The sequence below is a fragment of the Cimex lectularius genome, unplaced genomic scaffold, assembly GCF_000648675.2.
Source record: "Cimex lectularius strain Harlan isolate CLEC.00 unplaced genomic scaffold, Clec_2.1 scaffold131, whole genome shotgun sequence".
NCBI classification, from domain to species: Eukaryota; Metazoa; Arthropoda; class Insecta; order Hemiptera; family Cimicidae; genus Cimex; species Cimex lectularius.
This window is the reverse complement of record NW_019392685.1, coordinates 788,777-1,031,458: the sequence shown is the minus strand read 5'-3', so window position 1 is coordinate 1,031,458 and position 242,682 is coordinate 788,777. Positions and strand designations below refer to the sequence as shown.

The 242,682-nt window shown below is 34.9% G+C and overlaps 26 protein-coding genes, 1 non-coding gene and 1 pseudogene across 46 annotated transcripts; 15 read left to right on the top strand and 13 right to left on the bottom strand.

Moving 5' to 3' along the window:
* Window positions 1–633: 633 nt before the first annotated feature.
* On the top strand, window positions 634–7,836 carry LOC106663042 (puromycin-sensitive aminopeptidase). Its single transcript, XM_014387547.2, has 15 exons — window positions 634–1,025; window positions 4,118–4,353; window positions 4,412–4,562; window positions 4,669–4,957; window positions 5,017–5,165; window positions 5,238–5,402; window positions 5,474–5,578; window positions 5,683–5,920; window positions 5,988–6,085; window positions 6,146–6,319; window positions 6,386–6,605; window positions 6,669–6,868; window positions 6,946–7,053; window positions 7,125–7,247; window positions 7,318–7,836. Exons 1-15 carry the CDS (start codon window positions 702–704, stop codon window positions 7,528–7,530), a joined length of 2,793 nt encoding a protein of 930 aa, XP_014243033.1. The 5' UTR covers window positions 634–701; the 3' UTR covers window positions 7,531–7,836.
* A 1,639-nt stretch (window positions 7,837–9,475) lies between these two features.
* On the bottom strand, window positions 9,476–25,706 carry LOC106663040 (1-phosphatidylinositol 3-phosphate 5-kinase). 3 transcript variants are annotated; one of them, XM_024225757.1, is made up of 33 exons: window positions 25,375–25,706; window positions 25,216–25,295; window positions 24,004–24,117; window positions 23,812–23,931; window positions 23,647–23,716; window positions 23,186–23,438; window positions 23,030–23,116; window positions 20,726–20,809; window positions 19,124–19,275; window positions 18,931–19,044; window positions 18,597–18,747; window positions 18,364–18,528; window positions 18,107–18,305; window positions 17,531–17,798; window positions 17,317–17,468; window positions 16,826–17,134; window positions 16,596–16,757; window positions 15,565–15,866; window positions 15,374–15,499; window positions 15,214–15,319; window positions 14,977–15,149; window positions 14,633–14,916; window positions 14,118–14,299; window positions 13,937–14,060; window positions 13,699–13,817; window positions 13,475–13,638; window positions 13,311–13,415; window positions 10,748–10,877; window positions 10,506–10,686; window positions 10,330–10,446; window positions 10,070–10,270; window positions 9,845–10,006; window positions 9,476–9,785 (listed from the first exon to the last, which is right to left on the bottom strand). In XM_024225757.1, exons 1-33 carry the CDS (start codon window positions 25,475–25,477, stop codon window positions 9,574–9,576), a joined length of 5,271 nt encoding a protein of 1,756 aa, XP_024081525.1. In that variant the 5' UTR covers window positions 25,478–25,706; the 3' UTR covers window positions 9,476–9,573. The 3 variants fall into 3 exon arrangements, with proteins under 3 accessions (XP_024081525.1, XP_024081526.1, XP_024081527.1); XM_024225758.1 differs by lacking the exons at window positions 20,726–20,809; window positions 23,030–23,116; window positions 23,186–23,438; ... (3 more) ...; window positions 25,216–25,295; window positions 25,375–25,706 and adding an exon at window positions 19,918–20,023; XM_024225759.1 differs by lacking the exons at window positions 20,726–20,809; window positions 23,030–23,116; window positions 23,186–23,438; ... (3 more) ...; window positions 25,216–25,295; window positions 25,375–25,706 and adding an exon at window positions 19,937–20,040 and having other exon boundaries at window positions 9,477–9,785.
* A 275-nt stretch (window positions 25,707–25,981) lies between these two features.
* On the bottom strand, window positions 25,982–37,953 carry LOC106663043 (RNA-binding protein 40). 2 transcript variants are annotated; one of them, XR_001339986.2, is made up of 8 exons: window positions 37,720–37,953; window positions 36,532–36,663; window positions 36,282–36,465; window positions 35,688–36,210; window positions 35,472–35,625; window positions 35,227–35,394; window positions 26,499–26,678; window positions 25,987–26,393 (listed from the first exon to the last, which is right to left on the bottom strand). XR_001339986.2 is itself a non-coding variant. In XM_014387548.2 (7 exons), exons 1-6 carry the CDS (start codon window positions 37,869–37,871, stop codon window positions 35,232–35,234), a joined length of 1,308 nt encoding a protein of 435 aa, XP_014243034.1. In that variant the 5' UTR covers window positions 37,872–37,953; the 3' UTR covers window positions 25,982–26,678; window positions 35,227–35,231. The 2 variants fall into 2 exon arrangements, 1 of the variants encoding a protein (XP_014243034.1); XM_014387548.2 differs by having other exon boundaries at window positions 25,982–26,678.
* On the bottom strand, window positions 31,314–32,607 carry LOC106663046 (annotated as a pseudogene).
* Window positions 37,954–37,957: 4 nt separating the features above from the next.
* On the top strand, window positions 37,958–41,663 carry LOC106663044 (probable tRNA N6-adenosine threonylcarbamoyltransferase). Of its 2 annotated transcripts, none has more exons than XM_014387552.2 (8): window positions 37,958–38,021; window positions 38,256–38,401; window positions 40,344–40,565; window positions 40,635–40,854; window positions 40,921–40,979; window positions 41,056–41,175; window positions 41,244–41,481; window positions 41,536–41,663. In XM_014387552.2, exons 2-8 carry the CDS (start codon window positions 38,287–38,289, stop codon window positions 41,570–41,572), a joined length of 1,011 nt encoding a protein of 336 aa, XP_014243038.1. In that variant the 5' UTR covers window positions 37,958–38,021; window positions 38,256–38,286; the 3' UTR covers window positions 41,573–41,663. The 2 variants fall into 2 exon arrangements, with proteins under 2 accessions (XP_014243038.1, XP_014243037.1); XM_014387551.2 differs by lacking the exon at window positions 37,958–38,021 and adding an exon at window positions 38,034–38,194.
* Window positions 41,664–45,730: 4,067 nt separating this feature from the next.
* Window positions 45,731–48,599, bottom strand: LOC106663163 (putative RNA-binding protein 15). The gene has a single exon (XM_014387779.2). It carries the CDS (start codon window positions 48,431–48,433, stop codon window positions 46,232–46,234), a length of 2,202 nt encoding a protein of 733 aa, XP_014243265.1. The 5' UTR covers window positions 48,434–48,599; the 3' UTR covers window positions 45,731–46,231.
* A 3,280-nt stretch (window positions 48,600–51,879) lies between these two features.
* Window positions 51,880–55,087, bottom strand: LOC106663164 (nuclear envelope phosphatase-regulatory subunit 1). 4 transcript variants are annotated; one of them, XM_014387782.2, is made up of 5 exons: window positions 54,827–55,087; window positions 54,525–54,596; window positions 52,659–52,793; window positions 52,389–52,583; window positions 51,880–52,088 (listed from the first exon to the last, which is right to left on the bottom strand). In XM_014387782.2, exons 1-4 carry the CDS (start codon window positions 54,852–54,854, stop codon window positions 52,435–52,437), a joined length of 384 nt encoding a protein of 127 aa, XP_014243268.1. In that variant the 5' UTR covers window positions 54,855–55,087; the 3' UTR covers window positions 51,880–52,088; window positions 52,389–52,434. The 4 variants fall into 4 exon arrangements, with proteins under 4 accessions (XP_014243268.1, XP_014243270.1, XP_014243267.1 ...); XM_014387784.2 differs by having other exon boundaries at window positions 51,881–52,088; window positions 52,389–52,580; window positions 54,827–55,086; XM_014387781.2 differs by lacking the exon at window positions 51,880–52,088 and having other exon boundaries at window positions 52,154–52,583.
* A 2,780-nt stretch (window positions 55,088–57,867) lies between these two features.
* LOC106663260 (malignant T-cell-amplified sequence 1 homolog) lies at window positions 57,868–58,768 on the top strand. The gene has a single exon (XM_024225765.1). It carries the CDS (start codon window positions 58,130–58,132, stop codon window positions 58,676–58,678), a length of 549 nt encoding a protein of 182 aa, XP_024081533.1. The 5' UTR covers window positions 57,868–58,129; the 3' UTR covers window positions 58,679–58,768.
* A 2,127-nt stretch (window positions 58,769–60,895) lies between these two features.
* Window positions 60,896–68,302, top strand: LOC106663214 (protein ecdysoneless). Its single transcript, XM_014387882.2, has 12 exons — window positions 60,896–61,337; window positions 65,635–65,752; window positions 65,827–65,914; window positions 66,030–66,184; window positions 66,255–66,396; window positions 66,453–66,755; window positions 66,820–67,003; window positions 67,089–67,242; window positions 67,303–67,427; window positions 67,481–67,582; window positions 67,656–67,780; window positions 67,846–68,302. The coding sequence occupies exons 1-12, from the start codon at window positions 61,124–61,126 to the stop codon at window positions 68,005–68,007; spliced, it is 1,872 nt and encodes a 623-aa protein (XP_014243368.1). The 5' UTR covers window positions 60,896–61,123; the 3' UTR covers window positions 68,008–68,302.
* A 5,276-nt stretch (window positions 68,303–73,578) lies between these two features.
* On the top strand, window positions 73,579–78,379 carry LOC106663235 (ribonucleoside-diphosphate reductase subunit M2 B). Its single transcript, XM_014387919.2, has 7 exons — window positions 73,579–73,807; window positions 73,885–73,950; window positions 77,072–77,248; window positions 77,305–77,540; window positions 77,630–77,858; window positions 77,912–78,130; window positions 78,202–78,379. Exons 1-7 carry the CDS (start codon window positions 73,736–73,738, stop codon window positions 78,352–78,354), a joined length of 1,152 nt encoding a protein of 383 aa, XP_014243405.1. The 5' UTR covers window positions 73,579–73,735; the 3' UTR covers window positions 78,355–78,379.
* Window positions 78,380–80,006: 1,627 nt separating this feature from the next.
* On the bottom strand, window positions 80,007–84,076 carry LOC106663198 (putative inositol monophosphatase 3). Its single transcript, XM_014387854.2, has 7 exons — window positions 83,974–84,076; window positions 83,437–83,909; window positions 81,049–81,211; window positions 80,831–80,988; window positions 80,660–80,768; window positions 80,360–80,467; window positions 80,007–80,298 (listed from the first exon to the last, which is right to left on the bottom strand). Exons 2-7 carry the CDS (start codon window positions 83,755–83,757, stop codon window positions 80,159–80,161), a joined length of 999 nt encoding a protein of 332 aa, XP_014243340.1. The 5' UTR covers window positions 83,758–83,909; window positions 83,974–84,076; the 3' UTR covers window positions 80,007–80,158.
* Window positions 84,077–84,102: 26 nt separating this feature from the next.
* Window positions 84,103–88,279, top strand: LOC106663197. 2 transcript variants are annotated; one of them, XM_014387850.2, is made up of 4 exons: window positions 84,103–84,297; window positions 84,813–85,114; window positions 87,298–87,503; window positions 87,566–88,279. In XM_014387850.2, exons 2-4 carry the CDS (start codon window positions 84,836–84,838, stop codon window positions 88,200–88,202), a joined length of 1,122 nt encoding a protein of 373 aa, XP_014243336.1. In that variant the 5' UTR covers window positions 84,103–84,297; window positions 84,813–84,835; the 3' UTR covers window positions 88,203–88,279. The 2 variants fall into 2 exon arrangements, with proteins under 2 accessions (XP_014243336.1, XP_014243337.1); XM_014387851.2 differs by lacking the exon at window positions 84,103–84,297 and adding an exon at window positions 84,430–84,652.
* A 1,485-nt stretch (window positions 88,280–89,764) lies between these two features.
* Window positions 89,765–99,724, bottom strand: LOC106663178 (probable ribosome production factor 1). Of its 2 annotated transcripts, none has more exons than XM_014387819.2 (7): window positions 99,635–99,724; window positions 92,174–92,297; window positions 91,861–92,094; window positions 91,627–91,780; window positions 91,475–91,557; window positions 91,228–91,409; window positions 89,765–89,974 (listed from the first exon to the last, which is right to left on the bottom strand). In XM_014387819.2, exons 2-7 carry the CDS (start codon window positions 92,288–92,290, stop codon window positions 89,800–89,802), a joined length of 945 nt encoding a protein of 314 aa, XP_014243305.1. In that variant the 5' UTR covers window positions 92,291–92,297; window positions 99,635–99,724; the 3' UTR covers window positions 89,765–89,799. The 2 variants fall into 2 exon arrangements, with proteins under 2 accessions (XP_014243305.1, XP_014243303.1); XM_014387817.2 differs by lacking the exon at window positions 99,635–99,724 and adding an exon at window positions 96,022–96,214.
* On the top strand, window positions 96,362–98,423 carry LOC106663179 (matrix-remodeling-associated protein 7-like). The gene is made up of 3 exons (XM_014387820.2): window positions 96,362–96,764; window positions 96,826–96,974; window positions 98,185–98,423. Exons 1-3 carry the CDS (start codon window positions 96,600–96,602, stop codon window positions 98,297–98,299), a joined length of 429 nt encoding a protein of 142 aa, XP_014243306.1. The 5' UTR covers window positions 96,362–96,599; the 3' UTR covers window positions 98,300–98,423.
* Window positions 99,725–99,780: 56 nt separating the features above from the next.
* LOC106663180 (matrix-remodeling-associated protein 7-like) lies at window positions 99,781–101,937 on the top strand. Of its 3 annotated transcripts, none has more exons than XM_014387823.2 (3): window positions 99,781–100,222; window positions 100,293–100,420; window positions 101,454–101,937. In XM_014387823.2, the coding sequence occupies exons 1-3, from the start codon at window positions 100,061–100,063 to the stop codon at window positions 101,566–101,568; spliced, it is 405 nt and encodes a 134-aa protein (XP_014243309.1). In that variant the 5' UTR covers window positions 99,781–100,060; the 3' UTR covers window positions 101,569–101,937. The 3 variants fall into 3 exon arrangements, with proteins under 3 accessions (XP_014243309.1, XP_014243308.1, XP_014243307.1); XM_014387822.2 differs by having other exon boundaries at window positions 100,290–100,420; XM_014387821.2 differs by having other exon boundaries at window positions 100,287–100,420.
* A 1,281-nt stretch (window positions 101,938–103,218) lies between these two features.
* On the bottom strand, window positions 103,219–117,525 carry LOC106663207 (TOM1-like protein 2). 4 transcript variants are annotated; one of them, XM_014387871.2, is made up of 13 exons: window positions 117,343–117,525; window positions 110,438–110,607; window positions 110,277–110,367; window positions 109,525–109,925; window positions 109,335–109,459; window positions 108,760–108,911; window positions 108,575–108,704; window positions 108,402–108,486; window positions 108,111–108,125; window positions 104,813–104,863; window positions 104,615–104,753; window positions 104,367–104,410; window positions 103,219–103,558 (listed from the first exon to the last, which is right to left on the bottom strand). In XM_014387871.2, the coding sequence occupies exons 1-12, from the start codon at window positions 117,401–117,403 to the stop codon at window positions 104,403–104,405; spliced, it is 1,428 nt and encodes a 475-aa protein (XP_014243357.1). In that variant the 5' UTR covers window positions 117,404–117,525; the 3' UTR covers window positions 103,219–103,558; window positions 104,367–104,402. The 4 variants fall into 4 exon arrangements, with proteins under 4 accessions (XP_014243357.1, XP_014243356.1, XP_024081509.1 ...); XM_014387870.2 differs by lacking the exon at window positions 103,219–103,558 and having other exon boundaries at window positions 104,031–104,410; XM_024225741.1 differs by lacking the exons at window positions 103,219–103,558; window positions 117,343–117,525 and adding an exon at window positions 117,232–117,255 and having other exon boundaries at window positions 104,031–104,410.
* A 3,656-nt stretch (window positions 117,526–121,181) lies between these two features.
* Window positions 121,182–130,737, bottom strand: LOC106663129 (protein disulfide-isomerase). The gene is made up of 9 exons (XM_014387720.1): window positions 130,202–130,737; window positions 126,376–126,573; window positions 126,234–126,302; window positions 122,906–123,108; window positions 122,620–122,850; window positions 122,191–122,562; window positions 122,005–122,133; window positions 121,849–121,938; window positions 121,182–121,767 (listed from the first exon to the last, which is right to left on the bottom strand). Exons 1-9 carry the CDS (start codon window positions 130,344–130,346, stop codon window positions 121,720–121,722), a joined length of 1,485 nt encoding a protein of 494 aa, XP_014243206.1. The 5' UTR covers window positions 130,347–130,737; the 3' UTR covers window positions 121,182–121,719.
* Window positions 130,738–130,922: 185 nt separating this feature from the next.
* On the top strand, window positions 130,923–142,346 carry LOC106663128 (probable cytosolic oligopeptidase A). Its single transcript, XM_014387719.2, has 14 exons — window positions 130,923–131,287; window positions 131,349–131,509; window positions 134,501–134,712; window positions 134,773–134,940; window positions 134,999–135,087; window positions 135,152–135,346; window positions 135,408–135,523; window positions 135,996–136,122; window positions 136,178–136,381; window positions 136,438–136,615; window positions 141,413–141,525; window positions 141,582–141,740; window positions 141,794–142,006; window positions 142,071–142,346. Exons 1-14 carry the CDS (start codon window positions 131,202–131,204, stop codon window positions 142,186–142,188), a joined length of 2,139 nt encoding a protein of 712 aa, XP_014243205.1. The 5' UTR covers window positions 130,923–131,201; the 3' UTR covers window positions 142,189–142,346.
* Window positions 142,347–145,595: 3,249 nt separating this feature from the next.
* On the bottom strand, window positions 145,596–147,525 carry LOC106663248 (DNA methyltransferase 1-associated protein 1). Its single transcript, XM_014387938.2, has 6 exons — window positions 147,395–147,525; window positions 146,686–147,284; window positions 146,515–146,628; window positions 146,127–146,448; window positions 145,824–145,978; window positions 145,596–145,765 (listed from the first exon to the last, which is right to left on the bottom strand). Exons 2-6 carry the CDS (start codon window positions 147,274–147,276, stop codon window positions 145,646–145,648), a joined length of 1,302 nt encoding a protein of 433 aa, XP_014243424.1. The 5' UTR covers window positions 147,277–147,284; window positions 147,395–147,525; the 3' UTR covers window positions 145,596–145,645.
* Window positions 147,526–149,464: 1,939 nt separating this feature from the next.
* On the bottom strand, window positions 149,465–158,595 carry LOC106663193 (beta-1-syntrophin). The gene is made up of 7 exons (XM_014387846.2): window positions 157,805–158,595; window positions 154,066–154,254; window positions 153,790–154,004; window positions 153,570–153,724; window positions 153,328–153,509; window positions 151,672–151,844; window positions 149,465–151,615 (listed from the first exon to the last, which is right to left on the bottom strand). The coding sequence occupies exons 1-7, from the start codon at window positions 158,268–158,270 to the stop codon at window positions 151,523–151,525; spliced, it is 1,473 nt and encodes a 490-aa protein (XP_014243332.1). The 5' UTR covers window positions 158,271–158,595; the 3' UTR covers window positions 149,465–151,522.
* Window positions 158,596–160,405: 1,810 nt separating this feature from the next.
* On the top strand, window positions 160,406–162,666 carry LOC112126511. Of its 4 annotated transcripts, XM_024225750.1 has the most exons (6): window positions 160,406–160,949; window positions 161,017–161,816; window positions 161,874–161,973; window positions 162,042–162,146; window positions 162,207–162,362; window positions 162,427–162,666. In XM_024225750.1, exons 2-6 carry the CDS (start codon window positions 161,128–161,130, stop codon window positions 162,487–162,489), a joined length of 1,113 nt encoding a protein of 370 aa, XP_024081518.1. In that variant the 5' UTR covers window positions 160,406–160,949; window positions 161,017–161,127; the 3' UTR covers window positions 162,490–162,666. The 4 variants fall into 4 exon arrangements, with proteins under 4 accessions (XP_024081518.1, XP_024081517.1, XP_024081516.1 ...); XM_024225749.1 differs by having other exon boundaries at window positions 160,406–161,816; window positions 162,207–162,352; XM_024225748.1 differs by having other exon boundaries at window positions 160,406–161,816.
* A 3,155-nt stretch (window positions 162,667–165,821) lies between these two features.
* Window positions 165,822–165,894, top strand: Trnak-cuu. The gene has a single exon. It is a non-coding gene; the product is annotated as a tRNA-Lys (tRNA).
* A 521-nt stretch (window positions 165,895–166,415) lies between these two features.
* LOC112126513 lies at window positions 166,416–168,246 on the top strand. Its single transcript, XM_024225756.1, has 5 exons — window positions 166,416–167,324; window positions 167,381–167,480; window positions 167,551–167,655; window positions 167,716–167,871; window positions 167,934–168,246. Exons 1-5 carry the CDS (start codon window positions 166,435–166,437, stop codon window positions 167,994–167,996), a joined length of 1,314 nt encoding a protein of 437 aa, XP_024081524.1. The 5' UTR covers window positions 166,416–166,434; the 3' UTR covers window positions 167,997–168,246.
* A 5,217-nt stretch (window positions 168,247–173,463) lies between these two features.
* On the top strand, window positions 173,464–175,232 carry LOC106663259 (glucose-fructose oxidoreductase domain-containing protein 1). The gene is made up of 5 exons (XM_014387953.2): window positions 173,464–173,623; window positions 173,708–174,037; window positions 174,092–174,361; window positions 174,450–174,685; window positions 174,741–175,232. The coding sequence occupies exons 2-5, from the start codon at window positions 173,785–173,787 to the stop codon at window positions 175,143–175,145; spliced, it is 1,164 nt and encodes a 387-aa protein (XP_014243439.1). The 5' UTR covers window positions 173,464–173,623; window positions 173,708–173,784; the 3' UTR covers window positions 175,146–175,232.
* Window positions 175,233–177,253: 2,021 nt separating this feature from the next.
* LOC106663265 (transmembrane protein 170A) lies at window positions 177,254–181,966 on the bottom strand. Its single transcript, XM_014387968.2, has 3 exons — window positions 181,579–181,966; window positions 177,948–178,053; window positions 177,254–177,877 (listed from the first exon to the last, which is right to left on the bottom strand). The coding sequence occupies exons 1-3, from the start codon at window positions 181,682–181,684 to the stop codon at window positions 177,682–177,684; spliced, it is 408 nt and encodes a 135-aa protein (XP_014243454.1). The 5' UTR covers window positions 181,685–181,966; the 3' UTR covers window positions 177,254–177,681.
* Window positions 181,967–184,463: 2,497 nt separating this feature from the next.
* On the bottom strand, window positions 184,464–186,351 carry LOC106663263 (aprataxin). Of its 3 annotated transcripts, XM_014387962.2 has the most exons (5): window positions 186,267–186,340; window positions 186,084–186,159; window positions 184,939–185,204; window positions 184,745–184,878; window positions 184,465–184,682 (listed from the first exon to the last, which is right to left on the bottom strand). In XM_014387962.2, exons 3-5 carry the CDS (start codon window positions 185,178–185,180, stop codon window positions 184,528–184,530), a joined length of 531 nt encoding a protein of 176 aa, XP_014243448.1. In that variant the 5' UTR covers window positions 185,181–185,204; window positions 186,084–186,159; window positions 186,267–186,340; the 3' UTR covers window positions 184,465–184,527. The 3 variants fall into 3 exon arrangements, with proteins under 3 accessions (XP_014243450.1, XP_014243448.1, XP_014243449.1); XM_014387964.2 differs by lacking the exons at window positions 186,084–186,159; window positions 186,267–186,340 and adding an exon at window positions 185,885–185,965 and having other exon boundaries at window positions 184,464–184,682; XM_014387963.2 differs by lacking the exon at window positions 186,084–186,159 and having other exon boundaries at window positions 186,267–186,351.
* Window positions 186,352–202,276: 15,925 nt separating this feature from the next.
* Window positions 202,277–204,079, top strand: LOC106663264 (cuticle protein 70, isoforms A and B-like). The gene is made up of 2 exons (XM_014387967.1): window positions 202,277–202,313; window positions 203,603–204,079. Exons 1-2 carry the CDS (start codon window positions 202,302–202,304, stop codon window positions 203,975–203,977), a joined length of 387 nt encoding a protein of 128 aa, XP_014243453.1. The 5' UTR covers window positions 202,277–202,301; the 3' UTR covers window positions 203,978–204,079.
* A 25,693-nt stretch (window positions 204,080–229,772) lies between these two features.
* On the top strand, window positions 229,773–238,329 carry LOC106662953 (larval/pupal cuticle protein H1C-like). The gene is made up of 3 exons (XM_014387409.2): window positions 229,773–229,823; window positions 229,906–230,370; window positions 237,789–238,329. Exons 1-3 carry the CDS (start codon window positions 229,773–229,775, stop codon window positions 238,248–238,250), a joined length of 978 nt encoding a protein of 325 aa, XP_014242895.2. The 3' UTR covers window positions 238,251–238,329.
* The last annotated feature ends 4,353 nt before the right edge of the window (window positions 238,330–242,682 follow it).

Genomic DNA, 242,682 nt, shown 5'->3' with positions numbered 1-242,682 from the left:
CAAATACTGAAGCTTATAAACATGCAAACAGCCAAGAGATAAATAATCTCAATCAACAAGCAAGACCTAAACAAATAAAGAAATAGATAAAACACCACATAGATAAACATAAAACAATTATCCCCAAACAACACACATATATAAACAAAAACACAAGAAATGGGCAAAACAAAGCATGCATACAATAAACCAGTATCCTAAGAACAAAATGAACATAGTACAACAAAAACAACCAAGAAATAACACATAAATAATAATAAAAACTTCAACAATTTTCAGTCGCTATATGTTTGTCTGTAATTATTATTGTTGGAATATTAACAACTGTTCATAATTTGTGTGAAAACGTGTACAGATTTTTTTTTAAATAATCGAGCAGTTTTGCTTAGCTTTACTTTTATTACGATTAGAAAAAAATGCAAAAAAATATGTAGTTTCACGGAATTTTGTAATGTTTATTCATGTTCCTCAAAATGGTAGGCATATTTATGAGGTTTTAAATATATAACAGTTTTTTTGTTTTGTTTTTTAATTTTTTTTAATGTTTATTATGCAAATAACATAAATAATAATTATTTATGGGTTGTGAGTAAAAACGTTCTTGATAATGGCATGTCACGTGGCTTTCTGTTGGGTACTGTGCGCATGCGCCTCCCCTCCACGATCATTGGTGCCATGGTACACCACAGAATGACAGGATCATGACTTGGTTTTTACTCCGAGTGTTTCGTACGTGTCCTCCCAAACCGGTTCACCTCTGTTTTGCCAAGCGGTACCGTTACGATCGCCGTAATATACGTGTCAGTAGTACTCCACTCCTGGGACGCCAACGAGCCGAGACAGACGTTAAAAACGACGTAAAACCTTTTCAAATTCTCAAAAGGACACTTCGACTCGACGCGATGCCAGAGAAAAAAGAGTTCGAACGCCTCCCAAAAACGGTCACACCACTCCATTACGACTTGTTTCTCAAGCCGAATCTGAAGACTTTGGACTTCGTAGGAAAAGAAACCGTCCAAATCAAGGTGAAAAACTTCTTTCCTTAAAAAAAGTTTTTCTATGTAAATTATTTATTAACCTAAATTCGACTGAGTTTTTAAAAAAAAAGTACAAAATTAAAGACTGCTTCCCAACAACGTGGGTGGGTGCACCAACAAACATCACAGCACGTCAAAGCTAACGTGCACAACACACTTCTTTTTGGCGTACTTTTCCTTTATAAAATTTACCGATTTATAAAAGAATACTAATACATTTTACAAGTTATTAGTTAAAAAAAAAAGTTTCAGCAGAAATCACAATTTTGCCTTAAAAATTGAAAAACCGCCAATGCCGTCGAATAGAAAGTAGAAATTGCATCCGCCTGAAAACATTTCAATATTTTTCTCAAAGAAAATTATAATTATTTATAATATTAAAAGTCAAACAAATAGTTGAACTTAAAAAAAATGACATCAATACTTTTAAAAAAAATATTTATTCATTTTGCAAATGTTTGGACATATCAGTGTTTTAGCCAGTCAGGGCTAGTTTTCAGTCAAATTGTGTTTCCTCTACATTTTTATTATTATTTAATTTAATAGATTTGCCTTGCCATATGCTTGATCAAACTATAATGGGCCATGGTTTGTCATCAAAAATTTTGTTTTAATTTCTAACACAGCTTTATAGATTTATATTTGATAAATAAATCCTCTACCATCGTTATAATAAAATTACGTCAAATCATTCTTATAACAAAATTAGATACCTGTAGTGTTGTCGCTACAATGACAATATAAAATCTTTGGCCATGTTGTGGGTCTTATTATTTTTGTTTGTTTTGTAGTTACGAATGTTGCCAATAAAATAAATTTGCAAAACTTAACTGAAATGAAAATTGCGCTAGCGCTAATGTTAATCTAATTTAACAAAATAAAAAGGATGACTCAAAATACAGAAACACATTAAAAAGGAAACAATTAAAACCTTTTTTTAAGGCTAAGAATGTTTTACAATTAATTAAGGTTTTCAGTTGAGATAAAAAAAGTCAATGGTACGAGCAGGATTCGAACCCACGATCTTCGGCTTGATGCTGCTCTACCACTTGAGCTATCGTGACCTCGATCCACTCGGACACCAACTTCCCATCTCAACCACACCTTTTTTAATTGAAAAATGGCAAAAAGGAGGGAAAATTCAAAAAGGTGTGGTTGAGATGGGAAGTTGGTGTCCGAGTGGATCGAGGTCACGATAGCTCAAGTGCCATTGACTTTTTTATCTCAACAGAAAACCTTAATTAATTGTAAGATATTAATTGGTCAAGCGGACCACGAAACTAGTGAATTTAATAAGTTTAAAATGAAGTATACCTTCACTAAAGTTCTCCGTGGCCATTTCATTTGTCGCCGAGAATCAAATTGATTACACATTTGAAAAATGGCAAAAAGGAGGGAAAATTCAAAAAGTGTGGTTGAGATGGGAAGTTGGCATCCGAGTGGATCGAGGTCACGATAGCTCAAGTGGTAGAGCAGCGGCGTATCAAGTCAAAGATCATGGGTTCGAATCCCACTCGTGCCATTGAATTTTTTATCTCACCTGAAAACCTTAATTAATTGTAAGATATTAATCGGTCAAGCGGACAACGAAACTAGTAAATTTGCTAAGAATGTTGTTGGCTCTTCTTATTTTTCTTTTTCTCTTATTTTTAATTTTCGGGTTGCGTCCTGACTGTCCGATCTGCATTCTGCTCGTCTCCTCTGTCACTTCTCCCTTCCAATCTTCTCTTACACTACCTAATAGCTGGCGAGTATTTTCAAATGTATCTTATAAGTGGGTTTCGCTTTTCAGAGAACGTGAGGTTTTTTTTATTGTATATAGATCTGTTTTATGTGTTTTGTTAGAGTGTGTGTATTTATTAGTGTGAAAGGTGAGGAGCTGTTGGTGAAATGTGAACCATCACCCCTCCAGCAGTGTGCTTGTTTGGAGCCTTATAAAAGTACCCCTTCTGGATTCAATTCCCAGCCATGGTTTTGTACTTAATTATAGTTAGTTCCTTAAGAAAATTTGCTCAGTAGGCTCGGTTTCAATGGTTGAATTTCTTGTACGTTTACATTGTACATCCCATATCACTTCTGCTAGTGTAGTGCCACAGTTTTGTAGGTATGTTGGTGTCTCTGTATCCTCGCATAATCTGCAAGTGCCGTTTGTAAATACTAATCGTCCTCAAATACCCATTCAGTCCATAGTGTCCTGCTCAGAATCATGTCAGGATTCGAAGTTTTTTCTTGCTTCCTATGAGTACTTTTTTTTTTGTCCTTCCGAAACTGGCTAGAAGGTTCTTGGTTTGTGTCCAATGAGTGAATTCTATTGTTTCCTCATTTTAATTTTGTTTCTTGTCTAAGATACTCATTGATAGTGTGAAGAATAGAAGGGCTCAAGACCTATCAGCGGTACAGCAGCCTCTTTCCTTGCAAGGGCATCTGCTTTCTTGTTTAACTCTGTTTTGCATGCCTAATTTAATTTAGTTTTGCGATTCAACACCATTTTCAAGCTAATGCGCATTTTCGTTCATTATTAAATACATTCTTTCTTATTTACATACCATAGTATACAGTAATGATCACTTGAGGGTTGATCACGATTCTCACATTGCATCCATGCTAATAAATACATTCATTCTCATTATACACAGGGGAAAAAACATTATCTATTATTACTATATACAGTGCAGCTATTTCCTCAAAAATTCGAACAGGGGACCCAAATACTCATCGACATGCTCAAGCACAATTCTCATATCATGTGGCATTCCTACACGCTCTCTATATGGAGCCAAGAAATGACACTTCATTTAAATTGAACACATTGGGCAACCTTTCTCTACATGCCGAACACATACCCGGCCTTAGCCTAAATGTAAGAGGCCTTGTGTCCTCCTAATATTGCCTATTTTATGTATTAGGTATCATTTTATATTAGGCTAATTATAATTAGCCTTTTACTATATATGAAATTTTTTTTTTAAACAATTATTTATCGATAATTTTCTACTGGCTTTGCAGCCGTTTCATCAAATACATCATTTTAATTAAATCTATGTTATAAATGATAAGAAAACAAACCTTGTTTATTTCAGATTCACACTCCGACATCCTCGATTGTCCTCAATTCCCTTGAGCTAGCCATTAAATCAGCCGGGCTTGAGCTGAACGGTCGTGTTTTGACACCAAAGGTAAATTTAAGTCAAGAGGATGAGACCTTGACCTTGGAGTTCACAGAGCCCCTCCCGGCAGGGGAGGCGTCTCTCATGTTTGAATTCTCCGGAGAGCTGAACGACAAAATGAAGGGATTTTATCGTAGCAATATTTCAAGGTAATTTTGTATTTATGTCTGTTTAAATTTAGATAAATAAAGTTATTCTTGTTTTCAGTGTAGAAGGCGAACCACTGTGGGCTGCTGTGACCCAATTTGAACCGACAGATGCTAGGAGGTGTTTCCCTTGTTGGGACGAGCCAGCAATCAAATCGGTTTTTGATATCACCGTTTCCGCTCCCAAGGACAAAGTCGCCTTGTCCAATATGGTAAAACATTTATTATGACAGAATTACAATAAAAGTTTTGTCTATTTTAATATTTCAAACCCTTCTTTGTACTTTATTTTGTTCTTTACTCCCCCCCAACTTACAGCCAATGGCAAGTGAGCAGATGGAAGGAGATCAAAGAGTAGTCAAGTTCTTGCAGACTCCGGTCATGTCCACTTATCTTGTAGCAGTTGTCGTCGGAGATTTTGACCATGTTGAAGACACCTCTGAAGACGGGGTTCTAGTCAGGGTCTATACTCCTGTCGGGGTCAAAGAACAGGGGAGATTCGCTCTTCATGTCGCTACAAAAGTGCTACCCTTTTACAAAGATTATTTCCAAATAGCTTACCCACTTCCGAAGATTGATCTAGTCGCTATTGCAGATTTTTCTGCTGGTAAATTTTCACTTCTGAAATTCACCTATGAAAGTTGGTTTAATTTAATTTATGTCTAGGTGCCATGGAAAATTGGGGTTTGGTAACGTACAGGCAATCGTGCCTTCTCGTCGACCCTGAAAATACATCAGCATCGAGAAAACAGTGGATTGCGATTGTTGTCGGTCATGAACTTGCACATCAATGGTTCGGTAATCTTGTGACTATGGTGAATATTTACTTATAATCATGAATTATTATTTTTCAATCCGATTCCAACGATTATTTTATTTTTCTAAAGGAATGGTGGACCCATTTATGGCTGAATGAAGGTTATGCCACTTTTGTAGAAAATCTTTGTGTCGCTCACCTTTTCCCAGAGTATGATATCTGGACACAGTTTGTTTCTGATATGTTTATAAGAGCTTTAGAACTGGACTGCTTGAAAAACAGTCATCCTATTGAGGTAAATTATATAAAAATATTTTTTAAAGTATGAATTGTCATTAAGGGTACATTTCTTTATTTCCCAATTAGGTTCCAGTAGGACACCCTTCAGAGATTGATGAAATATTTGACGATATATCATATAACAAAGGTGCCTCTGTGATTAGAATGCTGCATAGGTACATCGGTGATGCTGTACGTATTCAAACATTAATGTTTTTAATTTCAAATATAATTATATAATTTATTTTTTTAATTTACACTTTGCACGTGTGAAATATAAAGGGGTTGGTTTTCAGGATTTCCGCAAAGGGATGCATCTGTACCTGACACGTCATCAGTACAGCAACACATTTACAGAGGATTTGTGGGCCGCTTTGGAAGAAGCGTCGAAAAAGCCCGTAAGAGCTGTAATGTCAACATGGACCAAACAAATGGGTTTCCCCGTGATACGAGTTGTCTCGAGCGAGCAAGAAGGAAATTGCAGGGTGCTGAAAGTCGCCCAGGAAAAATTCTGCGCCGACATAGCCACCAAAAGTAGGCTTTTATAAATTCTTATTTTTATCGCATTGTAACATTTTTCTTGTAATATTTCATTTTTTAGATGATAGCAGTTTATGGATGGTGCCATTAACATTTAGCGCGAAAGGACGAGAAAATGAAGTAATCCATTCTGTTATGCTTGAGGGGAAATCTGCCACGGTAATTTTATTATTTATTTTTTACATGTTGGTACAAATTATTTATTTTTTAAATATTTAGATAAGTATACCAGACATTGAGCCGAATGCATGGGTCAAATTAAATCCAGGCACAGTAGGCGTGTACCGTGTCTCGTATCCTCAGTGTGATCTTGACAGACTTATTCCAGCAATCAAGGATATGTCGTTGCCGCCGTTGGACAGACTCGGTTTAGTAGATGATTTATTCGCCCTTGTAAGCATTTATTTAAAGAATAACAGCGTGGAGCAAGTGTGATAGTATGATCTGTTTTACGCTTAGGTCCAAGCAGGGCGATGCACAACCGTCCAGGTCTTACAGGTAATTTCAGCGATGCAGAATGAAGATAATTTCACAGTCTGGAGCATAATCGCAAACTGCCTCGGGAAAGTGAGCGCTTTGTTGTCCAACACGGATCAAACCGACAATTTTAAAAAGTTCGGTGTGTATCTGTTCAAAACAATCGGGGATAAACTTGGATGGGAACCCAAACCACAAGAAAGTATGATTTTATTTTTTATTATTAAGAAGTAAAAAAACTAATAACATTTGTTTTTATAATTAGGCCATCTTGACACACTTCTTAGATCTTTAGTATTGTCAAGACTCGGCTGGTATGGTGATGAGGACACCATCAAAGAAGCAAAGAGGAGGTTCAAGGCTCATGTTACAGGTGAACATCTCATTCCTGCCGACCTGAGAGCTGCTGTTTACAAAACAGTTCTTTCCGTCGGAAATCAGGACACGTACAACAGCATGCTGAAGGTATTTTTTTTTTTTTTTTAAACATTAATAGTTTACGTTAAGCTTTATAAAAATTGATAACTGCATGAAATTTTCAGTTATACAGAGATGAGAGTCTACAAGAAGAAAAAGATAGAATTCTCAGATCATTGGGTGCCATTGGTGATAAGAAAATTTTAACAAAAGTATTAGAATTTACAATGTCGGTAAGTGTCAGACCATTTAAAAGAAGAGAGAAAAAATGTAAAGTTCATATTTTATATTTTATTGATTTTAGGATGAAGTTAGATCGCAGGATAAAGTATTTGTCGTTATATCTGTCGCTATGACCAAAGTGGGAAGAGAGCTTGCATGGGAATTTCTCAAGACAAACTGGGTCGAGTTGTTGAACAGATACGAGGTATAATTCCTCTTTGGTCGATTTTACACCTTCAAGGGACTGAGTTAACGGGACTTTGTTTCATTTCTAGGGTGGATTCCTTTTGCCTCGACTTGTGAAGCACACAATGGAAGACTTCGCTTCAGAAGAGATGGCGAAAGAGATCGAGGACTTTTTCGCGAATAAAGACACATCCGCGGCCGAAAGAAGTATACAGCAATCGGTTGAAACGATTCTCCTCAACGCCGCTTGGCTTAAACGAGACATAGAAGACATTCAAATGTTTTTGAAAAAGTGGAACTGAGCTTCTATCCGTTCGCGAATACCAAACCAAATTCAAAACCATGCGTGTCAGGCATTTTTTTTTTTTAAATCTATGAATTCTATCAATCAAAGTGTTTACCTAGTATTACGTTTTTTTCAATTTGTTTAAATATTTAGTTTTTAGCTGTGGACGAGTTTTGTTTGAGGTCTTTTACCGTGAGAAAATTTCTCAGATTACAATAGGGGTTTTTGTTCTTGCCCAATTTTTGTGGCAATGCAGAGAAAGAGTAATTTCTATGTAATAAATTGATTGTATGTTGTTTAAAAATATATAATATAATGAGGATCATTTTATTATAAAAATCCTAACCATCCCAGAGTAGAACGAAATTGTTTTGTTGAAAAAAAAATTTACTTAGCAAAATTACAGTACTTATAACCTTTTATATATCAAAGTAATATATAGGGTTTATATATTACTATAATAAAACAATAAATATACAATCAAAAATAGAACAATAAATAAAGAGTAGATTTAACGCCCCAATGTTTAGTGATTCTAGGCTAATGTTAGGTAGCGATCCAGAAAAAAAAAAACCAAGCACACCAAAGGCATCAACAAAGAACGCTGACACATTTCAAAAAAAATCACAGATACACTGAAGATGGCAAATGCTGAAACACTTCTGACAGACCGACTAGCAAGGATAGGCTGACTAAAATGATATGTAACAACCAAATTACAGGTTCCACATGGAACAACCTTACTATACAGAAATGAAGTATAATTGTATCAAAAACATGTGTGATACTCCTGCTGTCAACTTAACAAAAATTTTTCTTATTTGGATTTCATGTTTTGATTATATTGTTGAATTGAATTCATACAGCCTTGCTGGAAGGTGAACGTTCCAATCAATTAAAAGTTAGAGATAAGATAACATGTGACACTTTTCACCTTAGACATGGATAACGTATGATACACGTGATTATTTAAAAAAATGCTTTTGGTTGTTTTATTCAGGGTCTGCAGAAAATTTTTCTTTCTCCTCTGCTAATGGTAAGCTTTTGTATATTCTTACCAGGTGATCAGTTGTAACAGGTGGGATTCACTCTTCCTTTCAATCAATAATTTCTGGAGTTTCACAAGGCTCTGTACTTGGCCCTCATATTTGCATTATTCGTTAATGATTTTCCTCAAATACTCCTAGTACCAACGATTTGTAATTTTTTCAATATGAGTTCCGTTCAATGTTAGTTGTATGAATGGTGACAATCTCAAAATGGTCAATAGCTAACGGTTTCACTTTAAACCACGCAATTATTTTCTCTGTTTCATTCTTAAATATTCCATAAACTGTTCACAGTTTGTGGACTATTTTGACTTAAAAGCTTTCCTGGCAGCAAGTTATTTTACACATTTTGAAGTAGACCATAGGCTAGCCTTTCTCTCATTTTCCTCCATTGTGACTTTTTTTTAGTCAGTCATTTAATGCTCGAGTCACCAGCTCAACATCACTTTTAACTTGGTTATTCATTGTAAGAATTTTATTTGATCATACATCACATCTTGAGAATCGTTGGGATTCCTCTAAAAAATTATTACAAATTGAAGATTTTTCACTTATTTTGACATTTCTCACCTATTCCGATGAAGACTGTCAATTGAGTCTCATTTCTCATTGATCTCGACCCTTCAATCTTTCTTCCCAAGCGGTTGGGGTGAGTCTGAAATTCTCTTCCATCAGATGTGATGGGTTACCCAGGGTCCATCCTCTCTCTTTTTTTTTTAAATTCTTTATCTTTTTCTCTAACAGCTAAATTTGGCACATATCTGTAGAATATTTACTGTATGCTTCTTAAATAAATACAATAAATAACGGAGCAAATAGCCAAGCTATATGTTCATCTCACAATATTATGTACTTGCTGAAGAATACTTTGGTACTTCTATTACAAACACTGCTTAATAATAAAAAAATAAATTATATTTAGTGTACATAACTGTTTACAAATTTTCCATTTACAATAATAAATAAACAAAGAAATAAATCGCTTTTGAAAACATTTTTTTTTTTACTTTCTACCTCACTTGTCGTATTTCATTATCCAACAAATCTACACCCCGTCCCAGTCCCGTCCACCTGTCCGGTACGGGAAGAAAGTATCTGTGCATTGCTGCGATGAACCTTTCACGATATTCGTCAGCCGGTATTATGGTCGGCTCTTTGTTTTGGCCGATTCGCTTCACCATAGTCTCAATTTTCTTATCCCATGTATAACCGCGTATGTAATCTTAAAAAAACAAAATTTTAAAAAATTATATCATCCAAAATTTTTGTAAAAACGCTTACCAATTATTCCCAAAACCAGTTCATTCTTAGTTTCATCGAGGCCGACCAAAAGCGAATAATCCATGACGGACTGTGATGCTAAAAACTCAGTGTCGTTTTGAATTGCCTGCATAAGAACTGTCTTTGAATGCGAAAGAATGTATAACGGGTTATCGCAGGTCACTTAAAAAATAAAATACATTATTTTTGCTGCAAGGAAATATAAAATAATACAAAAAAACTTACTTTTTATCAAGTTTTCATCTAACAGGACTGTCTCAGAATGATCGCTGCTAGTCGATATTAATCTATTCCTCACAGATCCTTTTAAGTCAAATTTATGTTTTATTACACGGTTATAAAATAAATGCTCCATTACCAACATTTTCATAGTGTAATTTGTTTTTTCACTTTTTATTATCACTCTGTATACACCGAGGATTTTCCCTTTAAATAAAAGTTTTATTTTATTTATATTTCTAATATTTATACAAAAAGTAAATTACCTAATAGAGTAGGCATCCCGCTGGACACACAGTTTATATAGTTGAAGTACTGAGGTGCGAAATTGACAAAAAGTTGCATCTCCAATCTTGTCATTTCTTTAAGAATAAATCTATCATCTGAAATTTTATTTTGAAAAATTAGTTCGAGTTTCAGTTGATTCAGAAACACAATAAACCTTTGGTTTTGCTGAATTTTGACCCGGATTTGCCACCGGATGCAGCCCAAGTGACACATCTTGACAACGACCTGATAAAACCCTCTTCACCCTCGGAAAGTACCGCCGCTCGTAAACGGCTAAAGTTTTCCGCATAGTATATTTTTACTTTAAAACTTGATGTATTATCATTAAACTGAATCTGTAAATATAAACACATTTTTTTATAGAATACTACAATATAAAGTTTTAAAAAATTATACCTCAATGTTTTGTGATTCAGGTTTGGTCGGTTTATTCTTATCTTCCACTTTTGTCGCCTCTTCTTCGAGCGAACCGTCTAGATTTGGATTATACTGCACACCTTCAATTTTTGAAGTCCCTTTATCCATTCTTTAAATAATCAGGTAATTAATAAAACTTAAATTAATATTATTAATTAATATATTAGTTAAAAAGTGTTCTGCGGCTCTTATTGCTCCTTTACACTATATTCTGAACCAGTCGTTAAGTCCCCAATGCTTGGAAAAGCACTTTTGTCATTCCTCTACATAAAGCTGGGGATAGATCTAATGTTTTCAATTACAGACCAATATCTATTCAATCCATGTTCTCCAATATATTTGATTCTATTATTTGTAATAAACTTAAAAACGACATTAAATCGTTTATTATACCTCAGCAACATGGTTTCTGCTCTAATAGATCAACTGCTACTAACCTGCTCACATTTCAAAATTACATCTTAGATGCAATAAACTCTGGACACCAAGTAGACTCAGTGTATACTGATTTTTCTAAAGCTTTCAATAAAGTAAATCACACAATACTGTTATGGAAACTAATGGATTATGGTTTCACCGGAACTATCTTGAATTGGTTATCCAGCTTTCTCTCCGACAGAAAACAAATAGTCAAAATAAAATCATTTAAATCATGTCCCTTTGCGGCTTCCTCGGGAGTCCCGCAAGGGTCTCATCTTGGACCAGTTTTGTTTCTCTTATTTATTAATGATATCCATCTTGCTCTCCCTTCTGCTCAATTTTTATTATTTGCTGATGATCTGAAAATCTATTCCATAATCACTTCTTCCGATTGCTTACAATTACAAAATTCTATCAATAACATGCTAACCTGGTGCTACAATAAAAAACTTACTCTTAATGTTTCCAAATGCTACACAATTACATTCTCTCATAAGAAACAACCTTTTATTTATCTCTATACTCTCCATGATGCTCTTTTATTTAACGCGAGTTGAGGTCGTAAAGGATCTTGGTGTACTTTTTGATCAAAAGCTCAAGTTTAAAGAACATATTTCTTCAATAAAAAATATATCTATGAATATGCTAGGTTTCATCATCCGGAACACCTATGAATTTAAAAATCCTCTATGTTTTGTCCATCTTTATAAAGCTTTTGTACAACCCATACTAGAATATGCTACACCTATTTGGAACCCATTCTATCTAAATTATCAAAAAATTCTTCAATCTGTACAAAACAAATTTTTACAAAACTTTACTACAAACTCAATCTTCCTCCGAATTCTGCATACCCTGGAATCCGCTCTGAATTTAAACTTTTCGAACTGGCACTAAGAAGGGATTACTTTGATATTGTTTTTGTATTTAAATTATTAAACAAACTCATTGAGAGTCCTTATCTCCTCACTCAACTACACCTACATGTCCCTTTGTACTCTCTTAAAACCTATAAATTATTTTATATTGAATTCCAAAATTCTAACTACATGCTCTCTTCTCCTCTACAGAGAATGATGATCAAGAGTAACAACATCTGCAATAGCATTGAGTTCTTTAATAGTTCTGTGCAATCTGTGACAAACCTTATCCTACAACCTTAGTTGAATGCTTTTATATTTCATACTATACAAAATTATTACAATTTATTTCATTTACTGGTTCAACTAATTCTCGCACTCCAGTCTTATTATATATTTACAAAGAGCATTATTTTCATTAAATATGTACCTAATTATTGTAGTTTCAATTGTCTTTCAGCTTTATTTTGTTTCCTCTGCCTTATTTGGTTAGTAATTATCTTTCATTTTTGTTGTTCAGTTTTTACTCTTTAATTGTATTTTTATATTTATCATTTATATTTACCATTTATATTATTACCATGTATATATTTCCTTATTCTTTTTATATATATTATTTGTATTTTTACATATATTATTTATATTTTTTGTTATTGTAAAATGTCTTTTTTATAGTGGATTTCGATCCATAAATAAATAAATAAATAAATGTTTGGCACCTAAAGCGCCAAGGGAACCCCTGCATCACACTCAGGCACAAACGAGATTTTTGGTTTTTTAGTATCCAAAAGCATGGATCTTTTCTTATTTCCCTAACTACAAATATACCAATTTTTCAAAAAATGTCTGGGACCGCTATGGCATGAGGGGCTGGTTTTTCAAATGTTCTCTGGCCTGAGAGATCCCACCTGGCAAAAATTGATTAAATGACTTAGAACAAATAAACCTTATAGAAAACTTAATACAGTGGCTGTATGCACATTGCTAGTTGTTATTAATCGTAAAAAAAAAAAAGATTGTTGATAATTTAGCCATAAAGTAAACAAAATTTTAAAAAATCGCCCCAGAAGAAATCTCATTGGTTAATGCATTTATTTTATTTATTTTAATAACTGATGCGTTGATTGCCTGAGAAAAGTGGTACTGGGGTCAGAACACGATCCCAACTACAACCCATCCCTGGTACCACTGTGGCATGAGGGTGAGCGTTCACTTAGGACCGCTGGTGCTTTACATGTTAAACATAAAAATTTGAAACTTACGGCCCTGAAGAACTAGATCTTAAATATGACAGGACGCTTCTTTTCTCGCCCAGGGATCCCTCTTCTTTGGTGAACTCAGAACCGCTTTTTCTCTTGTTTGAAGGGCTGATTCGTACATTTGAATTAATTAATAATTAATTTTTTTTTATTTATTGCTTTACCACCTTGACATCGATTGTTCAGAGTTTCTTAATTTTTCTAGCGCCTGTTTATAACTGTGAGAATTGAGCGCGTAAGCGATTATAGAACTGTGTTCTTTCTCATAAACCACGAGCGGCACGTAGACTCCGACAGGCAGTAGATAATGTTCCAAGTTATTCGCAGGCATCTGTATGTAATTATAATTTAATCAAACCGATATACTGAGTAAAATAAAAAATAAAATTACCTGTAAATGAATGTTTTGGTTGGAGTTTGGAAGAAACTGAGAAAATATTTGTTTGACGCTTTTTTTATCCGTATGGACAGATTTGGTCTCGGTTAAAGCGACATGGTAACCTCCAGCATCTTTAAAACAACCACTATAAACTTACTAATCTTAATAATATTTTTAATCTTTTGACTATGACGAATGTAAGTATAAAAATTATTATAAGCACAATAAATAACTATGTAAAAAAATTTACCATCGTCGGTTTCAGGAGCTGATTCAGTTTCAGTCGCATCGACTGATCGTATGTCTTCATTTTCATTGATCTCTTCTCCTATCGTTAGATCAGATGTTTCCATTATATTTTCAACTTCCTTTTCCTGTAATGACAATTATGAACGTTGGTTTTCAATTATAAATCTGTTTTTAAAACATACGCCTTCGATGACGAGTTCAGATAAAGGGTTCGGGCTCGGCTTGGCCTCGATGGACTTTCTTTTATCTTCTTTTTTAGAGCTTGTTTCAGCTTCGGCCAATCTTACATTCCAGTCTTCAACAAATTCAGCTAATTGTCGTTTAATCGCTACCAGGGAATCTTCATCACTCCATACACTTTTAACTGGAATAAATTGACATGTTAAGCAATAAATGTAGTAAAAGTGTTTTAGTTTTTTCAAATGTGTATGTGTGTGTGTTGTAGTATAATAAAATACTTCTTTGGTAGCTTATACATATGCATATATTTATGTATATATATCTTGTGTTCTTTGGTGTTTATTGTTTTGTTTACTTTTTATTTTACTAGTTACATTCTTCCTTGATTGTTTGTTTATATCTTTCTGTTTATGCGATTGTCTTGTTATTATTTGATGTATTTACTTGTTTATAATAAAAAAATAATAATCATTTTCATTTCTTTACATATGTATTATAAATAAATTTTAATTCTTACGGGAGAGTGGGTTTTCTTCTTCCGTGGACCTTTTCGTCTGTGATTCTTCTACGCGAGATTTCAACAAACTTTGATCCCTTTGCAACTGAACCAACAATGAAGACGTTTGACTGTCGGATAGATTGAAGGAGTAAATTTTGTCAAGGCAAAGGCTAAGGATCTGCGTTCCCATCAACCACCAAGCTTTGATTTCCTCAAGTTTGACTAACTCATTGTAAGATTCGATGTCCATTTTGAGCTCTTTAGGCGGAAGCGATATCTCCCAAATTGTTATTTTAGAGTACCTGATTTTTTTTATAGTTATAGAATTTTTTTACAGTGTAAAAATAATTTATTTTACTCACATAAATGAAGCAAGAATCGACCCCTTCGTAAAATGGTGAACATGATCTTGATAAAGTGAATGTCGACATTCACTGTTATTCAAATGGTACATATCACCGTGAAATCTCATTTCAAGATATTTGGCGAAGCTAAGGCACCGACTTCCAGGAGACATAGATTTTAAACTGGTAGTCTAAAAGTATCAAACAATGTGCACACTGCTAGATCATTTGACATAAAAAATAATAAAAACAAACCTGGCCACATTTTGAACAAGAAGACCACATGAAAATTCCGCTTAAGGGTAGTTCCTGATCAAGAGTGTATAAATTTATATTTATGACTCCTCCATTGTGAACAAACCTAAATGATTTTATTTTATTTTATTTTTATAATGATTAGAAATATTTGACTTGCCTTCGAGTATGGAATTTGATAGGGTTATCACAGTGACTACAAACGTAATCATCCCTGAAGCAATATTTCTCCAAAAATAGACCAAGTGGTATATCCATCCTTCCATACATTTCCATATTTACAATTCTGAAAGAAAAAAGAAAAAATTAGACAAAATAAAAAAAAAATAAAAAATCATACGGAAAACTTACTCAGGATCGACACAAAATGTCGGCGAGCTACGGTTCTGCGTATACGAACAGAATAACATCAAAAGCCGTTGGTGGTTGTCAGGATCTAGAACATCCTTCGGTGTTCCATCCTTAATATTTTTACTTGCGTTTATATTATTGATGACGAGTTGGTCGTAATACGCTTCCATTTTAGTCGGTTTTGTCATTTTAATCGGGAAACGGCCTCCTGTCGCTCTGTAGCTAGCGAGCAACGCTTTGATTTCATTCGAATCAACGCTCTCGATCAATTTCGCTTTGACAAATTCGTGCACATCCTTTAACTACCTTATATTATAAGTATTTTGTACTTACGCATATGTATTAATGTATAAATAGTAATAGTATAAATAGTTAAATAAAAATAAATATTAGAATGAGCCAAAATAATGGCCAGTTCAATTGTTAAAACAAATATTTTTATCTAGAGGCTAGCTGCTAAATTCCTGGTGGTAACACTTCTTGTAATTTTATTGTAGTTTTATCCTTTAAGGCCCAAAACACACCAATTGGTCAATTTGATTGAACCAACCTCAAACCAGGCAAAACATGTTTAGTTATTTGTGAACAGTAGTGAATGAAGAGTGTCTTGGGGTTGGACTGCAGAAAATGATTCATAGGGTCTTCAGCGTAACATTCTGGGTAGAAAGAACCACCATCCTGCAACCAAGCAACAGCCGGTTGTTTTTTCAAAGACTGAAATGTTGTACTTGGACAACTATATACTTTTGTTTGAAAACACCGGGCAATGACTGATTATGCTTGGAGCAGACTGCAAACAAAACATTGACACTGGTCAAGTTTTCCCAACTTGAATATATACTAAAACAGTCATCCCGGTTTGTTTCAAACAGCCTGGAATAGTCACAAGCTTTTGTGCCTGATCCAGTGTATTTTGGGCCTAAGCAAGCAAACCATTGTTCAGAAAAGGATTTCTGAAGCAACAAGGTCAGGTCATTTTTTTATAATTATTCTAAGAACTAAACCATTCCTAAATAACTGTATCAACTTACTTTAACGTTTTCCATTATATTTCCAGTACAATCTGATGATAAATTAAGCCGTTGTTTAGGTAAATTGTCCGTAAGTTGAGCTGACCAGTAAAGCTCTTTGCTAAAGAATGATCTTAGAACACTCTGTTTTCCCTCTTCGGACTCAAGGTAAGGCAGAGAAAACTGAAATGTTCACATTTTTTTAATGAAGTAATTTTAAGAAGTAAATTGGAAAAAACCAGTGTGTTTACTTTTAAAAATGGTGAAATCGAAAGTATATTATCTTCCAGCGCTTTTCTAAAGCTGTTTCCAAAAGGCACCTCCGTCACTGACAGTTCGTCGTTAGTGTTCGCACAGTTGCCTTTCCAAGCTCTCAGAGGGTCTGAGAAATCGCTGACAGCTTCAGTCCTGTGCCTCTCTTCAGTCTGATGCGAATTGTGTTGTTTCGTTTTACTTTTAACGTCGAAACAGTCCTCACTCAACAGATTCTGTTCGAGGGAGTCGAGGAAAACGTTCTGTGTAGAAGGAACCACCGCCCCAGCATCCATATGGTACGAAACCTTAACATTTGGGTTTAATTTTTTTAAAAATAAAATGAACAAAATTTCAAAATATATAGTTATATATTATTCAGAAAATAAACAAAAAATTTTTATTGTGAGTGAATAATAATGAAGAAAAATCTACTAACAATGATTTCTTTCATAGTATTTTTTTAAAAGGTCTATTAAATTTACTTTACCTCAAGGCGGGCATTATAATATGCAAATATTAACGAAGCGATTGCTTTTTTTACTTTCGTTAATTCTTGTATAAGTCCACCTCTTAAAAGTACCGTACAGCCAAGTTCAGGATAAGGACATCCTTCGAATACCATAAGGGTTTTTTGCCTTTCTGTTGGATCAAGAGCAAATACGATTAGTTTGAAAAAGTATCATCAGACATGACGCACTCACTTGATTCAGTCATAAAAGTGCGAAGGCAGAATAGCTTGCAAGTTCCGAGCCGTGGGCTTCCCAAATGGGCGTCCACCGAGCCTAGGATGTCGGCGCCGGTGAATCTAGACAAACGTTCTAAAAGAGCCGGTTTCGCGTTTATCACCAACGAAATCCCTTTAGAATATAACATCTCCTGTGCAAGACGTGTCACACTTTTGCCGACAATGACCAGATTCGGTCCCAAGTCGACGATCTTTGAAACCGCTCTTTGCAAATAATCATGTTCCTACAATAAAATAAATTACTACAGTCAAATATATATATTTTTTAATTTTGTTTTAGTTAATTAATANTATATAATTTGATTTTTATTAAGATGGTGCCATTAATACAATTCTTTCCCTTGATTCCTTATCTATTTGAGGACATGAATCACTTTTTTTTGCACAAAATATTAAATAGCATCTTTAACACTCATCATTCTTAACTTTTATGCTTTTTTTTGCTTTAGTTTGCTTTTATTAGGTCATATTTATAACTACTACATACACAAAGATGTATTTAAACAAGAATGGATTAAAATATTAAAATAACCTGCATGATAGCTGGCTCGAGGCTTAAATATTTTCCTTCAACTCGCTGATACATAATCGCAGAGCCTAGAAGCAAAATTTGAGGATCGACCATTTTCTTCGGCATGGCCCTGTGCGTGAGGTTTTTCGAGCAGACCAAACCCTGGATAATCTCGCACTCTCTCCTCTCACCACCGCTGACTTTCTTTATGTGAACGTATCTACGATCGGGACAGAAGTTTGAGACTGAAATTCACCAATGACGCTTATACGACTTACTGTCGGATGTCCATGGCCTCCGACCAGGTTTTCGCCCTCTCTGGACGTATATTTTTAACGACTCGGCAGGCTAACGGGCGGATCACTTCTACCCAAGACTGCGGGACTGACTCGCTGTTTAAAATTTGCCGGAGATAATTACTACAATGATTCGCGAATGTGCATCTAAATTATTTAAAAAAATTTAGTTAATTTCTTAAAAACAAAACTATGTATTAGTTTATTTTAGTTACCTTAAATTTTCAAGTGCTTCACACTGATGTTTGCTCAGATGGCTAGAATCAACTGTATTCCAGTCTACTGAAGGTAATGCATCACCTCCTAAAAGAGAGACTTCTTCTACTGCCTTTATTGTATCGTCAGGCACTATTTTCGATGGAGAAACTGAAAATTTAAAAAATAAATTAAAAAGATGGTTAATAAATTTGTAGCTTTCAAATGCCATGTTGGTTTTCCTGTCAGATGCTTTCAGCATTTTGCAATCTTATGTGACTGTTCTGTCCTTTTTTTAATTATTATATTTTAGTTATAAGGTAAGAAATGCTCCACAAAATAAATAATTATCACCATCACTGAGATCAGTTTGCTTTTTATAATCGTTTGAAGCCATAGTGTTACAGCTGCTCACATCGTTAAAACTCAACTCAGAAGTCTTTTCGTGTAAATATTCAGAAGATGAATCTATAAATAAATAAAAAATAATTTTTAAAAAAACTTAATCTGGTAACTCGTATATTACAGATATAAATTAATACAAAACCTCCGCTTGAATCCTGGATTTCTTCTTGGACCGTTTCAGCAGGTACAATCTTGTACAGTAAATTATTGTCGCTGAATGTGTTCGTATCATAATTAACACATTCTAAATACTGACTTTTCAACATTGCCTGACCTAGAGCAACTGCTTGTACTCTGAAATAAAATCAACATAAAATTTATCTAATAAAATAAACAAGTAAGTACAGTCATAAATTTAAAGGGTTGTACTTTCACATTGTAGCAATGTAAGATTAAAAACATCTCAAACTAACCAATCTAGTTTTTTTTAATATAATATTAAATAAATAACCTAATAATTTAGGTTTTTTCATGCATCAATGCAAAAAATAAATTCTTTCTTTGTAACGATGTAGTGATCATGGTTGTGGTGAAGGTTGCTGGAGTGTTTCTTAAGTCAAAAACAGTTCTGCCAAGCTTTTGACTTTATTTGAAGTCATCCTCAGGGCTTGAATTACAAGAACATTAAAAACACAGAACAACATGATTTATTTTATGTATCTGCCTGTATGTTCTAAATAAATAAATAAATAGCATAATATTACTTTTCTGTGTGATTAATCCACCCTTTGTCACTCATAAAAGGATGACTAAAAATAAAGTCGAAAGCTTGGAAGAACTTTTTTTTAATTAAAAAAACACCCCCAACCTTGACCATAAACTCGATCCGACAATATGTACAAACTGTTGGCCGATCCTATCATGAATTAATAGCTCAACTGAAATTCTTATTTCTTTCTCTCCGAATACTAGAAATTAGATACAATAAATACTAACTTCAAATAAAAGCACTCACTGTGGCAGACAGTCAATCTGTTTGTAATTATTTGTGACAATAAATTCAAAAGTGCAATGAAAATGGAAAAACTTGTGATTTGTTCAGCTTATTCTAGCTTGTAACATCACAAAAATAAAAAGATTTCCCAGCACTAAACCTTTTATAGAGAGTAGATATACTATAAAGCTTGTTTTTTCTATGGCTATCAGTAGATAAAATAGAAGGCAACAATTTAATATCTGCTTAACTTATAACAAATAATTAGAAATATTACTATTACATAGATTCATTATTATGGTACCAGGTAACCAGAAATGTTTGAGCATGCTTATTGTATGAATTTAAGCTCAGTATGAGGTCGACCGGGGAGCTCGTAAATTTACTCTGTGTTCAGTGAGGCAACAAGAAATGACTGCACTGTCCGAAAAGTTTGCTTCTGGGAAATAGGGGTTTGAAGATGAACCACAGTTGGTAGACATTCTTGAATAATGGAGCAAACTTAATGAACTTGATTCAAATCCAACATGCCCTTTTCTTATCAATGGACAATAAAATAGGAATTCGATAACGCCAACAGCTGAAAAATGAGTTGAATTTATTTTTTAAGCCTCAGGACCCAAATTTCTATAAGAAGGGTGATCGTTTCCCCCAAATAAAATATTTCGAAACTAAATTTTAATTATTAAACCCTTTTTAAATTATATGAACTTTTCTGGATACCTAATAGAAACAAGAAATTGCTATGATGTTTACATTAATGTAATTATGCATAATGATAAGGTACTTATTAAAGTTCTTAGTAAATACCTGTTTGCTGCCTTGTTGTGTAAAATCAACCAGTCTACAAGCTGTGTGGCAGGAAAACATGAATAATAAGTCCTAAAGCGATACCTTTAAAAAATCATACGTGTCAAATTACTTAAAAAATTACAATTTAAAAAATCTAGAGGGCTCTGCCCCCTGCTTGCCAATTCCCGTGTGGCTTCACCTTTTTTTTTGTAATGCACACTCATCCCTTTGTAAAACAAACTAGCAGGCGCTAACTGCCGAGGGGGTGCCCGGGGGTTGGCAAGAGGAGCCCCTGCTAATTTTTATATCATTTTTTTTAATAAGTCAAAAAGAGAAAATCTAAATAAATAAGCTCAAAAACTTCTGCGGCTCTCAATTTTTGGCAGGACTAGAAAAAATAACTTGTACACTACTTAATTACTTTTTTAATTATCGAAAACAATATTTTCTATACATTTTTCTTTGGATTTGCTTTCTGTTTCAATGTCCAACTTTGTCATACACATCAGGCTACGTATCCAGGTGTTTTTTTTAAACCTATTTTATCAAAATTTTCTCCTTGTGACTTATTTATAGTCATAGCAAATGCTAGATGGACTGAGAATTGCAACCGTTTCACAACAAAAGACATTTCGGTATATCCTCATGTATCTTTAGATAAATAGGTGAGTCAAGTTTGATTTGTATGCCTCCATCTTTGGAGGCAATGATTGCTACAAACTCATTACGTGTTGGCTTATGAATTCGCAGAAGATGATCCATTGGTTTGATGTAGAAATTTAAAAATACTTTGTTATCGATGTACGAATTATTTATTTGCAAAAGATTTTTATATTGCTAAGCATATGAGCGGTTCATAATAGGTTGAATAACCTCTAAAACATCTTGCCAAGATGTTTTAGATGTTTCAATTAAAACAAAGGAGTGTTTTTACCGCTTATAAGACTAGTAGTAGCTTTGATATCAGCTGCACCAGATGCATGGAATATGGACCACTTCCTTTTATATCTGCATTTTCATTATTGAATGACACAAAAGCAAATAGATTATTACAAATCCGAATATTTTCTCTAAAATGTGTGTTAATCTCTTTTGGTCTGTATAAAAGGCTTTTTAAACCGCTTGGGAGAGGATTGAGAAGAGTTGGTGAGGAGAATCTAGTTGCCTGGGTACTCATACCAGTATCGCTACACATCTCTCATACCGATTGCTCTGTGTGAACGTTTTCCATAAAATCTTCTTATCTATAAATGCACGACAATACCCTAAATAGGCAGTTACTTCAATTTTAGTCGAGCTTAGCCCTGAGAAGGGCTGATTAAAACAGCTTAAATTTATCCATAAAAAGGGCTGATTGGAATTTGATTTGGACATCTTTTCAGACAAACGATAATAAAATATTGAATTTATTTATTTTTATTTTATTTTTTATTTTTTAATTTTTATTTATTTTTTTTTTTTAATGTTCATAATATCAACCCTCAGGGTGCCGGTGTTTTTTGAAAAAAAAAAAAGCCTATTTGTATGTTGCACTTAATATTTGTTCTCTCCAAAAAAGAGAGAGGAGAGAGAGAGGGGGGAGAGAGAGTAATAAATAAGTAATAGTATATGTAGTAATAGTAAATAATAAAAGTAAATAAAGAGAGAGAGAGTGATGGAAGAGATCTTATGGAAAAACCTCCATAACTTCCATTGTAATCCGTTTTTACTATTTTTTTTTGTAATTCAATTGATCGTAAATAGTTGTTTAATACTATATAAAAAAAAGATACAAAACTCACAGAAAATCTTTCACATTTTATCCTGAACAAAAAACAAACCAGCTAATTTCCGGATTGAAATAAGTACAGATAGCAATTGTTTACAAATTTCAAATTAGGCTTATTTTGTAGAAATAAATTCCTATTTCCAACAATGTATAATATGACATGGTTTTTTACAATTTAAACTAAGAAAATAGTGAGAGAAGTGAAAAATTATATGGAAACGTATTTACCCTCCTCCTGTCATTTTCCCTTTCTATACCATTGAAATCGTATAGGTCCTTCTCTATCTCACAATTCAGCTAAAACTGTTTAATATTATAGAGATATTGTTTGGAAAAAAAAAAGTTATGGTATAAATTATTTTGACAATTTTGTAAAATATTGTTTTGAGGTTTTGAGGTCTGTGAGGGATATCAGTCAAATCTTGTTGCATGATCAAGCTACAGGTTTATGCCTTGCAGACACACAAACCAAACAAAAAGGCTATTGCAAATTACCAAAAAGCATTAATCAAAAAAATCTTATCATATTTTAATTAATTTCCCAGTGATTTTACCTATGGGAAGCGCATACGATTCCACCAGTGGTCAGAGCTTCATCCAATAAGCATCGTAAACTGTTTCTTCTGCCTCCAGTATCAGGCCTTTATATAATTTAAAAAAGGAAAAAATTACAAATAAATAAAATTTCACAAGAAAATTACAGGTCATACCTTGCGTTTCCGAACCGTTCTTCCTGATAACCGACGCTGGGCTTTCTATGAGACTCTTCCCTGTCTGGTGTGACCGAAGAGCATCGCCCCTGATTAGAAGGAGTTTCAAATTGAAGGTCTCCAGAACCGCCAAATTTCGCCTGAAGATCTTCTATGAGCAACTTGAGCTCTTCGGGCACATTAGAGCCCATAGCAGCTGATTGGAATTCAGTGAGAACGGCTCGTCCACACCAAGTACAGACTCGAAGGACACCTAAGGAAAAAATAAAATTCATGCATGAACATGCACATCTACCTTATCTCAATGTTTATAAATATTCTAATGCTCTCACTAAACAAAATTTCATTCTTGTTCTAACTACATAATGGAGATTACACAAATAATTTGGTTTTTTAAGGCGGCTCAAACAGACTTAATGAACTATAAATTACATTGGTTATAAATAAATAAATTAACTGACCAGTACAGTTCATGATTTTCCCAGGGATTTCTTGATTACAGCATCTTGAGCAGAATATTTGACCACAAACCTGAAAATAATCAATAGTTTATATAATTGTTGAATTATATTTATCGTTTATTTTTTGTACCTTATAGATTAAGTAGTACAAATAAATCTATTTACCCTGCAATGATGCCTCCTGCGAAATGTCGTGAACTTCTCTGAACAATCATAGCATTCCTTACTTACTGAATCTGGCATCCAGTATTGTTTCAACTCTGTCTCATTATACGATTGTCCTCCCTGAATAAAATGTAAGTTTTATTGGTGTGAAAACAGATTACATTTGAAATGTATGTACGTGTAAAATCTTACTGAAGTCCTCAGGGCGAGTAGGCTGCTTATGCGCATCCTGACGTTAGGAAGGCTCCGTACTTCCTTCATCCCTATCAGGAATCTGGGGTCTAGTGCTTTATTCTCTTCGAACTCCTAAAAAAAACTTTAATGTTCACATTTGAGCCAAACGCATAAAATAATAAGGGCAAACCGCAAAAATAAAGTCTAGAATGTAAAGACCCTTAGTTAAGTTCACAAGCTGCATTGCTACTGACCTCAAAAATCCCAAATAAATTAAATACAGTAACACTTTACTTTCTAACATGTTTTGCATACAGAGCATTATTATTTTCACATATTGAAAAGAGAACGTAAGAACCTGAATAAACTTGGCATAATTATTGAGCTTTTTGGATTTAATTTTTAAAGTTAGGCTCGGTTCTAAGGAATTCGCAAATGATTTGACAGCATAAAAGCATAATTCATCTAATATTAACCTGGTCAACTACTTAAGACAGAAATGGTCAAATACTTAAGACGATTATTGAAAAGTTTGACAGGAGACTGCGGTGGCCAAATGGTTAGGATGTCCCTCACTGTGTGAAAAATGTATTGCAAAGTTTTTTTGGCCCTTCATCCACGATACCCATGAAAGGAATTACTTTACATTTGAAAAGATTACCTTCAATAATTAACCACATTATAAAAAATTAAACACAAAAATAATAGAAGAATTAACAAATGCTAGGCAAAATGAATCAAATCTGACTTGGGTGCCAAGGGATAAAGCTGCGAAAGAAAAAGTAGACAAAATATTAAAACAATAAGCACATAATCTAGGATCAGAACCTGTATTGAGCATTGGGAAATATTCTTTAAAACAATTTATAACAATCTTGGTAAGGAGGTATCAAAAGCAAAGGCTGACACATCAATATAAGAGTCAAGTGAACCTAAATGACACATCAAAAGCCACTTAAACTTGCTAATTTCTTTACTTTCAATCAGAAGAAACTTTAGATTTATTCACTAATTGACTATTGACATTGTTGTCAACTATAAAAGCATATGAAGCAGAAGGAAAAAGAATCCACCTTGCACATAAACACAAAACCTAAATCAAAACTCATTAGAGCTAATAATTAATGTTCTTTTTTACCTAAAACATATGATTTAGAAGACTTAAAAAGCACGGTAAGACTGAGGAATCAAATAGATTCTATTTGTAAGTTTATAAAGTTAATTTCTTACGCCTTCCTTCCAAGTGTTATCATTGTCAAGCTGTTGTTCACCACTGGCCTCTCCCTCGCTCGGTTTCGCTTTGTCGCTCTCTGCATCGAAAAAAAAGGAGAAAATATAACACCGACATTCTTTTTAAATTCAAATTTTGACTTAAATTCTCAAACTGACTTTTGAAAAACCTTGAGAACAAGTTAGAAAGGCCAAGCTTCTCGTCAGGGCTGAGCGGTGCAAATTCAGTAAGTCCAGACTCGCCTTGGTCATCTTTTGACATCTTGACAATTTACACAGAGACAATTCTGGCACTTTTTAAAATTCAATTCACCTATTACAATTTCAAATAAACGACTTGCCAAGTTATAACAGTATATTTACTGGTGAAAGGATTCAAATCATTATTAACTTTCATTTTGGATAAGATAAACTGCCAAGCCCACAAAACAATTAAAAACCAACTTTATATACAATTTAATATACTTATATGCACAACCTATAACCTAAAAATAACCTTAACAGTAGATAAGGTTTATCTATAAGTCAAACATAAGTTGATAATTTTTATAATCTTTATATACTTATACAATAATTTTTTTTCATAGATTAAAAACGGAAATAAACTAGCTTTAAATATACAAATATTTTAGATATCATACAAATAACAAAAAACTCCCAAAAAATATTGCCAAGAAAAAATTCCCAATTAAAATATTTACTCTATCCATAATTACTTTAAAATACCATGAAAAGTTCACTAATTGACAAATAGATGTAACAAGGAAAAGAAAAACAGCTTGAAAATATAATTTCATTTATTAAAAATAGCAGGTGGTTGTATTCAGTTTCAGCCTCAACAAGGTCATTTCAAAACATGCAATATTATTTTTGAAAGCCAACAAAAATTTTAAACCAAAAATTCATCTGGATGTGGAATCTTTAGAGGACAATTATAACCATTTTGGACATTAGTTATTCTCGATTAAATAAAACTAGCCTTTTTTCTTTTTTAAAGTTGGATCTCACTCACAGTTTGTTGTTTTCAACAATCTGAAGCTTAAAGCTCATACTCAGGTTCTTTCCTTTTTTCTGTACTTCCGTGGTCTATAAGTAGCATATTGTATATGCATAAACTTCCCGTTAGGTTTGTTAGAATGGCTATTCCATTAATATTGGCTTTTACCGGTGCCTGGTATCTAACAGACAAGAACAAGGATAAAATATAGAATTTTTTTTTTTTAAATTAGACTCATACTTCACGGATACAACGTAGTGTTAAAAAATGTCAAAATGTGTCTTACAGTTAAATCCAGCAAAAATGTGCAAACCGGGATGACCGAGTCGATCAAATTTTTGCAATGCAATTTTTATACATTTAATGTATAAAAGTTTTTCATTTCCATTTAATAAAATATTATTATACAGTATAGTATAATCATTGTGTCTATAGACGCTCTCAATGTTTTGTTTTCTTCTGTTCACTGAAAATGTTAAAAATAATTACTTTGAATATTTTTTTTTTTTAAGTTATGCCAGAAAAAAATTACTATTCGTATTAGTTTTAAATACAACACACACACACACACACACACGTTTAAAATATTTATAAAAATACATTATATTTAGTGGTCTGTTGACCAAATTATTACTTTGGTAGTAATTGGGTTCGAATCCCGCTCATGGCACTAAATTTTTCATTTCAACCAAAACCTTACATATTTATACAATTTTGTCAACAAAATAATTGTAAAGAATTCTATTTTAAAATATTTATGTTAAACCAAAATTTTAACACCTCTTCTTTAATCATTAATCTTATATTTCTGGCCTTTACAAAAATTAAATATCTTTAAAAACCTACTTTTTTTAAATTTAGCAAAATTATTTCTTTTAAGCTAATTCCAGGACTATTTATCACAGCAACTGTTCAGATAAATGCAAATAAATTTTCTTCAATATATTACTTAAGCAAACAATAATTTCACTAATCTAATGATCTAGGTCAAATGCACAAAAAGCAGTATGGTGAACAAGGCATGATCAGTAACGGTCAAATAGCTGCAAATTAAGAGCGAATCAAAGGCCTTAATAAATATTATGACATTTAACTCCTGCTGCTGATGATGATGATGAACCTGAAATTCGATCATTACCATTTATGTGATCAAGAGACAGTGAAGTAGGCGAAATGCCAAAACATGTCTGATCAACCAACCCAGAAAGGATAGGCAGGCCAAGATGAACGGTACCAATCACATTATTACATATGTTGTTCAATTAAAAAAGCATTTATTTTAAATTTATTTATATTTTTGTTGTTCTTTTTGGTTAGTTTTTTGTAGGCCAGTTTTGAAGGCGGGTAAAATAATTAACTTAATTTTACAGTGATGTTTTCATATCCTGTGCCTTACACAATGCAAGATATTTATTGTAATACTGTACATACAATTAAAATAGTTCCAGAACTATTAACAACAAATAAATAACTTGTGTGGTGATTAGTGACCGTTAGTCGATGAATATTCAGAAACCGTGTGATGCGGTCTGGTGTGATGTAGGTTTCAGAAAAACATTTTCTTGATCGCGCCAACGTTTCGATCTTTATTGAGATCATCTTCAGGGCCATAAAAAAAATATATTTTTTTCATTGTATAAATTGACTTTTTTCCACATCCTACATGTATTTGTTAAATTTAAACAATGTTTGTAAATCCCAGGACCTGAAGATGAGCTCAATAAAGATCGAAACGTTGGAGCGATAAAGAAAATGTTTTTCTAAAACCTGCATCACACCAGACCGCATCTCACAATTTCTGAATAATCAAATAAATAACCCAGTTATTTCTGGAACTATTTTAATTAAATATACTGCAAGAAACAAAATGCATAGAGGATGGCACAGGAAGCCAAAACATGGGAATAAAATAAATTATTTTATTTGCCTTCAAAAATGGCCTAAAAAATAATGAAGAAATAAATTTATTTTTAGACCAACAAAACATTAAGATATAAAATGCAGTGTTGTACTAATTATTCGTTTTTCGAGAAAAAATCAAATTTATATTACAGTGAAATTATCATATCTACATAAATAAGGAAGTTGGCCATTAATTAATGAATATTTCAAGTTATTACTAATTAACAAGAAAATCGATGAAATAAAAAATAAAAATTCTGTCGGTTCATTAAGTATCACTTGCTTTGATATTTCATTCGTAGATTTGAATTTAAATATTTCTAACCATGGAATGAAGTAAAATTGATTGAAAAAAATAGATATATAACGGTCTAACTGCTGAAGTTGATTAGCTATTAAATACTTCACTTAGTGAAGAATAGATTGGTACAGGTCGGTATTAAATTTTATTAGGTTTTAATGAAACATATTTGGGGAGAGAGAGAGGGAGAGAGAGAGAGAGAGAGAGAGAGAGAGAGAGAGAGAATAAGTGAGTGAGAGAGAGCAAAAGTAAATGAGTGAGAGTAACTAAATTAGTGAGAGCATGAATGAGAGTGAGTGAGTGAGAGAAAGTGAATTAGAGATGATGAGTAAATAGGAGAAAGTGAGTGAGCTAAGAGGTAGTGAGTGATTGAGGGATGGAGGGAGGGGAGAGAGAAAGAAAGAGAGTAATAAGAAAGATCAAGATCAGCTTAGACTATTTTTCAAGAATTTCTTTCGTTCAAGAAATCCCTCACCTCCCTTTTCAACTAAAAAATTAAATGTTAGATCAGTGATCAGTCTACATTTTTCTTGTGTTAAATATAGTATACCTACTGATCAAATAAATATAAGAGAGTGAAGCAATGAAGAAAATAATTTTTTCTAACTGATTTCTTAAACTAAAATTTGACATTATGCATGTATTCTAAGTACTCTAATTTGTTTAAAGTTTCGTTTGTAATAAGCAATAATAATAGTGTGTTGAATTTAAAAAAATATATATATGTATTTTTTTAACAATCTTTGTAATCCGAATATCTCCCTGCAATTATTAGTTTGGATTATTGAGAGAGTACTGTATTAGACATTTGTACCAATGCTAAATCTGACAAGAATACAAATTCACAGACACATTATAACTGCAAACAATTAGATCGATGCTAATATAACCGAAAACAATTACACACAGCTGGAAACACTTCAATCTATTTTTATACAATTTAATGTTTTGGCGGATGATTAAACCACTTACCCAAATGTTAATGTATCAGTCTTATACCAGTCTTATACGTTTCCATCATTTTACGTTAATATTTTAGTATATTCCTTTAGCCCCTTGAGTCTTTCTACGTAAGACTTTTTTTTGGTAACTTCAAATAATTCGTTATGTTTAAAAAATAATTAAAATAAAAACATAATCAATTTAAAAAATAAATTATAATAAAGGACTTTCGTGTGACTTGAGAAACTAGTAACCATATAAAAAATCCATTAATTTAATTATATAAATAAATAAATTAACAAAATAATTTTAATTATAATACAAAATTATAACTAAAATTATAATTTTAAAGAAATAACACCTGATAATAAAATGAAAAAATACAGTTGGAGAGAGAGAGAGAAAGAAAGAGAGAGAGAGAAAAAAATTGTATAAAAGAAACGAAAACTTTTAAAATAAGACTGACATATCATCAGAGAAATGATTCACTTGCGAATTTTGAGAAAAAACAAAATTTTTTCAGTTGAGATAAGTACATCAAAAGAATTTTTTTTTCTTTTTAAATAAACAAATAAAACTTCGATTTATGCATCTGCATATTTGACAATACCACTTTTCCCTTTTATATTAATAATTCTTTGGAAGATTATTAACACCGATCTACGTTGTATGTTGATTCGTGCTTTTGTTCTTTCTAACTTGAAAATAAGAAAAGAAATCATGATATAGCCAAAGAATATGATAAAAAAATAATATATAAAACCTGGAATGTACTGTTTTTTGTTCGGAACTGCTGGCAATTAAACAATAATTTATTATTTAATTATCTTTTATAATCTATTAGTAATTTTTTTGTTTAATTTGCTTTCAGTTCATCCAAGAAAAGAGCGTATTTTTGTATAAAATAGTTTTTAAACAATTGCACAATATACAATTTAAAAAATTGTTTAATTTCATCACAGTTCATTTTAAATTTAAACTTGTCGTTACATTGTGCACGTTTTTAGAAAAATTTCAGTAGAACCTTGTTTATTTCAACTTGAACACGATAAAGGAAGTAAAAAATCAATTATCAGATGTTACGAAATTTTAGAAAACTAATAGCCAACAAGCTTTGCATTAATTTAGGTTAGAAGCTTCAAAATAGCACATTCAGATCTGTCTAACTTCAAAAACGAACACAATTTAAAAGAAAAATTTTGTTAAAGCCACACAATGGAAATCTCTAGTGGAAAATTTTATCGAGTATTTTTTCTCTGTGATGATTAATAGCCATGACTAGTCCTCTGTAACCAGATTGGCGATGATTTATACAAAAAAATTTGTCTGTTCTTGTAATTCATTGAGATATTTTTTTCTCTATTTCAATAAATAATAAACGTCGCTGAGAAATGTGGCGTACATCTCAAAAAATGTGAATTATTAAAATTTTTTAAGACATTTTTACATCTGTCTAATCTAAAAATTAAAGACTGCCCAATTGTATTGACTATAGAAGAAAAATTATTTTCGCAAGCTTGCCATTTCATTGACAATATACTTTACATTATAAAAAAAAAGAAAAATTACAATATATTATTATATAATTAAATTACTAAAATTAAAATCACAGCTGACAACTAAAATTAAATGAAAATTGCGAGAAAAAAGAACAAACAAATACAAATGGTCATGCAGTTAATTAAAATACTGGTTAGCCATTTCCGATCCTATCACAGAGCGTTCTCTCTCGAAAGATGCGGAACAAAAAATAAAAATAAAAATAAAAATTATACATATTTAAAACAAAATAGGGGGGATAAAAAGGACAATTAATAAAATAAAAAAATTAAAATAAAACAAAATAAAAACAAAAATAGAAAAAAAAACTGTATTGAAAAAAAAGAAAAAAAATTATAAATGAAAAAGAAAAAGAAAACAAAAAAATTGGAAAGGAAATAAACTGTTTTTGCAAAATTAAAATGACTAGATACTGTTCACATTACATAAAAGGAAGATCTGAGGTTTTTTGTTTTTTTTTCAATTTGTTTAAAAATGCACTAAAACGGCCTGTTTTTGTTGGTTTTAAATGATACTTGAAGTTGACGGTCATTAAGAGAATATCCGTTGAGGGACTGTATAGCGACAACGGCTTCATCGCAATTGACCATATTGACGAATCCGAATCCTTTTTCTTTGATTATTTTGACGCTGTGGACAGCTCCAAACGGTCCGAACAACTGCCAGAGGACATTCTCCTCTGTGTCAGGGCCGAGGTTGTAGACAAAAATGCACCAACCGGTGCCGTTGGTGGAATTCCTCTGTGGTATCATGGGGGGGTCGCCCATCGGTGAAAACCTCTGAAAGTTTTTGTTCATGGTCATCATCGTCTTTCCTGAAGCGTGGTGTATCGGGCCAAAGTGCCTGGCAGAGGCGGACTGCTGCGCCCGATTGGTGTTGTTAGCGAATTTGACGGTTATTGGGGTGGAACAACCTTTCGGAACGGAACCGTTGAGTTCCTCTATGGCTTTCATCGCCTCGACCCTCTGGTCGTAGCGTATGAAACCGACGCCTTTCGCCTCCTTGTCGCCCCCGGGTGACAGCTCGCCGTTGTTGTTAGCAAGAAGCCTATGCGTAATTATCTTTCCATACGGTGAGAACATCTTGTACAGCTCCTCCTGGGTCATGTTGTTAGGCAGCCTGGATATGTACAGATTGGCACCCTTGATGGCATCGCAGCTCGGCCGGGCGTATGATACCTTCACCGTCTTATTCTGCAGCCTCAACCCGTTCAGCCTGTTGATGGCGCTTTCTGCATCCTCTGCTCTGAAATAGTTGACGAAGCCATAGCCCAGGCTAAAACCGCCCACCTTGTCCCTCATCAGCCTGCAGCTCTCCACGGCCCCGATAGACGCGAAAAAGTCCCTCATCTCGTCTTGGGTCATGTTCTGGGGCAGATAGTTAACGATCAAATTCGTCTTTTTTTCGTCCCCGGAGGAATCCGACTGTATCGAACCGTTCTGCTGCGGTGAAACTTCCATCGTGTTCATCTTGTTTTCCGCCTGAAGTAAACAAAACACTTCCACAAGGCGAAAATAAAAAATAAAAAAATAAAAACCACTCTCTAAACTAACCGATTGTCAATCCCTATTCTTTCAGTTGTAAATCTCTTGCAAAGTACAAAACAGAGGGCAACCCAATAGGTTACAATAAGCAAACAAATCGAGTTTTGGTCGAAACCAGAAGCAAGAAGGGTAAAGTGGGCGGAAACCTTTTTTACCATCTATGCGCGCGCACGACACCACGTCATCCAGCAATTTATTTATTTTTATTAAAAATCTAATAATTAAACTTAATACCATGACAAGGTCGAGTTTTTTCTCTACTAGGATTTTTTAATTTTTTTTTCCGGCCCAAAATCCATTTGAAAAATCGAAAAACGACGCTGGGACAAAACCCAAGCTCATTGGGGCCTCGGCGGAAAGTCAATAATCATCTTGGGGCTGGTGGCACGACTTTGCACTACGCGTCAATTGACCTGAAACCTATTGGTCGTGTACGATATCAATTACACGACCCTATTAATAACAGACAAAACAAATATATTCTGATTCTTTCTACGCATTATTTAAGTTAAAACAAAAAAACTTAAAAAAATCATAAGATTATATTTAATATCAGGATATAGAATCCTGATGTAATATCCCATTAATTTTTTTTATGTACCATCGAGAAATTTCTGTGATATTTTTGCATCTTCCTTTGGCCCTTGATACTTTCTAAGGGCTTTTTCAGTTATTTCAAATAACTCGTTATGTTTAAATAATAATTTCCGATTCTTTCTATACATTAATTAAGTTTAAAGAAAGCATTTAAAAAAAATCATCATTATATTATTCCCTGATGTTTCTCATTAATTTTTTTAAGCCTCACTGCTTTGACTTTGTCCAAGATATACCATTGAGAAATTTCTGATATTTTAGCATCTTCCTTGGCCCCTTGATGCTTCTAAGGACTTTTTTAGTTACTTCAAATAACTCATTATGTTTAAATGATAATTTCCTAGTATTTCTATACATTAATTAAGTTTAAAAAAACACCAAAAAATCATGATTATATTTTATATCCTGATGTTTCTCATTATTTTGTTAAGCCTCACTGCTTTGACTTTGTCCAGGATGTACCATTGAGATTATGTGATATTTTAGCATCTTCCTTTAGTACCTTGATACTTTCTAAGGACTTTTTTCAGTTACTTCAAATAACTCATTATGTTTAAAAAATAATAACCGATTCTGTCTATTCGTTAATTAAGTTTTAAAAAAGCACTAAAAAATCATGATTATATTTTATATCCTGATGTTTCTCATCAATTTTTTTAAAGCCTCACTGCTTTGATTTTGTCCAAGATGTACCATTGAGAAATTTCAATAATATTTTAGCATATTCCTTTGGCCCCTTGATACTTTCTGAAGACTTTTTTCGGTTACTTCAAATAACTCATTATGTTTAAAAAAATAATTATTAAAATAATTATAATAAAGGACTTTTGTATGACTTAACAAAATAGAAAATGTATAAAAAATTCATTAATTTAATTATATAAATTAATTAATTAAATGAATGAACAGATTTGGGGGCATTTTTTATTATTATTATTATTTTTTTTTAAATAAGGTTAACATATCATCAGAGAAATGATTTCTCTTAAGATTTTATTTTCATATTGAGATAAATACTTTTTTTTTTTTTTTTTTTTTTATTAAACAAAACTGATTTATGCATCTGCATATTTGTCAAGACCTCTTTTCCCTTTTACATTAATAATTCCTGGGAACATTTTTTATTGCTTATCTAAATTGTATGTCGGTTCATGATTTTTCTTTTCTTATTTGCAAATTGGAAAAAAAAATCATGGTATACTCAAAGAATACGATCAAAGATAGTATATAAAGCCTGGAATGTACTGTTTTACATTTGCAACTGCTGGGAATTAAAATTTGTACCTATCACTCGTAAAACCTATTATTTGTATACGATACCAATAACACCACCCTATTTTTAACAGCACACTCTTGGATTATTCGACAAAATTAAATATAATCCAATTCTTTTTATACATTAATTAATTAAATCAAAACATTAAAAAACTTTAAAAAATCATAAGGTTATATTTTATATCTATGATGTTTGCCATTTTTTAAGCCTCACTGCTTTGTCTTTACCCAAGTTGTCCCATTCAGAAATTTCAAGCCTGGTTATGTATTAATAATTTTTTTTAAACATTCTTTTGGTTCGTATTTTGGCACCTTGAGTACAAGGGGTAGAATATCAAAAAATGTTTCAATGACTACCCAATTTTAGAATTTACATAGAACTACAAAAAATGTTAAGGCTGCAGAAACAATGAGTTTAAGGCTATGGGTCTAAAATGGTCCAACCCATTTTAGAATACAGTTGTTTGGTCACCACAACAGAAAATATTAAATAATTCAATAGAAAATGTACAGCGACGATTTATTCGCACTCTGTAGTTTAAAAGTACTAGAACATACTTGAACACACCGTACAAACTGATTATGGAATCCGCAGAACTGCAACCACTAATACAAGATGGCAAAATACCAACCTATATTTACTTACAAAAAAGATTGATTGTCCACATTTAATCAATTTACTAATTTCCATGTTTCACAGTGTAATATTAGACACAAAAATATTATTTGCAAAATCAAATTACAGTACAAATTATTTAAAATTCTCTTGCCTCGCTTATGGTGGTTAAAAAAATACATGGATAATGTAATACCATAACCTCCCCCTCCCCCACAAAAAAATCAATGTAAAAACAATAAATAACATATATGTATATAAAAATAGGTATATTTACATAATTCATTTTGGTTTTTGTGATTTTGCATATTGCACTACGATAGGCTTTCCTTTAAGCATAAAACCGTTTGTTTCCTTTAAAGCTTTCTCTGCTAAGGCTGTGCTTTGTAGCATGATGAAAGCTTGCCCTTTCATTCTTCCTTCTTGCATTAGTTTAATGTCAAACCTAAAAAAATTAAATCAAGTTTAAAACTTAAAAATTCAATTGTTTATAAGTAAGGAAAATAAAATAAATAAACTTACAGGCTTTCTTGTATTTCTTGATCGTCTGTAACGTATCTTTTAAAAATAAAATTCAAATCTGACTCTTGAACAGTCTTTGCTAGGTTTTTCAAGTATAGCCGAGACGACGGTAATCCTGGTTGATAATTTTTAAAAACAGGCAGAAGATGGAAATCTAAAAAAAATGCATATAATTAATTAATGGAAAAATCTCACAGACAAATATACTTTGTTTACCTTTAGCTGGAACACGATTGATTGCTAGTTCTTCTTCGGTAATTACTCTATTTAAATCTGTTTCTTTGTGAATATCTGTAACTTCTGTTTCAACCGTTTCAGAGAGTTTATTTTCATCTTCTTTCATTTCAACATTGCCAATCTCATTTTCATTTCCTGAAGATATATTGGCAGGAATGTGCAGTTTGATGTTCTTCTTCGACATGCTTACAATGTCAAAAACTTGATCCGGTGTTATTTTCGGATCGAATTTAGATTTTTTCGGCATTACGGGAGTGATCAACTTCCTCGGCCGTTTGATTTTCGGTTTATTGTGAAGACTGGTTGGTTTCTGTATGTTGACAGTGTTGGCGGTTTGGTCATCCCCATCACTTTCAAGTTCAGATTCTTCTGAGCTTTCAGGCTGAATCTCATTTCCAATCAGATCCATTGTATCATCTTGAATAACATAGTTTTCGACAAAAGGGCACGGTAGGTTCATTTTATTCATTAAATGAAGAACTTGTGTGTAAAACTTTGGCACCTAGAAGGAAATAACATTCATAATTTTCACCATCTGGTTATTTCACTATCTTTTTGGAAAAAAAAAATCACCTTGGATAACGCTTTGCAAATATTCTTCATAACGTATAATTGTGGAGGGGGATAAGAATATCTCAGGTGAACAGGAGGTGGCAACGTCAAATCGACAGTGTTTATCCATGAATTCAACTTCGTCTGGAAACTTTCCAACAATTTTCTCTGCATAGTTTTCTCATCGTTTTTCTCAATACCATCGCTGGAAAGGAAAGCAAATAATCATTTTTTTTTTTTTTTTTTTTTTTTTAAGATTGCAAAGAAATACCTTTCCTTTATCGTTTGGCCATCGCCGACCACCTCTTTCCCTCTTGCAAATTCGACAGATATCAATTGCCCTAATAAATCTTTTTGATGAAGCATTTTGAGAACGGCTTCGGCATGTCCTTCTTTGTCGAACCTGAAATATTTGAATTAATGAATATTTAAATTTTAATTTAAAGGTTTATAGTTAAATATCAACACTAGATTGTCAGACAGCCAAGCAGCATGAAGGTACAAATTCAAATATCATCAGCTCAAAAACTCTTTGTCAAGAATGATACAATCTATCAAAACCCCTTAAGCAAAAATCAGATCTATAGACTGCTGCACTGAATATCAATATCATCAGCGTCTCAAATCAGGACCCTGGACCCCATAAAACAAAAGAAATGCAGAAAATGAGTCGCTAAACTGCTGATGAAACTTTAAGACATATTTTAAAGCTGAAGGCTTAGTGAAAAACTATACACAGGCTATATCTTACTTTCCAAACAATCCAAACAACCTTGCAAAATTTTAGAAAGAAATATTCAGAATGTATAACAGTTTCAAAAGAGATCTGAAAGCAGTGCCTATGAACACAGACCATGATTCTGCAAAGAAATAAAAAAGTTAGTTTGAGACTTACAGTACAACCATGGTGAAAACAGAACTATAAGTGTTAAATTGTAAAATTTCCTCCTGTGGTCTGCAGAGTGATGAGCGTGTTAAATTGAGTTACCTACTAACTTGGCCTGCCCATCTTCATTGATTTTATCTGTCAGATGCATTTCGCCATGTTAAGTGTTGTCTGGGATTTCTGTGGTGTCAACCAATTGGAACGATAAAAAAAATTTAATCCTTGAATCATGATGACACAACCCCCCCCCTCATCCAGGGCCTCGTAACCGAAACGACTCCACAGCAACCATCCAGACTCAAAGATGGCAAAAGCTGAACGCGCCTGGCAGACAAAATCAGCAAGGACCTGGAAGCAGCAAGGAACTATCAAATTATAGAGAAGCGTCGGTCTACCGTAGCTACAGATCTGAATAAATAAGTGAATTCTTCATTCTTCGAACACTCCAGTGACAATTTTGAACTTGGCCCAAGTTTCTCATACATATCTCACAAATAAAACGAAATAAACGTTTGTTAAGTAGTAAAAGTTGCTGGAGGCATTTGTAAAAATGTATTATTAAATAATACTCACTTCGCGAACACCAAGCTCGATTTCTTATTTTCTGAACTAAGACATTTGACCTCTGAAGCTCCTAAAAATTTGAGAAGGTCGATTTTGGCCTCTTTTGTCAGTTCTTGAGGCAAATGCCTTACAACAAGAACATTTCTGTCATAAATCACCATCGTATTTGGTTTGATTTTATAGTTTATTCGTTAAGTCCGACCCAACAGAAATCTGTTGTATGAACAAGGTAACCATTAAATTACCTATCTCGTAGGACTATAAAGCACGCTTGTCTTATCTGTAGACCAACAAAACAGACAACAACACAGGCAAGTCTTCAAGAAACAATCAATCTAATAACTTTAACTATTGAGGACAAAATGAAAAAATAAAAAATCATTGGTTCATTATATAATTATTGCTAAAATTGTGAAAACTGCAGTGTAAATGTTTGAATTTTGTATTTTATGCAAGTCCTTATCTGCTTCTTGACTTGTTTATGGTATTTTCAACTATTCAATATTCAATTCGATCACAACCTGATTTTTAATATTGGTTTCCAGGGTGTTTGTAAGGGGGAAAGCAGCGAACACAATGGTGATATCAATCGGATTCGAAGGAAGCGCCAACAAATTAGGAATCGGCGTTGTGAAAGACGGCTGTGTATTGTCAAACTGTAGGCGCACTTATATTACACCGCCTGGGCAAGGTATATCCAACTGACCGTGCAGTCATAGAGTAAAAAGCATAACTTAAGTAGATCAGATTAAAATAGAAGCCAGCGTCTTTATGACCTGCACGCTGCAAACAGTGTTGGCTATTACCGAATTTTGGAGGGTTGCATAATGAATAAATTAGATTGATCTGCAGAGGGACTCACCTAGACAGGCAGAGCAGATTGCACATCTCACTCTTGTACCAGACTGACTTGTGGCTACCCTTTTCGCTGACGAGTCAGCCTTCCCCTCTACCCCTGCAAGTCTTGCCCCTTTATTTATTTTTCCAACTATTAATTACAACAGTTACAGCCTATTCTCTACAACTATCAACTTTACAGTGCATCCCCTTTCTTGTCTAGAGCTCTTCTTATTAAACTTAAGGCTTTTTATCAGGTTGCAAAGCTTTTTCAAGGACTCCGGTGTTCATCTTTCAGGCCCTGGCTTTTCCTCTCCAAGAAGTACGAATCTAAGCCTACATAAGCCTTCTTAACTTCAGAGGACATGTTCCTTCTACCTGGCAATATCTGCACAGGCTTGGTTCTGCCCCTCCGAGTCTATACATATACCTCTGGAGTCTACAGTTCCAGTTAGCAGTCCGACTGATCTTCTAGTCCTCACGTGTCCAAGATTTAGTAGTTCTGTTGTTAGTTTCTGCAACGATACTTTGATCAACTTTTTTCGTGGGCTACATTTCCATCGAATGGAGGACTTATTTTTAATCCAGTCCGATTGTCTGATGGATCCACATTTTTGGCAGTTTAGTGTGCCACAAGAGGCTTCAGGGCAAATAGCCTCATCGAACTAAGACATTAGTAAGTTTATCAGCCTTTTAATATCCATGTAGGTCCTGGTACCAAGACAAGGGTAATTTTGTTGTTTTCCCCCAATGTCTGACAGGGCTGAAATGACTCTGGGGACTTTACCACCGATGTGGTCATTACCCTCAGTGCTGCCTAGTTACCTGAGTAGATAGCTGTTGTTGTTATGTCTTCACCCGATCATGATCACATAACTTTCGGAAGTCATAATCAATTTCCCTAATATTAAAGAAATCATTATTAATTACAATCACTAATTTTGTGGTCCGCTTGACCAATTAATTGTAATTATTAATTACTGATTATTCGGAGATCGTGAGATGCTGTTTGGTGTGACGTAGGTTTTAGAAAAACATTTCTTTATCATGCCAAAGTTTTATCTTTATTGAGATCATCTTCAGGACCTGGGATTTATAAACATTATTTAAATTTTATAAATACATGTAATGTAATGTGATTTAAAAAAAAAAAAGAATTTATACAATTCACTAATTTCGTGGTCCACTTGACCAATTAATATATTACAATTATCTCAACTAAAAACCTTAATTAATTGTAATTTATACATTAGAAATTTTAGATTTACAAAAAATTAATTTATACAATGCTAGAAAATTGTAGATTAAATTTTTTAAATCTAAAATTTTCTAGCACTATAATTTTTTTTAAATCTAAAATTTTCTAGCACTATAATTTTTTTTTAATCTAAAATTTTCTAGCATTGTATAAATTCATTTTTTTTTAATCTAAAATTTTCTAGCATTGTACAAATTCATTTTTTTTTTATCTAAAATTTTCTAGCATTGTATAAATTCATTTTTTTCACATCCTACATGTATTTGTAAAATTTATATAATGTTTATAAATCCCAGGCCCTGAAGATGATCTCAATAAAGATCGAAACATTGGCACTATAAAGAAAATGTTTTTCTAAAACCTACATCACACCAGACTGCATCTCATGATCTCTGAATAATCATTAACTAACGGTCACTAAACACCACACATTATCAATTACCTTAAACATTTATAAGCAATTGTCAACTGCTAGGAGTAGTCACTTCAGTGGATCATGATTTATGTGCAATAATTTATTTTTATTTTTATTTTTAAGGTTTTCTCCCAAAAGAGACGGCTCTTCATCATAGGCAGAACATTTTATACCTTTTAAAAGAGGCCCTAGACAAGGCAGGATTACGAGGTAGAGATGTAGACATAGTTTGTTACACTAAAGGCCCCGGCATGGGCGCACCATTGGTTTCCGTAGCCGTGGTCGCAAGGACCGTAGCATTAGTGTGGAATAAACCAATCATTGCTGTAAATCACTGCATTGGACGTATCCTTTTTTTCCTATGAAAATATTTTTCTCTATTTCAATTTCCGCCGATTCCTTAAATATGTGAAGATATTGAAATGGGAAGAGTGATAACAAAGAGCGACAATCCAATCGTACTGTATGTCAGCGGTGGCAACACACAGGTCATTGCATACGGAAGGAAAAAATATCGCATCTTCGGTGAGACAATTGATATCGCAGTTGGAAATTGTTTAGATAGATTCGCTAGAGTTGTAAATCTATCGAACGATCCCAGCCCAGGATATAACATCGAGCAATGTGCTAAAAAGTAATAAAAAATTTCTCCTTTATATCCAGAATCTGTAAATTTATATTTTGAATTCTTTTGTCACAGGGGGAAAAAATTCTTACAGCTACCCTATGTTGTAAAAGGAATGGATGTGTCTTTTTCAGGTTTGAAAATTTTAATTCTTATAAAAAAAATTATGTTTAAATTTAAAGACAGAAATAAAATCTGGTTTAATTTCAGGTATCTTATCTTACATTGAAGAAAAAGCTCCTAGTCTGCTCAAAAGCAAAGAATTCACAATCGAAGACTTATGCTTTTCGCTCCAAGAAACTGTTTTTGCCATGCTTGTCGAAACTACGGGTATTTTATTTTGATTTATTTTTATTGTAGACGTATCGTGATTATTACGAAACCCTGTTTCATTTTAGAAAGGGCTATGGCACATTGTAAATCCGAGGAAGTACTTTTGGTCGGGGGTGTCGCTTGCAATGTGAGGCTACAGGAAATGATGGGCGCCATGTGCGAACAGAGAGGTGCCAAAGTGTATGCAACGGATGAAAGATACTGTATTGACAACGGCGCTATGATTGCACACGCCGGTGCCCTCATTTATACGAGCCAGGGGAACAAGGGGACCCCATGGGATGAAACGTTTTGCACGCAAAGGTAAGATTTTGAAGGTTAAAAAGATTGTTGATTATATGGAAATGTTATGTTTAGGTACAGGACTGACGATGTAGACGTAACATGGAGGTAGCATGATCTTCATAATCACTTTATACAGAAATTTTAAATTTTTTTAAAAGGAAAATTTCTTTGAAGTATGTAACATGTATAAGTAATTTATATTTTTAATTTTTAAAGTTAAACTGTTTCTTTTTCTAATTATATTTAATTCAATGTTTTAATAAAGAAAATAAAGATTGAAAAACTCTTCTCAAGACTTTATCATATAATAAATTTAAGGCTCTTGAAGTAAAGTATGAAGCACAAAGCTCTTTAAAAATAATCACCATTGCCTTTTTATCTTTGGCTTCAAGTATCAAAGATTCTTCATCAGTTTACTCATAACCAATTGACCCAAATTTCAACTGAAGTTTCATGAAATCATGACCACTGTGCCAAAAACTGCCGCAGTTTGAGCAAATTGTGATCAACCCCCAAATATGTAGCATAGCACGACGAATCAATCAATCGTTAACATATCCCAAAATCTTTATAAATTTCACCTAATATTGATCATAACTTAAAGAATCAGTTCTCAAGTCTGTGGCAAAGCTTCAAGACATAATCACTTTCCCAAAACCCTATGACATAGCTTCAGATAATCATGATCATTGACTCACCCCCCAAACGTGTATCATAGTTTCAAGGAATTGTTAATAATCATTTCCCCCAAAAAATTGAATCCTCATCTCCATCATAGCCAGATGAGGATCATCATCATCAATCAATCACCACGTATCATGATTGATTTTTCTCAACTCTTCCAGCTTGAATAAATTAATATAATCTATTTTCTCAATTTTTAAATCATGATCGCTTTCCCAAAAACTTTAGTATAGGTTCAAGAAAAATTGATCATCTCAAAATCTGAAGCTGAACTTGAAGAATCATTTCTCATTTGTCAACATTTTATCCCAAAAACACCATCTATTTCAAGTCATAATCATAGCTTAAAGAATCTTGAGTTCTTGAGTGTATGTTAAAAATTGTCACAAAACATAGGGAAAATTTCCTCATATATACAACCTAGCTGAAAGGAAACATTTCACCAAATATTAATCATACCTTCAATACAATTAATCTTAAGATAAAGTTAAGAAGTTAAATAAAATAAGTTCTTAAGCCTATGACAAAGCTTGAAGAAATCATGATCATTTTCCCAAAAACTTTAGCATAGGTTCAAGAAAAATTGGTCATCTCAAAATCTGAAGCACAGCTTGAAGAATCATTTCTCTTGTGCCAACATTTCATCCCCAAAACACCATCTATTTCAAATCATAATCATAGCTTAAAAAATCGTGTTCTCAAGTGAATGATAAAAATTGTCACAAAACATAGATAAACTTCCTCATACCTAGCTGAAAGGAAACATTTCACCAAATATTAATCATGCCTTTAATACAATTAATCTTAAGTTAAAAGAATTAATTAAGGTTTTCAGTTGAGATATTTAAGTCAATGGCACGAGCGGGATTCGAACTCACAATCTTCGGCTTGATATGCTGCTGCTCTACCACTTGAGCTATCGATCCACTCGGACACCAACCTCCAAAAAAGTCAACCGAGATATTAATTGGTCAAGCGGACCATGAAACTAGTGAATTTAATAAGTTTAAAATGAAGTATACCTTCACTAAAGCTCTCCATTGCCATTTCATTTGTCGCCGAGAATCGAATGGATTACACGACATTTGAAAAATGGCAAAAAGGAGGGAAAATTCAAAAAGGTGTGGTTGAGATGGGAAGTTGGCGTCCAAGTGGATCGAGGTCACGAAGCTCAAGTGCCATTGACTTTCTTATCTCAACTGAAAAACCTTAATTAATTGTAAGATATTAATTGGTCAAGCGGACCACGAAACTAGTAAGTTTAAAAGAATGTTGATTAATTTTCATAAAAAATTCAATCTTGTATCCATCAGAGCTAAAATTATTATTTACTTCAATTAATTATTCTTTTTATGTAAGGTTTTGGTTGAGATGAAAAAAGTCATTGTTACACGTGGGATTCGAACTCATGACCTTCTGCTCAATACACCGCTTCTCTAACCGCTTGAGCTGTGGTGACGATCCACTCAGACTCCATCTGCTCATCTCAACCACACCTTTTTGAACTTTCCTAATTTTCTTTCTTTTTGCTATTTTTCAAATGTCATGTAATCAGGATTGGATTCTCAGCGACTTATGAAATGGCCAAGAGGAGCTGTTAGCGAAGTGATTGTATTATTTCAATTAATTATTCTTTTTATGTAAGATCTTGGTTGAGATTAAAAAGTCGGTCACGAGCAGGATTCGAACCCACGACCTTTGGCTAAATTCGCCGCTGCTCAACCAATTCAGTTATTGATTGATACTTCTAAGTCATGATAGCTCAAGTGGGAGAGCAGTGGCGTATTGAGCCGAAGGCCGTGGGTTCGAATCCCACTCATGACACTGACTTTTTTATCACCACCAAGACTTTATATAAAAAGAATAATTAATTAAAAGAAGTAACTTTGTCAATTGACCACTAAAAATATAAATGGAGATTAATATTTAATTATTATATTAAAACATTTATGTTTAGTGGTCATAATTGACCATATCAATTAGTCTTTTTATCTAAGGTCTTGGTCATCCCGCTTGAGGCCCTGACTTTTCAAGACCTTAGATAAAAAGAATAATTAATTGAAATAATTAATACAGTCAATTATGACCGCTAAACATATATGGATTATTATCATTTATTGCGCAATTCTTCTTAGATCTCTTCATGTGATTTTTTAAGCTTTTCCAGCATTGCATATTTTTGTATTTATATGCCTTTCGAGGAACTTCAAGCCTCCACAATACATTTTCAATGAATGAATCATCAGTAGATGCCAAATGTACTAAAGAGGAGGCTTAATGCGAATAAATAAAAGTATGTACTATTGGAAAAAAATTACATTACTAAATCCTACTAATACATCCAAGGATATCTTTATACAATACATGAACATAAGATAGTATTAGTAATTTTTGCTTTTATAATTGCTTATTGATACTGTTTTAATTTAATTAATACAACACAGAATACAGGATAGAATAGAAAATAAAAATCCTTTTTCCCTGGGTAAATAACCATAAATAAAATGGAAAACACCATTAGTACAAATTGTAAATTATTGTATCAAAATATTTATGAAGTTTGTTGTATTTAGTGTTTATAATATAAGAAAATACATATTTTCCTGAAGTAGGCATATAATTTTTTTTTTAGTATAAAAAGTTTTAAGTCACCTTGTATCAATAAATATCTAAAAACCTAAACTTTTATAAATCTTTCATGGCTGGATATTTTGGTTGGCAAATAACTGTTTAACTATAATTTATCATGGTATTAAATAGTTAACAGTGTAAATAATTCTATTATATCATTTTTTAATATCCACTAATATACCAATTAGTGAATTGAATCTTGTTTCAGCTGTCATTACAGAAAAATAATGCTGAAACAGAATTTATGTGCAACAAAGTAAAAATTGTTTGAACACCCTTAGGGGAAAAAAATTCAACTGGTTTTAAAGAAAAATAAATAAAAATAATTGTATTTATTTCATCAATACAGTTTAGTGAAACAAATGCAAACCCGCAGGAATCTAAAACGACTCTAGATGGGAATTTGAACCGCGCCGACACATACGAACTCCGAGGAAAAGTGGTACCCACAAAATCCAAGCGCACATCCACAAACTACTTTTTTAATATATGTATTTTTTTGAACTTTTTTAATACCACCTCTTCACATTGGTTTTTTTAATATATATATTTTTTCTTTTATCCCTTTTTTTTTCTTGTTAAAACCTGATTTTATTCACTTTTAACACAAAATTGCACTAACTTCACAAAATAATTTCCATTGCGTATAAAAAATTGAACTTTTTTTCTTCAATTTTTCTCAAGGTATTTTTTCTCTTTTTGATTTTTTTTTTCGAATTCATCATTTTTCATCACCCACAGCACAACATGACACATGCACAGAACTCCCACTATTTATAATAATCTTCCCACCCTCCCCTTATTCCGATTTTCTTTTTTTTACTGAAAGACCGATTTTTGTACACAGCGAATTTCTCTTTTTTAAATAAAGGAAGAATTGTTGAGAAATAAAAACTCACTAATACACTAACCACACATTTTAAAGGATAACTTTTGTAAAGAACACAACTGATTAAAGCATAGCCATCTATTTTCTCTAAAATTTCACAAATTTACCACACCGCACCTTTTTAACTCACTTAGCACATATTTGTGTTTAGCAAAATCATCTTTTTTCACGTTGAATTTATACTTGATAAAAAAAAATTGATTAAGAAAAAAAAATTGTATAAGTTGTAGATGGTAAAATAACTGCACTTTTACACTATCACTTAATTTAACACTTTTCTTGGTTTATACTACAATACAAAAATTACTTAAATATTATCTATAAACCAGAAACCACAATTTTTATAAATTTAATCATAAAAAAATTATATATGTATATATAATTAAATTTCCTTTGTCTGAAAAATTGAACTGTGGTCGGCTTAAGATAAAATTAAAAGAAAAAAAATTATAAAATAAAATAAAGAATATAAACATATAACTAATATATAATATTATATACACTAATTCACTTTTTTATATCAATCAATAAAATTATAAGATATGTCAATGTTTCGACACAAATTTAAGCAGTCCCTCCACGCACTACTACAATGACTAAATGATCATCTTTTAACGCTTCTTGAGAAAGGCCATGGGCAGTTCTTTTGAGAAGATCAGCTGAGAACTGGCAAGGCGGAAATGCATAAAGTACGCCGGTTACTTCTGTGTCTTTGTTCACGAGGGAAATCACTCCAGCTGCTTCTTTCTGTTTGAGGTAAGAAACCAGGTTGCGAAGAGGCCTGGTTTGAACTGTCGTGTCAGTACTGACGGAACTGACTGTGTTAGAGCCGGTAAGGCCGAGGAAAATCGCGTGCGAGGAAGAACCGGATATCCGTTTTGAAACGTCATCGAGCTTCGGCTGGTCAAGGCGAAGACGCTGGGTGATACGGAGCAGAGGTTTGTTCTCTTCGTCTTTCATGAGAATGTCTATTATCTCAGCGTCTCCGTCTGTCAAATGGCATTTCGCAGGGAAAAGCGAATTCTTTAGGATAAGTGCTCCGTTCCATGTCGTTGATGATTTTTTAGCGAGATCGGACAGATTGCGAATAGAAGAAAGGTCGTCAGAATCGACTGAACGAGCCCTGGGCGACCTTTCTGTGGAAGATCTCTTATACCTTTCGTATTCATCGGAACGTCTCCACTCTTCATCAGAGTAACCCCTGTACGCCCCTCTGCCACCGCGTCTATTTGTCCCTTCCCAACCGCCGCCTCTACCTCGATAGCCTCTGTAATACTCTCCCTCGGCCCATGATTCATAGTGAGGATCCATGTATGAATAGGCGTCTCGGGCTCGGAAGTCACCTCCTATCTCTTCACCGGGTAGGGGTTTGGGCTTCATTGGAGGCACAGGATTGACATCGGCAAAATCTACCCGTAATTTGTGTTCAGGCCCACCGAGAGGAAATCCCCTCATCTCTTTAACAGCAGCCGTTGCGGCATCAATTGAATCATACAGAATATAAGCTTGGGTATCACCTTTTATATAATCTATCTTTTTAATAGCGCCAAACCTGTCGAACTCCCTCTCGAGTTGAGACAACGAAGTCCAAGAGCCGAGACCCCCGACCCAAATTCTAGTGGTCGGAGTGGCTTTCCCATAACCGATTTTACACTGAAATTTACCGATATATTGACCGGACAATTCGACTTTCGATCTGTGGGCCATATCGAGATTTTGATAACGTACGAAGGCATAAGCATTGCCTGTCCCGGGGAGAGGCCGCTTGATGTCAATGTCCTCGACAATGCCGTAACGGCCGAAAATCCTTCGCAGTTCTTCGTCGGATATGTTCACCTCGAGGTTGCCCGCGAACAAGGTCCTCGTCGCAAGTGGATCATCCTCTGGTGGGACGTGGTGGAGATAATTTGGAAACTTATCCTTCTTGTTTTCAACTTTGTGATCGAGGTGAGGAGGAGGCGGTCGGAAAGAGTGCATTATGTGCCTCGGGGGCCCGTAGTGGTGCGGAGGCCCCGGAGGCATATGCGGTGGCAAATGGTGCATCGGAGGCCCTCTGATGAAGTCGTGGTGAATAGGTGGTACATCGTGCCTGTAATCTCTGTACGGCATCGGGGGCGGAGCATACATCCTGTCGTAACGATCTGGAGGGTTCCTGTGCTCCGGGGAGCGATAATAATGGTGGATATCTGGAGTGATGCTCCTCGACCTGGTCCTGCTTCGCGGATGGTACTCGGAGCTCCTGCTTTCGTAGACGGGCTCGACAAGAGCCGACTTGTCGAACAGAATTATCCTAGGTTTGCTCCTCTTCGCGTCGCGAGCATCTTCGGAATTTCTGAAGCACACGTAAGCAACACGATCGTCTAACTCGTGCGATATACGGATCGTCAAGTCCCCGAACTTTTTGTACTCCCTGTAAAGGGTCTCTTTTATAACATCATCACTCGCCTTCGGATGAAGGGCACTGACGCATAAAACCTTGTAATTCGGATAGGAACGGTCAACGTCCCTCGATCTGCTGTAATCGCTCCTGTCCCTGTCTCTTTCCCTTTCCCTGTCTCTGTCCCTGTGAGACGGAGGAGAGATGTACCTCCTCGGAGTCCGACTCCTCACTCTACTCCTCCGCCTCAAACGGTCCGGCGTCACCCTTTCGTCGGAACTGCCCTCGTATCGGCCGATGCTCGATCTAGAACGTTTACTCCTCAAGGGTGGAGAATCCCTGCTCGAACTTCTTCTTTTCATCTCTCTCGACTTCGAATTGCTCCTCATTAAATTAAATACACGCACTCTAGGCTGACATCGGTGAAATATTTCAAACGACCTAAAAACACAAAAAAAAACACTTATTCCCGCACTTACGGAACTGATCCCAAGTCCCCGACGAACGAGAACAAAAATGGCGTCTCAAGCACTACAACGTAATTTCGGAAATGTCAAGCAATGCCCAATGGATTTTTCACTTTCAGTTACATTTATGATTAAACTACATCCACTATTTCACAGTTGGTAAATAATCTGACGGCAGTTTTATTATCTTTATTGTAAACATTGGAAGCTACAAAATACAATTTATTATACTTTAGAGCTACAGTTTCGCGCCCTAGCGCATCGCCTATCAACCGGTACGACAAAGACGAAATTCAGCGACACAAATTCTTCCTTTCGAAAACTTGTTTCATGTAAACTTTTATTTTTTAACAATTTTCTATAAACTATCAGTTTTCACTTATAAAAACTGTCAACAGTTCAAAGATTTTCAAATTTCGAAAATTTTACTATAACGCAATTTTCATTGGTTTCAGATCTAAAGTTTTCATCATAGTAGTTAAACCAACTCACGGTACAACAATAATTCTTTCAGATGACCAGGCAGATCTAAAGTTTCTCCAAGACTACGAGATCAACCCAAAATTCGTCTTGAACTGCTTAAATACCCTAAAAAACTGGGATCTACAAATAGCCTAATACTAAAGCGGGTCTCTGGTTATGAGGCAGCAGTTATACTTTTTTTTAAAAACCTCAGACAAAACCCCATATCCATTTTTTTCCATTTACCAGCCACATTAAAACAGAACTGGAAGCTTAGGTGATTAAGACAGATTAAATACTGAAATCCTAAACTGGGCATTAGTAGAGCAAAAACAATCTAAGGGGACAAAGAGGCCTGCTCAATAGAAAGGAATTAAAATCTCTAACTTGTATATTTATTTACAGGATATGCTCCAATTAAATACCATCTTGGGGGGCTGAGTGGTTAAGGCGTCAGACTCTCGGCTAGTCGATCCCGCGGTCGTGGGTTCAAACTTCAATCCCTACCGTCGCCTCTGGACTTTTTCTGATGCCTAAGGAGACCGGTGGCCGCAATTGAAAGAAATTGACACGGCACTCATCAATAGAAGGAGTGGGATCAGATCTCAGCGACCCTGAATTTGGTCCCGACCCCCTTCAAAAATGAGTTTCTTCGATGGAAGAACACCGGCACACTGGAGGCTCAAATTCACACTTGTGTTGCGAGCCCCCAAAAAATGGAGCCAGGGATAAAGTACAATAAGCTGTACAGCTGCAGTGCTCAGGAGGGAACTCCTCCAGTTCCTGGTATCCATTGTAAAAAAATACCATCTTAATAAACACAGGGATATATACATCCAACAGCTTTCTGGTTTGTTGTACCTTCCTAGTTCCCTAGTTCAGTGCAATCAACTCAATCCTTCTTCTCAGAAGTATTAGGTCACTGACTGTTGCTGGTACAATTTCATTCCCTTGATTTTTTTTCTATGTTAGATTAAATCTCCATTGAGTCATTGCTTCGCATTCGAAGATGAGAGTTTGGCTAGTAGTCCTACCAATCCCCTGAGTCTACCCCTCTCCAATTGCAGCAGTGATTTTTTCAGTCTCGGTGAGGGTTGTTTCAACATAAGTTTACAGTGTCTAGCACCGCTAGAGTTTATCCACTTATCCTTTTGTTTTGTTTGGATCCATTCTGCGATGGACGATCCTATATTTGTTTTTGTCATTCTAAGTATAGGTTCAGGACCTATGTATGGTCTTGCAGATCCCGCTCTGGCCAGTGTGCCTGCTTTTTCATTACTCAAATTTCCTCTGTGCCCGGGCACCCGAGATTTCATCAGGTTGTTGTTTCTCCAGGCTTTGGAGATTTTGGATGCTTTCACTGACTAATTTTGATGTAATTTGTTTACATGCTAATGCTTTAATAGCTGCTTGGCTATCAGATCTTATGAGGATTTTTTCCCAGTGTAACCTCTTTCAAGATTTTCTAGGGCACAAGCGTTGATTGCTTGTATTTCTGCCTGAAAATTGAAACCGAAGTGTACTTCCCTAATGTGTTTGATTGCTTATATCTTGGGTTTGTACAAAAAATATCCGATCGGTTCCTTCGTTTGTTTTGGAGCCATCTGTATACATATCATTGTGTCTGATGCTCTCCTGAGCTCTTCCTCTCCTTTATTAAAATCCTTTGAGACTTTATAGGATGTGAAAATGTTTTCCTGGAATATCAGATGACTACTGTCAATTATGTCTATAAAATACAGAGATAACTGAACACATCCTATGCAACAGCCCTGCAATTGTACCATTTCTTGATATCATTTCCCTAAGAATTCTCTACTTCATAAAATAAATAAAATTCTTCCAAGAAACTCCCTTAGGAGAGAATGAATTGATGAAAGTTTAAGTGCTAAAGGGAACCGAATAAGCTATTTTCTGTACAAGCCCAAAATATGAGCAACCAAAGCCATTGTGGAAGCCCACCTCGGTCTTTCAAGTTGAAATACATGCTATCAATGCTGCTTTAGAAAATCTTACAAAAGGTTACAAAAGCTGGGACAGCCAAGTAGTCATTCATTAAGCATTAGCAAGTAAAAAGGTCACATCAAAAATAATCAGGGAATGCATCCAAAATCTGCAAAGTTGGGAAAAGATGGACCCAATATCTTTGATAGGACGCAAAAGGAATTTTTGGTAACGAAACAGAAGGCATACCAGCCAAAGGTGGATTTGCAAGACCATCTAGGCCCTGAACTTATTTTGGGATAACAAAAGATTCTTCAGAATGGAACCAAAAAAGACCAAAGGAAAAATGGATAAACGATGGATGGTGTTAGCCGCAGTTTAAAGAATCCTTACTAAAATTGCCAATTTCATTTTTACAGTTAAAGAGGGCTAAACTCAGGAGGACATAACATGAGTTTACTCAATGATGAATCCATTTGCAGATTATGCACTGAGGAAGAACAGCCACCCTTATCATCTTTGAATGCGAAGCAACCACTCAACAGAGATATAAGCTTAGATACAAAGAAAACCCACGAAAATAATTTGCAGCAATAACATTCAAGGACTTAATAATTCTTAAAAGAAGAATTAAATGCACTGAACTAACGAAATAGGAAAAGTTCAATAAACCAGAAGGGTGCAGTGCTTTTGGAGCATAAAACACCCAGTTTCTCCATTCATGATCATCATCATCATCACAAAAAGGAGAACTCTGTAAGACTCCATAAGGAGGGGGGAAATTGTTATACATGCACAATTCTCTTGATCAGATCATCTGAACGATGAACAATGCCTATAGAATGATCTTTTTTTTAATTCTAAGATCTAATAGTAAGATGTATATGGCAGTTCCAGGAGAGCACTAAATTTGTAATTATGTTTATTAACTGATAATCTTCAGATTTTTCATTTTCTTCTCAAAATTATCTAATCAGTATGTCCACTGTGGTCTTAATACATATTTTGATTTATTTTGAAATGAAGCACTGAGCTTAGAACGTCTAGTATTGTTAAATAAGCCAATAAATGTCTTTGTCGTTTTATTATTTGCTATCATCACAGGCTCAGGGAGTACCAATCTCATATACACCATTTTCTTGCAAGTTCTGTCACTCATGATGGAAGGGCTCTAGGAATCAGGAAAAACGGATAATTCAATACAACTGATATTTTATACAATACTATTTTATTGACTTCCAAAATTTCCAAATTAAAAATTTAGAGAATTAGTATACAAAAGTGCATTCACTGATTTTTTTTACATTTTATATATATATAATTTTTTTTTAATAAATAGAAAATACTTTATCAAATATATTGAAATTGTTTTACACTATGATTTGTTTTTTTCTAATTAAGCCGGTGTAAAGTAAGTTTGCTTAAATTTATTCTTTTGGTTGTTTGGAGGTCATAAACATTTTATAAATACCTGATAAATCAGTGGATGACGAGCATACAATAGAAGAATGGATTTGTCAAGACATCGTCGGTCTCGGTTTCAGTATAAGTTTACCTGTCTCATCACAGCTCATATTAAAGTCAGTTAATACTATCCTTGTCCTCGCTGTAATTATCGACGGGGCGATTACCCTCTTGTGAATCCCGAGGACAAATAAAACTACTGCTTTTAAAAGTCAAAATATTGTGTTAATCAAAGTAATTTATATCGATTATTTTCAAAGTGGCAATTGAAACTTACATAAAAATATACTCGACATCGAGAAAAAGGGGTGGTTTATTAGGCTTTGCGTGAAAGAGACGTCAGATGTATATGGGTCCGTGAGCCAATACCACGCTCCTATCGCCGTGCAAATTGATATCACAGCTAAAACAACTATAAACAAAACCAACTTTAATTAAAACAAAATTTGAAATATTTTATTAAAACAAATAAATAAAACTATGAATAAGACATGTTGAGGATTTAAAAAAACTTACAAAATGGCTTTACATTTAACTAAATTGGATGAAGAATTCGAAACTGCTAGTTTGTTAAATGAAACCATTTTTGCAGAGAAAGACCACACAATCTGTACTATACAAGGATGCCAGTTTTGGCTCCATATAGGAAATGTGTAAGGGTGTAAGACCACATGAGAACTTGTCATGAAAACAACTACTAGTTTCACACAATAAATATTTTATTTATTAAAATGTGACTTTTGCAGCAGAGAAAGACCACACAGTCTGCCCCAACAAGGATGCCAGGCTTCAGCTCCACATAAGAAGCTTATAAATGTGCCAGTCGACACGAGAACATTTTGTGAACACAACTGCTAGTTTCACACTATAAATATTTTATTTATTAAAATGTGACCTTTTTTTTTGCAGATAAAGACCACACAATCTGTCCTATACAAGGATGCCAAGGTTCGCCTACAAATTAAGAAGCATGTAAGCATGCCAATCGACATGAGAACATTTTGTGAAAACAACTACTAGTTTCACACAATAAATATTTTATTTATTAAAATGTGACTTTTGCAGCAGAGAAAGACCTCACAGTCTGCCCCAACAAGGATGCCAGGCTTCAGCTCCACATAAGAAGCTTATAAATGTGCCAGTCGACACGAGAACATTTTGTGAACACAACTGCTAGTTTCACACTATAAATATTTTATTTATTAAAATGTGACCTTTTTTTTGCAGATAAAGACCACACAATCTGTCCTATACAAGGATGCCAAGGTTCGCCTACAAATTAAGAAGCATGTAAGCATGCCAATCAACACGAGAACATTTTGTGAACACAACTGTTAGTTTCACACAATAAATATTTTATTTATTAAAATATGACCTTTTTTTTTTGCAGAGAAAGACCACACAATCTGTCCTATACAAGGATGCCAAGGTTCGCCTACAAATTAAGAAGCATGTAAGCATGCCAATCGACATGAGAACATTTTGTGAACACAACTATTAGTTTCACACAATAAATATTTTATTTATTAAAATATGACCTTTTTTTTTGCATAGAAAGACCACACAATCTGTCCTATACAAGGATGCCAAGGTTCGCCTCCAAATTAAGAAGCATGTAAGCATGCCAATCAACACGAGAACATTTTGTGAACACAACTGTTAGTTTCACACAATAAATATTTTATTTATTAAAATGTGACTTTTTTGCAGAGAAAGACCACACACTCTGCCCCGACAAGGATGCTAGGCTTCAGCTCCACATAAGAAGCATGTAAGCATGCCAATCAACATGAGAACATTTTGTGAACACAACTGCTAATTTCCAAGTCCTCCATTACCCTTTCTTTGCGAATAAGACAATCTCAATAAATGCGATTCTCACGGATTACCGTTAGAAATAACCAGTACGTGTGTTTTACAATTTGTACGAGGTTCTCCTGAACCTAAATCGCAAGCGCAGAGAATAGATTTATTTAGAGAATAGGTTTATATATACATTGAATAATGCCTCGTTGTGCCAAAAATCCAATAACGATCAAATATAAGCCACTCTAATCAAGAAACTGTACTGTCTAGAATTAAAATATTTAAAATAAACTATGTTAAATATAGACTTAAGGGTTTGTGGATAAAATCAACTTACTTCTCCATCTCAGCGTAGATGGTTGGAGACAAGCAATCACTTCTGTCAGCCTTCTCTCAAAAGCTTTGAGATCTGTCAAATCAAATTAACACCATTACTGACACAGTTTGTTATTTGTTTATCAAACAGATTAAACTTTTATAGTCCTTTATTTTTGTTTCAAGAGAATAAAACTGGTTTTAATATAACTGATGTATATTTAGAGGTATTTAGGAAATGGATTATGATATTAAGGTTCTGTTAGAATATTTATTAGAGTAGAATATAAATTAATGCCCAGTATCAAAATAATACTTTGTTACCTTCACATGTCGTTTGCTCTAGAGACATTTCGCCATTGATTAGACACAAACCGTGTATCAGGTACTTTTTAAAATGTGCTTCAGTCTGTGGAAACGACAGAAACAAAACAGTTTCAACGTTTGTGCTGAGAAAGGCGAGGTGCTTGAATTATTTTAGCCTTGTAAAAATGAAATTGTGTAAAAGCGGTGTTCTGAGCAGTTGGCATATTTCCTATTAAGTTCCCGGCAGTTTGCCGTCGGCCGTCATATCTTTTGATTAGACCCTTTGCCGCCTTTCTTTTAAATTTTATTCTCTTGATCAAAAGCTTCACTCAAATTCTCCGACTGTGGGATTCTGCCGTCAAATCTCCACGAAAAGCAAATAAATAGTTTCAACATTTCAATTTGATGAAATGACGTATTTGAAACATTTATAATCTTAAGTACTTTCGAGAAAACATTGAACAGAAAGAAAACGTATTTTATTACATTCAATTCATAATCGTGACACTGACTGTTTTATCTCAACCAAAAACCTTAATTAATTGAATTTTATTACTTTTTTCATCAAAGATTCGGGTCAGGGAAGAAAGAAAGTTTTAACTTTTTTAAAGCATATTTTCTGAATGAATGTTCCAAAACACAATTTACAAAAATGTTCCTGAATATCTTTTTACCACCACCTTCCAATTTTAATATTTGTTTTCTCATACATTCTGTATTTTAAATGGATCACCAAAGTTAGTCAAAGTTTTGGTCAGAAGTCAAACATTCAAATAAATATCCCTATCTTCCAAACATAATTCTGCCCCCTCTGGAATTCCCTCAAGGTTCATTACTTAGACCCATATTGTTTGGACTTTTTATAACTTGATATTTCATCTAGTTTATGACATAATCATTTTTCACACTTTGTCAACCATATGAAAATTTATGTTTATAGAATCAAATTCTTTGTCCAACCTTGAACATTGGGACACAACAATAAATTGCCTTCACCTTCAAAACAATAAAAATAAAAACTCAATAAAGTTTATCGAATTCTATTTTTGTAAATGATTATAAATTATTTGGACTTAACATTGGACAAATGGTCTCTATTAAATATGTGTGGGTTTAGGGACTGTTAATTAATTATTATTTGGAAATTGTGAGATGCGGTCTGGTGTGACGTAGGTTTAGAAAAAGGCCCGTTAAAGAAAATGTTTTTCTAAACCTATGCCACACCAGACCGCATCTAATTATCTCCAAATAATCTATTAAATATATGATCAATAAAGCTAGTCAAACCCTTGAATTTATTAGGTGTTACTAAACTGAGCCAATCCTTCTCTTTTCTTATTAACCCAAGAATTCAGGATCATGCTCATTAATAAATTGGGCCAAATGGTGCTTTGAGGCTGTATGAAAATTTGGACAAATTGGCAAGGAAAATAATTAATTTATTTCATTAAGGTAACCATTGCTAATCAACCATAACCATGCCTTCCTATCTAATGTTTGTTTTGGTGGTCCAGTTTACATTACATTTGTAAATAGTTTATAAAGTTGGCCCAATTTAAATATTTTAAATATCTTTTTAAATTTGAATAACAGTAAAAATAGGACAAACGAGCCGGTTTGCCATTGCTATTTTTAGACTGGATAGATCTCTTCGATTCTTTTTTTAAATTTTATTGGATTGCTTTTTATGAATCACACTATCATGAATGCCAATTTGTGTCCATTTTTGGAGTACCACTTGTATCAAACTTAATGACAAAGTTTCGAAAATTCGGCTACCACATGTCGAATTCAATTTGCTCAAGACCTGACAAAGTAGTGGCAGAAAATAAGGTCTAAACTTTTGATCAAGAGACATGAGCCTTGTCTTACACGCAGAAAATTGCTTATTTTATCATATTTTATTGTTTATAATAACACTGAGTAATTATGATTTTGTTTCTTTTTTTTATATCTTTTATGTTTGTTGTCTTCATTTAAAAAATATATAAGACGGTTGTGCTTCTTGTAGGACCACAAAAATATTTGAAACTGAGTTTATCTTAAATTAGAATAGCAATAAAAATAGGACTGAGTAGTACTGTGATTTACAGTATCTTAATTTTGTTAATATGTATTATTTTAGATCTCATTGTTTGTGTGGATTGTTACATTGTTTTAAATGGTATCGATTCGTTTCAAATGGATCACCCAAGTGAATTTAGCAAGATTGGGAAAACTCGTGTGATCGTAGGAGACTTTATCAATTTTTGGACTTCCACTGTCTTTCATGTTTGTTGTCTTAATTTAAAAAATATATTAGACAGATGTGCTTCTTGTAGAAACACAAAAGTATTTAGAACTGAGTTATAAATTTATTTTTTTATCCTAAATTCTAATAGCAATGAACAAAGTAGCACTGGGATTTAAAGTATTTAGAACTGATATACCTTTTTAAATTTGATTTACAATAGAAATAGCACAAAAGAACACTGTTTAAATTGTGATTTATTGTCTGTTATATTTGTTAATATGTATAATTTTAGTCTGCATTGATCTCTGGTTCTGTGAGTTTTTAAATATTATGGGAGCAGTTTATATGGATCACGCAATCATGAATAGGCAAGATTTACTTTACCAATTTTTTGGCTCCCACTGTCTTTCATGTTTGCTGTCTTAATTTAAAAAATATGTAAAACAGTTGTTCTTCTTGTAGAAACACGAAAGTATTTAGAACTGAGTTAGGTATTTATTTTAATTCAAGTAGCAATAAAAATATGACAAAGTATCACTGTGATTTATAGTATCTTAATTTTGTCAATATGTATTATTTTAGATTTCATTGTTTGTGTGGGTTTTTAAATGGTATTAGTTCGTTTCAAATGGATCATACAATCATGAATATAGCGAGATTGGGCGGACCATTGTGATCGTAGGGGCCCTCGCCGATTTTTGCCCATTTCTGAATAGCAGTATTTTTCAATATAAATTCCATTTTTCCCACTTCTAACAAAATTGAATTTGAACAAATGTTCCAAGGGAAATTTATATGTGCCATATGTTTGTTCGGTACATATACCCAATATACGTTTCCACATTATCGTATAATTCATAGATTCTAAATGTTGGAATAATCGTTCGTTTTTTCTTCTTTTTTTAAAAGGGTTTTGTTTTATTTTAACATCCAATGAGTTTTCTGAACCGAGAGTACCAAGAACAGATTAATATTGCAGAGAAGGGCAAGGTTCGTCCGGAATCTTTGCGGTTGAGAATCATGTTTTGAAACCGTTTTGTGCCCTAGGCAGGTTATTCGACCCGTTTGCCGGACACCCTCCATCAAGAATGTTCAAGAAGTTCGACGAGAAGGAGAGCATCTCATGCACCCAACAGTTGAAGTCGTCCGTACAGAAAGGTATAAGAAACAAGCTGTTAGAGCTGTACCCGCCTCTGGAGGAATACGTGGACCAGATACTTCCCAAGAAGGACACGTTCCGGCTCCTCAAGTGTCACGACCACATCGAGATAATAGTCAACACAGCCGGGGAGCTGTTGTTTTTCCGCCACAGGGAAGGCCAGTGGATCCCCACCCTCCGCCTCCTCCACAAATACCCGTTCATCCTCCCTTGGGAACAAGTGGACAAAGGTGCCATCAAGTTTGTCCTCTCCGGCGCCAATATCATGTGCCCTGGGTTGACTTCGCCCGGTGCTAAGATGACAAAAGTCGACAAAGGTGCGATTGTGGCCGTCATGGCTGAAGGGAAACAGCACGCCCTCGCCATCGGAATCACAGCGATGAGCTCTGATGAAATACTCAAAGTGAACAGAGGAATCGGAATAGAAAATTGTCACTATCTCAATGATGGACTTTGGCAAATGAAGATTTTTAAATGACCTTTGCTGAACTGCCATTACATTATTTTTAAATACAAGACTGTAATATAATATGTTCTTTGGATATGTGATTAAAGCTATATTATCTTATTTCGCTGTTTTCTTTTTGTACATAAAACATTTTGTATTGTGTTAGTTGTTTTATTCTAATGTAAATATCAAATAAAATTACAATTATATTACAGATTGTGCTTTTTCATCACATTTCATCTATTAAATTCATACGCAGTACTAATTTACTACTGATTTATATAACATCATGCACATGTTCAGAATTATACATAATTGAACCTACGACTTCTCTTGGCCTGCCGGCAATTACTGCTTTTGTAGTTTACAATAAATTACCAGCAGGCCTCGAGAATCACACCTTAGGTTTATGGGCAATCAACAGCCAGATCATTTCACCCCAACACATGGATTCCACTGGCAATTACAAGTTTTACAATTTACAAAAAATTACCGACAGGGCTGGAGAAACACCCACCTTGGGTTTTGGCAGTTAGATCTCAGTCTTGTTCGTCCAGGGACTGTCAACAGTTAGGTCATTTCAACGCATGAGTTTTTAAACTTAAGTTTTCTTAAATATTGATTGATTCACATGGGTGCAGAACTGAGCCTATCACTTCTCGCAGTCCACAGGGAATTCCAAGTTTTGTAATTTACAATAAATTTCCAACAGACCTTGAGATCACCCACCTCGGGTTTTGGCAGTTAGACCTCTGTCTTATCCCTCCAGAGGTTGTCATCAGCTAGGTCGTTTCAACCCCCATGCATGTTTTTAAACTTAAGTTTTCTTAAATAATGATTGATGACATGGTGTAGAATTGAGCCTATCGCTTCTAGCAGTTCACAGGAAATTTCAAATTTTGTAATTTATAATAAATTAACAGCAGACCTTGAGAATCACCCACCTCAGGTTTTGGCAGTTAGACCTCTGTCTTATCCCTCCAGAGGTTGTCATCATCAGCTAGGTCGTTTCAACTCCATGCATGTTTTTAAACTTAAGTTTTCTTAAATAATGATTGATGATATGGTGTAGAATTGAGCCTATCGCTTCTAGCAGTTCACAGGAAATTTCAAATTTTGTAATTTATAATAAATTAACAGCAGGCCTTGAGAATCACCCACCTTGGGTTTTGGCAGTTAAACCTGTCTTGTTTGCCCAAGGGCTGTCAACAGCTAGGACATTTCAACCTCCAACACGAGTTTTTAAACTTAAGTTTTCTTAAATATTGATTGATTCACACGGGTGCAGAGAGCCTATCACTTCTTGCACTCCACTGGAAATTTCATGTTTTGTAATTTATAACAAATTTCTGGCAGGCCTTGAGAATCACCCACCTTAGGTTTTGGCAGTTAGACCTCAGTCTTATTTGTCCAGAGGCTGTCAAAAGCTAGGTCATTTCATCTATTACTCGCAGTCTACAGGCAATTTCAAGTTTTATAATTGACCATAAATTTCCGGCAGGCCTTGAGAATCACCCACCTTGGATTTATGGGCAATCAACAGCTAGGTCATTTCAACCTCCAACGCATGAGTTTTTAAACTTAGGCTTTCTTAAATATTCATTTATGCACACGGGTGCAAAGCTGAGACTATCACTTCTTGCAGTCCACAGGGAATTCCGTTTTTTAATTTACAATAAATTTCCGGCAGGCCTTGAGAATCACCCACCTTGGGTTTTGGCAGTCTGTGTCCAGACAGTCCAGCCATTGAGGTTGGGCTCCAGAGACTAACAGCTAGGTCATAGCCCCAAACACAACAGTCTAAATACTCACTCACTCTTAAATACATTATTTCCTAATTATATACCTCAATTAGAGTGGTGTTCTTGATATTCCTCTATCAGTCTCAACACATAACTAATTTAGTTATGCAAAGTTTGGTTGAGTTGAAAAATTAGTGCCAAAAGCGGGACATGAACCCATGGATCAGTAGCACGATTATAACTAGTCTAATATGGTCGATGGAGTATTGAATTTCAATATTCAGCCATTGGTCTCACACTACACATTCACACTAATAAATACATTCACTCTCCATTTATAAAAAAACAAAACAAGATAAAGTAGTGCAATAAAACATAAAGCAGTCCTGTTTCCTTCGAAAAATCAATTTAAAAAAATGTTGTTTATTCATTACGGGGTCCGCTTTGTTTCGCTATTTGAAACATCAATGAATCGATAAGTTACAATATCAGTTCTTCAGCATCGATAATGAAGACTGTGTTTTCCCATGAGTAGCATACGGTTATAGCTATAGCGCATCGGATTTCGGATACTCGCCGACCGCTGTGATAAACTTATTTCGTCTACCCGTAATAAACTGTAATATATTTTTTTCTCATTCCAAATCCTCTTTACGACCCGTCGTGTTATTCGGCCGGTCCGTTTGAATGAGCCGTCAGTACTTGGTGTAAAACGAAGAAAACCCAACAGACTATGGCGTTCAAGAGAGACGTCCTGGAAAACGTCCGAGAGGACGATTTCGTCGAATATCTCCTATTTCCCGGTCCCTCGACGAATCTGACAGAGCTGAAAGTCAACGTTGACTCTTTCACTGCACAGAAGACGAAAAATTACATCTGGCAGAAGGACGAATTTCAAGTGATCGTTAGAAACACACTTCAATTGCCACCAATAGTCGATAACGAAGGTATTTGCTTTATTTTCAATTATACGGTGTAATTTTACATTAAAACCTCTAATTTATTTATCTTCCTATGAATTGATATTTACATAAAGGTCAGGGAATGCAGGCACTATGCATCAATTATGACAATGACATTTTGTTTTAACCATCTTCATGTCATTATTTCACATATTTGTTCCAGTATATGGAGATATCACATTAAGTTTTCTTTTTATCAATTTGACTGAAGTAAGGTCAATTGATCAAATTGACCCACAGTTACACCCGGTTCACACGGAGGAGATCGGTATGAGAGGTATCAAGGGGATGGAGGTAACATAGGGAAGACCCTGTCATTGAGATGGGGAGAGTGGAAGGCGACTGGAATGTGATAATGATTTGTAGTCGATTGCGATGTTTGGTCGCTAGTTACTCAATAGATAGAAGTGACATTTTTGATGACAGACTAATTTCATTATCCCTTATTCTTATTTTGAAATGCGCATTATTTCGAATAACAGCTCTTAAAAAGAAGGTCATGACGTGATAATGATTGAAGAACTTGTTAGAATCTTCTCTTAGTTCCTTATATAAAAAAAAAGGGCGTAACTGCCTCTCGTGTAGCATTCCTTATGTAATCCCTTAACATTCGTGTTTGGTTCAAGAAAACTGTCGTGAACGTTAAATCTGCGAATGTTGAGTCTACTTTTCTATGGGTTATGTACCATGACGCCAAAAATTGAGATACAATTCAGAACTTATAAAAAAGTTTATTCGAAATAAATATGACAGAAGACGTAACAATGTTTGAACCCCCTTGTCCTTTTATTTATAGATTTGAAATCAAATTATGTTATTGCGTTCACAAAACAATTTATTTTTCAACTTATATTTTTTGTCATAATTTTTTAAAATGTAAATATTATTTAAAAAAATATTTATCTCTTATTAATATAATTATAAAAATTACATCTAGCCTAATTAATATTTATTAATTATTATATATAACTGGTATTTCAACATTTTTATTTTATGATCAATTGGAAAAAATGATAATCTTAATTGAAGCTATATAGGGTATCAATTCAAAGAATGTAATTAATTTTTGACTATTACGATAAATTTATAGGAATGGCTTTACACTGTAAGGTCAGATAGGAAACAAGATTATCAAAATGAGTTTTTATTAAAAAAAGTTTTTGAAATCGAGAAAAAAGAAATAAATTCTCAACAGGGTCCCAGTTCCTTCTGACGAAACGCAGGGAATCGATTCTACACTTCGTTTGGAGCAAAAAATGCTCAGGAGAAAATTTTCAGAAAGTTCTCTATTTTGAAGATATTCGTCAATTTAGTTGTTTTTTCAACTTTTCACTACCTTACCACATAAAAACGCTTACAACTTCCAACATGTTGAGTCTACAACAAATCCAATTACACCATTTGAAAGAACGCTAAATTTGCTGTAAGATTCTTCTTTGCAATAATCTGAATAATAATATGTTAGCCAATATCAGTTGGAACATGTCAAAATTACAAAATTTAAAATTTTGGTTATGATTACATGTTCTACTGAGGTTACCAAAAAATACCTACAACTTGTCATTTTTTGTTGTTGTTGTGAGATTACGATGTGTCATTTTTATTTTACAAAGCGAGTTCTAATTGATTTATTTCTACCCTATTTTTCACCTCTACTAGAACGTTATTTAAAAACCTGGATATATCAACGTAAAGCATATTAGATGAATAAATTTTTGTAAAATTTGACAAGTTGTAGGTATTTTTTTGTAACCTCAGTAGAATATGCAATCATGACCAAAATTTTATTTGTAATTTTGACATGTTCCAACTGATATTGGCTAACATTTTATGTCATTCAGATTATTGCAAAGAAGTATCTTACAGCAAGCGTTTTTTCAAATGCCAAAATTTCCATATATTTTTGCTCCTGTTTGCATTAAAAAAGAAAATAAAATTATGAGGAGGTGCTGATTTTTTGTGCATGAGTTTGAGGTTTAAGGGTCATGTATTGTTTAATTGCATAAGTTTGAGAATTACTTCATTTGGAAATAAATGGGATGTAAAGATAACTGTTATTTTGTATATATTGTTAATTTTTGTTACTTTGGCAAAATGTTTCTTTTATTATTTCACAATGCAAATAACTATTAATTGTTCGCTGTTTTGCCGAATAATTAATTTCTTTAAGAATTTCCACATAAGGATTTGAACCAGCCGTTGACATCCCTTTTAAACTTAAAACTTCGATTTAATGATGGGTCGAAATCTGTCGCTTTTTTTTATAAGTTGGTCCCTCGAGGTTAAAATTTCCCTGAGCTGTTTTGAAAAAAGGTCTGCATAAAAAAGGTACAAAATTTTTATTCTTTCACCAGGAGTCAGGACGGTTTTTTCCTGTTTTGGAAGAGCTACAGCTTCTAACTCATTATAGATTCGTCATAACGGTATCATGTACTTATCTCTCATAACGATTGCACCCGTGTGAACTGGGCCGTACAGTTCAATTTTTTTTTCTACATAATACATATACACTCCAAACTACATGCCCACCTTGTAAACATCAACCTGTCTTTTTCTATACCCTAAAGTTTCCCTTCTCCTATTTAGGACCTTCTCGTTACTTCTATAAGGCTATCAAAGCCCTGTAGCAAGTATGAACTATGAAGAGATCCTCAAAAAAGATTTCTGAATGATTATTTGGTAATTGATCAGGAGGACTGGCAGAATGATTTGCTTTCTTCACTTACCTTATACAGGGTGTTCGGCTACTCGTGTAACAAACTTAGTCAGTGGATTCTACATTCAAAATGGAACCGAAAAGTCCTAATTAACTATGATCCAAATCTCAGCAGTTTTGGAGTCTCTTTTTATGATTTTTTAAGATTTCACGTCCTTGCTTCAAATAAATAACGGTAACTCCAAAACTAAAAGGTTTTGGAGAAATCTGTTGATACCATTGAAAACTTCGTTAAATTTCCAATACGATGTGATCAATACTAAACTTGGAAAATAGTTTTTTTTTTACAAAGTTGAAAAACACTATGGTGATTCTAAACTACTATTTCCAAACCTAGAGACCAGCAAATTTCAGAAAAAGTACTCCATTTAATATCTGTTTTTGTTGTGTAATTTTTAATTACTTTTTTCAAAGATGAAGAAATTGATGTAGGAAAGGAAAAAACCGTTGTTGACGAAGTGGTAAAGTGGTAAGATTAAAAAAAAAAAAGTAAATAAACGACAGAATTTTGAATGAATTTATTAAATGTTTTTTAATTTTGATCCGAAATGCTCTCCACCCTCCGCAATGCACAAATGAGCCCGTTTTCTCATATTAGCCACTGTAACTCAAAAGTTTAATTTAAGTTTAAGCTTTTCATCAGCGTACAGGATCCATTGTTTTTGGCACTTTCGTATGTAAACTTTACTCTTCATGAATCCCCAAATGAAATAATCCATAGGGGTCAGGTCAGGAGATATTGGTGGCCATGGAACTGTTCCACCTTAAAAAAAAAAGCTATTAAAAAAATAATTATGCCACTAAAAGGAGATTAAATGGAGTACATTTTGTGAATTTTTCTGGTCTTTAGGTTTGGAAATAGCAGTTTAGAATCAACATAGTAAGTTTTTCAACTTTGAAAAAAAAAAAAAATTGTTTCAAAGTTCTGGCTACTAAAACGCTTATTTCACCAACGTTTACAAGTTTAGTATTGATCACATTTTATTGAGATTTACGGATTTGTCCAAAACTTTTTAGTTGATTTGCAGCAAAGTCATGAAATCTTAAAAAAAGGAGAAAAAGGGAAATAACTCTGAAACGGTTGAGATTTGGACCATAGTTAATTAGGGCTTTTTGGTACCACGTTGAATATAGAATCTACTGGCAAAGTTTGTAACATGAGTAGCCAAACACCCTGTGTAATTACAAAGGTTTATAAAATTCCAAGCTGATTTTTGTCTTTTTCAGACTTAGATATTATGTAAATAAAGTAAAAAGTTATAAAGTAATTCCTGTCTTTGGGCTTAACGTCCAACTACGCATTGGCTGTTGTGAAAGAGGGGTCAGATCATTTTATAATACTTCTTTCATACTCTAATCAATTAAAAAATTCTGTGCCAGGATTTGAACCCAAAACCACTAGTTGGTAAATACAAGCCCTAACCTCTCGGCCACTGTGGTCCCTAGTATCTTATGTAGTTGTCCTAAATAAGAAAGTGGTAAGTTGCCCAAATATGTAATCTTATGGAGGATGTTAAGATAAACTTAAGCCGATTCCGTTATCATTCTTTTTTTTTTTTTTCCCAGAGAAACTGCCTCCTCATTTATACGGCGTGACACATTATGGTGAGAACATTGAGGACGAATGGTTCATTGTGTATCTTCTTCTCCAGCTGACAAAGTCAGTACCTGATTTAATAGCGAGGTAATTAATTTTTGTCCTGCTGAAATTATAAGTTTAAAATCATGAATTTAAATGTTTTTGTTTTATCTAACTAGGGTGACTGATGTTGACGGGGAATTTTTGTTGATCGAAGCTGCAGATTTCCTGCCAAAGTGGGCCAATCCTGAAGTCTGTGATAAAAGGGTAACGTTTTATTTTCATTTTATGTCTTGGATAAAATATGTACGATTGTCTAGGTTTTTTTAAAAAAAGGAGTTTCTGCTAAATTTGGTGAAATTTTATTTTATTTGTATTTCAGGTCTATATTGTGAACGGTGAAGTACATGTCATACCTGTGACGAAAGAATGTGAAACAATCACCGTGACAGATGCACTTAAATGGATCAGGATGTACCCGGAGTTGACACGCACTACTGATGCAATTCAAAAAGCCATTGAAAATCGAGTCAGTGGGTAGGAATTATTTAAATTAAAAAATTTTTTGTTAAAAAAAAAAAATAGACAAATAAAATTCTGTCTTCAGTTATCCAGACAAGATTCAAGAACTTCTCCACCAAACAAACGCTTATGTCCCAGCAGGAGTTGCGGCTCTGCTTAAAGAAAAGCCAAGCCTTATTGCTCCCGCGATTACATCTTTCTGCTATAGAGACCCAATAGACCTTAGAGTATGTTAAACACAAATCATTTATTTAAAAAAAAAATTAATTTGTTTCTATTGTAGGCTTGTAGAGCGATGAGATATTTTCCTCCTGAGACGAGGGTCATGACGCAAGTTAAAATGACAAGATGTCTTTACGCTATGCTTGTACATCATAAATACATACCGGATAGAAGAACAGGTTGGGATTTACCACCTGCCAACTCGAAAAATTACCTGGCACATTCCCTCGGAGTTAAACTCGCCTGTGGTTTTGAAATCCTAGTGACGCAATGCAAAGGTAGAAAGGGGAGTGAAGATGATCTCGAAAACGACAAAGGCTGGCATCGTTATAAACAATCGCTCAATAATAGAGGATATTTCAAAGTATGTTTTAATATTTTCCATGTATGATCTTAAAAGTTTATTTACTCATGTTTATTTATTATAGGATTTGCTTGTGGGATGTGTCGAGTACAGACAGCTTGAGCAAGAGGCGAAACTGTTCTATAGATCTCACTCTACACAACATTCCCAACCGAGTTCTGGGCAAACCATTCTGAATTTGTTGGATTCAATCGAACTCGACATTGAATCTATGAAAAAAGCTGAGGAAAACTTGCCTCCACCTGATGGCAAGTTGCTTTAAAAAACTTAATTTTACAAAAATGTTTTTGATTTCATACCATTATTAGACTATATTTTTAATATTACTTTCAGATGACTCTTGGATGGAGATTTCGGCTAATGATTTGGATAAAATTTTAACTGAAAGATATGGTAGCACTGGGAAATCGTCAGTTAACGACATTTCCTCCCACCTTAATTCGTTTTTAGAACATGTTTCTTCATTTGAAGGCGCAGAACACCCTAAGTAAATAATAATTTTTAAAACTTGTCGGTATTTGTAAGTGTTCATTGTGGTTTTTCTCAGGGCGAATAGGGATTCGGTTCCGCTCAGGCCTAAGCGGAAGGATCAGGTGAAATCGACCGATGATGAAAACAACAGGATTTCATTCGATCAAGAAGCTTTCTCATGCGCTGTACAAAACATACTAGGTAAAACAATAAAACACTCGATTAAAAGACAATAAATTGAATTTACTTTATAGATTTCTCCGTGCCAGAAGATAGTTGGGATTTGGATTCTGAAGAGTCGGGTATGAGCTCTTATGAAGACGAAGTAGATATGGATCTAAGCCGAAAGAAAACAGGTGAGAGCATGCTAATCTTTTGTGACGCTTTTATTTTAAAAGTATTTGTTTTTCTAATTTGCCTTCTTTTTAGGAAAAGAGCCCAATTCTCAAGAAGCCGAAGGTGAGAAATCCGAGTTTAAGCAGTACATGGATCAAATGGATAGAGAATTGTCTACGTCAACTCTGGCGCACAGTTTTCACAAGAGTGCTCCCAAAGTAAACAAAACTGTACTATCTCGTATATTTGACACAATCGTACAATTAAAATTTGCTTTCGACAGGGGATGGAGGATAGTTTTTCAGACATAGAAAGCTTCGAACCGGTCGACATCGACAGAAACGCTCTCAAGAACATTCTCGAATCGTACAGATCGCAGATGGGCGGAGCTGGGCCGGCGTCTAATCTGCTCGGACCCATGGGTGTCAGGCTTGAAGAAGAATGAACAAAAACATAATTCGAATGTTAAAGGAACACAGTATACTTAAAATACTTTGATAAATATTTGGAGTGTAATTTCAGTAAAAATTGCTTTTAGACCTGATCTATTTAGACTGTAGAAGCTAGAGTGAGTGCACAATTATACAAGTAAATTAATGAGAATGGGAAATTAATTTCAATATTTGGCACTTGCAGATGTAATAATAAAAAATATAAAAAAAATCACAGCCTACACATATTCAAATTTGCTTTGGCTGGGCTGTTTGTTTTACATTTGACCACATTTTGCTGCCAGGTCACATTGAATTTTCAATTTTTTTTTGAAAAATTTTGTATCTTACATAAATTTATTACAACTATTACATGTATAGTATTTGGAAAAAATTAAACATGGCAAATTAAGATGATTTGACATAGTGTTTTTGAAATGAGTTTTAAAAAAGTGAAATTATAAATGGTATTGATAATGTTTGCTTATTGTGACTTGTTCATGGAAAAAAATATAAAAAAATAAATAAGACAAATATTATATGTATACACAAATCAAAAGTATGTACATAATAGTTGTAAATAATTTTTTCAATAGATAGTTTATAATATATAGATATTTTTGTTTATTGAAGCTTTAAATATTTTTTTAAAAATTAAAGCTTAAGTATTTTTTTTTATTGTATGATATTTTTTTAATTATAATAAGCGTGCATTAAAACTATTGACCATGTATGGTTAAATATTTTGAACTATTTGTTTTCTTTTTAATTGCCCCAAAAAAAGTCTATTTAAAAGCACTGATCATCTTTGATCATCCCAATCCTATTTATTCTGAACAGTTTTGTTCGTCAGATGCATTTCAGCAATTTGTGTCCCTTTGCAGACTCCATCACAGTTTCTCAATAATGCAGTTTGAAAATTAAGTATTACAATTAAAATTAATCTTTAAATAAACTTGACCACATCCCTGAAAAATATAGCGTAAAAGTTCCATTTCAAATCTAATGATTCTGCTTGTAGTGGGTGGATGAGAAATACCAAGTGGATTGGACTGAGCCCTTTTTTGAACCACCCAAAGTGGTTGATGAGCTTATATAAAAATCTTACAGCTAATAATATAGATATTTTGTTTTGCAAAAAAGTTTATACCTTAATTGAAGTTGTAATTATGGTTAAAAATCATTACTATCTTCGGGTCTACAGTGGCCAAGTGGTTAGGGCATTCAACTTGCTTTTGAACATTGATGGTTTTGGGTTTAAATCCTGGCATAACATGGATTTCTATATGGTAAAAGTATTGTAAGGTGATTTGACATCTTGCCCACAACATCTAGTTGGAAATTGGATGGCTTTTGCAGAGGGCAAAATGTTTTTTAAGATTTCTTTCATTGTTGCTGACTTCTTTGTCTATCTCAGTTCAACTTTGCTTTAATCACACTTGGGGTCTGCCGATTTATGGTTTACGCCCAAAGGGTGTGACGGCTGTTCCTGTTTTTGCCAGTTCGTTGTCTTTCAATCATGAATACTCACATCAGAGTTGCCTGAGTTTAATTTTCCCAAGAGCTGGAGATATATTGAGCATTCCCAGCTTTGAGTTGAAGGCGGAGTTTAAAGCCTTCAGTGCTGCTTGTCTGAGAATACCTGCACTTTTTTTTTTTTTTTTTTTTTTTTTTTTTTTTTTTTTTTTTTTTTTTTTTTTTTTTTTTTTTAATGATTATTTGACTTTTTTTATAGTCGGAGGATCGTACCTCAGTGAATCATGAATAAATAGAACAAAAAACTTTATCTTCTAAACTAAATATATTGTAATTATAAATTATAAAAAAAGATCAATGCTTAATCACAAATTATATAAAAATAAATAAATTCCCAATCACAAATTATAAAAAGATTAATGCTTACAATAAGAATAAGAAAAATATACAAAGGAAAAATTAACCAAAATTGTTGTGCATGCACAAACAGAAACACTTACTGTGTGTGTTGTGTACAATGTACCTTTAACTAAATTAAAATAAAAAAACATAAACTGATAACACTTTATAATCAATTTTAAAACTTAATACGGGCCACGTTTTTCTTCTCACCTTTTCTAAACAAGAATGGGCCGGTCAGCCCTAACTCCTCTTACACTAGGTCTATCTTTTGGGGAGAAATAGCGGGCTTAATGAAATCAACGTTATAAATACTCCCAAGGCATACAAAGAAAAAAAAGGAAAAAAAGAAAATCGTTAACTAAGGTATAACACTAACTACACATATACAATATTAAGTTCAATTCAGGTGTGTCAAGAATTCTTATCAAGGTATCAGAAATCTCAGGAAAATGATGATCCGGAAGAAGAGTGAGAATGGGCAGGTCACTTCCCATGGATAGATTTGGTCTTTCTCCGATGAAATTGATGATTTGAAGAACTGTTGTCAGCAGCGATCCAAGTTCGACGGATGAGCTTCTTGGCGAGTGGAAATTGAAGATGTTTTTTAGTGCTTCAAGGCTCTAGAGGAAGAATGAAAATGGTATAAATGAATTCTAGGCGGTGATGGTGGTGGTGATCCTGGATGTTCGATGCAGGCGCAGGCTTTTTTTTTTGGGGTGCTTGTATGGTTATGAGTTTGAGAGTGTGGTCTTGATTGCCTTAGGTTTGTTTATGCATGCTCAAATTATAAAAAAGGATATTCCTGATAATAATTCTAATTATAAACTTGGAAACTTGAAGTTGTAAGCATTAATCTTGCAAGGGTATAGAGTGAGGAGGATTATAGAGACCAAAAGAGAAAACATTTTAATAAGATTTTAAAATAAGAGAGTTTATATATTTATTTCTGTGTAATTCCTTATGGAAAGAAAACTGATGGAATTTTGATTAATGCGACCACAACTGCTTCTGAGTATGTTGCAGGATGGACATCAGTAGATGGCTATTGTAAGGGCGAGAGCTGGTCATATCAGGGTCGTAATTATGATCAGGTTGTAGTCAAAATCCATTGCACAATCTCCGCCACTATGATTAATGTTTATACAGACATTAAATCAAACAAAATCACTTTTCCAGATTTGTCGAGTCAAACGGCGACTGTCTCCATCCTTCTTATGAGCCAACATACTGGGACGACCCCCAACTACCCTGTACAAAGAAATCTTGGGTAATCCTATACACCGGCCCAGCTGAGCTACTTGTCTCTTCGAACAATGCATCATCGATTGTAGCTCATGGCGGGTCAGACATATCCTTTGCATTGGAAACTACATCTTCCAGATACTCTTGCAATCGAAAAGTTTTGGACACTGTACACTCTTCTCTTAGCGTTATCCTTTCTGAAAGCTCAATGGACTTCTTCGATCAGGACGTAGACGACATCTCATCGGAGGTGGACTTTTCTCTTTACTCCAACACTAAATTTGTCTACTTCGATACGTCGGTTCGACATAATTTTGAGTCCATCTATGCACTGTTCACAAAACATCAATGTGAGGTTGACCGTAAGACTATCCTCAATCTTCAGACATTTGCCTATCTTTCTGGTAATGATTTCGCCTATGCCCCCTAATGCAAAAACCAGGTTACAGTGCTGAAATCAGCGAGGAGGTTGTTCATGTGACACAATGTGTCTTGGTACCTACACACTTAAGACCTTAAGACCATTCTGCTTCTTAGAAGCACCGGTCACATATGAGAATAGCTCTTACTTTCTATCTCCTAGGAACAGAGTGCTCTTACGATATGGAACTGAGATCGGATGTAATCCACTTAATCCTGTGATGTACAAATTTGTTCATGACTGGTATAGCATGTACCCTCATGGATTAGATGAAGATCATCTAACAACACAATCGCCGGAGTTCTTGATCCCTGGAGATAATTATACATTCTCAACGCAGTCCTCATGGACTGGCAACATCTGGAATTTACACTGAACAGACGTTACAAGATTACCAGAATAGAATTCTATTTGGTCAAGAATGTGAAGCTATCTCAAGCAACATCGCGAGAGGATATGTGGGGCAATCCCTTCATGTCCGGCAAGGTTCCTTGTTGGGGCCTGATTCCATTGGGCCTGATGGACAATACGGACTAAGAGAAATTATCTGAATCGTTAACTGACAAATTTTGGTCAGTTTTGTGCACACTAAGTACCATAGGATCTGCAATCTTTGGATTTACCATCGTGATTAATATTATAAGCAAAATATTGAATATCTGCGCCAGTGGTGTGGCGTTATACAAAGCCTTTGGTTTCACCTGGAAGCTTCTTCTTTGCTGGTGGACAAGCTTGGCTCAAATCTTTCTTCTAAAATCTTATTACAAACCCAACCGTGGACAAGGTTCATCAGATGAGGCCCAATTTTTAACCCCAGACAACGATCATGGAGACGAAATGAAAGGAGCAACACTTCCCTTGACTAATGGTCTTTATCCAGTGATAGATGAGCCTAAACTTAACTCTGTGCATATCCCGATCTAAAAATATAATATGAATGACACAAAAGTAATCAATTTAAAGATCTTAAAAAAAAAACTGATAACACCTTATAATCAATTTTAAAACTTAATACGGGCCATGTTTTTCTTTTCACCTTTTGAGGCCCAATCTTTAACCCCAGAAAACGATCATGGAGACGAAATGAAAGGAGTATCACTTCCATTGACTAATGGTCTTTATCCAGTGATAGATGAGCCTAAACTTAACTCTGCGCATATCCCGATCTAAAAATATGTGTTTGGGATCTGGTTGCTGGTCAGGTAGAGAAAGAAGTAGACTCGGTGATCACTTGCCAAGCTTTTCGCCTTTATAAGACCATCATCATCGCATCCTATTTCTCATATTAACATTGGAGAATTACTAAAAATCCAATGACACTGAATACGAGGTCTCAAAGTACATGAAGTTGGTTAAGTTGAACTAAGACAAGTTTTTTCTGTTTTTTTCAAGTAGAGAGGTTGGTTTCTCCAAAATACAGGTCCAGTCGATAAAGAAAACTGATTTTGTAAGAAAAAGATATTGTTTTTTCATAGTTCTGCAATTTTAATATGAGAAATAGTATGCTGCCCTGATGATGGTCTCATAGAGGCCGAAAGCTTGGCTCACAGAGTCTACTTTTTTCTCTTCCTGGCCAGAAACCAGACCTCAAACACATTAATCATCGTGGTCGATTTCTTCTTCATCAACAATAGCAATAATAAATTTAAAGAGAGTGCAACTTCTTCCCTTTGTTAATGTTCTTGAGTGTTCCTTTTCAAATCGAAACCTTTTTTGTTAAATTCCCGCTCTTTTTGACCAAAGGATGTTGTTTAATTAAATAACTTACTAGTGGGTTAATAATTTCGTCATTTGTTTTTTTTAAATTATTTTAAAATAAATATAAAATTGATTGTTTGAAAATGGTTTCTTTAACTTAAAGAGGGAAAAATGTTGTACCTTACTTTTGAATTTTGACAATCAAATCATTTTGATATTAAATATATTCGAATCGCTATGTATAATTTTTAGACGGTTAAATATAATTTTTTTTAAAATTTAGTCTGAGTATAAAAAATATATTTCGGTTTTTGTATGAAACTATGGTTAAATTGCGCAGTCACGTTCAACCGTTAGACTGTCTGTTGGGTATCCGTCGACCGGTACGGAGGGACTTCCCGCGGTCCTTTCCCGCTTCGTATACACGGTATATTAGGGTTGGCGGTTAAAAATGTTAACACTTACCTCCGAGCGTCGTACCCAACAGGACCCTTTACGCCGAAATGCCTTTCAACGCTGAAACTGACAAGGAAAATGTTGGGGAAAACATGTCTAACCTGTATATAAGCAAGACTGTAAGTGGGTTCAATGTGCAATACGTATAATTCAAATTTTTTTATCGACCAGAACTAATTTAAAACTGATTTTTTAGTCTGAGAAGGTCCATTCCAAGAACGCACTCCACGAGAACAAAAACAATACTAACGTACACAAAAAGGTAATTAAAGCCCTTATTACAATTAACTAGCCTACTAAGCTCTATTACAACCCATGAAATGTGTTCATATACATTCAATGCAGATTTGTTTTTAAAAGCGGTCTTATATCCTATACATTGGTACTTAATAAGTCATCCCTGGTAAATAGAACCGTTTCAATTAAGGTGTTTTATAGATTAAGAATCATTTTGGCATGCTTGAAGTGCCGCATTTACACATTCGCACGAGCGGTGAGATGAATGTGTAGATGGTTCTCGTCATTCATCTCGTGCCTCGCCTTGCCACTTGCAGTGCTCGTTCTGGGGACGAGTCAAAGGCCGGTACTCAAATCCTTTTAAAAAGATTAGGCAGTAAGTCGTTTTCCAACGACAGGATTTCGAGCTTTTAGCTCATCAGGTTGAAGGAGTTGTACCGTTCATTCAAGAGTAGAACTTCAACCTGATGAGCTAAAAGCTCGAAATGTGGATTGTTGGAAAACAACACTGTGAGTAGGCACTATCTTTTTAAAAGGATTGGACACCGCACTCACTCCATTATTCATCATTTCTACACAAACTCAACGTTAGATATAATTGAACTTGAAATCTTGAACAAAAAATGAAGATTTGTAGCTATCACCAGTATCTAAAAATATTAATGCTACTTTAACTGGTATCGGCATTTTCCATTTAATTTTTCTTTTATTGATTAGTGGAATTCAATATTTTGTCTTAAGTGAAGAAAACGTTTAGTTCCAGCACTGTTTATTTTGATTTCATGGAAAGCTTTTCAACTACTTTGCTGTCATCCTCAGCCAATTCAATAAAAAAAATACAAATTTAGTTTTTAGGTAAATGTTGAGATCACCACACAAAACAATTTTTTAAAAATTTAAATGGCTGAAGATGACTGCAAAACAGTTGAAAAACTTTCCATGAAATCAAAATAAACAGTGCTGGAACTAAAAGTTTTCTTCAAACAAAGATTCTCTATCGATTAGTGGTTCAATTTTGCACATGTAGTCAAAATCAATTGATGACATTCTGCAAAAGTTTGCAAATTCTCCACAGTCCTCATAGAGCATTTCTATAAACATGTTTTCCATACTTGGTTCTGTTGCGGTGACATGTTATCATCCACCATCGTCTTGGGTCAACAGCCACTTGTGCTGTGGGGAATGAACATGCTAATACCTCTTGCGAAGGTTGCGAGTGACGAGGTGTGCCACTAGTGCGAATGTATAAATGCGGCATAACAAAATGCAACCGCTGCCAAGTTACCTTTATACGTAATTGGGAATGCCTGCCAGGCCAGTCAAAATTATGGCTATACTGCTCCTTGAATTTTCTCTCTTGATGACTTAAACTTATATTTTGTTGCACTAACCACTAACGTTAAGGTCTCCAACTTGTGTGAGTCTTCTGACCAGCTGAATTGACTGAATCTTCTGACTCTCTTTGACTTGACTGAATCCTCCGACTCTGGCTGGTCTTAATCCTCTGACGACTGAATCCTCTGACTTGTCTGAGTCTTCTGACTCTGGCTTACTTGTCTTAATCCTCTGACTCTCGCTTACTTGTCTTAATCCTCTGACTCTGACTGACGACTGAGTCTTCTGTCTCTGACTGACGACTGAGTGTTCTGACTCTGGCTTATTTGTCTTAATCCTCTGACTCTGACTGACGACTGAGTCTTCTGTCTCTGCCTGACGACTGAGTCTTCTGACTCTGGCTGACTTTGTCTTAATCCTCTGACTCTGACTAAGTCTTCTGACTCTGGTTGTCTCATCTTAATCCTCTGACGCTGGCTGACTCATCTTAATCCTCTGGCTTGTCTTAATCCTCTGACTTGACTGAATCCTCTGACTTGTCTGAGTCTTCTGACTCTGGCTGACTTCTCTTAATCCTCTGGCTTACTTGTCTTAATCCTCTGACTCTGACTGACGACTGAGTCTTCTGACTCTGGCTGACGACTGAGTGTTCTGACTCTGGCTTATTTGTCTTAATCTTCTGACGACTGAATCCTCTGACTTGTCTGAGTCTTCTGACTCTGGCTGATTTGTCTTAATCCTCTGGCTTACTTGTCGTAATCCTTTGACTCTGACTGACGACTGAGTCTTCTGACTGACTGACGACTGAGTCTTCTGACTCTGACTGACGACTGAGTCTTCTGACTCTGGCTGACTTGTCTTAATCCTCTGACTCTGTCTGAGACAAATGCTTTGCTAATGTCCAAGAAAACTCCCATAAATTTTTTTGCTTTATCCTTTTTTTCATAAATATTATTTATTGCAAAGTATATTGCATCTGAAGTACTTTTTTATGTGTGAAACCAAATTGGTTTTTTGTGAAAAAATTTTGCTGATCTAAGAAACCTTTAATTCTTGTGTACAGACACTTTTCTAATAATTTTGAAAGAGATAACGTTAAAGAGATAGGTCGATAGTTTTCGATATATTTTTTATTACCACTTTTGAAAATCGGCACAATTAATGATTTTTTTGAAAATTGTAGTACAAACCCCTTGATTAATGCTCAGATTGAATATATATTCGAGGGGGTTGACTACGAATAAACTATACATTTTAATTATTTTGTTGTTCACATTGTTAACATAAAATTAACTGGATGGCTTTAGTTCGTTAATAAATTTTTTAATTCCTCTTTTTGTTCCTGGAGTTAAGAAAATTGAGTTTTTAATGTATATATATTTTTTTATAATTTAATGGTGTAGTAAACTTTTTTATTAATTTGTGTACCAATATCGGCAAAGTATTGATTAAAACACTCCGCTATTTCAGGTGACGAATTTCGTCCAGTTCCCGTATTATCAATAATTTCTTTATTGTATTTTTTAATCTTAGAGTCGTTAGATATTTCATTTGTTGTCATTATTACTTGGATCATATTGGATATTGGATCATTGGATCTTAAATAGATTTTGTCAACTCAATAATGTAGTAATTATTAAAATTGCACACAGAATTTAAATTGTCTATTGTTTGAATACTCTTTTTTTGTATGTTAAAGTTAAGAATATCTTAGATTTGAAGGCCACACAATTAAATATACAGTTTAAGTATTAAAATTATGCTGTTTAAGTTTAAACAGTGTGAATTTAACATAAATTGAATGTTTTAAGGAAAAGGATGTTGGTTCTGAGAAAGCCGTGTGTACGTACAATCCTCAGTTGGAGCCGCTTCTTCGCGACAACCCCAGGAGGTTTGTCATGTTTCCGATCGAGTACCACGACATATGGAGAATGTACAAAAAGGCCGAAGCATCGTTTTGGACAGTAGAAGAAGTCGATCTTTCAAAGGTTATTAAAATATTATTTTAAAAAAATTATTCGATACTAATTAGAATTATTTTCAGGATATTGAACATTGGGAGAACTTGAAGCCTGATGAGAGGCACTTTTTATCGCATGTTTTAGCATTTTTCGCTGCATCGGACGGGATTGTAAATGAAAATCTTGTCGAACGGTTTTCTCAAGAAGTCCAAGTGACTGAAGCGAGGTGTTTCTACGGTTTTCAGATCGCAATAGAAAATATCCATTCCGAAATGTATTCACTTCTAATCGATACTTACATCCGTGACCCGAAAGAGAGGTGATTATAAACTTCTATTTTTTAACAGCGTATACGAACCTTTTTATCTCTGGGGGGTCTATAAAATTTTTATCTTTTCTTATCATTAGAGACTACCTGTTCAATGCAATCGAAACCATGGAGTGTGTTAAGAAGAAGGCAGAATGGGCATTGTCATGGATCTCAAGCGATAAAGCGACCTTCGGCGAGCGAGTCGTGGCTTTTGCCGCCGTCGAGGGAATCTTTTTCTCCGGCAGTTTCGCCGCGATATTCTGGATGAAAAAACGTGGCCTTCTACCTGGGCTGACTTTCAGCAACGAATTGATTTCCAGAGATGAGGTGAGATCTCTTAAAATAATAATAATTTTAAGCTCAATCGTTAACATTTACAGGGTCTCCATTGTGATTTTGCGTGCCTCATGTTCAAACATTTGGTACAGAAACCTGACGTAGCTAGAATCTCGTCCATCGTGGCTGACGCTGTTACCATCGAGCAAGAGTTCCTTACCGAAGCACTCCCAGTTGCTATGATCGGAATGAACTGTGATCTCATGAAACAGTATATAGAGTTTGTTGCAGATAGACTCCTCGTCGAATTAAATTGTCCAAAGGTTAATAAAACTTATTATTTTATCACTTTACATTTATCTAGTTGTAACCTTTTTTTTGTTTTTTATTTAAGAAATACAATTCTGTGAACCCGTTCGACTTTATGGAACACATCTCTCTCGAAGGAAAGACAAACTTTTTCGAGAAGAAAGTTGGGGAATACCAAAAAGCCGGTGTTATGGCTAGAAAAGAGGATAATGTCTTTACGCTTGATGCAGATTTTTAATCTAGTTTTTAAAATACCAAAAAAATATGTATACAATTTTGTTAAATTAATTTTAAATTTTTTTATAATATAAATAAAAAAAATATAAGTATATTGCAACTCATCACTGCCTTATTGTTTCTGTCTGCTTATGGTTGAAATAAAAACGATGTCTAAAACAACGTCAAATCAAAACAAACAAATAAACCAGACCAGTTTTACGGCTAATGCGAACAGGGCTCCAATTAGTTCATTCTGTCAGGTTTTATTTATTTATAGAAAAAAAAGATTGAAAATATTACAAAGAAAAAGTGTTTAACACCATTTAAAAAAGTCCTATCTTGCGGTTCATAATTGACTACTTGGGGTTTGACAAAATATGAAAGCCTGCATAAAATTATAAAAACATTGCACAAAAGTTAATTTCAAGGTGCATATGGATTGCAAAAGAAAATGTTGCATCACACCTGAGGCCTAGCCAGATAGTGGCCAGGGCCCTCGTCCATGACTAACAGCTTTGGACATACAAAGCTCACTGGTGACTGGATGAGGTCTTGTCAGCACGGACCTGGAGGTGACACCATTCAAGGTTCTCAACCCGATGCCACTTCTGGCCGAGTTGACTGCTCGTACTGGTGAGAGAGCGAGAGGGAGAAAAGTCAGGAATCAGTTCATCAGAAGGGGCCTTCGGAGATCCGCTGTCACCAAGATCTTTGCCACAATACTAATAACTGTTAAGGTTTTCAGTTGAGATAAAAAAGTCAATGGCACGAGCGGGATTCGAACCCACGATATTCGGCTTGATACACCGCTGCTCTACCACTTGAGCTATCGTGACCTCGATCCATTCGGACACCAACTTCCCATCTCAACTACACATTTTGAATTCCCCCCCCCTGTTTTTTTTTGCCATTTTTCAAATGTCATGTAATCTATTTGATTGATTCTCGGCAACAAATGAAATGGCCATAGAGAGCTTTAGTGAAAGTATACTTCATTTTACACTTATTAAATTCACTAGTTTTTGTGGTCTGCTTGACCAATTAATATCATTCAATTAATTAAGGTTTTTTTAGTTGAGATAAAAAAATCAGTGTCACGAGCGGGATTCGAACCCATGATCTTCGGCTTGATACACCACTACTCTACCACTTGACCTATTGTGACCTCGATCCACTCGGATGAAAAATGACAAAAAGGGGGGAAAATTAAAAAGGTGTAGTTGAGATGGTAAGTTGGTGTCCGAGTGGATTGAGGTGACGATAGCTCAAGTGGTAGAGCAGCGGTGTTTCAACCCGAAGATCGTGGGTTCGAATCCCGCTCGTGCCATTGACTTTTTTATCTCAACTGAAAACTTTAATTAATTGTAAGATATGAATTGGTCAAGCAGACCACGAAACTAGTGAATTTACTAATAACTGTGTGGTATTTAGTGACCGTCAATTAATGACTATTTGGAGATTGTGAGATATGGCTGGTGTGATGTAGGTTTAGAAACTTCTGTTTCTAATAGCTTTAAAAGTTTTCTTCATCGTGCCATTTTGATCTTTATTGAGATCATCGTCAGGGCTCAAAGTATTTGTTTTCTGTGTAGATGTGTCATTGCTGTTTGTCGTGTTGAGAATGATTAATAACTGTTTTATTTTTTGATTAAAATATGCATTGACTGGCTATCAATATTCTCAACTCAAAATTTACATTTATTTTCAAATCCATTGAGCTACAGAATTGCAATAGTGCAATTGTAATTAAAACATTAAAAGAGAGAAATTTATAAAATTGAGTTAAGAAAATAACATTTGCATTATTTTAAAATACTTTAACATCAGTCTAATGATCCTTGCTTTCTTTTCAAAACCTCCACGTGCTTTTTCAAGGGGGCAGCAAGCACTCCCGTTTTCAACAGAGTGTCAGCACGAGAGGAATAGTCGATTTCGTTGCCGTTTAAATCCGTGAAACGTCCACCTAAGGAAATGTTAACTATTAAATAAAGTCAATTTAAAAAAAATAGTGTAAACTATCGCACCAAGAGCAGTGATAATTGCATCTCCAGCACAGATATCCCATTTGCTTATGTCTGTCGTGTGAAAGTACGCTGTTACATTTTCCACAGCAACTTCCAACGACTTGTAACCTGAAAGTAGTCGAACAATCAACGTTTCTAATCAAGGATGAGTAGTTTGTAGATAAACTATCATCATAATCTCTATTACTAAAGATGACAAGGAACCCAGTTAAAAATAAAATGATTAGAGACAATTTTCAGAATAATCACCTCACCAGGTCTTCACCAAAATATTTGACAGTTTATTATCAATTTATTTACCTGAACCACCTGCTTCGAAGAGTCTTGTATTCGTTCCAAAAAATTTCTTAACCTTTTCACTGGCATAGCCCGCATGAGATCGTGAAATTATCACAATATTTGGGCCATTCTTAAAAATAACAAATCACTTTTAAATGAGTTAATTAAAAAGAAATTGTTTATATGTCTTACATGTTCTTTAATTTGTTTATTAACAAATGAGCTTCCTTTATTCACCCAAGCCCAATGGGTTTTTTTAACTTTTTCAAAGGGTTTGTGTATAACTCCGATTATTGGCCTCCCTTCGTAAGCGATACAAACCATTGTCGTAACAAAATTGAAAAGCTTTTCTAAAATAAATTTAAACTCAGTTTATTTAATATTCAATCCAATAAAACTGGTACTCATACCGGTGTATTCTTTGGTTGCATCTAAAGGATCAATCCAAACCGTTAATTTGCTGGAGTCAACTTTCTCATCGGGAAGATCAGGCAGTTTTGTACTAGATGTATCAATATCCAATGGTAATAAATTAACACAATTCCTTTTCTCTTCTTCCTCTTCTGATATTACCTAAAAAAATATCAGCAACAATGTTACGCGATTACTTCTTTAAAGTTAGAGGAAAGGGTACAATAATGAACCCCCTTTAGCAGTTTTTTTAAAAATTCGGTCAATCAATCGGGAGAGAATTAATTCGACATAAATATTTTAGAGTTTTATTGGCCATTTTGACAAAGTCTACATCTCCTTGGGAATCATGTTCATGATGAGTATGCTTCAACAAGTCTTCCTTAAAGACAAGACTCAAATGAAACAGAAAGAATTATGGCAAAACTTTTTTAAATTCGGTCAATCAATCGGGAGAGAATTAATTTGACATAAATATTTTAGGGTTTTGTTGGCCATTTTGACAAAGCCTGCATCTCCTTGGGAATCATGTTCATGGTGACCTTCAACAAGTCTTCTTTAAAGACAAGACTCCAATGAAACAGAATGACTTATAGCAAAACTTTTTTTAAATTTTTTATTACCAACCAAACACCATTATAATATTAATGCAATGTTATGATACATGTTTACAAATCACATTGACGCTATAAATGTCTTGAAGGGAATTAACAACCTTTGTTGTTCTCCCAGCTTTATACAAGGGCTAGCCACGGTGTGACCTCCTCTTTAGCCGTCAGATGGGATTGTAAGGATGGATTATGTTGGACATTGATTAGACTAATTGGATAGGGTGAGGAGTGTTTTTCGTGGAACCTGGAAAATCCAATGGGGATTGATTTATTTACAAAGGGTTTGAGGTCGTTGTGGAGAGTGGTATTGGAAACGTAGTGAATGATGACTATAATCCTGAGGACTATGGATTCGTTGATTATTTTTAGGTTTAGTGGTTTCCCACAGTTCCAGTTCATTTGTCAAAATCAGTTTCAGTAGTGTTTTTTGTGGACACATTAGATTTGCGTCCAAGTAGTTTATACAGTAGTACAGTAATGCGAAACATCTGTTCAGTTTCTGTCTTTTTATTTGTATGAGTTCCAGTTAAACGTCAAGTCAGAACACAGAGCGGGTTTTAGGGATAGGAATGTTGATGAGGAATATTGCATGAGGGGTTTTGCTTCCGAGGGTAAAGGTAACAAGGGTGAATTTATGTTGTTAGTTTATCCTCCATTCAGCTATCCGATGGATGTGGGCCTGGAACTCCTCTGAAGCAACTGTAGGATTGGATCGGATAAAATCATCGGCAAAGCAAGGAGGATAGTTGGAGTTGAAAGTCTGTGGTGTAGAGGAGGTACAGGATTGGTCCTGGTGGCGCAGTAGTCAGAGTAGTTCGATCCTCGGTGAAGTCAGAAGAATCGTCCTGTGAGGAAGGAGTGAATGATTAGGTAAAAGGTGTTTGGAAGGACCCACATTACTTAGTATATGAGACCCATGAACGCTATAGCAAAACTAACTGTAATTTGGAGATCCACAGTGGCCTTGTGGTTAATGTATCTGACCTGTATTTGTCACACTAATGATTCTGGGTTTGGCCCATGGCATTTTAATTGATCATAATATGAAAAAATTTTGTAAAGTGGTTTGACCCTTAACGAGAGACACCCATTTGGTATTATAAAATTGATCAAGCGACTAGGAATAGAGCTAGGTGCTGCCGCATATCATCAGAATTGTAAATTTGTCTGTAGGAGAATATTACACACTTACAATTTTTTAAGCAGACGGGAATGTGTTAAACATTTTCTAATGAACATAGTCTTGTAGCAAGATTAAAAAGGAAAGATGCAATGCAGGAAAGGAAGGAAAAAGGTACTTGAAAATCATAAATGTCTTGAAAAGTTCACTGAAGACGGAAACTATTTCAATTCTGCAAGGAAATGGAAAGAAATCTTCCTTTTAATGAAATTTCTGTCAGGTTTAGAAATCAAGAAGGTACAAGGGAGAATTTGATCTCCAAGACGACCCAGAACATAGCGAACAATGAAATGTTCTTGCAGAATAGGAATACAAGCAATTGACCAGAAAGCCCTAAATATCTATCACTAGGCAGACTATTTAAGATTTTCTTTGTAGAATTTGTGAAGGAAAAACTATTAGAATGCATAAAGGGAAGCAGGAAGGAGCTAAGAATCATACAGATGAGGTAAAATCAGGTAAAAAGCATCACTGAACTTGGAATATTTTATAAAGCATAATTCATCCTGTAGTAAATTGAAGGAATTAGTTCACACCGGAGTACTGTAAATTACAAGAATGTTTCTATTTAATTCTTACAAAATCAATTTACTTACTTTAATATTTGGAAATATTTCTCTTATTCCATAATACATGACGCAATGAGACTTGTAATCTGCATTCGTCACCGGTATGTTGACGCCTTCCTTCGTCTCTCCTTTGCTATGTTTAACGATCGTATCGTTCAACGCTCTGACGACCTCTTCGCCGCCCCTCTCAGCAGCTTCGATCGCCGCCAATAAAAGCGTTTTTATATTTACAATCGGCTTGGACTGAGAAGTCCTCGGAGGCGATAAATATATCACGAACAATATTATTATACAGCATATAATACAAAACCCTATTTTGTTGACTCGTATCGTCCCACCTAAGTTCATGTTTGATATTTATTTAACACTAGTATCTATTAAATATTAAAAGCCAATTTTATGCGTTCAAAAGTTTAGGCAATTTTTCATAAGAGAAGAGATTTATAATCTGAAGAAAATCCATCATATCACCGATGACCACTTGAGTCTGATACCTGGAACTAATTACTCTATAACTAATTTGCAAAACAAGTAATGAGCTTTTAAACAGTTTAATTTTTTTACACTAAAAATCAACGTTAAAAGCAGCAAACTCTCGAATTCAAAAGAATAGGACTGCAAAGTTCAATGTATTATTTATCCAGAACTTGTCATGTCCAGGAGCAACTGAGATACCCTTATCAACCCTACAGACTGTTTACAATTCTTTAAGGTATGCTGCGCCAACGTTCATCAAAAGCTCAAATATTTCCCCTTTTTCTTCGTATTAACAATTATTATATTAATTATTAATGTATATACATCTTATATAAACGTTAATTGATATGAGAAAATATTCATACGCAAATTTCTGAAGTGGCCTAAACTAAAAAAAAAATAATCTTATTGGTGAGTATATTATCCATTGAACATCTTAAAAACCCTTTTGTTAACATTTTTAACTCTTTTTTTTATCAAGAATACAATAGTTTAATGAGTTACTTTTGTTTTGTGAAATGTCAGCTCAAGGCATGATGAAACAGCGAGAGTAGGCGGACCCACAGGCAATCGTTGATCAGCAATTGTTCTTTCTCTTTGATCGTTTCTGCTTTTAAAACATGATTTCCCGAAAATTTACAATCGATACCGGTCTGGTAGTTTGGGAATTGAAACGCTTACGCGTTAGCAACCATTTTAGTGTTTTGTATGTTTATATGGAACATATAAATTGTACTTAAGTGTTTAAACTTAAAAAAGTTAAAGGGTAAAATCATGTCACGTTCCTATAGATTTAACATGTAATAATTAATTTGTAACCAATTAATTTTTCTATTTCAGACTGGGTGATCTCTCATCACTTGTACTTTTGTCTTCCGTTGTTCATATACATAACATAGATTAACGCGCGGTTTAATTTGTTTCAGAAAGTTTAAGTTATCATAAAGCTATGAATGATACTGTATCGGACTTGATAAAAGTCTGCCCGTCGGCAGAAGAGCTGAGCACGATTGTCAACCGAGTCTGCTGCCCTTATTGCAGTTCAGTTTTCGCCAACAGTTCCAGGCTCGAAATGCATCTCTGCAAGTTTCACAAGGAGGGAAAGCTCGAGGCGAAAAAAGGCAACTGCTTGTATTTTTGCCCGGAGGAGTCGTGCAAATACGCCCTGGTTGAAGACAGAGACCCGAGCCTGCTGAGGTTTTTCACCAAGTTGAAATATCTCCGGCAGGCAAGTAGTGCGTTTATATTTTTTTTTGATTTGTAACTATTGTCGACGAAGAATGAACCTCTAGGCTTACAGTCAGTAAAACAGATCATGGCCAGTAATATACACTTTCAGATAAAGGAACATAAAAGAAAGGCGCTACTGGATGTGGACTAAATGAATTTGGGTGTAAATACTGATAATTTAAGCCTCCCCATACACCTATGATCAAATTGTGCAAATGTACATTGTACAACAGGGCCAACAAGGTCCCCCATACACTATTCACATTTTTTTGCAAACTCCAGTTGCTTTTGTCTTGTTTTAATGTAACATGGCATCTCACAACGCAGCCTTTTCTATTACGTCGGATGTTGGTGTTAAAAAAAGAAAAAGGAATGAAAGAGTGGTTAAAGAAAAGATCTGTTTTTAGCCATGCAAATCTCCTCAAAGAACTGCAATTGACTATATAAATTATTTGTGAATGGACCCCATAACATTTGGTGAATTACTAGAAATGGTAACACCATTTGTACAAAAAGAGCCCATACACAATGCGACAGTTGTGCAACACCACTCGTGCAATTAATTTCAAACAGTTTTGAATTTCTGCAACTAGTTGCTCAGCACCTCAAACAACACCATACACTATACAATTGTTTGCACAACAGCCTCAGTTGTGCAATTTGTTCGTAGGTGTATGCTTTAGGGTGTTATAATTAAAACTAGAGGGGAATGGTTAAATCTTAATTGTAAACCTTAAATCTCAGAAAGAATTTACCTCTGCTCCTTATGTAATAAAAAAGAAAATGAGGATATATTCTACTTTTTGGGTCATTGTACAATATTAAAGAGCACCAGGAAAATCTCTTTTAGTTTTGAACGTGGATATAGCTGTAGTTAATCTTTTAAATGGAACCCGTTGGCTAAATTAAATAAATAAATAAAATAAAATTAATTATTCTTTTTATCGGCTTTTGGCTGAGATGAAAAATTAGTGTTAGCGGGATTCGAACCCAAGACCTTTGACTAAATATGCCACTGCCCTAATCACTTGAGCTATCGTGACTTCGATCGAACTGTTCAAATTTTTTTCCCTATTTTTTGCCATATTTTCAAATGTGCTATCAGGATTCAATTCTCAGTGACTTACGAAGTGGCCCCAGGGAGCTGTAAGTGAAGTAATTACTTCTTTTTAATTATTAAATTAATCCATTATTTGCTTAGTGGTCATAATTGACCGTATTAACTATTTCAAATAATTATTCTTTTTATCGACTTTTGGCTGAGATGAAAAATTAATGTCATGAGCGGGATTTAAACCCACAACCTTCGGCTTCGAATCCCACTCGTGACAATAATTTTTAATCTCAGCCAAAAACCTTAGATAAAAAGAATAATTTTGGAATAATTAATATGGTCTTAAATAAAAATTAAATGACCTTTAAGCAAATAATGGATTAATTTAATAAATTATGTAAAGGAAGCTTCACTTTATAGAATTTTTTGTTTAGTATTTGTTGAGAAAAGATGAAGTTATTTATTGAGGGAAAATTGTTGCATGCCATGGGAGGACTCAACAAGTTGAGGGTCACCATAAATTTGGGAACATATCGGCAAGATGGGCTTTGTACACCCTACGCCAGAATTGCATCAACGACGGCCAGCTCATTTCAACTTTGCAAGAAGAGATTTGACCATTTCTCACTTTTCTTTTTCTCCACCTATGGCGTGAAACTAATATAAAAGGGGATGATTAGAAAAGAAAGAAAAAATTCAGGCTATGGACAGTAGGGACTTCTTAGTCCCATTTGACACATTGGATCACCTGAAATATTGTCTATTCACAGACACCCTGTATACACAAATTATTCTGGGTCATATGGGAAGAAAATGCATGAAGAAAAGATAATTTTCCTCATTCATTAATGCTTATATTCAAAGGAAAAAAATTAATTTTATGTGATTTTTTAAAATCAGACGCTTAGCTTATTTAAATTTTTATTGATGGTAATTTGTAGGGTTTTAGCCCTCAGTTTCCTTTTATTTTTTAAATTTTTTTTCTCTTAAACATCAATTATTATTTTATTGTTTTGTTTACTGGTTATTTCCTTACATTATTATATCATATTCTAACATTATTTTTTTGTCTGTTCCAATATCAATGGTTTTATTTCAGTTTTGAACTTTTTTAATGATTTTTTCAGCATTATCAGAAAATGCATTTGGAAAAGAACTTCATGTGCGAGAAGTGTAAGAAGTATTTTACTACTGAAAATTATAAGAATTATCATATGGCGAAAGAATGTCAAATTGAGTTTGTGTGTTTAATATGTTCGAAATCGTACAATACGAGGATGGCTTTGTTGACACACTGTAAACGGAAAGGACACGGTTCTCCTCCTATGATTAAGTAAGAGTTTGTTTGAATGTACAAAAATTTTATTTTTGAAATAATAATGTTTATAATTTTAGAAAGAATACGATAAGAAACATGACGCCTGGGCAATCAAAGGAGAGAAAAATTGTTCCAAACTTAAGAGGAAATGTTCAGATGGAAGAAGATATTGCCGCGGCTGCCTTAAGCGAATTATCGTGGAGGGTTGTAGTGAGAAAAGGCGTGGATATCGGAGTCCAGACGGACCACAGGTCGTGCAGCAGGAGGAAAACCAGGACGGACAGAAAGACGCAGACGCAGAAGGCCAGTTTCACGGTTTCCACCCAGACGGAGATGCAAGACGCAATCGATTCTGCCCTTCTTTCGGCGATACTGCCGCAGAACCAGTTTTCATCTTCGACTCAAACCACGTCCAACGAGATGATGCTAGATTTGGAAATATTTCGCGAAATTGATCAACATGTGAACAACCACACGCAAACCGAGCTGATGAATCAAGAGCTTATTCTTGACGAAGATTCGCCCATCCTCTCAAATAGTCATACGCAGACGATGGGGATTGACGACTACAGTCATAATTATACTCAAACATGCCATGATTTTTTTCTTCATGATTTTGTCGAGCTGTCTGATATCGAGACTCAAACCGCTTGGGCCAGTTTAACAATGGAAGACCCTTGCCTTGTATCCGCCCAAACTCAGACATTACTATAGTAAATGTTAAATATTATTTTGTTACACTTACCTACATATTACTTTTCAACATTATTAACAAATATTTTTTATCTCAACTTAAAACCTTAATTAATTGAATTATATTAATTGGTCAAGCGGACCACGAAAAATAGTGAATTTAATGAAGTAAAATGAAGTATACTTCAGTAAAGCTCTCCCAGGCCATTTCACTTGTCGCCGAGAATCAAACAGATTACTCGACATTTGAAAAATGGCAAAAAGGAGGGAAAATTCAAAAAGGTGCGGTTGAGATGGGAAGTTAGTGCCCAAGGAGATCGAACTCACGATGCTCAAGTGGTAGAGTAGCGGCGTATCAAGCCGAAGGTTTTGGGTTCGAATCCTGCTCGTGACACTGACTTTTTCATCTCAACTTAAAACCTTAATTAATTGAATTATATTAATTGGTCAAGCGGACCACGAAAAATAGTGAATTATTAATAAATTAAATTAATGATATTTAAAACAGTATAATATTTAAATTTGAAAATACATTATAATCTTTTTTAACCTGAAATTTTAGCTAAGTAAAAAAATTGTAGTTTTGTTATTACTGATCATCCTTGTCTTCATATCTTCACTGTTTTTGGTCTCTCAGTCAGCAGAGACCAAACAGCAGTGTTATCATCACAAAATATCAAACAGGAAGATTTGTGAGATTTGTTTGTAGGCTGATGAACCTGAAATTTGGTCATTTATGATCATTTTTGTCTGCCTATGCCAAAACTAAAAGCACAAATAGTTGGAAATGACTGAATTTAAAATAAATTATTTATTAGAAAATTTAATCAAACTTTTTTTAAAAACCAAATATAAACAAATTATTTGTTCATCGGTGAAAATTATTATGCAATGCTTAAACAAATGTTGTAATTTAAACATATCTGACATTATCTTGAGATGAACTTAATAACTGGTTGAACAGCTCGAATAAATAAAAAAGTAAAAGCAAGAATAACAAAATAAATCCCTAAAGTAACTTCTGTCATACAGGAGGGCTTAATTTAAAACTACCCGTTGAGGGTCGTGGACGAGAGATCAAACCGTCATCATACTTTCTCAGTACTATTCACAATTAAAAATCCATGGACTATGTCAAGATCAGCCCATGACCACTAGTGTGGCAAATACGAGCTGGGCACCGTACCACATGGCGACCCCAATGAGACCCTGTAATTCATAAACCAAAAAGTATGAGGAGCAGTTAACAACTATTTTAACTTAAGACTAAATTACTATTTTAAGCTAGAACTATTTATTATTTTGTTGGTCTATATTTTTGCTGTGAAATATTATTGCTCATTAAAATAAAAAATATAAAAAATCGTGATGCTGAAGCCGAACCTGCTTTGTACCAAGAATCAGATATGTTGCAATTCTGCCAGTTTAACCCATATATGATTCTTCATTTTTGTAAAAGAAATAATACTTAAACTAGGAAAGAGCTCAAATTTATAAAGCGTCAGTGCATTTTCCAGAGATTTATTTAGAGCAGCACGATTATTTCAATACATTACGACTGAAAGCCAAATGAAAAAAAAGAAGATATTTAAATAAAACTTTTATTTTAATTATACAATTAAAGTTGGAATTTCCTTCTGTTCGCTTCGAGCGAATGCCTGTTTCCACTTTTGACCCATTCGTAAATTCCAAGTTTGGTGTCGAAAGTCCCTTCCTGGATGTATTCGAGCCTTAGTGTAAACCTTGGCCCTAATTCTTTCAGCATAGGTTTGGCCTTTGAGGAAAAGTCATACCTTAAATCAAACAGTAAAGGATAATTAATTTTTTTAAAATTAATTATTGCTAAACTCATTGTAGTAAATGACAAGCTTATTATAAGTAGTAAATTTATGTTAAAATGGTAATACTAAGAGCTACTGATTAATAGAATTTAATTTAGATCTGACACTATGATGTCTTCAATACTTGAACCAGCTTGTCCCCGGACTAGAACAAATGGTAAATGACTTAGCATGTTCGAAGAGGAATTTTTTTTGTAATAAAAAATTAAAATAAATGCTTACATCTCCAACACTGAAAAAATTGTTCTGCCCAAGAGAGAGAGAAGAGAAGAGCCAGGGAAAAGAAGGCAACTGGATCAGGACCAAAGTCGGTCAAATATAAAATGACGGTTTTGTGCAATAAAATTTTAAGAGGAGAAAAGGAAAAATGCATAGGTGATTGATTCGGAGGTATGGAGCACCAACGGAGAATAGAAATAGCAGAGGATTAAAGCGAACTAAGAGGGCAACAAATAGATGGGAAAAGTTGTCGGCGTTTCACCAGATTTAATAGAAAGAGTGATCAGGATGGATCCTGCAAGGGGATTTGTGCCACAAGGACGATTTCCCACCGTGCGGGGTGATTAAGGAGTCAAGCTCAGTCCAGGTTCAAGACGACAGGGAAAGAAAATGGCAGTTTGGTTATTCTTCTTATGCACACTAAGGCCATCCTGGTTGAGGGATTAGGTTGGATACCTATAAGGGATTTGTATACGTTCTCGGCGTTCCTCCAGATTTCTTCTTGCCCTGATGGTAGGAGAATCAACCTCCTTTTTTGCAACCATGAATCTCCTTCTGGGTATCCATCCTGATCCCTCAACATGGCTTCAGCTGCCCTTAGGGAAAAAATCTGATAAACCACTGACATCCTCTATCTGATTCGTCAGGCCTACCGGACGGGCTCAAGTGAATCAGGATGGGTTCCGGAAAGGGATTTGTGGTTGCCACAAGGAGGAAAATTTGACAGGCTTTTTTCAGACCTGCTGGTCACAACTTTTCTACAGCTATTCTCTCCTCGTCCACCAGTGCTCCACACTATTTCATGTCCCCTATTTCTTTTTTTCTTTTAGTTTAAATTCTATTTTTAAAAAAAAGTTCCCATTGTATGCCATTCCCTGGTTTTCCTCTCCTCTCCCCAGGGTAAGCACGATAACTTACCCGTATCCCTTTCCAATGCTGGGAGGGGAAAATATAAAACGTTTATTTTAACAACTTAATATAATTACCTATGATGGCGGAAGAAAATATAATCCCTCTGATTGTGAAATGTGACGGCCCGCTTTCCTTTAAATTCAGGATCGTAGTGAAACAAAGAGGCCAACATCCTCGCTACGCTTGATCCGAGCCGTGTTGTAAAATTGTTCAATATGACCTCTGGACGATAACTGTTAATATCTTTATGACTTTTCTAAAACAAATGATACTTGTCAAATTGTCTGTTAATTCTAGATCAAAGAAAAAATTAAAACTCACCTTTAAGTCTGAAGTGAGTTTAACATTGCTCATTCTAAAAAATGCTGTCGGTCCATTTGGTAAATGTATTATTAATAAACCATCTAAAAAAAAGACACAATTTCAGCATACTATGATATTAAAATAAATAAATAAAAAGATATTAAACTTACTAGGTTCTTTCATGTTTTCATTGACGATAATAACATCAGAAAACTTTTTCTCTATGGCTCTTTTGACAATTTTTTTAACACTGGATCTTCCTCTATACCTGAACATCGAATTTGGTATTATCCTGCACAATTCAACTCCAAATATTCTTGTTTTCTAAAAAAATATAAATAAATAAATTAAAAAAAACAATATAAATAATTAGAATTGTTCACAAATCAACATATAACACTTACTTGAAGAGGATTGTCAGCAAATGTTATCAAGACCTTTGGCACATATTCCATACTGAAATAGCTTTGAAAGTCGTCTGTGTTGATATCGACTGCCGTTTCTTCGATTCTCTCTACGTTTTCAGCTTTCGTCGGATCTAGAATGGTCTCATCAGGCACTCGTAACGACTCAATCGTGTGTGGCTTCTGTGGCGCCTCCCCGGCTTCCCTTCGCCTCTTTCTTTCTTCCTTTTTCATCTATTCAACAACAAAGAAACAATTGTTCGCTCTTGTATCAAATATTACAATAAAATTCACTTTTTTTCCCAGAACAAACCTTCTTTTTCTTAATGAGTTCTTTCCCGGCTAAGGTCCTTCTGACGATCTTATTTTTAATGTCATTGATGGACCTGCGATTCTCGTTCTCTTCGTCATCTCTTTTAATTTTACCCATTGTCACACTGAAACCGCACAAATTTATTATAACACATATACAATTGAAAATATAAGAATAAAAATTATTTATTTCAAATAAATACAAATATGTACAAAAGTGTGATATAGATGTTTCAGACTCCCTGTCTACTGCAGGTTGTTAGAAATTTTTACACAATTTGACAAGCCTTTGGCCGCAGACCTGTCCAGCCTGTATTAACAGTTTGAACTAGTACATCCCCAAAACTAGTTCCATCAATTAAAAACCATTTATTAGTGGTAATAAAACATAGGGGGTGGACCTACAGATTACTGACATAACGTTTAGAAAAGTGTCAAATGACAAATAATGTGTTGAGATGCTTTTTCACTTAAAATGTATAAATTTATATATTCGTTGTACTTTAAATGTTTTCTGTGGAAACTTTTGCCAGGATTTCTTTCGTACTCCTCGGTAAGCAGGGATTCTAGATATTAAAGGATTTACAGTACTCATAAGCCTTAGTGTTCAGTGCAACGGAAGAATTGACTTGCCCTTGTGAAATGCATGTCCATCGTCTTCCTGCTTCAACCTTGACAAACCCTCCAAAGTTCTCTCGAATTCCTGGCAACCATGTTAATACCACCTGAATATGCCAGGTTTTTAGCGGTTCGGTTCATCAAAGTCCCCTCTTGGGTTACTCTGAACCATCTTTATCAACTTCTCCAGAAAGTGAAAAGGGTGGTGGACAGTGCATCTTGTCCGAGTCTCTCGGAACAGGAGGAAACAAATGCTAATTTGCCTTGGGGAAAATCTCCGAGTCCCAATCGAATTAATTTGAAATTGAGGGTCTATAGTGAGGCCAGTGGTACTTTATAGCTCTGAAACGTTGACCATGACATCGTTGAGTATAGTATCAGCCTTTGATGATAAATGATAAAGGTGGGAGATCAGGGATGAAGTCATCAAGGTGAAAAAACTTAATTTTCTAATATCAAGGATGACCTCAAAAAGATGCTGAGATGCTATACATATATGTAAAATAAATATAAGGTATTGGTTGGATAGGGATAAGAGAGGCGGCCACAAGGCCTACTGCACCTCAACGTAAATAGATCTATTGTTCCTCTGTTAATTATAACTCACTGGCCAGCTTCAGGCTATTAACCAGCCTCCACAGCTTTGCCAGCGGTTCCATCGTGTAAGATCTTTTTTTTCTTGGATACCAGGGACTGGAGGAGTTCCCTCCTGAGCACTGCAGCTGAGCTGTACAGCTTATTGTACTTTATCCATGGCTCCATATTTTGGGGGAGGGCTCGCAACACAAATGTGAACTTGAGCCCCCGTTGTACCGGTGTTCTTCCATCAAAGAAACTCATTTTTTGAAGGGGGTTGGGACCAAATTCAGGGTCGTTGAGATCCGATCCCGCTCCTTCCATTGATGAGTGCCGTGTCAATTTCTTTCAACTGCGGCCACCGGTCCCCTTAGGCGTCAGAAAAAGTCCAGAGGCGACGGTGGGGATCGAACCCACGACCGCGGGATCTATTGGGTTGTCCGGAAAATAATGCAGGATTTTAAGTTTTCATTAAAAAAAATCTATATAAAATATTCTGTTTACGTTTACAGGATTACTCATTTGTATGAATGTCAACACTTATTAATCCTCTTCCAAATGATATTGTTTGTTTACCTCTGTAGCATTCCGCTACTTGGAAATAATTCAGTCATCCTTATAATGTCAAAGCGAGAATTTCGTACGATTTTCTTTTACGAGTTTAAACTCGGCCGAAGCGGAGCCCAAACGGCTAGAAACATTAACCAAGTCTGGGGCGAGGGTTGTGTTAATGAGTGCACTGTGCAAAGGTGGTTTAAAAAATTTCGGGAGGGAGATTTCAGCCTTGAAGATGAAGAAGGTCGTGGAAGGCCTTCCTCTCTTAATGATGATGTTCTGCGATCAGTGGTGGAAGAAAACCCCAAAACAACTGTTCGAGAACTTGCAGAGCAACTCAAAGTCAGTAAAACGACCGTCGCTGACCACCTCAAGGCGATTGGAAAAGTGAAAAAACTCGAAAATTGGGTTCCACACTCATTAAACGATCGCCAAAAAAATCAGCGCTTTGATGTTTGTGCATCACTTCTTTGTCGAAACAAAAATGACCCATTTCTGGCCAGAATTGTTACATGTGACGAAAAGTGGATTCTCTACGATAACACTAGACGTTCTGGACAGTGGCTCGACAAAGGAGAAGCTCCAATACATTTTCCAAAGCCCCCAACTCATCAAAAAAAGGTAATGGTTACGGTATGGTGGGCTTCATTTGGTTTAATACACTACAGCTTCTTAAATCCTGGCGAAACCATCAATGCTGAATCATACTGTAACCAAATTAATACCATGCATCAGAAATTGGCAGTAATGAAGCTCTCTTTGGTCAATCGGAAAGGGCCCATTTTGTTGCATGACAACGCTCGACCACATGTGTCACGTGTAACGTCACAAAAATTATTGGAGCTTGGCTATGAAACTTTGCCTCACCCACCCTACTCTCCGGACCTCTCGCCTACTGACTACCATTTTTTTAGACACCTGGACCACTACTTACAACACATAATATTCAAAAATCAAACGGAACTGGAAAATGCATTTATTGACTTTATCAATTCTAAAAATTCTGAATTCTACTCAGACGGAATTAATAAGTTACCAACACGTTGGGAGAAATGTATTGAGAGTATGGGAAATTATTTTGATTAAAGAACATTGCTTTAAAGTAACTAGTTTCTTTTTTTTTGTTTAATACCAAAATCCTGCATTATTTTCCGGACAACCCGATACTAGTCGCCTTAACTGCCTGATGCCTTAACCACTTGGCTACCGTGGCCCCTCCGGTGTAGGATCTTGCTTGTGGTTTTTCTTGTCCTAGTTGCAAGAACTGTACCTACATAGTCCTTCGCAGGATCATAAAATGTGTTCTGCGGTCTCCTCCTCTTCCTGGCAGTATCTGCAGTGTTTCTTCTGTCTGTACTCCTTTCCGGTGCATGTGCTTTCTTAAGTGGCAGTGCCTCGTCAGGAGTCCAACCAGAATCCTGGTTTGGTTGCAGTGCCTCAAGCCTGTGGTATTTTTCCACCAGGTTTTTGACTCATTAAGTATCCATTTTAAGACGTATCCTCTTTTGTGGCAGGCTGCTAGGCCGCAGTAGGGTTCTGGGCCCATAGACTCCGTGTTAGCTGTCTTTTTGACCAACATGAACCTTTTCGTTGCCTTTATGCCCCGAATTACCAGGGACCCATGCCAGGGTCAGGTCATTAGTGTCGCTGACTTCCTTCGTTGCCTTTATGCCCCGAATTACCAGGGACCCATGCCAGGGTCAGGTCATTAGTGTCGCTGACTTCCATCAGGGCTTCTGTGCATTTCCAAACACTCTTTGCATTCGCCTCGCTTGAGGCGAAGGCCCTGAGAGCGACCTGGCTGTTAGAGAAAATAGAAAGATAATTAATTGAAAGAGGTTATTTGGTCAATCGGACCACGAAATCTAATGCATATATATAATATTTTATGTATGCACAATAGAAGAGGCTAGGGTCCTTCAACGGCTGTAGCGCCGAGTAGTAGAAGTACTTGTTGATTAAATTCACGTGAAATAAATTGAGTTGTTAATCAATATAGCCCATTATTACTTTAATTTATGACGTTTGCTCCTATTTCATTGAAGGTTTTGGGAGACTTTTACTGAGTGTATAAATCTAATCGTCATAGTTAATACTTACGTATAATAAACTTGATTTAATAAAAACAGTCGTTTTCACGTAGTTTTACTGGTTAATATAAATAAAAAACAGACAAAAATATTTCGTCCTATTGGAGCTGGTACTCATGTAAACATTCACCATGTGGACAAGCACTCTCTGCAACCTTCCATTGCATTAATGCCTTGGATGATTATTTTCACTGTTTCAATTAAAACAAACTAAAAAAAGGAAAATAAATTAAAAATTATATGAACTTTTTATATTGGATTTATTATACTTGTTGTTTTATTTTATTTTTCAAGAGAAATCTACTGTTGGGTATATTGTGTTAAGAAGGTTCACTGTTATGAAGTTAACCTTCGTCTCTTTAACAGTCTTGGGTTATCAAGTGAAAAATAAAAATACACCTCTAATCTTTATATAAACAATGATCATTTCTTAGGAAAAATGATGGTGATATAAGTCAGAACACTATTAATTTTTTATTTTTGCTGTCTATTCCTTAGCTATGATGTTTAAGGAGATAGTCCAAGTGTTGATTATATCTAAAGAAATTTATCACCATCAGACAATCTAGATCAAGATGATATAACAAGATGTTAGGCTACTTGATGCCGTTTTACGAAAATGTTATGATATATTATGAGAACATATCGTACTTTTACATACTGTGCATCACGGTGTCTTTTATCGCCGTTGGCATCTGTTGGACGTTGGAGGGGAAGGAGAATCACCGGTTTGACAAGGGAGAAAACGACGAGGTATTGGCTGTAGGCTTGTCCTGTTTTAATTTTGACTATTATTAAAAACATATCCTTTCAGAATCAAGAATGCAGCGAGGAGGAAAAGGGAGACGAGGCTGAAAACGACACCAGCAGATCGAATAGCGCATCAGGGCTGGTAACCAGTAAAACACCGATTGAACAAATTGCACAGAATCTGTCTCAAATCGACTTGGAACAAGAAAAAGAGTACATATGTTTTTATAAACTATTATACTGGCTGCATACCCCAGACTGTTTCAGCCAGCAGTGGTTTATTCTATATAATTTTTTTTTTAATTTTTTTTATTATCAATAAAAGCAAGCACTAAGGATCATTATCTGCTTTGAATAGAAGTATGTTTAGAGTGGCGATGTACAGAAACCGCCAGCCAGCAAGAGGGCCGACCTGACCTCAACCACCATCCCCATTCATGCCTCATCTTCTAAATTTTGGAGAGCAGACCAGCCTTGCTCAAGAAATTAAAAAGTTTTTCTACTCTGTGCCCACCATCTGGCAAAATCTGTTCCAAACTTCCCGAAACACATGTGCTCTTTTCCAGATTAAATCGAGCACGGACAGAATATTGACTGTTAGTGTTTCTTGCGATGAGAAAACCGTGCATGTCTATTCTAACCTATTCTGAGGCGAGCTAGGTCACTTTCTTCCCTTTGTGAGGTTCGAGTGGCAGAGGACCATTGTTTTACATCTTCCTTAATTTTCTCAGCTTGTTGAGGGTCATTTCACACCATTCATTATGCCACTTTCTTGATATGGGTGAGAAAGTCATCCCCAGTTACTCGATTTATCCAGATCCCTTCTGACTGCCGGGTCGGCAAGTACATTGCCACAATGACCCAGAATCCACATGAATAGAACAGTGACATTTTTCGACCGAAATTCCCTCAGGGCTAGAAGAACGTAGGCTTCTCTAGCTGCTATTCTATATCTGCAAAGCTCCTTGTTTAGTATATAAAATCTAAGCAGAGTCCACCATCATCCCGTTGATTTACTTTGACTTTTTTTTGTTCTTTATTAGTACACAAAGTCTAAGCATAGTATACCATCATCCTGTTGTATCTTTGACATTTTTTGTCCCTTGTTAGTATACAAAATCTAGCACACCTTTTGTCAGATATGGCGTATGTGTAGAAAGATCTGACTTTTGGACATACTAGGTTTATATTGTATTGTGTACCGACCACTCGGAATGCATCTTCTTACTGGTGGTGTGCCTTAAATTAAAAAAAAAAAAAATACATAACTTAAGAGAAATTAATCCAAGAGTGGGCTGTTTAAACAAATCACTTACTCACATCCATAAATTACTATTTAATAATTCATTTATGTTAACTCAGGATTAAATTTTACTTTTACTGTTTACTACAATTCTAATGTAGTTTTTACTTTATTTTTTAGAATTGAAAAGGAACAACTTAAAAGCATATTCAAGCTCTTACAACAGGACAGGGACAAGTTCCAAATTGAGTCGTTGCAAGAATTAGAAGAACAGATGAAACTTTATAGAGAGTGAATTTATCCACAGAGATTGAAACTTATACTGTTACATTAAAATTTAAAAAAAGTCAGCATGTTTCTAGGTGGTGAATAGTTTGTGCACAGTAGTTCTCATTTCATAAAAATAATTTTGCTAAAAATAATATATATATATATGTAAATATTAAATTATAAAACTGATATTATATACGATCGTACTCAAAAATTCAAAATTATGTTAAACAAATAGCTTTACCTTTAAAATGGATTTAAGGGTGAATTAGTTTCTCCTTTCCCACAGAGAACCAAGAAACAGTTCATGGATAGAAAGACCAAAAATTTAAATAACAAGGCTGTGTTCTGAAGAGTATTAAGACTATGATTTAAAAAAATTGACAGTAGTTCCAAGTTAAAATACTTTAAATGGCAGCAATACAAACATAGATCATAGATAATATTATTTATATCATGAACTAGCTTGTCATATTACTCTTCTCTAAGTCAAATCTATCATTGGTATGATAATAAATATGTAATATCATTAAAGTAAAAAATATATTTCTGTACTGTTATGTATTTGTTTTAACATGTATAAAAATAATTTATACAAATTTGCTTGTTCAACAATAATGGCAAATAAAACAGCATGAAATGGTTGTGTTTTAAATAAATTGTATTATTTATATTCTTCTAATTAAAACATTCCTCCTTTTGCTTTTCTTTATTAAAAAATATAACACTTTTTTCCTACTGAAATCTTTACAAAAGATGCCTCCTTCCCAACAATTTATCAACGGTTTCTAAAACGGACACTTAATTTTTTCTATAAATCAGTTCTGCAAGTTTTTAAAGTTTCTTTCAATTTTAAAATGTCTTTAAACCATCAATTTTTTTTGTCATTTTTCTCAGGGTGCTTAAAATATCAAAAGTACGTCTGGCTCAGCTATGCTAAGAAGAAAAAAGTAGTCGTGAATCTGATTGGTTAATTCTATATGTATAAAGATATATTTGGTCGTCCAAGACTTTTTGATGGTAAAGTAACTGTAAACAAATTGAACCAACAAATACATGAACCATTTTATTCCATCCGCCCAAAACTTCTTAGGTTTTTGAACAAAGAACTATACGCGTATGAGTTTTTAAGTGAAGTAAAGTTTTTTCCAGTTGTAAATTTTATAGAGCGTGGAATATGTGAAGATATGAACACAACATAAAATTTATGCTTCTGAATTGAGCAAACCACTTACAACAGTCATTACCATATACATCATAATTTTTCCTAGCAATCTGTTCAGTGGTTTTACCTTTGCAATAATTAAATAACTCACTAAATTATGAAAATTATTTTTTCCTCCATTTTAAATAAGTATACCTTGTAAAAATATCAGCTCTCGGATGAAACTGACCAATAAAAACACCTTAACTAATCCCTTGTCAGAGCGTAAACAATAATGATTAAATAAACATTGCTTCAAAACTCGAGAGGGTTTAAATCAAATTAATTTAAAACCCTGTGGTCTTATTTTAAAAGCCAATAGGTTCCAGGACCAAACTCCAAGTGTATTTACAAACAACAAGATGAATAATCCCCTTAACATAACAAACTGCCTAAAATTTCTAATAAAAAGTCAGCTATAACTCAAATTCCGCGCATTGTTTTTTTTTTAAATTCCGTAAAACAAAGAATCAAAGAAATATATCGAACACCATTACAATAAAATCACTAATAAAATTTGCAGTAAAAATACAAAGCAATTGATATGTTCACAGCCTGAATTTAAAAAAATCAAAATCCAAGATGTTCATGTACTTTATACCATTATTCAAAAATGCGATGATATACGGTGAAAACATATTGTACTTTTACACGTTGTGCATCATATTGACTTTTATCATCATCGTACTCTGCTGGAAATTTGATGTGAAGCAGAAAGAAAAGTTTTGCAAGAGAGAAAAACAAGTATGTACTGCGTTTTGACTTCTATTTTATTCGGACAATTATAATACATGTGCTATCCTTTCAGCAGAAGAAGTGCAACGAGGAGGTTGAACATAATAGCAGCGGAATGGAAAGTGCATCGGGGCTGATGAGCAGTAAAACACAGATTGAAAAAATTTCTCTAAATCAGTATCAAATCTACATGGAACAAGAAAAAAAGTATACACATTTTTATAAACTTTATAGAAAGGGATTTAAATTTATATTATGAAAAAATCAGCATATTTCTAGGTGGTAAATAGTTGATTGCACTGTAGTTTTCAAACAATAAAAAAATATTTAAAAAAAGTATATATTATATCACTATAATCACATAATTTATAATATGGGGGGGACCTGGTGGCTGAGTGGTTACGGCGTCCAACTTATATTTATAGTTTTGTGTTCAAATACTGGCAGAGCCCATGGTTTTTTAATTGATTATAGTATGAAAATGTATTGTAAAGTGTAATCCCTCATCCATGACAGATTTTTTTTCAAAATGATGCAATTTCTAAAAGAAAATCCAAGAGAGCCAAAACAATTTCAGCCACACTCAGACCACCTTTTACTGACTCAATGGCAACTTGACCTTAAATTCTTTACTGTGAGCTTTAAGCTTTTTTTATGGGTAGTTGGATGTTAAGCCCTCCTGTTTTATTTCTCTTACTTTTTTTAAAATTGATGATTCAATTTTAAACATTCTCACTCGTTATTAATGGTTTGTATTTAATTTGTTCCCTTTTGTCTTAATTTTTTCTTTTACATGTTTATTTACACAATATTGTTGTTTTTTTGGCTAGTTATGTGTTAATTGTAATTTCTTTTCATATCTTTCTCTCTGGCTTTCTATGTCTTTTATACATCAAACATCCACAAATGTTGACAAGGGTGAGGGAAGAAGAATATATATATTGTCAGGTCAACTTTAGGAAATAACTTCACTATTTTTCGTGGTCCATTTGACCAATTAATTAAGGTTTTAAATTGAGATTAAAAAAAGTCAGTGTCACGAGCGGGATTCGAACCCACGACCTTCGGCTTGATACACCACTACTCTACCACTTGAGCTATCATGACTTCGATCCGCTCGGGCACTAACTTCCCATCTCAACCGCAGGTTACTTTAGGAAATAAAGTATTAATATTAATTGAGTCTTAGATCATTTACCCCGTTACAATGTAATTTTAATTAATTAATTTTTTTTTTAAGAGTTGAAAAGGAACAACTTAAGAATATATTCAAGATCATTCAACAGGACAAGGATAAGTTCCAAATTGAGTCATTGCAAGAATTAGAAGAACAAATGAAACTTTATAGAGAGTGATTTTATCTATTTATCTACGGTACCATCAGAAGTACTTTAAACAAAAAACTTCATCTTTAAAATGGAATTTGAATAGATTTCTTATACAAAAGTCTTCCGCTGACAGGAGCCTGAAAAAAATTTTTAAACAAATTGTTCGTGTCAAAAACTGACGAAATTCCTAGATGAAAGAATTTAAATGACAGCAATACAAAAATAAATAATATAAACTATCCTGTAAGGCCAGTGTATCATTAGTAATGTATAATATATTTATGTACTGTTATGTATTTGTTTCATAATGTATAAAAACAATTTTATTTGTACGCATTTGCTTGTTCAACTATAATGACAAATAAAACACAATGAAAGCATTGCATTTTAAATAAAGTTGTTGTTTTTATGAAAGCAGATAGACCTTTGTGAAGTTGGAAATACTCAATTAACCACTACTTGTAAATTTCTTTACCTTGAAAACCATTTGTCCAATTTATCCCTTTACTATGCGGACATTATTCACCCAGTTTAGGTATAGTTCAAAAATATAAAAAACGTTGCTAATAATGGATTTTTAAAAAAAAGTTTATAGATTTAAACACATTTTATTATATGAAATAGTGTACATCACATTTATGACAGATAAGCTGAAAAATAAAATTTGTCGATAATTACGCAGAAAATAAGTATGGAGGAAAATTAATATTTACAGTCCAATGAATCGAAATAAAAATCCATCGATGATCAAAAAAAATGTAGGCACAATAGAGCATTTCAGCAATATTTACAATTAAAAATAAAATTGCAGAATCATTGAAGCAGTGTTTTTCAAGCAGAAACATTCATCTACGATATCAATCAAGCAATGAAATATGCACGATAATGAAAAAAAGTTCCTTAAAAAAAACAAAAGTAAAACCCAAATCCTTTTTATATTGAATTTGATGTAATTTTTTTATTATTTTGGCAGTTTCGCTCTGAGTTACTTGACTTGAGCTAGCCAGTTGCTCTTTAATTTATTATTGACAGAAACATAAGGGGAGTTCGAAGGCGCATCGTGTGATTAATTGGTCATGGCAATGAAGAACATGGACGGGAGATTGTCACTTGGCAGAGGGAAGCAGGGCGTAAGGTAAAGAACACAAACTGACAGAAAGGAGACAGGGTTACACATTGAACAAGGATGGAAGATCGGACGGGGCTAAGGTTTCAGGCAAAGCAGTGAGGAGATAAAACTCCTAATGGAAGGGAGTCAGGGCCTACTGCGCAAAGCTAGGATGGAAGGTCGTCACCCTTTTAAAGATTCAAAGATGGATCCTGAGAAAAATTTCATTCTCTTACCACCGTACCATTTTAGATTCATCATTGTACAATGTAAGATTTACCTTTTAAAGCTGCCAAGACAAAAATGAAATATATTAAACGATAAATAAGGTTTGTCCACAATTCCTGATCATTCTAGTATGGAACAATTTAGACAGAGCAATTTTGGTAAAATTATTATTGTCAAAACATAGGGAGAATGAGATGAATTCATTATCCTTCAATTTCAGAGTTAAATAAAATAAAATGGTGATTACTCCAATAAAAAATTGTAAAAAGCCATTTTAAAAGTTCATTTATTATTTACAAAAACAAATATACATCAAAATTTCTAAAACAAAACATTTTCTCTGGTGAATTTCATGTACATATTTAATAATTTCACCATATAAAGCTTTGGTCATATAACATAATTTTTTAAATATGAGTCTAACAAGCATTTTAAGAAAGGAAAGGGTTGAAGAAACAGTATAAAAAGAAAAAAAAAGGAATGTCGGACATGTTCAGAATGAAAGAAGTCGGGGGCCCGATGTATAACAAGTTAACATTTCTCGGAGAAAAACAAAATAAATAAATTTTCGATAATAATTTATAAGCCCATTATTTTCTTTTATCAATTCAAAACAATCCGTATCACATTTTAAAACATAACAATAAAGAAAATCATTGATGTTCCAAAGAATCTTCGGCTCTGCTGAAACAATATTTTACAATCATTTAAATTGTACTTTTTACAATCTAACAGATCACACATCATCTGTAATCAAGTGATAGTGAGTAAACAAAAAAATAAAAAATTTATCTCACTGTAAGCTCTAGATAAACATAGAACGCTAAAAATATAAATACTGATTTCACTTTATTCCATCTTTATATATAAAAAAAACCTTAATGCAAAGGGCCTTTTTTAAATCAAAGAATTACATTTAGGCAAGTAAATTTACATGTATTGTTGAAAATGTGAAGCCACATAAATGTCTGATTAACAATAAATGTGATTATTTAAGTAATTACTAATACATAGTAAAGAACTACTTAAGACATACATTCTTCTCATCCTTTTTTTAACTCTTTACTTTTTTTAATGGAAAATATATTCTCTCAAATTAAATTGTAACAAATAATTACTCAACAACTAAGATTATTTATTAATAGAATAACAAATTAATATATTAATGATGTTTTACAGGCCTCTGAATTTAAAAACAATTCTAATTCCTTTTTTGAATAATTTAATAAAACAGCTCATCATTTATATGCAATTTAGTGCTGTACTCTAAAGTTAAATAATAAAAAAAAGAATTATTTTTGCCCAGATTCACATTTTAACATAGACATGTTCATCAAATATGAATCATCAAATATATCACGATGAAGAAAGGGATGGAAAAGGAATGACAGAATGACTATATGATTAAAGGAACGACATTAATAAAAGGGCTTTGAATGGTCTTTTGTTTTTATAGCATAATTATTATAACAATTTTATAAGTACGTACGTGTCCAAGCCCTGATGAGTTGCTACACATAAACTGTTAGTTTTCTAAAAAATAAAAATAAAAACGTATTAAAAGTTATAATGTATACATTCATGAATTTTATTGTTTAATATTCAACCGTTCAAATAAATGAACTTTATTATAAAGGTGATATTAATAAATTTACTTTTAAACCAACTAGCGCCTTGTATAATTTTCACATGCAAAAAATACCTCAGTTTGATAATACATAGTCAAATGAAATTTACCCATCCTTTTTTGTTGATGGTTCGTTGACTGGTTATGATCGACAGAAGGGATTCCTTCAGCTGCGGCCGCCCTTTCCGCGAGAAACCTATCGAACTCTGAGCTCGTCAATGATTCTTGGCCGCTGATCTGATCATTTCCCTTCTCGAACACGACAAATTAGAATATAAGAAAATAAAAATAAAATGTAATCGACTTACGCCTTGTGCCAGCCAGGCTGCCATTTCATCAAAATCGCTTTCTTTATGCATCTAGAATATAAAGAAAAAAATCAAGAATGACAGGTTAATATTTAAACGATAGTAAAAGTAAAATCTACCATGCTACTTTGATATTGGATTTTTTTTTTTTTAAATAAATACTAGGGTAAATGATTCAGTCATGCACACTCTTTGATATGCATACGATCATTTCAATGATTTCATGATTATTTTGATGATTTAATTAAGTTACTTTCCAAATAACTACAAACATTGAATTAAATGAGAAACAAGACTTTTATAATAAAAGTTTAAACGTCCTGTCCAATTTATTTATTTATTTTTGGAAAGTAGCAAGCTTACAGCATATCCAATACGTGCATTACTACATACAAATAAATGAATGGTAGCATCGCAGATTTGAAAATGTATTATTTTTCTATAGTGCAAATTTATTTTCTATTAAATTAAATCATAAGCATCTAGAAACATCTCATTTAAATTATTTAATCCATTTATTGGGTTGTAAAATAAATCTGTAGTGTTTTTCAATAATTCCATTTTATCCCTGTTGTGTTTGGAAGCTATTTTTATTTTATTATTATTATTTTTTTAAACGCTTTATTGCTCAATATTAGCCAGAGAGTGATGAATTGTATCATTGTACTTTTGGTGGAAGAGGTGCATGAAAAAAATACCAGGTTGGACAGAAGGAATTGAACCCATGACCCACAGTCTACAAGCAGAGAATTTGACACACTGACCACCAGTTTTGCTAATTTAAAATTGCAGAGAAAATAGTACGTTTTTGTCATTCAATAGGTTTTTTATTACTGCAAAGGGAAAACTGCAGCTCAGACTACTAGGATAATTTATGATATGTATGGAGATGTCATTTTAATTAAGAGAAAACACTGCTTGTCCAGAAAATCATTGGTGATGGCCAAATTCAAGCTTTTATCACAATGAGATGAGACATTGCAGAGACCCTTGGCGCATCTCATACAAACGTTTCAACTTATGTGAGAGCAGCTGCACATGCTTGTCAGGGATAAGGATTTCTCACATAATAATTTATTTGGCCACATCTCCGTTTCCCTCCTAAAATACCATGTAAATGACCTATTTTTAGAAAGACTGATAACTGGGGAGTCCTTTACAATAATGTTCAGAGAGAAAAATCTTGGGGAAAATGCACCGACCCACCGTTAACAACTACAAAAGATAGATTACATCCTAAGAAGGTAATGCTGTAGATTTGGTGGGATTGGAAGGGAGTGCTTTCTAGCTTCTTACCCCAACCAAACCATTAATTTTGGTATGTACAGCCCACAATTGTTGTAATTATAGTCAGAAAACCAAAAATGACAGGGAGATTTCTTGTTTTAGGAGTGCCAGTAATTGGCTAGTGCTTCCCCACCCGGTGAATTTGTTTGACCCTGATTATCCAGATTTTCTCTTATTCTGGGCTCTGTAAAATTATTAATGGGAAAAACTTGACTTCACTTGAAGACCGCAAAAAACACATTGAGTTTTTTGCCCAAAAGACTGATATATTCTGGGAGAATGGAATTACAAAACAACAAGGAAGACGGCTGCAGGTAGTGGAACAAAATGGTTCATATATATTTAATTTGTTCACAAACACTTGAAATTTCCCCTAAAAAAAAAAAAAAAAAAAAAAAAACACCACTGATTTATTTTACAACCTGAAAGCTTAATATCCATAAATAACTTTCAGGAAGTAGAGAATATTCGCCAGAAAAAAATATGCAGGAATTTTCCATGCAAATTAGATAACTATTATTCTAAATTATATTAGATGCTACAATCTTTTTTTTAAATATTTTTTATATTAATTAAAAGACTAAAACAATTTGCATTATGCAAGCCTGATATTTGGTTAGTTTGGATGAATTTAAAAAAATATAATTGTTTCTTTACTTTCAGCCTAGTTAAACAAGCTTGACTGAATTTTTATATTTAATTTTCAAATAATTAGAAATGTATTTAATAAATTTTGTCATTTGATTTTTATTATAAATAACTTTAAAAGTCAATAACTGTCATTATTTTAACCTTTTCAATTATTATCACCTGGCAGGGGGGATGAGAAATTTAAAAAATAATATATAAACATATAATTTTTTATAGATCCAAGAAGTGATTTAAAGTTTGCTTGATTTCTTCTTTTGTTTATGTTCTTTCTAAAAGTATTTTATCTTTTAATTACTCCTATTGAATCATTGAAAACATGCACTGGGATGTTCAAATATTTTAACTGAAAAGAATTCAAGGCCATTTTGGTTGCGGCATCGGTGGGGCGGATTGGTAGAGCACTCGTATATCAGAACAATGTGAATAGCTCCTTGAAAGACCTGGCTCCCTAGAAAAAGGGTCATTCTGACCCAATTAAGTTAGGCCATGTTTGGTCATCACATGGATACTTACTTTTGAGCCAAATCCCTGTGGACAATATGTGTCCATCCTAATTGAAGGAGGTGCAATTCCTTAGATCTATAAAGAGCATGTAGGAAAGCTACTTGATATAAATTGTGCTTGAGCACGGTAGTATCTTGGTCCTCTGTTCTGATTTTTGGAAGAAACAGTTGTTTTATTGTATACAGTACTGATAGTTTTGTGTCCCTAGTGTGTTTTATGAGTGAATGTATAGGAATATTGAGTTAGGCCCTTAATTAGAATAATTATACGTAGGGTGATGGAGGAATATCGAGTACTACAATGTATGACTGGTTTGGATTTAGGACTACGTTGGGGCTGAAACGACCTAACTGTTGATAGCCTCTGATACCCTCGGCGTCTGGGTGGATAAGACAGAGGTCCGAGTCTGGACTGTCAACACTTGGGGTGATTTTCAAGGTCCACTGATAATTCATTGTAAATTACAAAAGCCGGAATTGCCAGTGGACTGTGGGAAATGGTAGGCTCAACCCCTTTTGTTGAAAATTTTTATGAACTACCACACGACAATTAGTACCAAATTTGTTATGTACTTATTAAGCAAAATTAATTTTTTAATATTTTAATATATTAAAAGATTCAGCATTTAAAGTAAATATGTTTACAACAGTGTTAAATCAATTATTAAAATACACTTTATATTTATATTATTTTTAAAAAATCCACTTGATTAATTTTTTTAAAACCCTGTATTATAATAAGCATTTATGCGCTTACATTATTTGATTTTTGTTTGTTTATATGTAAGGAGAAAAAAATACAGAAGCATTTCATGCAGGAAAGATGCATCTGAATTTGCTTAAGTAGTTTTCCTTACCATCAGTATCGTTTCCTTTTTTTTATCATTTTATATAACCATTTCAGAGCAGGAAAGTTACCCAAACAGAAACAATACATAAATAAATACAGGAAAATACAGTAAAAGGATAAAAAACAGACTTTTTTCTATTATTAACACAAAAGATTTCAATTTTAAATGGTAAAAAAAAAATTCATGACTAGAAATTTTTTTATGACTATTTTTTCCACAGCTACTCACCAAAAACCATTGAATTTATAAACTTATATTAAGTAATATCGACAGTTTGTAATAAAATAGCCAACTTACTGTAGTGCCTTGAGCTCGCGCTTCCGATGCCTGGCTGAGATTATTACTAACGATGTTCTTCGTATTGGATTCATAAGAACTCCCGCTGAAATTCAATTAATAAAACACTCAAGAGACAGATTTAGATTAGAAAATAAAAATAATTAAAAAAAGTCTGAATGTAAGATGCTAACCTCGTTTTTGATGATTCGTAAGAAACTTTCCTCGACTGTGCAAACATGTCAAAATCCGTATCGTCGACATCGTTCACTTTGGCCTTTACCTTGTGGTCGTTGTTTGTATTTGGCAATCTGTTTCCGATGCCTGAAAATTAAAACTGTCAATTTCTCATGGAAAACGCCAAGGGGGGGATGCTTACTTAAGCCTTCCATTTGTTTCGTCAGGTGAGCCGGATTTGCTACACCTCCGGCCGCTTCGTTGCCCAAATCTATGAGTGAGTCATCATTGCTAGGGCCGCTGTTATTCGCCCCGTCTTTAGCTACTTCTCTATTCTTTTCATATCTTGAATACCTGTTCATATATTTTACAAATATTATAAAGTACATCAAAGGAAAAAAAAACTTTTCATGTTTTAAATCTTAAAAATTATGGCTGATTTTGTCCAATAGACATCTTCAGCATTGCAGCCATCTTCAATAGATAATCAAGGTGATCAATTAAGATGGTGAAATGCCAAAACCCATTTGACAGATAATAAAATCAGCACAAATCATTATGATTGAAAATGATGGTTGCGCAACTCGTGCAACAATATTTTACAAGTTCTGTGACAATTAAGGTAAAAAAACCTTACCAGAAATATGAAAAATTAATAAATTAGTAATTACTTAATTACACAAATGAAAATTTTCCAACAATTTTTTTTTTCTTTTAAATGTATCCTAGAGTTTTATGTAGTTATGAAACGTTGTGATAAGGTATAAACTTTTTAACCTTAAAAACAAGTTAATTAGATGGTCATTTATCCTTAATAAGTCCTCGGTTATTTCATCAAAAGTCAGTTTGGATATCAGCTCGACAAGCCGTTTTTGCATTTCCACGAGGGTTAAATGGAGTTCCTGAAAAGTTAACAAGTCAATTTTTGAATATTAAAAAACAAAATATAATTAAAAAATAAAATTACATGAAATAATTCAATGTCTGAAGGATGTTCATTACCAGGCGACATTTCACTTAGCATATCGCCGAAAATTGTCATATTTGTTTGAAGGATGTCGACGTCTTCTCTTAGCTTTGTAAGCTGTTCTTGTGACAGCGGCGATGTGATTTCGCCCATCGATGAACCGGGCCCTTTTGACGGGCTTTCGCTCACTACAGTCTCGGTTTTAACTGATTTTTTCGGTGTGTGGATCGGCGCCATGGAATCTAAGTCAGTCATTGGGAACTCGATCCCTTTCGCCTTTAATTCCTGATACACTTGGACGACTCCGTTTAAATCTTGCTGTTGGTGGAAAGCATCGACCCAAGCCTGGATCAAACTCAAGACCTTTTCCTGTACAGCCATCGGAGGTCCATTTTTAGGGCCTAAAAACAATTTACATCAAGTATATTTCTCAGCAGTAGGTTCTTTAATTTAAATAAAACTATAATCAAAAGTTAATATATTCTGTTAGTTTTATTCTGAGAAACAAATACTCTTGTCTGTTGTTAATGTTTTTACATTAAAATTAAACAATTATCACTTTCTTGTTATTTGTTGGCCTGTTTACTATTACTTATATTTCAATAAATAAAAAAACCAAATATAACAATAAAAACAAAGTTGTTGCACTGGATCATCCTCATCAAAAACAAAAATCTCGCAGTTTTTATTCATTTCATACAGACTAAAGAAAGATGGAATGATCAATAATTATTATACTAAGCGAAACTCACCTATAAGTTTGACTAATTCCCCAACAAATTCCTTGTTGCAGACGAGGACATGGAATCTTCTACCACAATTTTTAACGCAAGTTTCTAAAACCTGGAAACAAATTGAACACCATAGAAAAAAAAGTCACATGTCAAATTTATGAAAACATCCGGTTCCTTACTGTCAACGTGAACATCACCGTTGTATAATTTTTCCCGACGGACGTCTGCAGTCGTTTTCTTATGGCTTTGATGGCGTCTTTTGGCCCATCTTCGGTGTCATTGATGAGATCGCATATTTCCATGTTCAGGCTCCAGTTTTCGGAAGCAAGACTTGGGTCTGTGGCTTGTTCTACAATAATAATAAAATAAAAAATTAAATTTTGTTTGTTTAGAAACGAGATAGTTTATCTAAACAAAAATTTTTATTGCTAAATAGGAATTTATATATAGCCTTATCTGATGTTTTATCGGGTTGTCCGGAAAATAATGCAGGATTTTAAGTTTTCATTAAAAAAAATCTATATAAAATATTCTGTTTACGTTTACAGGATTACTCATTTGTATGAATGTCAACACTTATTAATCCTCTTCCAAATGATATTGTTTGTTTACCTCTGTAGCATTCCGCTACTTGGAAATAATTCAGTCATCCTTATAATGTCAAAGCGAGAATTTCGTACGATTTTCTTTTACGAGTTTAAACTCGGCCGAAGCGGAGCCCAAACGGCTAGAAACATTAACCAAGTCTGGGGCGAGGGTTGTGTTAATGAGTGCACTGTGCAAAGGTGGTTTAAAAAATTTCGGGAGGGAGATTTCAGCCTTGAAGATGAAGAAGGTCGTGGAAGGCCTTCCTCTCTTAATGATGATGTTCTGCGATCAGTGGTGGAAGAAAACCCCAAAACAACTGTTCGAGAACTTGCAGAGCAACTCAAAGTCAGTAAAACGACCGTCGCTGACCACCTCAAGGCGATTGGAAAAGTGAAAAAACTCGAAAATTGGGTTCCACACTCATTAAACGATCGCCAAAAAAATCAGCGCTTTGATGTTTGTGCATCACTTCTTTGTCGAAACAAAAATGACCCATTTCTGGCCAGAATTGTTACATGTGACGAAAAGTGGATTCTCTACGATAACACTAGACGTTCTGGACAGTGGCTCGACAAAGGAGAAGCTCCAATACATTTTCCAAAGCCCCCAACTCATCAAAAAAAGGTAATGGTTACGGTATGGTGGGCTTCATTTGGTTTAATACACTACAGCTTCTTAAATCCTGGCGAAACCATCAATGCTGAATCATACTGTAACCAAATTAATACCATGCATCAGAAATTGGCAGTAATGAAGCCCTCTTTGGTCAATCGGAAAGGGCCCATTTTGTTGCATGACAACGCTCGACCACATGTGTCACGTGTAACGTCACAAAAATTATTGGAGCTTGGCTATGAAACTTTGCCTCACCCACCCTACTCTCCGGACCTCTCGCCTACTGACTACCATTTTTTTAGACACCTGGACCACTACTTACAACACATAATATTCAAAAATCAAACGGAACTGGAAAATGCATTTATTGACTTTATCAATTCTAAAAATTCTGAATTCTACTCAGACGGAATTAATAAGTTACCAACACGTTGGGAGAAATGTATTGAGAGTATGGGAAATTATTTTGATTAAAGAACATTGCTTTAAAGTAACTAGTTTCTTTTTTTTTGTTTAATACCAAAATCCTGCATTATTTTCCGGACAACCCAATATATAGCAAATATCTTAAATATCATTTAAGAAAAAAAATAAATAAATAAAATAAAACCAGTTTCTTTTTTCCCCCATGGTGAAATTTCTGTTAAATTAAAGTAATATAATTATTAAAAATCAAAATAATGTACGTGATTTTAACAAGTATTGATCTCCCTTTGGACAAACGTGAGTTGGACGGTTGTCAAACATATTGAAGCAAAACTAACTTTAACAACAAATCAATCAATACGACTCACTGTAATCAATACTGATTATAAAAAGCAATCCCATGAACAAAAAATATGAATTACAATGAAGAAGTACTTTTTTATGATTATGTTAATATTCTTGATCATAATGTTTGAACGATTTCCATTTTAAATTCTTAGAAAGGTTTTAAGACATATTAATAAGTCAGCTTTTAAAAAAAGGATGAAATACAAATAATCCTGGACAAAAATTTGCATGAAGAATTATTTTAGAAAAGAAAAGCAGATTATTGAACAATTTTTTTAACTAAATTAATTAATTAATTAAAAAATGATAACCAGTTTGAATAAACCTTATCAGCTGCAGTCAGAGAGATTAGTTTATATATTTACACATTTTACATTATTTTTCTTCTTTCACTGTCGTAAATTACAGATCTCTTGATATGGGTGCCAGTGTATAAAAAAAGAACAATAGTACCGAGTATGCTGCTAAGCAAATGACATTTGTAAAATTTGTCGGCCTTGAGCTTTTAATACAAGCAAATTTGCTTTTCAACTATTTATATTTTTATGTAATAAGACATCAAGGACGTACATGAAGACATTGTAAACAATCAAAGTTCTTTAATTAAACTTGCCAACTCATTACTCTCGCTCGTTAGAATGTTGACAGCTGACCCAGTCATGTGTTAAAAATTTGGACGGATTTGAATTGCAAACATAACGTTAATTAATACGATAACCAAAAATTTCCAATTCCTGGATTAGATTTTCTTCCAGGCTGAATGCACTGTAAGCATGGTCGTTCCAATCTGCTTATTATTGCTAGTTTCACCTGTCTGACATGATATACATTTTAAGACTTTAGTGGTTGGACCAGCTTTTTCACAATGTATCATAGACGTTATTAAACAATTAGACAATCTTAAATAAGATTTTCTTCCGATAAAAAATAAAACAAAAAAAATGCACTGTAAGCTTGGTCATTCCGATCTGTTTATTCTTGCTACTTTCACCTGTCAGACATTACAGCTTTTCACTGTCTTCACTGGTTGACATGTTGAAGATGGTCTGACAATCTTCTTCACTCTCCTCTTAACACAAGGATTAAGTTCTAGTGTCAAGGTATAAGGAAAAAGCCTATAAAGCCGTAGCTAACAATCAGCATAATAATATATGCTTTAAAATGACCCAATTGGACATATTTAACTAAAGCCACTACCGAAGATATCTTGACAGGGCATGAAAGAAAGCAAGACATAACTAACTATATTTGTAGGACTAGATCCTGTGTTTTCTGTAAGCAAATCTTTTCAACAATATAATAAAATAATATAAAATTAATTATGTATCAAGAATTGAAGAATTCTTAGTCTTTGCCATTGGGTCATCTCAAGCAGTAAATACATTGAGAACCAATATGAATGATCATGATGCTAAAGGGTGAGGTTTTATTAATCAATTTAAAAAAACCAATAAATGATCAAAAATGAAAAAACAAGTTTTTTTTAGCCTCGATACATCCAACAAGCTATGATGATGGATCATGTCAAGCAGTGAATACATTGAGAACCAACATGAATGATCATGATGCTAAAGGGTGAGGTTTTATTAATCAATTAAAAAAAAGCAATACATGATCAAAAATGAAAAAGGAAGTTTTTTTTTTGGCCTCGATCCATCCAACAAGCTATGATGATGGGTCATCTCAAGCAGTGAATACATTGCGAACCAGCAAGAATGATCATGATGCTAAAGGGTGAGGTTTTATTAATTAATTTTAAAAAAAGCAATAAATGATCAAAAATGAAGTTTTTTTTTGGCCTCGATCCATCCAACAAGCTATGATGATGGGTCATCTCAAGCAGTGAATACATTGAGAACCAACATGAATGATCATGATGCTAAAGGGTGAGGTTTTATTAATCAATTTAAAAAAAAGCAATAAATGATAAAAAAAATTTCCTTTTTGCCAATTTAATATTTGCTTGAAATTCGATAATAATTGGTTTGTCCTCATAACAGGTGCCCAGATATGTTTAAATGTTTAAAAAGCTGCAATAATAATGATGGTGTAAGGTCGTCATAAATTGAAAAATAGTTGTGACAATAGTTTTTAAATTATGAGTTTGAACAGTAAAATGTTGTGATTTCTTTTTAATTAATTTAAATCTAAGTTACTATTTATAAAGCATAACAAAGAAAAATTGTTCACTAAAATTTCCTTTTCAGAATTAGAAATATCGACCCCTTTTTCACTCTGGATCAAGGTATGGTCTTGAAAAAGAAAGAAAATTCAGTTGTTACTGACAAGCTTATGACCTATTTTAAGGTCATCATCAGGGTAAAACAATCTTAAATATGTCAATAGATTGGCATATTTAAGTTTTTTTCAGGCGATCCCAAATTTCCTTGAAGACCGACTCAGTCCCAAGGACTGTAACAGTGCCTGTAAAAAATTTAAATATGCCAATCTATTGACATATTTAATGCCATTTAACCCTGATGACCTTAAAATAGGTCAAAAGTTTGATAGTAACAACTGAATTTACTTTCTTCTTCAAGACCATACCATGATCCCGAATTTTCGTAACTTTTTAAACAGGAGGCAATTTAGAAGAATGATGCAAGTTAAATGGCCATTTTTACAATGTTAAAATTACACTTTAACTGTAAATTCTTTAATAAAAACAACAAAAATTACCAAAAATAAAATGCGTCACCAGGAGAATGTTTATTTTTTATTATACAATGATAACTATTAAAAGTGAAAAGGTTTCTAAAGCTGAAATGCAAATTTTGTTAAACATGCATATCACTTGTCCTTGTTTTTTTATCTTGGTAAAAAAACCACTTGAGAATATTTTTAAATTGACCTCTGAATTTTATTTTTAATGTTTTTATTTTTTTTAAGTAATAAAACATTGATTAAACATTTATTTTTCTGTAAACAACAGGAAAATTAATGAACAAATTAATTTAAACAATTTTAAATTAATTTAACAAATTAATAGCCCCTTAACTTCCACCCATGATGCTGAGCTTCTGCAAAAATCTTTAAATAATCCTAAAAAGTGGTGTTCATACAAAGGCATGTAACTAAATGTAAATAAGCGTAAAGTTGTTAGTTATAATCTTGGTCGTAGTGTTGACTTTTACAATTAGACCATACAAGACATCCAATTGGACAAAAACTACCATTAAAGGCCTTGAAATCATATACTCTAATTGTAAAACTAATTTTAGGTTACTTACATAGTACAAAAAAAAAATTAAGGATGCAGAAACGATAATTATATTGTTTAAAGCTGTGGAACGTCCCATTAAAGAATACTTTCAGTTGTTTGGTCACCACATCAGAAAATATTAAATAATTCAATAGAAAATGTACAGCGACAATTTATTCACATTCTCTGGTTTAAAAGTACTAGAAACTTGGATACACATAGGAACTTATGGAATCTGCAAAACTGCAACCACTAAACATAAGACGGTATAATAATGACCTGGTATTTTCCTATAAACTAATAAACTGACTGTTAATCAACAATTATTCAATTTGCTAAATTTCCTTGTTCCACGGTGTACCAGACAAAAAAATATTTTCAAAATCTAATTACAATACAAATTATTTAAAATTTAATCAGATTCCTTGACTCATGGAAATGAGTAATAAACTTCCTTTATATTATGACACTTTTTACCTTTCCTTTAGTCAATTTTAACGTTTTATTTTTAATATTGATCGTGGCAATTGAGTTTGATTTTTTTAAATATATTTCTGTTGTTTTCATTAAATTTTTATCGATCCTTCTCACTTCCTTTGGGGTTCCTGGGCACTCAGGACAGGCAATGAAAAGTTTGACTTGGCCAAAGAGGGGGCCAGCATGGAATCTCTAGGTTTGGAATTTTTTGCCTGCCAGAGTATTTGTTATTTAATTAAATTTCTATCATTCCTTCTCACTTATTTTATATTTTTACACACGTGTGTTTACGCCAAAGTAATTGGAGCAAATATTTATGCTTCCGTTGAAATGCAACATTCCCTTATACCCTAATCCCAAAACAGGCCGATAAAGCACTGCGTTCATAACTTGCTCCCGTCTTGACTTGCTCTCATGCGTCAGAGAGAAACTAACGTCTTGCTTCCGTGTGGACATACAAAGTGTTAGCATTCCTTAAGACTTAAAAGTTATTTTCAGTTTAGTTTTCTTTTAATTTCAAATCATGGGAGTGATATCAGCCAGTCGCCGATAGAAAAGGTTCAGACAGAGCCTAGCAGGTACCGTAGTAATCTAAGCATATTATCGTAGCCTTCGTTATGTTGAGGGTTTATGTGCTGCAAATTGACGAAGACTACACAACCGTACACTTCAGGTATTGGGGTTTTATTCAATTTTAGTTTATTTAATTATTTTCATTATTTTTGTGTGGTGTTTAGTGACGGTTAGTTAATGAGCATTTGGAGATCGTGAGATGCGGTCTGGTGTGATGTAGGTTTACAAAAACATTTTCTTTATCATGCCAACGTTTCGATCTTTATTGAGATCATCTTCAGGGATTGGATTTATAATTTAAACAATGTTTATATCCCAGGCCCTGAAGATGGTTGAAACAGCATGATAAAGAAAATGTTTTTCTAAACCTACGTCAACCAGACCACATCTCACGATCTCCAAATAATCATTTTCATTATTGTTTCACGACCACACCAGCGTACACCCTATTTAACGGCGCCTACATAATTAATGGTCCTCCGGGCCGGATTTAAGAGAGTCAGAAATATGAAAAATACAAAATTTTGTGTTTGTTATGCTGAATTGTCCATATTTTTAATTATATTATTGCTTTTGAGTATGGTTTAAACTCTTATAGAACTTGTAATTGGGCATATTTACCCGTATAAATAAATAAATTTGTGTACATATAAACACGAATAATTTTGTGAAATGTTGCAAGGTTATCAAACTTAATATATTGATCAAAAGAGTCGAACGTTGAGCTAGAGAGGCTCTATTTACCTTTTCCCCGGTTGATTCACCGACAAAATTATGTAACGACCCCCAACTGGAAAATTAACGAGAGTCGAAACGTATTAAATAGGGTGAGAATGGATTCAATTTTTTGCTCACCGATCTTTTGTCCGACAGGCGTCGAAAACGGGTTCCCGCCGACGGCAAAGAACGAAGCCATGTCTTCAAATACGGGCAACAGTTTGATTGTTTATAAGGAAAATTACAGACAGGAACGCAATAACAAATAGTGACAGGGTGCAACACAGTCATGTAAAGACAAGTGTATGACAAAGACTGTGAGAGTGGTGGGTGGAATCGAAGAGTGGGGGGTTGGACCAAGCTAGTGAACAAGTTGTCTTGATCAAGAGATACTTGCGTTCAATTGATCGACGTCAGTTAAAGAGACAAGGCTCACTTACAATTAAATTTGAGCTATTACAAGCTTTCTAAATTTACCAGAGATCTAAAAGTCTATTTATTTATATTAAAAGGGCTTTAAGTGTAGGTATATTAGAAATAAATGAGTAGTATTTAGTACAAATAGTATTGAGCACAAATACTTTGATTAAGCCTAAAATTTCTATATTGTGTACATCATTGTATAAATTCATTTTCACATTTTACATGGATTTGTATAATCTAAACAATGTTTGTTAATCCCAGGCCCTGAAGATGATCTCAATAAAGATTGAAACGTTGGCACGATAAAGAAAATATTTTTCTTAACCTACATCACACAAGACTGCATCTCACGATTTCAAAATTAGAAATAAATTTAGTTTTATAAACATAATAAAATAATAATAACAGCAATAACAATAATAAAAAATACAAAACAATAATGACAGTAATATATTTGTTAAAATATTAATTATTTATGTGTGGTGATTAGTGTCCGTTAATCGATAATTATTCAGAAATCGTGAGATGCGGTCTGGCGTGATGTAGGTTTCAGAAAAACATTTTCTTTATCGTGCCAACGTTTTGATCTTTATTGAGATCATCTTCAGGATTTACAAACATTGTTTACATTTAACAAATACATTTAGGATGTGGAAAAGTGAATCCTTCAAGACCTACATCACACCAGACCGCATCTCACAATTTCTGAATAATTATTAATTATTTATAATCTAGTGATGAAACCACATTATGAAATAAAAACAGAAAGAGAGAAGAAAAAAAGGCAGGGTGAAGAAGAAAAAGAAATGATTCGTCGTTTTAAAAAAACGCATATGCCAGGGACCTGAAACAAGCCAGCAAGAAAGAAAAAAGTTTATATTTTAAAGCTCCCTTACATGTACATATCTTAGAAATAAATTTAAATTTATAAACAATATAAAATAATAAGTTGGTTTGTGTGTAACAAGGTAATCCAGAAATCTACTGGGTTGATTTTGATGATTTTTTTTTCATGTGCGTTCCTTATAATAATATATTTTACATGTTAGGGCATGAAACCTTAGTCGTTAAAATGCCCTTAAAAATTTATAATAATGATAATATATTTTACAGAATTAATCCACTTTACAAAAATCGTTAAATAGAAAAATACAATGTATAAAATATAACAATATAAAAGCAAAACTAAGAAAACAAAGGGAAAAATTATTTAAGTATATTTCATATAAATATACCTTAAAAAAAGATCACATTTATCATTGTTATTGTACTAACCACTTGAAATAACAAATAATTCACTCTAAAATATTATACAAAATGCATTTTTGTTATTATATGCTGTCTTACTTTTTAATTATAATTATTATTTAGGGTAATTAGACAATTTGCTTTTATATAAATGTCCGTTATTGCTCATCGCAAACTTTTTTTGTTTTGTTTCTTTAATTTTAATAATTGCTTATTATTGGTATACATAGTTATTAATATTTTCTCTCAGTGTTTTTTCTTCTTTTTTTTAATGGCAAACTCTGGCAGACAGCATTATAATTCGTGTACCATTCAAAAAGTAATTTGTATGTGTTCTCTTTTTAAATTAAAAAAATATTTCAATCGATCAAAAGTTATATAAATAATATTATAAAACAATTACGTAAAAATATGTTGATTTTGTGCATACTTGCTTGAATTATATTCAGTAAAATTTGTAATTAGGAATACATAATATAACATTAAATATGGAAATATATATACATACATACACATACATAAATGCAAAAACATTTTATTCATATAAAAATAATGAAAGATAATTTAACTTAAAATATAAATTCAAGATTTAACATGTTTAACAAGATGACTGGGAATGAAGAAAAAGAAGAATTTAAAATAGTAAGACGTGGAAAATTACTGACCAAACGCTTCATTCTTTCAATAGGAGTATTTTTACTGTAGTTAGTAGGAAATATGAATAAGGAAGATAAAATAACATACAAAGGACATGCACAGTTTCATCACAATATATTTTCTATATTTTCATACATTTTCTAAGATGTTAAAAAAATTAACTTACTACTTTTAGCAGCTAAATAGGAAGCTTCCAGTGGTGTACTTCGAGGGTCACACATCAGCTTTATTTTTTGTCTGTTTTTATATAAACAATATTGCAAATGTTTTTTCTGATGTGAATTTTTTACTCCTTGCAGATGATATAAAAATATATAGCTCAATTAAATATATTAATGACATGTATGCACTTCAAGTAAATTTAGCTCGTTTTAGTCGGTGTTTCTCTCGCTCAACAAAACTCTATCTCGACATCCTTTAAATTAAATAACAAGATATTGGAAATGGTATAATCTTTAATGATCAATTATCCTTTTCAAATCATAGATTTAATTTAAATTAAGGTCTAAGCTTTTTCCTATTTCTTTAAATATTTTAAAACGTGTTGTTTAATGTAATATTTTAATTTTTCTTTATATTCTTGTTTATAATATTGTTCATCTCTTTATTCATTTGCACTTTTGTTCATTTATTCGTATAATTGTTTTATTCAATTATTTGTATTTATGTTTATTTTTTTCTGAGTTGGTATTAGAAATGACTGTTTTTTTTTTTTCATTTATTAAAAGACTTAAACCGTTAATCATTGTAAATAAATAAATAAACAATGAGATGGAAATATGAGCAGCAACCATCCAGTGATGGCTGCTGTTTCTCATTATATTATGCTTTTTTTTTTTTTTTTTTAATGAAACAGTGATGACAAAAACATATCATGAATTACAACTATACCTGGATAAAGAACAGATTTTCCTGTAGGAAATGGGGATAGGATGTAGGCATATCACAATGTCATTTTCAATTTGTTTAACTTAGTCTGTATAATTGTTTTTATTTTTAAATCTTATTTATAAAGTATATTTCCAAAGGTTCACTATTTCCAGGAAAATAGTGTCGAGCCTGAAATTTTTTTTTAAATTTATTATTAGCCCAAATGCAAACTTCTCTGCCAAGCTCGACCATAATTATCTTGTCTGTTGTCACAGGACTTATAAAAAACAATCAAATTGAAACGAAACATATACGCACATCCGACGGCCCACTGGAGCACCATGGCAGAAAGGAACGCCACCCCCAAGACATCCAACAGGTCTTTTTGATAGTCCAGGTCCCATCCAGAAACAACCAAAGTTTAATAACTCAATTTTAAAGTTCTTTAAAAACCCCGCCACTTATTTTATAAAAGCTATTCAGAATTAACATGTTCAACTTAAGAAAGTGCATCATCAATTTTTGTGTTGAGACTCTGACCCATTACAAATTTTCTTATATATGTCTTCTTCATTAGACCCACTTCAACTTACGCACAACAATCTTAGCGTTTTTTTTTTTTTTTTTTTTTTTTTTTTTAATTGAAGCTATACATAAAATATTTTTGTCAAAAATATGATTTTATTATATTATCGACCATCCATAAGATTTTTGCAATTTTTTTCTTTCAAATAGAATTAGAAATGGTGTAAAATTAATGCAATAATAAAATCAAAACGTAGGAAAGAGATTGGTTTATTTAAATCACAAAATGAGAAAAAAATTACATTTAACTAAAAGGCTTTCATTGCACATCATTAAACAAACAATTCGTTTTTCATTTTGTCCCAACTTTAACCTTCAGCAATTCACGCACAACCTCACAATCAATGTTTTAAACACATCCCTAAACATATATTTAAAAAAAGACAGATAAAAAAAAATTAGATATGAAAAACATTACATTTATACAGTATATTTAAAAAATATTAATCCATGGTTTTGCTATTGGAATGCAAAAACAAATTACGAGTGAGTTAATACTTTATAAATGCAAAATTAACAATAAAAAAATTAAGTTCTATGAAAAATAGTTTAACAACCAATTCTTTTTTTTTTTTTTTTTACATGACAAAAAGTACATAAAAACAGCAGTCTGTCAATTTACACCTGGAAAATAATTGTTTAAACAATTATTCTCCTCCTTAGCGATTTGATTTTAATATGACTGCTTTATACATAATAGCCCAGAAATTCTGTGATGTTTTAGTTTTTTTTTTAAAGTTCGTCCTTTGTTGGAAGGTCATCAACAGTCTCATCGCCAACCTATAAAAAAAAAAAAAAACCACAATGTTATGAATTAAAAAAATAAAATAATATAAAAATATATAATTTTACTAGGCTTACTTCCTCCTGAGGAGGTGCTACCGATTCGCCACCGCTTTCTAGGAAGTTGGACAACCCTTCTAATGTCCTGTCACCGGTATATTCCACAACCTGTAAAATTTTGCAACCGTTACATAGACGTCCCAGGTTTTTTCAAACGTATAAACGCCGTCTTACTTTGTTATCACCCTTTTTGTACAGTTTGAGAGTGGGAAAGCTTTCGATCTTGGTATGTTCTAATTCGTTGGCTGTGGCGTCGATTTTAGCGACCAGGACTTCGTTGTTATCCTTGAATTTCTCTCCCAACTGGAAATATTCGCATTTTTAGAAAATATTTTTCAATTGTAATCGAAGGGAACTGACCTCGTCATAAATAGGCGCGAGTTTGTTACAATGAGTGCACCAAGGGGCGTAGAACTCTACGAGCACGTCTTTCTCCGTGTTGAAAACAACTTCGTCGAAGTTGCTTGAGACGAGCACCTTGACAGGGTGTTTGTCCCAGTCCTCGGGCAACGTCTGGCTGAGAAGATGTTCCTTAAGCGTACCGCTCAAGTAAGCATCGACAAACGATTTGACATGCTCCGGCGACAAATCGGAAGTGTCAGGTTTGTATTTTAACATATCATCTTCAAGCTTGATCAACCTCATTGAAGGCACATCGTCCTTGGCGAGTCCGAAATAATCTAATATCCTTACATGGTCTGGCTCATCGACGTTGAGAACAACAAAAAGCAACTGTAATTTCAAAATCGATTAGAACACTTTATTACAGTATAATGCAATTATTTTTACCTTATCTCTGTAATCTTTGGCGAGAGGCTTGACGGGTTCAAGGAGCTTTTCGAAATCACCTTTTTCTTTTGAGAGGAAGAAAAGGAGGTGGGATTTGACATCGCCGCCGAAGATCTTCTGAGCTGTATCATGGTTAAATTCGACGACAAGTGGGAGAGAATTTGTCAAGATGAACTTCTTAAGCTCATTGGGGTCTTCTGTGCCCGTGTAAACGACTTCGCCTTCATCAAACTGAAATTAAACGTGTCAAAACCAGTTTCCGGGATTTTTCTCAATTGCAACGCACCTTCTTGAACATGACAACTTTGTTTTCATCCGCTTTATATTCGGCGAGTGTTCCTTCATTATACGATACACCAAACTGAACGTCATCAACAGCGAAAGCCACTTCCATAAAGTTCTTGGCCAAATCAGAGTTTGCATCTTTGAAGAATCCGACCATGGCCACTTGCTTATCTTCAACAAAGGCCTTAACTTCCTCAACGGAATCTAAGGGCGAAAAAATAAATTTAAACTCAAACCCACTCTGATGAAGTATTTTCTATTTACGTTATGAAATATTAAACACATTCACTGCAGGAGATCGATATATTTCAAAGAATGAAAGCTTTGTTAGTGAAATAACTTAATCCAAGTGTTAGATACATTTTTTTGCCTAATAAATTAACATGATTCTTTTTTAAGCTGTTTCTGATTTTTTCGCTGCCGATAAAATTTATGCTCAAACCATATATGTTTAGCAGACATAATTGACAATATTAATTATTCTTTTTATTTAAGGTCTTGGTTCAACCTAGTGTCTCCCACTCGTGACACTTGCTTTTTCAACTCAACCAAGACTTTAGATAAAAAGGCTAATTAATTTATGCTTGAAAATGAAAAACAGCATGATATTTTATGAACAGGTTTGATTAATAAACAAAAAACACAACATTTTTTCATAGTAATATTTTAAAATAAGTTTTTTCTAACTATTTAAAATTAAATTGCTAAAAATAATAATTAAAATGAAAAATGTATCCACTGTTTTCCAATGTGTGACATGTCCAATTTTTCTTTCCAAAAAGTAGATTGGGAATGAGGCCAGTAAATCCCAATCTACCTTTTGGAAAGAAAAATATTTAAACTGAGAAGGCTATCAATTACCGAAGAAAATATTAATGTTCAATGTGATTTCATGACCAAAAATGTTTCTCACTGTTGGCTCTAGATTTCATGTCCAATTGTGACCTGTTGCCTTTTTTTTCCTTCACTTTCCTTTCTATCTTCATAATTTATTATTTGAATCAAAGTTTAAATTGTACTTCCCATAAGTGGATGGGAAAAGGGTTTTGCCTGCTTATTAAAAAACGAATTGAATTCGATTGAACTTACACTAATTTTCTTTCTCGCAAACTTGCGTTACTTTGACCTTTTCACTGATTGAATTTCTCGTTTCGCACTTATCTCCGAATCGATTTGTCAAAATTAAAACTTGAAAAATGGTTGGGAAGAGCCAAAATGGGTTCAAGAGGGATGTGAGATTGCCCAAAAAATTACCATTTGCAAATCATCTATATTTTATGGAGCCCTGATTAGTTTTCCTTTTTCCTCTACACTCGTAAGACCTTTTTCAGTGAAAAATCTTTATAACTATTTCTGTAGCAGAGTGCCATTATTGAAGGCAATATATTGGGTGTGTGCATTAGTTTCATTTTTTCTTCTTCAAATTTTGACTTTCACCCTTATAACATGCGATTCTTTATTACTTGCTAGCCCTGATAAGCTCTACGCTGGGAAAAGCTCTATTGAAAGAGCTTGTTAAAAAAAAGGGGTAGTTGATACAAAAAGACAGATGCTCGAGATGGAAGCAAATACAATTCATTTGGAGCATTGCTTGCTGCACGAGTTTGATCTTGAGCATAAAGCACACAATCTATCAAAATTTATGTGGGATTTACAATGATAACATAGTAACAGTGGTTCTGACATTTTCGTAATGAAGAGAGATGAATCGAAGACCAGCTTCGGAAGGCCTATCAAGCTTAAAAGCAACGACTTATTAGTAACGTAGGATTAGGTCAAATTAACTGCAGCAGAGCTATCAGAGGGATTTCAGGTGCTTTGCACAAAAACTGAAATAATACGATATCTGGGTTATGTTTTATTCATACTCATTTCTCATGAATTGACCAAAGCAGAAAAAGAATAAATTGGAATTATTTTTTTTCCTCTTTTTGGTCACTGGGGATGAGAAGTGGGTCGTTTATAAAAATGTTAAATGCTTTAGTCCCTTCACAAAAAGACTGAAATGCACTCCTAGATCCTACTATCTGTTTGATGGGATATTCGAGGAATTTATTGGAAACAGTTACCACACAACCAAACTTTTAACGATATAACGTGCCTAGGTAAAGCGTCTTGGGGCAGCGTTGAAGGAAAAATGTCCAGCCTGGTGAATAATTGTAATGTTTCACCAAGATGCCAGTCGCTCTCTCAGAGTAAAATTGCCTAGTTAGGCCGATAATAGTTGCCCCACCCTCCAGATCATGATCTTTCGGATTTTTACTTGATCTGCTTCACAGATAAATACTTAAAAGGTAATTTTGAACAAAAATGCTTTGAAAATCGGACTTACAGATTTCTTCTTGTCTAAGACATCGGACTTTTACAAAAGAAGAGGTTATTTCTGCTACCCGAACGTTGGCAGTATGATTTAGAAAATGAAGGAAATTATGTTTTGGATTAAAAATAAAATTAATTTAATTTAATTTTTCTTAAAGTTAAAAAGTTTGTCTTTTTTATCTTTGAAAACAGAAAAACTTACGCACAAACCCAATAAATGTAATGGCTATTTATTAAAATGGCCGGTTATTACAGAGAAAATAAAATTGTCTGGTTATTAGAAGCGCCCATTTGGGGAAGTTCAACTGTAGTATTTTTAAAAAATATCTTATTACCGAAATCAAAGTCGCTTTTGAACCATTTATTGTTTTCTTCGTTTTGTAGGATAAGCCCTTATTGTTAACAAAATTTTCTAATAATCATAATAGATCTCTTAACACAAGCACAGTTTAATTGAAATATTCTTATTAAACATAATGTTCAGAAAATCAAAAAAAATTATGTGATGCAGTAGCCTAAAACGAAATTGGCTTGCCGAACCATCAGGTGATTTTTGTATGTATATTGCCGATGTATACATCAAATTTATTATTTATTAGTTAATTAAAAAAATAAGCCTATGAAAATTAAAATTAAATAAAGAAATGATATGTGTAAAACAAGTCTAATTGTTTAAATTGTTTTCATTTAAACATATTTTCAAGTCTGATGCTTCGATCTTGCTCAGGGCTTGCTATGGATACAAAAAAAATCAGTGCTCGTCTTGCTTAATGCAAAATACTCCACATATCCTTTATCTCTTCATAGTCGTAATAAGCATCTGAGCCACCGTTGAAAAATGCATAATGATTTTCTATAACATCACCTGGCAAAAAATTTCAAAAACTCTCGAAGACATGTAGTTTAGCTCTAACATTCAAATTTTAACAGTTTCATTTAATAGTGTTAGAAAAAATAAAAAAATGGAAGCGTGAATATGAAAACGTCAAATTTAAAGAAAAAAAACTCACTAAGTTCCTTAGCTGAAGGACCGGATTTCTTAAGGAGCCAGTTCACAATATCCTCAGTCTGGCGAACTCCTAAAAAAAAGAGAAAAAAATTAATGAATTTATTTCACATCAATCATTCAATGGAAAAAAAATCCTCCCGTACCAGGATAATCCAGGACTTTTCCGCCGTGGAAATATTTGAGGGTCGGGTATCCTCTTATGTTGTACTTTTCGCTCAGGCTCGTTTCAACAGTGGCATCGACTTTGGCCAGTTTGACAGCCGATTCCATTTCAGCAAGCTTCTCAGCCGCTTTGGCATAATGAGGCGCAAGGGCTTTACAATGGCCACACCACGGGGCGTCTGAAAACAAAATAACACAAATTTAAATATCATTAAACTAAAATTAACAGAAAAAACTAATTTGTAATAGTAAGTAATAAATTTTATTTAAAAATAGTCTATTATCAATCTAATGATTTAGTTCACATCTGTGGAACAGAAATAATTCTGAACAAAGTAAAATAAATGATGAATATAAGCAAATATGTATGTATGTGATAAAATTTCAGCCAATGTTTGCACAGGTGGTAAACTGAAACATCAGCGCCACGCTTTAATTTAGTTAAAAAGTCTTCAGGATTAATTTTTATCCTTTTTATCACTTCAGAATACCAATTTCATAAAAATTCTTATTCCTATCGACACACAAAACAAATGTGATAAATTTGTGATGGTTTGAATATAAATATCAGGGGGACGGATGGAAAAGATAAAACTAATGAAACTGGACTTATCTGCCGGAAGGGCAACTCTAAGAACAGGGCAAAAAGAATGACATTCAAAATGAAATAATAAGAAAATAAGCTTAAAAACAAGACAAAAGTGCCAAATTTCAAAATTTACAAAAAATCTTCGCAAAATCTGTTTCGAAAGGGCCATTCATTCCATGTGCCATCAAATGGAAATGTGGCTCAATATAAATATGATTCTTCGATTCAATATAGCACATTGAGGCTTATTTATATAAGAAAATGTATTTATTAACATGAATGTATTACGTGTTAGGGTCAGTGGTGGAATATTATATACGTTATCAACTTCAGATGAGGCATGACATATATATGATTGTTTTACTAGGATTAATTCCGGCCCAGCAGATTACATCAATTTGGCTGGATCTTCTCAGTGGATTATCTCATAAGGTTTCTTTACTTAAAATCTTCCTCAAACTAAACATGTTACTGATATTTCATTCCTTTTAGTTAAAACGCATCAAGGAGAGATCATACTTGACATCAGTGATTAGAGTCATGTGTCTACTTGCATCCTGGCCAACTTCTCGCTTGGTTTGGTCGTTGACCTTACCTGCTTCATAATCTAAGCTGTATTAATTGATTCCTAGCCCATTCTATAAATTAGATTTATTCGTCGATTATCTCATAGGGTTTCTTTAAATCTTTCTCAAAATGATGTATATTATTGACATTGAATTTTTTAAAGGTTAAATTTAACATCAGTGATGATAGTACTGTGGTGGGCCATCTGCTTGTATCCTGACCAGCCTATTCTCACCGGTTAGGTCATTGACCTCATCTGCTTCATAATCTACACCGTATGATGTTCTACGGTTTTTTTTAAATATTGATTTATTACATTAATAAGCCCAGCATATGACCCAAGTTACAAGTCGTGTTTTTCAGTTTTTTTCTCCAAATTTGACTCGAGTAATGTAGAAATTATAGTCAGCATGTTATTGATATCTAATTCCATTTAGGTCAAACTAATCAATGAAAGACTATCAGACTGGACATCAGTGGTGATAAATATGTCAGATCGTAGGAAACTATTATTTGACTTAAGACATCCGATCGACGATTCTTGAGCTTTAAGCTCATTTTCCATTAATTCCAATATAAAATCTGTTCATTATTTAACGTTGTTCAGTTGAAATAAAAAGTATTTTCAGTTGTGTATTTACAATAAACAAAGTGAAACACCTCCTACGAAAATGTCATTAAAATTTAATATTAAAAAATAGTTAAATAATTTAATATTACATAAATACATAAAAAAATAATTTAATATTAACATGCAATTTTTTGCTTTTACCAAGTCCTGTTGTTGTAAATGACATAAAATGATGTTAAAAAATTATAATAAAGATTGATTGCCCAAATTTTAGAGATGGCATGAAAACTTGTTGAATCATTTCAAAAAATGTAAAAATCTACTAGTTTTTTTTTTCAAAATGAAAAAACTGGTTGAATGTTTCAAGAATAGCCTAACAGACTTGATAATAATAGTCCACAATATGGACATCCTTTATGTTTTTTTATCATGGGTGATCCTTGGAATGTAAATTTTTTTTTTTTAAATGTCTCAGTGTTCACGTGACCTAATAACTCCACTAATTTCAATATAAAATTGATTCATAATTTTTTATGTCATTGAGAGGAGATAAAAAGTAATTTTAAGTTGTACTTTTGCAAGAACAAAATGAACCCCCTCCCGCACCAAGTATTGAAAAATAATTGTCTTTTACCAGATAATTTTCTAAATTAACATAAAATAAAGCAATTATAATCGACAAGACTTCACTGTGAGGCCGTTAAGAAATTATTACATAATAAGATTGACTGTATATATTTTATGGCACAGACCTGTTATAGATCGTGCAAAGAAAATGTAAAATTAAACTAGAGCAGATTTTTTTTTGCAAAAGGAAAAAATTGGTTAAATGCTCAAGAAAAGCCGATCAGTCAGACTTGTTACCAGTGATGATAATACTCAACAGTATTTTTTTCTTTTATCCTTAAACAATGCTGTGAGGTGTTAAGAAGAAGCGTTAACTCAAGAAATTATTGATAAGATAGATTGTAATTTGTTAAGAGATCCTTTTAAGAAGTGTGAAATTATACTAATTTTTTTGCAAAGGAAAAATTTGGCCGAATGCTTCAAGAAAAGCCTATCGTACTTGACATCAGTGATGATAATCCTCAACAATATAGGCATTGTTACACGTGTATCCTGGATCATTCTGGCATACCAAGAGGGCTTTGCTGTGAGGCTGTTAAGAAGAAAAGTTAACTCAAGAAATTATTGATAAGACAGATTGTAGACTTGTTAAGAGACCCTTTTAAAAAGTGTGAAATTATTCTAGATTTTTTTTTGCAAAAGGAAAAAACTGGCTGAATGCTTCAAGCAAAGCAAATTATCAGATGGATTGTAGACTTGTTAAGAGAGCCTTTTAAGAAATATGAAATTCTACTGGAGCTCTTTATGTTTGCAGAATGCTTTATGGCCTATCATACTTGACATCACTGATGATAATACTTAACAATACGGGCATCCTTGTAAGTATAACCTGGATCATCCTGGCATCCCAAGAAGACTGTGAATTGTTGACAGGACTGGTCACAGATACTGCAAGACATCTAAGTTTTCTCAACAACTCAATGTGTACAATATTTATTTAATTAATTTGAATTAAAACAGTTTTGATCACGCTAGCGTGACACAGGCAGAAACAAAATGAACCTCTTTTTCCATTAAGTTTCAATCGAAAGTAATTCAATTATTTATTATTTTCTAAATCAAATTAGGTGAATCGATGAGAATTGGCAGGGAGGCTGTGAACAAATGATTGATAAGATTGATCGGACGGATTTTAAGAGATGGCGTGAAGACGTGTCGCGTGAAAATCCCACACGCGTTCAAACTGGTTCTTTTTTTTCCTTTTTTGCAAAAGATTTTGCAATTTGAAATGATACTTGTTTAATAAAAATGCCAAACTGGTCGAAAGTGTGTCGAACTTTCCCCACAGGATCTTCTTCTTTTTTTAACTGGGATAACGGACAGGGGTCAGAGAAGAAAGGTCAACACACTCTTCCAAGTCACGACTTGCATTATTTCAATATTGCTGTTTTAAATTTTAAAAAATTGTAAAGATCAAAATATGCTTATGAATTTTTGAAAATGTGGTACTTACAGAATTCGACGAGTACGTGTTCGTAGGTCTCCAAAGCGTTATCGAAGTTGGAGGCTGTAAGGACGAGGACTCCGTCTTCAGTCTTGATATCCGTCGAAAATACGACCGCCAATATTAAACTAAGCGCTAACAAAATCCGGGACATTTTTTATTTCTTCGATAGATTTGCCGGCCGGGAAGATGTCGAAAAAAATATATTTCCAAACTGAGTCGTCTTCCGCGTCGGTGGTTGGGCCGGGACTGCGAGCTCCAATGGATTCAATCGTTGCCTGCCCTGTCAACGCATCCCTCTGATGGAAACGTGGCACTATTCTCTCGTGGAACTTTCTCATTGGGCGAAACAGATAGAGCTGACGTCCCAAACTGTATTCCCTCCTCTATTTCGAACCGCATCGAAAAACAATAGGGTCAAAAAATACGGAAAAACATAAAAAAACTAGTTATTTTAAGATTAACGACGAATCCCGACCACCATGCACATACAGAAGGCTAAAAATGATTTATTTTCTACACGCACCTGCTTCAAACTTTATTAAATGACGTCATAACATATAAAACAACAAATCACTTATTAACAAAAAAATATATTAATTTAATTATAAAGTAAAAAGTTAGATTTAGTTTAACAAAACAATATATTATAAAAAGAAGATTGATTTTGATTCAAAATTCAAAAGAAATGATCATGGTCTAAGTACGTCATTTATGAACAGGTTCTTCAGGGTAGGTTGCTCGATGACGAAACCAAGAAGAAAATAACAAAACTAAAAATATTAAAATCTTATTAAAATCGACAGATTTGATTTTTCTCTAGAAAACACCCACAAAATCTTCGATTTAAACTAAATAGTCGGAGAAAAAGGAATAAAGTTAATTTTTTTTAACATGTCGAGGTTCTCCATGTCGGCAGGTTCTCCACCAGGTTACGTCCCGTGTATAAATTGAATTGACGGCCGAATTTTTACCCGACCGGCTTTTTAAATCGTGCTTGTAAAGCACGATGGCCTGTTCGATTTTGAGGAGGAAGTTCGCCCTGGCCCGGTCCAAAGGGTTCTACCAGCAGATCAGAACCGGCTACATAGTACTGTAAGTCACTAAATAAAATAATTTTTAAGCCTTTTATGTGTTTTCATGCTACGATGTTTAGGCTGCCTGAGACCGGACCTCCACAGGGAGACAAGAACCCCCTGTTCAAAAATGGGCTGCCCGACGCGGAAAACTTGTCGGGCGAGAAGTGCCTTTCGACGCTCGGCAACCAGCTCCTCGATTTTGAGCACTGCATACGAGAAGTTGAAAACAGCATTATAGGTATTACATTGACTGTCATCACTATGATTAATGTGTGGTGTTTAGTGACCGTTAGTCTATGATTATTTGGAAATTGTGAGATGCGGTCTGGCGTGACGTAGGTTTTAGAAAAACATTTTCTTTATCGTGCCAACGTTTCGATCTTTATTGAGATCATCTTCAGCGCCTGGGATTTATAAACATTGTTTAAATTTTACAAATACATTTAGGATGTGAAAAAAGTTTGTATATTGTTTGATATTTTTAGTTTTTAGGTTTTTTTTTCGTGTTTGTTTGTTTTGTTCTTGTGTGTTTTTTTTGTGTTGTGTTTGGGGTGTTGGTGTTTTATTGCTGTTTCCTTTGTATTTGGGTTGGGTTTGTACGGGGTTGGGGCTGGAGTGGGGTTTTTTATATGTTTTTTCTGTTTGTTTGCGGTTTCTTTGGGGTGCACTGGGCCGACAGTGGGTAAAGATGTCCTAACGTTTTCTCCATATCTCTTCTATCATAATCCTACCATCAACAGAATATTCACATACTCATCACTTACAGCCTCCCCTATTTCTATTTCTATTCCATTCATTCTCTGCCTTTTACATAACTTAGCCTCTTTTCTCTCTTCTGACTACTTTAAAATAGCTTTCAAAAACTATAAAACGATTTACACACTTTTTCCCAAAATTAAAGATCCCACACCACACAAATAAATCTGATGTAATTTACAAAATCAATTGTTTAAATTGTCCGGCAACTTACATTGGTATTACATCCCAATATCTGTATAAGAGAGGAAACCTACACTATGATTGCAAAAATCCCAAGCAAAATCCTACAGCACTGGCTATCCACCATTTTGAACACAATTTTGACTTGAACAATCCAAAAATATGAAACACAGAACAAAACAAACTTAAACGTAACTTTTTAGAAATGGTTTACATCAACCGAGATAAACACAGCATCAATTACAGAACAGATGCATGTAAACTCAGTCGCAGCTATGGTAATATCATTAATCAAATTCAATGTTGATAACATATTGACACAATATCATCATCACATCACATATAACATATAAAACAATCATTACTTCCTTCACCTCAAACATTTGTACGTAGTCTTATTCTTTACCAATTTGGCTTTCCTTTCCCTAATTATCTCGTCTATATAATCCTGAAAGGATAATCTGGCTGAACCATTACCAACGTTTTTCCCTTTGTCGGCTCTTTTCAGCTCAAAGAAGCCGACTACTTATAAAAAAAAGTCTTTCTATCCTGACTTCCTTCCCCACCCCTTCATAATCCAACATATATAGAAATAAAACAGCAATATCTCACTGGCACTCTCAACACGACACACAAGAATGACAAATCTACACAGAAAACAAACACGTTGAGTGACTACAAATACTTTGATTGAATTTAAAATTTTCTAGCATTGTATATATAAATTTTTTCACATCCTACATGTATTTGTTAAATTTAAACAATGTTTGTAAATCCCAGACCCTGAAGATGATTTCAATAAAGATCGAATCGTTGGCACGTTAAAGAAAATGTTTTTCTGAAACCTACGTCACACCACATCTCACGCTCTCAATATAATCATTATGATTAATCAATTACAGTTTGAATCCTGCTCGTGACACTGACTTTTTTATTTTAACCAATAAAAACCTTTCATAAATATTAATTAATTGAAAAATGTCAATTGGTGAATCGCACCATGAACTGTAAATGATTTAATAATTAAACTGAAGTATATCTTCACAAAAGCTCTCCGTGGCCATTTCATTTGTCGCCGAGAATCAAATAGATTACACAACATTTGAAAAATGGTAAAAAGGAGGGAAAATTCAAAAGGTGGGTTGAGGTGGGAAGTTGGTGTCCGAGCAGATTGAATCCACGATAGCTCAAGTGGTTAGAGCAGCGGCGTATTTAGCCGAAGGTCGTGGGTTCGAATCCCGCTCGTGACACTGAATTTTTTTTAAATCTTAATCAATACCTTTCATAAATATTAATTAATTGAACTATGATTAATTTTTAAACAATTTTATTAGTAGAGTAGGAGTTGAACCACTATCACAGACAAAGTGGCTAAAAGAGGCCGCATCAGTGCACGGACCACCCTATCATGTCGGCAGATGTGAGATTAACAAAAAACTGAAAAATCGCTGGGCATAGACTTCTGTCTGGCACTGTAGGACTCCAGCCATGATTTTGTAAGGAGCTGGGAGGGCCTTGTTATGTGGTACTCAAAACATTCCAGACTGCAATTAGAGTACGAATCTCAGTCAGTTTTCGCACTAACAGAGAACATCACTGTCTTTTCTTCCTGGTAATATCTGCACAGGCTTTTTCTGCCTTCCGAATCTATTTGCTTCTGGAGTCTGCAGTGCCTAGTTAGCAGTCTAAATATTGTTCTAGTCTTAAATCATCCTAGATTTAATAGTTCTGACTTTGGTTTCTGTGATGGTGCTTTTATGAATTATTTTTTGCATGTCTCTTGTGCTACATTTCCATTGAATGGAGGACTTATTTTCAATCCATTGTCTAATTGATCGATGTTTTTGACAATTAGGTATGGCACAAAAGGTTCAGGGCCAGTAGGTGTCCTCATCGAACTTTCCTTGGCCAATCTATCGGCCTCTTCGTTGCCCCTCTGGCCTGATACCCTGGGTAATTTTGTTGTTTTCCCCAATGTCTGACAGGGGCCTGATGAAATCCCAAACGACTCTGGACTTTACCACCGATGCTGTAATTGTCCTCAGTGCCTGGCTGTCTGAGTACATGGCTATTGTTCTGTTAACAATACCTAAACTTTATTATTTATTTCATTAAATTGGTTCAAATAAGAGGAAATATGTCGCTGGCCTTTTAATAAAAATATCTGAAAATTGTTAGATTCAGTTCTAACAAAATCAGGATTGCCTAATCGTAAGATATACTAGTTTTTTTAATTCTGATTGAACAGTTTAACTATTTTTCTTTGTTTCTTTTAATCAACCTTTTTCAGAAAACAAAGATGAGCTTGATTTGTTTGAAAATGTTCTTGAGCCAATTGAAGAAAGCGGCAGTAAGATGGAGGCCACCTGGGGCCTATCTAAAGTCCTGTATCTCACTGAAAGCAATATCATGCCGCCACAAAAGTACGTTTTGATGCACAACCGCGCCAGGAAGGCGCGTTCCGCCAAATTCAACTCAAAACCTATATACAACATGTTTAAGGTCTGTTCAACCGAAACAGAACAATAAACAGGTTTTTGTTTAAACAGGAATTTATTTCAGAATTGTGATAAGAACAACTTGACTGAGGAAGAACAGAGGGTGGTAAATAAATTTCAAATCGAGGGCAAGCTTAACGGCTTGGACCTGCCGCCCGAAAAGAAAGAATATTTAAGCTTGCTTCTAGTCGGTCTGGCCAACGAAAAGGAAAAATTTCTAACAAGTACACAAGTAATGTCATGATTTATTTGACAAAAATTAAATATTAAAATAATTTAATGATTTACAGGCAACCATAAGAAATTTTAGGCATACGATTCACGATCCAGTTAAAGTCTCAAATTTTCCTGACAGACTGTTATACTCAATGGCTCAGGAGTAAGTTTCAATTTTCATTATTAAAAAGTTTCTTGTTTAATTAAAAAAAAAAAAAAAAAATCAGTAAGGCTAAATATAAAAACGGACCTTGGGACATATTACTCAACCCTTCGATAACCGACGGTGTCCTGGCATACTGCTCAGACAGGGATGTACGCTGGAATACTTGGATGGCGTTGAGACAAGTCGCTTCCGGCCTCAGCGGTCAGTCTGACGAATTCAATAATAGCTTTAGATTAGAGAAAATCCGTTCGTTGAGGTATGATAAAATGAATAAAAAAAGTTATATCGTATGAAAACAATATTTTACTATCTTTTAGGAGGGATATTGCCGCAGTCTTGGGCTACGAGTCTTACATCCATATGTCGATGGAGACCAAAATGGCCGGCTCGTTGGATGTGGTGAAATCAACATTGTACAGATTGTTGGAGAAAGGTAATTTCTTTAAAATAAAATCTGTATATTATTTAATAAAATAAAAAATAAATAAATAAAGTTATGATTTTTTTTTCTTGAAGGTGGGATAATAGAAGAGTCTAGTCAGGCTCAAAATATTAAAACGTTTGCTCGGAGTCTGAAAGACTTAAATATGCACCACACTGGCTCTTTTTTTAAAAAATAAACTGTTATAAAATATTAATGATAGACAACCACTGTTTTAACCATTGCGTTAACTCACTTGAGGAAGGATTAAAATAAATCCGAAACATTGTGGATAAAAACTGGTTGTGGTTTTTTTTGCGATGACCTATTATCCCACCTTCAAGAAGGAAAAATCATAAGTTAAACTGTTGAGGTCAAAATATATAAGAAAACATCGTTACTATAATAATTAAGATAAGAAAAGAGTTTTTTCATTTTTTTCTTGGCCAATTTTATTGTAATTAAACTATTTAATTTGTTAAAGCAAAAATGCTGCAAGAGAAAGAACTTACCAAACTTCAAGAGTTTGCTTATGACCGTGGATTTAGAGGCAGTATGGAGATGTGGGACATCACTTATTGGGAGCGAGAACAAAAACAAGATTTATACCAGTAAATATCGCTTATAACAAATTTACAAAAAAAATCTAAATAACTCTTGTTGTAGATGGGACAACATGAAGATCTCTGAATATTTCCCATTAGAAACAGTATTTAAAGGTATTCTTAACTTAACATCTCGTACGTTCGGTATTCGATTCGAGGAAGAGAAAAAAGTAAAATCCTGGCATCCGGACATTAAGCTGTATCATATATTTAACAACGAGTCGCCCAATCCTATCGCTGGGCTCTACATAGATTTTTACTCGAGGTAAAAACAAATCGTTGTGCTATTCACTTTAAAATTTGATTAATTGCCAATTACAGGGATGGAAAAATGGACACCGGTACCGGATCAGGGCATGTTGTCGGAATCAGGCCCGTCGCGAAAATCCTCGGAACTTCACAACCACTAGCCGCTATGATATTTAATTTCCCTCCGCCAAAAAGCAATAAAGAGCCTTGCCTTTTGCATTTCGACGATGTTGAGAACATGTTCAAGAAGGTAAGCGATTAGAATTCTAAAATTACAATTTTAACGCAGTAGCTGGATTGGTTAGGGAGTTCAACTCATATTTGCCAGAATAGCGATCCTGGGTTTGTATCCTGGCATAGCCCATTTTTAATTGAGAAATAGTTTGAAAGAAGTATTTTAAAGTGGTTTGTCCATCCATGTCACTCACCAAGTTGGACATTAAGCCCTCCAATAGAAATTACTTTATTTATACTTTACATTACAGTTTTAAAATGTGAAATTTAATCCTGTGGTCTGTGGGGTGAACCTGTAATTTGGTCGTTACCGATCATTTTGGTTATGACACATTTTGGCTTTCTGCCTTCTTCAGTGTGTCTGTGATTTCTACTACATCAAATCTTTATAAGTCTTGGTTGGATACGTGTTTTGGATCCAGTTGAACTATCGAATACCTCCATTCCCCAACTCGCAACCCGCCCCTCAACTGGTAGGTAAAACTCGAAAAAACTGGTAAAAATACATACTTTTTGAAAATTTTTTGGGACTTTTGATATTCATTAGTTTAACAAAGTATTTCTACATATTGTGAACAATTTTTGACCCGATTGGTACATGAGATCAAGTTGAACTAGTCGAATGCGTCCATTCCTCCAACTCTTCCTCTTTGGCTTCATTCGTGCCTTTCTCAGGTCAGTTTTGTTGATGAATATAAATAGAAATTGCCAGATACTAGTTCATCAGTTAACCTGTTCACTTACAATTTATCTTTTATGAAAACATGGTCAATTTGTTACACAATTACTAAGCACAGAATGGACAAAAAGGAAATGGCAGCATCAGTGGGTTCAATCGGCAAAAGAACTCTTATATATCGAGAGCATAGGTCGATAGGTTGCTCTTGGATGATTTGAATCATCCAGTTAAGAATAGGCCATGTGAGGTTGACACTGCATTTTTCCCATCATAGATAAACATTACTCTATGTCCTACTTAATTGAAGGATGGCTCCATATAGAGAGTGTGTAGGTGTACCCGATATGAAAATTGTGTTTGTGCACATTAGGTCCCGTTCTGATTTTTGAAATATTTTTATTATGTACTGTATCTCGTTTTGTGTTTATTGTAAATGTATTTATTAGCATGTGGAATATAGATTACCCCATAAATTGTTAATTAGATAGAAAGGACGTGTGAGATTTCCTGGAGTCTAATCTTGGCAGCAGGATGGATTAGACCAAGGTCTGACTGTGGACTGCCAAAACCTGAAATAGATTTCAAGGCCTGTTAGTAAATTATTGTAAATAACACAAAACTGTGATATTGATTCCAACGAGAGCAGCAACACAAGAACATTGTATATTTTTTTAATTAAAACATTTATTAGTCAGTAAGAAAAGTTAGATACATGGGCAGCAGATTTGACGCCACTAAATTTTTACATATGAGGAATCGAAACGAGGGTAAAGCTCATAAATAAAATTGAAATCAATGACATAATGGAAAGAAGTCCTCCATGCAGTCACGTCGGTTGCTGTACGTTCATGCTTGTGTATACAATACGAAGGAAAGCATTTCGAACAATAAATCAGTTAATTTGCAAAAAATGCTTAATTTAATGAAATTTCAATTTGTTTGTAGTTTTTCTTTAATCGTACATTTTATGAGAAGAATATCCGATTTTTGTTACCAATTAATAAATGTTTTCATTAAAAACATGACCTCTACTATTTTCTTGTGTTGCTGATCTCCTTGGGTTCAATATTACATTTTTCGACCTTGTGAAGGATATGTCACTAAGTGAAGTTCTAAAAAAAACCGTATAAGTGATGTCCTAGGGATACTTATAAAATTAAGCAACTTGTTTGGAATAGTAATGGGATGAGCCACAATTGAGTATTTAAACGGGGGGAAACCGGATTTTGCCATTTGTTATTCTACTTGTATTCAGAAGGGCGAATTTTTCAATGTAAATGTTGTTAACTTGTGAAAAATTTAATATAGTTTGCAAAATAAAGGTCATATTTGTATTTTAATGATGCTAAAGTTGAGAAAATATGATTTTATGTAAAAAAAAAAAAATTATTTCAGGAAAGAGTCATAATGGAAACCTTGTTCTGGTGGCACTGAACCACATTTTATTTAAAGAATCCGCCATGTCAGTATTGACATTTAACCCTGTATATATAGTCATTTGAGCAAGATTGATGCGATCCAATAAGATTACATGACATTTGAAAAGTGTCAAAAAAGGAAGGAAAAAAAAGGGGATTCGAACCCCGGCTTGATTCGCCGCTACTCTACCACTTGAGCTATCGTGACTTCGATCCCCTCGGGCACTAACTTCCCTCTCAACCCCCCTTTTGAATTTTCCCTCCTTTTTGCCATTTTTTTCGCCAAATGGTGGGGAAAATTCAAAAGGTGGGGTTGAGATGGGAAGTTAGTGCCCGAGGGGATTGAAGTCACGATAGCTCAAGTGGTAGAGTAGCGGCATATCAAGCCGAAGGTCATGGGTTCGAATCCCGCTCATGACACTGACTTTTTTATCTCAACTTAAAACCTTAATTAATTGGATTACATAAAACAGTTGAAAGTTTAAATACCATATCTTACATAGACAGAATAAATCAATTTATTTAAAAATCTATTTACTCTGCTATTATTTTTTTTTTTTACATACATATAAATATGTGATGTCACAAATGAAAATTGTTTATTCCCGAGAAAAACTTTAAAAACGCACAACACTATTTAGGATAAAATACATAATAGAAATAACAAAAAGACAATTTTTAAAGTTATTTGGGCTTTTTTAAAGTTGGTATAATGAAGAAAGCTGTATTAGGAAAAAATTTAGCTTTATTTTTTATAAAACTTCTTTTTAACAATATGCGAAGTGAGGGGTCACTTGTCAAACTCCGCACTAAAATGAAGCCGGTGGTGAGAGATCCGAAAACGATAAACGGTAGAAATCAGGCATTCAAACAGACCTAAGTGTAGAAACCGTATGGAATTAATAAAAACCCACTGCGGCCAAACAAAAATAAAGAGAGGGCCAGAGCCAGCTGGCGGCCGCTGGGTTCTTGGGCTTGCACTACCAAGCTCCCATTGGTATCCATCGAGCTTGTAGTGTTAAAAAATTAGGCCTTTCTTGCGCATTCACCTTTGTTCTACCCTTAAGAGGAAGAAATTTATAGGAAGGTAATAAAATAAAATAAACTTTATATGTAACAATAATGTTTCTTGTTTATTGCAGCGAACAGGCAGTAAAAATGCATTTATACGTTTGGATCTAATTAAATTACAAACAAAAAATATTCTATGCAACAATATAAAACTAGAAATAAAAGTATTTCTAAATTATTATTTATACACTTATTGATTAATTATCGTTCAACTGATCCTCGAATGCTTCAGGGGATGGGTCTCGACCCTGGAAACGCCTAAATACTTCGCTGGGATGGCACGCACCTCCGAATCCAAGGAAAGTGTCTCGGAACCTGTTTAACCAAAAGGATATATTTAGAATGTAAAAATACAATGAGGGCGTTGACAAGCAGAAACCTCAGCCCTATCGCTGCTCTGTCGGGGTCAGTCTTAAAAGAATTATAAGCGTCTTCGGCCAACATTCTAGCCCATAGGCGCGAATAGTAAGCACCGCTCAGATCACCGCAAACAGACGCTGTGAAACTCAAAGGATGATTGTCTTTACTATCTAAAGGAAGAATAAAATGCTCCTGCCAGAGTTTTTTCATAAGTGGTAACCAGAACTCTTTCCTGTAAATAAATCTATTAAGATAAAGAAAATTTGAATATAAAAGATCGCTTACGATGTGTGCAGGTCTAAATCTAAATTAGCCAAGTAGATCTCTTGGCATAAACGGTAACCAGCCATGTGTTTTCTTATCTGTTCTATTTTGTTGAACGGCAGCGGCTTTCCGTCTCTATAGTGGCCTGATATTTCTTTCAAGACTTCTGTATCTTTCAGCCTGCAATGGTAAATCTTGTCAGAACGAACTGTTTTTACTTAAAAAAATCAACGTACCATAGGTACATGAAGTTGCTGACAACTTCGACAGCATCCCACTCGATGTTCGACAGGCCAGAAACCTCAGAATAGTTGACATGGCTCAGTAACTGCTGCAGAGCTTGACCAAACTGAAAATTCAAACAAGCAATAATAGAGAAAATAAGTACCATTTGGCTCACCAGAGACCAAGGCAAGACTTTTTTCTATCCATGTATCTACAAATTGTTATAGGCATTGATTTTCCTTTAAACCAGCTAGTAATTCACTATTTTTCGTGGTCCGCTTGACCAATTAATATCATTCAATTAATTAAGGTTTTAAGTTGAGATAAAAAAGTCAGTGTCATGAGCGGGATTCGAACCCATGACCTTCGGCTTGATATGCCGCTACTCTACCACTTGAGCTATCGTGACTTCAATCCCCTCGGGCACTAACTTCCCATCTCAACCCCACCTTTTGANGGAAAATTCAAAAGGTGGGGTTGAGATGGGAAGTTAGTGCCCGAGGGGATTGAAGTCACGATAGCTCAAGTGGTAGAGTAGCGGCATATCAAGCCGAAGGTCATGGGTTCGAATCCCGCTCATGACACTGACTTTTTTATCTCAACTTAAAACCTTAATTAATTGAATGATATTAATTGGTCAAGCGGACCACGAAAAATAGTGAATTACTAGCTGGTTTAAAGGAAAATCAATGCCTATAACAATTTGTAGATACATGGATAGAAAAAAGTCTTGCCTTGGTCTCTGGTGAGCCAAATGGTACTTATTTTCTCTATTATTGCTTGTTTGAATTTTCAGTTTGGTCAAGCTCTGCAGCAGTTACTGAGCCATGTCAACTATTCTGAGGTTTCTGGCCTGTCGAACATCGAGTGGGATGCTGTCGAAGTTGTCAGCAACTTCATGTACCTATGGTACGTTGATTTTTTTAAGTAAAAACAGTTCGTTCTGACAAGATTTACCATTGCAGGCTGAAAGATACAGAAGTCTTGAAAGAAATATCAGGCCACTATAGAGACGGAAAGCCGCTGCCGTTCAACAAAATAGAACAGATAAGAAAACACATGGCTGGTTACCGTTTATGCCAAGAGATCTACTTGGCTAATTTAGATTTAGACCTGCACACATCGTAAGCGATCTTTTATATTCAAATTTTCTTTATCTTAATAGATTTATTTACAGGAAAGAGTTCTGGTTACCACTTATGAAAAAACTCTGGCAGGAGCATTTTATTCTTCCTTTAGATAGTAAAGACAATCATCCTTTGAGTTTCACAGCGTCTGTTTGCGGTGATCTGAGCGGTGCTTACTATTCGCGCCTATGGGCTAGAATGTTGGCCGAAGACGCTTATAATTCTTTTAAGACTGACCCCGACAGAGCAGCGATAGGGCTGAGGTTTCTGCTTGTCAACGCCCTCATTGTATTTTTACATTCTAAATATATCCTTTTGGTTAAACAGGTTCCGAGACACTTTCCTTGGATTCGGAGGTGCGTGCCATCCCAGCGAAGTATTTAGGCGTTTCCAGGGTCGAGACCCATCCCCTGAAGCATTCGAGGATCAGTTGAACGATAATTAATCAATAAGTGTATAAATAATAATTTAGAAATACTTTTATTTCTAGTTTTATATTGTTGCATAGAATATTTTTTGTTTGTAATTTAATTAGATCCAAACGTATAAATGCATTTTTACTGCCTGTTCGCTGCAATAAACAAGAAACATTATTGTTACATATAAAGTTTATTTTATTTTATTACCTTCCTATAAATTTCTTCCTCTTAAGGGTAGAACAAAGGTGAATGCGCAAGAAAGGCCTAATTTTTTAACACTACAAGCTCGATGGATACCAATGGGAGCTTGGTAGTGCAAGCCCAAGAACCCAGCGGCCGCCAGCTGGCTCTGGCCCTCTCTTTATTTTTGTTTGGCCGCAGTGGGTTTTTATTAATTCCATACGGTTTCTACACTTAGGTCTGTTTGAATGCCTGATTTCTACCGTTTATCGTTTTCGGATCTCTCACCACCGGCTTCATTTTAGTGCGGAGTTTGACAAGTGACCCCTCACTTCGCATATTGTTAAAAAGAAGTTTTATAAAAAATAAAGCTAAATTTTTTCCTAATACAGCTTTCTTCATTATACCAACTTTAAAAAAGCCCAAATAACTTTAAAAATTGTCTTTTTGTTATTTCTATTATGTATTTTATCCTAAATAGTGTTGTGCGTTTTTAAAGTTTTTCTCGGGAATAAACAATTTTCATTTGTGACATCACATATTTATATGTATGTAAAAAAAAAAAATAATAGCAGAGTAAATAGATTTTTAAATAAATTGATTTATTCTGTCTATGTAAGATATGGTATTTAAACTTTCAACTGTTTTATGTAATCCAATTAATTAAGGTTTTAAGTTGAGATAAAAAACTCAGTGTCACGAGCGGGATTCAAACCCACGACCTTCGGATTGATATGCCGCTACTCTACCACTTGAGCTATCGTGACTTCGATCCCCTCGGGCACTAACTAGTAACTTCCCATCTCAACCACACCTTTTTAATTTCCCCCACCATTTGGGGAAAAAAATGGCAAAAAGGAGGGAAAATTCAAAAGGGGGGTTGAGAGGGAAGTTAGTGCCCGAGGGGATCGAAGTCACGATAGCTCAAGTGGTAGAGTAGCGGCGAATCAAGCCGGGGTTCGAATCCCGCTCGTGACACTGACTTTTTTATCTCAACTTAAAACCTTAATTAATTGGATGATATTAATTGGTCAAGCAGACCACTAAAAATAGTGTTTTATGTAATGACAATTAATTAAGGTATTTAGTTGAGATGAAAAAAAGTTAATGGCACGAGAGGGATTCGAACCCACGACCTTCGGCTAGATACACCGCTGCTCTACCACCTGAGCTATCGTGACCTCGATCCACTCGGACATCAACTCCCCATCTCAACCCGACCTTATGAGTTTTCCCTCCTTTTTTTTAATTGGTCAAGCGAACCACGAAAGTAGTGAATTAAGTTTTATGTAATTTTATTAGAAATTAGGTTTTATCAATTTTGGTTTCTTCTTGATGTCTGTTTTTTTAGAGAGAAGAAACTCCATGGTACCAAAAAAGTTTAAAATAAAAATAAAAATAAAAGATTTGAAAAATATGGACGATCAAGACTTGATTCTGGCTACGATTTTGAACTTGTTAGTGAGTAGACGAAGATGATGATGAGCAAGGTGATGCTCATAAGAATAAAACTGTTTTAACAATTAGTAACTACAAAAATTTATAATTTCATTTTTCATCAGTTATTAAGTTTTATACATTGAAAAATATGTAATATTTTTTTAAACATTCCTAATTTTGACATTTTTGTTAAATCATATATAGGTAGTGCTGTATGTGTACATAAATATATTTATTCGATTAATTTTATAATTTTATTTTATATATATTAAATAAATTTTGCATAATGTTGTTTTTATTATTTGTAATCTAGTTTTATTAAATTTTTATTTTATAATGTTAATTTTTCATTTCCACCAAAACCTTACATAAAAAGTTGGTTAATTGAAAGAAGTAATTTGATCAATCAGACCACTAAATATAACGGATTTAGTATAGTTTAATGTTAATAATTTTATTATTTTGTTGGTTTTTGTTTACTGCGTGTTATTAGAATTGGAATTACAAGACCTACCAGGAGGCCTCCACCCACCTTGGTGCCTGAGCGACTCCGAGGTTGGGCTCTGATTGGGCGCCATTGACTTTTTTGGCCATTTCGTTCCCTAAAACTAGTCATTCTCACACTCACTCACACATGAATACCTCTGTTTAGAATCCGAGTTGGAGGGTAATCGATATTCCACCCCGATCCGGCTTGGCAGAGCAGTGGGTGGAGCCTTGAGATGATTTGGTGCACCGCCACCCAGCATACCCCTATTCTAACATAAATTTAACCTATAAAATAAATACCCCACTGTATACAACCCATTATTGTAATATCTCTCAAAAACCTAAAAAAAATTTCTTTAAACTCGCTGCCATGCTCAAGCATTTTCCTATTCCATTTCAGTCCATATACAGGGACAAGCTGCGACACCCCTCCAACACGTGTGAGTCTGTTATCTTGGCATGCTGGGCACCTGGGTCGACTAGTGCCATCGCACCAAGAATCGCACGTGTGTGACCGATCCGCAGGCGGGCCAGGACAACAATTTCCCTTCGGGATATGCCCTCCAGGCTCCACTGGTTGATCGTCGGCTTGACTGTTAAATTGTTTATATTATTTAATAGCATATATAATATTTTTACAGTATGAATATAAGTAAATTATATTATTTAAGTGTTAACTAAAAAAATTATCTCAATTTTGTTAGTTTAGCTTTTACCTTATTGTATTGATTTTGTACATAGGATATTATTTTTTTACAAAGAAAAGCAAACATTTAACAATTTACAAAAATTTATTTAACGTTACTGAAGCATTGTCAAGACAGCTGTACCGACGGACACCACAGCCAGGTCAAGCCAACGAGTTGAATGGGTCGGGACGCAGGTAGTCTGTGGCCAATTGGCTTCCGCGTTGAAAGTGTTAAGTAAAAACTACTGTAAAAATCAATAATAAAACTGTTTCGATCTAGCTTTTTTTCTTTTCTTTGAACAGATTTAAACAAATAATAATCAATTTATAATTTTAATTTAAAATAAACATTTTATACTGAATTATTGATAAATATAAGATAAAATAGTGCCAACTCCTTCCTTTTATTGTAAAAATACACCGTATCAAGATCACTTGTCGTAGGAACTTTCAAATGTCATTGAGATTGGGAATTGAGTGGACCTAGTAAATCACAATCATACATGATAGTATAAAATTCCTAATTTAAAAATACTTACCCGTGAAAAAAAGTTTCTTTAATTTTTTTTCTGTCAGTAATAGATATAGGGGCTCTAAAAATGAAAAGGATGACAAGGAGTAAAAATATATACTTGATGAAATGCAATATTTTATGGCCATTAAAATTAAAAAAAAAGAAAAAAAAGTTAAGTGTTAACAGTCTGTGGTGAACCTACGACATCGATTATTTCCGTCTTAATTTTCGTGTTTTCGCTCGCTTCGACCGTTTCGTTCTCCGCACACAGGCTTTTTGGAATGATCAAGGTCTAAAAAGTGAAACAAAATGATTATTTATGAAAGAGCTGTAGGGATTTTCAGACTTACTTTCCCCGGGTTTATGGCTTCGTACTGATGCCGGAGGGTCTGAAGTTCAAATTGGCACGTCGCCATGGCGCTCTTCAGTTCATTCAAGAGTAACAAATCGCTTCGAAGTTCGTTGAAGTTTTGGCAGATTTCTTCAGTCGGTATTGGGTTCATTTCTAAAAAATCATACAGATAATAAACTTGAAATTGATGCATAAAATGAGATGATTTCCTCAAGTTATGCTTATCTTTACTGACTTGGTCAGCATTTGAGAATAGACAAATTATTATAAGAAAATTGTTTATTAATAGATGAAATCAAACCTATGTTTAACTCGGCGAGAAGGCGTTCGATGGCCTTCATCTTTTTCTGTCCTATATTAGCAGGCAGCTTCATCCGTTGCGATCTCACCGTAACACCGCTGCCCTTGATGTCCGGGAACTTAATATTGGCCAGTTCTCCGGATAATGTGTCGAACCTGAGCTGCAACTTCTTTTTGTGAAATTTACGCTCTGCTTTACGCGGTTCGTTCTGACTGTCTGCTGCAGTGATGAGTTTCTGAAGGTCCTGCGTCTTTCGGTCTCTTTCTTTCTTCCTGGCTTCGATCTTGCGCAACTCATTTTGAAGCATTTGTTCCTCTTCAACCTGTTTGATCATCAAACAAAATATTTATAAGTTTTTTTAAATTGGTAAATTTCTAATTGGTATTACTTGATCTTTAGATCGGTTGTAAAGCCTTAATAGCTGTTCTTTCCTTTTTCTTTCGTGCTCTGCATCAAAGACATAAGATTTTGCTTCCGGCGTCAAACCTGGCCCAGTCTTCACCTTATTTAAATAAAATTATTAAAAATTTATTTAATCATAATTAAACATAATAGACACCTGTGCTAATGCTGAAAGACAATGATAATATCGTTCCTTGAGGTCCTCAATCGACCTCGGCTTGAATTTCGTCTTATCCCATCTGTCGCACATTACAACAAATCGCAAATCGAACCGCTTACAGAGATCGAAAAGGTGGTCGGTCTCATCGCGCGTCCAGCTGTCGTTGGCAAGATGCGCACTGTACTCTGCGTCTGTGTACGTCGGGATTTGAACTTCCTTGTTGAATTTAGCGAAGGGGTATTCTTTTCCTTCGTCGCAGACTCTACGCCAATGGTGGAACACGGCGTTGTCCTTACGGGCCGGGTTGGTAAAAGGGGTCCAGCGCCACGGCCTGACGCTCTTCATGCCAAGCTTGGCCTTTGTGTTCTTGTAGCCTTGGCCGGTGTCCGTCGGGAAAAGGGGTGGTGCATCTTTCTTATCGTTGTAAAGCAGGGCGAATACCTCTCTCGCCATCCCTTCGGGACGCTTATTTGCCTTCTGCGCTGTTGAAAGCGCCCTTCTCGCCTTCTTGTCCGCTCCGATGATCGACTCCTTTGTTATATCCGACTTAGCAGATTCAATCTCCAAAATGTCTCTTATATCCGTCATTGTAGCGCCTAAAACGACACAACAAATATCTTTTACGCTTATTATTTTACAAAAAAAAAAACCATATTGTTTTAAACGAAATTCAACCTACGATTACATATAGATCAAAAATAATTACCTGTATATTAAATTTGTTTAATAAAAGAGACAATTTTATTTCAAAGTTTCACTACTAAGTATTGTACGAACGGGACAATCTCTGGTAAACAAGTACCAGTATTGAGTATTAAAACTTGGGAGGTTGCACATCCAACAACCCTCGTCCCAAACTACCTCCTGCCTTCCCAATGACCATACTCAGACAAATTATTGTTTTAAAATAAATAAACTAATATTTATCCTAATTTATTAATTTTCATTGTTGTAAATAAACCGTATAATGTAAAAATATTAAACCTACGATAGGATTATTGTAAAAAAAAATTGAATTTTTGCAACAAAAAAAAATTTTTAATCAAATAATAACATTTTATCCCCTCGTTTTATTTTTATTATATATTATAGTAATTATTATCATCAAAACTATATTAATATGAATTATTAAAACACAAAAACTTTACTAACATTAATTGACCAACATAGTAATAATATTTAATAGACAACATAAGTACTCCATAGCTTCTAAAAGTATATACAAATAATTAACTAAATATAATTGAACAGCTTTCCCAGGTATCATAGCCTTTTTCTAGCAATTGCATGGCAGTTGTGTAGGACATTCTGTTTTTTTTCTAGACATATTTGACACTGGTCATTTCTTTGTAATCTAAACGTTAGATTTTTTAAAAATTCATTTCTGTTTAGTAGGATTTCCTATTTCTCCCAAACTACCTACCTACCGTCTCAATGACCATACTCAGACAAATTATTGTTTTAAAATAAATAAATTAATATTTATCCCAATTTATTAATTTTTATTATTGTAAGTAAATAGTATAATGTAAAAATATTAAACATACGATAGGATTATTGTACCAAAAACATTGAATTTTTGTAAAAAAATAGAACACAAAAATTTTTTTTTCAATCAAACAATAATAATTTATCCCCTTATATTATTTTTGTTATATATTATAGTAATTATTATGATCAAAATTGTATTAATATGAATTATTGAAACACAAATACTTTACTAACTTTAGTTGACCAACATAGTAATAAGTTTAATAGACATAAGTTAGCATTTTAATAATAGCTTCTAAAGGTATATACAGATAATTAACTAAATATAATTGAACAGCTTTCCCAGGTATCATAGCCTTTTTCTAGCTATTGCATGGACGCAAGTAAGATATTTTTTTTTCTAGACATACTTGACACTGGTCACTTCTTTGTAACCTAAACGTTAGATTTTTTTTTTAAATTTATTTCTGTTCAGTAGGACTTCCTCTTTCTCCCATTGGGTTATTTTTGTGAGTAATCTTTTTGCCTAGTTTTCATTATCAGTATTTATTGGGGGGGGGTCATTATCCTATCGTATGTTGACTACATGATCCTGGAAACACTCTTTACAACGTACAATAAAGTTTCAACAGACTACAAAGTAGAAGAATTCAGGAGAACATCAGATACCATGGTATATTAGGAGGTGCCAAAAATTCTCATAAGATCGGACAGCCAAGCGGGCATTTTTTTCTTTTTTTAATATTGCTATGGTTTATGCCAAAAAATTGATTTGTATCTGAGAGTTGTTCCAAGGCACTTTTTTTTAGAGTATATCTACTGCCTCGTTGCTTGTAATTCCTTCATGGCCTGTGAGCATTTTAACGATAGGCTATTTGAAGATTTCAGTTTTTTTTTTCCAGGGAATTTAGGCAGTTTCAGACAATTTTTGAGTCGATCTCACAGGCTTGGAGAGCCTGTAGAGCTGCATGAAAGAATTATTATTGTTGCACCTTTTTTATTTATTTCATGTTTCTATGGCTAGCAGTTTGACTTGAAAGATGGATATGGTGAAGCCAAAGGTCCTATGGTGCTCATAATTAACGTGTTTGATGTATCGACCCCTTTTTTCACTCACAAATAATCTGGATCTTATTATGAAAAATAAATAGTTAAAAGGTTTGAAATAAGTACACACACTATTAATTACAACTTTAATTGCTATAACAAATAAAACATTAGCTAAAAGTTTTTTTAAAATTTTTTTAATAAATACTCTTATATTCATTTTTTCTATACATCAGGAACAATAAACAATTACCTCAAAAAAATGAAACAATCTATCTCAAAAGTTTGGTTTAAATACAATTTCTTTTTTTAATGAGCAGACATCGCTTGGAAGCAGTAAAACTTGATACAAAATATAAACTACAATTAGAATCGCAAATAGATGCAAAATTTCAGTTTCTGGGGGCTTGAAAGATGATAATTAGGCCTTTGAAAACTTTCGGCCTTGTTTGGGATTTTTTTTTGTACAAAAAGTATCACTGAATACGGAAATTGCAATGGTTTTCACCAGAAACATTTCGCCCGTTGAAATATTTTGAAATTTGTCCGTTTATTTTATATTTTTAATTGAGTTTAAAATGGAAAGGAATTCAACAGGTGTAAATATTTCTGTACGTATCAATTTTTTGCCAAGCACTAAGATAAAAATTAAAAAAATCTAATTAAACACTTTTGAAAACTTTAAAACAATAAAATTTGTTTTGATTTTAAAAACAATGCGTTCGCAATTATACCGACTACAAATTGACAATTTTTAATCAGATTATAACCCTTAATCCCTAAATTGTATAAATTAGATTTTTATACATTTCTCTTTTTAAATCCTTAACAATTCTTTATATTTTGAATTACTCAATTGACTTAGTACCTTATTCTAACAACTTCCTTTTATTAATATCATTTAGGAATGTAAGATTGTTTTTTGTTCTTTTTAAAACATGGAATGGGAAACGTGGAAGTTTGCAGACCACATGGAAAAACTGTAACCATTTTGTTTTACCATTATATAAATTCTACAGTATATAAAAATATATCATCTTGAAATCATTCAGAAGGATTAGTAAATGTAAAAACACAATTTAGTTGTTAGTAGTATAAAATAAAATAAAAAATAAAAAATGGCCCAGTGTAAAAAGAATACTTCCAACAGGTTAGGTTTAAAATTCGTTTGTTTTCATTTACTGAATACAAACTCATGCACAAATTGTGAATTGTACTCTCAACAATCGTCGTATAAACGTGTATAAAGATCACTTATACACTTAATAAATTAGCGATAAAATTACCTAAAGCTTGATGTGCGCTGAGGGACAAAAGTTACACATAGACTTTTTTTTACTTACAAATATATTAAACACCCTTTCTTTAAAAACATCCCTATTTCCTTGGCTTATATTACTAAATTCTAAATTGAAATACTATTCGAGTTTAGACCGTTCGATTGAGTGCTGCTCTAGGATGATTTTAAAGGTCAGCTTTTTAAAATTTTTTTAGAAAGAAAAAAATAATTTTTTCTGTTTATTAGTAAAAACATAATAGGTTATCGACAAATTTGGTGTTAGTTGTTTAAAATAGTAAAATAAGGCTATATTGAAAAAAAAAGAGCGATGAAATAATATGTAAAAACAAATTTTTACAGAAAAATAAAATAAAGGCACAATGAATCTATTGGAATGTCATTGTTATTATTAAAAACTTATTAATAATTAGAGAGACTTGAACAGAAATACACAAAACACTGCCATCACAGTTAAAAATCACAGTTATATGATAACCTGACAAAAGAGGCCAAGAAATACGATTAAAATCGCCCTAGAGCAAACATTTAAAAAAATATACTAAAAGAGTGAAATAAATTCTAATGAAAAGTTAGGAACAAGTTTTTAAATTTTTAATAAAAATTTAGGCATACTGAGGTAAAAATTAATGTTAATATATTAATAAAATGTATTAGCATTACTTTAATAAATACTCTCTTAAAACTTTACTTTGTACATTACTTAAATTAGTTTAAATATACATTTCTGTGATGTCTTTTTTGTGTTAGTATATTGCTTGTACACCTTTTAAACATTAATAATGAAGAAAGCATTTTTCCTTATGAATGCAAGTTTTTTATAAATATTTTAAAAAAAAGTTTTTTAATTAGCGATAGCGCACGTTCAAAGCCACCCGACACAAATCTGAGATTCTACCTCCTTAAGAAAGGGGAATCAAGGGGGGAGGAATGTCGGGACGGAGATCAAAGGAGGGGATGGGGAGTCGAGATTCGTCGTGCGCGTTCGCTCTGACAGATTCATGCGAACAGGCCTAACCTGTGCACCTTCGCAGAGAGGAAGTTGTGAAGTATGAATACAAGCGGCTTAGGGCAGCATTCCAAGTCCAGCTCCTGGAAAAGAAATTACAGTGTACACGGGAAGAGCGAGGATGAGATAACCGTCTTACAATGTCAGGCTGGTCAGGTCCGAAATCCAACCAGATTAAATGAGAGCCGTCATCAGCCGAAGACCTGAGCTTGTGGAAAGGATACTGCCAAATCGTCGTCCTCTGCTGAATCAGCCTGAATCCATTCTCAAAGTGTAGAATTAACTGAGCAGATTTACCTTGATACAGACATCCTGAAAACAACAAAATTTGCTAAAATAACATAAAGCCTTTTGCTCATTATTGCCATCACACATCATATTAACACAGTGGATACAGCCCATGCTGCTTTACTCTGTTGGTAATTGGTGGTCTTGTCGCATAAAAGAAATAATTAAGGATACGAGCAAGTCACACTGTGGACAGCTGCGATGATAACTCCATTATTGCATGGTTCACTTATCTTTTGCTTCCTCTATCCATTGACCCACTATAGTGGTTGGAAAGATGGCACCAACAGTGGTAACCAGTCCTTGGGTAATTTTGGGCTATTAACTTCCTTCCAAATGTTGATCGATGAGATTGATCGTAGCAGCACGGGGTAGAAATTTTATGTGCATCAACCCTTTGATGCGAAAGGATAAACCACTCCCAAAGTCATCCCTTGTCTCTTCCCTCATATCCGCCACTGCACTCCAGCCTATACTCCACACGATGGTGATGGTTTATGGTGGCTGATGATGGGCCATTGTGTAGACTGGATTTTTAATACAAGTCAGCCACTGTTTACTATCGTTTTCAAGTAGTTTTTAGACATGAATTGGGATCATTGAAAATCATTTAAAAGAAAAGGATGAACTGTGGGACTCGGAAAGTTCACAGTATTTCAATAGGGTTAATAAACAACAGTAACCTGCAAAGGAATAGTAAAACCGGCCGAAGAGTAGAAGAAAAAATGAAAAACAAAAAAATTAATTATCATGGAGTTACAAGTGAAAAAGAGAAGGAAAAAAATTTTTTTTTTGCACTGGAGAGACCAGATTCGGGTAGAGACGAGGGTGCCCTTCGCAAGGTGAGCAAGGCCTGGAAGAGGCCAAAGACATCGGCGTGGACAGGTGAGGCTTGAGCTTGTACCAGGCATGGACAAGACAAAAAGAAAGTGAAAAGAAAGTTATTGTGGTGGATTAAATTATTGTGGGACTTTATTTTCTCATCATCGTGGAGCGGGAAGTTCGCGTGAGTGAGGGAGGAACCCCTCTGGAACGAGAAGGAAAAGAATGGGGACGAGGTTCAAACTTTTATTTTCTTTTATGCAATTTGGTTTTCTGGCCGTTATTTTGTTGATGAAGAGACTTTTTTCCATTTTATTCCCAATACAGAGGACATTGATATTTTACTTTCTTGTTGTTTATTTATTTATTATTATTTTTTTTTAAATATTGTTTTATTTCACCCTGAGGGTTCACTGTTTCCCGAAAAAAAAAAAAAAAAATAAATAAATAAATAAAATAAAAACAGTGTGGTGCGCGGTTATTTTATTTTTGGATACAAAGTGGCCATGGAAAAAAAAATTCTCCTGTGCCCCAGGTCTGGGTGAATTGTCAACGGTCTAAAGAGGAACTGGTAATAATGGATGAAGTGTATCTGATTTCAGCATATATACAGTTCCTGATACAACGTAATACGCGATGGATTTTAATACTTTCCATGGATATAAAATTTAAATGGTGAACTTACGGAATGATATTTCAACTTGTTGAAGCACAGCATTGTGGCATCCGTGCACAATCGCATGTGCCCACGCTGCCTGATCCCTGTGTGTCTCAGCACGCAAGATGTGCGTTATGACACCGTCGTGCGTCCCACAGCGGACTGAAAATGTGATCGCCTCGCTATCTTGCCTGCTGCACCCAACCAACCTACAAAATTAAAAAAACTTTCAATGTTGATTCGCTAAAGTTAAATCTGACGACCTATACCTCGTAGAGACAAGAGGACACGTTAGACACGGGCTAGCCCATGCTTCTGCAGACCATGGAGCCCCATCATATAGTCTTAACTCTCTATCTGTAACTACACCGAAAACTGCGACCCATTTTTCAGAGTTGTCTTCACTTGAATCACAACTTCCATTCTTAAACAAAACAGAATTAAAATATATATATGTATACTTTTATTCAAGGGAAATAAATTATTTACATGCATTGCTGGAGTACGACAAAGCCACCCGATGTGATGTATTTCACCAGTCAAGGATGTCAGAAGCGAATTGGCATGCCTAAGCGCTGACTGGGTCAGATGCATCAGTACAGAATGAATGCTGTTGTACCAGACGGAGCATTCTGCGGCATCTGCCGCCCTCATAACGCAGTTGTGAACACAGTCGGGAGAGTGAAGCTCAAAACAGCGATTCTCTACGGAGAGGGGAAAAAAACGTTGAACAGGCTTTAATGCAACATTTTACCTTTAAATTACCTTTGTCGTGATAACTATAATTCCTAGTGAGGTAGCATAGTTGAAGAGGTAAATGTCGGGTGTGCGGCCTGTGAGGCGACTTTGGAATCGGCTGGTTTGACGTCAAAAACCCTCTTTGCAGTTCCCAACCGATTTCCGAAATGAGACTCGCTTTACGAAAATAAGGCGTCACCTCTCTAAGGTACTTAACTGAAAATAACAAAAACAACAAAATCTTTGTCAAATGACATTTAAAAAAAATAAATATATGAAATGATTAGTAATTTACATAAATATTTAGTTTAAAATACACTTGGCTTGTCAAAAAGTTAAAAAGCTATAAAAATATTGAATCAAAGGTTTAAGAGATACAAATCTTGATTTATGTGAATGACATCCAACTGTCTGAAAAATGGTAAAACAATTATACACTGCAAAATAAAACCAACTCACAAATTTATATTTTATATGGAATAATTTTGAATTGTTCTTGATGATATACTTTTTTTTTTAATCAAAAGGCTCCATCAAATGATTCGAATATAAGGGCAAATATTTTTTTAACATTTCAAACTGGCGAAATATGCATGAATATTGGACACCATACATCAACTGAAGGTCTGATGTATTCTATTATCAAAACTTAAAAAAAAAAAAAATTAATATGTGGTAAAAATATTTTAAATCTAGAAAGTTGGTTATTTTTTTATTTATTTTTAACTAAACACACCATTTATTTTTATGCCTAATATTTTAATTGCTAATGCATTTTGGGCCATGTCTTCAGAGCCTACTATTTAGTTAAATGGAACTCCTTTAAATAGTGAACTCTGAAGAGAGACCAGGGACATGGCCCAAAATGCGTTAGCAATTAAAATAAAATAATTTAAAAAATTCTTGCTTTTTTTTTAGATATGGATAAGAACCTGCATTATAAAAATTTCGTAAGCTTTTCCAACTTCAGATTTTTATTTGCAACTCAGTCGTCTGTTGACACTCAAAATAAAAATGTACTGAGGAGCAGAAGGAAAGAGCCTCGAAACACATCTACGTAAAAAATAAAAAGTTGGAAAAGCTTACAAAGGTTTTAAAATCCAAAATAAAAAATAATCAACTTTCTACATCAAAACTTTTGTTAAAGCGATTAAAAACTGCGATTAAAGAACACAATTGGCATGCATAAACAAAAAATCTACCTTATTATTATTTTTTTATTGTCAACAGCATAATTCTGTAAAAGTCAATTGATTTAATTTAATTGATTGTCAACTGAATTAATCTTAGAAAAGATCAAATATGAGATCAAATAAATATCTGTGGAGGCAAGGCAAAGGTGGAATAAAATATGTTAACCCGTTGAAACCTATTTTTGTGAAAATGGAAAAAAAAGTAAATTTATATCTCAATTAATAGAGAAATTAATTGAGGAATGTGGTGATATGTCTGAGTTGGTTGACCTCTAGCTCAAACCTCTCCAATCAAGCTATTTAATCATTTCGCGATCTGTAGTTGAAAGATAAAACAACCATTTATAATATATTATAAATTTTTTAGATAAAATAATAACTCCACCCCCATGACCTTATAAAAGCGACTTAACAGAAACAGACTGAAGATGGCAAAATCCGAAACGTAACTTACAGTCTGCTCAGCAATGGACTAAGAAGGTGGTTAAGTGGATTTAAAACATATCACCACTGTGTTAATAATCATAATAAATAAGGATAGAAGATAAGGATTAGGTCAAAGGGTCAAAATGGCAAATTAGAAACCTACAATGTGCTTAGAAATTTACTTTTATATCTCACAATAAGTAAATTTCTAGGCATATCGTAGGTTTCTAATTTGCTATTTTGACCCTTTGACCTAATCCTTCTTGAGGTCTGCAAATGATTATTTTAAACCACCTAAAGTCACAGGTTGCGAACTTAAACCACTGAAAATGGTGAAGAGCCGAAACACATCGTCTGACCACCCCAGTGAGAATAGGCAGACCAAGATGATTGGTACAGTTCAGGGATGATTAGTACAAAGGGTCAAAATGGCAAATTATAAGCTGACGAAGGGCTTATGAATTTACTTATTTTGAGATATTTTCATGAGGTCTGCAAATGATCCTTCAGTTACGGCCACAGACATTATATGTAGGATTGGGCATAGGAATCATTTTAGCCTGCCTAACTTTACAGGCTGGGTTCTCAAACCAATGAAAAGAAATCGAATGAGTCTGACAGTCCAACTCAGGAGGGCGCCTGTCAAACCAAACTAAACTAACCAAACCAAACTGATCAGTAAGGATCAAATTACATATAAGAAGGTGGTCGAGGGGGCATAACAAATAGCATATTAAGTATCACCAATATGTTGGTGTGTTGGCTCTTATAATCAAGAAAGTACAGGAATTCACCACAAATATGGTATGGATGTAAAATAATGAGAATTAGGCCAAAGGGTAAATATGAAAAATGAGGAACCAAGATAGACTTAGGTATCGTTTGGCCCTAACTTTGCAGTTTGCGTTCTCAACCCAATAAAAAAGTCGGACGCGTCTGACAGTTTAACTCAGCAAGACAGGAAATGATCAGTAAAGATCAAATTACATATAAGAAGGTGGTTGAGGAAGCATAACAGCATCATCACTATTTTGGCTTTTGTAATCAAATAAATACAGGAATCCATCACAGACTTGGATGTTGTTAGAGGACTAGGATTAGGCCAAAGGGTTAAAATGGAAAATTGGGAACCCCACGATAGGCTTAGTTATCATTTGACCCTGCCTAACGTTGCAGCTTGCGTTCTCAATCCAATAAAGTCGGACGCGTCTGACAATTCGACTCAGCAAGGTTAGAAAATGATCAGTAAGGATCAATTTACATATAAGAAGGTGGTTGAGGAAGCATAACAGCATCATCTCTATTTTGGCTTCTGTAATCAAATAAGTACAGGAATCCATCACAGACATGGTATGAGTGTAAGATAGGATAAGGTTAAAGAGACAAAATGGCAAATTATTACCTCACGATAGGCTTAAGTATCATTTGACCCTGCCTAACTTTGCAGCTTGCGTTCTCAACCTAATGAAAAAAGTCGGACGCGTCTGACAATTCAACTAAGCAATGTCAGTAAGGATCAAATTACAAATAAGAAGGTGGTTGAGGGCATAACATCATCACTATTCTGACTTCTACAATCAAATAAATACAGGAATCCATCACAGACATAGATGGATGTAAGATAGAATAAGGCTAAATAGTCAAAATGGCAAGTTATTACCTCACGATAGGCTTAGGAATGATTTTACACTGTCTAACTTTGCTGCTTGCATAGTTAGACCACTGAAAATGGCGAAGTTGAAACATATCTGACATACATAAACAAGGGTACGAACACTATGGTCTTGAAGAAAGCAAATTTAGTTGCTACTGCCCAGTTTTTGCCCTATTAAGCAAAAAGGCTTAAATTCTACAGATTGACATATTTCAGTTTTTTTAAAGGCGATCTCAAATTTCCTTGAAGACCGATTCAGTCCCAACATGGCCAAGTTGTTTTCGCCCTGATAAAGGCCTTAAAATCGAAAGCATGGCAATAGCAACTTAATTTGCTTTCTTCTTCAAGACGATCGAAAAGTGGTCGATACTTTGAATACTGAAAACTTAATCAAGGATAGACAGGCAAAAATTTTGCAATTTGGTGTTGCTTTGGTACCATTGAAATATCCAGAGCTAGTGTATCTAGAAAATATGAGAATAGTGAAAATTACCTTCTAGCTGTACTATTTTCCCAGCGCGTTTCAAAGCCTTGACCGCCTCGTCGTGCGTCGCCTCCCTGAGGTCATCACCGTTGACTGCCAGGATCGCATCGCCTACGTACAACTGTTCGGTCTGATCCGCTGCCATCCCCTTGAAGATCTTCGATATCAGGATCGGCATTTTGTTCTCTTTGCCTCCCTTGATCGAGATCCCGAGCCCGTTGTTGTCAGACTTGACAACCCGGACGATCCTGTTCGAGTTGGCGATCGAGTCCGGCACCTCGACGTTCTCCAGGGTCCCCGATGCCGAATCCAGCGTGTTGTTGTTATTAAGAGTTCCATTCAAAGCAGTCGAGTTCTCGTACGAATCGTCGAGGCTGATCGTTAAGTACTCTTCCTCCAACGTGACCACCACTCTGTACCACTGGCCTCTCACCTGAGTGTCCAGCACTCCACTCCTACCGAATCCCAATTCCATATTTCCGCCTTCTCTCACAGATATACTTTATATTATATTCCTTTAAAGCCGTCAAGACACTTTTATATCAAAACATTGATAAACACACATAATTAATCGACATTCAAAACATCAGGGATATATAAAACGCTCGTTCCAATTTTTTTTATAACTTAACTTCCAACTGCTAAAAACTTTCCACCATCCCCTGGTAATTACGTCCTTTAACAACACACTCTCTTTTCCTTTGACAAAATAAAAAAAAATTATTTACTATAAAACAGTTGAAAAACATAAAAAGGTAGCCATTGACTCTCGGCTTTAAAGGGACAAAATAAGTGTCAAAGGATTGACAGTGTTGTTTATCAATCGCCGGAACCCTCAAAAAATTTCCCTCGACTCTCAAAATTCCAATCTTCCATTTTTTTGTATTTTAATTTTTTTTACTTCATTTATCTGTATATACAACTGTACATGCATTATATACAACCAGCAGATTGGATTTCAATTTTCAATGTTTGTGGCGTTACGGGCGTTATAGAGAAAGGGGCGTCGGTGGCCGCAACGGTTTAGGCGTTGACACGGCGCTCATCACTGTAAGATAAAGGTCCCGGGTTCGAATCCAGCGGTCCTGCATTCGAACCCGATATACTTACAAATGTTTTTTTTTTCAAAAACACCGACACCCTGAGGGTTTATATGGTGACCTCTGCTGTTGTGAATCCTAGTAAAAAAAGCTTCCCATTGGCAGGCGCTCTGGATTCCAAAATAAATAAATAAATATATATATAAAAACACCTGAAATGAAAGACTAACTAATATTAAATGCACAAATAAAACTCAATTCAAGAAAATCATAAAATTCCTCAGATACTTACTACTTATCAGAATCGAATTAGCATGAAGTACAATTTATATAGTTTTTTAACTTTTATTACATTTTTATGATAGATATATATCATTATTTGTACCTGAAGCATCAACTTTAAACTTTATAAGAAGTCAGAAAGGATCATTTGGGGGAAGAATTATGGTTCAATGAAATCATAAAGAAATTGTCAGCCATCTATTATAGAGGGATGGTTAGGGTTTATAGAAATTTTTTAATATTTGATAATAAACCTAGGAAGTGGGGTTTGTACTTTGTGGTTTGAGCTCACTGCTCCTCAGGCACTGCAGCCTTCTAGCTTGTACCTTCCTAATTCCCAGGTTCAGTGCAATCGACTCAATCCTTCTTCTCGAAAGTACTAGGTCATTGACTTGCTGCTACAAATTCATTCCATAGGTTTTTCCTGTATGCTAGGTTAAATCTCCATTGGGGCATTGCTTTGCATTCTAAGATGATATGGGTGGCATCGTTGCATAATCTGCAGATGGGATCGTTGTATATGCCCATGTTGTTTAGATGTTTTCTCAAATGCCAGTGACCGGTTGATAGTCCACTTGTCTGAGTCTAGCCCTCTCCAACTGCAGCAGTGAATTTGTCTGTTGTCAATCTTGGTGAAGGTTGTTTTAGCTTTATAGCCTATAAGGTTACTGTGTCTAATGCCCCTAGAGTTTATCCACTTCTCCCTTTGTTTTATTTGGATTCTGTATTTTTGTTATACCGAGGGGGTTTGGGGCCTATGTATGGTCTTATAGATCCTCCTATGGCTAGTCTGTCTGCTTTCTCATTACCCAAAATTCCTCTAGGTCCTGGTACCCAAGGCTTCATCAGTTGTTGGGTTTCCCCAGGTTTTTGGTCCCAGGTTCATTCTGGATGCATTCACTGACTAATTTTGATGTGATGTTTTTACATGCCAATGCTTTAATGGCTGGTTGGCTATCAGATCCTATGAGGATTTTTTCCCAGTGTAATCTCTTTTAAGATTTTCTATGGCACAAGCATTGATGGCTTGTATTTCTGCTTGAAAGACTGAGGTGTGCTTCCCTAATGAGTTTGATTGCTCATATCTCGGGCTTGTTCAAAAAGCACCCAATCCGGCTCCTTCGTCTGTTTTGGAGCCATCAATACCATATCATTGATGCTCACCTGAGCTCAACCTCTCCTTTATAGTCTGCTGAGACTTTATAGGATGTTGTAAAGAATGTTTCCGTGATCATGTAGTCAGTTCCTATATCAAATATTGGGTGAATGATTTTATTAATGATGGTTGTGTGCCCGAATTGTTTAGTTCCTTTCCAATTTAATTGTTTCTGGAACCTAAGTGAGCTTTTCCTAGCATCTCAATGACCTAGTGACCTCTTAAGAGAAGGATCAACACGAATCACTGAACTAACAATTTAAGAAAAGTACAGCCCAAAAGCTCCAGAGCTTGGGGTCAAAAAAACCCCAACACCCTGGGCGTTGATATGAATTCTGCTGTTGTGAACCTCCCCTGTAAAAAGAGTGAAAAAAAAGAAAAGAAAAAACTGGTACATTACAGATACAGCGTATTAAAAAAGGCATACAAAACCTTTATTTGCATTGGCAAAGAAAATTGCGAAAAATGAAATTGGCAGTAGTAATATAATAAAAAATTGATTGTGAAGAACGTTCTCAATGTGTGTCAACATTTAAAATAGCTCATGTCTCATCCGGGACAAACAGTGAAGGTCATATTTAATTCATAAAGACTTTTTTGCTGCACGCGAAAAATAGTATTAAAATACATTTAAACAAGGAGGTGCCAGTTCTACGATGGAAATACTTGAGAAAAGGTTCAACTGTTATTTGATGGATGAAGTTGAAAAATTTATTATGAAGGAATTTCACTATGTTCTGCAGGTTTCTGCTTTTTACTTGTACCTGAGGGGTAAATGGATCTATTTTTCGATATTCCAATTTATTCTCTATCTTTTTATTCTGGGGACATTTATAATTATTGTATTTTACACGATGGTACTGATGAAAGATTTCCAACTGAGTATTGCGGTTCAAGCTTTTCATATAATGGGCGGAGCCTCAATGACCGTTAATATATCACTCTGGATGAATTACAATCGAGACATACTGTCTGAAACGTTCACCATATTTCACAGCAAATTTTATCAATACGATGAAAGTTTTGATTCGAAAATGGTTGAACCTTGGCTGGAGGAAGTACAAATATTTCAGAAAAATATGTTCCTGTATGTTTCATTTATACTTTTTGCAATTGGCTTGCAAGTAATTGTTGGTGGTCCCATTGAAGATATGCTTCAAGGTACTGTTATAGAAGAGACTTATATCATTAATGTCTACATGAAATTGCCAATTCCTCTATATTTTCCATTTTTAATAACAAATAATATCGTTAAATATATGTGCTTAGTATATGAAATTATTGTCGCATTTGTTGTTCTATCTGTGCTCGGAACTGCTGCGATATTTATGCTTTATGCCACCCACTCAGTAAATGTCCAATTCAGGATTTTAATCTATTCTATAAAGAACATCGAACAAAGGGCTTTGAATAAATGCAAAGTGAAATACAATGATTTTAAAACATATCAAAACATCATTGCGCTATATTCAGACCCAAAATTCACAAAGGAATATGAACAGTGCATTAAAGAAAATGTACAGCATCACTATCAAATTCTAAGGTAATTTGTGTTTCCAAGAGTTGATAACAATTTATTTACGTTATTTATTTTAACCAGGGCTTATGCAAAAATTGACATTATTGAAAGATGGCCAATGTTTATCAATATATTTTTTATTTCTATTGTTATCGCTTGTGCTTTATTTTCATTAATCAAGGTATAAACAAAATATTATTTTAAATTATATCAAATGTAAATCATTTACAAAATTTGGTTCTGTTTTAGGGTGAGACGAGAATAGCTCCTCAATTATTTTCCTTTCTCCTCCTCATTTTGGAACTCTCAATTACAATCGTCGTTTGCAAAAGAGGGCAAGATTTGAGCGATCTGGTAACCCTTTAATACGATCTGTTGTATATTTCAAAAAACTTTTTGTTTAAATGTTCACAGAATGATGAACTATTTCGGTCATTTTATGAGACGAAATGGCTCTACTGCAGTAAAAATATTAAACAATCAATCATAATAATCCAAGAGAAATGCAAAGCTCGTCTTACCTACAAGGCTGGTGGTCTTGTAGACATCAATTGGGAACTGTTTGCCTCAGTATTTTCCTAGTTTTTTAATTTTTAATTTTTTTAAAATAGTAGAATGATTCTTCATTTTTCAGCTCATGAACACTGTCTACACTTACTTCAACCTTATGCGTGCGATGACAGATACTACCAACTGATTCCATTGGATATTTTATCAAGGATTATTACCTCAAACTTTCAACCACCACACTTTTAAGACATTTATTTTTATATTTATAGATATTTAGACATTTTGGCTCTTTATTAAAAAATCAAAAGATATATTGTACAGTTTGGTATGACTTCACAATATAAACTGATGTAATGAATTAATATTAAATAAAAACTCAAAATAAATTTTTACCGCTATTACCTATATTTACCGTTATGTTTTAACATTATTAATAAGGATGATAATTTTTTTTCTTTACTAAAAAGAAAATCAATATAAAACAAATTACTTTAGGAAAAAATAAGTGAAAATTTAATAGTTAACCCCCTCACATTTATGCAAACAAGAGTTCATTTAGAATTGACCAACAGAATTTTACCACAGTGATAATTTATTGAATCATTGGCTGTTTTTTTTAAGTTTATTTTTTACAACACGTGTTACAACTACCTCATAAGGGGTTAGGTTAAATTAACAATAAAATGTAAGAAAAGTTATTAAGTGTGGATGGAATTAGGTTAGAGAAGGTATCGACCTCTTTTTGGCGTGCACATCAAGATCAGTATTGATCTATTCTGCTTCTCATTGTGGTCTAGAGCTCTTTATTTTCACCATATCCAAAAGTTTTATCAAGAACTCCCGTGTGTCATGACCGGACTTTTCCTCTCCCAGGAATAGGAATCTCTTCACATGAACAGAAGACTTGTTATGCTTTCTTTCTTCCATCTGCAGAGGCTTTTTTCAGTTATTCCGGGTTTATATGCTTCCGAAGTCTGTAGTGTCCAGTTAGCAGTCCGACTATTATTCTAGTCCTAATACGTCCTAGATTTACTAGTTCTGCAGTTAGCTTCTGTGATGGTCTTTGATGAACTTTTCACATGCCTTTTTGCTGGGCTAAGTTCTCATTGAACAGAGGATTTATTTTTAATCTCATGAACTTTTGGCAGTTTCGTGTACCACAAGACGGTTCAAGGTCAATAATCGAACTTTCCTAGGCCTCTTTGTTGCCCCCTGTGTGTACCAAGAAAAGGATAATTTTGTTGTTTTCCTCAATGACGGGGATTTTTGGATTTTTTTTTCTAAACTGAATTCAACGGTTATGGCATTAAAAGCCATGTCCAGAACCCAGTGTGCCTGAAGCTCCCCCCTTGCCAAGCTGTATTTGCAACTAATTGTTTTATACTTTTTGATATATTTAATAGTTACTTCTGTATATTTTTATTTATCTGTCCTTTCTTATATTATACCTACCTTATAACCTTATACCTTCTAACCTTATATACATACATTTATATATTTGTTTCAATATTAAAATTAAAATTAGGATATAAGATAAGATTATGAATGAATTTTTACTACTTTTGTAAGTGCGGATCTTGTTTTGGTTTCTTGTATTGTTTCACATATTCTAATGTTTTATTATTTTTTTGCTATTATTGATATGAGATGTATATTTGCATTAAGAGGCATTGCTTGTCTATGTAAAAAAATAATAAATAAATAAAAGTGCTAATTGGGTAACCAGAGTGAACAATATATAGGAGTATGGAAATTGAAAGATGAAAGAAAAGGTCGTCCAAAAGACGTCCGCATTATGTGCGGTGAGCTGGAGATCACGAAACACATGTTCCAAGCATAAAAGTAGCTTCCAGAAATAATAATTCTAACTATAACAATAACAAGCGGTTAAAAAAAAGTCGGTCAACATTTACGCATTGTTTGTCACAATTATAAAAATTTCAATTTTATGTTACAAGTATAACCACTGTTTTGTTCAATGGGTTAGTTTAATAGTTTTGTATGGTTTGTTTAATTTCTTTTGAGTTGTAAAAGAAGTAGTATTAATTTTTAATTCAAATTGATTCTTATTGTAGTATAAATTTGATTTATTTATAATTATATTTTGTTTTCTTATATTTGTAAGTGATTGTATCGTATAAAATGACTAAAATGACCTATGTCTTAGTCAAATAAGTAAATAAATAATTTTCAATTAATTAAGGTTTTGGTTGAGATAAAAAAGTCAGTGTCACAAGCGGGATTCGAACCCACGACCTTGAGCTAAATAAGCCGCTGCTCTACCACTTGAGCTATCATAACTTCAATCCACTCAGACACCAACTTCCCATCTCAACATTTGAAAAATGGCAAAAAGGAGGGAAAATTCAAAAGGTGGGGTTGAGATGGGAAGTTGGTGTCCGAGAGGATCGAAGTCATGATAGTTCAAGTGGTAGAATAGCGGCGTATTTAGCCGAATGTAGTGGGTTCGAATCCCACTTGTGACGCTGACTTTTTTATCTCAACCAAAACCTTAATTAATTGAAGAATTTATTTGGTCAAGCGGACCAGGAACCTATGAAAAAATAAATAATAATTTTCCTGTAAATTCTCTGCCTTTTTATATTCGCTTAATTTCTGTATGTATTGATACAAACTCCAAAAATTAAGGATTCTAATTAGTATTGCAATTTGAGTCTTTCACATGTAAGATTTTATTGGGCAGTAATAACTTAAATCATGATATTTCCTCCTGATGGTCTCTGGGGCGATGAACTTACAATTTGATGCTTACTCTTATTGCCTATAATTAGCTGAGTTGATCTCTCTGGATGCATTTCAGTATTTTACCATCTTCAGTGTTTCTGAATTAAGTATAATACATTTTCCAAGGTTAAGTCCTAATTTCCTAAGGGCATGTGCTGCACTTCAGTAAATCCGCAAATAAAACTATGTTGCATCCATATTTGTTTAGTTGCCATAATTGACAATATTAATTATTCTTTTCACCAAAGGTTTTTGGTTTAGATGAAAAATTAGTCCTTTTTAAAAAAGATGGATCCTACTCACATTAAGTAACTTAATGTGAGTAGGAACCAATTTTTTTTTAAAAAGGATTGAACTCCACACTCACCCCATCATTTATAATTTCTATGAAAAATTAATGTCGCAAGCGGGATTCGAACTCATGACCTTTGGCTCGCCGCTGCTCTAACCACTTGAGCTATCGATCCCTTTAGACACCAACTTCCTATCTCAACCTACAACTGTTCGAATTTTCCCTCTTTTTGTTATTTTTCAAATGTCGTGATCAGGATTCTCGGCGATTTATGAAGTGATCACGGGGAGCTATTAGTGAAATAATTACTTCTTTTAATTATCAAATTAATTGAAATTTGTTTAATGGCCACAATTGTCCATATTAATTATTCAAATTAATTATTCTTTTCATCATTTTTAGTTGAGATGAAAAATGGCAAAAAGAGGGAAAATTCGAACGATTTTATGTTGAGATGAGAAGTTGGTTGCAAGTGGATCGAAGTCATGATAGCTCAAGTGGTAGAGCAGTGGCGTCTTGAGCCGAAGGTTGTGGGTTCAAATCCCGCTCGTGACACTAATTTTTATCTCAACCAAAAATCTCAAATGAAAATAATAATTAATGGGAATATGTTGTACATGAACAGAAGGCACAAGATAAGGGTGGTATAGTCCAACTTGTCTCCTACGCTGTTTATCCTTTATCCAGCATGAGTTCAGAGCCAAGGAACCAACCGGTGGAGCGTTGGTAATATCGTCAAAGAAATATGGACATCATGTGAAACTATTACCTCATATATTTTACTATTTGAGCTATGTAATTGCAATAAAAAATCAGGAATTTTAGGATAAATATAATCAACAATTAGGAATGTTAGGAGAAATAGTAGCTATGACCATCTGCTATTGCAAACCCTTGTACAAAAAAGAAAAAAAGCAACAAATGAAATTGTCAGTAGTAATATAATAAAAAATTGATTGTGAAGAACGTTCTCAAGAAATGTATAATAGGCCAAGTCCCAACTGGTACAAACAGTCATATTCAATTCATAAAGAGTTTTTTACTGCACGCGAAAAATAATAATAAAATACATTTAAACAAGGAGATGCCAGTTCTATGATGGAAACACTTGAGAAAAGGTTCAACTGTTATTTGACCGATGCGGTCGAAAAATTTATTATGAAAGAATTTCACTATGTTCTGCAGGTTTCTGCTTTTTACTTGTGCCTGAGGGGTAAATGGATCTATTTTTCGATATTCCAATTTATTCTCTATCATTTTATTCTGGGGACATTTATAATTATTTTATTTTACACAATAGTACTGATAAAAGATTTCCAACTGGGTATTGCGGTTCAAGCTTTTCACATAATGGGCGGAGTCTCAATGACCGTTAATATATTACTCTGGATGAATTACAATCGAGACATACTGTCTGAAACATTCACCATATTTCACAGCAAATTTTATCAATATGATGAAAGTTTTGATTCGAAAATGGTTGAACCTTGGCTTGAGGAAGTAAAAATGGTTCAGAAAAATATGTTCCTATTTGTATCATTCATGCTTTTTACTATTGGCTTGCAAGTAATCGTTGGTGGTCCCATTGAAGATATGCTTCAAGGTACAGTTATAGAAGAGACTTATATCAATGATGTCTACATGCAATTGCCAGTTCCACTATATTTTCCATTTTTAATAACAAATAATACGGTTAAATACGTGTGTTTAGTATATGAAATTATTATCGCATTTATTGTTCTATCAGTGCTCGGAAGTGCTGTGCTATTTATATTTTACGCCACCCACTCAGTAAATGTCCAATTAAGGATTTTAATCTATTCTATAAAGAACATCGAACAAAGGGCTTTGAATAAATGCAAAGTGAAATACAATGATTTTAAAACATATCAAAACATCATTGCGCTATATTCAGACCCAAAATTCACAAAGGAATATGAACAGTGCATTAAAGAAAATGTACAGCATCATTATCAAATCCTGAGGTAATTTGTGTTTCAAGAGTCAATAAAAATATATTTATATTATTTATTTTAACCAGGGCTTACACAAAGATTGACATCATTGAAAGATGGCCAATGTTTATCGTTATATTTTTTATTTCTATTATTATTGGTTGCGCTTTATTTACATTACTCAAGGTACAAAGAAAATATCTAGAATAGTTCAGTTAAATATCTTTAAACTGACTGATACAATTTAATGTTTTAGGGTGAGACTAGAATAGCCCCACAATTACATTCCTTTCTCCTCCTCATTTTGGAACTCACAGCTATGATCGTCATTTGCAAGAGAGGGCAAGATTTGAGCGATCTGGTAACCCTTTAATACGATCTGTTGTATATTTCAAAAAACTTTTTGTTTAAATGTTCACAGAATGATGAACTATTTCGGTCATTTTATGAGACGAAATGGTTCTATTGCAGTAAAAGTATTAAACAATCGATGGTAATAATCCAAGAAAAATGCAAAACTCGTCTTACCTACAAGGCCGGTGGTTTAACAGACATCAATTGGGAACTGTTTGGCACAGTATTGTCCTTTATTTATTTATTTTTGAATTTTGAATAATTGAATTATTCTTTATTTTTCAGGTGATGAACACTGCTTATTCTTACTTCAATCTTATGCGTGCGATGAAATTTTCTACCGACTGATCCCAGTGTATATTTCATCAAGTATAATTGTCTCGCACTGTCAAATTTTCAACGACCACATTTTGAAGTAAATTATGTACAAGTTTTTGAATATTAAATAAGTTTTAGTGTACGTAATTTAGTTGAGGGAAATTTATTTTTTGAGACAATAGACTTCACTATAGTAATAAAAAATACTTAAGCACTTCGTTAGCTCTTTTAAGTGGAAATATCTTATTTAAATTCAATATTGTAAAATTTGGTATGAATTTTAAACACAAACTAATGTAAAATGGATAATGTTAAATAAAAACTGAAAATAAATTTTTGCTGTTATTGCCATTTTAACACTGGTCTATAAGGATGGGAAAACAATCAATTTAATAAAAAGGAAATCAATACAAAATACCAACTAACCTACAGGTTTAGGAAAGCATAAATGAAAACTTAATAGTTTACACCTCACATTTATGTAAACAAGAGTTCATTTTTAATTTCTCACAGAATTTTACAGCAGCGACAATTGAATAATTGCTTCATTAAATATTGATTTTTTTTTACAACGCATGTTACAACTACCTCATATAGAGAGTAAAAAGTAGCAATATTATGGCAAATTAACAACAAAATGTGCTAAGTGATTAAGACTGGATTAGATTAGATTAGAGGTGTAAGCCTCTTTATGACCTTGAATAGTATTGGTCTCTTGTTCATCTCCATTGTTGTCTAGTGCTCCTTATTAAGTTTAACTGTTTTTACCAGATCCTGAACCTTTTTCAAGGACTTCCTCCTGTGCATCCTTCAGGCTTGGGTTTTCTCCGCCCAGGAGAAGAATCTACATAAACTTTCACCTGAACCGAAGACATGTTCTGCTGTCACTTCTTCTTACTGGCAATATCTGCCCAGGCTTGTTTCTGTTACTCTGAGTCTATATGCCTCTGGAGCCTGCAGTGCCCACTTACTCCAACACAACCTAGATTTAGTAGTTTTACCATTAGTTCCTGTGATGGTCCTTTGATGAACTTTTTCACATTGCCCTTGAACAGGGCTACGTTCCCATTTAGTGGACTCATTTTTATTAAATTGTCTCATGGATCAACATGGTCGGCAGTTTGATATGCCACAAAATTATGCCAATAGGTGTCCTTAACAAACTTTCCTTTGCTGATTTAATCTCCACTCTGCCTGTGTGCCATGGTACCAAGATAATTTTGTTGTTTTCCCCTAATGCAATCCCAAACAACTCTGGGCATTTTGGAAACTTTTGTCTAACCTGAATTTAGGGTCATGGCATCAACAAGCATCCCCAAAACACTGTCTATCTAAAGCTCCCCAGATTCTTTAGTTGCTTCTTGTTATGCGAGTAGGCATGGCTTGAATTTTGGCTGTGGCCTCTTCCTGGATGCTGGTATGCTGAGGTATGCTAGTATCTGATCAATAGTGATCCTCAGGTATGCTAGTCTCTGAGCAGTAGTGATGCTCAGGTATGCTAGTCTCTGAGCAGGTGTGATCCTCAGGTATGCTAGTCTCTGAGCAGTAGTGATGCTCAGGTATGCTAGTCTCTGAGCAGGTGTGATCCTCAGGTATGCTAGTCTCTGAGCAGTAGTGATGCTCAGGTATGCTAGTCTCTGAGCAGGTGTGATCCTCAGGTATGCTAGTCTCTGAGCAGTAGTGATGCTCAGGTATGCTAGTCTCTGAGCAGTAGTGATGCTCAGGTATGCTAGTCTCTGAGCAGGTGTGATCCTCAGGTATGCTAGTCTCTGAGCAGTAGTGATGCTCAGGTATGCTAGTCTCTGAGCAGTACTAAGAAGCTTGACTGCCCCTAGCTGTAGTATCTTTGTCCACCAAGCCACCATCCTTAGGCTATCGTGGGTCTAACAACTGCTGTGGTATAGCGATTAAGAGTGGAGGAACTACCCTACTGGTACATATTATTAATTTGATTTATAAGAATTTTTTTTTAGTTTTTCATCCACTCTTATCATCATTAGAACTGTAAGCCATCTCTTTTAGTGAAGGGATGATTTTTATGAAATTTACATAACAGGATTGAATCAGTTTATGGACAAAAATTTAATTGTGTGTAGTTTTATTTGATAAATAAAATCAAGTGGTGAGAATTTTTAAAATAATTTTTGATCGAGTTTCAAGATGGAGGATGTTTGAGCTTTGAGCTGACTTCTAATCTGTACGTCCATATTGGTTGTAAATACGGTTTGTGTATGAGATGGAATGTCAACTTTATACTATATGACTAATTAAAAAAAAAAAAAAATACTGGTATTTAGTGGTAGCTTGAAATTTATATAAACGAGAAAAAAATGCAAGAAGAAGTGAAGTATTGAGAGTTCCTTTTGTAGTGTTCTGGGTTATCCTTTACAATTAAAAATAATTGTCATATTACTCCTACTTGCTCTCTATATAGAGCCAAGGCACATCAAGCCATACATCCAGCTTTTTCTTCTGCTATCTTCCTTTTTTCATATTTTATGCTTTTAATCTTGTAATACATTAGACTATCATGTCATTGTTTAAAAGCCTAATCTCCAGCATTGGGATGTAATTGACTGATGAAAAAAGGGCAAAATACTGGTAGTTTGGAAAGGTGACAGGTAACACCTAGAACCCATCACCTTTAAAATTTATAAGCTAACCTAAAATCACCTAAAAATCAATTAGAAACAAAAAATCTATTTATAATTAAAAATTAAATATTGTTCAAAACTAAATAAGTTAAAACTAAGGACCACACATATATGAAAATTATGTATTTGACCTTAAGAGGATCGTTTGGAGCCCTTTTTCATCAGCCAATGTTTTGGGAACACCTGAAGCTCCTTGGCGCTTCTCAGTAACCCCCATGATAAGGAGTCTGGCCTGGGGGGGGGGCATTTTCGCCCCTAGCTAAACTCTGCCCCTTAGGTTTCAACCCCCAATCCGCGTCAATCCAGGGGGTGACATCCTATACAATTAAAAACAAGTTCATATCATGTCTACTTGCTCTCTATATAGAACAAGGATATTTATTATAGTATTTTATATTCTAAAACTGTCATGCTTATAATTGTAAAATTATATTGAACGTTATGTTATACATATGTTACATCATATTTTCCCAGTTGTGTGTTATTAAAGAATCAAATTTTAAACATTTTCTTTATTGAAAAAACAAAAGAAGATTTCTCCATTTACGACAGCGTTAATGAATAGTTAAAACATGGAAATTTTATAAACCCCGGTTCATTCATATATTTTATTACAACGTAGTCTGTTTAAAAATGAGGCAAAATTGGTTCGTAAGGATTTTCTTAAGAAAAGTATGAAAATTTAATAACCAGCACCTGTCCGCAGTACAAACAGTGGAGTTATTTATTTTTAATTTGTTCATAGCGAGCCTGTTGCTGCACGCGAATAATAATATTAAAACATCTCGATGGAAACATTTGAGAAAAGGATGAACCACTAAATGATCAATGCTGTCGAACAATTTTTAATGAAGGAGTTTCACAAACTAAAGCAGATTTCTGGTAGTTTTTGTGTATTGGTTTCATATCTGTTCATTTCAATTTACATGGCATTACTAATTAAAGATTATCTTTCACATAATGAGCAGAATAGATTTCTAAACCCAATATTTAATGGATTTTTATTTGTGATAATTTACTTCATTATGAACAAACATTAGTACTACCTGTTTTTATATATTTTTGATATTTAATTATACTTCTTAATATTGCCCTATTTCCAAAATTAATGTTTATTTGATAATAGTTACACTTTTCAATACAGTAATTATATATTTATTGTGTCTTTATGCCCTACCTTCAAAATCCAATTTAAAATATTTCTTTCACTTGTTTTTTAATTATATTGGTTTATTTCTTTTTACAGCTAGAAACCCAGTTGAAAAGTATGTATAAAAATTTAATATCTGATGTCTCAACCTGTACAAATAGTGAAGGTCATATTTAATTCTTGAAGATTTCTTTAAAGTATGTGAAACATAATATTAAAATACATTTAAACAAGGAGCTGCCAGTGCTTCGATGAAACAATTGAGAAAAATTTCTACGGTTATTTGACCAATGCAATAGAAAAAACTATTATAGAGTTTCACCACCTTCTACAGATTTATGATTTTTGTACCTGAGGGCTAAATAATCCATTTTTTTTTATTCCTGTCCATACTCTGCCTTTTTACACTGGTGTAATTTCTGTTAACTTTATTTGCACATTAAATTAATTAAGGATTTATAATTTTAGTATTGCGGTTTGAGACTTTCACATGTAAGAATTTGATTGGGCATTAATAACGTAAATTATGAGATTTTCTCCTGTGTGTCTGTGTGTCATGATGAACTTGCAGTTTGATCTTACAGATCATCTTTACGAAAAAAAAAAAAAAAACTACTGGTATTTAGTGGTAGCTTGAAATTTATATAAAACGAAAAAAAGTCCAAGAAGAAATGAAATACTGTGAGTTCCTTTTGTGGTTTTCTGGGTTATCATTTACAATTAAAAATTATTATCATATCACACCTACTTGCTCTCTATATAGAGTCAAGGCACATCAAGCCATATGGCCAGTTTTTTCTGATATCTTCCTTTTTTCATATTTTACGATTTTAACCTGGCAATACATTAGGATTAGACTATCATGTTATTGTTTAAAAGCATAATTTCCAGCACTGGATTTAACAACGACAAAAGAAAAAGGCCAAAATAGTTGTGTCGTAAAATGGTGACACCTTGATATGTACATAAAACAAGAAAAAAGTCCAGTTAAAATTAACGTACTGTGAGTTCCTTTTGTGGTTTGCTGGGTGGTTCTTTACAATTAAAAATAATTGTCACACCATGTCATGTCATTAAAAGACTAATTGCCAGCACTGGATTTAGTTTTAACCAAAGAAAGAGGCTGTTACATCATGCCTACTTGCTCTCTATATAGAGCCAAGGCACATCAAGCCTGAGGGCCAGTTTTTCTTCTGCTATCTTCCTTTTTTCATAGTTTATGATTTTAACCTTGCAATACATTAGACGATCATGTTATTGTTTAAAAGCATAATTTCGAGCACTGGATTTAATTTTGACCAAAATAAAAGGCCAAAATATTTGTATTTAGGAAAGGTGACAGCTTGATATGTACATAAAAAAGAAAAAAAAGCATTGTGAGATTTTTTATGAAGTCTGCTTTACATAATCCTCTACATCACATCATGCCTACTTGCTCTCTATATAGAGCCAAGGCACATCAGGCTTTATGTCATGGGTCATGATTGATAATCAGCAACTGCTTGTTTCTTTGTTTCTTTTCTGCCTTTCTTTTATCATATTTTATGATTTAACAGAATAACTTGATAAATTTATTTATTTTTATTTTCAATTAAATTTTGCGTTTGTTTTCCATTTTGTGACGTCACAGTTATGCTGTCTATCGTTTTATATTGTCTCTTTGATCACTGATGACTGAACTGTCAGGCGGATAGGTTTCATCTGTTTATTAACTCCTGGCTTAGTTTGAGGAAAAAATATTTATTATTTACTTTTTAACAATTCTTTAAAAATAATAAATAAAAATAACTGTTTCCGGATGTGAAAGGGGATAATAGACACTTTTGGGTTATTCATGTGTCGCCTACAAAAAAGTAAAGTGAATAAACAAGTATCTTTGTTTTTATGTTCTTTGAAAATTGTTTTATTTATTTGTTTATTTATTTTTGTTAAATAAGATAAACCAATGGGTTAAACTTAAAGTATAAGGGAAACAACTTATGGCTTAGTGTTTTTGTACTTGATATTGTTAACGATGCTTCCCGGTATTGGAGTATTTGGTACGGGGAACATAGTCAAAGTGGTGGTCCCTTTTTTAAAAGCAAAAGGCTTTAAGATAGAAGCAATTTGGGGAAGGACTCTTGCTGAAGCCGAACAGGTGTCCAAGGAGCTCAGCATACCTTTCTTTACGAATAAAATCGACGATGTCCTTCTTAGGAAAGACGTCGATCTTATTTTCATCGTCTGCTCTCCGAATCTCCATTCTCAGATTGCCGTTAAAGCTTTGGGTAATGTCTGCCTCCAATGTGTTGTAAATTTTTCATTTATCGGTCATTTCGCAGGTATCGGGAAACACGTCTTGTGCGACAAACCGTCCGGCCTTTGTCAGAGCGAGGCTCTCAAGATGGTCAGGGCTGCGCAGTACTACCCGAGTCTCATTTCCATTGTGAACCATTCCCTGAGATTTCTGCCCGCCTTTTCGCAGATGCGGAAAGCAATTTTGGACGGGTACCTGGGAAAAGACAACGAAATAACAGTCGTCGATGTACGTGTTCAAACTGGAAGCTTACTCAATGACATATACGACTGGCTATGTGACGAATCCATGGGTGGTAATTACATAATTATAAAAAATATATTTTACCTGATCTAGTTTATTTTGATAAATAATACAAGTTTGAGTGATTATTTGTTAAATAGGAGGAATTTTGACACTGGTGGGAAGTCATATGATTGATTTAGTGTCGTTTCTGACTCATCAAAAAGCTACTCAAGTTCACGGATTGATCAGGACATTTACAAAAAATACCAGCACCGTCAAGGGCATCAGGAACATCACAAGTTCTGATTTTGCCTCGTTCCAGATGCAGATGTCGAAGGGTACCCTGGTGACAGTGACATTAAACTCGCATGTTCCTACTACATTCAGTCAAGAGGTATATTAAACATTTGTAAACCAGGCTTGTTTATAAGTGAATTTGGAATTTTCAGGTTTTAGTATGCGGTAAATCGGGCTACCTTGTCGTAAGGGGTGGCGATTTGTACGGTTGCAAAGAAAACGGAGACAAAGAGGACGTTATTTATCTCGACGTCGAGAACTTAAAGAGTCACGAATCAACCCAAGGTGTCGCAAAGCCTTACGTCAAAGGTCTGTTTAAAATGGTCGGCGCTTTGAGAGAAGCGTTCCTCCCGCTGGAAGATAAACGTGGCTGGGTCAAAGCTCCTGTAGCCCTGGCGGCGACTTTCGAGGACAGCCTTTACGTCCAAGCGGTCATCGACGCTCTTCGGAAATCTAGTGTGAATCGAGAATGGACAAGAGTTAGGGTCATTACTGAAGAACCGGATCCAAACCCAATTTTAAGCGCTGCTGTGAGAAGAAGTGGAATATCACTGTGATAATTGCTTTTATGCACGTGGAATGTAAAATAATATTATAATGCTAATTTATAAAAACAATAAAATAATTTTTCTTTACTTGTACTACTATGATTTATTAATACTGTGAATTTCCTACTGCAGTCTGCAGGGTGATGAACCTGTACTTTGGTCATTACTGACAATTTTATCCTGCCTGTCCCTGCTGGGTGGTCTATCAGATGCGTTTTGGCTTTTGCCATCTTCAGTGTGTCTGTGTCTTAGATCAGTAATGTTCAAACAGAGAAAACTTAGTGGGGCATACAGGTTAATTAACCTGTAGTTTAGTCGTTTCAGAAAAGGTTGGTCTTTCCATCATTGCTTTTGCTGGGCTGTCAGAACTCTGAAGTGATTCGGCTTCTCACCATCCTCATTAGTGCGTCTATTCCTAATTAATAAGTTCGCCTAGCTAGCTGTATATTGTTAAATCTCTTGAAGTAGAAGGAATGATGAACCTGTAGTTTAGTCGTTTCAGATCAGGTTAGTTTTTCCATCTTTGTTTTTGCTGGGCTGTCAGAACTCTGAAGTGATTCGGCTTCTCACCATCCTCATTAGTGTGTCTATTCCTAATTAATAAGTTCGCCTAGCTAGCTGTATATTGTTAAATCTCTTGAAGTAGGTGGAATGATGAACCTGTAGTTTAGTCATTTCAGATCAGGTTAGCCTGTAAATATTTGCTTTGGTTGGGCTGTCAGAAGGAATTCAGTTTCTCACCATCCTCATTGGTGTGTCTATCCCTAATCAATAAGTTAGCCTAGCTAGCTGTATATTGTTGAATATCTTGAAGTAGGTGGAATGATGAGCCTGCAGTTTAGTCGTTTCAGATCAGATTAGTCTTTCTATCTTTGCTTTTGCTGGGCTGTCAGAAACGATTTGGCTTCTCACCATCCTCATTAGTGTGTCTATTCCTAATCAATAAGTTAGCCTAGCGAGCTGTATATTGTTTGAGTTCTTGATATAGGTGGAATGATGAACTGTAGTTTAGTTGCTCCAGATCAGGTTAGTCTTTCCATCTTTACTTTGGTTGGGCTGTTAGGAGCAATTTGGCTTCTCACCATCCTCATTGGTGTGTCTATTCCTAATTAATAAGTTAGCCTGGCTAGCTGTATATTGTTAAATCTCTTGAAGTAGGTGGAATGATGAACCTGTAGTTTAGAACATTTCAGATCAGGTTAGTCTTTCCATCTTTGCTTTTGCTGGGGTGTTAGGAGTGATTTGGCTTCTCACCATCCTCATTAGTGTGTCTATTCCTAATCAATAAGTTAGCCTATCAAGCTGTATATTGTTTGAGTTCTTGATATAGGTGGAATGATGAACTGTAGTTTAATTGCTCCAGATCAGGCTAGTCTTTCCATCTTTACTTTGGTTGGGCTGTTAGGAGCGATTTGGCTTCTCACCATCCTCATTGGTGTGTCTATTCCTAATCAATAAATTAGCCTGGCTATTGTTAGATCTCTTGAAGTAGGTGGAATGATGAACCTGTAGTTTAGTCATTCCAGATCAGGTTAGTCCACACATTTTTGCTTTCTGCCGTCAGAAGTATTTCAGCTTCTCGCCATCTTCAGTGTGTCTGGGTCTTAAATTAGTAAACTGTTTATACAGAAGAAATGTGAGAATCCTTTATATGGTCTATGGAGTGATAAACATTTTTTTCAGCCTATCCTCATTTGGTTGGCCAGTCAGACTTTTCACCATCTTCAGCGTGATTATGTCTTATTGTTAGTTGAATAAGTTGTTTAAACAGAAAAAAAAAACCACTTTAAAATATACACTCCTGCAGTCTACAGGGTATGAGCATGCAATTTGGTCGTTACTGATCATTTTCACCCGGCTATCCTTGCTGGGCTGTCCTGTCACACCGAGATGATTGATAAGGATCAAATTAAATTTATATATAGGTTTACTAATCTGTCAAAACTTATAAAATATCTAACATTTGAGGTTTAAATTGCAATTAATTTGTGTTGTGGACATTTGCACCACAAATGATACGATTATGTATATAGAATATTACAAACATTAGTTAATTAGGGTTTAAAACAATCAATATAGTAATGATTTTTTTATTACAATAATGTAGGCGAATTTCTAAGTGAATACATATGTACATTAACTTTTGAATTTATATACAAATTCTAAAAACATTTTCATTTACATTGCCAACAATATAATTTTAATTACAAAGTTATACATGTGTTTAATTGTTATATACAAACTTAATGTATAATGTCTTTTATATTGAGAAATTGATTAAAAGAAAATGAAATAATAATGATAATAATAAAAGCCTAGCACAGTCAAGATGAGAGTTTGAGGAAAATAGATTTAGGTTTTATTTTAAAAATTGATTTGCGTTTATTTATTGTCTGAACAATGAAAAAATGAATTTATCTTTGTTTAAAAATGAAGATAAACGAAAAACGTTTTAATAGATAAATTCAATCATTGCTTTAAATATTGATTTATCATTGAAGATAAGTCGAGTTTTACGTGGTAAAACGGAAAAGGCTGTTAAATGTTATAAAGTTGCTAAGACCCTAGTAAAACCGATAGCCGCTCCTACAATTGTCTGTCCGATGCCCCAGAAGCACGCGTGTAACGGCGTCATTTGCAGGCTCGACGCCCTGTATACGAACGCTATCGCACCGCTGCTCAACACGCCGGATGTCAATGGACCTCCGACGCCCATCACGACAATAACTACGGGGAAAAACCTAGAAATAAGAAACAAATTGTTTACAAACAACAAATAAGAAAAAAAAGGATAGCTCTTTGGAATCGTACTTTCCAAAATGGTGTTTGCGCAGTGTTGCAAATGCAATAATAGCTGCTATCGCATGTACGAGAAGTGAGGAGAAAAGTGCCCAAAGGAATATTTGATACCACATTGCTGAAAAAAATAAAAATAAAATTCTATTAATAATTTATAACCAAACTGCATTAGAACAATTCTTTTATTTTTTGTATGAACGTTGAATCTTCAACCAGCTTCACTTTTCACATGTTAAGTCATACATAAAATTGTACAAAGATCAGACTTTGGATAAAAAGTCATTTATGATCGATTATATGCACATTACTATCTGAACTGGCCAACTCTTCCAACTGACTCAGATGTATGGCTAAAGAAGAAATTTTTCAATCTAAAATGTCCAGATCTGCTTATAATTACACATCAGAACTGACCGCTGGACCTGTTAGAAAATGTGTAACCATCCCACAAAATGCATAATTCTGCCTGTGCTCCAGGACTATTAAACTCGATAATTTAAGCCTCCACAACTTATAAACTAAACAATGATTCATTTGAAAGTAAATAATTATAAATTAGGTGATGGAAGTATTCAATATTAAATAACCTCGTATGGTTTTGACGTAAGGGTTGAAGGCTGTTCATAGTTATGCCATCGACCTTATCACTCTGTCCATTTATGCTAATAAATATATTCAACTACATACAAAAATTAGTTACTATGATCAAATTCACAGTTTTGTGGTTTATGGTCATTTTGGCCTGCCTATCCTGTTTCAGTGTTCATACCTACTTGCTCTCCAAATTGAGCCAAGGGGCTATGGCCTATTCCTCGGTTAGATGAGATTATTTTTTCTCCGATTCAAATTTTCTTACGGCCATCATTGTTAAGCAAGAACAGTTTTTTTCCACTGGCTTCTTGACCAGTGTTTTTCTGCCATGTCCCACTTGTAAGACTTTAAATCCATTCTGCCCCACCCCTAACCTTAAACTGTAACTTACATAATCTACAATATTAAAATGCTCACTGAAAGTTAAAAATTACTGGAAAAATCACTATAGAATTGATAAAACACACTAAACAAAATTTTTTAAAACCCCGAAAAATATATTCCGCATCTCCTTCTGGCATCCTCTAGCTTTTTATTAAACAGGGATCTTGATCATTCGTTTCTCTCTGTGACCTGTGTGAAGAATGGCACTCTTACGCAGAAAACAAATACTTTGAGCCCTGAAGATGATCTCAATAAAGATCAAAACGTTGGCACGATAAAGAAAATGTTTTTCTGAAACCTACATCACACCAGACCGCATCTCACTATTTCTGAATAAAGATCAAAACGTTGGCACCATAAAGAAAATGCTTTTTTAATACCTACGCCACACCAGACTTCATCTCACAATCTCCAAATAATCAGAAATAAATATTTTTGTTTGTATAATTTAATTCTAATTTGCTTTCTTAATTATTTTTCTTATTTTATTTATTCACGGTTTTAGTTTTTAATTTTATTTTCCTTTAAGTTCTTTGGGTAGATAGACAGATTATATAGGGGATTATGATTTGTGCACCGCAACCGGTATTGTTCTATTGTACATCTCCATTTTTTTTTTTAAACTAGAGCTCCCGTTAACCTTGAGGCTTTTTACCAGAATACAAAATTTTTTGAAGGGCTCCCATGTGTATCCTTTTGGCTTTTCCTCTCCAGGATTAGGATTCTCAGCCTACATAGGCCTTCGCACCAACACAGGACGTATTTTGCTGTTTCTTCTTCTTGGCAAAATCTGCACAGGCTTGTTTCCGTCACTCCGAGTCCATATCTACGCTTCTGGGGCCTGCAGTGTCCCCTTAGCACTCCAACACTATTCTAGTCCTAGCACGTCCTAGATTTAATAGTTCTGCCGTTAGTTTCTGCGATGGTACTTTGATAAACTTTTTCACAAGCCTCTGCCCCGGCTACATTCCATTTGAGCACTGGATTCATTAATCTATTGTCTAATGGAACTTTTTTTTTTAAATTTGCTTTATTATTGTTTTTATTTTATATATTCACTTTTCCTTTAATTTAAGTTTTTTGGAAGTTTTTTTCCCCCCAATCCACATTTTTTATTATTCTGCACTTTATTGCCCTGTTTATGTTTTCATTCAGTTCCGACAGACGGAATTTTCTATGCCGTAATGGTAAAAATTTAGTAGCTGTAATTTAATTGTACATTATTTGATTATAACACGTGCCTTTATTATTATTATATTATTAATTATTACTATTTTTTATGAGAGTTCGCAACAGCAGAGGTTATATCAACCCTTGGGGTGCCGGTGTTTTTGAAGAAAAGCCCGTTTGTAAATATGCCGGGTTCGAATGCAGGGCCGCTGGATTCGAACCCGGGACCTTTACCTTACAGTGATGAGCGCCGTGTCAACGCCTAAACCGTTGCAGCCACCGATGCCCATTATTAATTATTATTATATTAAAATCTTTTAGTTCCAGCAGATTTTCTTTATTTATGGATGACCCTTTCACTCAGCTTGTGAGCATCATCAGCCTTAGTTAAAACATTATTTCTGTTGTTTTGTTTTAGCAAAGGCTTATGATGCTCAAAGGGGAGTGAAAGGCTCTTCTGTACACAAAGAAAATCTGTTGGGACCAAAAACTTTTTGACTTTACCTAAATAATGTGTTTGGTATCTGGTTTCTGGTCAGGTAGAGAAAGAAGTAGACTCTGTGATCACTTGCCAAGCTTTCGGCCTTTATTAGACTATCATCAGGGCAGCATCCTATTTTTATATTAACATTGCAGAATTATGAAAAAAACAAAAAAACAACCCTGACGACATCAACTATGAGGTCTTTAAGTACATGAGGTGGTTAAGTTGAACTAAGACAAGTTTTCTTCTGTTTTTTTAAGGATAGTGGTCTCCCCAAAATATAGGTCCAGTCGATAAAAAAGCATTAAGAACCTCCACCACATAACGTTTCTTTATCAACTGGATCTATATTTTGGGGAGACCACTATCCTTAAAAAACAGAAGAAAACTTTAGTTCAACTTAACCACCTCATGTACTTCGAGACCTCGTAGTCTTTGTCATCAGGTATTATGCTGCTCTGATGATGGTCTAATTAAGACCGAAAGCTTGGCATGTAATCTCAGAGTCTATTTCTTTCTCTATCTGACCAGAAACCAGATCCCAAACACATTAATCTTCATGGTCGATTCTTCTTCAACAAGTAAACAATAATATACGATGATCCATCTATATCGACAAGGGATCTCTGAGGACCATCTAACATACTCACCCAAGCTAATACTTTTTCCACCAGGACAATCTAGTCATATCACATTAACGCAGAGATAAGTGATCTGACAAGGCCATACAATTTAAAGAATTATACATAAAAAAGAAAAGATAATCAGATTATTGAGCAAGTTCTTGTTGCATGTAAAAGTTGGAGTCAGCTAATACAGCAAGTCCGGAAGATCCCAGGGCGGAGTCAGCCAGTCGCCCAGTCAGACGACCGCTCCCAGACTCACTCCGGCCCTTTTGTCGTACAAACTATCGCACAAATTTACAATGATTGATTTTGGTAGGTCGAGTACTTAGCCTGCAGCAGTATAATTGTTATGAAAGGTCGGTACATTTCATCCGTGTGTCATGCTTACCAAGAAAAGTGACAAGTGGTGTGCTTGTCGTGAGGCCGATGATGATATCATACAATTTCCAATTATTATCCGTCGGTATCGAATTGGAATCACCATCACTGGACATTTTAGCGTTTCGTCATGTTATTATATCGTTCGTGGACTTCTTTTCCCGTTTACACCGCTTTCTTCTCCTCGAAGTTAACATGCTGCCGTCCCATCGGAAACCACCCGATACAACGGATCGAATCGAAGAAAGGTCACCTTTTCCCTTCTCTTCTCGGCCGATATGAACAAATGGAGTGCCACGGTGTTATTCATTAAACGACAATTTTATGACATTCGCGTCTCGGTACAAAATTGGACTGAATCGGTTTGTGGTTATTGGTCAGACTATTGTGACTTTGACCTGTGACATAGACTTACAGATTGTGGTGTACACGGTGTACCAAAATCCGCATCATCACGCACACGCGCTGCTCATATTTAGGGAATGGTGTTTATTCCTTTTAACTTTCTACCATTTAAACTATGTAAAAATCTAGGAAATAGCAAGAACTTGACAATCAGACAAAAATGTTTACTTAAGGCTTAGATTAATTGACCCTGAACTTACAAATTAATCTTTAGTTTGATCATCTCATATAAGACCGTGGACTTTTAAGCCTTTGTAAAAAGAGTTCCTACTCACAGTAAGTTGTTCTCCAACGATACGGATTTCGAGCTTTTAGCTCATCATCAGGTTGAAGGAGTTCTACAACCACGTGGCTCAATCTGATGATGACCTAAAAGCTCGAAATCCAGATAGTTGGAAAACAACTTATTGTGAGTAGGAACTATCTTTTTAAAAAGGATTAAACACCGCACTCACTCCACCATTCATCATTTCTACTTGAACCTTTATTCTTTTCCAAAAGGTTGTTCCATTAGTTCTTAATTTCTCTGAATTTAAACTTTATACTGATGACACAATGTCCTACAAGCAACTCTGAACCCTATAATGGGCACAGGGCGACGAAAAAAGGGTCCAAAAATGGAATAAATACTCTTCACAGGCTCATAAATGGACAACCATCTGCAAGGATGGGCCATTCGAACAATGAAAACTAAGGGAGTAGATATAGGTGTACCATTTGATACCATTACTCCAAAATATAACTTCACAAACAAGTACAAGGTACTCATACCAGAAAGAAAAGATTGGGCCAAAGGAATACCTCTGAAGGACTATTCGTACTAGTATACCAATGGCTCAAAAATGGAGAGAGGCATGGGAGCTGGTGTCCTCGGGATGAATCTGAAGTCCAAACTGACTTTAATACGTAAATACACTACAATCTGAAATTGTAGCAATTGAACACTGCACCAGAGATATAAAAAGGTGTTCCTAGATAAGCGTCTTCTCTAACAGTCCGGTGGCAGTTAAGACCTTAACCTTTTGCGAGATAAAGGTAAAAAGCATATGGATTCTTATCCAAACTTACCAATCATTTTTCAAGCTGAACTTCCACTGAAACTTGATTTTATTGACAAAAGAATAGCCACTGGAAAGCCAAGTACTAAACATTCGTAGTAACATCCATAACCGTTTGGGATTGTATCAATGCCCTTGTCTTGTACACAATAAAATTACCCTTGTCTGGGTACTAGGGAACACAGAGCAGAAGGGCATCGAAGGAAAGTTCATAGAGGATACCTATTTTGAGGCATCAAATTGCCAATCAGACTGGATGCCCTTGGTTCAATGCAATATTCCTGGATAGAGGCCTATGAAAAAGTTAAACAAAGGACTGTAAGAAAAACTAACTGCATGTGTCCAAAATAATCGTTGGACTGCTGATTGGACACCTTCAGATTCTGGAGGCATATATATCACAGTGGCAGAAACAAGCCTGTAGTTATTGCCAGGAAGAACAAGATACAGCGGAACATTTCTTATGTTGGTGTGAAGGCTGGGAGACCTACTCCTGTGAGAGGAAAAGCCCAGGCTTGAAGGATACATGCGGTGGTCCGTGTCAAAGCTTTAGGGATGGGGATAAAAGAAGTGGCATAAGGCCTTCTGTACCTCAAAGTACATCTATTGTGTTCATGTGAAAGCATTAGTTTTTACTTTTTTAAAAATAGATTTTTGAGATTAAAGATGCCACTAACTGATTCAATGGGAGATTGTGGTTGAGCCTTGCATTTAAAAGATGTAACCTTAAAGGATAGATATGTTTCGATACTTGCAGATACGTAATTTGACTGACCATTTTGGTCTGCCTGGAATATTTTGACATTTTGCCATCTTTAGGGCTTATAGGCCAACCCAGTGAGGATAGGCAGTAACAACAAAATTACAGGAGGATAGCTCATGACTATGCTGATATGCCAATTACTTACTATAAGGAGCTTGACAAAATACAGATTCTTAAAAAAAAAATTGTTCTGATGGCCTAGTAATTTAGTGATATACTTTCTGCATTTGGAATGGAAAGCAATACTCTGGTTCACTTTTGTTATAAGGCTTCCTTTTCTTATGTATTAAAGGTTTTATCATACCATTTATAGTTATAGGTTTATAGGGTTTGTTTAAGTAGTTTAAGAAATAATAAAAAAAAAAAAAATCCTGGCATCAAAGTTAGCTACTGCTGGCTTTATGTTTAATTAGGTATAAGGCTAAGGTGTACAAAAGTTCAGTAAGTTCATGGAGATCATAAGGATTATCACCAAAAACTCCAGTCTCCCTGAACCAAATGAGGTGCAATTAATTTCTCTGGACAGCCTCCAATGCACCAATTAATTGTCTCATGTATGGGTCTAATTGACATGTTCCCAAGTGTCAAGATTGTCTTGTAAAAAATATTAACCGTTATGAACTCATGAAATTTTTTTTGAAAAGCCAACAGTAAAAATTAAGCATGTTTTATTTATAATAAAAAAAGCTTAATACCATGATTTTTAATAAAAGTAATAGGAACATGTTATTTTTCAAAGATGTGTAAGCAAATGGGTTTTCAACTTAGGCATATTTTTAGGCACAAATTCACACTTGTGGCATTTTAGCTTTGTCTTTAAATATTCGTTAATCTCATCTTTGCTCGGAAGAATTACCTTGCCCTCCTTTTCTAAATCTTTTATTGCTTCTGAAATAAAATTGTTTTTATGAATTAAAAAAAATATCTTTACTTAAAAATTAATTACTTACTTTCCGAATCGATGAAAAAGCTAGTATTGAAAGAATTCCAGTGTTTTAAGTTTTTCAAAGCGGGCGAATTGAAATCATCGCTGATTACATGAAGGTGAAGTCTTTCCATTGACGGTTCGGCGTGGTAACCAAATCTAATAAAAATAATCCAAATAAATAAAATAAACTGTAATACCACGAGTGAATTTTTTTACTTGAATTGTTTCCCTTCTCCTTTTGCTTTGGCGATTTCTCTTCCCTTGGCATCCATGGCTTTTAGGATTTCTAGATCCTCTTTCTTTGCACTGGAAATGCTCGAAATATCTTTTTTGGCGACAACGAGGAAATGTTTTTCAGACTTGGCGTAAGGATCGACAATAACAGACATCATTTCGTCCGAGTAAATGATCTTATTAGGATCCTTGCTCGCCTTCAACAGTGCAAATCGCCAAGCCATTTTTCAAAAATGTCAACACAATACCTAAAATCAAAATAGAAATGACGAAAAAAACAAAAAAACTATTGATGTAAAAACCTAACAAAATCAAAGCTAAGATAAGGTAAATGAACATGAAAAAATGACATATACAGATTAATTGTTCTATACTTGGGTAACTTAAACTTACTTAATAAGACAAATGAACATGAAAACTAACAATTTATTTGGAGGATAATTGTTCTACATTTTGATAAATTTGTGGTTATATGAGTGTGATAAGGTAAATGAATATGAAAAAAATGATATATACAGAATAATTGTTCTATACTTGGGTAAACTTAAACTTACTTAATAAGACAAATGAACATGAAAACTAATAATATATTTGGAGGTTAATTGTTCTACATTTTGGTAAATTTGTGGTTATATAAGTGTGATAAGACAAATGAACATGAAAACCAATACTATATTTGGAGGTTAATGGGCCTACATTTTGGTAAATTTGAGGTTATATAGTGTGATAATACAAATGAACATGAAAAATAATGTGATATTTGGAGGTTAATTGCCTATAATCATGTAAATTTAAAGTTATATAAGTGGGATAAGGAAATGAATAATGAATAAAAAAGAATATCTCCAGTAAATTGTTCTACACTTAAGTGATCTTCAGATTAACTATGATGTGATAGGGAAAAATATAAAAAAATATATGAGGTTACTTTGTTCTATACTTCTTCCTGTTCACCGTCAACCTTCATACGTCACGAATTATCTCGGGTAACCTCAAGTTAGCCCCCAAATGTGATTTTTAATTTCATAAAAATTATATATTTAACATATAACAATAACCCAGTTGTGGATTTAACAAATAAATAATATATATTAAAAAAAATTGAATGAGATTAAAGTATGGTTTACCAAAGGACGTGGAACATGAGACGAACACGTGACAGGTTACTATAGGTTACTTTTCTATTAGTGTGATAAGAACATGCTGATATATAAAAAACAAATTATTTAACATATAACGAATTTAACTAATAAATAGTGTAAATTTCAATATAATAATAAAAAATGGAATGACATTAAAGAATGGTTTACCTAAGCAGGTAGTTATTTAAAAAAACGTAACGTGGAACATGAAACGACACGTGACAAGTTACTATGGGTTACTTTTCGATTTAGTGTGATAAGAACATGATTATTCGCCGCTATGCCGATCGATTTAACGATGTACAAAAACCCTGCGGAACTTAGTGCAACACAGCTAGACGAGAATAATAAAACAAGAGTGATAAATTGCTAAAATTATCAACTTAGTAGAGAAAATAGTGGTCAATTGTGGTTCCACGGATGAACATCGTCGAGTAAAGAAAAATTTAAGCGATTGGGTGTAGTTGAATGTTAAAAAATCCCACTTTTAACTTTATAAACAAACAATTAAATAGTATAAAAACAAAGGATAAGAAATAAATGCATAAAACCGTTGAAATAGTTTGGATTATTAAAAGGGAAATTTGAACAGAGTAAACAGAATGAACATGTTTAAAGTACAGTAAGTAAGGTCGTGGGTTCGATTCCCACCGTTGCCCCTGGCCCTTTTTTCCCAATAACCCCCCCAATTTTGACCCCCCTTTTCTGATTTGTCACATGGCTAATATGCATAGTTCATAACGGGAAAAAAAAGAAAAAAAAGTACTTTAAATTAATTCGTTATTGTTCATTATCACAAGTAATTGATGAAAATATCCTCTGACGGATCACACATTGTCCAAGGTTTTTTTTTTGTTAAAATGGAAAGATAAACGTATTGCTAATTATATATGGTGTTTGTTACAATGTATGCAACATACTTTTCTATATAGCAATTATTTTATATATTAGGCCAGTAAATATAAAAAATATATAATTATTTTTTGAGACCATTTGAAAAATCAAAATATAAAAAATATATCGAAGTTTGCTAAGAGATCTGAATGAGTACTGATCAAACACGAGGTTAAGGTGAGTCGGTAGGCGTTGGCTTTACCATTTATGGAAAGGGGCTCTTGCTAAGTCCTGGACTTAGCTATCGCGGGGCAAAATCTCCTATCGTAAGTACATGAGAAAAATAGCGTTGAATGAATAAGTAGGATTGGAATAAGCTTCCATATAAAAATACGACTTGTAGGGGAGAAATGATTCAGTCATTTCTATTAGACAAGTTTTTATGGGGTCTTATTACTGGTATCAAATTTTTTTTGTTTCTTGAATTAAAAGTTGTGCCGTTTGTCTCATGTGAGATTTTCGACTTTCCCTTTTACATTAATCTCATTATAAACTATTTATATATCATTACGTATTGTGCTTTGTTTTTCGAATGGGTCATTAATAGCATAACAGGTCGATTTTTTTTAAATTATGAAACTATCGACAACTTTGAGAAAGGAGAAGGAATTCTCAAGAGACCTCCATGGGAAAAGGAAGAACCACGGGTTCAAAGCACTCAATCGTTTCGTCACCCTTGAGAACTCTTCAGCCCGTTTTGTTTGACTTTAAGTCAGATTGAATTTAACCAACTCTTATGACTAGATTCGACAAAGATATTCTCACAAATGCCTAAATAATAAAACAGACAATAAAGAAATCTCGGTACTTGCAAAGCCTTTAAGTCACTCAGGGCAAGTTGTATTTTCGTATGAGGACATGTAAAAACTAACGAGCTAGTTACCTAATAAAGCCTTGAAAAATGACATTTTTACGAGTGTAACGTAAATCCAACCAGAAATAATTTTATTGTGCAGTACTGACGGAAAGAACTTGTGCTTTTAACCAGGCTTATATTTGCAGAAGTTAGAGAACAATCTGTATAAACACGCCTGCTACAAAACCGACTCTGCTTTGTACAAGGCTGAAAATAATCTCAACAAAAGCATACGATACTTACTTTAACAAAGTAATTCTAAAATCTCTAAAGATAAAGGTAATGTCCAAGAAGACAAAGTAGGGGAGAACCCCTTCACTTTAATTCTTGAATTGCTTTAATGTCCCATTTTCCACGGTAGAGATAGAAAGTTGTCAAAGATGTGATTCAGCGAAGAAATTATTCTAGTTTCAGCTACTATCAGTTATTTTTTCAATTGTAATCATTTTCATAAAATTTGTAAATTGCAAAACAAATGGTTTGACGCTGTGTTCCGCAATATTCCGTTCATACTCATAAAATTGTTTAAAAACATGCAATTAGTGTTTGACTGAACATTCTGCATACATTTTCAGAATTATAGAAAAATCACATCTGAAGATGAGGTTACTTTGGATTAAACCTTAAGCTATCTAAGTTTTATAAGACTATGATTTTCAAAATAAATTGGATAACAACACGATTTTTTCCAAATTCTGATAGGTTTTTTTTTTTTTAATTAAATGTTTTTATTAAAACTGGTCTTATTAGACCAACCATTAATTTTACAATAATATTATAGAATAAATAAATGTTTACACTCTTATAAACCCATTGGTACAATAAGATTTACATTTCACTATTCACTATTCACTTATAACTACACAAGTTCATATGGCTTTGTTCTTTTTAATCTTCTGATCGTGTTTCGGTAATGTAAGAGTTTAGTTGCTTCCACATTCTCGTGCTGGCTGAGGCGAGCCTGGTGTTTGGCGGCAAATCTTTGTATTTCCGCCGTGACTTCAGGGATCTTAAGATCCCTATGTAAGTCCTTATTCCTTATGTACCAAGGTGCATTGACCATGTTACGTAAGATTTTATTTTGGAGTGTTTGTATGATTTTGATATTGCTGTGTTTGGTACAACCCCATAGTTGAATACCATATGTCCACATAGGCTTTATGACTTGTTTATATAATAATATTTTATTTTGTATAGCAAGATTGGAGCCACGTCCTATCAACCAGTATAGTTGTCTATACCTTAAACCTATTTCTGTCCTTTTTTTCTTCACGTGTTCTTTCCATCTCAGCTTGGCATCTAAGGTCATTCCCAGATATTTAGCTGTATTGCTGTATGGTATAGTAGTTCCATCGATTGTGAGCGACGGAACATGGTCCACCTTTTTGTTTGTAAAGATTAGATGAACTGATTTATGTTGATTTAGCTTGATTTTCCATTTTTTTGTCCATTCGTTTATCTTATTACATGCATTTTGGAGGATTTTGGTTGAGTGGGTGATAGTCGGTCCTAGTGATATCACCGCTGTGTCATCTGCAAACGTTGCAATTTTTACTCCATCTATTTTCGGAAAATCACTGGTGTATAACAAGTAAAGCAGTGGACCTAATATGCTACCTTGTGGCACTCCTGCATTTATTGTTTTTAATTTTGAATATTGATCTTCTTGTTTGACTCTAAACAGTCTGTCAGTTAGGTAGGAACTGATAATATCGACATACTGCTTTGGTAGCATACCTTTTAGTTTACTGATGAGTCCTTCGTGCCAGACCTTGTCAAAAGCTTGTGAGACATCAAGGAAGATAGCAGAACAAATTTGTTTTTCCTCGAGAGATTTTTCTATTACGTCTGTTACTCGGTGATCCAAATTCTGATAGGTGATATAATTTTGATGAAAGTCATCTAAGAGTATGAAACTACAAAATGAGAAAAAGTACTGAAAGTATAGTATTTGAATGAACATTTAACTTAAACGTTCATAATTATAGAAAAATTCTACTGAACATGAGGTTACTTTGGATGAAACCGTAGGCTGCCCAAGTGAGATAAGACAAACGAAAATTAATTAAGGTTTTTATTAGTTGAGATGAAAAAAAGTTAATGGCACGAGAGTGATTCGAACCCACGACCTTCGGCTTGATACGCCGCTGCTCGACCACCTGAGCTATCGTGACCTCGATCCACTCGGACATCAACTCCCCATCTCAACCCCACCTTATGAATTTTCCCTCCTATTGCCATTTGATCGAGGTCACGATAGCTCAGGTGGTAGAGCAGCGGCGTATCAAGCCGAAGGTCGTGGGTTCGAATCCCTCTCGTACCATAAACTTTTTTTCATCTCAACTAAAAACCTTAATTAATTGTAAAGTATTAATTGGTCAAGCGGACCACGAAAATGGTGAATTTAATGAAAACAAACGAAAATGATGATCTTCCCAAATAAATTGTCATACTCAGCAGCATTTTTAATTTTAAAAATTCCAGAATTTTGATGAGCCATCTAGGGAAGTATAAAACTATAAAATAGTCCAAACGAATTGAAATTAGAGTATTCATAAAGAACATCTAAATTTAATTTTTAGAATCATAGAAAAATTACAGCTGAACGTAAGGTTACTTTGAATTAAAACTTGGACTACCTAAGTGTGATAAGACAAATGAACATGTCAGTTTTCCTTATTAGATTGTCAGAAAATAGTGTCTTTAATCCAAGTTCATATTTTAAAGCAGTAATAAAGTCGAAAAAACACAAGATCACAACACGCTAAGAAATGAGTTACCTAAGCCGTTCTTAGGAAATGAATTGTATTAGATAAGACGCGATGACAGATTACTTAGCCTACGATTAAGAGAAATAAGAACGTGACCAATGTTTCTAGGGGTTTGCCGAAAAGCAAAAATTATGACATGGTCTTAAGAAGTCACCAGCGATTGCTGATATCATTGAGAAGTCGAAATAATCTGAAATTAACCGATGTTGGGTAGTGAACTGCTTCAGTTGAACCTCTGCTGAAAAACAGAACGAAAATGTCTTTTTATTTTATGTTTTCAGGGAAAAAGCAACATTAAAAATTGTAGCAACTTGTCGATTGTCTAGATTCTTCCATTGATGTGCTGAGAGAAATTGGTCTACCTACGTTCAGTGAAAAACCCACTGTTTAAAACAACTTGTCCACTTTTGTGCAAACTATTGACTAAATAAAAACTGGTATCTGTCATTTTATTAAATTTAATTTGTTGTAATTTTATTAAAGCGTCTTTTAGTACTTCGGCAGTCATTTATCATATCAATTATACGTCTGTTCATTATCAAACACAATAAATTCCAAACATCCATAAAAATTCATCAGGCAGAAATTCAAGAAAGGACATGGAGTTCGTTACAATCGAATAGAATGCGATGAGAAATGCATCCACGTGTGCTTTTTTGGATGGAGCATGACTGTCTTCTTTCTCAGGGTTTTCAGGGTCATTAGTCTTTCATTATCACGCATCGATCATTTGATTACTCCGCACAAAAAGCATAAAATACTCATGGTATGCCGGTCACGTGACAATTGGTTTAGAAATTGAGGTGGACAGCAACAATGACCGCTAACAAAATAACACAAGCCAAGTTAAATTATTTCTAATTATCTAAAACATACAGATTCACTATCTTCCGCAACACCAAACTGGACGTTAAGCCCTCCTGTGACTACCTGACTAGAATTATTTTACTTTTCAGACCCACTACTGAGGATGACGAGAAGCCGAAACGATTCTGACGTCGAAAACAGCAAAGATGGACAGACCAATCGATCGGAAACGACCGAATTACAAGTCCGTCATTCAGCATTTCTCAACAGGAGATGTAATAATATAACGTTAGCTATGCTAAATTAGTTTTAACAAGGAATAACATAAACCCCCCAACTGAAGATGGCGAGAAGCAGAAACGTTTCTGACTGCCCAAAACAGCAAAGACGAGCAGACCATCCTGATCTGAAACGACCAATCTACAAGTTCATCAGTCCGCATACTTCAGACGGAGATCTAACAATAGAACACAGTTAGCTAAGCTAACTTGTTATTAATTAGGAACAGCACAAGCCCACCACTGAAGATGGCGAGAAGCCGAAACGCTTCTGACTGCCCAAAGCAGCAAAGACGAGCAGACCAGCCTGATCTGAAACGACCAATCTACAAGTTCAACACCCAATATTCTTCAAGAGGATATATTAGCCATGCTTAATTAGTTTCAACAAGGAATGACACAGACCTCCTACTGAAGATGGCGAGAAGACGAAACGCTTCTGACTGCCAAAAGCAGCAAAGACGAGCAGACCAGCCTGATTTGAAATGACGACAGGTTCATCAGTCCACATACTTCAGCCGGAGATCTAATAATAGAACACAGCTAGCTAGGCTAACTTGTTATTAATTAGGAACAACACAGGCCCACCACTGAAGATGGCGAGAATCCGAAACGCTTCTGACAGTTCACCGTTGCTGTTCGATTTTTTACAATCGATGTCTAGCTGCATAATGTTATTGTTTTGCTGTAGCTGATCGATGCTTACCATCCATGACAAGATACGCGATGCTATTAAGCATCATTGCTTTGTGGTGAAGTTCAATTATGACCACCGATGTCAATCTGTCCGATACTAAAGAACATAGATGCTTCGCTGTTGGGATTTGATGTTTGACCATTCATGTCAAGCTGTCTAATTCTTTACATGAAACATTCATTTTCCTGTCTTACTCCTTATAGTTTCTTTTACTCTTATTTTCAGTTAACGTTCATGTTAGATTGTGTTATGTTCTATAAGAGAATACAATCTGAACCTTTCATAACAGGCCAATTGTAAGAATGAGAAAATCAAATGGATCCCTTGTCCTCATGGATGACCCAGTTACTAAAACCTGATGGTGTTCGTAAGAAGATAAAACTGTTTACTGATGATGTGGAGACTAAAACGTGTTCTCATAGGGGACACTTGGGCTGTTCATAAGTCGCCTTGTCCACCTAATCGGGGCGTCATCGGCCTAATGATCGATGATGTCTGAAAAGCCGATGATGAAACTAGCCAGTCCCGACTCGTGACCGAGTTCGCACAGAACGCCCTTTTTGTTCTCGTTTCATCATTGTCGTTGTAACTGCCCATTATGAGAAAAACGCACGCTTTTCATTTTGGACTTTGAACCGGAGTCATTTTACCTTTTATTCCGAAGATGATGAGTTGCCTCGAATAGGTTAGTGGATGACAAGATTGCATAATAGGGACGAGTTTTTCTTCCTCAACAGATTCCGTTAGGTGGTGTTGATGACCCCCACTTGTGTGCATCTCGCTCGCAAGGTCAAAACATCACTTTCCGACGATTCGTTACGTCGACCAAACCGGCATGTGCCACTTTTGAAAAGAAGCTTTATTTACATTATATACTTCCTTCTAGATCAAATTCTTAAAGATAATTTTTAAATGCTTTACGACTTGGTTATGAAATGGGGTATTTTTTAACATTTTAACGGAATAACGTTTTAAAAAGATGCATACCTATATCCAACCCTTGTGACGAACTAAGCCAACCTATCAAATACAGGATGAAACACATAAATCATTTAGGTTAATTATATAATTTATCGAAACAGCATCAATACAAACAATAACCATTATATATTTGTAATAACACACTAAAATATTATAATTCCATCTTTTTTTTGCCTTGCTTAGAGGTTAGGTATGATATTAACTGAATTAGCTGAACACATGAAATTTCAACATTTTTATGATTAATTTTTGAGTTTTTTTAATAACTTTTCGTAACTTTCGCAACTACTATTAAACTAGGCTGGACAGTATTTTGCAATGACTGAACCTATTGCCATATAAATTTTTCTTCAAACCCCCGGGCAATTTCTTAGCCTGGAAGTAAATTGACAGTAACTGCAAAAGAAAATTAGAACTTGCGTTCAACGAGAAATTGCAAACGATTTGAAATTGAAATGGTTTTCCTCAATCTCAAGTTTGCCCATTACTAAGTTCGCTTTTTTATCCTACCTAGACTTATTTCGTACAAAAACCAATGAGTGGCCATTGTATTTCAATGAAGGACACATCGCACTTTAGTAATCTTCGGCATTTTTCATTTTTATTTGGTTAGGGATGGTTTTATACTGTTAAGAATAGTAAGGAATGATTAACAAAGGTTAGGAACGGTTAGAGATGGTTAAGGATGGTTAGATATGGCTAATAACGGTTAAAGATGGTTAAGGATGGATAGAGATGGTTAAGGATGGTTGAAGATGGTTAAAGATGGTTGAAGATGATTAAGGATGGATAGAGATAGTTAAGGATGGTTAAAGATGGTTAAGGATGGATAGAGATGGTTAAGGATGGTTCAAGATGGTTAAAGATGGTTGAAGATGATTAAGGATGGATAGAGATAGTTAAGGATGGTTAAAGATGGTTAAGGATGGATAGAGATAATTAAGGATGGTTGAAGATGGTTAAGAATGGTTAAGGATGGTTAGAGATGGTTACACTCCAAGCAAAATGAAGTTATGAAGTATAAAAGGGAAAAAAATAAAGAAGAAGAAAATGATGTCCATACCAAAATTTCTATCTATTTTGGCAGACCACTGGGATAATAAATAGAGGAAACTGACAAAGAAACCCTTCTGGGGACAGGACAGTAAGAGGCGACCAGCCATAGTAACAGCCGGTTAGAAAAGTTGTGATCACCATAATGAGGGACAAATGTAAATGACATAATAAATAATGGAACAAAATTGCAAAGTAAGAAATATGCTTCCTCTAATCGCCAATTGGGATTACCTTCGCGTTGATCCATTCCGTCCACACTGGGTGTGACTCACAACTCAATAGACGTAAGGATGCGATCCATAGGAACAGGGCAAAAGATAAAAAAGACCTAACTGTCAGGAATAGTCAACGAAATCAACGAAATTCGTAAAGAAAAATCAATGTATACTGGCAATAGAAACCAGTCCGACCCGGCAGTAAGAGGTGACCAGCAGGTTATGAAAAATGAGGAAGGTAGTAATTAGGGACAGTATCGATTCAATTATTGTGTATCAACAGAGCGAAATCCGGAACGATAAAAACCAGAAGTTGGTAAGAGATTGTCACCAAAGCACTACTTCTCTTCTTCCGGTAATTGGGGGTCATTCCGATAGACATAATAAAAATTGCCTGCGCAGAATGGAACTTAAAAATGGAAGAACGGACCACATCTCGGCCACATCAGAAGTTAAGACACGAGCTAAGGTAGATTATACATAATGTCCCTTAAACTAAATGAAACACAGCAGATTATGGATTACTACATTGCTCAGTTCACGGCGACTTTAATGTGGGGTTTGCGTAGCTAAGTCTGACAAGTCTGATGTGCTTATCCCTAGGTCGCTTTAATTTCCCAACTTATTTGTGCATATTTCAACATGATTTTTTATCCTCTTTTGTTGCCCTCAAGTAGTTAACATGATTGAAAGTTCAGATGGGCTGTCCTTGATTGAAAATGACTTGTATAAGCCTTGCACGTATTTGCCCTTTGAGTAGTTGAGAAGGGGTTTTATCGGTAGCTATTTTTAATTTGTGGCAACTGCACCATTCTTCAATTATTTCTAGGGATACCTTCTATCATCTCAAGGGGTCACCTACTAACATCGCCAGGTCGTCAATGTAGGTTATTCCTGTAATATTATCGCATTCAAGTTTGGTTAGGATGTGATCAAATAGTAGATTCCACATCGGTGGTTGAAAAACTGAGCCCTGCGGTCAACCTTTGCCAGGTTGGACACTGACGGCTCAGCCACTGTCAAATACCACCTTCCTTTCTGTCAGGTAATTTCTCAAGATGGGAGATGGCGTCATCTCTAACATCCTCGGCAGCAAAAGATGAAATTATGATTGGCCACAAGAAGGAAAGCCTAACCATTCATAACGACTCCTAACTATATTCAACCATTCCTAACCAAACGGTATACCAATGCCAAAAGAAAAGAAAGGCCTGATGGTTAGGTTAGCATATGGGTTCATTCTATGTAAAAGTAGTCATAATTTGGTTGGGTGTTATACTTTTACAAATTTCAACGGTTTTTGATTAAATTGCATGACCTTTCTTTTATGAGTCTTTTTATGATAAGACCATCCAATCTTTTCCTGTTTTTGTTCGGTACGGGTTTATGTTTCAGTTTAGCGTTCGTACCTTTGGCGAAACCAAGCTGACAGTCTTTAAATCACTTTGTAGTAATATTTGGTTAAAGGGGTAAAACGTTCTTTATGCATGTAAATAGGGTTATAAGTCCGATGGCAATATTTGAAAACATGATTTTGAAAAGTGGAACAATCAAAAACTTGGTCTCAGGTAAACGGTAAAGTATTCAATTTGACAATGTTTTACCCAATAGAACCAGATAACCATAGATACCATAGAATTATTCTATATTCACGAGCTTTATAGTATATAAATAGGTTTGAACAACAGGTGTCCAAAAAGAATCGAAGTTAATCCGTTTTTCCTTGGTTTTTACAGGTTTTTCCGCCTTTCAAAATGTTAATTATTGCGGTTGTATTATTTCTGTTTATTTATGCTCGGGTTTCACAAATCCAGGACAGAAATAGGATCGGCCGTTATCGTAAAAGTGGGCGGTCCAGGAAGCCTGAGCGGTCACGAAACGTTACATCAGATGGGTCAACTGACCTGAGCTAAATATACTCACGATGCCAATTAACATTTTTTTAAAAAACAAAAAAGCGGGATAAAATCTTTAAAGTGTTGGTAAACCAAGGCTGAATACATGAGCTTTCATAAGATCGATGAGACATTAAAAAAATTCTGTCGCAATCAGACAAAAGAATAAAGGTTAACACGGATATAATATGTCAACCGAGTGCCCAATTGATCGCAAGAATGCAAATAACTAAATTAGCATTTATCCTGGCTCAGACGGCACAATTGTTTTTGTCTTGAAAACTATTACCTATTACCTACAATCATATGAAGATGTTGAAAAGTTGGAAATGTTTAAAATTAAAAAGAAAAAAAAACAATAAAACGTGATCTCTTACGATTAGACTCTTGCTAAATGTTTCATCTCACCAGAGAGAAAACGTCTCGAACGGATTGCGTGAGAATCGCGGGACTATTTATGAAATAAATAACTGAAAAATAGTAAACATTGGGCAATTCATCTTCAAATCGAAGGGAAAATCAATTTCAAAAGAAATCGGAACATTCAATGGAAAATTCTAATCGCCTTGAAACTAAAATGGTTCGACGTATAGTCCCATGTTTTCGCTTTTTCGGTTTTATTTGACTTATTGCATCTACCTATCCTGAAAACCGATGGGTGACAATTGCATTAGATGTAGCTCCAACTAGCATTATAATATGGTAAACCATTTGGTTTGGGTTGGCTAGAGATGGTTAGGAATGGTTAAAAATTGTTAGTAGTCATTAGGAATGGTTAGGAGTGGTTAGTATTTGATTCCTTCTTGTGGCCAATCGTAAGTGTATATTTTTCTGTCGAGGATTTTATAGATAACACCATCTTCCATCTTGAGGACTTACTTTACAGAAAGGAAGGTAATGTTTAGACAGTGGCTGTGACGTCAGTGTCCAATCTGACAAAGGTTGACCGCAGGGCTCAGTTTTTGGGACACCGATGTGGAATGAAGTTTCTGATGACATCCTAACCAAACTTGAATGCAAAAATATTACAGGAATAACCTATTGATGACCTGGCGATATTAGTGGAAGGTGACCCCTTGAGATGATAGAAGCTATCCCTAGAAATAATTGAAGAATGGTGCAGTAGCCACAAATTAAAAATAGCTACCAATAAAACCAGTAAAACTACTCAAAAGTCAAATATGCACAGGGAATATACAAGCCAATCCATAAAGGACAGCCCATCCTAACTTTGGATGTTAACAACTTGAGCGCAACATAAGAGGACAGACAAGATCCCTGAAACAGAAAATCATGTTGAAATATTCATAAATAGGTAGGGTAATTAAAGCGACCTGGGGATACCATAATAGATCTGCAACGATAACCTATAAGCACATCAGCCTTGGCAGACTTAACTATGCAAACACCGCATGGATATCGGCAATGATCAAAGCTGATTTACCAATCCGAGCACATAGATGCACATTAATCATCACCTCAAGAGGTGTGTTCGTTGTTCTTAACCCTATAGAAAACGCAGACCACCGTCTAGTGGTACTTCAGGATTGGGCATCAGAGGAGAAATGCAAAACTTATAAAAACAACAATATACGTAGCAAGATCGATGCCCAAACCAAAGGGTCTGTAAATCGTCGGACCCACCGTGAATAAAAAGCTTATGAATTAAGAAATGAAACAAATGCATACAGGCAATAAGGCGACCAGCCGGTTATGAAAAGTGAGGACGCAAAGTGGGTTAACAGTGATTAGGGGTGGTTAAAGAAGGTTAGGGATGTAGCCTTTCTTAAGTAAAAGAACGATGCCTAGTTAAAAGTCTGTCAACGTTTCAGGTTAACAGTGAGTAAGAATAACATTATGCAAGCTGCAAAAAATAACAACCTTTATGGACGGCCTGGCGATATTAGTGGATGCTGATAGAAGATAGTCTTAGAAATAATTGAAGAATAGTGCAGTAGCTACAAATTACAAACTGCTACCATTAATAAAACCCCTGCTCAACTTCTCAAAAGGCAAGTCATTTTCCATAAAGGACAGCCCATCCTAACTTTCAACCATGTTAACAACTTGAGCGCAACATAAGAGGACATACAATTTCCCTGAAACAAAAATCATATTGAAATATGCATAAATAAGATGGGTAATTAAAGCGACCTGGGGATACCAACGATAACCTATAAGCACATCTGCCTTGGCAGACTTGATTACGAAAAACCCACATTAAAGTCACCGTGAACTGGGCAATGTTGTAATAGGGTTGGTTAGAAATGGTTATAGAAGGTTAGGGATGTAACCTTTCTTATGTAAAGGAACCATGCCTAGCTAAAAGTCTGTCAACGCTTCAGCTTAACAGTGAACGATAATAATCATTATGCAAAAATAACGAAACAAGGAAAATGTAAAATTCAAACTGTATGAAGGCGCGAACGCCTAAGTTCTATCTGAGAGGCGATCAGCCGTTGGAACAGCAGGTTAGAAAAAGAGGAAGCCCAGTGGATAGAGACGTTAGGGATGGTTAAAAATGGTAAGGTATGTCTAACGTGGACCACGAAAATCTGGCGGTTTTGAAATATCATCCCCTAGTGTGGCAACCTGCCATGCAGAAGAATGGGACGTGGCTACGTGGTAAAGTAGACGGGATGCGTCGCAGAAAGGCAGGACGACCTATAAAATCAAGGACGGCAGACGCATATACAGATGGACCCCTATTACAATTCAAGACAAGGCACGGGGTTTCGCGGGAAAACTACATGAGTTCGGACCCCCTCATAAAATTATGGACAAGAAAAACAGCCGAACACGTCCTACCCTGTAGGATCTACTGTGAAGAGCGAAAGGAATGGAAGACTACGATCCAGGAGGACAACTACTTTCCGGTACGGGCAACTCCATTTTAACATCTAAGACGAGTTTCAGAGCAACGTAGAAATTCATGTATACTATAATGCCTCTGCCAAAGACTGCCAAACAGCAGGGAATGACAATAAAGCCTCATGTGACCAGAGGTCCATCCTATCCTCACTGTGTGACATACCCAAGTAGACGTAAGGATGCGATCATTAGGCCGAGCATAAGCCAATGTTTCGAGTAGTCCCCTGTTAAATCTGTTAAAGCCAATCAGGCCTAGAAACAGGGAAGAAAGAAAAGAAACATTTAATACTTTTAAAAGGATAGTCCTACTCACAGTAAGTTGTTTTGCAATAATCCGGATTTCGAGCCTTTTAGCTCATCATCAGGTTGAAGGACTTCTACAACCACGTCTCTCGACATGAATTGCCGAAGTGAACCCGCTGATACCTCCGCCAACGCGACGTTCCAATTTGATTTTTTAATGACGTCCAATTTGAACGTGCGAAACGCGGAAATTATAACACAAATAAATATTATACTAGTAAATACTTAATATTATTAAATTACTATAAAAATAATAACAATTAAAATAATTAGTTTAATTATTTGGATGTTTGATATTATTTATGTACATATTTAAAATGGGAGGTAGATCAAAATCTGTTATATTATTAATGCATTTATCACCATGTTCAATTTTACATTTTTTAATTTCAAATTTCTCAAACCAATCTAGTTCTTTCCCTTTGTTGAAACTATGTAACACTCTTGTATTTAAATTTGAATTGAAATTATGTTTTGTTTCTTTTAGATGGTCCTTAAATTCCGAAAATTTGCTCGATTTAGGCAAGTGTTCTTTTACTCTTGTTTTTATTTCTCTACCGCTTTGTCCTATATATTTAATATCACAATCATTACAATTGAGTTGGTAAACCCCGCTTTTTGCCAAGTTGTCTACTTTGTCTTTAGGTTTTGAGAGGATGTTTTTAAGTGAACCCGTACTTCTAAAAGCTATTCTAAAACCTTCTTGTTTAAAAATTTTACTAACTTTTTCCGATAATTCACCAATGTATGGCAAACAACGGAAACCTAATGATTCATTTGTGGTGGGGTGGCTGAGTCCTATTGTTGATTCGTTTAAAGTTAATTTTTTTATTCTTTTAACTAGCAACCTATCAATAAATATTTCTTGATACCTGTTGTTTTTTGCTAAGGTTTTAATAGTTTTTAATTCTTTTTTATAGTTATCAGGTGTTAGCGGAAGTTTTAACATCCGGTCTATGAGCCAAATGAAACCAGCAACCTTTTAGGACCATGGGTGGGAAGAATCCGCTGGTATCATGGTGTTTGTAGTTGTGGGTTTTCTATATACGTCTATTTCTATTAGGTTGTTTATTATGGACAGTTTTAGGTCTAAATATTTAATGGTTAGGAATTGTAGAGACTCAGATGATGCAGGGATGGATTATTTAAAACTACTTAAGATTGATATCCCTTTTCCCATTTTAATTACCTTTAGTGTCTGTGTATCTGTATTTCTTTGTAACTTAATCTTATTTAAAAGAGCATTTAATCTAAAGTTTTATTTAATGTTTTGCTGTATGCCTGTATTTTTTAGTTTTTTTCTCTGCTTTCTTCGATTTATGCACCGACTTCGGGCAATCCTTGTATTCATAGGTAAATATGCATTTGTAGTAGAATATTTCATTTTTTAAAAATAAATAGTGCATTTATTTATCTATCTCTTTACTACGTACACATCACCTGCGATTCCTTCACATCCGATCGATTTCTGCTTTAATTACAAGTAATTACAATATCATAATATCGTAATCTATTGGGTAAGGGGTGGTTAGAGATGGAAGGGTTGATTCTAACAAATAAATGACGATTAATATCCCATTTTTCCAAATTTTAATATTTTTATTATTAACATGAAAAATGGCAAAAATGAGGGAAAATTCAAAAGGTGGGGTTGAGATGGTAAGTTAGTGCCCGAGTGGATCGAGCAGCGGCGTATCTAGCCGAAGATCATGGGTTCGAATCCCGCTCGTACCATTGACTTTTTTTATCTCAACTAAAAACTTTAATTAATTGTAATTTATTATTAACATTGGAGTATTTTTAAGATATGATTATCCAATCTTTTGTTGTTTTTCATAAGCACTGGCTTATGTTTCATTTTGACCCGATTGAAAAAATTGCGGATGTTTAAAAATGGATTCTGCGAAAGTGGTTACATAGCTTACTTTGTGTATCTTGTTCTCAGACATTGGAAACATGGATTATATCACGACGTAATAACATAATACTTCGTTCTTTTATATTTTTAGAGTTTTTGGGCGGCGTAGAGATAGATTTTTATAAAATTCTTTAAAATTGGTATCCGGTTGGCAGAGTTTTGGTTGAACAAATTCACAACGAATTCAGGCCTCTAGAGTGTTGCTTCAGATTTAATCCTTTTAACTTTCTATTTATGTCTCAATTGAACCCCATGGTTTTATGGGCTGTGAGTTTTCAAGCTGAGCGAAGTCAATATGCAGTCCTACCTAAATATAGGAAAAACTAGGAAAAAAACAAGCCGTTTTTAGTTAAGACAGACACTTTTTATAATGAATTGCACGTAGTTTAGGCGATAACAGTATATAGTCGTAAAAACATAAAATATATTGATAATGGATGCAATTATTGAAATTTGGTTTAAGTGGTTTTTAGATACTATCAGATACAATGTTTTCATGCAATTTCTCACCTAGTTTTTCCTGAATTGTTTTTTTCGGCTGTTCGCCCAGACGCTGACAGTAGCAGCGACCCCTCCACGGCACTGGTGAAGGGGACACGGTATATAAGGTACGACTGGCCCAAGACTCGTCACAGTCAGTCTCACAAACCGACAGGGAAACATGTATAAACTCGTAAGTATCCGTTTACAGGCGAACGAAGAACGAAGTCGTAAAAGCCCCAGACCAGTGGAAACCAAATACAGTGCGTAATTTTGCGACGGGACTTTTCAGTGAACCTGATTCGTTTATTCCATTAAGAAACCGTTTCTAGAGATACCGTTATCTCTTAAACCGTATAAGTCTTGGGAGATTTACAGCAGCCCTTAGGGGGCAAAAAATTCGAATCTGTGGGCATTGGGTCAAGGGCGGAAATCAGCCTTGGTTGCGTCATAGTCTTTTTGTTTTCATCCCGGCCTACTCCTCCTGAAGACTAAAGGTCGACGTGCTCTCCTTACTTTCTCCGGACTTATTTCGAGTAAAGTACACGACCTCGGTTGAAAACAACAACAAACCTTCTATTCCAAAGGGGAAACCCGCACAATTTGCATGGTTCGGTGATATACAACATTTCACAACCAAAAATACAGTACAACCACGTGGCTTCTCAGCTAATTAAGTCTAAAGTATCCAAAACCAAATGACCTTTTATGTTTTGTTCCATTAAAAACCAGCAAGTTCAAGTCATTCCACCACTGTTCTATGTATGTCTTTTTAAATAACGAACCTAATGAGAAGTGAAATGGCCAACAGGCAAAGGTTGATGTAAATCTTTTACAGGCTAAAGCTAATCAAGTCTTGAAAACTGTTCTGTTATAAATCATACATATTACAACATAAATTGCATTTGACGCTCAAAGAATCATACAAATCTGAGATCACATACTGCTCCATCCCACACTTATCGACAGCCTACTCTAGGCTAGGCTAGGACAACGGGGAGTGGTTCAAATGAACAGGTTGTTGATGTTTGATAGTTGTATTTGTGGTACTCATTTAAAAAAAAACTACAAACTCCGGTAACCCTTCACCTAGCGTGGTATAATGTTCTGATGTCCTCGCGAGTGCAGACGGACCCAGTGCCGGTTCAACATATGCTTATCAACTCGCAGACCAACCCCCAATCAACTTTAAAGCCATATGTTTGACATTCCCAATGTTCTTCGCTATGATAGTAGCCAGAAGAACTGGTTGTATTTTAAAGTCTTAAATTGTAAACATTGAAATTAATTTTATAGTAATTAACTTTTACTTGAAATAGTAAAAAGTAGTAAATAGTATTAAGAGCTTTAGAAAGAGTTATCAGTTTTTCTCTTTTTGATTATGTATTGCTGGGGTTGTCCAATAGGTCATCCCAAAGTCCCTTCCTACCGTCATCTGGTGAGAAACAGTTGTTCTTTGATCAGTTGGTTTTGTATTTTCAGGCAGCAGTTCTTTCCCTCTTCTTCGTCGCCGCCTCCGCCGGGATCATCGGGGCGCCTTACGCCCACGGTGGGCTCGCCTACGGCCACGCAGCACCTGTCTTTCACGCAGCCCCGGTCGTTCACGCAGCTCCGGTAGTTCACGCAGCACCGGTCGTTCATACCGCATCCCTCGCCACATCTTATTCCAACTCGTACAGGGTCGTCCACAACTCCGTCCCAGTGGTCAAGACGGTCGCTCATGCGGCTCCAGTCGTCCACACAGTCCATGCAGCACCCGTAGTCCATGCAGCACCCGTTGTCCATGCAGTACACGCTGTCCACCCCGCCCACGTAGTCGCTGCACCGCTCGCCCTGGGGCACGGCTACCACCATTGAATCCTCACTCTTCCTTTCCCCACCGTCCTTTTGTAACTATTTCGAAACCAAAATTATTTATATTCCGCACTGAATTGTATATAAAATCATTTTTATATGTTACGTTTTCTCTTCAACCTTTACAACCCTACATTTCAATTAATCATAAGGTCTGATTGATTAGCGATAAATTAAAATTTTTACTTTAAATATTGTTGTATAAAGGTTACCAATTTCTCCTTGGTCATGACCCTGGAATGTTATTCATCGAATCCGGTTTGTTGCAATCAAAGTTCAAAGACCCTAATCAAGAAATCCTTTGCATTAAAGTATCATTTTAAGTGGCAAAGCTTGTCTGGGAATTTTGTGAACGACTTGATACTGCCTTAGCTTATTTCACATCGCACATTTGTTAAAACCAGTTAAATTTTCTTTCTACCATAAAGTTTCCATTATTCATATAATTATCATTATATATCGGGTTGTCCGGAAAATAATGCAGGATTTTAAGTTTTCATTAAAAAAAATCTATATAAAATATTCTGTTTACGTTTACAGGATTACTCATTTGTATGAATGTCAACACTTATTAATCCTCTTCCAAATGATATTGTTTGTTTACCTCTGTAGCATTCCGNATTTCAATTGCACGTGTTGAGAATCGATATTTTGCTGTTGAGGTTCGATATTTGACTATCGATTTCAGGCTGTACGTGTTGAGTATTGATATTTTGTGTTGAGGTTCGATATTTGACTATCGATTTTAAGTTGTACGTGTTGAGTATCGATATTTTGCTGTTGAAGTTTGGCATGTGACCATCGATTTCAATTGCACGTGTTGAGAATCGATATTTTGCTGTTGAGGTTCGATATTTGACTATCGATTTCAGGCTGTACGTGTTGAGTATTGATATTTTGTGTTGAGGTTCGATATTTGACTATCGATTTTAAGTTGTACGTGTTGAGTATCGATATTTTGCTGTTGAAGTTTGGCATGTGACCATCGATTTCAATTGCACGTGTTGAGAATCGATATTTTGCTGTTGAGGTTCGATATTTGACTATCGATTTCAGGCTGTACGTGTGGAATATCGATATTTAGTACAAGCTATTATTGACACTGGCCTTAGCCGTCTGTCGTGTTGCCTTATACACCAATTTTTGTTACTTAAGGTACGTTTATTTGATTTTAGAAATTGAAGTGGTCGATCAGATATTCAATCTTGAGTTAGATACGCCACAAGATTCCTCCAGTTATCCGTTCCGTTAGGATTGCAATAACTTTTTCTTTATCCAGTATCAGTTTTTCAAAGTACTTTTGAAGCGAAGTCCTCTGGGGCGTTGTGGTTGCATAATGATAAAATGATGGTAGTTCAGCTGGAGCAATTCACCCCTCGCCCTTAAAACTAAATACACCTCGTGGGTTGTCATACTAAAGAAACTCATGTAGTTTCGGCCTGTTTAAATCCAGTTTTGTGTTTTACAAGTTAAGCTATTTCTCGCACGATTTCCCAGATCGTTCCTTTTGCTATCATTTTAATCAGCTTAGTGCCATTAGAGGACTTCAGTTCTTACATACTCTTACACCGTACAGCCTACCTAACTCTGACATCTGCTTGTTGACGCAATATGCCTTTATTTATTACCAAGTTGGCCAAAACTGCGTCAGTGTGTCAGGTGGGTTCAGTACTTTTCTGAAATATTTGAGATGCAGGCTCACAGTGTAGCTGTTGAGTGGTGTGACCGAGCTCTCAATACATGAGCCATAGGGGTTCTAATTAGCAGGCAGAGAATTTTCTTAATAAAGTATTTCTGAAGTTTTTCTCTATTCTCCATGTGTAAATAACCCGAGACCTACGCACCGTATGTATCATACTACAGACCTCTGGGTGCTGTTGAATATCATTATCTTTTCTTCAGAAAGAAAAGCCTTCAATATGGTTGAGAGGTGGTGCACAATGGAGGAGCTAGCTATTAACCCCAACAAAACCATAATGATCCTATTCACAAAGAAGAGGACAATAGGAAGCCTAAAAACTCTAAAAGTCTAAACGGCCAAATATCTAGAGATCACACTTGAACAGCGGCTCACATGGAATTCGCATTTGACTAAAACTACCCAGAGCTAAAATTGCCTGGGGGGAGGTGCAAAAGGCTCTGCGCCATGAACTGGGGTTTAAACTCCAAAATGATTATAAGGCTGTATACCTCCTCCGTCTTAAGACCAATGTTGACATATGGGTCGGTGGTGTGGTGGATCAAGACTCTGCGGGCCAAAGCAATCAGGCTATTACGTGGCACCCAAAGACAAACCTGTTTCAGTGTCACTGGAGCCGTGAGCACAACGCCAACTGCGGCCTTAAAAGAATTGTTAAACCTCCCGCCACTTCATATTTTAATCCAAGGAGAAGCCAGAGCAGCAGCTCACAGGCTCATCATTGGACAACCATCCGCAAGGATAAGTAAATAAACCATGGAAAAAACTGAGGGACGAGAATCAGGCAGATGCCATTTTAGGCATGCCAATTGATGCCACTACTCCAAGGTACAATTTTACTAAAACGTACAAGGTCCCATGAGGTGCCAGAACGGGAAAATGGGCCAAAGGAACACCGCTAAAGGCAAACTACTACTGGTATACAGACGGCCCCAAAACCGACGAGGGCACGGGAGCTGTAGTCTTCGGGATGAACCCAAAGACCGAATTGACGATAAACCTAGGTAAATATGCTACAGTTTTCCAGTCTGAAATCATAGCGATTGAACACTGCGCCAGAGAAATAAAAAGGCTAGGAATACATTCTCGGAAGATAGCCATCTTAGCTGACAGTCAGGCTTACTAAGGGCCCTAATCTCATGGGAGGCGAAGGCAAAGGGTGTTTGAAACTGCATGGAGGCTCTGACGGAAGAATTATGACCCTGGCATGGGTTGGATACCAGGATGGATAGTTCTTGGATACCAGCACATAAAGGACACCATGGCAATGAAAAGGCGGGATGGCCTGGCCGAAGTAGGTTCTAATTCTGCTGGGCCACACCGGTATTACCTCACTCTATGAGCATAGCGAAAGAGAGTATTAATAACTGGGGCATGAAACAATCCCTTAAGGAGTGGAATTTATCCCCCGGACACAGGCAATCGAAAGAATTCGTTAAGGTGGTCAAACCAGCAGAATCGAAATGGCTATTCTCTATCTCAAGGAAGGGAATTAAGAGGCTGATAGGTATTCTGACGGGCCACTGCCCACTGAGAAGACACCTCTCCGTAATGGGTATTCTACCAGATCCCTTTTGCCGTTTTTGCGAAATAAAAGAAGAAACGGCAAGGCACTACCTCACAGAGTGTGATAGGTATGCTAGGTTCAGATTTGAAATCTTTGAGCGGACATTACCAAATCACTCCCCGAGATAAAAAGGTCTAAAATCTTGGGGTTTGTGAACAAGTCCAAGAGATTTATAAAGGACACGCGAGCCGACCAAGTCCTGGACCTTTAAGGGATGGGGTACGAGTCTACCCAGGCATTTAACCACTCGGGTCTTGATCGCCCACCCTGATCCATAGGCACTCGGGGCATAGTGGCAACGAAAAGGTTGACATTTGGTCAAAGAAGGGGCTCTGAGTTCTGAACTAGTTAGCATCCTGCCACAAAAGAGGATATATCTTAAAATTGAACCTTAATGAGTCCAGAACCTGGTGTTTCCACAAGATAGGACGTCTCAAATATACTTATTTGTGATAAATTTTATTACTGAAATAGATTGATGATAATAATTACCGTCATAAAAGGGTATAAAAGTGTATTGAGCGTGTAAAGTAATAATTAAAATTATTATTAAAAACGAAAGATGTAAAATTAAACAAACAGTATTAAAATATTGAAATGTCAAATAATTCCAAAAAGAAGTAGATAATTAAACTCAGCAAAATTGAAGTTTGTATATTATAAAATTATATATAAAAAATTAGAAACAATAAAAGATTGTAACGCACAAATCTCTAATCTATCATAGGCGCAAATTGAACTAAACTGCTTCAGGTCAGGGTTACTGAATTGAGGAAAACACACACACATTTTCTTTCTCCCTATATTCTTGATTAAAATAGCCAATAGGAATGGCTCAAAATGTCGTATTGATTAAGCATAAAATTAACGAGAACGACCCTAGCCGGGGGGAAAGCTTCTTGAGAGAAAAAGGATAAGAAGGTCTGCGGTTTGGCAATTGTAAAGACATGTCCACGGTTTTTGCGAAACAAGCCGTGGGCGACTCGTCGTTTCTATTTCTCTCTTTCTGCACGCTGTTTTTATGAAAAGATCTACTGGTTTTACGCAGCCGTAGGTCGATCTCAGAGGTACAGAGTGAGGATTATATGACAAAACAGCAACTTGTGTGGATATTAAAAAATACGGAAAGAAATTCAGAATTCATGCAATTCAAATACACTGCCCATAAAAAAAATCGTCCTATGGGCACATCTTACCTATGGACACAGGCAAAGTCCGACCATCAACTCTGGTGCCTGGGGGTAACCGATGGTGGAGGTTTTTCCCCCTTTTCCTTCTTTTCTTTACCCTATTTCTTTATTCTTTCCTTTCTTCCCTCTGTTTCCTGTGTTACTGAACCCGCACCTCTCAGATAACGGTGTGCATCAGTAGGGAATTCCTCAGTCCCACCTTAAAATAATACGGTACCACGAGACGGGGTGATTCCAAGTAGCCCTCACTTGAGGTTGGACTCGTGGTGATCGTACCATAGCAGGAGGGGCTTACAGGAGCCAGAGGTAGAGTGCCTTCTTTTTCTCTCCGGGAGTGGTGAAATGCACGGCTGAAAAGCTATACCAGAAATCACAAAACTGCCCTTTTTAAGGCACATGAACGGATGTGCTCTTTTAAGAGCACTTCTGAACTTGGCAAGCATTGCAATACCTCGCTAGCCAAGGAATGTGACAACTCCATGCGTGTAAAATCTTCCTGGTGTTCTCTTAGAGAACATCAAGCGTCTGAGAAGTCCCTTCGGGGATAAGTCCGAATGTTACAGATCCTCATGGCTCTCAACATCCACGAGTAAAGAAGGAAACGAATGCCCATCAAAAAATACGACCACCTGGTTTTACTGATTAAAATATGGGGAAAGAGTGATTGCTTTTTTCCATGAGTTCGTATATTTTGTCCAAAAATCGCAAATAAATAAAAAACAGTTGAGAAATCGGGCAAAGTGGAAGGTGATCAATTGAAAGCTTATTAAAATTTCTAATCGATGCTAAAGAGCGCCGCTCGAGGACGATTTCCAGACTCTACAGCTCTATTTGAAATTTTCGTAAAAAGTGCCAAACCTGAATGACTGAAGCTAGGAAAAAATTTAAAAAAGCCATTTAGTTCAGCGTCTGACGGCTCCAAAACCGACAAGGGTACGAGAGCTGGAGTCTTCGGGATGAACCCAAGGACCGAACTGACCTAGGTAAATTTACTACGGTTTTCCAATCTGAAATCACAGCGATTGAACAATGCGCCAGAGGAATAAAAAGGCTAGGAATACATTCCCGGAAGATAGACATTTTCTCTGACAGCCAGGCAGCACTTAGGCCCCTAGCCTCATGCGGGGCAAAGGCAAAAAGTATTTGGAACTGCATGTAGGCCCTGACGGAGGTCAGTGACACTAATGACCTGACCCTGGCTTGGGTCCCTGAACATCGGGGCATAGCGAAAAGGCTGACATGTTGGTCAAAATGGGGGCCAACATGGACTCTCTGGGTCCTGAGCCTACTGTGGCCTAGTATCCTGCTACAAAAGAGGATACATCTCAAAATGGATCCTTAAGGAGTCCAAAACCTGGTGGAACAATACCACATGCTTGAGGCACCGCAACCGAACCAGGATTCTGACTCGATTCCTGACAGAGCACTGAAACTTAAGAAGGCACATGTCCCGGACAGGAGTACAAACAGAAGAAACACTGTGCAGATACTGCCAGGAAGAGGAGGAGACCGCAGAACACATTCTATGTTTCCGTGAAGGTCTATGTAGGTGCAGGTTCTAGCAACTAGGACAAGAAAAACCACAAGCAAGATCCTACACTAAGGAGCCGCTGGCAAAGCTTTGGAGGTTGATTAATAACCTGAAGCTGGCCAGTGAGTTATAAATAACAGGGGAGAACAATAGATCTATTCAGGCCGAGGTGCAGTTGGCCTTATGGCCTCCTCTTCTATCCCTATCCTTAGTTCAGCGTAAAATTTTCTAAAAAATGAGGTCTATGACTTAAAAGGCTGAGAAAATATGCATTTCCAAAGTTGGCCATTTTCACCAGGTAGTTGGTTTTTTTATGGGTAGTGTATTATATCTGTTATTCCTGAGCACGTAAGTGCTGGCAAATCTGTTCTTTGTCCATATAAGCATTTTATTTTAATTACTATATATTTATTCGAACTGTTATGTCTGGATATGAAAGATCGAAACAGATCTTTGACTTTTGTCAGGAAACATCGAGGCCGGGCGGACCTTCACTGTCGATAAGCATACCAGGCGCACCGTGTAAAAATTGGCGGCCAAATTATTTTAATTTATTCGGTGTGGACTTTACAACTCGACTATCACGTGTTTGCCCTTTTAATAACAATCCCCTTCACTGGGTCTCGGATTGATTTTGCAACGCTGGCCGCGCCTTTTATGTTGGAACATGAATTTCTTGAGAACTCGAGGTTCCGAAGTGAGGAAAAACAACCGGGGAGTAAAAGGCATGAAAACGTATTCGAAACCCAATTAAAAGCCTATAAAACTTTTTGTCAAAGATAAAACTTAGTTTTCGTGAATCTGGGTTAAAAAAAAATTATAGCCTGTAATTATCGGACTGGTCACTCGACGCAATATACAAGTCGGTATAATAATATAATCGGAATGGCGAAGGTGTAATTAGCTGGCGATTTCCCAGCCCTGGGGCATGCATCCCTTTCAAAACTCGTCTAAATAGTGCTGCGTGACAAAAAACATTAGAAACTGTGCAGGTACGACAGAACTTGTGAAACTGTCCACCGGCACAATTTTATTAAACAGGACGCGCAAAAAGGTCCATCAAGCCTCTTGAGAAAAGGCTCCTTGAAGTAAAATTATTTTTTAGGATTGCACAGTACAAAAAAAATGAGGATGCAACAAATAGTAACAACATGCAATAGCTAATATAAAAACGACAGTGTTCGCAACGAGCAAAAAAAAAATTATTATACGTTACAAAATATATTCACTTGAATAAATAAATCGCCGTGCGTCAAAGAATAAATACTGAGCCCAGCCGACCTCTGGCGAGGCTCGACCAAAGCGAGAGTTTCAGCCTTTTCTCACAGATAGGGCTTAAGTACTTAATCCTGGTCTCTTAATTATAAAGCTCGTTGGTCTGATAGGTATGAGAGAAACGACAACCGTACAGATTCAATACTTTTTATCCGAAACCGTGGCAACATACGTCTTTAACGTAGGCATATAATAAAAATTCCGAAAATTTTGAAGAGAAGAGGACACGTGCAGAAGTGAGAAAACGTACACAAATAAAAAGCTAAAACAGCTAGTAGAGTTTCAAGTGACTAAACATCAATATTTCCTACAATTTAAGGAGTAAGAGAATGAGTAAGATCGAGAGAGAGAGAGAGAGAGAGAGAGAGAGAGAGAGAGAGAGAGAGAGAGAGAGGATGAGTGAGAAAGACATAGATAGTGCGGGAGAGAGAAAGGGTGAGAGAGAGAAAGAGAGAGAGTGAGAGAGACAAAGATAGTGCGGGAAAGAGATAGGGGAAAAGGAGAAAGAGAAAGAGGGTGAGAGAGAGATAGAGAGAGTAAGAGAGAAAGATACAGTAAGAGACAGAGAGAGAAAAAGAGAGAGAGGGTGTGAGAGAGAGAAAGAGAGAGGGTGAGAGAGAGAAAGAGAGAGAGAGGGGGAAAGAAGAAAGAGAAAGAGGGTGAGAGAGAGAGAGAGAGTAAGAGAGAAAGATACAGTAAGAGACAGAGAGAGAAAAAGAGAGAGAGGGTGTGAGAGAGAGGTAGAGAGAGAAAAGAGAGAGGGTGAGAGAGACAAAGAGAGAGAGATAGAGAGAGAGAATGAGGGGGAAAAGAAGAAAGAGAAAGAGGGTGAGAGAGAGAGAGAGAGAGGGAGAGAGAGAGAGAGAGAGAGATCAGACTGCCAGGCAACACTAAAGGCAACGCTTATCAGTGGCAGAATTAAAGAAAGAAAAAAAAGAAAAAAGGCAAGATTTAGCTAGAAAGGCATAAAAACAAAGCAAAAATGACAGACAAAAAGAGGGAAAGTGGGACATAACTGAGGTAAAGAAAAACGAGAAACAGAAAACAAAGGTAAGAAGAGAGTTCAAAATGGAGAAGGAAGAAGAAAAAGCAAAAAGAGAAAATATAGATAGAGAGAAAGAGAGGGAATGAGAGAGAAGATAAAGTTGCAAATCAAAAGCAACAAAAACTCTACAGAAAAACTAAGCAAGATTTAGCTAGCAAGGCATAAAAACAAAGCAAAAATGACAGACAAAAAGAGGGAACATGGGACGTAACTGAGGTAAAAAAACGAGAAACAGAACGACAAAAATAATAAGAAAGTTCAAAAGGGGGTGGGGAACGAGAGAGAAGATAAAGTTGCAAATCAGCATTATTTTCAGATACAGAAACAGCTGAGCATGATGTAGCTAGAAAAACTTAAAAACAAAGCAAAAATAACAGAAAAAAGAGACAAAAAGAGAGAACTTGGGACATAACTGATCTAGAAAAAACGGGAAACAGAAAGATAAGATAAGAATGTAGTTTAAAATGGAAGAAGAAAAAGCAAACAAAGAATAGATCGATAGATAGAGAGAGAAAGAGAGAGATAGAGAGAGAGATAGATAGATAGATAGATAGATAGATAGATAGATAGATAGATAGAGAGAGAGAGAGAGAGAGAGAGAGAGAGAGAGAGAGAGAGAGAGAGAGAAAGAGAGAGTGAGATAGAAAGAGAGAGAATTTGTGAGATAATAGATATCTGCACAGGCTTATTTCTACTGCTCCAAGTATATTTCTTTGCCTCCGGAGTCTGCAGTGTTCAGTAGCAATCCTACCATCATCATAGTTCTAACTCGATCTAAGTTTAGCAGTTCTGTCGTTAGCTTATGCAATAGTCCTTTAATGGAAATCATCAGATGCCTCATTCTTGAAATACATTACTAAACTGAGGACCTATTTTCAACCTCAGTGAAATGACGTTTTTGACAATTGTCAGGGCCGATATCTGTTCTTATCGATCATTAGACCCTTAGCCAATAGACCCTTTGCCCATTATTTCCTGGAACCCAATCAAAGCGATTTGTTGTTTCTCCCAATGTCTGACTGGGCATAAAGGCAATCCAAAACAGCTACGGATTCTACTACTGATGAGCTAGTTGCCTTTAGTGTTGCCTGGCAGTCTAATGAATCTCTCTCTCACTCTCTCTCTCTCTCTCTCTCTCTCTCTCTCTATCAATCTATTCTTTTTTTGCTTTTTCTTCTTCCATTTTAACCTGACTTCTTATCCTTGTCTTTCTGTTTTTTCATTTTTTTCTACATCATTTATGATCTACGTTCCCTCTTTTTGTCCCTTTTTTCTGTCATATTTGCTTTGTTTTTATGCCTTTCTAGCTAAATCTTGCTCAATTTTTCTGTATCGTTTTTGTTGCTTTTGATTTGAAAATTTATCTTCTCTCTCATTCCCTCTCTTTCTCTCTATCTATATTTTCTCTTTTTGCGTTTTCTTCTTCCTTCTCCATTTTGAACTCTCTTCTTACCTTTGCTTTTATGTTTTTGATTTTTTATCTCGCTTCTGTCCCTCGTTCCCTTTTTTGTTTTTGCCTCTTTTCTTCATTCGTGTCTTTTTTCTTTTCTTTTTTCCTTTCTCTTTCTGTCACTCTTGCTAAGGTTTTCTGTTTTGTTGTTTTTGCAATTCTACCTTCTTTCCTTCTTTCTCTCTCTCGCTCTCTCTGTCTACCTTTTTCTTCTTCCTTCTCCATTTTAGAAAACGAAGAAACAACGGTATATCTTCTGTTGGTTGGAAGAACTATGCAGGCTGAGATTCCGTGAGAGAAAAACGTTTAGAAAAATTAAAGAAAGCTAAAGAATTGGCCCTATTTTTCTGAGGATTCGTTAATCTTTGCAGTTTCAGATTACCTCATATGCCAAATAATGTCAATATTGGTTTAACTACGACAAAAATTGCACGTCCTATGCCACACTTTCAGAATTCGTAAGTAGCCATTGAATATTCACGATTTTACTATTCTCGCTGGTCATAAAAGGAAAGTCAGGTCATTGTTTATGTATTTAGATATTAAGTATGCGTTCTAGAATGATTACGTACGCTCTAGTGTTTATCTTTTATAAAAAATCAGCGAGTATGATTTCAGCTGTTTCTAGTGACCCGGGGTATTAACCCTACCTTCGTCGTTGGCACGAAAACAAGGAAGGAGCTACCAGACATCACGAGGACGCAATTGTGTTGGTTAATAGGTGATACTTGCGCAAAAGGTCCGCGGGGGCGTCGACCACTTGGCCGGAGGACAGATGTGTGCCACTCAGACTAGGAAACCCCGATGCCGATCACGATAGAAACAATTTCCCAATCCTGTCGAAACTTTGATCCCTCGCCTAATTAATAGTGGACGGACTAAGGATTCGACAAGAAGAAATCATTGCGTCACAGATCAAAGCACAAAGGATCTAACAATTGTTAAATAAATTAATCGATTTCATATTGTACCGATCAAACTTACGAAGGAAAGGAATATCATTTTATCGAGACAACGTTGATACTTTTTTTCTTGACACGTTCAACACGGCCAACCTATCGATTTATGAAATAAGGTAAGTGATCTGCAAGTTGTGCAAGTTGTGCAACTTGACCCAGTAAACACGTCTCACAACCGAGGGGGCAACTTCACATATCGCAATTATAATAATAATCCCATTGAAAAATTTCGTTTATATTTTTATTTAGTATCATAGCAGAAAACCGCTGTCTATTGGCCTAATTATTTACGTTCGAGGCAGATTTCATTGTGATACAAACGGGAAATTCTCTGGTTTAAACAGACACCAATTTAAATGATAAAACAACGAAAAAACTTAGTTAAAATTACTCGGTTAAAAAAATTACGAGCTTTTAAGTGACTGGGTGAATAACCTTGTTGCAATTGGAAGAAAATTATATAGGAAAACCCCTATTTTTTAACTGTTTTGAAAATTTATTGTTCTTTGGTTTTATTGTAATAAACATACCAACGTTTCTTGCCACAATTTTTTTCTGGCCAATAGCATTAAGAGAATAATAAAAACAGCTGCCAAAGTTGCTTTAACGAGAAATCCCCACTTACATAGACGTTTTTGTATGAAAATATTATTTAGTGGTAGTAAACTATAAGGATATATAATTTGAAGTGAGGACACAACAGGGAAAATAACCTTGTTGCAATTGTAAAAAAATTATATGGGAAGAACCCCTGTTTTTCAACTCTTTGGAAAATTATTGTTGTTTAGTTTTATTGTAATATACAATCGCATAACATACGTATTTCCAATTATTGCAACAATGTTTTTTTCCTTTCTCGTTAAAGCAACTTTGGCACCTGTTTTTATTATTCTCTTAATGCTATTGGAAAAAAATGTGGCAAGAAATGTTGGTATGTATATTGCAATAAAAACAAATAAATATAATTTTTCAAAACAGTTGAAAAATAGGGGTTTTTCTCAAATATTTTTTTTCCTGTTGTGTACTCCCTTTAAAATTATATATCGTTACAGTTTACTATTTCTAAATAACATTTTCATACAAAAAACCCTGTGTAAGTAGGGATTTCTTTTCGGCAGCTGTTTTTACTATTCTGTTAATGCTATTGGAAAAAAAATGTGGCAAGAAACATTGTATGTTTATTACAATAAAAACAAACAACAATAATTTTTCAAAACAGTTGAAAAATAGGTTTTTTCCGTATAATTTTTTTTCCCGTTGTATACTTACTTTAATATTATATATCGTTACAGTTTACTATCTGTAAAACCTTGTTGCAATTGAAAAAAATTATATAGAACAAACCCCTATTTTTCAAGGGTTTTGAAAAATTATTGTTATTTGTCTTTTTTGTAATAAACGTATTAAAGTGTTTGTTTTTATTGTAATATACATACCAACGTTTCTTGTCACATTTTTTTTGGCCAATAGCATTACCAGAATAAAAAACAGCTGCCAAAGTTGCTTTAACGAGAAATTCCCACTTACACAGAGCTTTTTGTATGAAAATATTATTTTGAGATAGTAAACTATAACGATATATAATTTTCAAAAGGGAACACAACAGGAAAAATAAGCTTGTTGCAATTGGAAAAAAAATTATTGTAATATACATACCAACGTTTCTTGCCACATTTTTTTTTTTTGGCCAATAGCATTAACAGAATAAAAAGTGTCAAGAAACGTTGGTATGTATATTACAATAAAAACAAATCAATATAATTTTTCAAAACAGTTGAAAAATAGGAGTTTTTCCCATATAATTTTTTCCCTGTTGTGTACTCATTTTAAAATTATATGTCGTTATAGTTTTCTATCTCTAAATACTTCTCATACAAAAATCCCTGTGTAAGTAGGGATTTCTTTTCGGCAGCTGTTTGTACTATTCTGTTAATGTTATTGGCCAAAAAAATGTGGCAAGAAACATTGGTATGTTTATTGCAATAAAAACAAATAAATGTAATTTTTCAAAACAGTTGAAAAATAGGGGTTTTCCCATATAATTTTTTTCCTGTTGTGTACTTACTTTAAAATTATATATCGTTACAATTTACTATCTCTAAAATCTTGTTGCAATAGGAAAAAAATTATTTGAGAAAAACCCCTATTTTCAAGGGTTTGAAAAATTATTGTTATTTGTCTTTTTTGTAATAAACGTATTAAACTGTTTGTTTTTATTGTAATATACATACCATTTTTTGGCCAATAACATTAACAGAATAATAAAAACAGCTGACAAAGTTGCTTTAACGAGAAATCCCTACTTACACAGGGCTTTTTGAAAGAAAATATTATTTAGAGATAGTAAACTATAACGATATATAATTTTAAATTATTTATATGTTTTTTATCAATAGTTTTTATTTTTTGAAGTAATTTCCTAAAAATAAACAGTCAAACAGCGAGTATGAACGTCTATTTGTCTTACAGATTTTGGATTATAAAAACTTTTTATTTTGGTTTTTCGTTGAAAACGCTTACGAAATTTTTATAATCCAAATTCTTGTCCATATCCAACAATAAAAAGCAAGAAATTATTGATTTTTTTTGTATTAAGAGTTTTGAATACTAGCTCCACTTGCTTCCGAAGGACCTTTTGATTTATTAGATAGTAGATAAAATAAAGTCAAATTTCCCGTGAAAAGCACCACTGAATATCTCCGAATGTGATTTCATTTGATGATTAAAAAAAAAAAATCGAATCGATGTAGCATGCACCCAGTCGGTCCTATTGACTCGAAACTTGTTTCATTCGATTCAGGACGAAAAGGTACATGGGGGAATTGACCTAGTACTGAGGTACTTTGGTAAGTTCTTCCATATTTTCGGTGGTTTGGCCCACTGTGCGGTGGAGATAAACCAACTTGATTCTTCACGATAAGTCTAGTCAATTTGAACCCGTGAAATAAGACATTTTAGGTCTATTGGCTTGAACCCAGTGAAAAATTTATTAGCAAAAATACTTGTGGCAAATTAATAAGAATTTTTAAATTTGATGGTTTCTTAAAATTCAACTAAACGATACGATTTTTCCGACATCGTCATTTTAAGAAGTAGAAGGTTGCCTGTTTTTCTGTTGTTTTAGGTACCTTAGTTCATGTATTGAGCGGCTGCTTGATGCTGCATGATGATGATGAAGATATAATTAATAGAATAAGCCCAGGCACTCAGCCTTGGTTTATTGTACTTTTCTCAGTTCCTTAGTTCAGTAAAATCGATTTAATCCTTATTTTAAGAAATGGTCATTGAAAGCCATTGCTACAATTATTGATGGTCGTCTTGGCATCCTGTTAGGTCAGCAACGATGTACATCACCTTACACATATCAAGAAGAAATCGCAATTAAATTAAAATTTGATATTAAAAGTCAGAGACAAAAAAAAAAAACCCAGTTCTTTCAACAGCCAAACCAAGAATCTTTTGACGATTTTTCGTGCTTGAAAAACATTGTAAACTAAAACCATACTGATATTAATTTGCTAGAAGCTAAAAGAAGCTCTACCAACGAGAATCTTTTGGTTCGAAGAATTAAGTCGATTGACCAAAATCAATTGGGTTATTCTTGATCAGTTCGGAAGTTAGGACTGGTCCAAGGTGTTCTTAGTAAATTAGTTGAAAAATCTTTGAAGGTCTCACAAGCGATTGACGATTTGCTTCGAACAATTTAACAAAACAAGCTGAAGAATCTGTTTTAGCAGAAAAGGTTCAGAAGGTAACACATGTATTTTCTTTTTTCATTTTGAATTTATTTGAGAATATAAGTTTTTTTTACAAATTTTCGGATGTGCCACGCCCAGGTCCTTTCACCCTGAAGCACCAAGGGTATCAGGAAAGCGTTTCCCCTGTCATTACCATAACTCGACGGCAAGACGTCCTTGGACCTCCTGGGGCTCGATCACCTGCGTCCAGTACCATCCTGGAACTCGAATTTTACCTTATTGCAAAAATCACCGAGATATTGATTTCCAGACTGTTTTTTTGACTAGGGCAATCCATGAATTTATTGGGCAAGAACGAATCAAACAGCGTACTTCCCATATTTAAGCCAGGGGATGATGGATCAAAATTGGTCAGTCTGATTTATATTTTTGAAGCCAGTCTTCACTGTCAAAACCGGCGATTTTAAAACGAGCTTTCGAATTCAGCCTGGGCCAAAAGTTAATAACAGCTGTCTCAAATAAATTACAATAATAAATAAATTATAATAGAGATTCGATATTCATCGAGATCCTTGAACTTGGTGAAAGGCTAAATGAATCAAAGCTTTTGAGCTTGTGTTTAGCGAACTCGCAGGACCTCACTCTGAGGAGTGTCAAGGACCACAAACGCCGAAGATTGATTCGTCCTGTCCTACCATGCCAGGGGGGAGAAAAACGAAAAAACCAAGATTACACCATAATACGAAAAGAACTCATTAACCTTTTCAAAAATGCAAATGTCAACAGTTTACTTGTCACACGTACTTACAAATAAAGGTGGGGATGAGACAGAAAATCTTGTTATTGCCGAGCTTTCGGAGATTATATCACCATTGACCCTGATGATGGTGATATAATCACAGAAATGAAACGGTTTTTAGTTAGGTTCTTTCATCTCTCCTTTCTATTTTATTTACCCATTTATTTCTATATAATTGGAGTCTTTCCAAACAAACAAGACTTATATTTTATAAAAAGGCCTGATAATTTTTTTGTAAGGAAAAAATTAGTAAATAAGATTCAATTTTTGAACAGGGGTACAGAGGATCAAGGTATAATGGGATTCCAGCTATTTTACAGGAAAATAAAAGAGTATCGAAACGATCCGATCTGACTTCTCTGCTTTATGACAATAAAGCACAGCGCGAACTTAGCTCTCGAGTACGAAAAAATCCATTATTAATTCATTGATCAATACTTAAAATGATAAACGCCAAGTCCAAGTTCAAATAAGCCGGCCTAAGAGAATTTTTTTAAGCGAAATTTTCTTCTCACCTTTTGAAGATCTTTTCGTAAATTAAGTTCAAGAATGAGGCAATTGAATAAACGACGCTGTTAATGAAATATTAAAGTGAAAACGTTCCGGAGGGGGTCAAACGCCTCTTCTGCAATATTCTAAGGCTAAACAATGCCGTGTGGGCCACGGGGACGAATTCCTTCTGAACAGTAAAAACAGAATAAAATTTAGAAAGTATATTGCATTTTTAACATTTAATAAATCAATAAACCAAGTATCATCAAATTCTATGTAGTGAGATATTTAAAAAAATTTGAAAAGGTTCTTCCTTAGACCTCTCTTCTGTCGATCCTTAAAGTTTTATGTTTCTTTAAAGTGGTAATTTCCTGTCAATAAGCTTTTACTTGGTCCAAAATTGTTGATATTAATTCCATTATATTTCGTGGTCCGATTGACCAAAGAACTTCTTTCAATTAATTAATCTTTGGTTGAAATGAAAAAGTTAGGGTCACGAGCGGGATTCGAACCCACGACCTTCGGCTAGCCTTTATCCCAAGGTCGTGGGTTCGAATCCCGCACGTGACAATAACTTTTTCATTCCAAACGATACCTTACATAAAGATTAATTGTTGATATTGATTGATGAAAGCATTCAGATTTTTTTTTAAATCTGAAAATTTGATGAACCTTTTTCATGTTCCTTACGTCTTCTTTAGTATGTACTTGAAAATTCTCGGCTTAAAGTCCCTTCGACCAAGTGAGGACTTAATTCTTTTTAACTTAGGATTACAAATTTTTATCCATCCTTCACCAATTTACTTATATTTGTTTACATTACGATTGATTTAGACTAAAAGAAGACTTATTTGATAAATATGACAAATTTTGCCAAATACTATTGATCCAGGTAGTATACGAAAGAAAAGTTTTAACAAATTTGTCTAAAAATATAGCAAGACTTAAAACTTAAAAAGTCAAGTTTCATCGAAGCTTTTCAATTGTTCTCTGAAAATATTTTTTTGTAAATTCTCACAGTCGTGCTCTATCCCATGTCATCTATCTTAAAGACTAACTACATTAACTTTTTTTCTCTTTTTACGAAGGTTCGCAACCGCAGAGGTTATATCAACCCTCGGAGTGCCGGTGTTTTTGAAAAAAAAGCCCATTTGTAAGTATGTCGGGTTCGAATGCAGGGCCGCTGGATTCGAACCCGGGACCTTTACATTAAGTGATGAGCGCCGTGTCAACGCCTAAACCGTTGCGGCAGCGACGCCCCCAAAGACTAACTACAGAAATTATTCCTGTCAGGTGAACCATGACGATCATGACAGTTGGAAGGGGTTTGGTATTGGCTGCAATTCTGCTAATTGATGTTCCTTTTTCCGGGTTTTCGAGGTACCATTGAGCGGTTGCTTGATGCTGCACGTTGATAAGTATACTAGGAAGAGGTTTTGTACTATCAAACACTACATCCTTTTGTATTATTGTACTTTTCCTATGCGTTCGTTCAATTATCCAGATTTATCTTTTAAGAAAGAGAAAGTCGTTGAATGCCATTGCTCCAAATTCTTCTTGGAGTGACGTCTTGGATCCCTTGATTATGGCTCCATTGAGTTGCTTTATATTGCATGAAGATGACGAGGTTATTAAGAAGAAATATGGTGTTACCCAAGCACTCTTTCTTTTTTTGTTTATTGTACTTTTACTAGTTTTTCTTACTGTATTACTATTTTTCCCAGGCCATCTAGGTACCCAGGGTTATGTTACAATTGAGCGGTGGCGTGATGCTGCTTGATGATGACGAAGGACAGCTTTGATTTATTTTACTTTTCCCCGTTTCTAGTTTAGTATAATTGATTTTCATATTTTTTTAAGAACTCTCAAGATGAAGAATCCCGATCGATACTTGCCTACTTAGATGCGACTTACAACCTACCAAATTAAGCCTAATTGAAATTCTGCTTAGATGGTTATTTACTTGAATTTAACCGTTAAGGCTAATAAACCAAAAGAACTATTTTTTAAAACAAGGTTGAAAAAAGAACTTCTTCAATACAATAAAGTCAGGACTTTATTTAAGGAAATAATTTTTTAACCACCTTAACCAAACAATTTATCGTAATGTTTGATTGTAATGATGTTTTGGCTTTGGAGAAAGTACAGTAGTGTGATCACATATGACAGTGTCACAATGACTATGTACTAAATTTAATTTAGCCGTCCAAAGTTTTAGGAAAAATGCTTTCACTGACGAGGCTGAAGGTAGAAGAAGAATGGAATTTTTAATAAAATTTTGCACAAATGGTTTTTGATGAATTATTTTTTCAGAAATTCTTGTCCGATTAGATCCCACCATGTTTAGCTTAGATTCGGCTTTAAGCTAATTGTCTAAATTGGAGAGAAATACATTCAAATATTTTTATTTGGAAATTGAAAAAGAATTCGCGTGTCCCTTCGTAATTGAATGACAAAGTGAAGTTTGAAATGATTCCAGGTCAAGACAAACGTGCGGCCACCTTGATATTTGTGTAACCGAAACAACACATGCCTCGAAAGTTGTGCAGTCTACTTATGTTATACAGAAAAAAAAACAGGCGGAAAAAAATGTTACCTGTATTTCGTTACCCTGTCATTATAACCATTGCGAAAGGACGTACAGAGAACTTTTTTTCTCTCTCTTTTATCTCACTTGATTTTTATTGTTAGTTCGAGAGGATCCTTGATCAGAGGCCGCCGCCTTTCATATTCCCTCGGGTCCCGCCGGTATGAAAAGGAGGTCCGCTTGGTCACGTAAACGCGTAATGTGACTGCACGTGAACTGTAACGAAACAGCGTGGATTCAAGGCCCGCCGTGGATCAAATATTCAATTTGACGTCATTCCTGTCCACATGTTCTTCGACATCTTTCAAACTGTAAAACTGTCGAAAAATCATAAAACAATGGAAATTTTTCAAACTGGAGATTCGAAATTCAAGGAAATGCGAGAGGTTTCACGGAGGTCAAAGGAGAAGGCCATGACGTCAATTTTATCCATCTCACGCCATCATCAGCAAGACAGTCTTCTTCCTTATAAATTAAGGTCTATATTAGATAAATTTATATTATTAAACACTACACTATACTAAAAAATGACAAATTAAACCAAAAATAGAATACTCCAAATGTTATTTTAAGGTTAGGTTGTTATTACTAAAAGTGACTATAGTACTCTTCTATTAGGAAACTGAAAATCAAAAAAAAAATTACTTTCTAATTAATGAATGAAAAAAATCTGTTATGAAACAAATTGAAAACCTTTTATCTCAGGGGCTCTGGATCCCCAGACTTATGTATAACACGGCATTTTGCAATATCTCGATATCCATCGGATCGCAATGTTGATTGTTCCAGGGGCTTCGTGAGAGGGCCGCCGATATACGACTGTGAAATTTAAATGGAAAGGTTAAAGATCACGGCGAAACTGAGAATCGAGAAATCGAAGAATAGAGTTTAAATATACAGGGTCGCACCAGAGGCATGTGGGTCGACGGTTCAACCGAAGGAGATGGAAATATCTTCAGGGAAAGAAAGGAAGGAACAATATTTTATTTAAAAGCACTATTCTGATTATCCAACGTACAAATATCTACAGTCAAATATACCCAATTAGCTTACTACTTATTCACCTATCAACTTATAACACTACCATCAAAATTGTACCAAAATATTCAACTAACAATATCAACCCTCATAACCTTTAATTCATTCAAGTACTATATTTTACAAACTGCCAACTTGCGTATACCTGCCAAACCTACTTATCATCCTACGTACCTGTCTAATAATTATCAACTTCGCAACAGCAGAGGTTATATAACCCCTCGGGGTGCAGGTGTTTTTGAAAAAAAAAGTATGTCGGGTTAGAATGCAGGGCCGCTGGATTCGAACCCGGGACCTTTACCTTACATTGATGAGCGCCGTGTCAACGCCTAAACCGTTGCGGCACCCTCCCCCCAATTATCAACTTCACCATCATCAAAAAATTCTTAACGACCTCGCGACCTACCTAACGATAAACCTGCTTGTCTATATTTGTGCCTCTTTCCTAACCTATTAATTTTTTTGTGTGACAATCACGTATTAGATCACAGAAACATAGAAACTTTCATTTCATGCCAAGCTTTCGTTCAATTTGTTAACATTTTCAGGGATGAATTAGGTTACAACTTCTTTATCAGGTACTTATGCAGATGTTTATAAATCTTTAGGAAATGATAACCTTCCAACGGAGAAAGTACTATGTTTTTGTATTTCTATATTTTATATGTTGCTCTTACATTTCTATGTTTCTGTGACCTAATACAAGTTTGATCCATCTCTTAACAATAATCTATTAATGAACCAACCTATCTACGTAACATCAAATCTTTTTTAAAGTCCTATTAAGATATGTTCCTTTTTATCTATCTTTAATCGTTCAAAGTATTTACCTACACTTTAGGGCCTATGGACTTATGCACCTATTTGAAGAGTGGAAATTCCAAAGTTCTGAGTGCCAATTTCCTCAAAACTGCGATTTTTTTCTTAATATGATCTACGTGCCATCGCCAATAACCCTAATAATGTTCTAAGTGCCAAACCTCTTTAAAAGTGGCACTGGTATTGGTATGCGTGTGGGACGTATGATTTTTCCAAAGGTTCTATGTGCCATGGCGTATCGGCCAGTTGGAGAATCAGAAGTTGGATCCCGCATTTTACGTCTGGTGTATTCATATGACATTTTCGGCAGAAAGAAACTGGTCATGTGGTCAGATAATCGTGCAGACCACAATAAAAACCGCCGAACGCCAGCAAAGGGGAGAGTGTAAAATAAACTGTGTAAATGGCATTTTGTTAAAAAAACTTTTATAGGGAAACAAAATGCTTATTAGTCACGAATTGATTGACCAACTGTTCATAGATTGTCACACACCACAGGATCTATTGGGTGAAAGTGGTTTGCTTAAGGAGCTATCCAAATGTCTGGCTGAACGTGTGAAGTTGAAATAGCGATGAATTTAGGCTATGCTAAAAACGATCCTATTGGCAACAACTGGGAATTTTCAAAACGGCAAAACCAGCAAAAATGTGCGCTCTGTACATGGAGCTACCCACCCTGGGAGTCGTGGCCCATTTTATGTGGTTATGTGGTATAGTGTGGTTTGAGACTCGAGACCCCGAAACGGCTCCCTCGTGTTCTCATCCACGGCCCTTTTTCTCAATCCGAGCTCCTTCATTCTATCCTGTGAACCCTCCTAACCCTTGGTTACAACGGGGGTATCCGGGCACAAAATAAAGGTGCAGCCCAGAGGGCGTGGCAACCTCTCTACAGCACAAGCTGTACTCGTGTCGGCCTAAGGGTCGGCATGGGCGGCGGGTGCCTCAGCAGAGTCACGCGAGGGCCAGTGCATTAGATCCTGTCTGCAAAGACGGGAGAGGGTGTATGGCCATCTGTACCACGGGGTAACTGAAAAGTTCCAAATTCAGCCCTAGGGGATGGACACTGGGAATGGATTCGTGGTGGTGCCTGGTGACGCCCTGGCGGGAACTTGTCTAAGTTCTGTCTAGAGGCTGTCTTCTATCTGTGACCTCAGTGAAGCTTGCGTATGGCCAACGTAAAACCTCACGGGAGACGTTGCGACCGGACGACAGCATGTAAGAGTTGAGGACGCAATGATCATGCTATAGTCTCTCGAATGCTTAAGTAAGCAAATGGAAGCGGGTAGTGAATCGGTGTCTCGGACTCGAGTATGCTTTGCATTGTTGTGCGTATGACCGGCGTGGTACCCTTGGGGAAGCGAAGGATCGGACCACCTGGCTGAGCCTATGGCGTCCCTCGAATGCGCGTGACAGGTGTAGGCTGAGCTCGATCAGAGACTTTACCGTAGGCGCTGCTCATCTAGGGGGTGGTTAGCAATTCCACTTTAAATTAAACCGCTGCCGGGGCGTTCCCGGAAGTTTCTACGATAGGGGAGCCCCTGTACTCAGGGAGATAGAGTGGCCTTCTCTATCTAGGGAGTACGCGGGAGAACAGGCTGATATATTTCGGCTTTGCGTGCGGCATACGACCCGATGCACAATGCGGGCCCGACCATTCGGAGTGGACAAGAGGAGAGCGAGGTTGTCTCGGCCCATAGGGGCTGGGGCGCCTCTACACCAATGCTGCGGCGGTAACACCATTCCGTCGTATGCGGAGGTGCGTCAGCTCTCATCTTGAGAATCAAAACGTCCTATAAGGCCATGTGCCAGGTGCGGACGCTAAAGATCCTCTTGTCTTGTTGACGATGAGTACTCGGGAACACAATGTACATGGAGCTATCGAGCTGGTTCCTCGCGATCGAAATCGTACCTTCGAACCGAGGCTATATCTAAAGGTGAAAAACAGCTTAATGGATTTGATGAACGTATAATTTCTTTGTATTCCAGAGGATTATCGGTTCAAGCTCATTTCCAGGAAGTCTATGGGTCAGCGACTTTTATTTCTCAATGGAACTGCGGTGATGGAAGATGTTAAAGCCTGGCAGCAACACCCTCTGAATATACTTTATCCTATTGTTTATCTTGATTGTATTGTCATTAAAATCCAAGATTCCGGCTCTATAATTAACAAATCTGTCTATCTGGCATTGGGATTAATACCCAGGGTGAAAAAGAATTGTTGGGTCCGTGGATAACAAAAAAGTTTTGGCTGTCAGAATGACAGAGCTAAAAAGACCTGCAGGATATCTTCATTGCCTGCTGTGACGGGCTGAAAAGCTTTCCTAACGCCATAGAAGCCCCTTAGACAAGAGTTCAGCTTTGTATTGTCCATCAAGTGCGTTATTCGTTTCGCTATGTCTTTAATGACGCACCCTTATTTTTAATGACATTTTTGGTACAACTTGGATATTTTGAAGAGATTGTTTAGAAATTTCTAATAAGCGGTCATAGCTTTTTCTCATGTGATCGAGATTTCGCCATTATTGAAAAACTGAAAAGGGTTTCCAAATGCTTCACTCCGACAGATTTACAAAATGTTGTGGCATCACCTTAAGTTACAGGGGAACAGTTACAAAGGCTACTGTGATAAAAGTTTCCAAAGATGATCCATGTTTTATCCAGTATAATTCCTCATTCAATGGAACTTGTGGAAACGTGTTAATGTACTAATAAAAAAGGGGCTGTACGTGATGATATTAAAAAAGTTTGTATGACATTGATTCAGAATCCATTCCTGTCGGATGGCAAGAAAAAAGATTTCTCTGCCATGTTGGATTTTTTGCCAGAAACTGCTAAAAAGTATTATCAGAACATTCTAAATAATCCATTTACGTTTTAGTGGTCAATTGACAAAGTTAATTATTTCAATTAATTATTCTTTCTATGTAAGGTCTCGGTTGAGATAAAAGTCAGTGTCACGAGCGGGATTCGAACCCACGACCTTCGGCTAAATAGGCCGCTACTCTGGCACTTGAGCTATCTTTCACTTCGATCCTCTCGGACACCAACTCTCCGTCTCAAGCACAACCGTTCGAATTTTCCCTGCTTTTGCCATTTTCAATTGCGAATCCAATCCTGATTACAAGACATTTGAAAATGCCAAAAAGAGAGAAAATTCGAACGGTTGTAGGTTGAGATCGAGAGTTGGTGTCCGAGAGGATCGAAGTCACGATAGCTCAAGTGAGAGAGTAGCGCGCATTTAGTCGAAGGTCCTGGGTTCGAATCCCGCTCGTGACACTGACTTTTTCATCTCAACCAAGACCTTACATGAAAGAATTCTAAATATTTGAAACTTCACTTGATCTTTATAAGTTAATTTCATCTATAAAATTATTTAGGTTTAACATGTTCTATGTATCAATGTAGTTTTCATTCAGAGAATTCTATGTACCACGGTTTCTTCAATTTCTTTTCTTTTTGTATATTAAGGAGTTTGTTTTTGTTTTTCATTGCATTAACTGCGAAAGAATATACTCCTATATTTCCAATAAAATACATTTCAACAAAGTTTTTGAGTTACCATTTGGCTTACGCAGTTTTATTGCTTTCCTGAAAAAAAAATAACAGAAGGCACTTTGAAATTTCCATTCTTCATTTATTTATAAACTTGTCAATATACTTATTTGAATCCGTGCTTGTATATCGATTTATTATATTAATTTATTTATCTACCCAACTATTTCTACTTAATACACACGCAATACAACCAAACGTACATGTATTTATGTACTAATTAGATAATAATTACATAGTTAAGTACCTATCGATTTTATGCAAATTACCACCATGTTACTTTTTTACTTATGGACCTTCCACCAACATAATACTTAGCAACATATTTAATTTCTACCAATTAAGATTCGTCTCTAGTCATTTTCAGTTTTCAGACGAGAAAGGATACAAGCTGTGACGATCTCTCGTTTTATTTTTATTAGACAATTGTAGCAGTATTTAGCAAAATAATAAGGAGTTTTCTTTTCATGGGCACTCGGTACGCCAGGTTTTTTAATTGAAGAAATAACTAATGCGATAATAATAATCATAATAAAACCAAAAAGGGGTTTAAAATTAGATTAGAAAGGGAGGGGGGTTGAGATGGAGAGTTTGTGTCCGAGAAGATCGACGTCACGATAGCTCAAGTGGTAGAGCAGTGGCGAATTGAGCCGAAGGTCGTGGGTTCGAATCCCGCTCGTGACACTGACTTTTATCTCAACCGAGACCTAACATAGAAAGAATAATTAATTGAAAGAAGTAATTGGTCAATTGACCACTAAAACGTAAATGGATTGTTTAGAATGTTCTGATAATACTTTTTAGCAGTTTCTGGTAAAAAATCCAACATGGCAGAGAAATCTTTTTTCTTGCCATCCGACAGGAATGCCTTCTGAATCAATGTCATACACACTTTTTAAATATCGTCACGTACAGCCCCTTTTTTTAGTACATTAACACGTTTTCACAATTAAAGCAGTGGCGAATTGAGCCGAAGGTCGTGGGTTCAAATCCCGCTCGTGACACTGACTTCTTCATCTCAACCAATACCTTACATAAGGATTAATTAATTGCAAGAAGTTATTTGGTCAATCGGACCACGAACTCTAATGGATTAGATTAGAAAGTTTTTCGAAACGTCAGGGCGTGCAGCATTCGAGATTTTTTTTCAATGAAACCGTCCGACAGGGTTGGCCTATTGACGGTATAACCATGAGTCGACGAAAACTAGTTATGCAAAAGTAAATACATTAAATTATTTTCTCACGGTGATTTTACATTATGAAAAAAAGATTTCAATATAAACGATTGGCTCTTCGCATAAAAAACCAAAAATATCAAACAATTCCTCTTCGCCGAGAGGCAAGGCCAGGATGCCATTTGAGATATATGATATGTACATAGTTATGTTAATTGGCAGTCAAAATTTAAATGCATTTACATTAACATTCGTAGTTTTATGCTAAATAACAAAATCTAGAAGAAAAAAAATCATTTAAAAGAACCGTTTTGTACGATGGTAATATTGATAAAACTACCACTAATCATAGATTGAAAACATTAGGACAATATTAGTCATGATTTAATAGCATAGTAATATGCTACGTGATAAAATTGAATAAATCAAGAACCTTCTCGAATACTTGGATATAAACGGATATATATATTAAACAATTAATGAACATGAAATAACTGCTTGTTCATGAGTGGTTAACATACCAAAAATATGTCGGATGTTCATGTTTTTGAATTTATTTTGTTGGGTCTTTAAATTTTTGTTATAAAATTTTTTTGTGTGTGTTTTTGCTGTTGTTTGCTGTAAGGTATTTTATTTTTGATTTACTGACTTTTTCCTCGATATCTTCTGGAGGCATGATTTGGCTTTTCATGTATTTTAATGAACTTTTTTAAAAACTCAGTTGCTCTTCAGATATTGAATTTCGATGTGCTTCGACCTTGTCTGAGAGAAAAATGAATTATCGAAATCAAAAAGTTTCGAAGCAAGATCAACAGATCAAGTGCAGGGAGGGGACTTATTGCTTAAGTCTCCCACCTGAAGATTTTGGACATGAGTAGAGGGGTCTTAGAGGTCAAGAACCACTATATATAGAGAAAGAGATGTTAGTACAAGCGTCGCATACCGATAAAAAAATCAACATGCTCAAATTCGTACGTGTTTTAAAGTTTAAATTGTTCAAAGTGTGTTTTGTGGAGATTGGGTTTTAAAATTTTGTCTTGTTTGTTTTTATAGGCAGTCCTTTCTCTCCTCTTCGCCGCCGTCTCGGCCGGATACTTGGGAGCCGCTCCCGTGGCTTACAGCGCCGCCCCCGCAGTGTACGGCGCTAGCTACGGCTACGCTCACGCCGCCCCCGTCGCCTACGCTTCCCACGCCGTCGCCGCCCCCGTCGCCTACGCGTCCCACGCCGTCGCCGCCCCCGTCGCCGTCGCTCACGCCGCTCCCGTCGCCGTCGCTCACGCTCCCGTCGCCACCTCGTACGCTAACACCTACAGGACTGTCAACAAGCCCGTAGTCGCCGCTTACGCCGCCCCCGCCGTCGCCACCTACGCCGCCCCCGCCGTCACCACCTACGCCGCTCACGCCGCTCCCGTCGCCGCCGTCGGAGTCGCTCACGCCGCTCCTCTCGCCTACGGACACGGTCTCGGATACTCCGGTCTCTCCTACGGAAGCGGATACGGTTACTCTTCCCTCTACCACCATTAAGCGGTCCATCTTAACTAAAACCACAAGGACCAACTTCAAACACTCGCCAAATTTAAGACTGCCATAGCCCGTAATTTATTCTTAACATCTCAACCCAATAAAGTATTATTTTTTTCAATAGTAAAAATTTAGTAATTTATCATCAAAAACCATATTTCCTTTCAACTTTTAGAAGCTTACGAAGCAAAAAGCTGCTGTTTTGAATTATTTCGTTTCCTTATAACTCAGCACTTCTGACGAATCAAAACGAACTCCTCAAGGAGAAAGAACTGAATTCTACGATCGTCCAAAGACTTGTCTATCTTTCTTTTATCAATACTAACATGAAGATATTTTTGCAACTTTGCTTTTTGTACTAGAAAAGATTAATGGTAGTATAAATTCAAAAATCTTTCATAATTCATCCAAAAGTTCACTTTAATTATCTCACACAGATCAACTTCAAACATTGCCAATCTATAGATAGACAAAAACCCGTAATTTTTCTTAACATCTCAACCGAATAATTAAACATTAACGATTTAGTCATTTGCTAAATATCTGATCAAAAAATATTATCAGAAAGAATGAAATAAGAATGAAATCAATCCCACATTCACTCAAAAAATGTGTTTTTTTCTTTTATATAAGCTGTTATTTTGAATTATTTATGTCCTTCCATAACTCAACAGTTATGTCTGATCAAATTTTAATCCTCACGAAAAATAAATACAGTTACAAGATCGTTCCTAAACTTTTTAAAATATATTTCATTCATAATTGCTAACGTGAAGACGTTTTTGTACGTACTTCACCTTGATTAGGGTATTTTGAAAAAGTTCAATGATAGTAAAACTTCAAAAAAATTCCACAAATCGCCACTCTTTGTTAATTCTCTGAAACCACGTGGAACAATTTCGAACATCTACCAAACTTTAAACTACCAAAGTCGAATTTCATAAAAACTAAATTTCCCTATCAATTACTTAAGCTACAAAAAGCTGCTGTTTTGGATAATTTTTTGTGAGTACAAAACTCAGGATTTCTGCTGGTACAAAGCAAAATCCTCGGAAGAATGTACTCATTTCTACGAATGCTCACAAACTTTAAACTACCACAGACGTATTTCACAAAAAATAAAATTCTTTATTAATTATTATGCTAATGAAACAAAAAGCTGCTGTTTTGGCTTGTTTTTTGTGAATACAAAACTCAGGATTTCTGCTGGTACAAAGCAAAATCCTCGGAAGAATGTACTCATTTCTACGAATGCTCACAAAAAATAGCTTAAACTACCACAGACGTATTTCACCAAAAATAAAATTCTTTATTAATTATTAAGCTAATGAAACAAAAAGCTGCTGTTTTGTCTTGTTTTTTGTGAATACAAAACTCAGGATTTCTGCTGGTGTAAAGCAAAATCCTCGTAAGAATGTACTCATTTCTACGAATGCTCAAAAACTACCACAGTCGTATTTCATAAAAAATTGAAATTTTTTTAATGAATTATTAAGCTAATGAAACAAAAGCTGCTGTTTTGGATAGTTTTTTGTGAATACAAAACTCAGGATTTCTGTTGGTGTAAAGCAAAATCCTCGCAAGAATGTACTCATTTCTACGATTGCTCAAAAACTTGTCCTCTCTCTCTCTCTCTCTCTCTCTCTCTCTCTGTCCCTCTCTCTCTCTGTCTCTGTTTCTCTCTGTCTCTCTCTCTCTCTCTCTCTCCCTCTCTCCCCTCTCCCCCTCTCCCTCTCGCACTCTCTCTCGTCTATTATTAATCATTTTCAAGTTCATTGTTAATTTATGCAAAAGTTCAAAAATATTCCACCAACTGCCACTAAAAAGTCTCATAACTTTAAAACTACCAGAACCACCTTAAAACACTACCATCTTCCAAACATTCACAGTCATATTTCATAAAAACTATTTTTTTTTAATTACTAGAACTTACAAAAAAAGCTGTTGTTTTGGATCATTTTATGTCCTTCTATAATTAAACAGCTTGTCGGATCAATTCACCGCGAAGAATGTATTATTTCCCATGATCGCTGTAAAACTTGTCTATTTTTCATTATTACCAACTTGAAGACATTAGCAATTTTACTTTTAAGGTCAATGATGGCAGTACTGCAAAAATTCATCATCGACCAATCGATGGCCTGAAAGTGACAAGATCCTCAATTTAAAATTTAAAATGCTGGTTTAATGTATAAAAGAAAAGTGCTTTATTCGAGGATTTGATATTAATCGTATAAGTAAGGTAGAGAAAATGATTTTTCAAGAAATACTTTTGAAACATTAAGATTATAGCCCCAATTGGATCGCAACACCCTAATTAATAAACCTGATATTTGGATTGCAAAGGCACGTCGTTTTGTGAAAAAAACACTATCCAGATTCCATTCAGAATTTAGCCGTAGAAACTTTTCCATTGAAGTGATGATTGAACCAGGTGTCAAAGTGACTCCCAAAGATTTGTATGTTTTAACAACCATTCGAGAACCTCCATAAAACCACTTCTCCCTTGACTTTAGCCTACCACCCTGAACATCATCATTTTAGGTACGGAGTTAGATGCCAGTTATAGCAATTTTTTTTTGCTTTGTTTTGGAACATTCAGCAAGAGTACGGACCTATGAAATATCAAATTCCATTTTTTAGCATGACTAGAAATTCATAAAGCAATAAATAAATAACAAGTAACGAGAGCAATAAAGATTGATCGACACAATAAGTACTAAGAATAAAAAATTTCGGTGCGAAAACAACAACAGCAAAGGATAACAACAACATGAATAAATAAAGGTGCAGACCTACCAAATAACAAATTACATTTTGACAAAACTAACAATTTGAAGACACAAACTAATAAATAAATAACAAGTAACAGATGCAATAATTAACTATCAACTAACTACAATAAATACTACAGAATAAATACAGATCAAACGCTGGGGAAGCTAATAGCCGTCCTACGAGGAGGGGATCTCCGCCGGCCGCAGAAAGCCATCCCCGGGGAGGCTCTCGTCCACAGTTTTACACAATTTAAAAGGCTACTGTTCTTCATAAAACCGGTGTTTCAGGAGGATGTGGATAAAAACCATTTAGAAAATATGACGCATTGTCCTATGGAAAAGTCCACATCCCCCCCACATCCCGGGGACTAAATGCCCAACGCGTTTAGAGAGCCCGACCCGAAGACAGCTCCGCATCTGGGCTGAACCCCAAGGGGATTGAACCGACCTCTACCTTAACGATTTCACGTTTACACGTTGATGCCACTATTTTGTAAGAAAGAATATATGACCTGGTATACGTCCACTCTTGGCTCAACAATTTCAGCTGAATGACAATTTTTCCCTGGACAATATCAAAGAGTGGCCACTTTTACACTCAAAATTAATTAACAATATCCGCACTTCTCACACAGTGAAATGTCTCCTCCATGCTCATAATTCCTCTAGATTTTTGCTCTATAAGGACCTTAATATCAGTCAACCTTTCTTGAACATAGCGCAAGATTCTAAAATTCCGTCCATTCCGCTAGCTCGCTGGTTTTTCAAAATTAGGTGCGAGTTACTGTACCTCAATTATAACCTCACAAGAGTCAATAGTTCCGATAGGTGCTCTCTCTGCAACAGGCAGGCTCGAGAAGACTGTTTCCATTTTCTAGCAGAATGCCCGGTTTTAGCTGAGTTCCGATCACGGCATATAGGCTTGCCCACGTTGACGAGAGAGCACCTAATCTCTTTATTAAATAACCCCGAGTCTTTAAATCAGGTAAAGTTTGCGATGGAAGCCTGGAACTACGGGAAAACGCTTGTTTTTTATTTCAACTATTAAATGTTTACTGTATATATCAGAGACACCCGGTTATTTATATGTGCATAAATAAATATGTTGTTATTTTAGTTTATTTATATAGTTTTTTCTCTCTCTTTTGTTTATTCCTTAAGAAGAAATATGTTCCTTGTTTATTAAAAATTTATGGTCCGACTCCGGCAGACGGTTGATAACCATTGCCGAAATGTGCTTTTTGATTATGTACAATTTTTTTACTCCCTTTTGTTTATCTAATAAAGTATTCATTCATTCACGTCCACTCTGTTAAGAGCAAGTAGGCTCTCCCAGCTGATCGGTTTGTTGATTTCTTTTATGTTGTACAGATTTTCAAGGAAGTCTATTCTGGTAGACTCGTATTTTGGACGCTCTAAAATCAAATGCTTGATAATTTCTGGTTGATCACAGGTGGCACAGTTTGGACGCTCTACGATTTATTTTCTGCAAATAAGCCCCGCAAATGTAGTGGTTGGTGCGTATCCGAGTCATTGAAGAATAAAATTTTTTGCATCCGAATTTGGATGTTGCAAACCATGGGATGGAGCGCAATTCTGGGTGTAGCGATTTGTAAAAGTTTCCCGCTGTTCCACTGTTGTACCAGTTGCGCCACTCCACTAACCAGTGTTTGTTTAAGGTACGTTTCGCATCTGTCTTTGGCAGTAGCAATATTTTTCCAGTTTATATTCAATTGAAGAGCAACTGGGCTGATGGCTATAGGCACACCACCTGCATATCGGTTAATTTTTGTATTTCCGACCCTAACCCCTCCGTCAAGAATCGGTGGCAAATCGTTAAGTGCAAAGAAAAAAGTATGGGGCTTAAAAGGTTTTATGTATTAAAGAGCATCTTCGTCCAGGATCCAAATGGTCTGCTGTATTCTTGCGTCAATAATCAACTTTATTGTATAATTAAATTATTTGAGTAACGATGTTTTCTTATATTTCGACCTCAACAGTTAATCTTATGATTTTTCCCTCTTGAAGGTGGGATAATAGGCCATCTCAAAAAACCACAACCAGTTTTTATCCACACGTTTCGGATTTATTTTAATCCTTCCTCAGGTGAGATAACGCCTGTACACAGAACAAATATTTTTTTGAAGAAACAATGATAACCATGTTGATATAAAAATGTAAAAAAAAAATTTGTGTGGATAAAAACTGATTGTGGTTTTTTGAGTTGACCTATTATCCCACCTTCAAGAAGGAAAAATCATAAGATTAAATTATTTATTCAGAAAACTAATGGTTCATTATTAAATTAGTTTCTGAACTTTTTAACGATAATTTTGCTTACTTAATAAATATAATAATAAACTGTTCATTTTTCGAATATATTCAATATTTTGCTAATTTTTTGTATTAATTATTTGACATTGATTTCAGACAAATTAGTGCGATGGTAGATGAAAGGTAAAATAACACTTTTAGATCGAAAGTACTCATCTGTACCAGATTTTTAGATTTCTGGGTTTCGAGTTCGGGCGCCAGTTCATTAAAAACATTTCAATAGTTAACTTTAAATATGAGAAAAATAATATAAAGACTTATTGATATTTCATAACCGGTCCAGGGCTACTTTTATAGCTTGTCTAAATGGCAAATACCACAGATTGAAAATATTTAAAAAAAATTCCAAGGAGTGTGTTCCAGCTCCAAGTGAACCAGTTGAGCGAATTTGAGAAAAGGACTGGATCAGTATTTTATATTTGTATATTCTATTAAATAAAATATTTATACTGGGAGGTGACCTACTTTCAAATCCAACAGGGTTTGCAGTATTCACGCATCAATAATTTACCTCGCACATCTCTAATACAACTGTTAGGTTTTTTTTCTGCAAAGTAACAAATGTCGCTTATAATGGGAGTGGATATTGCAAAATTTGTCTCGGGGAGCATGCGTTCTTGCAATAATTACCTTTTTACGACGGCAAAACCGGAAGGGCGTGTTTCTCCGTTGCGTCGTATCCAGAAAGTCTGAATCGGCCTGTCCTTGGTGTACATTTTTCTCTCTCTTTAGTAAAATGTAACGGGTAAAAAAAAGATAAGTTATTCCTTTGTACTATATCAGATAATGACGTAAATAAAAAAAAATATAAATCGAGAATTTATTACCGCATGGAGGTAAAAATTTCCAGTGATAACATAAAATCCATTTTGGAGCAGCATCACCAAAAACCCTACAACATAATCCGAGCAATAGATAAATGTTAAATTATCAATTGAAAGAATCATAAGAAGCAAATACACAATTCAATCAACCAGAAAAACCACAAATCGTAAATCGTCACGCTAGGCCAAGGCTTATTTTCGTACTATAATCACTCGTTCATAATGTATCAATAAACTTTAACACATAATTGAATATTTTACGAACACTCTGGATCAAGTTATGGTCTTGAAAAAGAAAGCAAATTCAGTTGTTACTGTCAAGCTTCGACCTATTTTAAGGTCATCATCAGGGCAAAACAATCTTGAGTCTATACGTCTATATCTGATGATGACCATAAAATAGGTTGAAAGCTTTGCGAACAACTGAATTTGCTTTCCTCTTCAAAATCATACTTTGATCCAGTGTTCTTGAGTGAAAAAGAGGTCGATAATTTTAATAAAATAAAATTGATTAACATGGTGATTGATACGAAAATCTGCCTTTGTGTCATCAATATTTGAGACTAGGAAAAAAGCTGATCGATTTCATGAGTTTAATTAAAAACGTCTCAGTTATCATCATTGCATTGCGCTTACTTCCAGGAGTTTTCAAAGAAATTTTATTGATTGAATAATGCTCTAGTTATATTAATGTGACGACCATCTGCAGAAGGAGGTCATCCTGTACGATTCGAAGTTGATTCTTGTCCTCGGTTGTCTTCGTGTGAACTTTGTAGACCAGGTGTTTTATGGAATTTTTTTTGTAGTAATTGTTACGTCAGGGATATTGTATTGTCTTTAAATTAAATAAAAGCCGCAGAGGAATTCACGAAGGTTGTCCTAAAATGGTTATCAAACCGCAAAGTACTCTCGTTTCTTCCATTTTAGAGGAGTGCGATGTCTGTTTCGAGGACGAAAGGATTGTCTCACGACTGTTCGGTTCATCCATTGAAGAAATTCCGATCTCGTGCAAATAGTCCATTAGTTTCCATTTGGAAAACGTCGAAAACGGGTTCTTCAAGGACTCATGGATAGTATAGTTTAAAATAAACTCAAAATCTAGCTGGAGAAATCGATTTGTTGATTAATTTCTCATTGATCCGATATGACACGGTTTTTGACGGTTGTTTCAATCTAATGGAATCTTTCCAAAGAAAAATAAGACAAAACAGGAAAAAGACCGTTCTCCCTTTCGGTCTTGGTACGAGGGAGAACAAAGAGAGGTGAAAGGGATAACAGGCCGTACAGGAAGGGTACGGGTAACCCTGGGAAAAACTCTGGTGGGAGGGGTTCGACACAACTATATATACCTAGATTGTACCTTTTGGTATCATTGTACAATCACAAGTGCAAACAACAACATGTTCAAGTTGGTAAGTGAAGAACGATACTTTAAACTTTAAAGGATTAAATTGTGTTACTGATTTGAAAAATGTTTCAGGCCGTCCTCCCTCTCTTCTTCGCCGCCGTCTCGGCTGGTTATTTGGGCGCTGCCCCCGTCGCTTACAGTGCCGGATACGGTGCCGGTTACGGTTACGGTGCCGGTTACGGTTACGGAGCCGGATACGGCCTCGCCGCCCACGCCGCTCCCCTCGCCACTGTTGGAGTCGCTCACGCCGCCCCCTTGGCTGTAGCTCACGCCCCAGTCGCCACCTCCTACTCTAACACTTACAGGACGGTCAACAAGGTTGTCGCTCCCGTCGCCGTCGCTCACGCCGCCCCTGTCGTCGCCGCTCCCGTTGCCGCCGTCGGAGTCGCCCACGCCGCCCCCGTCTCCTACGGACTCGGATACGGACGTACTCTCGGATACGGATACGGACACGGACTCGGATACGGTCACGGTCTCGGTCTCGGATACGGATACGGCCATGGCCTCGGCTACAGCGGTCTCTACCACCACTAAATTTCAACCCTTCAGAAATTTAAATCAACCGCATAAAAAAAGACTGTATTTATTACTGCAATAAATATTTTGCAAAAAAAACTTTTTGTTCACATTTTCTTTATATTTCTTATTATTATTACTAATCCAATTTTTGTTATTATTAATATTTCTATTTAAAATTGATGTATGTTTGTTTGCACCCTTTGGTAATAGGGACATAAACAAAGGTCATAAAACAATATACCCACCATAATTAGGACTATTCAGAATTTAATCAATACTTTTCATTTAGACAGGTACAAACATTAAACATTAATTATTTGAAAATATCTCTTACAATGCAAGCGTCTGAATCATGAATAATTTAATTATTTTCTCGCAAGGCCATTTATAAATTCTTTTCTAATTTATGGTGAATATTAATATTGATAAGCTAATCCTCTACTAAAATACTAAATGTACAAGCAGTTTGATTAATTAGATTATATATTTTTGCAACAAAAAATCATTAAGAATATCTACTTTGTTTTGCTATCTTCGGTGATTTCTCAGCTTTTTGGCCACGACTGGAATAAAATGCTACTTAAGAATGCTACTGAAGCAGTATGTAGATGTTATTACTTCCTGTCTGACAGATATTTTAGAGTTTAGAGAACAATATTCAGAATTAAGCCCAATAATTTACTTGCTATACATAAGTGATTTTCTGAAAATGGATGTTGTGAAAATTGCAAAGTTGGATGTAGTGATATCAGTAGGACCGGGCATCAAATTCTTCCAAAATCTTTCAAAAGCATTTAAAAAAATAAATAAATGGAGGATCAGGCTCTATCAGCAAACAGACCCCTCGGAAAATCCAGGTGAACGTGAGTATTGTCTATCTCAAAAGGAGTTATTTCTAGATAAAATATGAGCCAGGAAAGCTCAAAGTGGTTTAAATTGACACCGGACTGGCCAACTAGTCAGAAGGTTGAGACATAGACTGCGGTAGAAGCTCAAAATTAACTGTAAATAATAACATAAATTATTGCAAGTTTGAGAAGTAGTTTTTTTCGGGGCTATAATATTTTGTCGATTAGCACATGTGGTTTAGTAATGATTATAAAGATAGGTATACAACCGGTGCTAAATTAAGTTTAATAGATTCGATTCTTATTTTATGAAGTAGAAGGTCATTACCTCATTTATAACAGGCCATCTAGGTACCCTAGACAGTCTCAGTTTTGTGGTTACTCCTTTCTTTTGCATAACCTTTTGCATAAACAGGGTCACTGTTTAATATAATCATGTTGTCTAGGTGATTGTGTAGATGCCTATGGCCCAAACACTCTCCCAAATTGTGCTCTGTTTAGCTGTATTAATGTGTATGCTAATTTCGACGAGGGTTTTTTAAAATCTGGCTCCTCTGTAGATCCTTCATTCCCCTTTTTGCTTTTTGTGGATCCATTCTCAGGTGGACAAGTTGGTTTTGTCTTATCAAAATTATAAGTTCTGGGCTTGTAATTGGTCTTGCAGATTTTCCTGTTGACAGTTCACCTGTGCCTAGACACCCATGACTGTTAAATTTAAATCATTTACTTTTTAATGGTCAATTGACAAGTTACATATTTCAATTAATTCATTCCATGTAAGGTCTTGAGTAGGTTGAGATAAAAAAGTCAGCGTCAGAGCGGGATCGAACCTACGACCTTCGGCTAAATAGGTCGCTACTCTACCACTTGAGCTATCGTGACTTCGATCCTCACGTACACCTCCATCTCAACCTAAAACTGTTCGAACCTTCCCTTCAGCTTAGAGAGGGGATTTGATAAATAGGAGAAAAAGTGTTGGTGCTAGTATGGAACCTTGGGGCACTCCGGCGGTTATAGGAAAAAGGTGCAGCGGTAAACCTTCCAAGTGTGCAGAATATGATGAGTTGAAAATCACTGCATCAATTGAATCTTAAATTACAATTAATTAAGGTTTTTAGTTGAGATAAAAAAGTCAATGGCACGAGCGGGATTCGAACCCACGATCTTCGGCTAGATACGCCGCTGTTCTACCACTAGAGCTATCGAGACCTCGATCCACTCGGTCACTAAATTCACATCTAAACTGTATTATAAAATTGTAATATATTAATTGGTCAAGCGGACCACGAAATTTGTGAATTTAATGATTGAAAATGAAGTATACTTCACTAAAGCTCTCCGTGGCCATTTCATTTGTCGTCGAGAATCCAATCCGATTACACGACATTTGAAGAAAAATGGCAAGGAGGGAAAATTCAAAAGGTGAGGTTGAGATGGGAAGTTAGTGACCGAGTGGATCGAGGTCATGATAGCTCAAGCGGTAGAGCAGCGGTGTATCTAGTCGAAGATCGTGGGTTCGAATCCCGTTCGTGCCGTTGACTTTTTATCTCAACTAAAAATCTTAATTAATTGTAATATATATTAATTGGTCAAGCGGACCACGAAATTAGTGAATTTAATGAATCTTATATCTTGGAAAGCGTAAAGCTCCACAGATCTCCGACACAATGCCAAGAACTTCCAGCTTGATAGACGACATTGACTTTTTTGCTTTTGGAAATAGTTGATTTTCCTCTTTCAGACGAGGAATCGACGAGTTGGATGTGAGAATGAGGGATGGGTATCGAACCCAAAAATATCAATGTTTGACATCGGTAATGATTAGAAAGTAAAATATCGAAGGCTACAGAAAATAAACTTATGTACTTAAAAAATAATAATAAACTTGCCAAAATTAAAACACAGCGAGAATTGCAAAAAAAAACACTAGTATTAACAGGCTAAAGAATAAGCAATAACTAAAACATTAAAATGAAAAACAGTGAACAGAAAAACCTCCCTTTTCCCTACTCCCTAGGCACTAATTCTTCCCTGGCTTCCTTCTATTAATTTTAATGATGGCATCGTCTATCGATGAAGTCTTGGATCTTTTCAAGCGATCATAAATCGTAATTGCATTTAATATAATAAGACTACAACAGATTTTAAATTTTTAATAATATTGTTTGATCAGGTCCTTGATGGTTCGGGCTAAAACATGGATGTTACACAAAAATAGGATGGTTGGCTTTATATATACCCATCCCTAGTGAGAAATAAGGCCTAAAGATACCTTTAAACTTATAACTTCTAACCTTACCAAAAGGTTTTGATTTGCCAAATCAACTTCTTTCTTAAATCCATTATATTTCGTGGTCTGATTGACCAAATAATTTCTTTCAATTAATTAATATTTTTATGTAAGGTATTGGTTGAAGTGAAAAAGTTAGTGTCACGAGCGGGATACGAACCCACGACCTTCGGCTCAATACGCAGAGCACCGGCGAATTGAGCCGAAGGTCGTCGGTTCGTATCTTGCTCGTGACACTAACTGTTTCATTTCAACCATACCTTACACAAAAAGATTATTTCTTAAATGTTACTTTGTCACCATCTTAACACTATGGTAGAAAATCATGTCATTTAAGAAAATTGAAGAGGAGCAGAAGACAATCTTAGGACAGACCTTTGTACACATCAAAGATTTGCAAACATCCAGTAGTTGACATGTTTACTTGCTGTTTCCCTTATATCTTCATGATTGCAAAAAAAAAGTTCGAAAGTAAGTAACTAACTGTAGAATAAAAGAACAGAACATACCAGCTTTTGCGTTTTGTTAATTTTTTTTAATGAATCCATAGTTGGAAATGTTTTTAATTTTTCTCACTTTCTTTCCAGGGAGGAGGGGTATGGACGAAAGCAAAACCAATGACAACTGCACAATCCCATTTAATTACAATATTCTGAACGAGTCCAATGTGATCCGATGTGATGATGTCCAATCAACCGTGGAACGCATGTAGTCCGTAGCCGTAGACTGCCGGAGGGTGATAGGCGTGATAGCCGTGGGAGTAGTGCTCCTGGCTGTTGCCGAGGGCGTAACCGTAGGCGAGAGGTGCGTATGCCACTACGGGCTTGTTGACTGTACGGTACGAGCTGGAGTACGACGTGGCCAACGGGGCAACCAACGGAGTCAACGCGTGACCGTATCCGGGACCGTAGGCCAGATACCCGGCAGACGCCACTGCCACAAGAAGAGAGAAGACTGCCTGGAACGAAAAAATTACATTTATGAAAACTAATGCAGTTCAAGAAACAAACAAACAAACACAACTCCCTGGTTTCTTGCTCTGGTCATAGATTTATTTAAAAAGAACTAAGATAAGAACCCATCTGGTCGTTTGGATACTAGGAAGCGAGGTTTGCACTCCCCAGGCAGCCTGCAGCCTTCTGGCCTATTGTAACTTACATCTGGTCGTTACAAAAAGTCTTTGAACATTAATTAATTGGTGATACTAAAGTTTCCAGTTTAATTCTTATTCTATTCTGATGTAAACAATGCATCGTTGTTTACTCTGACTAATCTTTTATTTAATTATGTGTACCAACTGACTCTGCCT

Excerpts from the sequence above, each read along its gene's own strand:
- LOC106663042 (XM_014387547.2), top strand. The coding sequence starts at position 702 with ATGACTTGGTTTTTACTCCGAGTGTTTCGTACGTGTCCTCCCAAACCG. Across the intron at positions 5,579-5,682 it reads ATAGGTACATCGGTGATGCT|GATTTCCGCAAAGGGATGCA; the intron begins GTACGTATTCAA and ends GTTGGTTTTCAG. Across the intron at positions 7,248-7,317 it reads AGTTGTTGAACAGATACGAG|GGTGGATTCCTTTTGCCTCG; the intron begins GTATAATTCCTC and ends TTTCATTTCTAG.
- LOC106663040 (XM_024225757.1), bottom strand. The coding sequence starts at position 25,477 with ATGTCAAAAGATGACCAAGGCGAGTCTGGACTTACTGAATTTGCACCG. Across the intron at positions 15,500-15,564 it reads ACATTTTGTGTCGATCCTGA|AATTGTAAATATGGAAATGT; the intron begins GTAAGTTTTCCG and ends TTTTTCTTTCAG. Across the intron at positions 10,878-13,310 it reads AGATCTAGTTCTTCAGGGCC|AATGGATAAAGGGACTTCAA; the intron begins GTAAGTTTCAAA and ends GATTATTTAAAG.
- LOC106663043 (XM_014387548.2), bottom strand. The coding sequence starts at position 37,871 with ATGGTGATTTATGACAGAAATGTTCTTGTTGTAAGGCATTTGCCTCAA. Across the intron at positions 36,664-37,719 it reads TCGAGCTTGGTGTTCGCGAA|GTTCGACAAAGAAGGACATG; the intron begins GTGAGTATTATT and ends CAAATATTTCAG. Across the intron at positions 35,395-35,471 it reads CAAGAAATACAAGAAAGCCT|GTTTGACATTAAACTAATGC; the intron begins GTAAGTTTATTT and ends TAATTTTTTTAG.
- LOC106663044 (XM_014387551.2), top strand. The coding sequence starts at position 38,160 with ATGCAAGTCCTTATCTGCTTCTTGACTTGTTTATG. Across the intron at positions 40,980-41,055 it reads AATGGATGTGTCTTTTTCAG|GTATCTTATCTTACATTGAA; the intron begins GTTTGAAAATTT and ends GTTTAATTTCAG. Across the intron at positions 41,482-41,535 it reads GAAACGTTTTGCACGCAAAG|GTACAGGACTGACGATGTAG; the intron begins GTAAGATTTTGA and ends TGTTATGTTTAG.
- LOC106663163 (XM_014387779.2), bottom strand. The coding sequence starts at position 48,433 with ATGAGGAGCAATTCGAAGTCGAGAGAGATGAAAAGAAGAAGTTCGAGC.
- LOC106663164 (XM_014387782.2), bottom strand. The coding sequence starts at position 54,854 with ATGTCTCTAGAGCAAACGACATGTGAAG. Across the intron at positions 54,597-54,826 it reads AGAGCAAACGACATGTGAAG|ATCTCAAAGCTTTTGAGAGA; the intron begins GTAACAAAGTAT and ends TTGATTTGACAG. Across the intron at positions 52,794-54,524 it reads ATCTACGCTGAGATGGAGAA|TTGTTTTAGCTGTGATATCA; the intron begins GTAAGTTGATTT and ends TTTTGTTTATAG.
- LOC106663260 (XM_024225765.1), top strand. The coding sequence starts at position 58,130 with ATGTTCAAGAAGTTCGACGAGAAGGAGAGCATCTCATGCACCCAACAG.
- LOC106663214 (XM_014387882.2), top strand. The coding sequence starts at position 61,124 with ATGGCGTTCAAGAGAGACGTCCTGGAAAACGTCCGAGAGGACGATTTC. Across the intron at positions 67,583-67,655 it reads TCTAAGCCGAAAGAAAACAG|GAAAAGAGCCCAATTCTCAA; the intron begins GTGAGAGCATGC and ends CCTTCTTTTTAG. Across the intron at positions 67,781-67,845 it reads TTCACAAGAGTGCTCCCAAA|GGGATGGAGGATAGTTTTTC; the intron begins GTAAACAAAACT and ends TGCTTTCGACAG.
- LOC106663235 (XM_014387919.2), top strand. The coding sequence starts at position 73,736 with ATGCCTTTCAACGCTGAAACTGACAAGGAAAATGTTGGGGAAAACATG. Across the intron at positions 73,951-77,071 it reads ATACTAACGTACACAAAAAG|GAAAAGGATGTTGGTTCTGA; the intron begins GTAATTAAAGCC and ends GAATGTTTTAAG. Across the intron at positions 77,541-77,629 it reads ATCCGTGACCCGAAAGAGAG|AGACTACCTGTTCAATGCAA; the intron begins GTGATTATAAAC and ends TCTTATCATTAG.
- LOC106663198 (XM_014387854.2), bottom strand. The coding sequence starts at position 83,757 with ATGAACTTAGGTGGGACGATACGAGTCAACAAAATAGGGTTTTGTATT. Across the intron at positions 81,212-83,436 it reads AAATATTTCCAAATATTAAA|GTAATATCAGAAGAGGAAGA; the intron begins GTAAGTAAATTG and ends ATATTTTTTTAG. Across the intron at positions 80,769-80,830 it reads ATAAACAAATTAAAGAACAT|AATGGCCCAAATATTGTGAT; the intron begins GTAAGACATATA and ends GTTATTTTTAAG.
- LOC106663197 (XM_014387850.2), top strand. The coding sequence starts at position 84,836 with ATGAATGATACTGTATCGGACTTGATAAAAGTCTGCCCGTCGGCAGAA. Across the intron at positions 85,115-87,297 it reads AGTTGAAATATCTCCGGCAG|CATTATCAGAAAATGCATTT; the intron begins GCAAGTAGTGCG and ends TGATTTTTTCAG. Across the intron at positions 87,504-87,565 it reads GGTTCTCCTCCTATGATTAA|AAAGAATACGATAAGAAACA; the intron begins GTAAGAGTTTGT and ends TTATAATTTTAG.
- LOC106663178 (XM_014387819.2), bottom strand. The coding sequence starts at position 92,290 with ATGGGTAAAATTAAAAGAGATGACGAAGAGAACGAGAATCGCAGGTCC. Across the intron at positions 91,781-91,860 it reads TTGCTGACAATCCTCTTCAA|AAAACAAGAATATTTGGAGT; the intron begins GTAAGTGTTATA and ends ATATTTTTTTAG. Across the intron at positions 91,410-91,474 it reads AACTCACTTCAGACTTAAAG|AAAAGTCATAAAGATATTAA; the intron begins GTGAGTTTTAAT and ends CATTTGTTTTAG.
- LOC106663179 (XM_014387820.2), top strand. The coding sequence starts at position 96,600 with ATGTTAGGCTACTTGATGCCGTTTTACGAAAATGTTATGATATATTAT. Across the intron at positions 96,765-96,825 it reads ACAAGGGAGAAAACGACGAG|AATCAAGAATGCAGCGAGGA; the intron begins GTATTGGCTGTA and ends ATATCCTTTCAG. Across the intron at positions 96,975-98,184 it reads GACTTGGAACAAGAAAAAGA|AATTGAAAAGGAACAACTTA; the intron begins GTACATATGTTT and ends TTTATTTTTTAG.
- LOC106663180 (XM_014387821.2), top strand. The coding sequence starts at position 100,061 with ATGTTCATGTACTTTATACCATTATTCAAAAATGCGATGATATACGGT. Across the intron at positions 100,223-100,286 it reads TTTGCAAGAGAGAAAAACAA|CAGAAGAAGTGCAACGAGGA; the intron begins GTATGTACTGCG and ends CTATCCTTTCAG. Across the intron at positions 100,421-101,453 it reads TACATGGAACAAGAAAAAAA|AGTTGAAAAGGAACAACTTA; the intron begins GTATACACATTT and ends TTTTTTTTTAAG.
- LOC106663207 (XM_014387871.2), bottom strand. The coding sequence starts at position 117,403 with ATGGCTTCGTTCTTTGCCGTCGGCGGGAACCCGTTTTCGACGCCTGTC. Across the intron at positions 108,705-108,759 it reads GAAACAAATGGAAGGCTTAA|GCATCGGAAACAGATTGCCA; the intron begins GTAAGCATCCCC and ends TTTAATTTTCAG. Across the intron at positions 108,487-108,574 it reads TACGAATCATCAAAAACGAG|CGGGAGTTCTTATGAATCCA; the intron begins GTTAGCATCTTA and ends ATTGAATTTCAG.
- LOC106663129 (XM_014387720.1), bottom strand. The coding sequence starts at position 130,346 with ATGTCCCGGATTTTGTTAGCGCTTAGTTTAATATTGGCGGTCGTATTT. Across the intron at positions 126,574-130,201 it reads ACACGTACTCGTCGAATTCT|ACGCCCCGTGGTGTGGCCAT; the intron begins GTAAGTACCACA and ends TTTTGTTTTCAG. Across the intron at positions 121,939-122,004 it reads ACAAAAAGGGTGATAACAAA|GTTGTGGAATATACCGGTGA; the intron begins GTAAGACGGCGT and ends AAAATTTTACAG.
- LOC106663128 (XM_014387719.2), top strand. The coding sequence starts at position 131,202 with ATGGCCTGTTCGATTTTGAGGAGGAAGTTCGCCCTGGCCCGGTCCAAA. Across the intron at positions 131,288-131,348 it reads AGAACCGGCTACATAGTACT|GCTGCCTGAGACCGGACCTC; the intron begins GTAAGTCACTAA and ends TACGATGTTTAG. Across the intron at positions 131,510-134,500 it reads AGTTGAAAACAGCATTATAG|AAAACAAAGATGAGCTTGAT; the intron begins GTATTACATTGA and ends AACCTTTTTCAG.
- LOC106663248 (XM_014387938.2), bottom strand. The coding sequence starts at position 147,276 with ATGACGGATATAAGAGACATTTTGGAGATTGAATCTGCTAAGTCGGAT. Across the intron at positions 146,449-146,514 it reads ACAACCGATCTAAAGATCAA|GTTGAAGAGGAACAAATGCT; the intron begins GTAATACCAATT and ends ATGATCAAACAG. Across the intron at positions 145,766-145,823 it reads AAGCCATAAACCCGGGGAAA|ACCTTGATCATTCCAAAAAG; the intron begins GTAAGTCTGAAA and ends TTCACTTTTTAG.
- LOC106663193 (XM_014387846.2), bottom strand. The coding sequence starts at position 158,270 with ATGGAATTGGGATTCGGTAGGAGTGGAGTGCTGGACACTCAGGTGAGA. Across the intron at positions 153,725-153,789 it reads GTCGTACTCCAGCAATGCAT|AATGGAAGTTGTGATTCAAG; the intron begins GTAAATAATTTA and ends GTTTTGTTTAAG. Across the intron at positions 151,616-151,671 it reads GACCTGACCAGCCTGACATT|GAGCTGGACTTGGAATGCTG; the intron begins GTAAGACGGTTA and ends TTTCTTTTCCAG.
- LOC112126511 (XM_024225748.1), top strand. The coding sequence starts at position 160,930 with ATGGAAATACTTGAGAAAAGGTTCAACTGTTATTTGATGGATGAAGTT. Across the intron at positions 161,817-161,873 it reads CATCACTATCAAATTCTAAG|GGCTTATGCAAAAATTGACA; the intron begins GTAATTTGTGTT and ends TATTTTAACCAG. Across the intron at positions 162,147-162,206 it reads GGCAAGATTTGAGCGATCTG|AATGATGAACTATTTCGGTC; the intron begins GTAACCCTTTAA and ends AAATGTTCACAG.
- LOC112126513 (XM_024225756.1), top strand. The coding sequence starts at position 166,435 with ATGATGGAAACACTTGAGAAAAGGTTCAACTGTTATTTGACCGATGCG. Across the intron at positions 167,325-167,380 it reads CATCATTATCAAATCCTGAG|GGCTTACACAAAGATTGACA; the intron begins GTAATTTGTGTT and ends TATTTTAACCAG. Across the intron at positions 167,481-167,550 it reads CTTTATTTACATTACTCAAG|GGTGAGACTAGAATAGCCCC; the intron begins GTACAAAGAAAA and ends TTAATGTTTTAG.
- LOC106663259 (XM_014387953.2), top strand. The coding sequence starts at position 173,785 with ATGCTTCCCGGTATTGGAGTATTTGGTACGGGGAACATAGTCAAAGTG. Across the intron at positions 174,038-174,091 it reads GATTGCCGTTAAAGCTTTGG|GTATCGGGAAACACGTCTTG; the intron begins GTAATGTCTGCC and ends GTCATTTCGCAG. Across the intron at positions 174,362-174,449 it reads ATGTGACGAATCCATGGGTG|GAGGAATTTTGACACTGGTG; the intron begins GTAATTACATAA and ends TTTGTTAAATAG.
- LOC106663265 (XM_014387968.2), bottom strand. The coding sequence starts at position 181,684 with ATGTCCAGTGATGGTGATTCCAATTCGATACCGACGGATAATAATTGG. Across the intron at positions 178,054-181,578 it reads ACCACTTGTCACTTTTCTTG|CAATGTGGTATCAAATATTC; the intron begins GTAAGCATGACA and ends TATTTTTTTCAG. Across the intron at positions 177,878-177,947 it reads CGCAAACACCATTTTGGAAA|GTTTTTCCCCGTAGTTATTG; the intron begins GTACGATTCCAA and ends TCTTATTTCTAG.
- LOC106663263 (XM_014387963.2), bottom strand. The coding sequence starts at position 185,180 with ATGGCTTGGCGATTTGCACTGTTGAAGGCGAGCAAGGATCCTAATAAG. Across the intron at positions 184,879-184,938 it reads GGAGAAGGGAAACAATTCAA|ATTTGGTTACCACGCCGAAC; the intron begins GTAAAAAAATTC and ends TATTTTTATTAG. Across the intron at positions 184,683-184,744 it reads CTTTTTCATCGATTCGGAAA|AAGCAATAAAAGATTTAGAA; the intron begins GTAAGTAATTAA and ends ATTTTATTTCAG.
- LOC106662953 (XM_014387409.2), top strand. The coding sequence starts at position 229,773 with ATGTTAGTACAAGCGTCGCATACCGATAAAAAAATCAACATGCTCAAA. Across the intron at positions 229,824-229,905 it reads AAATCAACATGCTCAAATTC|GCAGTCCTTTCTCTCCTCTT; the intron begins GTACGTGTTTTA and ends TTGTTTTTATAG. Across the intron at positions 230,371-237,788 it reads GTTACTCTTCCCTCTACCAC|GCCGTCCTCCCTCTCTTCTT; the intron begins CATTAAGCGGTC and ends AAAATGTTTCAG.